Source organism: Lissotriton helveticus, chromosome 4_1 (assembly GCF_964261635.1).
Source record: "Lissotriton helveticus chromosome 4_1, aLisHel1.1, whole genome shotgun sequence".
Taxonomy (NCBI): Eukaryota; Metazoa; Chordata; class Amphibia; order Caudata; family Salamandridae; genus Lissotriton; species Lissotriton helveticus.
The window spans coordinates 1,593,917,627-1,594,205,984 of record NC_136063.1 but is presented as its reverse complement, the minus strand read 5'-3'; the positions used below and the strand labels follow the sequence as shown (position 1 = coordinate 1,594,205,984).

Genomic DNA, 288,358 nt, shown 5'->3' with positions numbered 1-288,358 from the left:
GCTGCAGTACCTCTAGTGATTACTAAGGGTCCGATTCACAAAGGTAAACTTAGACCTGAAGTCGAAGTTAACTAAGACATAAAGTCTAAGGGCCCAATTCACAAAGATAAACTTAGAATTCAGGTTTAAGATTACCTTTGTGAACTGGGCCTTTAGACTTCAGGTCTAAACTTAGAAGTTAGATCTAAACTTAGGCTTCAGGTCTAAACTTAGATTTCACTTTATTACGAAGTTTTTGGAAACATGTGTCTAGCTGTCTTTTGTCCAGACCTGAAAAGGACGAATTCTCCTATAGATACCAATGGAAATGTGTGGAAAAAAAGGAAACACATTTTTTATTGTTTAAAAAATATATTTGTCAATCTAAAAAAGTCTAAAAATATTTTTGGATTATTAACACATTTTATTAAAACATTTTTTTTAAATAATAATATATTTTTGTATAATAGTTCATATAATTCTATGTGTCTTGGTATGTATTAAAAAATGATTACCTTAAAAAGGGAATTTTACAAAAAAAACATTTGAAATCAAAAATAGAAATCCTGAACCCCGAATCTCCATATATAACCCAGTACACAAATAAAAACCTTTACCCTTTAATTAAAACACAAAAATAACACACTGCCCGACCATAGTTTCTATCACTTTTGCATCCTGCTCCTAAAAGTTATCCATCACATATTAAAAAAAATGTTTTGTTTCCAGGTTAACTCCCAACCCACCTTTTGTAAATGACAAAATCCGGTATTTATAAAAATCCTGTATCCATACAAAATCCCTAAAACCCCGGACGGCCCCATTTCCAATCAACCCCTGAATCCCCAAAAAACGTTATTAGCCACTAAGTCAAACCATCCCTAAACCATAAAAACCATTACAAACCCTATACCCATCCCATCCCTGACCCCAAAAGCCAATTACTGCTCCTATTCACAACCTGTCCTTGAGTCTTAAAACTCCCTTACTGCCTCTGAACCCAACCCATGTCTGAGCGCTAAAAATCCCTTACTACAGTGGAAAACCAACCTATTCCTAAGCACTGAAACCCCATTACTTCCTCTATACAACCTATCCTTGAGCGCTAAAACCCCTTACTTCCTCTACACCCAACCCATGTCCTTACTTATCGTATGCTTACCAATACTTACAATCACAATATAATGACTCATATTTCAAAGTAACACGATGGTATGCCTCTTGATGCAAACATTACTATGATATAAACACATTGTGGTGAATGTCCCACATTTTAATCACTGCAATGTAATGGGAGTACCGCTCAAGAAAGACATTACTTCAACCTTAATATGGGAAAGCTGTTTGGCCTGCTATATTCAATTTGGAACTTGTCATAGACTTTCCTAGCTGGTCACTATCTGTAATGGTGAATGAGACACACAGAGCCCGATTCACAAAGGTAACTAAGACCTAAAGTCTAAGTTTAGACGTGAAGTCTATGGGCCCCAATTCACAAAGGTAATTTTAGACTTTAGGTCTAAGGTTACCTTTGGGAATTGGGCCACTAAATGCACACTACAGTTGTGATCAAATGTCTGCATGGGTGCGCCACAACACCCCAATGAAAGACATTAACCCCTCCCATGCTCGTGACGGAACCGTTCCGTCACGAGCCTCGGGTGGGCTGTGCTGGTGATGGAACGGTTCCGTCACGGCCAGCGGCGCGAATTCCGCGCCTGCGCTGACGTTCTAATGGGCGGGCGGGTCCGTGACAGAACCGTTCCGTCACAAGCACAGCTCACCCGAGGGCCGTGACGGAGCGGTTCCGTCACAAGCACGGGAACGCTGCGCGGCCCCGCCTCCCCCTTAGCGCTGCGGCGGAATAGCCGCCGCAGCGAAGGGGTTAATTAAGTTGGTACAGGTATGATTTGTTTTTCATAGAACTTACTTGATGGACCTTACTAACAAGTAAAATTCTGTTAGGGAGGGATCTGGAATGCTTCAAATTTATAGAAAGTACAATGATGTTAATAAATGGGGAGATCAAACAGACCCTTGGAACACAGGTAACTCTACTACAGGTGACCTTCGAGGTAAGGCTGCTGGTGTTTCCTGCTTGTTTAGAGGAGCTGTTTGTCCATGCTAGACATTGTAGGGCCTAATCATAAACTGCATTTTGTACTGCAAATTGTATTACGAATTGCTATTCACAAAATGTACATGCAGAGTTTACACCTCTGCCTCTCCTATCTTTATCTGAGTGAAAATGTGCCCCCGAAGTGTGGAATATCCACACACTTCGGGGGCAGTATACATTTTAGTAGTAAACGTGGGAGATGCAGAGGAGAGGGGCTGGAAAATGTGGAATACTTATTAATGAAGTATGAGGGGAATAGGCAAGAGTGATTTATTAATAAATCTGTCCCATTGTGCTTTGGAAATTTATGATGAAAGTGAAACTTAGTCAAAAAATCCAGCGCTTTAAAATCTATTTACATTCCAAAAGATCCCCTACATGAATATACTGTGTCAAAAAATAAACATCTTGAAGTTTGTATGATGTTTTTGGAAACTTGAAGCTTTCGCCTAAATTTGAATTACCCACAATCCACAGATTCTTAAAATTAATGTTTACATCTGTGCATCAAAACTAAACCTACTTGAAGTATGTAAGTACTGCCAATAAACCAGCTTGTCTCTCTTTTAGCACATCCTATAAGACTCACTTGCATATTATAAAGCTTGACTGACAATTCATGTATTTAATTGGTCACTGTCTTCTTTAACCCCTCCCACGCTCATGATGAGGTCAGCTCGTCATGAGCCACGGTTCTCGTGTGCTCATGACGAGCTGAGCTTGTCATGACCGTTAGAACGCTCGCACGCTGGGCAAATTCCCCTGCTGTGCGAGCGTTCTAATGAAACGAGTGTGGTCATGACGAGCTCAGCTCGTCATGAGCACACGACCATCGTGGCTCATGACGAGCAGAGCTCGTCATGAGCTCCGGTGTGCGCGCCCCCTCTCCCCCAGCACGGCAGGGGAATGACCCCAGAAGCAAAGGGGTTAAATAAAAACATTTGCATATAACTGGTAAAACTCTTTGGAGCAGATGAATGGATCTTTTTTGCGTTTGCAAACAGGAAGATTCGCAGAATCTGTCCGTTTGCGAATGCAAAAATTGCTTTTCCAATGCAGCAAACCTAATTTTGCGATTCCGTAACCTGTTACGGAATAACAAAATGGGTTTGCGATTCAGTATTAGGAAGGGGCGTGTTTAGGGCATCCCTTCCTAATGTCGACTCGCATCGGTATGTCGAATGTTTTGTGACCACAATTGCGGTCGCAAAATATTCACATTTTACCACCTACTTCAAGTAGGTGGTAGCCCATTTGCAAATGGGAAGGGGTCCACAAGGGACCCCATCCACTTTGTGAATGTTTGTAAAACCATTTTTAAGAGCAGGCAGTGATCCCACGGACTACCGACTGCTCTTAAAAAATGAAAAGAAACCTTTTCATCTTTTGTTTTGTAAAGCATCTGGCTTTCCTTTAAGGAAAACGGGCTGTTTTACAAAAAAAAATTCGCTTTATTGAAAAGCAATCACGGACATGGTGGTCAGCTGATCTCAGCAGACCACCATTCCTGTATTTTTGAGATTCCTGGGGGGTTGCAAATTGTGACCTACCTCATTAATATTCATGAGGTAGGTCATTTGCGATCCCCCCCTAGGAATCGCAAAAGGTGTAGTATACACCTTCATACATTGCATTTTGCAATTTCCTAATTGCGAATCCTTGTGATCCGCAATTAGGGAATAACAAAATGCTAACTACATACATCTTGCCCTCTGTGTCTTCTTATCCCTCAGTCCCTCTGTACAAAACGAATCACATGAGAATGGTTCATCCTGTGGTAGTCAACAGGACTGGGTTTATTGGGCCACTAGGTTCATCAGGGCTAAGTGCCCAAGTACGTTATTCCCTAATGAACTTGATAAAACACAGTTCCTCTAGCTGGTGTCAACACCCTCACAATGAGGAGAGACACCAAACTTAGAGTAACTCATTTAATGGGGAGACAGAGTCGTTTGTGGTGCAGACATAAAGCCCATTTGGGGGAAAATTCTTAGGGAATTGCCTTCACGGGTAAGCCCATCCAGACCTTCTAAACCCAATCTGCGGTCATTGGGCATACCCTTTTATAAAGATTCATACTGGTGCTGGTCCTACAGGCACATATGTATACTCGGTGGATAGACTATTGGAATCAGTCAGGTAATCACTCCATGCGCCGGGGTACTCTCTCCTGGTCCCTTCTGCTTCCCTATATCAATCATTCCTTCTCTAAGGGAACACACTGTTGAATCCATACTCATCACATGGGAGACTGCCAAAGGGAGAATAAGACATATGAAATACATTTACAATGAAACAAATCAAGAGGGACACTGTAACTGGTTTGTAAGAAAGTACTGATCCACTCTGCAATCTTCATCACAGGGTGCATATGTGACAGTTGTCAGGAAGCACAGTGATGCGATTCTCAATCACCCACTGTGGGTCCCAACCCAACACTCAGCAAACAGAAGCTCAGAGAAAGAACAATGACCACATGAGCTATTGTTGCAGCAGAACTTTGTTATGGGCCCAACCATTTATTTACAATACTCAAGTTTAGTCATACTAATCAGATTTTGAATTTACTCTCATAGACAATGGTCCTCCAAAAGACCTTGTTAGTCACAGTGAGGGGTAAGAAGTATGGTGTCGAATTGGTGACCACCCAATGAGGATCAATAAATTGATAACCAACTTCCAAGTTAGTGATCAATTAAAAATACACCACCCTCAGGATCATACTATAAATGTAAAGTATGGCGATGGGGAGACCAATCTTTCTGAAAAAGTTCAGTCTAACAAGAATCATACAAACCAGTAGTTCTGCAATAGCTACGCTGAACAGAAGTAGTAGAACCTGATGCTCTGAAGACAATCTATGATTATCTCTATAATGCTTTAGAAATCACATCTTTGTAAGCATAATTTCTACGGAAAGAACATTTGAGACACCATTAATAAAAGACAGACAACTTTTTAAGTAATTGGTTATTGTATTAAAGATCCAAAAATTAATGCAATTAAGTAACATTTTAAGCAGTTGTGTCACGAGTCTCACAGAGTTTAATATAAAACTACACATGTATTTAGAATAAATCTATTGCTGAATCTATAAGAGAGGATGGCTTAGGTTAGGGTCTCCTAATACTAACAAAGGCAAGAGGATAGTTCAAAAGAGTTCCTTAAGCATGGGCAAGGGGGCCTCGTTAAAGGTTGCAAAGGGGAAAGGCCATGGGCATGGCAAAGAGGAATGGAGCTATGATAAATAAAGTTCTGGTCTGGCTTCTCTCACCAGACAGCTCCAAATCGTCCAACAGGTAAGTTCATCAGCAAAATAGCATCTGTAGAAGGGGAAGGAAATGGGCTCTGCAGTAGAATCCACAAGTAATCGAGCATCAAGAGCCAAAGTCTGACTGGAGCTAGAGCCTCAAAGCCTGTCTCCTCCCAGGGAAGAAACTCTTTGTAGTTCCAATGTTCCAATTGTGACATTTGTGGTCACTCCACCGTGGTCTGATCACCACGTAATCAAGATTGAGAGAGAGATGATGCCTGAGGGATCCCATTCATGATCAATCATGAAAGGGGAAAACCAAGTTAGGGCAGTTCCTCAAAGACCCACATCAACCAGATGGTCAACCAGGTTCAAATGGTCGACCATATCAAGGAGAGGTTGAGTAGAATGAGACCCACAGTTCATCATGGTAAATGTTAACGTCCACCAAGACAGATACTAAATCTGTCTAACAGCCCATTTCAGGCTAAACCCCAGATTTTGCTATGTTTAAAAGTTTTTTGGGCTCATGGTGGTTGGATAACCTCTTGTCCAAGTACATTTACCCCATTTTTATGATGAAGGAGAGCAGTGAAATATGCCTATAGCTAGGTCCTGAAGGGGGGTTTAGATTGTGTTTTTTCAGTAAGGGCTTCACAACACTGTTTCCAGTCCTTAGGGACTCTACTGAAAGAAGAAGACAAGTTCTTATTCTCTTTAGACTCAGCCGCTGCCGGTAGTAGGTGTAACTGCAGGGCGGTGACGTGGGGAGGGGGAAGGCAGGGTGGGGGATAGTAATGTATGGATTACGGACTTTAACAGGTAAGTAAACATATAAATAAATAAAACGAATTTCGTTGTGTGCACTGCATCACCAAATGCGATGCAGTGCGTGCAACAAAATTCGTTTTATTTATTTATATGTTTACTTACCTGTTAAAGTCCATAATCCATACATTACTACGTTCGGTAAATTTACCGATTCTGTAAATTTACCGATCGGTATTTTTACCGATTCGGTAAATATGAGATGTAGGTGGGACTCTTCAGAGTCCCACAAGGCCTACAAAATCGGTATTTTACCATCAAATTCTATTTGATGGTAAAATACCGATTCCGGTGTGCATGCACATGTGTGCATGCACACCTGTGCCATATGACAGGCAGACCTGCCCTTAGGGCAGGTATGCCTGCCACATGGCACCCGAACCTGTTTTGGGGGTGCTAGAGGGTGTCAAAGTGACACCCCCTGCACCCTTGTCAAAATCGGTATTTACCGAATCGGTAAATACCGACTGGTAATGCCCCATTCATTCCTATGGGCTTCAAAGCCCATAGGAATGAATGGGGCATTACCGGTCGGTATTTACCGAATCGGTAAATACCGACTTTTAAAGATTCGGTAAATCCACATCTCGATTTACCTACATCTCGGTACTTCTATTTTACCGATTCATAAATACCGAATCGGTAAAATTCGGTATTTATGAGTCGGTAAAATAGAATTACCTACATCTGGCCCTAGATCCTTTACAACGAGAAGGGTGTGATGGAGGAGGCTCGACTCTTTAGGGAAGTGAAAAGACAAGATAATGCGTGAGTAAGATGAGAAAGAAGGGAATTGCCCAAGGAGGCGACGATATGTAAAAAAGATGATAAACAGAGATTGAATGTGGCAGAGAATGAGACGACTGCATAGGCAGGTTAGAGTAAGAGACAATTCAATAACCAGAAAAGAGCGAAGGAAGACCATATGCGCTGGAGGAGTAGAGGGGAAAGTTAGATGTGTAGTGAGCAGTAATAAATTGTCACAGGGGATAGTCAAATGAAAACATGGGCAACAGCTAGGTGAAAAAGAAAGCGTTCAGGGGCTGAATTACAGTGCATCCTTCTGAGCCTCTGTGCCCTCTTAACTAATCGTGGACTGAGTTCCCTAGTAAATCCTTCCCAATAAGAACGAGTTTCGTAGAGTCTCACCTGTGCCTTCCACATCCAGCTTAATGGACCTCGGCTTGATTCTCACTCACAGCTATGCATCAACTTGCTAATGCATGCATTCAGTATGAATTTTGGAACAAACTTTCTAAAACTTCGGAGTGCTACCTTCATACCGCCTCCCTTGTCATATCTCTGCCCTCTGTCACCCTTGACTTTCACATACATAAAGGAGTTGCTCTCTGGTCTACGTTTTGCTTTTTGAGGCAAATATGTGTTTATGGCAAACATCCTAATCAATATTAGTATGAATATGTGGCCTGGGCAGGGACCTATTTGCATAGGAACATCCTATCGAAATGAGGTCCCACTCACTCACAGGTGCTGCTGCATGTTGGCAGAGAAGGTCTGTCAGTAGGAGGCCATGTCTGTCACTACTGCAGGTTTGCCAACAGAGAACCACACTCTGCTCGCTGGTGGCCTTGCCCAACACCAGCCAAACTATATTTGCTGGTTATGTATAACGTGTCCCAGTAGGGAATGGAGGGGTAGAGAAGTAACCTGAACATCCAGACGAGTAGGGAAAGGTGGCGTTTGCATATTAGTAGATTAGCAAGAGAGAGCGAGAGCAAAAGCAGTAGAAAGGACTCCAGGGTTGAGAAGCAGGTGGCAGGTGTGAAATGGATACGGTGATGACTCCATACATCAACATTCATCTTTGTAATGAGAAGGAATATAGACAAACCAATACCTCAGTGATATGGATGCCTATGTTCAAAGACTGTGTGTCTTAATGCACACATGAAAGCATTTATACCCATTTTCGTTAGAACTATCTGGAAAGAAGTAAGTTGGAATTGGTAAAACCTTAACAATAAATACATTTTGGAGAGATTTCAGGTAGATCGGCTCCCACTTCAAAGTATGTAGGGAAGAAGGAACATCATGTCTGCAGTTATGGCTTGCATTTTATTAAAGCTTTTCAAAGTATATTTTTCTATTCTGTCCACATTATGAATCTTTGAGAAAGAGTCATTTAGAACGAGTTATTTTGGAGAGCGGCCTTAGAAAATCTATTTTGGTTGTGTTATTTCTATTAGGTGGAGTCCAAAGTAAAACAAATCAAGCAGTTACATCATATTATAAGCATGCATCAGTTTCAAGAGAACATAACCTTGCAGGGCTAAATCATAAAGATCGGCTTAGATAAAAGTATTGCTGTGTCCGTCACTTTTATGAATATTTTATGTGTGTTGTGCTGTACAGTATTTGACATACGTCAGTATTTCGTCCACACAGTATAAAATGATTGAAACTTAAGTAAAACAAATATTAAATTAAAATGAATATGGAGCTGTTTGGAATCCTCTGCTGCATATCGGGTGGTTAAGACCCACTCATTTTAAGATATTGGTTGTATTCAGGTGAGATGTGTCAGGGCAGTGAGGTACATTCACAGTGGATATTTCTGTGCATTGAAATGTTTTGTTTGATTTCTTAAAACAAACACATAAAGGGACTATTCACAAACTACATTTTGTAGTACCCTTTGTAGTAATACAGTAGTATACTAAACATTCTACAAAATACTGTTCACAAAGCTACGTATGAAGTTTCTGCCTTGCCTCTCTCTTTCTGTGTGGACATGTTTACCCTGACTGGGGGCCTCCACACATTTAGGAACATATTTTAGTAGCAGTGGCAGCTGGTAATTTTGGTTGGGGGGGTGGGCCACACATGCACACATATACACTCACTCATACCCATTCATGCACAAGCCCATGCACACACCCATTAACAGCACTCACTCACAACAAATGTGTACATACGTGCATGCACGCACGAATCATTCAACAACATAAAACTTATCTGCCCTGCAACTCTTGGAGGGGAAAACCTTAGAGGTCCCAGGGAGTTGGGACTACTGCCTCCTCTAATTGGCTAACCTTATGTAAGCCAATGAGGGGAAGCAGCAGAGCCCCCATCTGTCCCTCACTTGTCACAAAGTGGGATGGGTCAGTGAGACTAGCTGACCCCACCCACTCTGTGATGAGGTGTCACTGATTGACACTTAGCCACTTCAGGGTTTAAAACTGAAGCGCCAGGTCCGAGGCAATCAATGATGCTCTCCCTTGTCACAAGGGGGAGGTCCTTGAGGCACTTTTGCTAGGCCAAGGAGGGCACACCCACAGGGCTGTGAATTCCTCAGCCTGGCAAATGTAAGATTAGGCAGCCAGGAGCCTGCACACTTAGTGCAGCTCCTGGGTGGTTGACCTAAACAAAAAGAGCGCCTGTGAGACTGACCTATGCACAGTCCAACAGATAATTTGTTCTCCAGAAAAGGGTGAGGGGGCAGAGCCCTGCGCCCACATGGATGGGCAGCAGCTGTTTAGTAGTAAATATGGGAGGGAGAGGTTGAGTGGCTGGAAAATGGGGAATACTTACTACTAAAGGTGAGGGGTTTAAGAAGGAGAACACAGAGGGTGATCGAAGGCTAGGGAAGCGTTTTGGGAGGGATGTGTGCCCACCTACAAAAGAGTAAGCTCAATGCTATTCACAAACTGCCCTTCTAAAGTTACCACAGCCAAAAAGGGATCCACAATTGTAGTAAATTACTGTAGCTCATAGCTTGAATTAGTTCAGCATCGCTCATGGCCAACCATTTGTATTACAAGTCCCTCTCATTAAAATAAGTTGAGGTAGAGTCTTAAAATAAATCCCCATAGGAAATATTATTACAAAATTGTAATTATTTATGATAGTTAAAAATATAAATAAATAGTTTAATTTAAAACAATATGTAAAAATAATACATATTTATTATTCAGTTATAAAGTATTTTTGCAATAAAATATAATTAAATTACTTTGAATTATTTCTATACAGCACATTTAAAAACAAATGCAATTTTTTCAATTGTTCTTTTATTTTCGTGTTGTATGCAGCATTGTATGCAATACAGCATTACCTGATAAATTATCTTACTAAAAGAGAAAAAACAAGGATGCATTTTGTCTACTGTAAGCAACCCTTATGTTGGGCACCCACAACATTTATGAAAGATGAATAATATGTAATGCAGTTGAAATGAAGAGGAGATAAGATACTTAACTCAGGCTTCGGTTGCCTCCAGTTGAGCTTAAACGAGAGCAATAAAAACTAGATGACACAAAATCCCACAATATAACTTAGGCAATTTTTAAAATTCAACTTTAACTTTAGGCTGTCATCTGGTATCTTCCTGAGCTATATCCAATGATTGCTTCATTCTGTCCAACTAACCCTTCCTCTCCCCCCAATCCCACTGGCTCTGTGGTGTCTCCTACATCTATTGTATATGTTCCTGTCTTAATCTGAAACTAGTTCCCAACTTTTGACACAAGAGGGCAAGAAGCTCCTTAAGCATCCTGATTTCAACACAATATGTCTGGTGGTGGTTGACATTATTATTCCTTTAGTGTATCTGACGTGGCTTCCAGCACCATTGCAAATGTGTCCCACTGCCTATTTACCTCAACCGTCCTGAGGGTATCAACTGAAGCAACTTCAACCTTGGCCCACTTCAGCATGTCCCTCAAACATTAGATCTGCTTCGGGGGCTTTGGGGGACTTCTATGCAATTGCAATGTGCTGCTTCACTAAGATGAGCTCTAGGTCTACAAATCTCATGAGGTAGTTGGATCCTTTCAGTCTGGGCATTAAGCCCAGTAAGCAGAGTTTTGGGTCAGTGGTATCCTTTTTCCTGTCAGTAATTAATGCAAGTAGCCTGATCACTTCCACATTATTACAGGGCAGTGACACACCATGTGAATAAATCTGCCTCTAAGTGTGGGCATCAGCGTCACATGACGTCTACACCCTCATATATGCATTTGGGGGTGAAATTGGTCTGATGTAATTAGTTAAATTGGGTATAATTTAGACATACATTTTGTGAGACTTTGGGAACTTATTAGACTGCATGGGTCCATGTTGCGGACCACCTCATCTTCTTACTGCCGGTGATGTAAACCAGTGTAATATGTATCTTCCTGAATACACTTTCACGTTCGGCTCTGGGCCCAGCCACTTAGCCGCCCACTGTAATTGGGCTACAGCATAATATAATTCATAGTCTGATATCAGCTCAGAAACGATCTTATCAAGGTCTACAAAAACCCTCCTGAGCAGCTTGACGAGAAGGGCTAAAAAGAAAGAAATTAATCAGGGCATGACCAGAATTTTAGAGATTGCTATCCTTCTTATGAGTAATAATTACCAACGCATAATTCAAAAACATGTTGTTTTTACTTTAGGTGGGAAATTATTTTTTATTTAAACTTAAAAAAACAATTAATTTCAGTTTATATATTTAAATTAATTACATTTTAATTCAAAATCAGGGTAATACTACTGTAGCATTCTTTTCTACAGGCCCATAGGAATGAATGGGGAGTTATTCCTTATTTGCGATTAGCAATTTGCTAATCGCAAATAAGGATGCGATTTCAAGGGTGCCAGGGGTGTCCAAAGGACACCCTGTAACACCCCTGAAATACAACAATACACAGGTGTTGCGCACACACATGTCCAAAGGACATGTGTGTGTGTAACATGCAACAGAGAATAATGCACTAAAGTGCTTTTTTCTATTTTTTTCGCTATTTACCAAGAAGTCTGACTTCGTGGTAAATAGCGGCCAAATATTGCGTATTCGCTATTTAAAATTGGTTAATGAATTGCATTTAAGGAATCTCAAATAGAGATTCCTTAAATGCAATTCCTCGCTAAAATGCGAAATCTGTAATAGCGATTTTTGCATTTGGGATGATAAATCCCAAATGCAAAAATTGCGCTCACAAAGGGCCAGATTCTGAGAATCTGGCCCTTTGCTAGCCGATTTTCCTTTCATGAATCTAGCTGATAGTTTTTTATAATGAATGAAAAATTATTAAAAGTGATGTATAGAATAATTAAAAGTCATTCATTTTTTTTATTAAAATGAATTGTAAGATTAAATTATAATTGCTTATGTTTTAAACTATTTAAATAACTTAATTTAAGCTAATATTATTTACCAAAGTGCCTGACTGATTTATTTTCTATGGGAGGGTGTTGCAGTACCAGTGGTTGGCCATGTGTGGTGCTGGAGGTACTACTGTCTTTTTTCAGTAGTAAACACACATAAGTATGGCTCCAGTCCAACACCCTTTTTTAGTCCAGTGGAGACGTGTAAGTCTACACTTTTTAGTAACTTTACACTCATATTTTGAGACTAGCTCAAAGTAGCAAAGTCACGCAAAAGTGTAAGAGTAAATTACTTGTGTAAATAACTCACAAGTGTAAGTTGCCTCTGTGAATAAATCCCAAAGTGTATAGCATACAGCAAAAATTGTATCTATATAATTTATACAGTAGAAAGAGATTGATGGGTTATATGTTGTACAACTCTGCAACTTTGAAAGCATACCACCACTTCATATACTTTTAGATTTCCAGGTGAAATACTATAGTTTAAGCTAAAATACGTTAAATTGGAATTGAAATAAAATTTATAACTAAGAAAAAAGCAGCTGCGTATACCTTTGAGGGTTCATGGTGTCATTGTCGCATCTTACTTTCAAAACAGAGAGGGAGAGAGTGTGCGTGCGTTTTTGTCCCTGTGTATGTAAAAATTCCTGTTGAATTCCGAAAGATATCTCACCCTACCTGTCTGAAAGCACCTGTACCCAACTATTTATCTGAAAGTACATTTATTAGGGGGGGGTGTAACACCCCAAACCTCCCCCTGAAGCTGCGCCCATGAGTATTGCCACCGTTTTGAAAGCCCAGGCTGCTCCCAGTGCCTCTGCCACTTTCTACATCTCCCTGAGGTTTTTTACAACAGACACAGGGATGCTTCAAGGGAAACGTCAAACACTGTGACATAGAATCAACGTTCACTAAATTATCTGTGGGGTCGAGGTCATCTGAGCAGTTCTATGGGGAGGTGAGATGGCGAGTGTGCCCTGCAAGATGCCTTTACTCACATCCATTATGATCCATTGTAAAGATTCAGGAATGAATGTACCCTTAGTCAAGAAAAATATATAAGAAACTTATGTATTCATTTTATACAGTTCACTTTTTAATATGTAAACCATATGTAGGCTTTAAGAGTTTTATTGTCATGTTTTGTATTTCCTGGTGTCCTGAAAAGGCCTCCTGACTATTCGAACATTATAAAAACATAAATATGATATAATTCCTATTGGAAAAGTGAAAAGAACATTTAAGCTCCTTCACTAATGTAAATCACATGCATATTTTCCAGATATTGAGAAGCTGACCTTAAGAATGGATCAAAATGAAATTTTACACAAGAAGTATACGTTGCTCGGTGCATTTAAATACGTACAGTTTTCCATCACATAAAATAAATGTTGTGCCTTGAGTGTTATAATGCACGGGTGCCAAAGACAGGAGAAATGTCCTTGAATTGCAGACTTAGTTATCTCTGGCACGCCACCTCAGTTCCCTTCAAAAAGGCTGATCACCGTTCCACATCTTTTGATGTCTCTTTCCAAAAAGGTGCCTGGCAATACATGGAATTTGTGCACATTCAGTGCGTAAACAGTGCAAAAGGTCCTAGCCCAACTCTTGGTCACTCATGATAAATTGTTGGTGGGAACCAAGGGGCTAATTACGATTGCGGAGGGACTTTTGTCCATCCGCCATCGTACCGGTAATGGGAATCGCCTGCCTATAAGGCGATGGTCCTACATATCAAAATACAATGTGGCTGCCACCACGGCGGCCGCAAAAGGCATTTGTTGCATTGCAGCATGTGCTGCTGGTTCCAGAACCTGCCACAATGGAAAATAGGCAGGATTTGCCTGTCCCTGCACTATATGGCAGGCACTGCGCGGTGACTGCCACATGGTGCAGGGAAATGTAGGTGCCCCCCCTACCACAGTGCCCGGGTGAAAGGGGGGCCCGCTACAGGCCCCCAAAGTCCATCCTTGCCAGCCTTTCTACGGCGGGTAAACTGCCATGGAAAGACTGGCAGGGATCCAGCCTCATAACCACACAGGCGGTGCCAGCTAGGCACCACCGGCATGCATTGTGTGCTGAGGGCCTCCACTGCCCCGGCAGGCTCAAGTAGCCCTTTAGATTTGTGGAGGTCGGAGTTCCCAACCGCTACAAAACCACCCGCCATTAAAACATGGTGGGTGGGGAAAGGAATCAAGATCGCAAGTGCCACAAGTCCTTATAACCTAGCACCTATGATCTGTAGAGATACGCACTGTACATGGTGCCAGCAGATAGTGATCCCAGGTTAAATAAAGTTTGAAAAGATGTTCTTTCAGATCCAGCTAGAATGTTAGTAGCAACAGTTAGGTTTGTAGGTCGACTGTTGCGAGTTCCAGAAAAGTGTGGCAGCGCCAGAAAATGATTGATTATGAGCATGTTGCATATGGAATCTAAGGTTTTCCAGGGTTAAAGGGTTCTAAGTTTTTGGCCCCTCTATTACCACCAGGTAAGTTGAGGAAGTTAAAGAGATAATATGCTATATTTAGGTGAAAAGTTTTATTTGTTAAACAGCTGCCTGAGAACAGGCATTCTAGACCCCTGGCACTAAGAACCTTTTTCATTTACCAACTCAAGACATAAATCCAGTTGGACTGCAACCACTTCACAAGCCACTGACCACTATTTGAGTGAGATGCATTTTTATTGGAACTCTAACTCTCTTTCATTATAGAAAGGCACACTGAAGAACTGTATGTTGTGTGACTAGCGCCTCCAAGAACCACCTTGTGGCACTGTGGGCTGGAAGGAATTAGTGTCAATCCCAATCCTCAGGCCCAATATCATTGTTGTCCATGATGTGACCAGTGCCTTCAAGCACTATCTCAAGCACTTATAGGATTGGGGATGTAGGCTGGGGAGGCTGGGGAAATTATGTAGCTGTACAGCTAGAGCGGTCAACCTCGAAGATGGGGAACTGGGTTTGAGTCTTAGCAACGACGCTCAACATCCTGTGCTAATGGGCAAATCACTTATTCTCCATCTGCCTAACAAAAATGAATGTGTCCTTGTGTAACGAAACTGGTGCGCTGTAAAGCGCTCTGATACCTGATATCTTCGGGTCTAGTTCACGCTATATAGAGCTCCAAAAAAGCAAAGCTTTTGTTCTGAGATCACACAAGAGGAGGAGGCCCACTGCCTCACTTCTGCTGCTTCCCCAATACTCTGTCTATCTCAATCATCCACTTGTACCCATGGCTGTGATGGTGGGTTCGCCTCCACTCTCCTCGTACATGAGTGAAGCCCAGTCCCTTGTCAACACTACCCCTTGGAAGTGCCCTAATGAAAATAGGTGGAGTTGCAGCAAGTTGCAACCGATCAGGCGGCCATCTTGGCTCCTCCTCTCAAATCCATCTGTGTTTCAATCTGTGGAAAATTAAAACATGACTGTCCTAACTAGTTTGAGATACAATGATGAGTGAGAATAAACAAAAGCAACTTTGCATAAACTCTATCTGATTTATTCTGGATATTCTCAGACGAAACGTCCTCTACTGCATACATTAGACTGTTATGGTAATCTCTCGATGTATCGCTATCAAACATCATTACCTTTCCTCTAAATTTTCTGCTGGTGATACACATTTTGAGCAGCGGTGCATTCTGGATCAATTAGATCACTCTGAGAGATTTGGCAGTGGTGTGGCATTTGGGTGGGAGATGAATAACTAAGAACACATACTCACATTGTACTGTAAGAACGTTTTACTTATTATTCCCCTAGTCTCCTCTCAACACCAGAGGAGGACTCCTTGCTGAAAAGCAGAAAATATGGCTTTGGGCAGACAACAAATAACACCGGGGAGAGTAGGAGTCCATGATCGATCCCTGTATGAAAGCAAACATACCAGTATATTTGTCTTACCCCCTATACAGACTCACAGATTGTGGCATAGGTGACAAATCAACTCAATAAAATGGCCAGGAATGCTAAATCTAGCTGGAGTTTCCCACAGAAATGCCCTCTTCCTATGCCTGATGAACTTTCATGACCAGGTTTAGTTACTATAAGAGATGATCTTTGTGTTGTAGGGTCTTAGGACTATATGTACGAAGGCATTTTACATTTCTGAACCGTGGGAATCGCTATTTCAGGTCGTTGGGAAATGCAAAATGCCATTTTGGTATGTACAAAAAGCATTTGCGGTAGTGCAAAATGCGATTTCTACCATGTAAAAAAATCACATTTTAGAAATCGCTAAATAGGAAACCGCAAATAGGTATTTCCAAATAGCGAATCGCTAACTGCATGTAGAAAAGTTTTCCTGTTTGCGACTAGTTGTAAAATGACCATTTATAAAATGTAACTACCATTGATTCAGATCAGGTAGTAACCAGATGCAACCTATATAAAGGCGCCCAAAAAGCATCACACTCTTTCACAATGGCGGCTTTGTACATTCTGGCAAGGAGGATAAGGATTTTTGTTGTGAGGCAGAGAAGGAAGAGGAGTCAGGAAAGGGTATTTAGGGTGAGGGTCACCCTGTTTGAACACAAAGAGGAGCAGATTAGTGAGAGCTACAGACTGAGTAGTAAGGTAATACTTGATTTAATTGCTGAGTTACAACTTCAGCTACAGGCCCTAAAACACAGAAGCAATGCAGTCCCACCACATGTTCAGATATTGTGTAGCCTACACCTCTTAACTTCTGAGAGTTACCAGGGAGTCACAGCATTGGCACGTAGGGGGTATCACAAATTGCCTTTCTAAGTTCTTTAATAAGTTCCTGGACATCATGATGAGCGAAGTCAACCAATAAATATATATATCAGTCCCTAACACACTCCATAACTGCAACAATTCAAATTGATGTTCTGCAGGGTAACACAGTTCCCCAATGTTAGTGGCTATGTTGATGGCACACATATTGCCATATGTCCCCCCTCAGCAACTGAATACATATACAGGAACAAGACAAGCTCACACTCACTCAATGTGCAGGTAGTGTGTGATGCCTCCTCTCTCATAACACCTTATGGCCAGATTCCCAGGCAGCACCCATGACTATATTTTACACCACAGTAGAATACCCAACCGACTGGCACAGGGTGAATTTGGTGATGGTTTCCTACAAGGTCAGAGAATTGCCGACTTAATTAATACAGTGACCAGGACGGTGTGTGTAATGGAACATCATCGTTTTCTTTTGCGTGCTCTTAAGGTGACAGTGCATATGTCTTATGTCCATGGCTACTCACACCGTACTTGACTCCAGGGACTCGAAGTGAGCGGCAGTACAACAGGGCACACAGAACAACTCGTTCAATAATAAAGAGGACCTTTGAGACCCTGAGGTCCTGATTTCGTTACCTCTGCAAGACCGGCATGGCACTACTGTATAGACTAGATACATGCTGCAAAATAATTGCCACATAAAGCATACTGCACAATATTACAACGAAGAAGGGTCTGCTCAACATCCCAAGAGAGCTTGATTCTGACTCTCATGATGAGTTACCAACACTACAGGTGCAGAAGGAGGGCACACATGCAGCAGAGGGACATGCACGATGCACAGAGATCACCAGCAGTTATTTCTACTTTAAGACAAATTAGAGCATCCAAAAATTAGACATCACACATGATGGTAATGCTTGGTGCATGAATGAGAGACCAACTTAAATCAGGTAGCAACAACATTGCTTCACTCAAGGATCAATTGTATCCTTGTGAATGTAACTTTGATACAAAACAAACACCAAAGTAAGTTCTGCCAAACAAAACAAAGGCAACTCATTCCTCTACATGTACAGTGGTTCACTTATCTCGGCTTCTGGGGTTGGGTGCTTTGTAAGCAACACGGGGCTGTCCCAGAAGTGCGGAAACACATGGTACTGCATGCCTCCTGAACAGATGTGCCACTGATGCTAGATCCCTCGTCGCTCTCAGGTAGGGGCAGGATGTTAGGGATACAGAGGTAGAGTGTCTGGAAATTCTCAATGGCTGTGGTCACTTGCACTAACCCACATCCAACGTCCTAACAGCAGTGCCCCATGTCAGTCTCAATTTTCACAGTCCACCTTGCTAGCACTGTTGTAGCTACTACCATGTGGTTGATGGACCGGGTGAACAAATCGACCCTTGCCAGGTACTACCTGTGCCTCTCTCTCTGCACACTCACTCACCATTTCTGCTAGCCACTTGTACTGCCCATTCTCCAAATTTTGCAGTGACGTAGACATTCATTGCAGCTACCTAAAGACACTCTGTATTTGTTTTGTGTGGCGGTGAGGTACAAAGATGATGGACCTCTCCAACCCATCATACACAGGAGGACGCTCTGACACGTCGTCTGACAAGTTCTCAGTAAGGACAGCTGATCTTTGACCTCTGCTCTGTCTGTGTGTCCTGTCCCCGATGTTGTGAAGTCCCTGCTGTGTGATTGACCCTCATCATTGTCACAAACTCTGGCAACGGTGATATGATTGATTGCCCTCCTGCCAGTTGGAGTTGAGGTGATGGGCTGAGGGGATGGTGGTGTTGTTTCTTCAGTGACCGCATCAGTGTGAGTAGGCCCTTCAGGTGCAATGATTATTGACACATCTAGGCTGTGATCTGGGTAAATACATGTAAATAGTTAGTGTAAACAAAATGGTTAAAATGTGTCCATATTATTATTTTGACTCTGCTTCATGTGTTTGTAACATGTTATATTGTACAGATATGTCTGGTGTAGGCATCAGCACACAGTTTTTACCAAGATGTGTACTACAACTTCCATGTTGCATTGCCAGGATGGGTTAAGCATCTCAATGGAATTATTCATGCTCTGATGTATGGTATATACATTTGCTAACATTATGTTTTGTTAGGTAAGTAAAGGGGAGATGACTTACCCTGGATGTTGTCTGCTGAATTAGAGGTGTCGATGTCAGCTACTCCCAACTCACTCACTGGTTCAAGGGTCCCCCTTATGAGTGTCTTCATGGGAGTAAGAGGGGAATGTTTTGAAGGTCCTTCACCTGTTCCATGTCCCTCAGCCATCCTGCTGGCCACCTTCTCCTTTGTACGAGACCTCAGGTCATACCACCTTTTGCGTATCTCTGGAATGGTCATCCGGGTGACTCCTAGGGAGTAAACCTTCTCCAGGGTGCTGGTCCACATCCATGTCTGTTGGCACTCTGGCACGGTGAAGGGGGCCTCTTCAAACAGTTGGTCCATATGGGCCACACTTTCCTCTGATAGGAGCTCCAGTTCTTTTTCAGTAAATTTGACCTTCCTCTTCTTGCTCCCTGACTCCTTGTTCCCATCTCCTGTAGCCAGGATCTCCTCCAGGAATGGTGTAATTCAGTGGCAGTGGTGATGCAGGAGGACTCCTTGCATCCAGCCTAGGCCTCTGGGTTGTTGCCACACCCTATATTTGTAAAGTTCCACGTCTGACACGATCATTCTGCATTCCTAATTTGCAATTTCCTATTATGAAAACACAATTTTGCAATCTTACTTACCTTGTCACTAAATTGCTTCACTTGCTTTACAGCTCTGTCTGGTAGCTGTTGCCCCCTGACCCTTTCAGGTCCAAGTTTGAGGTCCTCCTTCACCCGCAGGCACCTGCCTGTGCTTCATCCTTGGTGGTCCAGTGGGGAGCATCTCTGCTGCTGTTCTCTGCCCTCTGTTTTTCAGCTTTCTGTGTTTTTTGTTCCTCTGCTCTTTTTTCACCATCCTTTTATCTAATACTGCTTGCTCTAATTTCTCCTCTTTTTGTGCCTTTTTTCTCTTTTCGTGCCCTGGCCGCTGTTCGTCTCTCACGGCCCGCCGCTACAGCAGCGTTTTCCCATTTCCCGCCTCCCAGCTGTCCAGCCCTCCTCAAACACTACTAAATGGCGGCTGCTGTGGGTTGAAGGAGCAATCTTACTGACATTGTCAGTAAATTGCTTCCCTCGCTGCACAGCTCCCCCTGGTAGTTGTTACCCCCTGACCCTTTCAGGTCCTAGTTCGAGGCCCTCCTCTACCCGCAGGCCCCCGCTAGCGCCTTATACCTGGTGGTCCAGTGAGGAGCATCTCTGCTCTGCTACTGCTCTCTGCCCTCTTTATTTCTCCTTTCTGCCTTTTTTCCTCCTCTGCTCTTTTTTCACCTTCCTTTTATCTATTACTGTTTTTTTCACTTTTTCTAATTTCTCCTCTTTTTTGCACCTTTTTCTCATATCCATACCTTTACGCGTACTCCACGCCCCCCCCCAGCATGGTTTTACCACCTCCCAGCTGTCCCTACTTAATGACGGATGCTGCACAGTGAAGGAGAGATCTTACTGACCTTGTCAGTTAATTGCTTCACTCACCGCACAGCTCTGCCTGGTAGCTGTTGCCCCTTAAACCTTTCAGGTCCAAGTTTGAGGTCCTCCACCACCCGAATGCACCAGCCTGCGCCTCATACCTGGTGGCCCCGTGGGGAGCATCTCTGCTCTGATGCTGTTCTCTGCCCTCTGTTTTTCTGCTTTTTGCCTTTTTGCTCCTCTGCTCTTTTTCACGTTCTTTTTATCTATTACTGCTTTTTTCACTTTCTCTAATTTCTCCTGTTTTTTCCACCAATTTTCCCTTCTATGCCCTTGCCTCTGCTCGTCCCCCACAGCCCATCCCCCTCCAGCGGTTTTCCTGCTTGCCGCCTCCCAGCTGTCCAGCCTTTCCCAAACACTACTTAATGGTGGCTGCAGTGTGGCTGCACGGCTGGCGCATAGAAGTCATATCAAAGGCAAGTCCGTCTACGCTTGTATGCGCCTGAACCACACCCAGCACCATGGCCCCTTGTCCATGGACCATCCACAGCTATGACTCCAGCAACCCCCACGCACTCAACCCCAGACGGTCCACAGCCTGCCACCTCGCATAATCGAAGAACACCCAAGACCCGTTCACCTGCCGCAACTGTGCCTTCTCCTCCCTCCGCACAACAGACCCACCGACTGCATGACCGGACCCGACCACCTTAGATACATGCTACTCAACACCAGCTCCCTCAAAAGCCATGGCATGGAGATTTGGGACCTGCTTGACTCCATCTTTTCTGACATCGCCTTCATTACGAAAACCTGGATGAACCCCACCTCAGCCACAGAGACCACAACCTCCATCCCCAAAGGCCACAAAATCATCCACAAGTACCGCGTCAGATGACCGGGAGGAGGAATCACCATCGTACACAAAAGCACCCTCTGCCTCACAACCAACTCCGACGACCGCTCACATGACGTGGAGCACCTCCACTTCCAGATTCAGACCAACGTCAATGCCACCCTCCGCGGCACCCTTGTCTACAGACTTCCCAGACTCCGCCGCCCCTTCAGGGAAGCCATCACTCACCGCACTCTCGCCTCAACGGACTACATAACCCTTGGCAACATCAATTTCCACTTGGACAACGTCGAAAACCACCTCACCCCTGCTGGGGAACCTCACCACCATCGGACTCAAACAATTGGTCACATCTCCAACCCACTCAGCAAGGCACACACTCAACCCTATCTTCTCCGCAAGCAGCAACTTCTCCATAAGCCACACCTTTGAGCCACACTGGACCGACCACTACTGCGTCGACTTCTCCTTCACCAAACCCACCATACTCAACGACGCCCACCGCAATTCTTGCAGAGGCTGGAACAAGGTCACCTAAGACCAGCTCACCACCTCCCTTAGCAAAACCCTTCCACCGGCATCCACGGACACCAACACCTCAGCACGCAACCTCCACTGTTGGATCTCTAACTGCGCCAACACACTGGCTCTCCTCAGGAAACCCTCAGACAAGCAGCCCCCAAGAAAGCCAGCTGGTTCTCTCCTGCCCTTCAAGAGTCCAGGCACACCTACAGATGGCTCGGAAAAAGCTGGAGTAGCAGCAAGATCATGGCATTCCACACAGCCTTCACCGCACACCACCACCTCATCAGAGTAACAGCCATACGGGAATGCATCAACGCCAATGAACTCAACAGCAAAGAATTCTTCACAGTGGTCAAAGTATTGGCCAAACCCAGCACAGTGACAGCAGACATTCCCCCTCTCAAGGCCTCTGCGACAACCTCGCTACCTTCTTGCATCGCAAGATCAAGGAGATCTCTGGCAGCTTCACAACCCAAGACCTATTCACCCAACCCACAACCATTGCACCCAGTGGCTCCAGACCCCAGCAAACCTAGCCCAACTGGACCACCCTCACCTCTGATGACACCCACAGGATCATGAAGAGCAGCTACTCAGGAGCCCTCTCGGATCCCTCACCTCACCACATCTTCAACAGACCTTGCACCTCCATCGCACCCGTACTCTGCCACAGCATCAACTGCTCCATTGAGTCTGCCACCTTCCCTGAAGACTGAAAGCACGCAGAGATCAACCTCCTGCTGAAGAAACCCTCTGCCAACCCAACGGACCTGAAGAACTACAGACCCATCTCTCTGCTCCACTTTCCAGCCAAAGTCATTGGGAAAGCCATCAACACACAACTCTCCAAGTTCATCAAAATGAACCACGTCCTGAAACTCTCCCAATCGGGAGTTGTAAGCAACCACAGCACCGAGATCTCTCTCCTTGCTGCTACAATCGACAACCGCATCCTCCTCAACAGAGGCAAAACTGCTGCCCTCATCCTCCTGGACCTCTCAGCTGCCTTCAATGCTGTCTCCCACCACAACCTCTGTGTACAACTCCACAACACTGGCATCCATGACAAAGAATGGATAAGCTCCTTTCTCACCCTCCAAACACAGAGAGTCAGACTCCCACCGATCAGCTCTGAACCCACCGAGATCTGTTGCAGAGTGCCTCAGGAATCCTCGTTGAGCCGCACTCTCTTCAACATCTACATAGCCATCTTGTAGCCATCATCAGAAGCCACAGACTCAACATGGTCTCCTACGCAGATGACACTCAGCTGATTCTCTCCCTCACAGATGAACCCACAGCCACCAAGAGCAACTTCCAGAATGGAATGAAGGCAGTTGCCACCTGGATGAAGGATAGCTGCCTAAAGCTTAACTCAGACAAGACCAAAGTCCTCATCCTGGTCTCCACCCCCTCTGCCTGGGATGACTCCAGATGGCCCACAGTGCTCGGAACCTGCCCCCCCACACCAACAGAACACACACAAAACCTCAGCATAACCCTGGACTCCTTTCTCTTAATGAACGCCAAATCAACACTTTTTCGTCTTCCTGCTTCCACATACTCTGGCTGCTTCATAAGATCTTCAAGTGGATCCCCACTAAGTCCAGGAAAATGGTCACCCATGTGCTCATCAGAAGCAGACTCGACAACAGCAATGCACTCCATGCCGGCACCACCCAGAAACTCCTAAACAAACTGCAGAACAGCAAGAAAGCATCTGCCAGACTCATCCTGAGCATCCCATGCTGCAGCCACGTCACCAGTCACCTGAGAGACCTTTACTGGCTACCTATCAACAAAAGGATTTCAATCAAACTCCTCACATATGTCTACAAAGACCTCCACAGCACCGGACCTGCATACCTCAACCACTGCATCTCCTTCTACACACCCACCAGACATCTCAGCTCCGCCAAGCTGGCCCTGGCAAAGCTTTCTCACAAATCCACAAGGCCTCTGATGGAGTAAGAGCCTTCTCCTACTTCACTGCAAAGACCTGCAACTCCTTGCCTCTGCACCTTATGCAATCACCATTGCTGCCACAATTCAGGATGGAGCTCAAGACCTGGCTCTTTAAATGAACCGCAGATCGACCCCCCCCCCACTAAGTGCCTTGAGACCCTACAGGTAAGTAGTTGCGCTTTATAAGGAACCTCACCAATTGATTGATTTAATTTTGCGAGTTCCTATTTGCAAATGCGAATCTATAGGAACCACTATTTTGCATACATACTGTTTTGAAATTCCCAAATAGCGATTTCTGTGGATTCGGTATTTGGAAATCGTTAATCCAGAATTTCATACACGTGGCCCTTAATGATTAAACCCGATCTTAACGAAAATCATCATAGCCCAGTAAGTCATATTAAACTCTTGAAACCATGAAAATTGAGGGCCATATTATCAAGAAAGGTCGATACATTATCACCACTTTTATCGGCAGGAAACTGCCGCTAAAGCGGCAATAATGGGCTTGATAATATGCCCTTGTGAATTCCCATAGAAGCCCAGGTTCTGGTGTTAACCTGGGTTTCTATGGGAATTCACAAGGGCATATTATCAAGTCCATTATCGCCGCTTTAGCGGCAGTTTCCTGCCGATAAAAGCGGCGATAATGTATAGCCCTTTCTTGATAATATGGCCCTGAATTTTCAATTCATAAGTTTGAGGCAGGCGGGGTTTACAGATTAGGAACATAGCTGCATTCCTCAAGAGCTCACCGGAGTTTCCATGCCTCAAATCCTATGTAGCATAACTAAGACACTTCTATTTATGAAGATATCCGAGACTGTCCTGCTCCTCTGTCAACCTGATGGGCTGCGCCAGTCAGTGAAGGACGCTTCTCAATAGCAGCCGGCCACTAGCAGCTGATATGAGCACAGGGGTGAAGTGCTGTGCTGGGTTCACATTGAAAGCAAACCAACTGCCAATACTGATACACATTTCTAGATCTTAGTTACATGGCGCAAGATCAATAATTTAATGCAACAATACCCTACTCAATAGCTTTTATTTCAATAGCACCTGTTCTTTTATATTTATCATTTATAAAAAGACACAATAGTACTTCATATATAAAAATTTTCTTCCCAAAATTACCACGACAAAAATGCAGAAAAAAGAAAGAATAGTTTCCAACACAGTCACAAACTCATTTCACTCCCAGTCTAACTCAATCATTCATACCACAATCCTCATTCACCCACAACAAGCAACCTACACACAATAGTATGTCCGTCCCTTGGGTCCCTGGATTTAATCTAAAACTGGTGGACCAAGGTGGTGAAACCAAACAAAGCAATAGTTGATATCCGGAATTGGTTGTGCACACTGTCTCCTCTCGAAATATTCACAATTCAGACAAAAATTATTTACTGTGCACAACGCGACCATCCTAATTCAAACAAACAATTAATTGGTGAAAAACGGGGGTCTACGTGTTTCAAACCCACCTGTTTCCTGGGTTCTCATCAGGAACAAAGACACTGTAGGAAAAAGGAACAAGCATTTGCAATGCAATAGGTCTCGTATTTGCGCGATTTTGAGAGCTACTGGCATTCTAAATGACAATGCCTTTAATTTATGTGTTTTGACAACCTGCAAGCGGTGCATAAAACACGCCCTTTCTACTTGTAGTCCTTGTTGACTTAATAGCACCAAGAGATTTTGTTTTGGTAGTGTTTGTTAACGCTAAACGAATGTTCATTTAAAAATAATTGCATTAATAATGATTATAATTATTAATATGAAGGAGGCTCTTCCTGTACTGAGACTAATGGAAGCTTGTCTGCTACGGTTTGTGCTGTATCCTGGTGTGTGAGAGAAACAAGCAGTGCTGGAATATTCGACGTGAGGGAAGCTTGCACAGCTGCTGCCTGTGTTGTAACTGTTCTCTATGCAGGGGATGGTGTTGGGGTGGGGGGAGTGTGTGTGTGTGTGTGTGCGCGCACCCTGCTGCTGCCTGTGCTGCACCGGTTATGCAAGGGATGCTTGCACTGATGCTGCCTGTGCTATATCTGTGCATGTGTGTGTGTGTGAGTGTGAGAGAGAAGAAACAAGTAGAACTTCTGTCTGAGCTTTACATGTTTTATGTGTGAGGGAAGCTTGCACTGCTGCTGCCTGTGCTGTACCTGTTCCATGTGTGAGGGAAGCTTGCACTGCTGCCGCCTGTGCTGTACCTGCTCTGTGTGTGAGGGAAGCTTGCACTGCTCCTCCCTGTGCTGTACCTGCTCTGTGTGTGAGGGAAGCTTGCACTGCTCCTCCCTGTGCTGTACCTGCTCTGTGTGTGAGGGAAGCTTGCACTGCTCCTCCCTGTGCTGTACCTGCTCTGTGTGTGAGGGAAGCTTGCACTGCTCCTCCCTGTGCTGTACCTGTTCCGTGTGTGAGGGAAGTTTGCACTGCTGCTGCCTGTGCTGTACCTGTTCTGTGTGTGAGGGAAGCTTGCACTGCTGCTGCCTGTGCTGTACCTGCTGCGTGTGTGAGGGAAGCTTGCACTGCTCCTGCCTGTGCTGTACCTGTTCCGTGTGTGAGGGAAGCTTGCACTGCTGCTGGTGCTGTACCTGCTCCGTGTGTGAGAGAAGCTTGCACTGCTGCTGCCTGTGCTGTGCCTGCTCTGTGTGTGAGGGAAGCTTGCACTGCTGATGCCTGTGCTGTACCTGCTCTGTGTGTGAGGGAAGCTTGCACTGCTGCTGCCTGTGCTGTACGTGTTCTATGTGTGATGGAAGCTTGCACTGCTGCTGCCTGAGATGTACCTGCTCCGTGTGTGAGGGAAGCTTGCACTGCTGATGCCTGTGCTGTACCTGCTCTGTGTGTGAGGGAAGCTTGCACTGCTGCTGCCTGTGCTGTACCTGCTCTGTGTGTGAGGGAAGCTTGCACTGCTGCTGCCTGTGCTGTACCTGTTCTATGTGTGAGGGAAGCTTGCACTGCTGCTGCCTGTGTTGTACCTGTTCTATGTGTGTTGGAAGCTTGCACTGCTGCTGCCTGTGTTGTACCTGCTCTGTGTGTGAGGGAAGCTTGCACTGCTGCTACCTGTGCTGTACCTGTTCAGTGTGTGAGGGAAGCTTGCACTGCTGCCGCCTGTGCTGTACATGCTCTGTGTGAGGGAAGCTTGCACTGCTGCCACCTGTGCTGTACCTGCTCTGTGTGTGAGGGAAGCTTGCACTGCTGCTGCCTGTGCTGTCCCTGCTCTGTGTGTGAGGGAAGCTTGCACTGCTGCTGCCTGTGCTGTCCCTGCTCTGTGTATGAGGGAAGCTTGCACTGCTGCCGCCTGTGCTGTACCTGTTCCGTGTGTTAGGGAAGCTTGCACTGCTCCTGCCTGTGCTGTACTTGCTCTGTGTGTGAGGGAAGCTTGTACTGCTGCCGCCTGTGCTGTACCTGCTCTGTGTGTGAGGGAAGCTTGCACTGCTGCTGCCTGTGCTGTACCTGCTCTGTGTGTGAGGGAAGCTTGCACTGCTGCTGCCTGTGCTGTACCTGTTCTATGTGTGAGGGAAGCTTGCACTGCTGCTGCCTGTGTTGTACCTGTTCTATGTGTGTTGGAAGCTTGCACTGCTGCTGCCTGTGTTGTACCTGCTCTGTGTGTGAGGGAAGCTTGCACTGCTGCTACCTGTGCTGTACCTGTTCAGTGTGTGAGGGAAGCTTGCACTGCTGCCGCCTGTGCTGTACATGCTCTGTGTGAGGGAAGCTTGCACTGCTGCCACCTGTGCTGTACCTGCTCTGTGTGTGAGGGAAGCTTGCACTGCTGCTGCCTGTGCTGTCCCTGCTCTGTGTGTGAGGGAAGCTTGCACTGCTGCTGCCTGTGCTGTCCCTGCTCTGTGTGTGAGGGAAGCTTGCCCTGCTGCCGCCTGTGCTGTACCTGTTCCGTGTGTGAGGGAAGCTTGCACTGCTGCCGCCTGTGCTGTACTTGCTCTGTGTGTGAGGGAAGCTTGCACTGATGCCGCCTGTGCTGTACCTGCTCTGTGTGTGGCATTGCCAATAGGTCTCGCTTGTGGGACCTTATAAGTATTTAGTTTTGCAGCACTATATGATGAGTTGCGTTGCGTGTGTGAGTGGCGTTGCGTGTGTGAGTGGCGTTGCGTGTGTGAGTGGCGTTGCGTGTGTGAGTGGCGTTGCGTGTGTGAGTGACGTTGCGTGTGTGAGTGGCGTTGCGTCGATGAGTGGGGTTGCGTGGATGAGTGACGTTGCGTGGGTGAGTGGGGTTGCGTGGATGAGTGACGTTGCGTGGGTGAGTGGCGTTGCGTGTGTGAGTGGCGTTGCGTGTGTGAGTGTTGTTGCGTGTGTGAGTGGCGTTGCGTGTGTGAGTGGCGTTGAGTGTGTGAGTGGCATTGCGTGTGTGAGTGGCGTTGCGTGTGTGAGTGGCGTTGCGTGTGTGAGTGGCGTTGCGTGTGTGAGTGGCGTTGCGCATGTGAGTGGTGTTGCGCGTGTGAGTGGCGTTGCGTGTGTGTGAGTGGCGTTGCGTGTGTGAGTGGCGTTGCGTGTGTGAGTGGCGTTGCGCGTGTGAGTGGTGTTGCGTGTGTGAGTGGCGTTGCGTGGATGAGTGGCGTTGCGTGGATGAGTGGCGTTGCGTGGATGAGTGGCGTTGCGTGGATGAGTGGCGTGTGTGAGTGGCGTTGCGTGTGTGAGTGGCGTTGCGTGTGTGAGTGGTGTTGCGCGTGTGAGTGGCGTTGCGTGTGTGAGTGTTGTTGCGTGTGTGAGTGGCGTTGCATGTGTGAGTGGCATTGCGTGTGTGAGTGGCGTTGCGCATGTGAGTGGCGTTGCGCATGTGAGTGGCGTTGCGTGTGTGTGAGTGGCGTTGCGTGTGTGAGTGGCATTGCGCGTGTGAGTGGCGTTGCGCGTGTGAGTGGCGTTGCGCGTGTGAGTGGCGTTGCGCGTGTGAGTGGCGTTGCGCGTGTGAGTGGCGTTGCGTGTGTGAGTGGCATGTGTGAGTGGCGTTGCGTGTGTGAGTGGCGTTGCGTGTGTGAGTGGCATTGCGCCTGAGTGGCGTTGCATGTGTGAGTGGCGTTGCGTGTGTGAGTGGCGTTGCGCGTGTGAGTGGCGTTGCGTGTGTGAGTGGCGTTGCGCGTGTGAGTGGCATTGCGCGTGTGAGTGGCGTTGCGCGTGTGAGTGGCGTTGCATGGATGAGTGGCGTTGCGTGTGTGAGTGGCGTTGCGCGTGTGAGTGGCGTTGCGTGTGTGAGTGGCGTTGCGTGGATGAGTGGCGTTGCGTGGATGAGTGACGTTGCGTGGGTGAGTGGGGTTGCGTGGATGAGTGATGTTGCGCGTGTGAGTGGCATTGCGCGTGTGAGTGGCGTTGCGCGTGTGAGTGGCGTTGCATGGATGAGTGGCGTTGCGTGTGTGAGTGGCGTTGCGCGTGTGAGTGGCGTTGCGTGTGTGAGTGGCGTTGCGTGGATGAGTGGCGTTGCGTGGATGAGTGGCGTTGCGTGGATGAGTGGCGTGTGTGAGTGGCGTTGCGTGTGTGAGTGGCGTTGCGTGTGTGAGTGGCGTTGCGCATGTGAGTGGCATTGCGCGTGTGAGTGGCGTTGCGCGTGTGAGTGGCGTTGCACGTGTGAGTGGCGTTGCGCGTGTGAGTGGCGTTGCGTGTGTGAGTGGCGTTGCGTGGATGAGTGGCATGTGTGAGTGGCGTTGCGTGTGTGAGTGGCGTTGCGTGTGTGAGTGGCGTTGCGCGTGAGTGGCGTTGCATGTGTGAGTGGCGTTGCGTGTGTGAGTGGCGTTGCGTGTGTGAGTGCCGTTGCGTGTGTGAGTGGCGTTGCGTGTGTGAGTGACGTTGCGTGTGTGAGTGGCGTTGCATCGATGAGTGGGTTTGCGTGGATGAGTGACGTTGCGTGGGTGAGTGGGGTTGCGTGGATGAGTGATGTTGCGTGGGTGAGTGGCGTTGCGTGTGTGAGTGGCGTTGCGTGTGTGAGTGTTGTTGCGTGTGTGAGTGGCGTTGCGTGTGTGAGTGGCGTTGCGTGTGTGAGTGGCGTTGCGTGTGTGAGTGGTGTTGCGCGTGTGAGTGGCGTTGCGCGTGTGAGTGGCGTTGCGCGTGTGAGTGGCGTTGCGCGTGTGAGTGGCGTTGCGTGTGTGAGTGGCATGTGTGAGTGGCGTTGCGTGTGTGAGTGGCGTTGCGTGTGTGAGTGGCATTGCGCCTGAGTGGCGTTGCATGTGTGAGTGGCGTTGCGTGTGTGAGTGGCGTTGCGCGTGTGAGTGGCGTTGCGTGTGTGAGTGGCGTTGCGCGTGTGAGTGGCATTGCGCGTGTGAGTGGCGTTGCGCGTGTGAGTGGCGTTGCATGGATGAGTGGCGTTGCGTGTGTGAGTGGCGTTGCGCGTGTGAGTGGCGTTGCGTGTGTGAGTGGCGTTGCATGGATGAGTGGCGTTGCGTGGATGAGTGGCGTTGCGTGGATGAGTGGCGTGTGTGAGTGGCGTTGCGTGTGTGAGTGGCGTTGCGTGTGTGAGTGGCGTTGCGCATGTGAGTGGCATTGCGCGTGTGAGTGGCGTTGCGCGTGTGAGTGGCGTTGCACGTGTGAGTGGCGTTGCGCGTGTGAGTGGCGTTGCGTGTGTGAGTGGCGTTGCGTGGATGAGTGGCATGTGTGAGTGGCGTTGCGTGTGTGAGTGGCGTTGCGTGTGTGAGTGGCGTTGCGCGTGAGTGGCGTTGCATGTGTGAGTGGCGTTGCGTGTGTGAGTGGCGTTGCGTGTGTGAGTGGCGTTGCGTGTGTGAGTGGCGTTGCGTGTGTGAGTGACGTTGCGTGTGTGAGTGGCGTTGCATCGATGAGTGGGTTTGCGTGGATGAGTGACGTTGCGTGGGTGAGTGGGGTTGCGTGGATGAGTGATGTTGCGTGGGTGAGTGGCGTTGCGTGTGTGAGTGGCGTTGCGTGTGTGAGTGTTGTTGCGTGTGTGAGTGGCGTTGCGTGTGTGAGTGGCGTTGCGTGTGTGAGTGGCGTTGCGTGTGTGAGTGGTGTTGCGTGTGTGAGTGGCGTTGCGTGTGTGAGTGGCGTTGCGTGTGTGAGTGGCGTTGCGCGTGTGAGTGGCGTTGCGCGTGTGAGTGGCGTTGCGTGTGTGTGAGTGGCGTTGCGTGTGTGAGTGGCGTTGCGTGTGTGAGTGGCGTTGCGCGTGTGAGTGGTGTTGCGTGTGTGAGTGGCGTTGCGTGTGTGAGTGGCGTTGCGTGTGTGAGTGGCGTTGCGTGTGTGAGTGGCGTTGCGTGTGTGAGTGGCGTTGCGTGTGTGAGTGTCGTTGCGCGTGAGTGGCGTTGCATGTGTGAGTGGCGTTGCGTGTGTGAGTGGCGTTGCGCGTGTGAGTGGCGTTGCATGTGTGAGTGGCGTTGCGCGTGTGAGTGGCGTTGCGCGTGTGAGTGGCATTGCGCGTGTGAGTGGCGTTGCGCGTGTGAGTGGCGTTGCGTGGATGAGTGGCGTTGCGTGGATGAGTGGCGTGTATGAGTGGCGTTGCGTGTGTGAGTGGCGTTGCACGTGTGAGTGGCGTTGCGCGTGTGAGTGGCGTTGCGTGTGTGAGTGGCATTGTGTGTGTGAGTGGCGTTGCGTGTGTGAGTGGCGTTGCGTGTGTGTGGCATTGCGTGTGTGAGTGGCGTTGCGTGTGTGAGTGGCGTTGCGTGTGTGAGTGGCGTTGCGTGTGTGAGTGGCGTTGCATGGGTGAGTGGCGTTGCGTGTGTGAGTGGCGTTGCGTGTGTGAGTGGCGTTGCGTGTGTGAGTGGCGTTGCGCGTGTGAGTGGCATTGCGTGTGTGAGTGGCGTTGCACGTGTGAGTGGCGTTGCGCGTGTGAGTGGCGTTGCGCGTGTGAGTGGCGTTGCGTGTGTGAGTGGCATTGCGCGTGTGAGTGGCGTTGCGTGTGGCGTTGCGTGGATGAGTGGCGTTGCGTGGATGAGTGGCATGTGTGAGTGGCGTTGCGTGTGTGAGTGGCGTTGCGTGTGTGAGTGGCGTTGCGCGTGAGTGGCATTGCATGTGTGAGTGGCGTTGCATGTGTGAGTGGCGTTGCGCGTGTGAGTGGCGTTGCGCGTGTGAGTGGCGTTGCGCGTGTGAGTGGCGTTGCACGTGTGAGTGGCGTTGCGCCAGTGAGCGGCGTTGCGCCGGTGAGTGGCGTTGCGTCGGTGAGTGGCGTTGCGTCGGTGAGTGGCGTTGCGTGTGTGAGTGGCATTGCGTGTGTGAGTGGCGTTGCGTGTGTGAGTGGCGTTGCGTGTGTGAGTGGCGTTGCGTGTGTTAGTGGCGTTGCACGTGTGAGTGGCGTTGCGCGTGTGAGTGGCGTTGCACGTGTGAGTGGCGTTGCGCCGGTGAGCGGCGTTGCGCCGGTGAGTGGCGTTGCGTCAGTGAGTGGCGTTGCGTCGGTGAGTGGCGTTGCGTGTGTGAGTGGCATTGCGTGTGTGAGTGGCGTTGCGTGTGTGAGTGGCGTTGCGTGTGTGAGTGGCGTTGCGCGTGTGAGTGGCGTTGCGTGTGTGAGTGGCATGTGTGAGTGGCGTTGCGTGTGTGAGTGGCGTTGCGTGTGTGAGTGGCGTTGCGCGTGAGTGGCGTTGCATGTGTGAGTGGCGTTGCGTGTGTGAGTGGCGTTGCGCGTGTGAGTGGCGTTGCGTGTGTGAGTGGCGTTGCGCGTGTGAGTGGCATTGCGCGTGTGAGTGGCGTTGCGCATGTGAGTGGCGTTGCATGGATGAGTGGCGTTGCGTGTGTGAGTGGCGTTGCGCGTGTGAGTGGCGTTGCGTGTGTGAGTGGCGTTGCGTGGATGAGTGGCGTTGCGTGGATGAGTGGCGTTGCGTGGATGAGTGGCGTGTGTGAGTGGCGTTGCGTGTGTGAGTGGCGTTGCGTGTGTGAGTGGTGTTGCGTGTGTGAGTGGCATTGCGCGTGTGAGTGGCGTTGCGCGTGTGAGTGGCGTTGCGCGTGTGAGTGGCGTTGCACGTGTGAGTGGCGTTGCGCGTGTGAGTGGCGTTGCGTGGATGAGTGGCATGTGTGAGTGGCGTTGCGTGTGTGAGTGGCGTTGCGTGTGTGAGTGGCGTTGCGCGTGAGTGGCGTTGCATGTGTGAGTGGCATTGCGTGTGTGAGTGGCGTTGCGCGTGTGAGTGGCGTTGCGTGTGTGAGTGGCGTTGCGCGTGTGAGTGGCGTTGCGCGTGTGAGTGGTGTTGCGCGTGTGAGTGGCGTTGCGTGGATGAGTGGCGTTGCGTGGATGAGTGGCGTGTGTGAGTGGCGTTGCGTGTGTGAGTGGCGTTGCACATGTGAGTGGCGTTGCGTGGATGAGTGGCATGTGTGAGTGGCGTTGCGTGTGTGAGTGGCGTTGCGTGTGTGAGTGGCGTTGCGCGTGAGTGGCGTTGCATGTGTGAGTGGCGTTGCGTGTGTGAGTGGCGTTGCGTGTGTGAGTGGCGTTGCGTGTGTGAGTGGCGTTGCGTGTGTGAGTGACGTTGCGTGTGTGAGTGGCATTGCATCGATGAGTGGGGTTGCGTGGATGAGTGACGTTGCGTGGGTGAGTGGGGTTGCGTGGATGAGTGACGTTGCGTGGGTGAGTGGGGTTGCGTGGATGAGTGACGTTGCGTGGGTGAGTGGCGTTGCGTGTGTGAGTGGCGTTGCGTGTGTGAGTGTTGTTGCGTGTGTGAGTGGCGTTGCGTGTGTGAGTGGCGTTGTGTGTGTGAGTGGCGTTGCGTGTGTGAGTGGCGTTGCGTGTGTGAGTGGCGTTGCATGTGTGAGTGGCGTTGCGCGTGTGAGTGGCGTTGCGCGTGTGAGTGGCGTTGCGTGTGTGTGAGTGGCGTTGCGTGTGTGAGTGGTGTTGCGTGTGTGAGTGGCGTTGCGCGTGTGAGTGGTGTTGCGTGTGTGAGTGGCGTTGCGTGTGTGAGTGGCGTTGCGTGTGTGAGTGGCGTTGCGTGTGTGAGTGGCGTTGCGTGTGTGAGTGGCGTTGCGTGTGTGAGTGTCGTTGCGCGTGAGTGGCGTTGCATGTGTGAGTGGCGTTGCGTGTGTGAGTGGCGTTGCGCGTGTGAGTGGCGTTGCGTGTGTGAGTGGCGTTGCGCGTGTGAGTGGCGTTGCGTGGATGAGTGGCGTTGGGTGGATGAGTGGCGTGTGTGAGTGGCGTTGCGTGTGTGAGTGGCGTTGCACGTGTGAGTGGCGTTGCGCGTGTGAGTGGCGTTGCGTGTGTGAGTGGCATTGCGTGTGTGAGTGGCGTTGCGTGTGTGAGTGGCGTTGCGTGTGTGTGGCATTGCGTGTGTGAGTGGCGTTGCGTGTGTGAGTGGCGTTGCGTGTGTGAGTGGCGTTGCGTGTGTGAGTGGCGTTGCATGGGTGAGTGGCGTTGCGTGTGTGAGTGGCGTTGCGTGTGTGAGTGGCGTTGCGTGTGTGAGTGGCGTTGCGCGTGTGAGTGGCATTGCGTGTGTGAGTGGCGTTGCGCGTGTGAGTGGCGTTGCGCGTGTGAGTGGCGTTGCGCGTGTGAGTGGCGTTGCGTGTGTGAGTGGCGTTGCGCGTGTGAGTGGTGTTGCGCGTGGCGTTGCGTGGATGAGTGGCGTTGCGTGGATGAGTGGCATGTGTGAGTGGCGTTGCATGTGTGAGTGGCGTTGCGTGTGTGAGTGGCGTTGCGCGTGAGTGGCATTGCATGTGTGAGTGGCGTTGCATGTGTGAGTGGCGTTGCGCGTGTGAGTGGCGTTGCGCGTGTGAGTGGCGTTGCGCGTGTGAGTGGCGTTGCACGTGTGAGTGGCGTTGCGCCAGTGAGCGGCGTTGCGCCGGTGAGTGGCGTTGCGTCGGTGAGTGGCGTTGCGTCGGTGAGTGGCGTTGCGTGTGTGAGTGGCATTGCGTGTGTGAGTGGCGTTGCGTGTGTGAGTGGCGTTGCGTGTGTGAGTGGCGTTGCGTGTGTTAGTGGCGTTGCACGTGTGAGTGGCGTTGCGCGTGTGAGTGGCGTTGCACGTGTGAGTGGCGTTGCGCCGGTGAGCGGCGTTGCGCCGGTGAGTGGCGTTGCGTCAGTGAGTGGCGTTGCGTCGGTGAGTGGCGTTGCGTGTGTGAGTGGCATTGCGTGTGTGAGTGGCGTTGCGTGTGTGAGTGGCGTTGCGTGTGTGAGTGGCGTTGCGCGTGTGAGTGGCGTTGCGTGTGTGAGTGGCATGTGTGAGTGGCGTTGCGTGTGTGAGTGGCGTTGCGTCTGTGAGTGGCGTTGCGCGTGAGTGGCGTTGCATGTGTGAGTGGCGTTGCGTGTGTGAGTGGCGTTGCGCGTGTGAGTGGCGTTGCGTGTGTGAGTGGCGTTGCGCGTGTGAGTGGCATTGCGCGTGTGAGTGGCGTTGCGCATGTGAGTGGCGTTGCATGGATGAGTGGCGTTGCGTGTGTGAGTGGCGTTGCGCGTGTGAGTGGCGTTGCGTGTCTGAGTGGCGTTGCGTGGATGAGTGGCGTTGCGTGGATGAGTGGCGTTGCGTGGATGAGTGGCGTGTGTGAGTGGCGTTGCGTGTGTGAGTGGCGTTGCGTGTGTGAGTGGTGTTGCGCGTGTGAGTGGCATTGCGCGTGTGAGTGGCGTTGCGCGTGTGAGTGGCGTTGCGCGTGTGAGTGGCGTTGCGCGTGTGAGTGGCGTTGCGCGTGTGAGTGGCGTTGCGTGGATGAGTGGCATGTGTGAGTGGCGTTGCGTGTGTGAGTGGCGTTGCGTGTGTGAGTGGCGTTGCGTGTGAGTGGCGTTGCATGTGTGAGTGGCATTGCGTGTGTGAGTGGCGTTGCGCGTGTGAGTGGCGTTGCGTGTGTGAGTGGCGTTGCGCGTGTGAGTGGCGTTGCGCGTGTGAGTGGTGTTGCGCGTGTGAGTGGCGTTGCGTGGATGAGTGGCGTTGCGTGGATGAGTGGCGTGTGTGAGTGGCGTTGCGTGTGTGAGTGGCGTTGCACATGTGAGTGGCGTTGCGTGTGTGAGTGGCGTTGCGTGTGTGAGTGGCGTTGCATGAGTGGCGTTGCGTGTGTGAGTGGCGTTGCGTGTGTGAGTGGCGTTGCGTGTGTGAGTGGCGTTGCGCGTGTGAGTGGCATTGCGCGTGTGAGTGGCGTTGCGCGTGTGAGTGGCGTTGCGCGTGTGAGTGGCGTTGCACGTGTGAGTGGCGTTGCGCGTGTGAGTGGCGTTGCGTGTGTGAGTGGCGTTGCGCATGTGAGTGGCGTTGCACGTGGCATTGCGTGGATGAGTGGTGTTGCGTGGATGAGTGGCATGTGTGAGTGGCGTTGCGTGTGTGAGTGGTGTTGCGTGTGTGAGTGGCGTTGCGCGTGAGTGGCGTTGCATGTGTGAGTGGCGTTGCGTGTGTGAGTGGCGTTGCGCGTGTGAGTGGCGTTGCGTGTGTGAGTGGCGTTGCGCGTGTGAGTGGCGTTGCGCGTGTGAGTGGCGTTGCGTGGATGAGTGGCGTTGCGTGGATGAGTGGCGTGTGTGAGTGGCGTTGCGTGTGTGAGTGGCGTTGCACGTGTGATTGGCGTTGCGCGTGTGAGTGGCGTTGGGTGTGTGAGTGGCATTGCGTGTGTGAGTGGCGTTGCATGTGTGAGTGGCGTTGCGTGTGTGTGGCATTGCGTGTGTGAGTGGCGTTGCATGTGTGAGTGGCGTTGCGTGTGTGAGTGGCGTTGCGTGTGTGAGTGGCGTTGCATGGGTGAGTGGCGTTGCGTGGGTGAGTGGCGTTGCGTGTGTGAGTGGCGTTGCACGTGTGAGTGGCGTTGCGTGTGTGAGTGGCGTTGCGCGAGTGAGTGGTGTTGCGCGTGTGAGTGGCGTTGCGCCGGTGAGCGGCGTTGCGCCGGTGAGTGGCGTTGCGTCGGTGAGTGGCGTTGCGTCGGTGAGTGGCGTTGCGTGTGTGAGTGGCATTGCGTGTGTGAGTGGCGTTGCGTGTGTGAGTGGCGTTGCGTGTGTGAGTGGCGTTGCGTGTGTTAGTGGCGTTGCGTGTGTGAGTGGCGTTGCGTGTGTGAGTGGCGTTGCGTGTGTGAGTGACGTTGCGTGGATGAGTGGCGTGTGTGAGTGGCGTTGCGTGTGTGAGTGGCGTTGCGTGTGTGAGTGGCGTTGCGCGTGTGAGTGGCATAGCGCGTGTGAGTGGCGTTGCGCGTGTGAGTGGCGTTGCGCGTGTGAGTGGCGTTGCACGTGTGAGTGGTGTTGCGCGTGTGAGTGGCGTTGCGTGTGTGAGCGGCGTTGCGCATGTGAGTGGCGTTGCGCGTGGCATTGCGTGGATGAGTGGTGTTGCGTGGATGAGTGGCATGTGTGAGTGGCGTTGCGTGTGTGAGTGGCGTTGCGTGTGTGAGTGGCGTTGCGCGTGAGTGGCGTTGCATGTGTGAGTGGCGTTGCGTGTGTGAGTGGCGTTGCGCGTGTGAGTGGCGTTGCGTGTGTGAGTGGCGTTGCGCGTGTGAGTGGCGTTGCGCGTGTGAGTGGCGTTGCGTGGATGAGTGGCGTTGCGTGGATGAGTGGCGTGTGTGAGTGGCGTTGCGTGTGTGAGTGGCGTTGCACGTGTGATTGGCGTTGCGCGTGTGAGTGGCGTTGGGTGTGTGAGTGGCATTGCGTGTGTGAGTGGCGTTGCATGTGTGAGTGACGTTGCGTGTGTGTGGCATTGCGTGTGTGAGTGGCGTTGCGTGTGTGAGTGGCGTTGCATGTGTGAGTGGCGTTGCGTGTGTGAGTGGCGTTGCATGGGTGAGTGGCGTTGCGTGGGTGAGTGGCGTTGCGTGTGTGAGTGGCGTTGCACGTGTGAGTGGCGTTGCGTGTGTGAGTGGCGTTGCGCGAGTGAGTGGTGTTGCGCGTGTGAGTGGCGTTGCGCCGGTGAGCGGCGTTGCGCCGGTGAGTGGCGTTGCGTCGGTGAGTGGCGTTGCGTGTGTGAGTGGCATTGCGTGTGTGAGTGGCGTTGCGTGTGTGAGTGGCGTTGCGTGTGTGAGTGGCGTTGCGTGTGTTAGTGGCGTTGCGTGTGTGAGTGGCGTTGCGTGTGTGAGTGGCGTTGCGTGTGTGAGTGACGTTGCGTGGATGAGTGGCGTGTGTGAGTGGCGTTGCGTGTGTGAGTGGCGTTGCGTGTGTGAGTGGCGTTGCGTGTGTGAGTGGCGTTGCGTGGATGAGTGACGTTGCGTGGGTGAGTGGCGTTGCGTGTGTGAGTGGCGTTGCGTGTGTGAGTGTTGTTGCGTGTGTGAGTGGCGTTGCGTGTGTGAGTGGCATTGCGTGTGTGAGTGGCGTTGCGTGTGTGAGTGGCGTTGCGTGTGTGAGTGGCGTTGCGTGTGTGAGTGGCGTTGCGTGTGTGAGTGGCGTTGCGCGTGTGAGTGGTGTTGCGCATGTGAGTGGCGTTGCGCGTGTGAGTGGCATTGCGCGTGTGAGTGGCGTTGCGCGTGTGAGTGGCGTTGCGTGTGTGAGTGGCATTGCGTGTGTGACGGGCGTTGCGTGTGTGAGTGGCGTTGCGTGTGTGAGTGGCATTGCGTGTGTGAGTGGCGTTGCGTGTGTGAGTGGCGTTGCGTGTGTGAGTGGCGTTGCGTGTGTGAGTGGGGTTGCGTGGATGAGTGGCGTTGCGTGGATGAGTGGCGTTGCGTGGATGAGTGGCGTGTGTGAGTGGCGTTGCGTGTGTGAGTGGTGTTGCGTGTGTGAGTGGCGTTGTGTGTGTGAGTGGCGTTGCGTGTGTGAGTGGTGTTGCGTGTGTGAGTGGCGTTGCGTGTGTGAGTGGCGTTGCGTGTGTGAGTGGTGTTGCGTGTGTGAGTGGCAAGCGTGTGTGACAATGGAAAAAACATGAGATAACCGGCCCCACAGCAGACATGTGTTAGCTCTTGTTAGAGAATAGAAGTCTGGGCAAGGGAAAGTAGCCGTGTTTATTGGAAGTGCAGCAAAGTGGATTCCTGTCGGATGAGGTAACCCCGCTGCCATGTTCACAAGTCATGTTCTGCGGAGCCTTTGTTTGGTTTCAGTTAGATGGAAGGAAAAGAAGAGTGATGCGTGAATAGGCCGTGACTGGCTCTCTAAACCTAGCCGTCGTGAGCGAGATGTATTAGTCATTCTGATGGGGGGGAGATGTGGGAGGAGTGCTGCTACGGCAACTGCTACGGGCTGGGGAGGGGGAGGAGAAATGAAAGGAAAGGCTGTGTTTGCGGGGAGAGAGAGGGGAGGTGCTGGTGTGGGAGGGGGGAGGTGCTGGTGTGGGAGGACTGCTGCTACGGCAAGGCTGTGTTTGCGGGGAGAGAGTGGGGAGGTGCTGGTGTGGGAGGGGGGAGTTGCTGGTGTGGGAGGAGTGCTGCTAGGGGAGGAGAAGCCCTGGTGAATGCTCGTGCATGTTCACGTGAACTGCAAGAAAACGCCGGGCTGAAAGCCCTTAGTTTGAAGAGGATTTTGCCGACATGAATTCGATCCTATCCATTCCTGCGGAATGGGACAGGCTCGACCTAAAAAAGAAAAGGATTTGTACTTTTAAAACAACTTTTCATTAATGTGCTCTACCATCGAAATTTGTTGTCTCCAGCCAAGCTCTAACCAATTTAACTCTTGCCAATAGTCGAAATTTCTACAAGGGTATATGCTGTGAAGACACTGCAGAGGAAAGGAACAGAAGAAAATAGACAAGCAGGCCTGTCAAAATTTCTGTCTAACACATGTTTACCAGATCAACACACACCTAAACGGCAGACACTTACTTTATCAGTTCAATGCCTTGGTGTGGACAACCGCTAATGCCGGTGCATGTCTTTCGTTGTAAAGTGATTTCCTAAGAAGCCCAAATCTGCAACAAAGATAGCACGATTGGCTGTAGTTTAGATGTTTATGCAGGAACTCCTTCCCTTCCGTTTATTACCGATCACTTCCAACATACCTTAAAAGCCATCAGGCGCTGTGTAGATTACAGGCTGACTTTATACAGCGGCTAGATTAATTTACAGTCTTTTGCCACTGAAAAAGAACACAAACGCTGGTTAGTCGGCTCCCGGTATCGCTGATCTCGATGACACTTCCTGCGTCCACACTTCTTCGATCCTTATCGTGGCAACTGCTTCCGCATTCGTCTCTATGGCTCTCTGTTACTGGGCCAGCGGCAGAGCGTGTGTTACGCTAATCTCCGATACCCCTTTACACGCACGGCGTTCGCTCGGCATTCTGGGGGATTCACCACAGGTTTGTGGAAGATGTAGTTCATATGCCTGCGACATTGTCAGTGCCAAACTCAAAAATGTATACCAGGCATTTCTAATCATATTAAAAGGAATTGTGGGAGACGTAGTCTACTTGTGATTGCATGTGCGATTTCTCTATGTTGACAGCTGAAAAAACGGACAGGGTCAAGCATGTCAAGAATATTATCAATGTGGAGCTGAGGTCACCACAGACAGCAGATTTGGGCTTCTTAGGAAATTACTTTACATTCATTGGGGCAAGGTGGCGGCCGTGTAGTTGGTCGCTTGCGGTGCTAGTTTGCTGTGGCAGAAGGATCGGGATGATTGTACCCAAGACCCGGTTTTAGCACGGCACTAACCCCTCTGCCTCCCCCCTCACAGCTTCTATGAGACCCCCCCCCCACGGACTCAGATGCAATTCCCGCGCGGCAGGGTATATTTTAAAAAGACTGAGCTTTACCTTGTCAAGCGATTGGTAGCAGAGTGTCTGTGGCGGGTTCTCGGGCAGCTGATTGGAGACGGCGTCCGGATGGCTCCGAAGGCTGTGGCTGCCCGAAGGCAATGGCGGCAGCGGCAACACGAAAAAAAAGTCTAGAGGCCGCCACGGAGGCGGCAAATCTGGATGTTTCTCCCGCTCAGTCACTGCTGACCCACTCCCTGGATCCGCCGAGCAAGAAAGGAAGAGGCGGGGAAAACTGCAGGAATCGTCTGGCGGGCCCCTCAGTGGTGGAACTGCTCTGCCGTACAAAGGAAAAACAAGTCGAGGTGGGAGCGGCTCGATCTCAGTCGATTTCAGCTCCAGCTCCAGGTACTGGGTGTGAACTGTTGGCTGGTGGAAATGAGGCGAGCGTGTCTGCTGGTGACGGGGAGCTGTCAAGGCGGAATGAAAGTGACATGATAGATCAGGCTCAGCTGATTTTGCCAAAGGAGCCCGAGGGGGAAAAAACTATGGAAAAAGTAACGGATATTAATCCTGTTTCACCATCTATAAATACACAAATTACAGTGGAAACTCCTCCATCAGTAAACACTGCTAATGGAGAGTTGTTTACTACCCAATCCAGTAACGCCAGTAAAAACGCTAACATTATGACTGTCCCCAACACTGAAATAAGGATCACCTTGGAAAAGAGTGGGCTTATAGAAATAGGGCAGGAAAGACCCGCTCAATGTAGTAAAAACCCAAATAGTAATATCAGAGGAACTATCGATAATATTGGTGGAATGGGCACATTGGCGGTAACCCTGCCTGTAACCGAACTAAACAAGGCTGACACGGATAAAGACAAGGACCCCAGCGATTGTTTTTATTTGGTATCTGAAGGCGCTGAATGGTCAGATGACTTGATGAGTTCATCTCAGGCGGGTAGTAGCTTAGAATCCGACCTGGAAGACAGTGATCTTAATTTGCCATCCACCACTAAAAAAAATAAAAAGCTGACTTCTCAGGGAGGTACGCTCAACAGAGAAAAGAAGGATCTGAGATGGGATTACTCGTCTAGCCTCCCACTTTTTGGAGCACTGCCTGGTGATTTACCATTGTTAGAATCAGAGAGTACTCCCTCTTTAGATACAATCCATCGAGCCATATTGGGCCACAGGGAAAAATCGCGACAAGACAGTAAAAAAACCCAAGCTGGAATGAGGAAAATGCAGGGAGTCATGAGGAAACTATCTAAAGCCTGCGCAACTATGGGCGACAGGGTGACAAATCTGGAGAAAAGAATCGTCGCGACGGAACTGGATACAACAAATGCGCTGGCCCAAATTGAATCGCAGGGGGCACAAATAAAGGATATACAATGGAAACTCGAGGAGTTTGAAAATCGTCAGCGCAGAAATAATCTCAGGGTGCTGGGGATTCAGGAGGGATTGGAGGGGTCCGACACTAGAAAATATATAATTGAGCTTTTCAGAGAAGCCTTCCCAGAGCTGAAAGACTGGGACTGGTCTAAAGAGATACAAAGGGCCCATCGTATGCCGTTTAAATTGAGAACACCAGCAAAAGAAGGAGATAAGCCAGGGCTATACTGGTATTTCTTGGGAACTTTGTCTTGCGCCGAGCAATCTCAGAGAAAGCGAGACCTGAGTCTCAAAGAGTCATCCGGGGGGTGTCATTCTTTGTACGCCCCGATTTTTGCCACTCCACAGTGGAAAGGCGCTGGCGGCTCAGACAACTTATTAAACCCCTTCAAGAAAAGGGGGTTCAAGTATATCTTATCAACCCAGCTCAGCTGAAGATCATCAATCAAGGGAAGACAATCTGTCTCTCATCAGAGATCAAAGCAAAGGAATATTTGGACTCCCTTAGTAAATAAAATCCAGATGAAGTTGTGGGACCTTGAATAATAAAATAAAAAAAAAAACATTTACTGTACTCGGAGATTGGAGACAGAAGCAATGGCTACTCTGGAGGGTGGGCCGGGAGTTGTGGGGGGAGAGGGCTGATGGAGGGGGGGTTGATGCTGCTCTCATTTTTTTTTCTTTGATCTAGTTTGTTTTGTTTTGATTTTCACTGTATGCGGTCCAATAGTAGGATTTGGCAGGGTGGATTCTATTTCTGGTTTACAATGTTGCCCAGCTCTAGCACACCGCATCACATGCACAGACTTAGGTCCGAGCGCCCCAATGGGGTGGTTGGAGGAGGGAGGGTGGGGTAGGCTAGGTGGTTGGGTGGGATGTTTTTTGGGTTAAGGGAGAAAAGGGGACAAAAAAATATTCACTATGCCTGGTATGAAGTTTTGGTTGGAAAATTTTTGAGGTGTCTGAAAGGTAGGAAAAAGATGTCGGAGCTTAAACTACAAAGACATAATGGGGAGACTTAGTATTTGTTCTTTTAATGTCAGGGGCCTAAACAATTGGGGTAAAAGGCAGAGGATGGGTCAATTCATTAGATCCAATCAAATCGATGTAGTCTGTCTTCAAGAGACCCATCTACCGTGGGCCAAGTAGCATCTACTGAGTATAAGAGGATATGAGCTGTTGGTTAGCTCCTCCCAAACCTCTAATATTAGAGGAGTTGCTATACTGGCTAAATCGGGTATGGGGGGGATCAGACGACACTTGGCAGATATTCATTGTCACTGGGTAGTGGTCGAAATGGAGCTGGGCTTTACACTACGTTCCATATATGGACCTAATCAGGATGATACTGAAGTTTTTGATGGTCTCAAGCTCGAATTGTTGAATTGGCCAACCCCTTTTGCAGTCTGTGGGGATTTTAATATCTCTGCGGATTTTACGGAATTAGGGGCAAATACCCCATATCACGGACGGAAGCCCAGGGTATTTCGTGCTGTAACCTCATTAATTAAAACTCATGCGCTTCTGGATGTCTGGGGTGAAAAGGAGCCCAATAACCCTAGATATACATATTTTTCCTGTCCTGCTAAAAAGTTTTCTAAACTTGATTATTTTTTTTTATCTGTTATGGAGGCAAATAGCGTAGAAATTAAGAAGGTACCAAAAGTAATTTCTGACCACAACCCACTGATCTTTCAATACCATGTTGATACCCTGTCTAGACCAGCATTAAGATGGACCTTTGAAAGAAGGTTACTAGCTGACAGTAAATTTATTGACCATCTAAAGAATTGGGCCCAGAATTTCTTTGATACCAATCGTTATAGTACATCCCGTAACATGGTATGGGGCTCATTTAAAGCGACTCAAGAGGGGAGGTAATTAGCTTTGCTACCAGGATTAGGAAGGAAACCAAAGGTCCATAATGAGAATCTCCTAACTCAATTAGCAGATGCAGAAGAACTACTGGGGGCGGGAGGTCACTGAGACCCAACAGAAAGTTATGATTGTTAAAGCCGAGCTAAATCAGTTGATAGCCCAAAGAGCAGCCGATCAATACCAAACAGATAGGGGTACAGTCTATGAAACTGGGGAGCGGGCCGGCAAACTAATGGCCCTCAGGATTAAACAGAAGAATAGCCAAAATGTCATCAAAAATATTCGTGAGGGAACCCAGAACTATTCCGAGCCAGAAGAGATTCGAGAAGCCTTTAAGAACTACTATCAGGCACTGTATAAAGAGGAGGCCAGGTCAGATTTCTCTAATACAATCTGGAACGATCTAGGGCCGAAACTGGCTGAACAGGATAGACTTGGGCTGGAGGAAGAGATATCAAGGGAGGAAGTAATGGAAGCTATAAGGGACCTAGCAATAGGAAAAGCCGTAGGACCAGACGGGATTCCGTTGGAATTATATAAGTGTCTACAAGACATTATAGTACCCTTATTGGTGGATTTATTTAATGGGATAATTTATACTATGGATACCCCAAATTCATGGAAGGAAACAAACATTGTGATCTTTCATAAAAAGGGTTAACCTAAGGATGAACCTGGAGCCTATCGACCAATATCCCTCATAAACTCTGATACAAAGATTTATGCCAAGGTCCTGGCTAATAGATTGGGGGGGATCATTGCCGGTCTGGTGTCCCCTTGGCAGCATGGGTTCATCCCGGGTCGGGGAACAACTGACCACATTAGACGGGTAATTACTTCATTCGATGTACATGCTGCTGAGGGGGGTCAGATGACAATGATCCTCCTAGATGCCGAGAAGCCATTTGATCGTGTCACATGGCGGTTTTTATGGGGGATATTGGTGCGGAGGGGTTTTGATCCTAAAATGATTATGGCCATCAAAGCTATGTATCGTGAACCTAGGGCCCAGATCCAGCTGATGGGGGGTAGCTCGGAAGAGATTTTAATATCTCGTGGGACTCGACAGGGGTGCCCCTGCTCCCCAATACTTTTGACCCTTTATATAGACCCCATGATTCGAAGAATTTTAGGCTGTGAGGCAATTAATCCAGTAGTATGTAGGGGCCTTGTGACAACAATTCTAGCATATGCCGATGATTTGACTATAATAACTCCAAATCCAGATGTGGCAATGATAGCTCTTATGGACATGGCTAGGGACTTTGACAATTACTCTGGTTACCGCCTGAATGAAAATAAGACTCAAATAGTTTGCACTAGCAATATGATAAGACAGGATGGGAGGTGGGTCGACTCAGCAATTTATCTTGGGATCAGGATAACCATGGCAATCAATTCAATTATAGAAGAGAATTTAGCTCCATTGGTTGCCTCCATCACACAGGAGTTAAAAAGAATAGATACTATCCATCTATCTGTAATTGGGTGAGAAATTGTATTGAAGATGACTATGTTGCCAAAAATTCTATACCTTTTTCGCTCGATCCCGCTGGATAAAAAACATAGAAACAGTATTCTCGATTTTTTATGGTCCTACGGCAAAATTAGAAGGTCTCTAAGATATCTATCACTTCCTCAAGATAGGGGTGGCCTGGTAGCCCCTAATATCAGATTCTACCAGTGGGCATGCCTAATGAGCCAGACGGCTATATTATTTGATTCCTCTCCTAATCCCAGCCAGTCTCTAGATCCCCCATCTATTTTTTAATTACTTGTGGGTAGCGATGCTCAGGGGCTGCTGTTGTGTCAAACAGAAAGAGGATACTACAATAGAACCAGATATAAAATTATGGACGGAATTTGGAAAATATGGAAAGCTGTCCAGAAGACATTAGTAATTCCTAAAAGAAATTATTATACGCCATTATGGAATTCTAGTGTCTTTCCTCAATTCATTAGTGATATGATGGGGTTTATATGGGAACAACGAGGAATTAGAACAGTGGGGGACATTTTTGATAGTAGTACGTAGAAATTACTGACTTTCATTGATATTCAAGCTAAATTCGGTATTCCATCTAATCACGGGTTTAAGTACCTCCAGATTTACCAAACAATGCATGGGTTGAGACCACGTATACATCCGGGTGGGAAAATTTAAATAATTGAGTATCTGCTAGAAGGTGTAGCTCGAATTAAAATAATCTATAAAGCCCTAATCGATTCGATGCAAGATGATATGGACAAAGTGGAATCATCTTGGATGGCGAAACTAGGGGACCCGGACTTCGATCTAGATAAAACTCTACAACTAGCGAATAAAGTATTTTGCTTTACAAATTTAAGGGCACAACAATATAAAGTCCTTTGTAATCTGTATTTCACCCCGGCCAAGCTTTTTCAATGAGGCAAAAGGGAGGACGATAAATGTCCAAGATGCCAGGAGGGACCTGCTGATCTGATCCATATGTCTTTTCAATGTGAAAAGATGAGGGGAATATGTGTAGAGATTGAGAAAGTTTGGGGGCTGCTAGGTATCCATATTAACCTATCCCCTACCTTTATGATATTGAGCTTTGGTAATAATCTTGACCTGGATTGTGATAAGGAGGCCTTTGTGTTTATATGTCTAGCAGTCCTTCGGATCCTGGTGGCAGATGGATGGAAGGATAATACTGCACCTACTTTTCAGATGTGGTTAGTTAGGCTGCTGGGCATTCATAACATCGAAGCCACTCTCTATAAAAGAAGGGGAAGGAAGATGAGGGAGTGGGGCCTTCGTGTCTTGGCTCCCCTCGCTGTGTGGAGAGAAACCTCTTGACAGGTTATTTCTGTGTATGTATATATATGAATGTATCTTCCAGATCTTATCTTATTTTATCATCACATTAAGTAATTATGAATTAATAATACATCATGTATTTCCTATGATCTCTTGATATCTAATTAATCTTATTTTTGATACTTTGTAGTTGAAATGTTTTCCTATGAACTAATGTATTTAATGTATTGTACCAGGTATAAGAACCAATAAAAAATAATAATAAAAAAAAAGTGGAAATCACTTTACAATGAAATACATTCACCGGCATTAACAGTTGTCCACATCAAGGCATTGAACTGATAAATTAAGTGTCTGCCGTTTAGGTGTGTGTTGATCTAAAAAATACGAGTTAGACTGAAATTTTGACAGGACTGTTTGTCTATTTTCTTCTGTTCCTTTCCTCTGCAGTGTCTTCACAGCATATACCCTTGTAGAAATTTCGACTATTGGCGAGAGTTAAATTGGTAAGAGCTTGGCTGGAGACAACGAATTTCAATGGTAGCGCACGTTAATGAAAAGTTGTTTTCAAACTACAAATCCTTTTTCTTTCTTCTTTTTTCCTACAGTGTCTTTGGTCCTGATGAGAACCCCGGAAACACGTGGGTTCAAAACACGTAGACCCCCGTTTTTCACCAAACAATTGTTTGTTTAAATTATGATGGTCGCGTTGTGCACTTGTAAATAATTTTTGTCGAATTGTGAATATTTCAAGAGGAGACAGTGTGCACAACCAATTAGGTTATCAACTATTGCTTTGTTTGGTTTCACCACCATGGTCCACCAGTTTTAGAATAAATCCAGGGACCCAAGGGGCGGACATACTATTGTGTGTAGGTTGTTAAATGTGGGTGAATGAGGATTGTGGTATGACTGACTGAGTTTGACTGGGAGTGAAATGAGTTTGTGACTGTGTTGGAAACTATTCTTTCTTTTTTCTGAATTCATGTCGTGGTTATATTGAGAAGATTTTTTCTGTATTTGAAGTACTATTGTGTCTCTTTATAAATGATAAATATAAAAGAACAGGTGCTATTGAAATAAAAGCTATTGAGTAGCGTATTGTTGCATTGATTTATTGATCTTGCGCCAGGTAACTAAGATCTAGAAATGTTTATCAGTAGTGGCAGTTGGTTTGTTTTCATGGTTTAAGGGCTCAGCCTTACTGATTTAGAGCCACACCTGGGATGGTTATATAGGTGCTGGGTTCACAGACCTTGGCTGTTTTTGTAGTTTTCAGTAAGCAAGCTTTATCCAATGTATCTGGAATCTGTGTATTAGCACGTGATGGTCCGGAATGGGTACTCACAGTATTGGGCTGAGGAGCTGTAATGCAGTGGTCCAATGCTGGCCATGGACCTGGAGAACAAACAGAATGCCCATTTTCTTGCTGGTTGAGGGAAGTGTCCATCAGTGGCATAAGGCAAGTTGAGCGGGCACCCATGCAAGGTGCACGTTGAGGCCCCTGCTTCAGATTTAATCCAGAGCTCTCATGCCTGAGTACTATGCTGAAGGGCCCCCCTGCAGCTCAGGGGCCCACCGCACCGCGGGGCTGTGGGGCCTGTGTTACACCCTTGGTGCCCTTGGACAGGAAGCCAACTTTTGACCTAGAAGATGCGTGACAGGCACCCTGTATCATGTGAGTCTCACAACAGCTATACCACCCCTGGAAATTAGACATAGAGAGTTGACTGCCCTTCAAGGGTGATAGCCATTTTGAAGTCTTGCTGCAAAAATGTTGCATTTAAACTCTCCATCTAGGAACTGAGGATAGGTCACGGGCACCTACTTATTGTAGGTGTCTCTAAATCTGAGCTTGAGAAATGGTTGGATTACTACACCTCCTTGCGTAGCCCATCTTGTTACTCTTCTTGTTTATCCAGCCTCTTTAACTTAGGTCACTCGTCATCCAAATGCATTTCTAATGCTACATCTAAGATCTTTAATGGGACCTCCTCGGGTAAAGGGTAGACGTTGGGCGATGCTGCTACTGGAATTCTTCGGGAACAAACTCATTAGTGAGCTCAACATGAGTGTGCTGCCTAGAGCAAATGAATGGACTACACTGATCTTGTTATTATTACTATTATTATCATTATTATGCGTATTTTGTAGAGCGCATGGCTACCTACCAAAGGTTTCTCTGCGCTGAGCTGATATGGTAAGGGGGTCACTCCAACGTGAGGCCCTTATTTTCTTGCTTAGTAAATCCTGTAGCATATCTGCCCACCTTGGCCGCGCATAGAAACTTGGCTTGCATTTATGGAAGCAAATTTCACAACTGATAATTATGTGTATTTAATTACTTCCTATATTCAGACCGAACAATATTTTTGTAGCTTTCTACCTTTGTTAATATCTATCCTTTCCATCATCTAAAATTATTGCTTTGGCTTACTGCGGGGTGCTCAGTTCATTACAGTGGAAGTTTTGGCAGTCAGAGTATTTTTGTTTTAAATACTTTTGGTTTATAACATACTCATTCCTTTCACATAATAAGGCTGCGCTTGTTTATTTTATTTAATAATTATTTGAATAGTGTTTGTCATTAACTTTTCCTTCTCATCTCTGTTAGAAAGAGAAGGTCGGGATTGGGCTGCTACTCAGTTGTGCAAGAGTAACTTTTAGATGCCAGCGTTCCCTTTTAGTGCTGACTATGAAAGCCTGTTCTTGGCGGGTGTTCAGGTATTCTCCCATGTAGGTCTTTACTCATCTTTCCAATGACATTTTACAGATAAAAATAGTCATAATCATAAATTGGGAGTTGGTTATGGTACAAAATAAACAGTGTTCTGTGAATCAGCGGAAATAAAATCTGGATGCAGCTAAGCAGTTTTGTTTTGTAATACTTTCAACAGCTCAAGGTCCACAAGTTCACAAAAGTATGCAAGGAGCAAGGACGTTCTGGTGGATTCTCTGTAATAAGATAATAGAAAGAACAAAAGGCTAAAGAACAGCAGAAGCAGAGGAGAGTGAGACAAAGAGAAGGCATATAGTAAGAATGCCACAGCAGCGGGCAAGCAAGCGGGCAAGTGTCCTCATGTAACGCCACTGGCGCTAAGTAAAGCGCTCTGATACCTTCGGGTCAAGTTCGAGCTATATAAAACTCCGTAAAATAAAAAAATTAATAAAGCATAAAACAGGAAGGCGTCAGTGTCACATCCCTTTATTGCTTGAGGTTCTATTGATGAACTAAGTGGCATACGGCCTCAATCTTTTTTTTCTGGAAGCCAGTGTAGCCTCCCCTGGGACCCAGAGATGGGCCACAACAAAATGCTCTTGGGAGAAGACACATGGAACACAAACAATCTCCGCCGTTTGAAGAGAAACTGCACTCAATGAGAAAATGGTGGTTGATTTAGAAAGAATAAAGATGATGACATTTTGTGTCAGAAGAGCTCTTCTCGGCTGGTAATTACTGCACCCAGTGAGATGTCATTTAACTGACAATTAACTTAGCATCATTCTGTCCTTATACTCCCAGTTACACCTTTGCTACATATAAGATAGGCTGAAAAATAGGTGGATTACCGAGAACCTTTTGAATTTGCTAATCACGAGAATGTGTTCTCTGAAGAGAGTAAGGGTGTTATCTTAATAAACAGATTGTAAGAAGATGGCATATCCACCGTTTTGAATACCACCCACCCTAGAAACAATGGTAGGTCGATGGGGGAAGCGGTTTGTGGGAGGATTCCCAAGCCCAGTAAGCAGTATCAGAATTGTTTGAGAAAGGCTGTAAAAACGGGTCAAACACTGTGTTAGACCTAGCATCGTTTAGCGTGTTTCCCGTCTTTTTTGCTTTCTGACCTCCAGTTTTGATATTATCCTGGACTTCATTTTTGCCGGTTTAGTTTCTCTGCGCACTTTTTCACTGCCATGTAGAGCCAAAGTGCAAGTGCTTCTACTGTAAATTGTATTATGATTGGTTTTTACATGATTGGCATATTTGATTTACTAGTAAGTCCCTAGTACAGTGCACTGTGTGTGCCCAGGGCCTGTAAATCAAATGCTGCTAGTGGGCCTGCAGAACTGGTTGTGCCACCCACACATGTAGCCTTTCAAAGGTGTCTCAGACCTGCCATTGCACTGTTTGCACACAGTTTTTACTGCCATGTCGACATGGTAAGTGCACCCACTTCCCAGGCCCTAACCTTCCCTTTTCTTACATGTAAGTCACCCCTAGGGTAATGCCCAAGGCAGCCCCATGGGCAGGGCACATCTATGTGAAAGGCAGGACATTAAGTAGTGTTTGTTATATGTCCTGATAGTGAAATACTGTGCATTTCGTTTTTCACTATTGAAAGGCTATCGTTCCACTAGGTGATCATTGGAGCTGACTTGTAACATTTTACAAGTGTAACTTTCAAGGGTGAAAAGATAGAGAGAAAAGGAGTTTAGGTTCCCTGAGCTCATAAATTAATAAAACATCTTTTAGTAAAGGTGGTTTTTAAAGTGAATATGACATTTTTAGAATGTGGACATTTTCAGTGCCTCTGCCTGTTTGTATATTCACTGTCTGGTTTTGGAGTGACAGGAGCTGGGGATGGGCACAATAGACAGTCACAAGGGGGCCTTAGGTGTGTCCTGCCTTTTCTGGGTTACTCAGAGCCAAGCCGAACAGACCGTTCTGCATTTAGAATGAAGGGAGGAGTTTTCACTAGTACCTGAATAGGCCGTGTCTGCTCTGCACAATGCTGTCTCCACCTCCTGTAGTGAAGCTGGACCAGGGAGGACAGAACTGGTTTCTACAGAGCAAGAGGGACTTGCTATCTAAAGCTAGTAAGCAAAAAGTAGTATCAATATTAGGGCCCTGGCCCCAGAACTTTAAAACTCTTTTGTACTAAGGAACCTGCCAAGAAGAAGAGCTGGAGAAGCGGTCGGGTGGATATGCCACTTTTCTGTGTGCTTTGCTGTGTTGGCCTCAGTGGCTGCTTCTGTCTTCGGCAGTGAAAGGACTGGACTTTCTGCAATTTATTTTCTTGAGTATCTCCAAGGGCTTGAGGCAGAGCTTGCCCCCGTTCAAGATGTCTCAGGAATAGCAAAGACTTCAAGATCATCTGCTACCAGGGCTGGGAACTGTATGTTGTTTGTTGCAACAGAAGAAAAAGCATCCTCACGCTGTCAACACAGAGCAAAAACCATTTTCTAGTTTCCTAACTGAAAAATGGACACAGCTCGATATTTATTTTATTCACCTTGATAAGTAAATTATGGGGGCAACATAAACCCCTCCTGAATCACTCCAGATGAATCCATGTTTTATGCCTTACACATCATGATCTTCATTTTCAAAAAGATACCCATTAAAATGCAGATTTGCAAAAGGATTTTGCATTTTACTTCTACAAATCCATGAGCAAGTCACATCAAAGCCAAGGTTTGGACACTGTAGATTCCAGAAAAATCTATAACATTCAGGCTCTGCATCATAAGTATCATGTAGGCACCGCCAAATGCTCTGCATACCTATCAGTACTAATTTAGGATACCAATATCATGAGCATCCTTTCTGACATCGGTGGGAGTGCTTGACCCGAGGAGGGAAACGTTTCACCATATACAGATTATGCAGTAGATTATCTATTGACAAAGTAAAGAAGAGAGGTGCCAGCACACAATAATGCATTAATCCATTCCTGACTGTGTATGTAAAGCAGTGACCACAAGACCATAGTTGATCCCTGAAACAGTCAACTTATTCCATATCCAATACCAGTCATGTAATCAAAGCAGACTATAAATCACAAAAGTTGAATGAAGTTTACTCAGTATTTTGTAATGGACTATCAGAATATATATTATTATAAAAGAGTTGGTACTTTAATCCACATAGGGGAAGAATTATTTTTGATTTCAATTGAGTATGCTATCCCTATGAGCCCATGCTTCCAGGCAATATGGCTGTGTCTTGCTAAAAGATTCCCAACACTGAAATTGATAGGCTGCATGGTCCTTTTTCAGGATCTTATGGCATTGTAACAATTTTGATTCATACTGTAGTGTCCTGGATACAAAGGATGGTCCAGGTGCGCCCCTTGACATTATTGGTTAGGTTATTCTTTAAAGCCTACATGAATCATCTCCAAAAGGTTTGCTTTCATCTGGTATTCGCCCAGATTATTTGGAGAACAGTTTTGGTATCTTAATCTTGTCAGAATGAAGACCACATTGCAGACCCTATATCTATTTCAGGCCCTGGATGCCATGTGTTATGCATTACTTTGTCTCCAAAATACATAGTGACAGTACTACTTACTTCCTCCCCCAAGCTGAACCCACATTGAGTCACTAGTATTACTTTGATTTGCTTTCTGCTTTTGGGTAGACATGTGCATTCTTCAGGACAGCAGAGCCACAGCTACAGCTGCTTAGTTGACAAGTGTAGTTAAATGTAGACCATTTCCTTTCCAATTCACAGAGAGCACAAATGCTACATGTGTTAGGCAGAGACACATGGCCTCCAATATAGCAGGTACCAGCCTACCCAAACCAGCTCAGTAACACTCTCGCTATCCAGTATTTCAGTATGTTAGAAATGGGATCCTCAAGGGGGCAAAGGAGTGCACCTTGTCCAAGTAGGGACCCTTCCTTCTAGTCAAGGTAAGGGGATTACACTATATGGGTCAGTTTATTATCTGTCAAGTGCTGATGCAGCTCTACAAAACACAGACTAGACAAGTGCTCCCACGGAATGAAATTGAACAGCCCCTGAAAATCAGTCACATTACTGCCCTTCATCCAACCATACAGTGAACTGCAAAAAAGAATCTACACATTCTTACCAGGTGTGGGCATCAGTATTCGAACTGGTTTTGTATAAATTTTTTTACATTATTTTTATTGAAAGTAAAAATAAAACAAATAAACACAATAATGGTGCAGTTACAAGACAAAATACAATACAGAAGGACTACAGAAAACATAAATGAAACCATAGAATACATTGGGTCGAAGGAAAAGCACTATAATGTCATCAGCCCCTGCGAAAGTCAGCCTATGGTGTCACATCAACAACAACATCACTCGGTTCTACAAATGAGGTGCAAATAAAGCCTCTAATTTTGTTCCAAGGGTCCCACACCTTGGTCCATTTACCTGGGCAACCTCTAAGTTCGTACACTGCCCTTTCCGCCTGCATGCACCAGTCCATGTCTGATGCCCATTCTGCCCTTCCAGGTTCTAGCGATATTGTGCTTGGCAACCATACAGCCCAGTGTGATCCAGAGATGCTCATACCTGTTTAGATCAGTAGCCTCCCAAACATTCAAAAGGCAGAGACTATAGAACTATTGGTTTATGGCATAAGTGGGACATGGCGGAGACAACTCTTCCCCGATATATCTGGAGGTCAGGGTAGCCCCACCACTGATGCATGAAGGTACCCAGCTATTCATAACACCGAGGACAGTCCAGCGCGGACAAAAGGCCCATCTTAAGGGGTGCTGAACTGGTGTAGTATGTCCTGTGAAGCACTTTAAGTTGGATCAACTTAAAATGTGATCGAATTCCCACCTCCCGTGGTGAGGCCAAGGCTTCCCTCCACTCCTCATCGGCGAGCTCCCCCACCTCATCATTCCATTTTGCCCGTATCTTACCCATAGAGTCTGTCATATTATTGAGAATCTTTCGGTATTTCAGAGAGATCGCACAGTCTGGAAGGTAATCATCCAGTAATCGATCTTCTAATGGTGAGAAAACTGGCAAGTCCGAGCCACTAGGTAACCTTCTGCAGTGCACTGCACACTTGAAGATACCGGAAAGTTTACCCTCCTGTAGGTGGTATTTTCGTTGCAGCTCACCAAACGGAACAACTCTCCCCTTCTGCCATAGGTCCCTCACCGTCGAGAGACCTACCAAGTCCCACTTATCTAACCCTGGGAACCTCGAGACCAGACCCAGTTGAAAAAATTCAAACAGCGGGGTAGCCTTAGTAATCCTAACTTTCCAGCCCAGCGCAGCCGTTCCCTATAAAGCTACCGTAGTCAAGGTCGGGGTGTACTTAGGTGCATATATTTTATCCCATACAGAGCCCTAAGAAAATTAGCTGAGGACATATCCTACCTGTCCATTGTGTACACTGGGTCCGTAATGGGTCGATGCATCCAGCGGTTAAGAACCACCAGCTGCACGGCCCAGTAATAGTGTTGAATGGCCGGCAATGCTATGCCCCCATCATACCTGCCCTTAGTAAGCTTGGCAAGGCCAATTCCGGGTGCCCCGTTGTTCCATAACAATGAGCAAACCTCAGAGTCAATAGAACGAAAGTAATGGTAAGAGATCAAGAAAGGTGTATTCTGCAATACGTTAAGGAAGCAGGGAAGTGCCATCTTTTTATAGAGAGCCGCTCTACCAAGGAGTGTGAGAGGTAAAGCTTTCCAATGCTGCACGTCTGCGCAAAACTGCTGGCGCGGAGGGATAAAATTCTGACAATGGAACACCCCTTCATCCTTGGTAATGTAATTCCCCAAATACCAAAACCCCTCTGTGACTATTTGTGCCTGGCAGCCCGCCGGAAGAGTCGGCATCGCACCATTCAAAACATAGACCAGGGATTTGTCCCAGCTGATCGTGTAACCACAGTATTGTTGGAAGAGGGCAAAAATGTATAGTACACTATGAATTGAAGACCGGGGTTGGGTCAGTTTGCTAAGAACCTAGAGGTGTTGATAGACCCCACCCTTTCCTTCGATCGTCAGGTCAGTAGGACTGTCTCCACCTGCTCTGGTATTATTAGGGTTCTTAGAAAAATTGCCGATTATCTCTCCCCTGACGCCCGGAAACAGGCCACCGTGGCATTAGTTTTCTCAAGACTGGACTACTGCAATGCCCTTCATGTGGGCATTAACAAAAGCCTTATACACCGTCTCCAGATGGTCCAGAACGCGGCTGCAAAGATGGTCCTAAATCTACCTTGACTGGCCTCAGCTACAGCAGCCCGGAGAAGCCTACACTGGCTTCCCATTGAGCCCAGGATCTCTTTTAAGATTCTCTGTCTTGGCCATGGGGCTCTCCACGGTACAGGTGCTGAGGGTCTTAGGACACTTATCCATCTCTACTCTCCTAGTCGATCCCTCCGTTCCTCTAATAAAAATCTTCTTGAGGTCCCTAGGTTTGTAAGAGCCAAGTGGGGAGGTAGAGCATTCTGTACTGTGGTACCCAGGTTATGGAACTCCCTCTCCCTTGAACTTCGAGGGCAACCTTCTCCCGCTTTATTCCGTAAAGAATTAAAAACCTGGCTTTTCTCTGAGGTATATCTGTAAATGCTCTCATTGGTGTTCATACATTACATGACAGCTTAGGCGCCTTGATGCCCTTGGGCTAAGTTGCGCGATAAAAGACTCTTTTTATTATTATTTTTTATTATTAAATACAGAAGGACATCGTCGGCATAGAGGGAAATTCTTTAGGACCAATCTGGAGTCCAGTTCAGACCACGAATCAGAGGGTCCTCTCTGATCCATAAGGCCAGAGCGAAGAGAAGAGGTGTCAGGGGCAACCCTGTTGTGTGCCTTTACCCAACTCAAAGGTGGCAGAATGGCCACCATTAACCGTGACCCGAACCAAAGGGCGGGCGTACAGCAAGGGCACCCAGGATATAAATCAGGTGCCGAACCCGTACCTCTCCAGCCCAGCAAACATCAAGGGCCATTCATTCATATCAAAAGTCATCTTAGCGTCCAGGAACACTATCACCGAGTCCTCCTGCACAGTAGAGGTGCGGCCCAACACCCCAAACAAGCGACGTAGATCAAGCGTGGTATTCCTGGCCGCCATGAAGCCGGATTGATCTGGATGAATCAAGCTGTGAAGACAGGGTGAGAGGCGAAGGCACAAGAGTTTGGCCAAGATCTTAACCTCGGGGTCCAGGAGAGAGATGGGTCTGTTTGAGGAGCATCTGTCTGGGGGTGTACCCGGTTTATGAATGACTACGATGTTGTCCAACTGTTGTGTCATTGGCAAAATATCAAGGGATACCCCCTCGTCATAAATACGCACCAAAAAGGATTTCTTACTGGTTTTAAGCTGATCCCTGTACTTTGCAGAAGTGAGACCGTACATGGTGAGAAGGGCCTCCTTCATGTCAGTGTAGGTGAAATTGTACCCCTTACTCAAAACCAATAATGTGTCCCTCACCTCCTTGGAGAAGTGAGGCCACAATCCTGCTCTCCAATTCTTCTCAGGGACCCCATTCATGTGGATAGCGCCTTATAGCCCTGAAACTCACCTCTGTATGTCGTCTCCCTTCTTGTATCTTTTCAAACATTCTTTGGAATGTGTACTATTTATCTGAGTGCACATGGGAATTTCTGTCACAATCTGTTCTGGACCTACTTCCCTGATCCAGCTCTTTACTCTAAGTTCATGGTCTAACCGCATCCAGTTCTCTTCCATTGCCACCTTGTGCCTCTCCAGCTCCATTGCATCTCTCCAAGCTTCCCGTCTGTCCTCCAGCTCCTCTGGGGACAAGCCACTGCTTCCTGGCCTGGAGGGCCCCTCCTCTTCCAAAAGCACATCCAGCCTAGAAATAGGCTCCTCAGCCTCCACACTAAGATCTCCAGACTGCCCACTGGCATTTCTGGCTGCTACCCAGGCTCTCCGCTCTTTTTGTAGCTCTTCTTTTTTGGTGAGGCTTCTAACCTGGACTCCGAAGTTTTTGCAAATTGCCTTCAGTTCCTTTACAATGTAGCATTCCAACCTCTCCTCCTCAAAAACCACTTCTATGGATGCAACTGATGATGGTATTGGTCCAGGTATGATGCAGTAGAAAGTTAAAGCTCAGCAAATGGCAAGATCAAAAATAGACCAAAAGAAAACAGTATGTGGTATGTAGTGGTTTGCGATATGGTAGTAGTGTATACCAATCACTGTACGTCAAGTGCAAACGCAAGTCCTATCCTCACCACTGACAACCAATGTTAGAAATGGGGGTCTCTAGTTGGCAGAGGTATGCACCTTGCCAAGTAGGGACCCTTCCTTCTAGTCATGGTAAGGGGATTACACTTATAAATTAATCCCTGCTCACCCCCTTGGTAGCGTGGCACGAGCAGTCAGGCTTATCTAAGAGGAAATGCGTAAAGCATTTGCACATAACACACAGTAATACAGTGAAAACTCTACAAAGGAGCACCACACCAGTTTTAGAAAAATAGCCAATATTTATCTATGTAAAATAGGACCAAAACGATAAAAATTCAACAAACAATAATCAAAATATGAATATTGCGATAATAGACTTAAAATACAATTCCTAGAAGTCGATAGCTTCTCTGGGGCTATTACGGAGTCGGGAACAAACAAATCCAATAGCTATGGTGTCAGGAATGGTCACAAACAGTACCTTCCAAATGCAGGGCATTGTGGACCTTGTGATGAGTTCAGAAGATGCGCCATCAACAGGTGTCCGCTTCGGAGGTCAGTGCAGGAGTCGTTGGGCCCTTGAAGTCACATGCATTGCAAATTGAACTTTGTAACAGTGAAGTCAGGAGTGCCGGCATTACCAGGCATCGGGGCTATGGTGTGAAGTGGAGCAGTCGGGGTGTGGTGCCCTTAGGTCGTGGTGCAGGCAGCAGCTGGGTGATGGCATCCAGTGCCGTTGGTGAGACCAGGGCTGTGGTGTAAAGTGAGCCGGTGCTCCTCACGGTGCTGGCAGATCACATGCAAGCAGTGGTGGCATAGTTGCTGAAGAGCTGTTATTGATAGATGATCTAAAGTTGGTGGCGCTGGCATTGGTAGGCCAAGGCTGCGGTGTTGGACGGGCGGTGCATCAAGTGACTAACGACCGGTGCCCCTTGGCCACGATGCAGACAGTGGCATCAATGTCAGTGTGGATTGACGTAGTCAGCAGGGAAATAATGTGAAATGAGGCAGCGTGACGTGCAGTGCCCTCAGGTCATGGTGCAAGCAGTGGCGTCTTGGTTGAAATCGTTGGTGAGACAAGGGCTGTGGTGTGAAGCAGGGCGGTGCTCTTTGCAGTGCCAACAGGTCACGCAGCCGGCAGTGTTTGTAGTTGGTTAGTGTACATGTTTAACATCCATGAACTCTTAAAAACACTAACACTCACTTGATGATGTAATTTGAGATGTCACCAGTGATGTCACTAACCATGTCATGAGTGATGTAATATGTGAGGTCATAAGTAGTGCATTGCAGAGGGGTAAATTATAATTACAGCTCAGGTAACTAAAACTGCTGAATTTCTCTGGTTTTATGTGAGTGAAGTCTGAGCCTAACTATAACAACACTGTACCCTTTGTTTTTTGTAAGTGATTTTCTGGGGGGTTTGAAATTATATTTCCTAACTATAACGTCCTTGTAACTATTGGTTTGTTAATTCAATTTCTATAGGTTTTTTTAACTGCTGGTTGCATTTGCAGAATGGTGGAGAAAGGTGGCAGGCCTCCGACCAGCTCTCAGGAATCCTGCTGTGTCGGATTTACTTGATGTAACACGAGGGCTTCTGGGCCTCCCAGAATGCTCAGCATCCAAGAAGAGTTAATCCCCCAACTAGCAATGCACCAGGAAGCATGTGTGAAGAGTGATGGAGAAAGGAGGAATGGCCTCTACAGACCTCTAAGCAATTCTGCTGTGTGGGACTTACTGGAGGTAACAGGAGGGCTAGTTGACCCCCAAGGACACTCTAGAGTCAAGGGTACTTCATCCCCCAACTAGCAGTATGCCAGGAGGTGCATTTGCAGAGTGATGTAGAAGGGGGCGTGGCTCCAAAGTCCTCTCAGCAATCCTGCTGTGTGTGATTTACTGGAGTTAATGGGAGGTTTTTTTTTTCTCCCCCAAGTATGCTCTGGAGCCAAAGGAACTTCATCCTCCAACCATCACTGTGCCAAGAGGGGAGAAAGGGGGTTTGTATGCAACTTCCCCTCTTTAAAATTACAAAGTTGCATACAAACCCATTGGAGGGCAAAAAACATTACAACCACAAGTACCGCAATGCCTTGCATGATATTGGGGCTTAATTGAACAATAAAAGGAAGCCATGCATGAGCGCACAGGAGGCTTGATTAACGGTCAGAGCATGAAAGCAGCACTGTGGCGAGAAAAGATTGGAACTTCGCATGCCTTTGAAAAAGGAGATTGGTATCTTTCAAACTCGTCAAGCAGCCTAAAGGGAGAACTCGGACTAAAATGCTTGCTTCATCTGAAATTAACGTTGTTGTTCAACTTACTTGTTTTTGAGTGAGGACTTGTTTGCAGGGCAAAGTTGGTTAATATACATAATTATGTATATATATTTTTTTTTTAGAGAGTGCTATGCGGCCCCATTCCTTAGCCGATTTCGGCCTCAGGGACTCCATCCCCTGGGGCCCAGCCTCTCTTCTGGGTGCCCTGGTCCCATCAAGATCACCCAGTTACTTATGTTGGGGACCGCGGGGGAGCCTCAAGGCCCCAGCAGTGCCTGCTCACCCCCCGCCTTCTGCGGGAGCCGGCATTGCTTTGAAGCTACTGAACATGCAGCTCCCTCTCTGTCAAATCAATCATTCTCAGCTTCTAACAAGTGAGAGCATTTGTTATGCTTTCTCTTCTTAGGTGCGGAACACAATTTGCTGTGGCTTACCATATTTAGGATGTAATTTCCAAAGGAAGAGCTTTTTTTCATAACTTTGGCACCGTTTGATGAATCTTCACGAAATTTCCACAACTAGTTTGCCACTCACTTCAACTGCTGTCTTGAAAGTTTCAGTGTGATTCATCAAGCAGGGGCCGAGAAAAAGGGGGGGTTCCAAAATGCGTTTCCCCATGCAATTTTCAGTAGGGATTTTAGACACCACTGCAGCCTGAACCGCTAAACAGAATTACACAAAACTTGGCATAAAGATAGATCTTGGTCCAGAAAGAGTGCTTTTGTAATTAGGTGAAAATTCTTTCAGTAGTTATTATAAAAAAATAGATATCTAAATACGCAAATTCTCAGCGGATCCATCAGATCTCATGCTGAGATCTGATTGGCTGCCAAGACTTCAACCAAAAATTGTTGAGAGCCATCAAAGGCAAATAAAAACTTAAGGCGGCAGGGTAGGAAAAATTGGGAAAAAACATGGTAGCTGAATTTGCAAGTTAAGTGTATGCACTGCAATACCTTGTTATAAAAGAAGGCATCCATTCTTCATACAGCAATTAACCTTTAAATATGTCAGTAGTGATATAGCGCTGAGTTTATTGACTTATTTGCCATCGGTTTGAATGTATGGGCCCGATTAACAGAACTAACTTAAGACAAAATCCTCAACTTACTACTTTTGGTATTCACAGAAGGCATTTAGTAGAAGTAAAGTTAGGATTTTGTCTTAAGTTTGACTTAAGACAGACTTAAGTCAGAATTAAGACAGACTTAAGACAGACTTAAGACCAATTTGAGATAGACTTAAGACAGACTTAAGACAGACTTAAGTTAGGATTTTGTCTTAAGTTTGTCTTAAGTCTGTCTTAAGTCTGTCTTAAGTCTGTCTTAAGTCTGTCTTAAGTTTGTCTTAAGTCAAACTTAAGGCAAAATCCTAACTTTACTACAACTTAATGCCTTCTGTGAATACCAAAAGTAGTAAGTTTAGGATTTTGTCTTAAGTTAGTTCTGTGAATTGGCCCCTTAGTTTTTAATTGTCCATTCCTCTTAGTCATCCTTTAAAAAAACCTTGCTACTCTTTCTACAAACCTAATTTAGTTCCCTAGACGTTTATTGTGCCGCTTCAATACCTTTTTTTATTTAAATTTGCCTTTCTCTGCTCAGTACTTGCACTCCGCCTATATGGGCAGCAAGGTGAGAAGTAAACCTGTGTCAGAGCTCGCTTTGCAGTTATCTTGGGATGATGCGCTTCTTGAGGTTAATTCAGCTCTGCTGTCCCCTCGGGTGCACCTCCCAAGCAGGTGCTGTGTTTGATCCTCGCTTATATCGTTGTGCAGTTCAGATCTATTTGCAATAGGATGTTTTACCATTTATGTGTAATTAGAGATACCCAAGGGTGCAAGCTCGCATTGTTGTGCAGGTGCTCCCTTCCTCTAGTGTGCACATTTAGTTGGCAGTGTGCTCAGGTCTGCACTTAGCCAAAGAGGCTTCTCAAGACAAAAAGTTACTTTACAAATTGCCATTGGTGCAGAAGTGTTAGCTCGGTAGACAATGGTGCCTGCGAGCACGTGTCACTACAACACCGGGCAAGGCCGAGGTCTAGGATAGCGCTCGCTGCCATTATGGCGGTCGCACCAGGCCCCAGGGTGATGGGAGGGGGTTGGGGGCTCGCTGCCAGGGGCGTAGGAGACACTAAAATTCTGGGGGGGACAGGGACAACCTTGTAGAATTTCCAGTGACCCTATACAAATCATCGCCCATTAAACAAATACAATCGCATACTTTCGAAGTGAAATATTGAGAAAAGCATGCATGTTGTCACATGTATGCTTTATTGTTATTTACATTCATATAGTAATCAGACCAAATGTTAAAAAAATGTATATGAATCTTGCATCTTTATGCACTAAGCAAACAAAGGTCGCTGACTTAGGTTGGGGGCGTCATGTTTGCAAGTGCCTTATTTATTTATTTATTTATGCAGAGTTTTATAAAGCGCGAACTAGACCCGAACCGAATCAGGTATCAGAGCGCTTTACATAGTACCAGTTACGTTACATGAGGACACACATTCATTTTAGGCACGGGGAGATTAAGTGATTTGCCCAAAATCACAGGAGGTTTTGGCGTCGTTACCGAGACTCGAACCCAGATCCCCAGGTCCGAGGTTGAGCACCCTAGCCATTAGGCCAACTCCTCTCCACTTATGGTTTGAAAAGTACCTGCTTCTGTATTCCAGGACTCCAGCAATTTTAAGGCAACAATACAAATTTGAAGATAACTTTGGTGATTAATGTTCTTTATTGAGAGAGATCGGAGGTTTGTCTAGTGGTAGTTTTGACGCTTGGTAAGGTAGCCACAGTGGGGTAACATGCCTGCCGCAAAGAATGTGTACCACGCAGATCACAAAATGCATATCATGTAAATAGGTCAGTGAGTTACTGCTTTTGTCTGAGAGATTCTTTTGGTATTTGCAGTTTATAAGTTAAAATCCTAACATTGAACAGTGAGCTATTAAACATCATCAAAGAGCTGCATGAAAACTTCATGGTATAGATTAGAACGTTATGATTTTTCCCCAGTCTTTCATTATCCTAATGTTGGAAAATGGGTTCATTAGGATATAAATCAATTCTGATTATTAAAGAGAACCCCCCAACCATGGCGTTATGTTTTAAATTCTGAGTTTGTGCTTCTTTAGTGTTGCAAAGCCATCATGTGCCCTGGGCACTCCCCAGTGTTTTGCTGACTGGTACTGGTGGTGCCTTACTCTGACTGACGCTGGCCTCTGCCTGAAGAGGCACAGGGCCAGTGCTATTCTGAAAGAGACACTTAAAGATACTGTGAAAACACCCTACATACACTAGGGTGCACTATGGGTCAGGGTACCCCTATGATTGGCATGACCTCTCCTATAAGGCCCTAGTACATAATAGGGCAGGGGGATTAGAACTACCTTTTAGTCCCTAGAATATAATAGGGCATGGCAGTTTAGAGGCCAGCAGCCCTTTTTGCATTTGCATGTGTGCACTGCTGAAGCCTGAGGTCAGTTTAAAAGTAGCCCTGTGTTGTAGGACTGCTTTTAAAATGCAAATTGTGCCAAACTCGACTTTTGGGTTTGGGGAACTTATAAATTGATCAACTACAATGCTGGGGCAAAATTAAGTTAAGGGGAAAAATGTTTTCCACTTAACTATGGCTGTAACATATTTGCCACATAATACATCATCTGCTGCATAATCTAACGATATGGCCCAAAACAATTTTGTAGCTCAAACTGATCAAAAATTACTGAAAGAAATGTGATTTATGTTGCTGTGAAGTGTAGGGCCCTTTACAAAGGTTGCCTGGTCACCTTTCCCACTGCTACATTTGTATGTTACACATGTACTAATGAGGCAAAAGCTTTGCAGAGGCTGTTAGTATGTATAAGTATGTCAAAATAATAAAGTATCATAAAATGCACTGCATTACGCTGCAGCCTTTTTATTGTTGCATCATTTAGTCAACACTGCAACATAATTTTGGCCTCCATTGCTGCATAACTCCGGTGGTCCGAAAGCAGGCTGCAAGTGTTTGTGCATGAAGCAGAGACCATGAAGTTGCAAACTTAGGGGCTGATTACGATGGCAGGTGGACTTCAGTCCGTCCGCTATCGAATCGGAGAATTGGACTGCTGGCCTCCAAGGTGGCGGCACTACGATAGGCATTACAATGCGACCTCCACTATGACGTGCGCAGTGCCTATCTTTTACATTGCAGCAGGTGTTGCTGGCTGCATCATATGCCGCAATGTAAAAATAGACATTTTACATGGCAGGCACAATGCGGTGCCTGCCACATGGTGCAGTGATATGAAGGGGGGCTTCTTAGATGCCCCCCAGGTCCCATGTCTGGGGGCTGGGGGGAAAGGGGCCTGCTACAGGCCTCCAATGTCCCTTTCCTCCAATTTTTACATGGCGGGTGAACCGCCATGGATAGGCTGGGGGGTAAGGGGTATCATAATCCCTACTGTAGTGCCTGGTAGGCACCACCAGCATTGTAGGAACCACAAGCCCCTCCGCCGCACTGGCGGGCTCAAGGAGCCAGTCGAGTGCGTGGCGGTTGGTCTTTCCGACCGCCAGGGAACCACCCGCCATTGTAATATGGTTGGTGGTGATGCAATCACCGATGGCGGTGAGACCACCACTGACGGGGTGACGTGGCGGTCCCACCTCCATTATAATCACCCCCTAAGTTTGGTGTGCATGCAAATACTACATTGCCAACCCCATGTAAGTTGCACCACTACTGCTGAAAAAGGCCAATGAAGGTACCAATGGGTGCGGTGGAATTGCCTCCAGGATCTTGTGACCTCAGTGTCACTGTCGATCTAGGGTGTGCTTCTTCATATGCCTGCTCGCAAGACTGGAGGTGAACTGCAGTATGGATTGTGGTGGACAGGCCTTCAAGGTTAACTCACACTTGCCACCCTTAGGGTCCACCTGCCAGTGCTAAGACATGAGGGCTTCCAAGGTCTATCGGGCCTTCTAAAGTGTAGCATCGGAATGATCTCTGTCAGGAGTGTGGTCTGGTGGACTGGTCATGAAGGCTGAAAATGGTGCTCCAGTTCTGAATTCAGAAGCTCTGGCCAGAGTGCCACATCCTCTCCCACACTGAACACCATACTGCCCCACTGAGAGAAACGTGCACTGCCTTCAGCTACAACTCAATTGTGCTACGACTAAATTCAAACTATGCACTAGACAACAGTAAAATGCTGCCTGAAAAAAAATGAATAACACCCTAGAAAAAGCAAACACTCATAAGGATTGCAAGAATAAGCAAATCATGTGAAATGTATTCAGGAGCAACATGGTTACCTTAACAGTTTAAAACTCATTATTCAGAAGTCAGTAAGTGATTTTGCCTGAAAAATTCAGGACATGGCTACAGGATCAGGAAGGGGCCTGTTTCAATGTCCATTTGTTATATCCTTTGAAAATGTAAGCAGTTTGGTTTAAAAAAGACCACATCCCCGGACACAGAGCCGCAGTACACATTTTATAAGCTAAAATAATTAAAACAGTTGAAAATTATCATATTAAATATTTCCACTCAATCCATCAACCAGGTATTTCAGTCCCTTTAGGAATGGTTCCCCACCCTGGAAAAACAATGTTGTTCAAAGAAAGAAGAAAGAAAGAAAGGAGCACTTTCACTGGCAAACTCTGTAAAGTGGCGCTAATGTGTGTGGCTGGAAGCCTGTAAATAACAATCTGGCCTGTCTGCTGACCACTCTTTATTACTTTATTTCGGTATTTCAAAAGGAGAGGCAAGAGAGAGTATGTAAGAGCTCTTGAAATCAGAACTTAAGGAGGAGCGAGACCGAAAGAGATGGAGGAATAAAGAGACAGAGGGGAGGAGGGCAGCTGCCAGAGGCAGGACAGGAGAAGTTGACACTGTCCTTGCCTTCTCCCAGGTTATGAAGGAAAAGAGACTGAGTTTTTTTCCCTTCTCTGCCCTTCTCAGAACGCTGAGCCTTCCTGCAGCATAACAAAGGGCAGAGGGCGGGCGGCCTCTTTGACTTGCAGGCAGGTCAAGTACAGGGCCATTAGGTTGAGGAAAAGTTTAAAATGACTCACTCTCCCCACCAGGGATCTATCCAGCAGTTTGCATAATAAAGCAGCAAAGGAATTGACAGGCAATCTGTAAAATTAAAAGACATCTTTATTATAATTAATTATGAGGCTTCGTCGTCCAACCGTAGTTTTACAATTGAAAGAGGGAGCCTGCCTGAGCTTTCTCAGGCAGGCCTTTTATACAAAAAGTTTGCCCCTAGGCTCACATTCTTGCTGTGACACACATCATTGTAGGTCGCTCCCATGGTACCATAACAAAGCAGGCTATAATTATGAATTCCATTCTACTTGCCCAAACTGACCAACCCATCTTCCATCATGAACATATGTCAAACTTCACATATTTTCCTGTGCAGGCCGGAGAAGCTCACAATAGAACTGGTTTCCTCCCCATCATATAAACAGTCACCTCCCCATTGTAAAAGCCCAGAAGCAGAGAAACAGAGCCAGGTGTGGAAGATAGAAATGTAGGATAAGGGGTGCTTATGGACCATAAACAGGCATGGCTACTGTATTCGGCCTTCTTATCTTGCTCAGGCCAATGTACACAACAAGTTGCTCAGATCTTTAATATAGATTGACTAGAGGGCATGGACTGGTTTGGTGAGGCCAACATCACGTAGGCAGATTCAGCCTGTTCAGGTCAAATGGGAATCAGGAAGAACTCAAGCTAAGGGGTACGTGTCCTTTCATACTTGCTCTATCAGAATCATTGGCTCATGTATATGCCTATATAAAGGGCAACACCTAAAATGGACGCTGTTCACAACATGGGTGCCTGTGGGCTCAGAATGAATTTGCCAATAACTCCTGCATGCATCATTGTATTGTGATGAAAATACATACACATATAAAACTTGCCATTTTCGTTTCTCTGATATCAAAATCATAGCAGAATAATGATATTTTAAACACAGGTTCAGATTTCAAAGAACCTCAGACGCCCCTTTTGCCCTTACATAGGCAATAACCTATACTCACGCTAGTCTGGGTCCAGATCTATATTTTATAAAAATCCTCAAGATGTTACTGAAGCATAATCCTATTACCTAGCATCTTTCTCGGGACAGGTCTCCCTACACACGTAGTAGAACAAAGGCCATATATGGCAGGACAAAAATAGGGAGTGCCTCTATCTGTAGTATGTGGTACAAGGCCACATACCCAACAATAAGTGATGTCCAACTACTAACTGGTGTTGATGAAAACGATACAAAAGGAATTATCAGTAAACTCTGATCTCCTAACTATCCGTGTTCGGGAAACATCTGGAAAGATGCAAAGAAGTAGAAGAAAGACATAGGTGTGGGAGGTGGGTGCAGATGTGAATTGGGCAGAGAAAAAAACAAACAATCCTACCCATAAAAGACAACGCCATGTTTAAAACACACTAGAAAACACGTCATTAGGAACATATAAACAAAGCAGTGACCGCTATTACAAATGAATCATAATTTTCCACAACCCTAAGCAAACGTAAATCCTAAAATTATCTAGTACATTTTAGGTATTCTTATGCATTTCTGTAATTCATCATATGTTCAAGTGAAACAGTGGTGACTCTCATTAATGCTCTGAGGTGAAAAGGGGGTACTCTTTCACAGAAAAATGGACGTTATTCTGCTTCAACTCAAGGGAATAGTACTTTAAAATAATGCTAGCAAAGCTGCAAAAATTAGTTTCCAAACTCCAATTCTAGACAAGCTCACAGAAAATACCCAGAGTCCGTCAAAGCCTCTACTGGTAGGCTTCTATTGTCCATCAAATCCGCTTCCAGTGTCTTCTTCGCATTGGGCCTCTCCATTCAGGCTCTTCATGACTCAGTATCCGTTGGAGTGCCCTCTTGGCAGACACTCATAGCTCAATTACAAAGTCTCAATGTCTCAAGGCAGTGCACCAGTGTCTCTTCTTCGTGGCAGATACTACAGATGATGCGCCCTTCATTGATCAAGGGCACAAAGCATTTCATGCAGATCCAAGCACTACTGAAAAACAAGCCAGCAAGATCAGCAGCACTTTCAGACTCCAACACTCATTATTTAGTGTCAGAGGACGCTCAAGCTGCTCTCTCACGGGCACCAGAATGTAGTGCCTTTTTCCAAACTCATATTCTCAGGTGCACTGCCTTTCCGCTGGAGCAAAGAAAAAGAGGTGTGTGTGGGGAAAGGCCAAAAACTCAGGCCAAGGGGGGTCAGGGGACCGCGCGCTGTCAGAGGTTCAAGCACATGACAGTTTGAACAAGTTGAACAAAGTAGATGACAGTTCTGCCATCAGAAGCAGGGATCCTCCGCATCTTTGCACTGAACTTCTGAGGCAAAACAGAAAATCAGCTCCTTTTTTTTTTCTTTTTACAACGCCTTCTGATGAAACAAATGGCTTGCTTAGGAGGTACCACTGAAGGCACGCTGATGATCGCTGTCCATGCTGATGACCGCTGTCAGGAATTGCAAGGCCAAGAAGTCTGTAGTCGTCTGCCATGTTTACTGATGGGGACCAGACTTTTTCTTGATCACCGGTCTGCAGGGTAACATTCTTCCTTTTTGACTCTGGAAGATTCCCGCAGAACCTAGTGATATAGGAAGTGTAACACAATTGTTAGTTTCCTTCAAGTCAGATATAAAAACAGTTCATGGGTTGGCTTTTTTGGCAAGAGGACTGCAAGCAAGTGGCCTGTAATCTGCAAAGGAGTGGCAATACGTCATGGGAACCTAAATGGATGCCCTCACACAGTGGCATTATCTAATGGGATACATTATTTAATGGGGTAAATACATATTCTCCTTAATGATGAAGCCTAGGTGTTCCTAAACTCCTTATCTAGAACATCTCAAATAGAGAAATGACATAATGCACATTATCAAGGACATGAAGAAAAGTCCCGTTTTAAAACAATGTGCATCAGGTGCGCTATGTAATACAAAGGCTACTGATCAACTGTGCAGTCAAAAGGACAAGAACTAGAGATTCCTGGTATCTGCATGATTAGAACACATCTAATTAAAAAAAATTTGAGGCAGCAGAAACAAAACTGGGGGTATCTCCTATTGAGATGGAAAACTTGTATTGGGTCAATCAACCAGGCTATCACTATCCTGACAGTCAGACTGAAAAGACATTTGAAGTAGGCCTAAAGAAAATTCTTGAGAACCAGTCTGGTCACACAAAAGGGATAGTATGTAGCATAAGGGGGGTTCCTAATACATCACTGCAGTCTAGAAGTGTGAACATGAACAATACACCCATAATAATAAATGGGCTGACTGGTGAAAGGAAGATGGAGAAGGGAAAATGGACGTAGAACACAACTAAAATCTTCAATAACTAAACATGATGCAACATTGGTCAGGTAAGAAGCAAAAAGAAAAATCTATAGGAAGGACAAGAGTTTGCCTGGGTGGCCTAAGGCGTGTGACGCAGCACCAAGAGCACGGGGATACATGAAAGACCAATGTTACAGAAATTTAAGTCTACCGCTGACAATCTATACCCTACACGGTAATTCCAACTAATGTTCAGTTGTCTCTTCAGGGAAAGAGAAAAAAATGAATCCATAGGCTAATCAAAAAAATGCGATCAAAAAATGCGATATCGAAATTAGGCCACCTTTAGTCACGGATCTATAATTCCATCCTTAGGCCCAATCAAGGATACATAAATGCAGAGCTGCCTGTCCTTAAGGAAAAAGGGCAGTTAAGTGACTAACAACGGATGGCACACTTTGATCCAGTATATCATTTTAGTTTTCTTAAAATATCATTACAGCCAAATTTAGGCATGCACTAGAAAAACTGCTGCCTTACTCGCTCACAGTATGAGGTCCATATCTGTGAAATTTATCTTAATACAATATTCATCCAATTTATTGTGAAATAACACATATCATCATATGTGTTCCTTCACAGCACAGGGGATAAAAAAAAAAAAAATACATATCAAGCCATCTCAAGCCATAAGATATACTTGCTGTATATCAAGCACAAGGAAAAAAAAACAGCCCAGACAAACAAACAGCATATATGAATAAGCGGTCATGCATAATACCATGGCACATGTACTGTATACTATAAACCTGCAGCCCAATCTCAATTGTCAAGTCTAAAATCCTATACCCTACTTTTGACAGCAGGGCATCAGGTAATTGATACTCTGCTGTAAAAATATAATGTCGCTGTGTCAAATAACGCGTTTCAGTGGACCAAATGTATAAATGAAACATAAACACACATTTTTTTTTTTTTTTTTTTTTTTTTTTTTAAAGAAATTACGCCAAAAAAACATTTCTCTTCAACCAGCCAACTCACGTGTCTTGTGAATTAATCCATGAATTATCTATTGGAAGAAGCAGAAAAGATACACAACACACACATTTCTCATAATACAACATCAATTATAACCCTTTTTATCAAACATGACACAATGTGACATACAAAAACTTTTCATTATTTACCTGTAACTTTTTGTCCATGCACCTTGCAAAAACGCCCATTCTCACTCAGGCCTAAGGCCTTTAAGTTGCAGAATTTTGGGGAAGGGTTTCTACTTATTGCCTATCTAAAAGTCAATGTAACACTTCGTTTTTCTTTTTGTCAAATAAACTTAACTAAAAAAAATTAGTTCCTAGCATGGAGACACACATATACCAGTTCTACAGATCATTTAGCAGAATGTTTGATATTTTTTTTTTTTAAGAAATCACTTTTGCATTTGCCCTTTTTAAATCATGTTCCCTCATTTTACACAGTGCTTAATTTGTAAGACATGAAGTGCAGGTGCTACAATTTTGCATGAGGAATACCTTTCCTATTTGTTTATTATCTCAGATGTGCGCTTTTAACGCAGATGTAATGTGAATGCGGCAAATGAGAACAAACCAGCCTGCAATGAATGAAGGTTACAGATTTAAATCATATACAATCAACTACATCTCACATAAAGCGCTTGTGTGCAGCATTTTGAAAGCAACTGGGAGCTATGCAAACCACGTGTGGGCTCTAGAATCCTTCAGGGTACTGACAAATGAGGCTGCAGTTTTTCAAATTAAATAGTGTTCCTTTTATTATTATTAGCGGGATGCAATGCTGTGTCAGCCCTGCCGTATTTCTAATTCGAGATAAATGTGTTGATGACATAATTTACCGAACAACAAGCGTTTTGTGGGAACATGCTGGAGCTATTATTTATTCTTTGGCTAAAATGCAATCATCATTTGCTGTACATGTGCCCTGCATCCTCTGCTCATTCTAGTTCAAAAACAGAAACCCCATCCCAGCTAATGTCAAATTTGTAACGCTTTAAGAAGACACTTTTAAATTATGAACATGAGCAGGAATTAAATTTATCAGAGCAAGTCAGGCTATTCAAGTGACCTCAGGTCAGGACCGTGGCAGGGGCAGTGAATTAAATACAAAGAGGCAGCTGAAGTTAGCATCAGATGCATGTTTAACCATGTCATGCTGCATTCCACAGGCGAGGCCCTAATTAAAAGGTCACAAATGTCAACAAGACAGCCTTACAAGATAACATCTCGGCTGCTACTGCTGGAACACGTTATACAGGTTCTGCCAGTCCCCTGCTCGTGGTAACTGAAGCTGACAAAGCCAGTAGGTTTAACCACTTCCACATAACCTGCAATATTTCACTATATTTAAAACAATTTCTATGACACATTGACTCACTGAATCATAAGAAGGCACAACCTGCAAACATATATTATGACCTAAATGTATGCATTTTACTGAAGTGACGCTTTAAAAGGGGCCCTGTAACCATTCAAAACAGTCTATTTATCTGAAAATCGACTTTTGCATTCTGGATACTAAGAAATAAATATCATACAATTTTTTTGCATAATGGGTATTACTAGAATGTCTAATATCAAATTTAGGAGTCATACATTTGAAAATAATTATTTATACCTTATAGAAATGAGCTTGTTTGCGCCTAGGGTAAGGGAAATTGCGCACAGAAGTGTTTGGTCATTTTCGTGGTACAACATAACTTAAATCAAACATTTTAATGCTAGGGGGTCATAGTATGAGTGTTAAGCTTCACAAATATTAAAAAACGATTTTTGTAGCACTTGTTTTTAATTATTATTTTTCATAATTAATAATTTTTTTCTCCTAATGAAGCCTAATTATTGCTATTTGTGACTGTTCTACATGTAAAACGCTCACTATATCCCTAGCCTATTATTTAGATACATATTAACACACAAGCTTAGGCGCAGCTGCCTAACTGGGACTGCGTGAGATTACTGCGCCATATTTATGTAAAAAGGACTATTTGCAAAATTCCACCACCCGTGTTTAACTAAAGAGGTGTTGGCTGAATGAACATTCTTATTAGATATACTGCAGCTGAAAAGACTTGGCTGTGAACATCTAACACCGTGCGTCAAAGAACAGGCAATTTCGTTTTTTCATTTTTTTCTTTGGAGCCTTATTTACATCTATTGGACGTGACCCATACACATACATACATTGAGCTCATTCCAGACACAAAACAGAAGGGGAGTCAAACACTCAGGCCACACAAAACAGCGCTCTCTAACCATTTCTTGTACATAGCGCCGTTCTTGTACATAGCGCCGTCGCAATGTACAACAAAACCTACAAACAACATAGACATTTAAACACACATTTTAACCCATAGGTCAACACTTAGGACAGAAACAAGGAACAGCCTACAGACTGTGCTAAAAAATAACCTGCCAATATTAGTTGTAAACCATATTTACAACAAAAACGTTTTTGTTCCTATTTTTTTTCGTTTTTTTTTGTTAAATTCTTCAACAGATTTCCAGAAGGCTGCAAAAAGGGACAGCCTTACAGACCTTTAAAGAGAGCTCATAAATTGGAGTTCCAACCGGAGGTATCAGACGCGAATCCTCCAACCGGGAATCCTTTGTTGCAACCTAGTCAGTACTAATACAAAACAAAATACCGCGACCAGGCATCTGCGCTCACTAGTCGGGTTTCAGACTTCATGGGGCTATCTCCAACGATATACACGCAAATGTACGTGACCCACGGTTTTTGAATACTGCAGTGTTCAAATAATACTAAGGAACCAATACTGAGGAAGATTATCCAACTAAAGCAACCGGCGATAATCTGAACCACAGCAACCAAAGGCCTACCAAACGAACCAAATGTATCGATACCCGAACTGAACTGAACTGAACCGAATGATTATCGTAACCAGATAATCTTACAAAACCGAACTGAACCGAGAATCTTACGAAGGACTGCGTCACATTTCTGCGACCAATAAATAACTGAGGACTGCGTCACATTTCCGCGACCAATAAATAACTAAGGACTCAGAACCAAAAAGGAGTGGGAGCGACCCACTTATTCTTCAATTAAAGCAGATGGAGAAAATATCTCTTCATTAACTGCCTATACAACTTGCAATTTGCATATACACGAATATTTGTCCAAATTATAACTGTCAATTCCCCACTGCACTAACAGTCTGTTAAAAAAAACTTACAGCAAAAAAAATGAGTTCCTTAGTCAGGAGTGGCAACTTCAGGAGAGTTTTAAGTCAGAAAAATCAAAAAAACATACTGGGCCGCAGAGACAAATAATCCCCCAGAAAACCCTGTGCCCAGAGTACCTCTTTTTGGTAGAATTCTGTCTTGTCTTCCCCAGCAGTTTTTCCATCCGTTGACAAAACACTACTGAAGATAACCACTCCATTATAAGGCCCACAGTTGGATGCGCCATTTGAGGAAAAGTTTAAAATGACTCACTCTCCCCACCAGGGATCTATCCAGCAGTTTGCATAATAAAGCAGCAAAGGAATTGACAGGCAATCTGTAAAATTAAAAGACATCTTTATTATAATTAATTATGAGGCTTCGTCGTCCAACCGTAGTTTTACAATTGAAAGAGGGAGCCTGCCTGAGCTTTCTCAGGCAGGCCTTTTATACAAAAAGTTTGCCCCTAGGCTCACATTCTTGCTGTGACACACATCATTGTAGGTCGCTCCCATGGTACCATAACAAAGCAGGCTATAATTATGAATTCCATTCTACTTGCCCAAACTGACCAACCCATCTTCCATCATGAACATATGTCAAACTTCACATATTTTCCTGTGCAGGCCGGAGAAGCTCACAATAGAACTGGTTTCCTCCCCATCATATAAACAGTCACCTCCCCATTGTAAAAGCCCAGAAGCAGAGAAACAGAGCCAGGTGTGGAAGATAGAAATGTAGGATAAGGGGTGCTTATGGACCATAAACAGGCATGGCTACTGTATTCGGCCTTCTTATCTTGCTCAGGCCAATGTACACAACAAGTTGCTCAGATCTTTAATATAGATTGACTAGAGGGCATGGACTGGTTTGGTGAGGCCAACATCACGTAGGCAGATTCAGCCTGTTCAGGTCAAATGGGAATCAGGAAGAACTCAAGCTAAGGGGTACGTGTCCTTTCATACTTGCTCTATCAGAATCATTGGCTCATGTATATGCCTATGTAAAGGGCAACACCTAAAATGGACGCTGTTCACAACATGGGTGCCTGTGGGCTCAGAATGAATTTGCCAATAACTCCTGCATGCATCATTGTATTGTGATGAAAATACATACACATATAAAACTTGCCATTTTCGTTTCTCTGATATCAAAATCATAGCAGAATAATGATATTTTAAACACAGGTTCAGATTTCAAAGAACCTCAAGGTAGCGCTTTTGCGCGCTAATGGCCCTGCGAATGACAGAAGGCAGAGGGGAAATTCTTTTGTCCCCTCGCCCCCCCACCTTTGTCCCCCGTGTCCCCTCACTCCAAAATCTGGGGGGGATATGTCCCCCGCGTCCCCCACACTTCCTACGCCCATGCTCGCTGCGCTAGTGATGACACGGCGACCCCACACCCTTTCTTTACCTATAGGGAGTTCGCCTCAAGTAAGAACCGGAAGCACTTTAGTGCTTCCAGTTCAACATCACCATAGCAACGTCGAGGCAGACCGGTCTAGACCGGCCTGCCCTGGGTTCCCCATTTAAAAGGGGTTTGTGGGGAGCAGAACAGTCTCTTGATCTTTTGCTCCCCACAGGAAAGAAGACCGGGCCTGGCGTGGTCCGTAACCTTGTTTCTTCTTTCTTTCCCCTTGCAGGTTTGTCAGTGCACAAGGGGGAGCAGTTTTGTGAACGTGGACTCCAGTCAGTTTCACAACAGCGCAAGGGGGAGCAGTGGAGCAGCATCATAACCACAAGAAAATAACGGGGCGGCTGTCCAGAGATCCGTGTGTGCACCTCAGGACATCGTCAGGTGTGTGGCGCTGCAGTGGAGTTTCGTAGGAGGTCTGTCGCCTTCATCGGGCTGCAGGTCAGGACGAGAGCGGGCCGGCACAGCCGGGAAGCGGTGCAGGCTGGCTGCTTAGCTATTTTGTGTCACGTGTCTGCAGTAGGCAGAGACGCTTGTAGCATTGTTGGGGGGCGGCGGGAGCAGTTTCATGGGCATAGGGAGCGGGCGCGAGTGACTTTTTGTAACGCTGCCCAGTTATAACGCTGCCCAGTTATAACGCTGCCCTGAATTTTGTTAGCGAGTGTGCAAGGCTGCCCCCTGGCCGCGATTTGCATCGCTCCGCGGGTGTACATTGTGTGTGTATAGCATAATTCTGTGACACTGCCCTTGCATAAAGCTGCCTAATTTTGTAGCGCTGCCCTGGTATAAAGCTGCCCTGATTGTTAGCGAGTGTTTCAAGGCTGCCCCCTGGCCGCGCATTGCAGGTATCATGCGTCCCCATCTCATTCGTGTTGCTAGCGCCTGAGGCTGGAATTTCCAGGGGCCGGTAGCTTTTTTGGAAGCATACCCTGCATTCTAGTCTGTATTTGCAAGTGGTATTGGGGCAATTGGTTGGGCACTAGGCGCTGGGGTTTATTTGGGATCACTCCTAGTGTGATACAGGTGTAAGGGGCACGCGCTGGTGACGCCTGGTTGGGACACAGGTTTAAGGGGCACGTGCTGTGAAACAGCATTCTTGTATGTACCGACACAGCACGGACATGTGTGTACAGTGAAGGGCCAGTTGTTTGGTACACCGTAGTAGGCGGCTCTGGCTGACCAGCATTTCACTGCTTCTGGGAGCCACAGAGGGTTTGAGTGGGCGACTCACCTGAGCCTACTGGGTTAGCCAGTGGGTCGTGGCTCTGGTTGTCAGTGCACAGGCTGGCTGGGGCTGCTGCTTCTTCCAGGTAAGAGTTGACAGGGTCATCTTGGGCTGTGAACAGGGCGTGAATAGAGGTTACGTATGGGCAGGCCCAGTCAAAACTGTTTCACCCGCAATGGCCCCTAAGGTGCGGCAGAATGAGAATCGGTCACGCACGAACGTTATGCTGGAGGCTTTAATGCAGCAAGTCCAGGTAATAGGGTAGGCCCTCAATAGGTTACAGGAGAAGGTGGAGGGTCCCGAGGTAGTAGAAGGGAGGGTATACAACCTTTACAACGCAACTTTTACCACAACCTACCATTACCACGCATTTTTTACAACGCAGGATCCATTACAACGCATACCATTACCACGCATGTATTTACAACGCAGGTACTTTTACAACGCATACCATTACAACGTAAGTATTGGTAAGTATATTATTTTATTAAAAATATTATTTGGGTTTTTTGGTAAAGGGGTATTTTTAGGGTTCAGGGTCAGTTTTGGGTTTTTGGGTAAAGGGGTATTTTTAGGGTTTAGGGTCAGTTTTCAGTTTTTGGGTAAAGGGGTATTTTTAGGGTTTAGGGTCAGTTTTCAGTTTTTGGGTAAAGGGGTATTTTTAGGGTTTAGGGTCAGTTTTTGGGTAAAGGGGTATTTTTAGGGTTTAGGGTCAGTTTTCAGTTTTTGGGTAAAGGGGTATTTTTAGGGTTCGGGTCAGTTTTCAGTTTTTGGGTAAAGGGGTATTTTTAGGGTTCAGGGTCAGTTTTCAGTTTTTGGGTAAAGGGGTATTTTTAGGGTTTAGGGTCAGTTTTCAGTTTTTGGGTAAAGGGGTATTTTTAGGGTTCAGGGTCAGTTTTCAGTTTTTGGGTAAAGGGGTATTTTTAGGGTTCAGGGTCAGTTTTAGGTTGTTGGGTAAAGGGGTATTTTTAGGGTTCAGTGTCAGTTTTCAGTTTTTGGGTAAAGGGGTATTTTTAGGGTTCAGGGTCAGTTTTTAGTTTTTGGGTAAAGGTATTTTTAGGGTTCAGGGTCAGTTTTGGGTTTTTGGGTAAAGGGGTATTTTTAGGGTTCAGGGTCAGTTTTGGGTTTTTGGATAAAGGGGTATTTTTAGGGTTCAGGGTCAGTTTTGGGTTTTTGGATAAAGGGGTATTTTTAGGGTTCAGGGTCAGTTTTGGGTTTTTGGGTTAAAGGGGTATTTTTTGGGTTCAGGGTCAGTTTTGGGTTTTTGGGTAAAAGGGTACAGGGTAAAAATTTAATATAATTAAATTTAAATTACATTAAATTAAATTAAATATTAAAAAATATTATATACTTACCAATACTTACGTTGTAATTGTATGCGTTGTAAAGGTATATGCGTTGTAAATACATGCGTGGTAATGGTATGCGTTGTAATGGATCCTGCGTTGTAAAAAATGCGTGGTAATGGTAGGCGTGGTAAAAGTATGCGTTGTAACGTCATACATCCAGAAGGGAGGCCCAGGCAGCCTATTATTCCGCCTAGACTCTACTCCCCCCGTTGCTGAAATGGAACAGGCTCAAGCCCAACGGGAGAAGGGCGGGGGGCCCGGGGCCGGCACCGAAGGAGGCTATGCCGGTACGGCTTGCACCCGCCCCAAGTATTCCAGTGACAGCGGGTCCAACAGAGGGCCAGGCTCCTGTCCCAGTGGTCCCTCTGGGAGGAGGTCTAGTTGGGGCCACACCAGAGCAGCCGGACATTGCGTCCAACTTGGCGCAGCAGTACTCCCATGGTTAGAGAAGGTGGGGAACTGGTCTCACTCAGCAGGGGCGTCCTGCAGCGGGGGCGATGCAATCGAAAGGGCCAGACAAATAAAGGCTGAATTAGGTAAAGAGAAGCCAGATGGGGTTGCCGGCAGTACCAGCGGGGGGTGCAACACCCATTTCCGCGGTACCTGTCACTGGTGGCGAAGGCGTGTTGGTGACAGTAAGCGAACCAAAGGGCACAGAAATGCACAAGACGGCTGATGCAGCAGCACCAGCAGGTATGAGTAAGACATTGCCTCCACTAGGCCCGGGGGAGATGCGCTCCGTGAGGGAACATTTGGGGCGGAATTTATTTCAGGTGACCAAAGAAAAGATCTGGAAGTGGGCGTATGTGAGCATTTTTTCCCTTTTGAAAGATGAGGCAGAAAGGGAAGAGGCAAGGAAGAACAAAGAATGGACATATCACAAAGAATGGTCAAACATAATTTTGAAATACAGGGTAGAAGAGAACTTGGCCAATTGGATACAGGGTTTCACTATATACATGGCATTCATGTCGGAGCGTTTCCCCGAAGTTGGGTCTGAAATGGCATGTTATCAGAATAGGATCACCGTCGCACATGCAACAAAGGGGGGCGATGGGTGGAAAGAATATGATAAGGGTTTTATTAGGATGGAACCAGATTGATATGTTTATCCATTTGAAACATTTAGTGCAAGTTCATCAGACAACTTGCGGGGGCCGACACAAGAAAGCGGGTGTTTTCAGCCCTTTAAAGCAGGCCCCGCTGGTAACGTGGGGGGGGGGGGTTTACAGGAAAATCAGGGGGCATGATTAAAAAAGGTGTCTGTTTTGACTACAACAAGAGAACCTGCAGTAGAGCGCCAGGGACATGTAGGTTCGAACATTCCTGTGGTTTATGTGGTAACGCGTCGCACCCTGAGTCCAGGAGTTTAAAAAAATCCAGCAACAAAGGGGTCAAAAAGCAGGGTTTAGGGTTCAGGGTCAGTTTTCAGTTTTTGGGTAAAGGGGTATTTTTAGGGTTCAGGGTCAGTTTTAGGTTTTTGGGTAAAGGGGTATTTTTAGGGTTCAGTGTCAGTTTTCAGTTTTTGGGTAAAGGGGTATTTTTAGGGTTCAGGGTCAGTTTTTAGTTTTTGGGTAAAGGTATTTTTAGGGTTCAGGGTCAGTTTTGGGTTTTTGGGTAAAGGGGTATTTTTAGGGTTCACGGTCAGTTTTGGGTTTTTGGATAAAGGGGTATTTTTAGGGTTCAGGGTCAGTTTTGGGTTTTTGGGTAAAAGGGGTATTTTTTGGGTTCAGGGTCAGTTTTGGGTTTTTGGGTAAAAGGGTACAGGGTAAAAATTAAATATAATTAAATTTAAATTACATTAAATTAAATTGATTAAATTAAATTAATTAAATTTAATTAAATTAAATTACATTATATTAATTTTAATTAAATTAAATATTAAAAAATATTATATACTTACCAATACTTACGTTGTAATTGTATGCGTTGTAAAGGTATATGCGTTGTAAATACATGCGTGGTAATGGTATGCGTTGTAATGGATCCTGCGTTGTAAAAAATGCGTGGTAATGGTAGGCGTGGTAAAAGTATGCGTTGTAACGTCATACATCCAGAAGGGAGGCCCAGGCAGCCTATTATTCCGCCTAGACTCTACTCCCCCCGTTGCTGAAATGGAACAGGCTCAAGCCCAACGGGAGAAGGGCGGGGGGCCCGGGGCCGGCACCGAGGGAGGCTATGCCGGTACGGCTTGCACCCGCCCCAAGTATTCCAGTGACAGCGGGTCCAACATAGGGCCAGGCTCCTGTCCCAGTGGTCCCTCTGGGAGGAGGTCTAGTGGGGGCCACACCAGAGCAGCCGGACATTGCGTCCAACTTGGCGCAGCAGTACTCCCATGGTTAGAGAAGGTGGGGAACTGGTCTCACTCAGCAGGGGCGTCCTGCAGCGGGGGCGATGCAATCGAAAGGGCCAGACAAATAAAGGCTGAATTAGGTAAAGAGAAGCCAGATGGGGTTGCCGGCAGTACCGGCGGGGGGTGCAACACCCATTTCCGCGGTACCTGTCACCGGTGGCGAAGGCGTGTTGGTGACAGTAAGCGAACCAAAGGGCACAGAAATGCACAAGACGGCTGATGCAGCAGCACCAGCAGGTATGAGTAAGACATTGCCTCCACTAGGCCCGGGGGAGATGCGCTCCGTGAGGGAACATTTGGGGCGGAATTTATTTCAGGTGACCAAAGAAAAGATCTGGAAGTGGGCGTATGTGAGCATTTTTTCGCTTTTGAAAGATGAGGCAGAAAGGGAAGAGGCAAGGAAGAACAAAGAATGGACATATCACAAAGAATGGTCAAACATAATTTTGAAATACAGGGTAGAAGAGAACTTGGCCAATTGGATACAGGGTTTCACTATATACATGGCATTCATGTCGGAGCGTTTCCCCGAAGTTGGGTCTGAAATGGCATGTTATCAGAATAGGATCACCGTCGCACATGCAACAAAGGGGGGCGATGGGTGGAAAGAATATGATAAGGGTTTTATTAGGATGGAACCAGATTGATATGTTTATCCATTTGAAACATTTAGTGCAAGTTCATCAGACAACTTGCGGGGGCCGACACAAGAAAGCGGGTGTTTTCAGCCCTTTAAAGCAGGCCCCGCTGGTAACGCGGGGGGGGGGGTTTACAGGAAAATCAGGGGGCATGATTAAAGAAGGTGTCTGTTTTGACTACAACAAGAGAACCTGCAGTAGAGCGCCAGGGACATGTAGGTTCGAACATTCCTGTGGTTTCTGTGGTAACGCGTCCCACCCTGAGTCCAGGAGTTTAAAAAAATCCAGCAACAAAGGGGTCAAAAAGCAGGAATGAGGTGGCACACGTAGAAAAGGCTAGATCCCGGTTAACGTCAGTGCCATGATCCCCTGGTTAGACTTGTACAACTGCCCTGAAGCTGCTAGGACAATCGGGGAAGGTTATGTAGAAGGTTTCAGGATATGGGCGCTGGGCTACAATGGGATGGCTCACTGCAGGAACCAGCTCTCGGTTAGGTCCAATGAAGGCATAGCAGCAGCAAAAATTCTGAAAGAAGTAAATCTAGGTAGAGTGGCAGGCCCTTTTAAGGACGTCCCAAAGGATGATTTTGTATGCTCACATCTGGGGGTGGTTCCGAAGAAGGTGCGAGGCAAATCCAGACTAATCCACAATCTTTCAGCGCCAAGGGGTAATTCTGTGAATGATGCAATTTCAGACGCATTGTGTAGTGTCAAATATGCATCGTTTGACCAGGCAGTAGACATGCTCAGGTCTTTAGGTCAAGGGACTTTATTGGCAAAATCTTACATTGAGTCTGCTTTCAGGTTACTCCCTGTACACCCTTTAGATTTCCACCTGCTGGGTTTCCAATTGCAAGGAAGGTACTATGTAGACAAATGGATGACAATGGGTTGCTCAGTATCCTGCGCCTATTTTGAGAAGTTTTGCTCTGTTCTAGAGTGGGCTTTCAGGAGGGACTCGGGCCACCAGTGGGTGCTCCATTACCTAGATGATTTTCTTTTCTTGGGCACACAAGGCTCAGGGGAAAGCAGGGCAGCATTATCAAAGTGCTGTGCCCTCATGCAAGAGTTCTGTGTTCCAGTGGCACCCGGTAAGACAGTGGGTCCAAGCATAATGATTTAATTCCTGGGGATTGAGCTGGATTCCGTTAATGGGGTGTCTAGGTTACCAGCTGAGAAGGTTTAGGATTTCAGGGTTGCGTTACAGCATTGCCTAAGCAAAGAAAAGGTTACATTGCATCAGTTACAGCAGGTGGTTGGACAGATGAATTTTGCACTACTCATAATCCCCATGGCACGCCAATTTTCCCGCACCATTGCGCAGGTCATGTCAGGCCTCAGAGAGAAGCATCATCACACCAGGCTATCGGCGAGGTCAGACAGGACATGCTCATTTGGAAGGCATTCCTGCGCGATTTCAATGGTAGAGGAGTGTGGCCTACCTCACCCAGGTCGAGACTGGAACTGGGCCTGATGACCGATGCAGCAGGTAGCGCAGGTTTCGGGGCCATTCTGGGATGCGAGTGTGTGGCACAGTGGTGGCCGGGTTGGTGGAGAGAATCTGCGCTCACAGATAACATAAGCTTCCGAGAGCTCTTCCCAATGCTCGTGGCACTGTCCGTTTGGTCTGAGCGGCTGGTCAGACAACATGGCAGTGGTGGAATGCATTAACAGCCAAACTGCTAAGTCCGGTATGTTACGGCGTTTGTTGAAAGAAATTGTTTTACAATGATTGAAATTGAATGTCCTGTTTAATGCCAAACACGTGCCAGGTATATTGAATCATGCAGCTGATACATTGTCTTGTTTTAAAATGCAGGCGTTCAGGTCACACATCCCAGATGCTGCGGTACACCCAACACATTTCCCAGAACGACTTTGGCAGCTTGGTGCCCCAAACTATCGGACCTCATGGCAGCTAGCCTAGCGCCCAGAACCAGGAGTTCTTACGAAGGGGCGTTTGGGTCTTTTTGTCATTTCTTGGGGGAAAAGTGGGAGCACAAGTCGCACAACCCTGAGTCAGTGGTGGCGTTTATGAGGGGGCAGGGGCGCACGGTAGCAGGGCCTATGCAGCATATCACAGCAATATCATTTTTTGCCAAAGTAAGAGGCAGGGGGGATCCCACAAAGAACTTTGTTGTGCGCCAGGCTTTGAAGGGCTGGCAACGCTTGCAGGGGGGACAGCCAGATGTCAGGAGACCCATAGGACTTGAAACATTAGCTAGTCTAATGGGGACCCTGCTGCGGGTTTGTGTATCCGCAGACGAGGTTGCGTTGTTTCAAGCAGCTTTCTGCCTCGCATTTTATGGTGCATTTAGGGTAGGAGAACTAGTTCCAAAGAACAAAAGGGATTAGCAGGGTGGCCTACAGGTAGGACATGCCAACTTAGGCAGGGACTCTGTGCTGATCTCCATACATAAGTCCAAGACTGATCAGGTAGGCAGGGGGGAGAGCATAGTATTACGCAGGGAATCATGCATGCTGCCCTGTTGCCCGACTAGAGGCCTTTATGGCACAACTGGCTCGAGTCACAGGAGGGCCTCTTTTGATACATACAGATTGGGCACCCCTCACTATATTTCAGTTCAAGAGAGTCATGGTTCTGGCTATGCAAGACGCCGGGCTGGATGCGGCTAACTTTGGGACCCCCTCTTTCAGGATAGGGGCAGCCACTGAGGCAGTACCCAGAGGGCTGAGGGACGAGCAAGTCAAGAGGATCAGTAGGTGGTCCTCTAACTGTTATAAGAGATCTGTGTGGCTGCACATGCGTTGCTGGTTGTTTGCATGCTAACTGTGATTTCCTTCACCCTGTGACTCAGGGAGGAAATTATATAGTTCACTATTACAGAGTACTATGTGCAGTGTGGTACATTTTTAGCATACCGGTGTGTCTATGCATTTACCTATGTTCGATTCTCCACGTTACTTGCAGTTTCTTCATCCTGTGACTCAGGGGAGAAGCCTGCATTGGTCCCCAACCAAGATAAGAGAACGCCCCCGTGCCAACCAGAGGAACGACAGACAACAAGCTACAAAAAAACAGCAAAGGTGATGGCTCAATACCACTCTGGGACCCAGGAATAATAATAATAAATGAGTTTCTAAACCGCCTGGTTATACTACCTAGTATATCCCCGCGCTGCAGCTAGTCACCCATCATGGTTTGGTATCATAAGATGCACCAGACAACACAAAGGCAGTATATGTGGAAGAGCCAGGTTTTTAATTTGTTCAGGAAGTCTTCTCCGATGGTTCAGACCTGAGTGACTGAGGAAGGTCATTCCAGTGTTTAGCCGCCAACCATCTAAAAGATCTTCCCCCCCCATTCTTGCACTTTTAATTACTGGTAGTTTTACCCTTCCTGTCCCCACATATCTCAAAACCCTGGTAGGGATGTAAGGGGTCAATATATTGTGTAGGTAGCTAGAACCCTTTCCCTGCAGGATGCAGTGGCTAATGCATAGTGTTGTGAACACAATTATTTCCCTTACCTGTGCCAGTGTAGGGTTGCAAGGGCGTTCTTGGATGGAGCTCTTCTGGGTAACCTCAAAACAAGGTGAGCCACTGCATTTTGAATGCATTGCAATCTTTGAACACACTTCCCATTTGCCCCCAGACATAGCGCGTTCCTGTAGTCCAGGCGCGATGTTACCAGTGCATGGACCAGAGTATTTCTGGCGGCTGTGGGGAGCACATCTAGCGTCTTCCGGAGGCCCTTCATTATTCCAAAACATTTTCCGGCAACAATCCTGGTGTGATGGTCAAAGGAGAGTTTTGGGTTCAGCCACATCCCCAAGTTCTTAACCTGGTCCTTGGGGCGGGGGTGGAACCCAGGGACTGAGGCCACCACATTAAGGACCATATGGACAGAGTCCTTCCAACTATCTGAACCTCCATCTTTGCCCTGATCTCGCACTACCTGATTACAGGAAGTGGAGCTTTGCTCTTTTTGACTCTATTCTTCACATAAAACTTTAAAAATGTATATCTCTGTTTCGGATTTATTTTTTTGGGGTGATATTTATATTAAATTGTACTCTATTTTTCTAAATTGGTCTGGGGTTTTCCTGCGTTGTGTTTTCACCTTATTACTGTTTGTGCGCTGTATTAATACTTTACACAGTGCCTCTAAGTTAAGCCTGACTGCTTCTATGCCAAGCTACCAAAGGGTTTAGCACAGGTTGCTTTAGTGACTTTTGTGGCCCAACCAGTCAAGGATTGTAGTTATTTCTTGACAAAAGTTTCTACCTCACTCAACCAAAATCCTCAATTTTTACAAGGTCATTAACACTCCACTAACTATTTAGAGTCCAACTGCCTCCTTGACTATTCCAAATCTGATTTGAGATGAGCACATAGTACAGACACTGCCCTGGTACCAGTTATGGATAACCATAGAATGCTTCTTGATCAAGGATGCTCTACTGCCTGTAGGGATGGGGTTGTTGGTTGACCCGGGTTTTTGCCCTGGGCAAGCAACAGCCACAATCCCTTGCAGGGCAAACAACCAAAAGTCACCAAATTAACCTGTGCTTAACCTTGGGTAGCTTGGCACAAAAAATAAGTCAGGCTTAACTTAGAGGCAATGTGTAAAGTATTTATGCAGCACACAAACTGCAATGAAGTAAAAACACAAGACATGAAAAATTCCAACTAATTTAGAAAAATAAAGCAAATTTAATACATTATTTGACACCAAAACAACAAAAATCGAATCAGTCAACTGGAGTTATAAATTTTTAAAGTTTTCAGCAAAAACAAGCACCTAAAAGATCAAAGTAAAACGGTGGACATCAAGACGCGTGAGACCGAGTAAAGTAAAAAAATATGGCCAACCGAGATGGAGCGCGGTTCAAATACAAGAAGTGGATTGAGCCCAGTCAGCTCTTACCAAAATAAATTCAGAGAAAACGTGTCTGAGAAGGTAAAGTTCAGCAGGGCAAGGCTGCAGGAGGTGTCATAGGAGGGAGTGTTGTCCCAGGAAGGTCTGGGCCAAAGTATCGGTGAAGATTTCTATGTCCAGACCGATTCATCAAAATGGAATTCAAAAATCTCCAGTGGGACGAGGCAGAAGGCTGTAGCTGAATGCACTACCACAAGGCCGGATATCCTTTGGCGATGAACAGCTGAAAAGTATTTACAGCTGAGGAGAAGAACGTAACAGGAGAAACAGTGAAGTCAATCTGACTGGCAAAACACCTAAGGAGGTTAAGCAAGCAGGTTGGTCCTGGTCTCTTTCCGGTACTCAGAGCAGTTTGTTGGCCAACATTTTTCAAAGTCCTCAGTGGTAGACTTTGGCTATCTGGGAACCGTTAGTACCACAACCAAGGTTTCAGGACTGGTGAGACATCTCTTAGGGCTTAAGGACTCCTTCAGGCTGGGTCCAGGTGCTGGTTCAAGATGAACCTTTTATATCCCTGTGGCTCTGAATTAGAGGCCAACAAACTAGCCTTTGGAGTCACTCTGGTGTTCCTGGGTGCAGGTGAAGATGTATGGCTCAACAGTAGGCCTGGCCTCTAAGGGTTCAAGACAGGCTCTTCTCGTTCTATGAGATGTTGCTAGAGACACTACCTTGGTTGCTCTTTAGATACCTTTCTCATGTAAGCCCTGCAGAATGCAAACATTTAGCAACACTTATGATTATTACCTCTCTGGTATCAGATCTCAAGATTCTTAGGGCAGTCTCATACTAGCTGAAGCCTAGCAATTTACACACTGGTTTAATCCACTTTTTATATGCGTTGCAAAAGAAAAAGAAGTGATGTATAGTTTCAGGTAGGAGCCTGCATGCTGGATTTAAATTGCTCAGGCCAGAATTATTTGCCTAAGTAATAGTAAAACTATTGATAGGGAGGGACCCGTACCTAAGTTTTATATATAGCTGTTTAGGTAGAAGGCATTGGAACTTGTCAAAAGAAACATCATATGCTGCAACATTATTATGATCAAGGAATCTATCTATTAAACTGTCTATCTTGCTGCTCTTGAGCTCCTCCCTCCATAGGTGTTGCCTAAGCTTGTCCTTAATCAATTGCTTGGCTATTTTTACTGTTTCATCCAGAGAATACCAAAGGGAATGAAGATCTATTCATTATAGCATGTTCTTAATATACACCAGCCAGGGGATTCTTAAATGACCCTGGATACTTATTAATTCTCTGAGAGGTAGTCTATAAGGTTCTAACTCTTTGGTAGACCAAAGCCTATGCAAGAATGACAAAGGCCTCAATTGCATGGTAAAATAAATCGGGTACAATCCTATATCTAGAAACAGTAGAAGCCGAGCGGACCTTTGTGGGAGATTAACTAATGACCTAAGAAAATTATTTTCCACCATAGTTAACTCCTTACCACTTGAGCGGCCCCAAAGTTCTTCGGCATATAGGGCTGAACTTTTTGCTTTGGTATTTTAGATTTTAGAAGCTGGAGAGAGATTTCTAGAGTTCATTCTCTTTACTACCTTAAGGACCGCCCCTGATTCCTGTTGCAATTTTAATGTGCTCTTACTTGTTTGTGCCCTCCAACTAAATTCTGGATCAGGTTCATTCTCAAGTAAACAAAGTCTTGGACTTGCTCATGAGGTGTATTTTGAACTAAAATGCTATTCCTCACAGTATTATATGGATTTAACACCTTAAATTGTCTTTTACCTATTAACTCAAGCCCTCTGTCAGCACAAAACACTAAAAAGTGATTTACTATAGCCTGTAGACCTGCAGGGGGTTTTGGCTATAAGGAGAGTGTTGTCCCCAAATAATAATGTGGGAGTTTAAATTGCACCTATTTTCGGGGGATCATTACCAGGAAACTTAAGAAACTGAACTAAACCATTAATGTATAAAGAAAAAAAAGTTTGGGTCAAAATACAGCCCTGTCAAACTCCTGTCCTAATTTTAAAGAAGTCAGTCAGCTCTCCATTGTTCCCATACCTAACACGTCCATAATTATCTACATGGAGTCTAATAAGTACTGCCACAATGTGTTCCTGGACCCCATGCTATTCAACTCCTCTCAGAGTTTGGGGCGAGGGACCAGGTCAAATGCTGATTTAAAATACACAGGGACACATTTAAATGAACTTTCCCTAGCACTACTGTTTTTCAGTAAATAATATTGAAATTTTACAGTATAAAGATGGGGAGTCAGGCAAGTACTTCTCCAAATAATTATTTATTGTAGAGCATCCGTAAGTATGAACTGACAGTGATGCAGGCTCACATCAAATGCCGTTCCCTGTTCAAGCGTACACATTCCAATTACACACACACAATGAATACTCATTCTACATTCTGAGGGCCAGATGTACGACCCTTCAATTTGTAACTCGCAAATTGCATCACATTTGCGACTAACAAATTGTGACTCGCAAATCGGGATGTACACACTGTTTGCGATCCTAATGGGGTCGCAAATTGCATGCCTCATTAGTATTAATGAGCCAGGCACTATTTGGGACTCCATTAGGAATGGCTAGCCCTCATAGGGATGGTGACTTTTTTAAATATCGGCCCCCCAGGGCCCTCATAATCTTTCGAATACTGATGTACGCACCAGACGGGAAAAAAAGAAATTGTGTATCCACAAGCACTCGAATAAATAAATAGAATTAAAACACCATTCATCCGATCGCCAGGAAACTTTGCGAAGTTGTTGAGTACACTCCCGCAAAGGTTTCTGGCATAAAAATGTTTTAAATATCGGCCCCCCAGGGCCCTCATAATCTTTCGAATACTGATGTACGCACAAGACGGAGAAACAAAAAATCGCCATGAAACAAACTTTGGGAAGTTGTTGAGTACACTCCCGCGAAGGTTTCTGGCATAATTTTTTTTTAAATATCGGCCCCCCAGAGCCCTCATAATCTTTCGAATACTGATGTACGCACCAGACGGAAAAACAAAAAATCGTGTATCCACAAGCACTCGAAAAAATAAATAGAATTAAAACGACACTTTGAAATGTTTTCCATATTAAAATTAATAAGTTTCAATAAAAATGACACAATGTAAATTGAATGTTATCATAACGAGTTTCCTTGAATTTCCTTTCTTCGGAGATCGCAGCAACGAACGACAGGTAAGCTAGTCAATTTATCCAGCCCGATTACGATCACAAATGAACATTTGCCGGCTATGTTATATACTAAGGTTGCAGGCTGGAATATAGCGGGGCTTGAGTCTAGACTGTGTTTACCTGATTGGGTGGAATTTATAGATAAAGGCAATGTCTGGTCTTTTCAGGAAACCTGGGCGGATGCACCTGTATTTTGTGCGGGTTTCCTAAATTTTTATAAACCAGCATTAAAAGGCCATAGAGGGCGCCCAGTAGGTGGTCTGACAACATGGGTCCGCCAATCTGAAGGCGTAACGGTTGAGGAAATTACAATAGATAGCCCAGATGTATTAATTATTAGGATCCGGTCGACCAAGGGTCTTAATATTTTGCTTGTTAATATCTATGCTAGGGCCCTCCAGGGTGGGAAAGTCTCCCCAACTGTAACACTTTTGGATGACTTCCTTTCTAAAGTATCTGATGTGCGGGATAAGATTGTGGTGGGGGATTTCAACACTTGTTTTGAGCCACTGGGTAATGAGGACAGCATACTTACTGAGGCAGAAGATATTTCGTGGGGAATTCCCCAGTTAGAACTGTTACCCATAAAAAAGTGGTCACAATCTGCCATGTACATTAAAGGAATGTGCCTAAACCTAGGGTTAAGGGCAGCAAATGGCAGGGTGAAATCTGACAGGATGGGCAGGCATACCTTCAACAACGGCAGACACAGTAGCCGTATTGATTACATCTTGATTGACGTGAAGCTGTGGTCCGCCGTTGTTGATATGGAAGTTATGGCCAGACCTGAAAGCGATCACGACCCGCTAGTGTTGGCCCTACTGGATCACAGTTTCCAGGGGGCCCGTGTGATGACTCTAATGCTGTTCAAGCTCAGTTACGTCGATTTGAGAAGGGTTAGGTGGCCTAAGGTTGCTGTTGACGAAGTAGCCAGAACAGAGATAAGACCCCTAGTTTCTCATACACTGGAAGTACTAAAGAATTGTGGGTCACAGGACTTGATTAACGCCAAAATTCCCAGTGTACATAGCGAACTGTTTCAGGGGCTTAAAAACTTATTCACTAAGAACATGTCTAATCGGGGCAGGAAAAACACACCGAGAATTGCTACCTGGTATGATGAGAAGTGTAGGCAGTCCCAAGGAGAACTGTTCTTAGCAATTAAATCAAAAGCTCACGGCCTAATTCGAATCTGTAGAGCTGCTTACAAAGAAGCACAAACAAATGCAAAAATAAAATGGGATGAAGAACGCTGGAAGGCCCTGATAGAGGCGTGTGGTGGTAGAAATATGCAACAGTTCTGGCACCTCCTTAAATGGGGTAAATGCCTAGATGACCAACCAAGCTCCCCCTTTGTGGACCAACAGCAATGGGTAAGCTTTTTTGAAAAACAGTTTAGAATGAATAATGATGCTGTGGTAGTTTTACCCCCCAAATTCTGATGAACCGCTCATTTTTACCCACTCTGAGTTTAAGTATATTATGAAATCTATTCCGAGTGGGAAAACTCCAGGCCCTGACTGTATTCCTGCTGACCTTTTTTGCAGGAGCAGGACCTCTGGGTGCCTTATATTACTATCTTGGCTAATGCCCTAGCATCTGGTGCGCAGGTCCCCGATTCTTGGTACGGGGCAGAAATTTTACCGATTTACAAGAAGGGCGACCATTCTGTCCCGTCAAATTATCGGCCGATCAGCCTAATAGATGCGGTGCAAAATATAACTGTCCGCCTAGTTTTGGGACGCATCCAGCTATGGATTACCGAATTTGATATTCTGACACCACTGCAGGCGGGATTCCGTAGCCACGTGGGCACCCTTGACCAAGCATTCCGGTTTGTGTTGCTTTACTGGAAGTCAGTTTTTATTGGGGGGGGCAAACTATATGCGGCCTTTGTGGATCTTAGGTCCGCTTTCGACCTTGTCCCGAGGGCAAAGCTGTGGGAATGTTTACTGAAATTGGGTATGCCAGCTGAACTGGTGAGGCTTTTGGTGAATCTCCATGCCCAAACATTCGCACAAGTACGCTGGGGCAAACCTGGAGAGGTGACTGATAGATTTGCAGTGGCAAAAGGTGTAAGACAAGGGTGTGTATTGGCCCCCACCCTTTTTTCTTTATTTATTAATGGGGTCACAAATTACTTCTCTAACTACCCTACAGACGCCCCAACCCTGGCAGGGATGAAAATACCATTCCTCATGTTCGCGGACGATACGCTGTTAATATCGAAAACGAGACAGGGTCTACAGTGGGCCCTGTCTAGGTTTGAATTGTTTTGTCGCGAGCATGAGTTAGAGGTAAATATATCCAAAACCAAGTTTATGGTTTTACGTGGCAAGAACCCTGTCACAGCCAGGGTAACAATGGGTGGAACCACCCTTGAACAGACCTCGCTATTTACATACCTCGGCGTAACCTTTAGTGAGAACCTTAGTTGGATCCCGCAGATTGATCTTCTAGCCCTAAAACATGTTCAAATTGGTGGAGCCCTACTTAAAGAACACAAAAGCTCCTATACAAGGCCTATGTCTCCACTTCTGAAGATCTATGGCTCAAAAATGTTACCTTCAGTGCTGTATGGTGCTGAGCTATGGGGCTTTAGTAATTTAGACCCCTTAAAAGTGGCCCAAAACAAATTTCTCAGGGCGGCAGTGGGACTACCGCAATCCACACCACGTATACCCCTTCTTTATGATTTAGGGTGTCAACCAGTGGAGGATATAGCAAGATATAGACCCATAGCGTTCTGGCGGCGCCTGTGGATTACGCCAGAACTCTCGCTTTATGCGAAAGCGTGTCTGGAATTTAAGGATCTTCAGGGCTCCCACAAGATAGGCTGGTTGAGAGACCTAAGAACTACCCTATATGACATGGGTTGGGGGAATTGTGGTCTAACCCGGACACAGCTACTTTTCCCACGAAAAAAGTGTTGAGAAGCTTGTATTGGGAGTGGATTGTTTGTAAAAGGCATTCCATAATGACAGATGGTTCTCTTACGTCATCCTTTGTGTTAGTGAAGGATGCCAGCCAGCTGGAAAACTATTGGGATGTTATCACTAGGCCTATGGACCGTAAGTTATTCCATCAACTTAGAGTAGGGTCACTTCCGCTTAGGGGCCTAACCAGGTCTTGGGGCCAAGGTGGGTTTGACCACTGCCCACTGTGTTTAGGGTTGGGCGAAACAGTTGATCATTTTCTTTTTGTCTGCCCTTTGACCCACGCGCCAAGACAAAAGTGGTTACGCCCAGTATGTAGAACACTGGGCACACGTTCAGCGAAAACAGCCAGTAGAATTTTAAAAACAGATACATCGTCACTGGTTGTAATTGGGGTTGCGAAATTCCTGGGCTGGGCATGGATCCCACGGGCAAGGCTGATCAAGTCTCTTTCAACTGCTGCGTAAACTGCTAGTTGGAACAGTAGTTTGTTGTGCCAATGAATGATATGGTCTTTTTTTTTAACTGTTTTTATAACTGGATTTTTATTATGTTAATGAAGTCTTGACGCCTGTGATTTAATACTACTCTTAGCTTGTTATTAAATGTATATTAATTTATTGTCTTAACACACTGCTCACATTCTTTTATCTGTACCTTTTATCTGTAATTTTGATATACTATTGGTTATGTAGCATGTTGTGTAGCATGTCTTTTATGATGAGATATCGAATAAAGACTTCTTTGACTTGACTTGACTTCATGTACGCACAAGACAGTAAAACAAAAAATCGTGTATCCACAAGCACTCGAATAAATAAATAGAATTAAAACACTATTCATCCGATCGCCAGGAAACTTTGGGAAGTTGTTGAGTACACTCCCGTGAAGGTTTCTGGCATAAAATTCTTTTAAATATCGGCCCCCCAGGGCCCTCATAATCTTTCGAATACTGATGTACGCACCAGACGGAAAAACAAAAAATCGTGTATCCACAAGCACTCGAAAAAATAAATAGAATTAAAACGACACTTTGAAATGTTTTCCATATTAAAATGAATACGTTTCAATAAAAATGACACAATGTAAATTGAATGTTATCATAACGAGTTTCCTTGAATTTCCTTTCTTCGGAGATCGCAGCAACAAACGACTTGTAAGCTAGTTTTGAAATAAAACCAACACCCACATCAAAAGAATCATGAATATGTTGAAGCAACAACACTTAGCCTGGGTGGAGTTTGCGTAGCAGAGCTATGTGGAACTCCCCGGAACTCCACATAGCTGCAAAAAAACTTTGCTGGGGGGGCGTGGCCGGGCAAGATGGCCGAGCAGACGTGACCTGCTTCAGCCCCCGGTCCGCGCGGCGCTCAGCGGGCTTTCCTGGCGTACTTCGGAATGTGACACAACGCTACGGAAGGTCCCGGACGGCGGAACCGCTGAGGCACGTAGCGGTGGCTTTTGGGCGTTCCTCGAGGCACCGGATGCTCTGTTTCTCGCCTCTACTGATCGGCGCGAGCTCTGGGCGCAAGATGGCGGCTGGCGCGTGACCTAGCGCGGCTACCGGGAGCAGCGACTGCCGACCGCAGCGGCGTAGGAGGAGGGCTTTGAATCTGAGGTGCCACCGGAGGCCTGGGGGCTAATCCTGACGCCCGGTCCACGACTAGCTGGCCTCATATTCCCCAGGGATGGCTGTCCTGCTGCCTGACTTCAAGATGGCGGCGGTTGGGACGCCTTGAATCGGAGCCGACCTCGTGGGACTCTACAGCATTCCTGCAGTCCAGAACATGGCTCACATGGACGCGATTGGCAAAGGTATGCAGCTCCTGTTGACCCTCGGGCGGCGGCAGCACTGATGGACGGCGGGGACAGGGATCGCAATTCTCGCTGACAGCGCCTGGAAAGTGCGGAGACTAGAGAGGCCACTGCCGGCATGACTTGGGATTTGCGCGCCTAGCGGGCTGGCCTCCTGGGACACTGGCGAGGTGATGTAGAGATACCAGCTGATTTCAGGGGTAGCGAGACTGCCGGAGAACGCTATACCACTACTAGAGGACTATTTGCTACAGTCCTACATCCCTGGCACCGCGCTGCAGATTAAAAGAGTTTTCCCTGGCAGGCTTGGAAAAGGCGGGAAGGTGTAGTCCAATTCCTTATGCCTTCGAAGAAAGGCATACACAAAGGGACTGGCAGAGTATCAGATTTTTTCGCTTCTGTTGACGCCAGACCGGCTCTTCGGGGCTCCACTGAGAAGACAGCCATGGCCCTTTCCAAGGCGGACCTCCAGTCCATGCTTAAGGACTCTATGTCGGAACTGCGTAAAGAACTGAGCCAAGACATAAAATCTTCCATTGACTAACTGCGTTCGGATATCTCGGAACGTATGGCCGCGCTTCAACGTGATGTGGACTCCGTGGGTACGAGAGTGCTTGATTTAGAATCACACCACCAAACACATAAGCACGCGGTGGTTGAATGCCAGGACGACATTCGATATTTGAAGGAACAACTCCAGCAAACGCAACTGAAGACCGAGGACTTGGAAAACCGCGTTCGGCGGTAAAACATCCGCGTCAAAGACCTAGAGGAGGGCGCGGAAGGGCCCGACCTGGAGGCGTTCATGGAGGGCCACTTTGCGGAGATTTTACATCCCACGGTGCTCAAAATAAAGCTTGACAGGGTACACCGAGTGGGCCCCCCGCCGAGGGGCGAACGACGGAAACCTCGGGATATCCTGGCGAAGTTCCACTCGTACAAAGTGAAAGAAAAGGTCTTGCAAGCGGCAAGGGCCAAGGACTTCATCTCCTTCCAGAACTTCACATGCTCCGTTTTTCAAGACATCGCACCATCTACTCTGGCGAGAAGACAAACTCTACGCCCTGTCACATCCAAGTTTCAGGAAGACGGAATTAAATATAGGTGGACCTACCCCTTTGGCCTTAGCTTTGAACTACACAACAAGCGACATCACCTCACCACCCTAGGAGAAGGTCTGCATCTACTGGGTTTGCCAGCGGAGGAGGGAGACCCCTCATCGGGCACATCAGAGATCCCTCCGGGAGGAACGGCCTCCACCTCACTCTGGTCGCAGAACAAGAACAAGAAAAAACGCTGAAGAAGAGGATGGGTGAGCATCTCTTCTAACTTGTGGAGAGGCCGCAAAGGCTCTGGCCAGTTCCCTCTCGCTACGGTGGGCGATCCTACACTGACCTTGCCACCCGAGGACACCATCGTTGGAGTGGGTGTCTAACGCTACGATGTCTGGGACGCACTGTGAGTGACTTTCAGTTCCATTGACTCTTTTTCTGATACCGCTGAAGTGTTGCGCGTACTGGGTCCCAGGACCCATAGTCCCCACCAGTCTATGCATGGGGTGAATTAACCCACGCGGCGACCAAACGAGTACTTTAATTTTTTGTTTTGCTTGTTTACACTGTTGATTGTATTGGGGGTTGGTGAGGGGGAGGGGGGAGGGGGGATGGTGGTGGTTGCCTAGCTTTACCTTTGCGGGACGATAATTTCGATCGGAGTGGTGGGGAGAGGACAGGGGTGGTGAGAAGCAGAGGAGAATTGTGCTGCGACACGGGGGAGGATGCTAACATGGAAATGGGGTTGACACCTGGCCGACTCCCATGGGGAGGCTTGTGGGAAAGCATTGAGGTGTATGTGAGTGGACAACTGAGTAGACTTTTCAATATGGCAGTCCCAGGTTCTATACTGCAATGCCGATCACACTAGGTACCTGGAACGTTAAAGGGCACAACTCTCCTCAGAAGCGGCAGAAGGTCTGGAAGTACATCCTAGACCATCAATTAGACATCATAGCACTCCAAGAAACCCACCTAATGAAATCTGAGGACTTCCGTCTGAAAAATAAACAGTACCCGCTTATTTATAAATCTTCGGCCTCTACCAAACATAGGGGGGTGGCACTCTTATTTCGATCTTCCACTCAGTTCCAACCTCTGGGTATAATAAATGATAAAGACGGACGATGGCTGATGGTCAAAGGGCGGTTGAAAGGGAAGTTATGCACCTTCGTGGCGCTTTACGCCCCCAAGAGCGGGCAGAAGGACTTCCTACAAACACTCCTGGGTAAGGTGACGGACTTCACTGAGGGCCCTTTATTTCTTTTGGGAGACTTTAACCTGGTTTGGCACCCTTCACGTGACAGCACACATTCTCATCGCTCTGGCTTGGGCTCTTTCCCTACTGACACTCAGAGGCTGATTCAAGACATGGGCCTTTTGGATACGTGGCGCGCCCTTTACCCGCACACCAGGGACTACTCCTTCTTTTCCCACGTCCACCATTCTTACTCCCGGCTGGACTACATCTTCGCCAGCCAGTCCTTGCAGGGCAGTCTCGAGGAAGCTAAGATGTTCCCCATCTCTGTATCAGATCACGGCTTGTTCTCAGTATGCCTTTCCTGGCTCGGCAATGCCCCATCACTGGCCCGGTGGTATTTCCCGGCATCCCTGGCTCGGGATAAGGACTCATGTACCCACTTGCGGGAGACTATCAGGGACTTTTACGATCATAATAATCCGGAAGACACCTCTGAATATATTACATGGGACACCTTTAAGGCTGTGATGCGGGTAAGTGTATAGCGCTTAGTTCAGCCCTGAATAGGCAGCGGGCAAAGGATAGGGAACTTTTGGAAGAGGAATTAGCAACTGTTGAACGAGCCCACAAACTTACACCCACCAGAAAGACACTTTGCAACCTCACGGCAGTCAGGGGCAAGCTGCGGGCTATCTATAATAATCGAGCTGAATTCACTCTCCTTAAACTGGGTAACCTATCCTACACCCAGGGCAATAAAATAGGGAAACACCTTGCGAGGCAGCTGAGAGATAAAAGGGAACGTGAGTACATAGGTGGTATTCAAGATCCCTCTGGGTGCTTATTCATAGGGACGAGGACAAAGCGGATCTTTTTTGGGACTTTTACAGGACCCTGTACGCGGCGGATGCCCTAGACGCTAGCAAACAACAAGAGTTCCTTAGGGATCTACCCATTCCACAGGTCTCCCCGGCCTGGAATGAAGAACTAACAGCCCGATCACATTAGAAGAGGTGCTCTTAGCCATCAAGGCTCTGAAACCCCACAAAGCGCCGGGCACTGATGGTTACACCGCAATCTTTTATAAAACATTTGCAGCTGACCTCGGTCACCACTTAGTGCGGCTATTTAATCGGATGGCCGCTGACGGAGACACGACTGGCTCCATGGCTGAAGCAGTGATCTCAGTAATTCCCAAGGCGGGGAAAGATCCCACGCATTGCACCTCCTATAGGCCTATCGCCCTACTAAACATCGACGCAAAGCTGTACTCTTCTATTCTAGCGAAAAGACTGAACGGCCTCATGCCGCTGCTTATCCATCCAGATCAATCAGGCTTCATTGCGGGACGCCAAACACACGACAACACCCGACGCATTATACACTTAATTGAGAAGGCCAACAAATTTAAAATCCCTGCTATCCTGGTCGGGCTCGACGCCGAAAAAGCCTTCGATCGCGTCGACTGGAAGTTCCTTCTTGCTACACTCATGGCGTTTGGCTTTTCCCCTAAATTCATAAACATGCTCCAAGCTAATTATAGGCACCCACGGTCTAGAGTCTCGGTCAATGGCGCCCAGTCTGCTCCCTTTTATCATTCCCGAGGTACTAGGTAGGGATGTCCTTTATCCCCTCTGCTGTTTGCCCTCAGTATAGAACCCTTGGCCATAGCCATCAGAGAGGATCCAGGAATTGAGGGTCTGCCCTTCACAGGAGAATCCCATAAGATATCCCTCTTTGCGCACGACGTCCTTTTGTCCTTGTCCAACCCGACAGCATCTCTCCCGCACATACAGACGGAGCTGGATCACTTTGAAAAAGCGGCTGGCTTCAAGGTCAACCTAGATAAATCCTACATACTCAATATCACTCTTTCCCCAGCAGAGGCCTGTCACCTTAAAGCGCTGACACCCCTGGCATGGGCGCCCTCTTCTATTCAATACCTGGGAGTGCAGCTTACCTCGACGGTGGAGAGGCTGTAGGCGGCTAATTTTCCTCCTATTCTAGCTCACATCCAAGCAGAGCTAACGAGATGGAAGCCGCTCTTTCTCTCCTGGCTGGGTCGTATCCATGCCATAAAGATGACCCTCCTTCCCAAATTGCTGTATTTATTTCAGTCGCTTCCCATAGAGCTAGACAAGGATTTTTTTAGACGTGTGAAAGCAATGATCTTACGCTTTATATGGCAGGGGGGACGTGCACGATTCTCCTTCCATATGCTTTGTCGTCCTCAGAGAGGGGGGAGCGGGTCTCCCTGACATGCAACTCTATTACAAAGCGGCCCAACTCAGAATCCTTGTCGAATGGTCACAGAAAGAATCCGAGAAACACTGGCTCCATATGGACCGTAGTGTCACGGGGAGAACGATCTGGGACCTGATCTGGCGCGCGAGACGAGACAGACCCAAAAACGCCTACCTCAGTACCCCTACTTGTACCACTCTAAAATCTGGGACTCAGTGGCGACATTGGAGGACTGGTCTTCCTTTCCCTCGCCCTTCACACCTATACACTTTAATTCGGCCTTTCCCCTAGCACTCCAAGAAGGACCCTTCGACGCCTGGAGGGAGGGGGGCTGCCTTGCTTTGACCCATTTGTTCCACAATTATGATGCCCTTACATTTGAAAATTGTAACCGAGACTATGGGGTAGGGGACTCTGAACGCTTCCACTATACCCAGATGTTACATTGGGCTCTCGATCCCCAGGTGTGAGATGGGGCTACCCGTCCCCTCACTAAGTTTGAGTCCTTCCTTGTTAAATCCTCGACCGTGAAAGGTGCCATTTCCTTCCTATACAAACTCCTGCTATCCTCAACACTGTCTCCCCGTCCGAGATACATGACAATGTGGGAAGGGATGGCCCGGCGGGACATCACTGATGAAGAGTGGGTACATTTATGGTCCGACATTTTTAAATTTAATCAATCCACAGACCTGCGGGAGGCACACTTGAAAACGATGATGGACTGGTATTTATATCCATCTAAACTGGCTCGAATCTTCCCAGGAACATCGGATAGGTGCTGGCGAGGGTGCGGTTTCCTGGGAGACTTCCAGCACATTTGGTGGGACTGTCCATCCATCAGACCTTTTTGGGAGGAAATCCTAGCTCAGGTGAAAGACTTATTGGGGTACACTATACCGACATCCGTGGCTGAGACTCTTTTGGGTGTCCGGGATCCTATGCAAGAACACCAAACTAGGGCGGACAAGAGAATCATGTGGCTTTGCATAGGGGCAGCTAAGATCCCTATAGCGGCGGCGTGGAAGACGAGAGAGGCGCCGGCGATGTCCCTGTGGCATCCCCGTCTCTGGAGACTGCTCAGTATGGAGCGTATGTCAGACATATTCCGGGAGGACTTCAAGAACTTTGAGTTCCGGTGGGGGCCGTTGGTCTCCTTTCTCTATCGGGGATTGCCCTCAGCAGTATGTCCCCCCACAGTACGGGCCCTACATCTTTTCCAACTCTAGGTAGACTCAACCTTGGCGACACTAGGTTGGGCAACAGCCACCACCGGGGGGGGGAGGGGTTTGGGGAGGGAGGGGAGGGAGGGAGTTCTGTTTAACTGTTTTGCCTCATGGTTTGCTTCCAATGCTACCTTTCCTTTGAGCCCCAGGGGGTAATCCCTACTTACTTGCGAACAATAGACTATGCCCAAAGATGGACCCGCATGGAGCACTGACTCTTCCTGAAGGACGTCGGAGCCAAGTGAGCTCCCATTGACAATTACGCTGAGAAGGGTTCGTTGGAGTACCCACCACTTTCAGAATCTGTAACCTGTAAATAGAGCTGTGCATTGGGACCGGGGTACGTAGACCTAGGTATTTGGGCTCCTCCTTTGTCTGTATGACTGCTTGGCTTTGACCAGATCTCCCCTGCGAGGGAACATGGGCGGATTGTGCCATGAGTTGTTTCCCAAAAAAACGAATAAAACCTTCTTTGACAAAAACTCTGCTGCGCTACAGGGATTTCCGCGAGTTGGCGGATTTGATTGTTCCGCCTGTTCGCATAATGCTTCCTGCCATACGGCAATGAAGATTGCATGTTTGGGGGGAAATATCACATGAACTGCAGCAAGCGGATGTGCACGGGTTCGGCCATCTTGTTTTTCTTCTCTGTTATGGTTCTGGGGCCTGTTTTGAATCCTCCCTAAATCTTTCCAAACCTATGTTCTGATCTTTTATATTAATTATCTATCGCTCTTTCGTAAGTGTATATTTTGCATTTTTTTCTACTTTTTGTGTGTTTTTTTTAGTTTTGCTCTTTATTTTATTTTTCTCTGGACTAATTACTTCCTTCCTAATTGTTTTTCTTCCTTCCTTCTTCCACCTATTTTTTATACATTCCACCCCACAGCCCTCCTCAGCACCAAGGCATAGAACGAAAGCCGGGCCAAGGTGGGAAAGAGGAGACGCTTGCCTTTTTTGTGCACCCTCTCCACCCTGGCAGCAGGCGGCAGGACTGGGTCTCAGTACAGACTCCGGGTGCTCCAGCGGCAGTGGGCAAGGGTGCCCTGGGCAGTGTATCGCTGCTCTGGGGTACGCCGCACCCACAAAAAACTGACAGACTGGTGGTCCAATATCCTGATCAGAGACCAGGACCTGCTGGACCTGCTATGGGTTGAGGTCGCGGGGTTTGGTGAGTAACTAATTAGTAATATTATTATTATTACTTGTGTGTGCTATGTTATTGCTAATATATTTTTCCCAAATAGCAAGCATGCTGATCACATGCAGGTAAGTTACGTTTACAAACCTTTTATTATGTGATCATTTTTCTAGACAGGTACTCGTGCTCTGCGCTACCTTATGTATTTTTGTTTGCAACTTTGCCCTCTCTTGGGCAGATTATGGAAGAGTTTAAGTTAGGTAATGCAGACTATAGAGATTCCTTTGTCATGTCACTAGGATAGTGGTAGTTAGTTAGCTACTTAGTAGTGTTAGTAATTGAGCAGCCTGCATCCTCTCACTTCAGTCCTTAATAGAACCTCTTTTGTAGTTTGAATAGTGATTAGCAAGTTACAACCAACCTATTTGGTGTATGCGAAATGCATGCATCCATCTATGCATGTAAAGACTAACGGCAGACTTAGTGAATTGGCCCTTCAAAGGCGGTTGAGATGACTGCAAATGAGATCGGAAATTAAAAGCAAATATAATTTTTTGCAATTCATTCCAAAGTCTTTGGAATACGCGGTCTAGGTAGGTTTAGGATTCAGGAATCAGATTGTTTGTAACTGTGGTATAATAAAGTTAGTATGGTGCGCAACCACAGTATTAGTCTACTACTAATCGTTCTGATTTAGGAAAGGTCAATGTTTTTGCAATTGTAGTTTCCTGTCAACTAATCTTTTTAGAGCGATTATTTAAATATTTATTTAACACTAATTATTTTTTGCCTCTTGAATTATGTCTTACACGATCATCAGCATCCAGGGGCAAGAGTCAGACGAGGTCATCTGAGGCGGGTGCGAGAGCCGGAGGTGCCTCCCAAGAGCAAGAAGGCTCCTCATCTGATGGCTCTGCTGGCCCCAATAAGTTCTCCTGTTGTTAATATTAATATATATATTTCCCTAACTTTTACCGCTCCTTATTTTGAACAATTATTTTAATTTCCTAATTTGATTTTTTCCCAAATCCTCTACGATCCATCTACTGTTTCTAAATTCTTGTTATCCCTGCATTATCCTATTAACTATCTTAGCTGCCGAGCATGGCGGCCGTGCCTTAACAGAGCTCCCGTCTGGGACTCGCATAATTCTGTCATTATTTGTGGAATCTGGGGTAATCCTGCACCAATCCTCCCCCTGCTTAGCGGTGAGAGCACAGAGGTCACTTGACAGTGGAAATAGCTGTGCGAAGCCCCCTGATTACTGGTCGGAGCTGAGGGAATTTGCTATTGCACTGTGTGGCCTTGCCGGGACGGAGGGCGAGGCCTCCCAAAGAGAAGCATCAAGGGGCCACTCCCCGACTATGCTGGGCTCCTACCTCGAGCGGCGGTTGAAAAGACCACTGCTGACCTGGGTCCTGTCCGGTGAGATGCACGACCTTGCCCCACTGCATAGGAGGTATTCCCAGTCCTGGGGATCTACAAGCGCTTTACCCTTACCATGGACTGAGCACTTCGTACTTTCTACCTGCATGCGTGGCTGCTCCCACTGCCAGCCGGGCTTATGGTTTCAGCCTGCGCCATCCACTCACCTACCCACCCTGCTTGGGTCCTGCGACTTCATCGCAGCGACCATCCCATATTTAAAGACACGCCCCGATAACGCACTGGGCATACTGCGTCACTGAGGCCTGAAATCGTGGTGAGATTCCCGCCTCCCTCCGGGGGCCGAGATCTGCGAGCTGGTGACGGCAGGATGCCCTTGCCCGGGATGTTGACTGGTGCAGGTTCTCTGCACCTCCCCCTCAACCCCATTTACTTCCCACTGGAGATGTGCCGAACCTGGGGCTCGGGGGGGCCATGACTGTCCCCTGTAACAGAGGTGAGGTGGAGTATGTGAGGTCTGCCAAATGGGGGCCCGATATATTCCTGATTTCTGCCTCGCCTCATCCCCCACTGTGTGGAATACAACAAATGGCGCCTTGTCCCCTCGCAACACTTCTGTGGTGGGCATGATGTACTGTAGGGGTGTTGCTTCACCTCCTAATCGTGCTGGACTCTTGTTGCAAGTCTGTCTGGCCCTGGGCCCCATCCACCTTGATTACTGGTTTGTTCCTATTGCCTGAGCTCTAGGGTGTGTATTTGGGATGGCGGATGGTTTCGAGCACTATTGAGTCTAACAGAGCTGTAAGTACTGTATGATGTACACCCCTAAAGACTTTGCATGGAAGGCTGCTGATGGTTGGAGGTGGCAACGCTCGTTGAAATACTGCGTCCCCTTCTGACGTCATGCACCCTGTGCCGGCATCCCAACAGCTGTTTTCTATTCATATAGCCACATCATAAATATTACAATGGGGTGCACGATGGGAAACCATCCAAGATGCCCTTGTCGGAACGGCCAATTCAGGGGGAATCAGACTCGGCCTCTCAAACGACGGCCTTGACACCCCCTCCTGATAAGCTGGTTCAAATCCTTCAGGAGATTAGAGATTAGTGTCAGTCTATCGAACTTCAGATTGGCTCTCTCACCACTGGCTTTACCCTCTTACCATAGTAAAATCTCCGTCACGGCCAAGGACCACGCACAAATGCTACTAGAAATTGTACCACAGCATAAGGAACATTCTATCCAACTGTCGCAGATGCAAAAACAATTGACTACCCTCCTCGACAGGGTTGGATGCAGAAGGCAGGGCCAGGCACAATAATATTCGCATTATTGGCATGTCAGAATGCTCGGAAAATAATAATGCAACCCAATTTGTGGAGACATGGTTGAGAGAGCATATAGCCCCGGAATGTCTTTTTACCTTCTTCTGTGTGCACACTGGATCCAGACAGGTAGACTAACAGCAGGATTGCCGCCCAAGCCACTCATAGCCCGTATCCTCAATTTTAGAGACCAGGATTGTTTACTTCAAAAGGCTCATGAAAATGCTCCCACACTCTGCAAAAACACTCAGATCTCTCTTTATCTGGATGACACTGCAAGTGCAGTGTCAAAGAGCATCCTATCAACCCCTAAAATGGAAACTCCAGGACCTCCATCTGAAATATGCCCTGTTATTTCCAGCATGTCTAAAAATAATCTACAATAAAAAATCACACTTTTTTGAATTCCCTGAGGCAGCAAATGACAGGCTGGAGTCCACCGTTCCCTCGCAATCCCATAATAACCTGGAGGAACGTATAAAACGAGTTCAAACAAATCTGAAAGGGCCTGGGTCCGGTCGCAATAGAACAACAAGAACTTTATCCACCAAATAACCAACACCGAAACAAACTATACTGGAGCAGGGGTCGGCACTGGTGGAAGTTGCCTCTATGCGTGACCATACACAGCTCACGTCTCCGGAACACTCGGATGCCAATGTGGAACATTCTGACTCAGAGAGCAATGATATCTTGTTCCCCTGGATCACCCCGCAGATTCTAAAAGACTTCTTTGGTTAATACTACCACTCACTATCCACGGAATAATTACGAATGTGGATTTAACCTACCATAGTGAAGGGAAGTAAGACATTACTCTTGCATTCACATTCTGTGTCTTATATGTTTTTTCCTTCCCAAATTTCTGCTTATTTTCCAACATATTATAGGGTCCCGCCACAATTGTAGCTCTATTTGCAAAATGTATCATCGTCATGCTCGGCGTAGCACCCACACCCGCTGCAGTTGCTGCATTGTGTAACCATTTGGAATCAGGTAGTTATAGAATGTGTTTGGACCAGCATAGTTCAATTGTTGGCCCTAGTATTGAGTGTTGTGATTTATGGGAGGTTTACTGGCTCCTGACTTGTCCTATTTTATCCAATGCAATGTACTCCCTGTGTTTCCCTAGGGCATAACCTACGATGTGTCTAATATGCAATGTCTGTGTTGGATAAATACAAAGTTCTGACATTGAATGTACGGGGTATGGGGTCTGTCCATAAAAGTCATAGAATGTATGCCCAACTGAACAGGCAAAACATTCAAATAGCTTGTATCCAAGAAACACATTTAGCTAATTCAGAAGTAACCAAAATGCGCAAAAAATGGAAAGGCCAAATTTTCAACACATCCTATTCTGCCTTTGCAGGAGGGTCTTTGATATGGATGAGACATGGGGTACCTTTTGTTCTTGTGGAACAGCGGAAGACACGGAGGGGTGATATGTACAGCTACAGGGCAGATTAGATGGTATCCCGATAGTCACTGGTAGCGTATATTCCCCTAATTATGAACAAAATACTTACTTCACCAATTTGAATACAGTTTTATCAGACTGGGTGATCTATCAGTGGGTTATTGGTGGAGACTTTAATTCCATCTTAGATGTCCACTTAGATCGTTCTCACCCCAGGTCAGTGGAGCGGTATCCACCAAAAACACAGACTTCTTGCATGCATGGACCATGGGATGGACCCTCCAAGATGTGTGGCGCCTTCCGCATCCCACTAGCCGGAAATACTCATTCTACTCCCCTCTGCATCAGCTGCACACCAGGATTGACAGAATTTTGAGCTGTCTGTCCTTGATATCTCAGATTTCTGAATCCACATATCTCAGGAAAACATTGTCCGTCTACAACCTGCTTGAAATACATAATGAATGGGGGAGGATACCCACCCTAGTCCCAACCAGGCGGCTTTGGACACAAACTCTTGTATACGCAGTCTTCTACGGCACTATAGGCACAACCATCACTAATTACTTTACAGAAAATAAAAACACTGCATCTTCCAGTCTGGTTGAGTGGGATTCCTTTAAATCAGTAATTAGGAGCACACGGCAATAGGGGCTAATGTGGGAGCTCAACAGAAAACACACAAGAACCTTGCCAAAGTAGAAGACTCCCTTAATAACTTAGAAACAGCAGCCATTGCAGACCTGACTAAACAAACACAGTTACAGGAGGCTAGGATCAAACATGCGGAGCTACTCGAACAACTTTGCTGTATAGATTAGAGTACAGACACTCAGCATTGTCATAAAGAAGCAGATAAATCAGGGACTCTTTTGGCACATCTCCTATGTGATGCTCCCCATCCCCCCCTCCCCCCAATCCCGATATCAGAAAAATCTTTCCCACATGGTACTGCTGCTATTACTCAAGCAGAGATTAATCTTGCATTCTATGCCTACTATAAAAAAATGATATAGTGCTCCACCTGCTCCATCACATGAACATATGACTACCTTTTTGAATGACCTCACATACCCTAAATTGACAGTAGACGCTCAAGCAGAATTAGAGGCTCCTATCACTAAAAATGACATCAAAGAGGCCATCAAGGACCTCCCCAAAAATAAGTCTTCGGGATTGGATGGCCTGCCGGCCGAATTTTACTCACCGTACGCTGAGAAACTAGCTCCGTGCCTAGAAAATCTATATAAAAAGGCCTTAGAAAAGCATACTCTCCTATTATCAACCACGGAAGCACTGGTTGTCTCACTCCCCAAACCGAATGGAGATCCCAGGGACATGTCAGGCTATCACCCTCTTTCATTGTTAGCTACTGAGTATCAAATACTTAGTATAATACTAGCCAAATGTCTCCTTCCCTACCTTCCAAAATTGATTAATTTCGACCAATGTGGCTTCATACCTGGCCGTAATACATCCCTTAATATTAGACGCCTCCATTATATCATGGAAACGTCCGTGGAATTCTTATGTAAAACTGGTATTATCTCCCTCGATATGCAACAAGCATTTGATACACTCAACTGGACATATATGCTGGCCTCTATGGAAAAATTCGGCATTCCGAGAGGTTATTTACGTTGGGTTGAAGTTTTATATACTGCCCCCACATCCCGGGCCAAGACTGGCTCTCATATTTCCCCTGTCTGTTCCATAACAGGGGTCACTAGGCAGGGCTGTCTCCTATCGCCATAGTTATTTGTCCTGGTGCTAGAGCCCCAACTCATTAAACTCCGCAATGAAGCTACCGACCTGGGGATTCCTAATAGGAATTCAACACATGTGGTGTCCGCATATGCAGACGATATTACACTTTATATAAAAGACCTTACTACAGATTTGGAACCTATTCCATCTATATTTCAACACTGCGAACCGGTATCTGGCCTTGCAATTAGCGCAAATAAGTTGCATGCCGTCTATATGCGGTATACAGACAACCCAGATCCAGTTACATTCGGCGCCCTCACCCTATGGGCTGCCCCACACACTTTTAAACATTTGGGTATACAAATATATAGGACATCCCAGGACCTACTAGATGGCAACTAGTTGAAAATAATAGGATCACTTCGGGCACAGGTTTCTTTTTGGACTTTGTTGCCATTGTCTGTGATGGGCAGAATCACCATCTCTAAAATGCTCATGCTCCCTCGACTCTTATATTTCTTTACCAAATTACCGTTCATTATCCCAGCCAGAATCTTTAGTAATCTTGTCACACTTTTATCAGACCTTATCTGGGGTAGGGGACGCAGAAGAGGGAGTCTATCTAAACTGCAATTGTATCCTGAAGAAGGAGGTCTTGGCGCACCCGACTTTCGGGAATATTGTATGGCCAGTCAATTACAAATCCTTAAGTACTCACACATACTGGTAGGATTTGGCATGAGGGTGAGAAAAGCTTCACAGCATAACATTCAATTAACAAGAGATTTCACAAAAAGGAAATGCACTGTTAATATTTAAAAGGTGAAAAACCTAAACCAATGACTCACAGCTCATGAGCTGTAAAGCCACAGCAAGGCACCAACCTCTTTACAGGCCATTCACACACCTTTCATACGTGACACACAAGACCATTCAGACCGCCAGCTGCGGGCCCAGCACATTACGACATTCACATCAACAGACAGCACCATTCAAGGGCCCATCACTTTAATACGCCCACATGACTGACTCAGCAATCACACCGGCTGTTCGCTGACATAGTGTGTGCAGCAGGGTTTGACTAGCAGAGTGTATAATGACCAGCAGCAAGTCACTGCTCACACACTGCCAGCCAAATGCCAGCCTACGCACAATACCAGCCAAACACCAGCCCACCCACACCGCCAGCCCACGCACACCCCCAGGCAAGTGCAAGCCCACAGACACTGCTAGCCAAGTTCCAGCCCACACACACCACCAGCCAAGCCCCAACACAAGCACACTGCCAGCTCATGCACACTGCCAGCCAAACCCCAGTCCACGCACACCACCAGCCAAGCACCAGTCCACGCACACCATCATCAAATAAAATGTTAACAAGAAGAAAAACACTACAAAACTATGACTGCAAAAACAATAGCAGTAACTAAAGACATCATTCTAATGCCAACTGTGAAACTGAACAACAACTATATAAAACCACACAGACCAGGCAATACACTATTAGACTCATGGTTGCTCTTTTGAGTGTGATACAATCTGAAACATGTGGGCACACATAGCCCAAAATTAGAAGGACAATCAGGACAGTGCATTTGACTCTCCTTCCGCATACCTCTCTGCAAACATACTCTACATCTCTTACATGGATTGTTTTTTTTGGGCGTGGGAGGAATTAAATCAGGAAAGTGGCGATCTTTCAATCTAGCCACATCCTCCATCCCGCCAACTCTAGGAACACTTGTCTGTTACACTACAACAAGGCTGCCTATCACAGACTCCTGAAACTGAACAAAAGTAATCTTTGACGCAGCAGAGCACTCCATGAACACAACAAAATCATTAAAAGTTGCTAAATTGAAGAGATGGATGGCCAACTTCTTATGCCAAATGTAAGCCTTATGAACAGCAGTGTAAGGTTCCAACTTCTGATCAACTCTATCGACACTACCCATGTGCTTATTGTAGTCTACAATGCACACAGGTTTGTGCACTTCTGCAACCTGACCCCAAACAGTCACAGGTGAAGTACTTTCATCATGGATGGTAATCAGCATGTACGCATCCCACCTGTCCACAAATTTCACAGCTAGCAGTTCCTCACTACGCAAGGCACTGCGCTGTCCCCCCTGAAGCTTTTTGCAAACAAGCTCTTTTGGGTAACCATTGCGGCTAGAGCGGATTGTGCAACAAGCAAAGGTGTCCAGTTTGAACAATTCCTTAAACAATTGCACAGCAGTGTAGAAGTTAACAAGGTGACCTCTATTAAATAGTCCTCTAGAAAGTTCTCACACAATTTTCTCTGAAACCCCAAAAGTGGACTGACAACCAGGGGGGTCAATAATGGAATCCCTCACAGTGCACACCCGGAAATGATAGACATATCCTGTCCTACTCTCAGGCAACATATACATATTAATTCCATAACGTGCCCTCTTGCTAGGAATGTACTGCCTCAAAACCAAACCGACAAAATACTTATCAACAGCTATTTCTTTTCCTAGAGTATAGATCTCTGAAAAACGTGGCACGCCAAAGCATTATCAACAAAATGCAGCATGGAAGCAAAAGTAAATACCAATCACTACTCCTAATTGCAGGAAATATGGCCGTTGTCATCAAGGGTCTGGTAGACAAATTTTATGCCATGGACGGCTTCCTTATCAAGCCCATCAAAAAAGTAAAACCCAAAAGCTTCTTCATCTCATCCAGATTTGTGGGAGTCCAGTGGGTAGCTTTAGAGCGGGCCTAAGTCTGGCACTGTTGTCCTTCAATAACTGTTCAGCATACAAATTAGTCTGCTCAACAATCTCAGCCAAAAAGACATCATCCATAAAAAACTAACAAAAACTGTATAAGCAAAACATCTTCACAATGCACTCTACACCCTGCATCATCACTAAAGGCAGACAACACCGGCTGCACCATGTTTGGATCAACCTAGAGTCCAGCACTTCCAGTAGGAAGCCTTGCAGCGTCAGGCTGCAATCCCAATGTATCTTGCTGGACCCTTGACACATCAGTGTCCTCCTCTAAAACATGCACTTCATCCACACTGAGAGTAGCTTTATCTGCACTGAGAGTAGCATCATCATCAGATGATTCATCGTGGACAGAAAACTCACTGCCAGAATCTTGCACTCCCTCCTCTCCCTCAGACACACTGTCAGTCCCATAATGCTGCTCAGAGGAAGATTCAAAAAGCATACCAACCACCTGCTGAGCAGTAATTCTACGTCTAACCATCATCCTTACTAATAAAGGTAACTTGTCAAACAAGTCAACAACAACAAACACTTTGTAAAATAAGTAATAAACAAAATGTGGCTTTATCACAAAGACCTATATACTCCTATATACTACAAATCTATACCACTCACTTGCCAGAAGCAGCTAGACTCACCAACATCTACTCTGCACAGATAGAGTAAGTACCAACAATATCCCACTAAAAAAGTAAAAGAAAAGAAAATTACACATTAGACAACACAAAACACATTGCAAAGAATGTAATGCTCAAAACACTAACTAAATATGCTGCTATTATGACACCACTTACTAACATTTAATTCATGAATGACAATAATACTCATTTGAAGTAAACACAATAAAAAAAATTCCTTACCAAAAAAATGCAACAACGCAAAACTGCAGATCAACCACTGCCGCAACAACAAACAAGAATCTAAAGCTTTGCACTAGAATAAAAAGGAGATATAAAACATTACAATCACATATGCAAATAGTGCACTAGTTCATGCACTATCCACTAGCCAAGCAAATGAGGTAGGTGGGCCTAAAAGCATAAGGCTGATCTGCCCCCAAGGGCAGCTGAAACAGCCAAAAGATTTACCCTCATAAAGGGGAAGCGATCCTTTGCCCAAGAGGTCACTCCCCAATACCAACATTTAAAAAACTCTGGTGTCTAGTGGCTTCTGCCCCCCTTGGGGACAGATGGGCTTGAAAACATATGGCCGATCTGCCCCCAAACGGGGCAGAAACAGCCACAATAATCACCTCATAAAGGGGAGCAACCCTTGCCCAAGGGGACGCTCCCAACAACACTAAAACAATCTCTGGTGGCCTAGTGGGCATACAATAAAATTAATTGTTTATTTGGGTCGATCTGTCCTTCCAGGGGGGCAGAAATGGCCCAAATAAATGCTCCCCAAAGGGGAGCGGCCTTTGCCGAAGGGGCCACTTTTCAACAGCTCTAAAACAGCCCCTGGTGTCAGATGGGCCTAGAATCACAAAGCCGATCTGCTCCCAAGGGGGGCAGAAACGGCCAAAATTAATTATCAGGGCCACTCCCCACAAACATATTTAAAAAAATAATAATCATCTCTGGTGGACTAGTGGGCATAAAATAAAATTAATATTTTACTGGGCCAATCTGCCCTCCCAGGGGTGAAGAAACTGCCCAAATAAATGCGCCCCAAAGGAGATTGGCCCTTGACTAAGGAGCCACTCCCTAAAAACATATTTAAAAAAAATCTCAGGTGGCCTAGTGGGCACACAGCCACCGGGGGCAGACCCAGCTAAACAAATTGCTCCCCCTAGGGGAGCGACCTTTGCCCAAGGGGCTGCTCCGCGACACAAAATGGCATTTAAAAAAAAAAATACGGCCATTCCTGCTGCACGATCACACCCCAGGCGCAATCCTGCAGCAGGAATGCTTAAAGAGACATCGGAGGAAAGGAAAACCCTTCCCTTTCCTCCGATGCCTTTTTAAACACCGCCCCCACCCTCCCAGAGGAGACACTCACCTCCTCTCCTCCGGCCGCACTAGAAGCAAATGGTTTCCAGCACGTCCGGTATCCTCTAATGATGACAGCGCGCCTTGACTGCTGATGCTATTAGATAATGAGGAGGGGGGCAGGGAAGAGCTTCCCCTGCCTACCCTGGTGGGGGCACCTTGAAGAGAGGCACATGGGAGGAATGGCAGCGCTTTCCCCGTGGGTGGGTGCAAGGACGTCAGGGAGCCATCTGACGCACACACGCCCACCGTACGCATGCAAGGGGTTAACGTAATCAAAATTAGAAATAAAAAAGTTTGGAAAAGAGGCTCAATCCATATGCCACCGACTGTAGCACAGACCAGGAGCTCCAAAGTTAGTAAAAAGATAAAAAAAGTTGAATAGCATCCAAGTCCACAATACAATATAATCCACTTCAAAAAGCATCTCAAAGAGCATTGTTAATGACCTGTGTGCGTTGAGCTGTCTGCATTAATCTGCGTACCTGCCTTTGTTTCAGCTTCCCCTCCTTTATGGTTTCTTCTTTTATAAGTTCTTTGGTAAAGTTCTAGTGGAGTAGCATCACACCACCATCAACAAACCATCACATTGCTATGGTCACATCATCACACCTAAAATGACTGAAATATCGAGCTGGTTTCCCATGCTTGTCATGAGAAACTAAACTTTGCAAGTCCACACAGGCCTAATGTTGGTGAAAAGAAATACAAAGTTGCAAATTCTATTCCGACAGGAGCATTTTGTTGTGAACGTTCAAAAAAGAAATGAAATATGTCAAGGGCAGAACAAACAAGTTATATTACTGTTTGCAACAAACGGTCCATTGTATTTAATCAAGGGAAAGGTCAATACCAGTGAATATGCTTCTTGAAAAGAAGGCCTTCAAGTTAGCATTGCACAGTTAAATGAAATAAGCTTTTAACTCGACTTCCTTTATAGTGAAATTAAAATAAATTTGCATAGAAATGTATAAACTTCACAAGGGGAGCGACCTTTGCCCAAGGGGCCGCTCCCCGACACAAAATGGCATTTAAAAAAAACCAAAAAACGGGGCATTTCTGCTGCACGATCACGCCCCAGGCAAGAATGCTTAAAGAGACATCAGAGGAAAGGAAAACCCTTTCCTTTCCTCCAACGCCTTTTTAAACACGGCCCCCACCCTCCCAGAGATGAGAAACTCACCTCCTCTCCTCCTGATGCACTAGAAGCAAATGGCTTCCAGCACGTCCCGTATCGTCTAATGACAACAGCGCACCTTGACCGCTGACGCTATTAGATGACTTGGAGGGGGGGCAGGGGAAGCGCTTCCACTGCCTTCCCGGGTGGGGGCACTTTGAAGAGCGGTACACGTGAGGACCGGCAGCGCTTCCCCCGTGGGTGGGTGCTAGGACATCGGAGAGCCATCTGACGCACACACGCTCACCATACACATGCAAGGGGTTAACATAATCAAAATAAGAAATAAGAAAGTTTGGCAAAGAGGCTCAGTCCATATGCCACCGACTGTAGCACAGACCAGGAGCTCCAAAGTTAGTAAAAAGATAAAAACGTCGAATAGCATCCAAGTCCACAATGCAATATAATTCACTTCAAAAAGCATCTAAAAGAGCAATGTCTATGACCTGTGTGCGTTGAGCTGTCTGCATTCATTTGCGTATCTGCCTTTGTTTCAGTTTCCCCTCCTTTATGGTTTCTTCTTTTATAAGTTCTTAGGTAAAGTTCTAGTGGAGTAGCATCACACCACCATCAACAAACCATCTCATTGCTATGGTCACATCATCTCACCAAAAATGACTGAAAGATCGAGCTGGTTTCCCATGCTTGTCATGAGACACTATACTTTGCAAGTCCACACAGGCCTAATGTTGCTAAAAAGAAATACAAAGTTGCAAATTCTATTCCCAAAGGAGCATTTTGTTGTGAACATTCAAAAAAGAAATGAAATATGTCAAGGGACAGTAGTGTACAGAACAAACAAGTTACATTACTGTTTGCAACAAACGGTCCATTGTATTTAATCAAGGGAAAGGTCAATACCAGAGAATATGCTTCTTGAAAAGAAGGCCTTCAAGTTAGCATTGCACAGTTAAATGAAATAAGCGTTTAACTCTACTTCATTTATAATGAAATTAAAATCAATTTGCATAGAAATGTATAAACTTCACAAAATGTTATTATACGGAAATGACTCATGTTAGCTCTATCCTACTACCACATATTTTTGCGTACTCGTATAACTACACGTTTTGAAAAAAACATATTTCTGATATTTTCATAATCTATAATATTTCTAATGTCATTCTGTAAAATATCAAGTTTATACTTCATTGTTTACACACGTTTGCACTGATTTTTCCAACTGGTGCATGTTAGCAATAGGCACCAAAACACTCGTCCACTTCATTTAACATAAATGCCATTAAAAGGCAGAAGAATCATTAGTGCAACTTCGATTTGTATGCATTAATATTACTCTACGTATGTATTCTTCATCTCACCTTTTAAAGCACACTTTTACTGTGCTTCTACTACACTTGTCTCTGTTTCATGTATCACTATCTATCATGTGTATGTCAAATTTCAACTTTTCGTGTTCTCTACATATAAATGTGTCGAATATTATGATTTTCAAAATCCCGCTGGATCAGGTTGAACAGAAGGGAGTTCTTGAGCTAGCGGTGGAACGACATCACCCGAAGACGGGATATTATACTTTAGGCTAATTTCCGTTGCAGATGTACAGGGAAAGCGAACATCTAGGGCCTGATTCTGATGCGGTTGGGAAGGCCTCCAAAAGGCATTTGCTCCATCTAAATCGGATCGGAAACATGTCTTTTCGACCTGCTCGGAAAGGTTTCCAACCGGCCGAGTATAATGTGAGATAGGCGTTAGGAATATCACAATCCCAACCCAACTGCATTTGGAATGACAAAGCCATACAGAGCGGAATTGTAGGTCTCCACGGGCTGCATTTCCGAATTACCGAGTACAATGCTGGATTTGGACAGCCTTTCTGAATCGTGCCATCCGACTCGAATCGGCAGTCTGAATCACACTTTGTGGTCCGTAGTGGGCCCCCCTGCACCCAGAGCATTACCAATCAGCCTGTAGGGGTACCCATGGGTCTCCCCTTACCAGCCATTCAAAGTGTGGCAGGCACCAGAGGGTGCCCACCACAGGGTGCCTGATTTTCCCCAGCCAGCCCTTTCTTCATTGGGAGCCTATGCATTCGGTCGGAACAAAGTCTCCCATTGAGGTCAATGGGAGTCCAACTAAATCGTATCTGGAAGCATCTGGATGTATCGTTCTCGGTCGGTTGGACTCTCCCGATTCGGTCAAAACCATTCGCAAACCCATTCGGTCAGAAAGCTTTGCAAACCGCATCAGAATTGGGCTTAGTGTTTAAAGAGAGAAGTTTCCATATAATCAGATACGTCACCAGTCGTATTACAGCATTTGACAATATCCTAGTGTATGATGGATGCACATTTTCGAACAGATCAAAGCTTATGGATTACTTTAGTTTTTAGCGATTCTTGATCCTCATAAGTCTTGGTACATTACGCATCACTGTAAACCTATCCTGAGTGACAGTGAGACTTAGTAGCGTTGTTGGGAGTTAATAGGAAGTATGTGAGGAGCTTTATAGGCCAGGGACAATTGAACCTTGGGAACCATGGGCTGGGATATACAATTCTCCTGAGTGCTTTCAGAGTGTTGGGTTTTTGCTATCTCATAAGGCAATTTGCTGAATTGATCTTATGCAAGAGGGGTCTGATAAGTGGCATTAAGGGGCCACAGCAGCCACCCAGCCTAGTTTGGCAAGCTGGTGGAACTGGTAGATACAAGTTTCTTCCTTCCTCCCCATCCTGGGAGGAAACAATAACTGGCAATCTGAAATAATTGATTGTAACTGACTAGCAGAAGATGCCATTTGGGACTAGTTCGTAACCAGCTGTTTTAATACTAAAATGATTACAGTAGTTTGTCCAGATAGGATTTTGAGCTGGTACCTTAGCTCCTCAAATTCTGTTTTCAAAGCATCACAAACTTGATTATGTTAGGCCTCATTAGAGACTTAAAGGCTTGCTTTATCAGAACGGATCAGCAAGTCTCAGGAGAGATTTGTTTTGCATGGGGTCTGGGGAAGTATTTTAGGATCCTGAACCTCCAGAGTGGAAAACCAATTAGAACAAGGCACTGTCAGTACAGAAGGGGGCCGCTTCTACAATCAAATCACCATTACCAGTGTGTATACGGGGGGAAATAATTACTGAGCATCCTTTAGTTGGAATCACTGTCTTGGGTGGGTGCAAAATGTGCAGATTGTGCAAGTTACTGCACATAGGTAATGAAAGGGGAGATTAAGGCTTGGCAAGGGTTTTTACTGCCAAGTTGACATAGCAGTTTAAACTGCATTCAGGCTGCAATGGCAGACATAGGACATGTTTTGAAGTGCACAAAGGTGCTGCAGGCCCACTGGTAGCATTTAATTTTTAAGCCCTGTGTATATGGTATATCACTCTAAAAAGGAATTATTGGAATTTGAATCAGATCGAAATCCAAGGAGCAGCCCTCAAGTTGATTGCTTCCTACTTCACAGGAAGGACGCAGAAGAACATCATCCCTTCCTCCTTTTCAATCCCTTGGAACATAATCTGCGGTTTAGCACAAGGCTCATTCCTCAGTCCAACCCTCTTCAGCATATACATGATACCCCTGGCCAACATCCTTAGAAGCCATGGTCTCAACATCATCTCCTACGTCTACGACTCCCAACTCGTCCTCTCCCTTAAAAATTACCCAACAACCATCAAAGACAGGTTTCAATAATGCATGAAGGATGTGGCCATCTGGATGAACAACTGTCTCAAACTCACCCAGACAAGACAGAAGTTCTCATGCTCGGGAAAGGCGAGGACACCGTATGCAATAATGAATGGTGGCCACCTGAGCTGGGTCCTACCCCCACACCAACCAAACACACCTGCAAAATTGGCTTCATCTTCAACAGCCAGCTATCCATGAAAAAGCAGGTAAGCCATCTCCTCCACCTGCTTCCTCACCCTATGAATGCTCATGTAGTTCTTGAGATGACTCCTGCCCAACACCAGGTGACCTGTCACACAAGCTCTCATCACTAGCATACTTGCCTACGGCAACTCCCTCTATGTAGGAATCGCCACACAACTCTTGGGGAAACACCAGGACCATCCAGAACACAGTAGCCAGACTCATCCTCGACCTCCACAGACAGGCACACATCACCCCTCATCTCAGGAAACTCCATTGGAAACCAGTTGCAAAGAGGTGCAACTGTTCCTACGACCAACGGTATACCTCAGTGATCCTCTGTAATACAATCGTATTCAGCGTCTACATCGCTTTCCTTTGCTTTACTCATCCGCTCATTCAGTCTTGATATACTAAACTATGCCAAAGATACACAGATTATGCTTTCCATCTCGAGCAACCGTGACCTAGCTCAGTTCTACTTGTGTGCATGCTTGAGTGTTGTTGCTTTACAGATACATAACAACTGTTTGAAACTAAATAGAGACAAAATAGAAGTCCTTTCTATTTAGTCACCAATTTGTTAACTGGCCTTCAAGATGATGGTTGGCTGACCTTGGGCCTCCCCCTATCCCAGTAGATTCTACAAAGAATGTAGGTATCATCTTTAAATATCCACAATCCTTCAGAAGGCAGATCACTCAGGTGTCAAAAAAATCTGTCCCAACTTATTAAGAATGTTCAGGAAACTAGCATCCCTGCAGTCTTTATCCGCTTGTTAAGCAGTAATATATTCTCTCATTACATTTTATGTAGACTACTGTAAATCTTTCTACCTTGGTCTGTCTGACTCTATTCTTAACTGTCTCCAGATCATCCAGAACTCAGCAGTTGGACTTATTCATTTCTTCCCTCTGTTCTCACTTCATTTATATTCTCTGACTGCCCACTGGATAACATACTAAGAGCAAAGAGCTATGCCTAGTGCACAGATACTTCCTGAATCAAGTCCTGCTATATCTCAGTAAGAAATTCAAGCACCATTCCCACATGCGGTGGTCAATCTCACTCTGCAAAATTGTTACAGTACCACCCATCAAAGAAGCTTAGCTAGGCACACATCCTTCCCATACCTAGCTGCTAAATGGTTGAAATAACTCCAGATTGGCCTTGAGTCTATCACCACCCACACTATATTTGGGAAAAAAACATATCTTTCTGTGAGTGTAAGAATTGTGATTATTATTTGGGGTGGGCGACTACCATCTCAAGGAATAATCATAACATTTGTCAGGGTGAACCCTGAAAAGTTACTAAATGAATCTTAGCTCAACCCAGTGGGAAAAAAGTCACAAAGCAGAGAGGCTTAACTTAAGGCAAAGTGTAAAGTATTTGTTCAGTACCAAAATAGTAATAAAGGCAAAATGCTAAACAATAAAAATCCCAAAATGAATTAGAAAAATAGAGTAATATTTATTAATCAATCCAATAAGAGGACTGGGAAATACGTTTTTTTTTAAGTTTTAAGGAGAAATAGAGTAAAGAAGTACAAAATGCACCCATGGTGCGGGAAGCATTCGGCCACATGCATCAATGTTCCCGTTTGCGAATTCTTAATTGCGAAAATTAAGGAATCGCAATTAAGAATTCGCAAACGGCTATGCATTAAAAAATTGCATTTTTTTTTGCGATTCCTTAATTTTCCTTAATTGCGATTCACAATTTGTGAATCGCAATTAAGGAATCCCTTTCCATTGATTCCTATGGGCCTAGAGGCCCATAGGAATGAATGTGAAGGCATTCTCATTTTGCGATTCGCAATTAAGGAATCGCAAAATGAGAATGCAATTTCAAGGGTACAGGGGGGGGTCCAAAGGACCCCCCCTGCACCCCTGAAATGTACCTTAAAGTACTTTTTTCACACACACATGCCCCGAGGGCATGTGTGTGTTTAAAATGAAACTTTAAAAAATGCACTTTTGTTCATTTTTGAAAGTTTTCGAAAATTACCATGAAGGTTAACATCATGGTAATTTACCACTTCCTATTTGCGATTTTGCAATTTAAAAAAAATCATGCATTGCATTTAAGAAATCGCAAACTTGCGATTTCTTAAATGCAAACGCAATTTAAGAAATCGCAAATAAATTGCGATTTCTTAATTGCGAAAAAAGCCAAAACCTTAATGCATCCCAAAAAAGGGATTTGCATTCGCAAACGGACGATTTTTGCGATTCTCACCGTTTGCGAATGCAAAAACCCTTGATGCATGTGCCCCATTGTCTTTTTTATTTTCAGCTTCTGGATTTTCTTTTTGAAAAGAAAAAAAGAAATCATTTTGCTGTACCACTTTGTCATGCTTGAGAGATTTGTGCCTCAAACTGCAAAGAGCATTGACAGGAATCACTGTGACTGCAGTTCCTGGCAATGCTTTAATACATTACCACTAGCTTAGTGGTCATTTTCATAATTATGGGCGCAGAGGACCAGACAAGGTGATGAAGCAAATTACTATGTCACCCTGACTGCCAAACGTCTGTCTGCCAAATTATAAATTGGCCCCTTAGTCTTTCAAGTCTCAATCCACCACTGGGGTACTTTTCAAAAGCCCCCTCGACCTCAGGGGAGGCACATGGAGACTCATAGGGTGTCAGGCAGAAGCAAACAGCAATGTCCAATCGAGGTCCAATTGCCACTGGTCAGTTGCAGGAAAGTCCTATTTAAGCTTCTTACCTCCCTTTAACCACACAGGAGGCCAGCCAACTAAACTTTGGAGTCCATTTCTTTGTACTGAGTACAAAAGGGAACAAGTCCAGTCCTTCTGAGTACTCAAAGGTCACAGACAGCAGGGCTAGTACTCTGGCATTCTTTCTCAGATGAAGCAGTATTCTGAAGTGGGAATCTGGAGATCCCACATTTATACCTAGCACTAGGTAGTGGGTAGGAATTACTCCTGGGCATGCCCTAACAAATAGGGTATAGGTTCCTGTGGCCAACAATGCCCATTGTGAGCATTTTCAAGATACAGTAACTCGGGCTTTGAGGGCTGGGAGTTTGTATGTGGAATTCCTAGTATCCTTCAACATCTAACACCAATGTTCGGTTTCAAGCAGCTAGTGTACTCTCAATAAACCCAAAGACACAAGTCTGGCAGAATAAAAGTAGGGGTTTCCAGCAATCAGATAGTGGATATACAATATTTGTCTTGTCATCCTGTCTCCCATCCTTTAAAGTGCGGCCTCAATGTTATATGAAACCCCAGAAGCCATATTGACTTGACCCTCAAGCAGTATTTGACAATGTTATGTCAAAAATGATGCTGACAGGTTCCACCCGCACATTTTATGAGGAGTGATCTCTGTCCATTAAGGTCAGTCTCTTGTGAAGCTCCTGGGAGGTATTTCTCACCTTTTTCACAACTATTCAAATGATAACACCTAAATGGGAGAAGTTGAAAATTCATGCAAAATCTGACATCACCACTGAATTGCATTTTTAATAAGTATTAAAATAGTTGTTTAATTATTTTTCTAGTCAGTCCTATTTCTAAGATACAGTATTAAGTTTTTAATCAACAAACCAGTACTCTGATTTTTACATAGAACAGCTAGGACTGCAACAGTAAAAAATAGATTATGTGGGGTCAATGTAAGGACATGTTATCATTAAATTGGTACATATCCTACTTTTTAATACTATGTTCTTTGCCTTGTGGACTACTATTCCCACATCATGATGACTTAATAATACTTAAATGGGAGGTTTTGACATTTCAGATGTTTTATTTTGACAGGTCCAATTGCAGTTTTAAATACTGCAATAGTTTGGCTTTGCATGATAGACCTGAAGCCATGTTTGGACTTCCACTGGAGTGCATGGTACAAAAGGAAATACAGCCCATTAGTAAAAATGTACTTCAGGCCCTGGGTACAGCTTGTACCATATTATATGGACAAATAAGCATCAACATGAGGTCACCTATTGGGAGGTGGCAAGGAGGATACAAAATGTCTTATTTATAGGTGAGCAAATGGGAGTAATCAACCAAAATGAAGTGGATGTCCCTTTTGTCGCATTAAGAGAGCACTGATGTCAATGGGATTCTAACTATGGCAGATGGGACACCTGCCACTTTTTAGTGGACGCTTCAGTCCGTCTAACTCTAAATGAGGCCAGGAGTGTCTAACAAGTGGAGTTGAAACAAATGTTTATTCCAACAATTTAAATGATTTTAAAGGAGGATGTTAGTAATATTGCTAATCTTACCGCAGCTTACACTGTAACTGATACCAAAAAATGTATAATGGACCAAGGAGCGCTTACAAAAGAGGAAACAAAAAAGATTTACCTAATAGTAATACAGCTGTCATGAGATATGTCAAGATGAAATGTAGCAAGGACTGAAAAACAAAGGAAAAGTGTTACAAAACAAGGCAATGTAAAGTCAAATTTGAATTAGAATCCACTCAACAGTTTTCTAAATTAGAGACTGCGGAAGCTGTATTGTACACACATGTACACACATACTCCACTATTTATACCATAAAAAAACATCATGACATATCGAGAAACATCTTACCAAACAATATCACATACAAATGATATGCTATGGATGGTATGAATTAGCCATTGATAGAAATGGTGACGTATGCAATGGTTCATGGCTAAAGTGATCATAACAATTAACCAGAGAAAACCAAGTTTCGTTCAAGACTTGGTAGGTAATAAGGTTGTAGATGGTAATCTAGAACCTGCACCACTTTCTAAATGAATGAATGAGACAGCAGATACTCAGCATAAAGATGCAATATTGTTTGGTTCAGCAGGATTATCAACAACTGTATATGTAATAACATCAGATCTAAGCACAGACCATACTATAGTGAAGATCTCCAGATAATATACTTTTGTAGATGTGATGAGACTAGAAAATTACTAATTTACCTAATGAATGTGAGGAAAAGTAGTTGGTTAGAGTAAATATGATGTAAGAATCCAAGTCGCATAATAGTGGACACATTAAGGGTAATGGGAGTAATAAAATGCAGACAGTGGTTCAGAGGAACTGGCCATTTTTGTGAATCAGATTTTCCTCTGCAACCCAAGGTTGTGTGATTTGAAGATATTTTTAGCCCTGGTGAAGCTACAACAGCTTCAACAGGAATAGAATAATAGAGGTCTTCCTCTGATAATACACCCCTTAAGTCACGCTTTATTAAGTTAATATTAATAGCTAGAGACACAAGTAAAATCTTAAATTAAACAATGACTACTTTTACTCTGAAAAAACCCACAGAAATCATTAGTTCGGTGAATGATGTTCATAAATATGATCTTCATTTTTTCCCTTTAAAACGGGGTTTCATTAAAATCAAAGAAGGGCTTAGGATAGAAGCTGCCTTTGAATCTGAAATGAGGATCAGGAGCAAATGGAACTACTACTGAGCAAATATTTACTCAAGGATTCTATAAAGAAAAAATAAACAGTAGAGGAGATGGCAACAACAATATTCAAAATGTATAAATACAAGAAAGTACCTGAAACTCTAGATTGTCACTGGTTATGAGTTAAAGGTGCAATAGCACCTGAGAGGGAAGTGGAATATCAGTAGTGATCCAAGGGGTAATTATTGTCACAGATTAAGTATTACAAGTGTGATGTTGTCAAAGCCAATCCCTCCTTCTCCCCATAAATGATGTCTCATCCCCTCGCAGTGCCTTAATTTGTAAAATAATGAATGAAGGTGGGGGGGTGGCTTGTCCATGGACCAAGATGGTCACAGTGTAGCAGAGCTCTGGTCCGAGCCCGAAGCTTCAGGCGGAATCCTGGTCACGGGGACACTAATCCTGCCTGAGGAGTTGGGGAGAGACAAGGGGGCGGTCCCCTGCTCTTCTCCCCCTAATCCGGTCTCGCTGCGAGACATGATGCCGGAGTCCCCCAGAGTGCCAGCTGGCGTGACATCGATGTGCCTCATTGGCCCTACCTCCCTAGAGCTGAGCTGTGGCCCGGCTGGCTGGTGGTGCATCGAGTGAAGCAGGCAGGACTACAGGCCGTGGCAGGTCCCGTAGCCTGCAGCCCAGCCCCCAAAGGAGACCTGGGCAGTGGCACATGGGGCTTGGAGTTCGACCCCAGGGGTTGGGGTTGTTGCAGCAGACACAAGGGAGAATTGCCCGTTGAGAGAGGGAGAAGCCTCCAGCCACCATGCCGACTGAAGAAAACCACATGAGAGAGGTGGTGACTGTGGAGACTCCCCCCTTCCCAGCAGAATCAGCTGCATGGGGTCCAGGAGAACTCTGGGCCTTGATCCTAGGGTCACGCTGGAGTAGCCATAGGAGAGTGAAGAATCCCAATGCGGTTGAGGAATGAGAGTCGATCTGGGACTCGGCCTGATGTGGCTGGTGGGGAGTTTGGACGCGGGGGCATATATAAGGTCCATACTAGTGGACATTTGACAGTGGAGTTGCAGAGAGCAGAGACCCGGTTGCACCCGTGGTGTGCCTTACAGCTGATGGCCCTGTCGTGAGGGCTTGGCGGTCCCTTGGCCTTGTCCTAAGGAAACAATCAGAGAATAGTCTGTCAGCGGTCGGGGAGAGGATGGTGAAACTCAAAGGCGCGGGCCCAAGTCAATAAGATGGACAATTACGCTATCCTGAGGCATGCTAAGATGATGGAGCAGGGGTGGGTCAGGTGACCTCATGGGCAGCTCTAATGGTGGCGATTAGAGAAGTCAAGGGCTCTCTAGAGCCGAAAATAGACTCGGTTTTGATCAAGGTCATGCTGATCAGAGTGGACCTCTCCAAATTGAGTGAGAAAGTCTCTTCTGCAGTGATGCAAATTGCCAAGCTCTAATCCACGTCAAAACATCTGGAGTCCCAAGTGCTCACTCTAACACAGCAGGCCAAACACATGGCCGCAAGGCTGGAGGACCAAGAAGGGAGGGCAAGAAGGACCAAAATGGTGGTTGGTGTTCTGGAAGGGGCCGAAGGCCCCAGCACCAAGCTATTTCTAGAAAATTTCCTTGTTAACAATCTGCAGCCCTTAAGAATATCAAAGTTTTTCTCCATCGAGAGGGCCCACAGAGCTCCGGTGCTGCCACCCAAACCGGGGAGCCTCCTCGTATGATTATTGGAATAATTTGTAATCATTGTGACAGGAATGTAATCCTGCAAGCAGCCAGAGCGAAAGGGGACATTCATTATGAGAACACCTTGATCAGAATTTTTCCAGATTTCACTCTGCAGGTGCAGCGACAAAGGAGAAGCTTTGAGCTGGTAAAAAACAGAACTAAGAGCCAGAGACCTGAATAACACGATGCTCTTTCCAGCGTGGCTTCGGATCATGGCAAACAGGAAAACGTGGCACTTTGCATCCCCAGAGGAAGGCTGTGAGTGGTTGGAGGGCTGGCACACAGTCGGCTGGTACAAAGACAAAGATCCATGTCACAAACAAGGTATGAGCAAAGGTGGTAAGGAGGCAGGTGCCGGGCGATGCCAACACTCTAGAGCCAAAAGCCCACCCACAGAGGAGGTGGCTCAAGAAAAATAAGCAGGTGAACCCAACGCAGTGGTAAGACTGAGTGAATCTGGGGGTAATCCCCGAAGCGGGACTCAGCTAAGGGCAGAATAACTAAGACACTGAGAAAGACTTTAATGGGCACCCCTGCTGGGGCATACAGAGACTGCTATTTGTTAGTGGGCTTGGACAGGAGGGAGTGGAATTGTGTTTATTTCGTTGTCTATCTTAGAGGCACTAGTACCCCCCCCAGTTGATGTTCTGAAATGTTAGACGATGGGTGATAGGTGCTCTGCAAGCTGGGTAGTTGGGGAATTTGCATCCAGGTTTGCAGGGTGGCAGGAGGAGGGTGGAAGGGGGGTTATTTTGTTACATGGTGTAAGCAGACAATTTAGTGATCAGCTATTTAGTGAAAAATGGGACCAGGTTGGAATGGGAGGGTGTGGGGGTGGTTTACGCCCTCACACAGCCAAAGGTATCCGTCAGGGGGGAATTTCGGAACAACAATGCCAACGCCTAATACTCTAATTCAATCAATGACAATATGGTCCTGGAACGTAAATAGATTAAATGGCAGGTTGAAACGCGTGATCACCCCACAATTCATTAAGCGACATGCCTCAGACATTTTCCTACTCCAGGAAACACATTTAAAAGGAAACCAATGTAAGGCATTGGATAGATCTGCCTACACTCTAATGGCACATGCAGGATATACCACGGGCTCCAGGTGTAGGGGTGAAGTGCGGTAAAGCATTTGTTTTTATTCCAGGGAAAACATGGACAGACCCCCGGGCAGATATGTGGTGTTAAATGGGAAGGCTAGACTATCAATTTATGCCCGGTGTATGCCCTGCCGAAACTTCAACTCACCATGCTGGATGCACTGGGATCACTCCTGTTAGTGCTCGTGAAAGGGATATTGGTCTTGGAGGGGGGTGACATGAATGACATATTTTCAGTGGAGTTGGAAGTCCTGGGAGGTGCATCCTCTGGGAGGAGGGCCGGGGCACTGGGAGACTTCCTTATGACCATGGGGTTTGGTGACATCTGGCAACATCATCACCCAGGGCTTCGACAGTACACTCACCAGTCCGCAGCGCAAGCCAGCCTCGCATGACTAGACTGTTTGATTACGCACACATATGCCATTGGCAGGTTCAAGGAGGTCAAAAACATAGCCCAGGGGATATCTGATTCCTCTCCAGTGGTGGCCACATTGGAGGGTCCCATACAGGATAACGTTGTGCCTCACGGATTGACCCATGGCATCCTCCAGGACCCGCACTTTAAGGATAATGTCAGGAAATGCGCCGACCGCTTCTTTGCTGAGAACCTGAACCAGTTGACTCGGGGTGACACTATGGGAAGCTTTCAAAACAGTCATCAGAGGCCATGCACAGGCGCAAGTGGGCTTACAAAAAAGAACATACATTGAAAAGTATGCTGCTGGAAAAAGGGATCCTTGACCTGGAGGCCTGGGTGGTGGGACATGAGGGAACACCAAGAGAGTTGGCACATCGCCTTTCCCTTAGACAAAGAGAACTGAGAGAGCATCTGAAGGGGGAGACCAGAGCTCTTGCTAGAGCCACGAGATTTAGGGTCTATGAGATAGGATACAAGGCCAGCAAGTTGTTGGCCTGGCTTGACAGGCCTTAAACATCGGGGAAGTGGGTTCCAGAGAAGTTACGAGACGGGGGGAAGATATGTGACCGGACGAGATGTTGCAGAGGTGTTTGCATCATTATAAGAAGGCATATATGCTACCAGCTTGGGATACACTGAGGCAGGCTGCTTAGACTTCCTTCGGGATATCAGGGTGCCGCACCTGTCGGCGGGTAAAAAAGATAGGTCAGAGGGTGAACTGACGGTGGAAGAGATAACAATGGTCACCCATGCCCTACTATAAGGGAGGGCCTCTGGGCCAAATGGTTTCACAGTAGAGTTTTTTAAATGTATGCATGACACAATGTTACCGCACCTCCTCTCAATGTCCCAAGAGGCGGAGCAGGCGGGGATACTGCTCCGTGACCAGCGGGCTGCAATTATGGTAGTGCTACCCAAGGTGGGTAAGTCCCCAAACCACTGTTGTTCATATCATCCAGATCCTAGGTCCCATTGGCGATAGAAGGGTTCAAATACCTGGGGATACATATAACAAGAAATCCCCAAACCTAATATGATCAGAACTTATTGCCTCAATTAGACAGATTTAGGCGCGATGCCCAGAGGTGGAGAGCAGTGCCATTGACTTTGATGGGCTGCGCTGCACAATTTAAAATGATGACATTCCCACAACTGTTATATGTCTTACAGAATGCCTCCTATCAAATCCCGCCACAATTCTTTCATTTAATGGACGCGGGATTGCGCTCCCTGTTGTGGAATAGAGGGGCTACACATATAGCACTACATAAGCTACAAAGGGGTGTCTATGATGGTGGGCTGGCGATCCCGATGTAAAACTGTACTATTGAGCATCCCAATTGGTCACTGTAAATGGCTGGGCCTTTTGGGACCGAACAGAGCCAACGTATTGAGTAGACAGGTTACAAAGGGGGACCATGGTGTACTGCTCTCTGCTTTATGACAAGAGGGGAATTTTGGGTCTACCTGGACATACGCAAACAGCGCCCAAAATATGGTGGGAAGCTGCGAAGCACCTGGGCTGGTGGAATAGGCTGAAGGCGATAACCACCCTGTGGGCCGGCTAACCAACTTGCGAAAGTTAGCCTACTAAGGGTTTCAACAAATGGGAACTACGCAGGTTTTTAAAAAATTGGGGGATTTCTGGAGAGGCTGGACCTTTATGACTTTTCAGGTCCTTCAACAAGAATATCAAATGGGCTCGGGAGAGTGATTGCACTATTTGCAGCTGGGTCAAGCGTTGCAGAGACATATCAGTGAAGGTGAGGACCTGGTAGTGGCGATGTCTTTAGAGGACAGGCTGTTGGCAGACACCTTGGAAGAGAAATCTATCTTGTTAATATACAAAAATAAATGAATAATGCCCCAGAGACCATGGGACCACTGGGAATAGCGTGGGAAGGTGATATAGCTACATTGGAAGATATAGATTGGGTGGAGGCTCTTCAGGGCCCAGAGAAGTTGCAATAAGCTCCCATTTCCATTTGATTCAACTGAAGGTCCTGCACTGAGTATACTGCTCCCCTGGGTTGCTGTGCCGTCTGGGCAGGACACATTCATCCCTATGCCATAGGGGGTGTTTACAAGAGGGCACATTCTATCACCTCCTCTGGGAGCATCAGGAAACACAGAAGTACTGGGGGAAAATCAGGGATATTATGTCACAGGTGACCGGGCTGATGATCGCTCTGACACTGCAATGGTTCCTATTGGTGATTGTCATGGAGGAGGACTGGCCCAGATATACCAAAATATGGCTGTCACTGGTGGGGGTGGTGAAAAAGCGCAACCTGGCCAGGTGCTGGGTGGTCTAAGGGCACTACCAAGAGAGAGAGACTGGCAGGCGGATATAGATTGGTGTTGGCAAGCGGAGTGTACAATATGCCAAAATAGAGGATGTCCCAAAAATGGGAAAAAATCTGGGAACAGTGGCAGGTATTCCGAGGGCTGTGAGGAGGTTCCGTATGAGTGACATGGGCAGTTCACCCTTATGGTAATATTCTCTCTGATGATTTAAAATAAAATGGAAACAGACTGGTCAAAAGGTTACTTGTTTCATTTGTATCACTTATGTACTGCTTGTTGTGCTCTTTTAATACAAAGATTTATAAAAATAAATAAAGAAAATGAGTGCAGGTGCCTGAAGCTCTGCTCAGAAGCCCATGGCTGGTGCTAACACATGTCAGAGTGGCGAATACTAAGGCTTAGTAGTCTTGAATCCATCTCAGGCCTCTTTCATCCACTGTCAGACACTCATTGTTCCTTTATCTCACTCTTGCAGGTTCCTGCTTTCTCCCTTTGCGATGGTTTTCTGTCTTTCTCTTTTTCCTTCTTTCCCCTTTTTTGTTTTTCCTGTCTGGCTCAGATGAGAAAAATAAATGTCAGCCCAAAAAGGAGTCTTGGTTGGTTCCACCAGCAACCACCAGATCAAATTAGGTCATTGATTGTAACGAAGGTCCAAGCTATGGAGAAAAGGGGTGGGGGGATGAAAAGAGAGAGAGAGACCCTCATGCTGATCAGTAGTAGTAATATCCATACTGGATTCCTAGGAACAGCATCTCGAGTAAACATATCAAGGTTTGATCTGAATGTAGTTCAAGCATATGCTATGCTGTAACTAGCCCCTGGTGTACCAAGAAACGAGCACAGGAGCTGAAGTTGGGGACCATAGTAGCACCAGGAAGGGAGAAGAATGGATAGGAAATATAAACTCGACAGAAGGATCAGAGAGAATAGAGGATAAGAAGGCTCAAGAGAAGAGGGAACAAAGGAACTGAGGGAATCAAACAAGGGTAAATCAACAAAAGTAAAGGAACGAGTCAAGCCAGTTGCAAAATACTGCGAGTAGGGAGAAGTTGTAAAAAATGCTGTTGCCAAACAAGTGAGCAGAGTGTGAGTCAAGCCTAAATACACTAACTGTTACTATTGACATGTAAGTCTGTTGCCATCTGCCTTCTTGTCGTGGCTGGGGCTGCAGCTCTGACTCTTGGAAATATTATTTTTACATGCAAAATTGTGTAATTTCCATTGTTCTGTATGCCATCTCTTACATGCTTGCCTCTTCCTGTGCCTCACTGTATGTCATAACCTAACAACTTTCTGAATATATTTACTTAGAATGCAGGGGTTTAGAAGATACCTGGAATGGATAAAAAAAGATAAGGAGAAATCGGTATGCAACCTTCACAACGCAACTTTTACCACGCAGTGCTGTTACAACGCATGTATTACAACGAAAACCATTACAACGCATTACACTGGGGGGCGCTCTAGGATAAGGAATAGTTTTAATTTACTATCCAACACCTTCCCTAGTGTCCACGGGGACTAGAGTTGGAATAGTAAATTAAACTATTCACTATCCAGCACCGCCAAGTGTAATGCGATGTAATGGTTTTCGTTGTAATACTTGCGTTGTAACAGCATGCGTGGTAATAGCATGCGTTGTAACGTCATACATCCATTATTGATTGCAGTGTGATCTCAAGTATATTTAGTGATCAAATCCTATAACATTTGCTCCTTAGTTACAGCATTCTGTCTAGCTATGCAAGTGATTTCATTCTACAAAAATATTAAAGATGGTAATATTAGACTGCATTGTGAGATGATTAATCCTTTATTAGTGTAGCATCAAGTAAATGTGGTGTCATTGTATGGAATCTTCTTATGTTTGGAAGAATCAGTTGTGGCTAATAATATCATGAAGGCTTTTCTTTTAAATCAATCATAAGCTCTACATCCAACATGTCGTTCTTGCAACAATTCTGGTAAATAGTTTTATAGCTCATGTAGTTTGAGTAACCAGAATATATTCACCTTGCCGTGAAGTGCTCTCCTTTGATTAGGAGGAAGTTGCCATCGATAGAGATGCTTATGAAAAAAGGCTACTAAAATGGTAGGACGCTTTTTAGAAAGTGGTTACTTGTTCTTTACTTCAGAATGGTCTGCTTCAATGTATTTTAGAGGCACATGTTATGGATGATTTGTGGGTTGCACATTTTTGCAACAGTTACGGATCTGTAGAAATTGAAGGACCATCCTTTATGCTATATATTTCAGACACCAAACTAATCTCTCTGAAGAGAATGATGCTGTTAAGGATAGTTCATTTGGTAACCCCCAAGGCCTGATGGGACACCCTAGGATTTCTCAAGCATACAATCAAATAGTGGGCCTCCTTGATAACTAACATTTTGACTGCTCCTAATAACTCCACCATTACTGTCTCTTGGCTTCATCAATTACTATCCCAGTCTTTCAAAAAGAAGACAGAGCAGAACCTGGATGTTATCTTCCAATCTCCTTAACAGATTCTGTTGCTAGGGTGGTAGAAACTGTTAATAGCTAAAACTCAAACGTGTTAGGATATTGGTATGCTATAACTATTTTGCAATGTCTGAAATTAAAATATATGTTGACTCAATAAAAAGAGTTTTAAAAACAAAACCTCAAATGTGGGGACCATGTATTGAGATTTGGTTGTACTCGGTACAGCTTTGGAGCTGGCTTAGGGACAGTGGAACAGTGTCTCAGTTTACAGCTGTTATCTAACTAATTTGCAATTGTCCTTTGTGGGTCCTTAGATCTAGCCTACTAGGCTCTTAGTTCAGCTTTCAATTGAGTCAACAGGTCTAAACTCTAGACTGTTTTTAAATCTATGTGGGAGGACTGTCTGGCTATGTGTTTTTTAGCCACCCTCAAAGTCATCTTACTGCTAGAGTTAGATACGGCACAGTGTTCCAAAACTTTTTAGTTGGCTGGAGTGGTTGGTGAGAGCGATGTCTCTTACCCCTCTCTTGTTTACTCTATCCACAAATCAGTTGGAGGCTTGTTTGAAGGAGAGGGGTTGGGACATGTCTAAACTGGGCAGAATGACGCTGTTCTAATGTTCCAAGCAGCTAATGGACTTAAGAAGCTGATAGATAGTTAAGTTATATACATGTAAAATCTATAAATAGCTACTAACCTCTTAAAAACTTTAACTATGGATATACGAGATCTAAGCCTTTTTTTTAATCAATGGTCAAAGTTTGGTCTTTCCTTTATTTAGGTTTACAATCCGAGAATAACAATAAATGGACCCGTTGTTACAGCCTAGAAAACATATACTCCATCAGTTATTGAAGGCAGTGTTTAATTATGCCACATGAAGAGGAATTAAGCCTCTGAAACACATGATGACAATTCATAAAAATTATTTTCATTTTTGTTGTCACTTATGATGCAGTAGGTGTTGGGGTTCCTTGGATACTGCACGTAAAAGCAAACTTCTTTTGCAGGCCTCTGTTGCATTTATCCTTTATCCTAAATTACTCTACACATTCTATGTTATAAAGAATTGGGCCTAAGTTAATTGAAGGGTAAAAAAAATTGTTTGTCTAATACAGCGGCATGTTAGAACGGTGTTAATGTTCATTGAAATTGGACCCCATGAATGAATGTATTTTTGTAGCTATTTTTAACCACAGTTTTGTACTAAATAAAATTGACTTTTCATAATTTCTTAGTGGTACATTGAGTTTAATGATATAATTGTAGGTTGATGGTTTACCACGTTCATCACTAAGTAGCCTATGAACTCTTAGTGAACGATAGAACGGTGGGATCATCTAAGAATATTTGAAGCTGGAGGTTGACCTTAAAATCTAAAGGTTAGATTATGTAAAAAAAATGTGCCATGACAGGCCGATCACAGTTGGATGCTGTCCCCTAAAATATATTGAAATCTGAAAATATATGGCCCAACAACAATTTTCTTCAAAGAAGCCATTCATCTAGTGGGTCCTCTGAGCTTGAGAAACCAGCAGTTTTCATCATTCTTAAAACTATTCCGGTAAAGCACCATACTAGAGTTAGGCTCCAGTGTGCATGAGCAGAATCTAATAACAAGATCTAAGCTGCCGGTTGTCTTTCCTGACACTGTTGGTTTATGCCCATGCATTAAAAGTTCTACTCAAACCATGATCCACGTTATTGCATTTTTGTGAGTTCTATAGAACGGCCCAAATTTAGCATATTTTACCCTTGCAAATATGAGAGAATTTTACAAGATGTAGACCATCATTTTTACAGTTTCAAATGCTATCACACCTATGACCTGTTAGGTAACCAGTTGTTTTTAGGTCTCTAGAAGATCTATTGTTTCCAATGCATTAAATAAACCTAGAGTGGGCTTTAAGTGACATTTTCCTCATGATAGGATTTCTCTGTTTTCCTGAAATTCTCTCCGAAAAAAGTCTATCCAAGTCAGCTCCTATCCTGAAAGTTTGGGGGTGATTCATTTGTCAAGTGGGGGCTGAGAAAAAATGGGGGTCCCAAAACTCGTTTTCTCCATATTAATTTCCAAGTTAAATTTTGCGATGAGCTACAGCTTGAACTGCTGAACGGAATTACCCCAAATTTGGCAGAAAGGTAGAGCTTGGTTCAGAAAGCGACCTTTTTTAAATGGTGTAAATCCGTTCAGTTGTTTTTGAGAAATTCAAAAAATAAGAGTGAAAAATAAATTTCCCATAGGAAAATTTGTGCAAGGCTACAGCCGAAACGACTAAAAGGAATTACTCCAAATTTGGCAGGCAGGTAGTGCTTGGGTCAGAAAGCTACCTTTATGAAAATGGTGTAAATCCATACAGTAGTTGCTGAGAAATAAGAAAAATAAACGTTTCAATATCTGGGCGGAGCCTTAAGTCGCGTGCGCGAGCTTCACTGTGATTGGCTGTTAGCACTCCAAACCAGGAAGTGTTGACAGCCATTTTGTGGCTCGGTAGAAGCGAGTCACCCAAAAATGGAGAATCAAAGGTATAAAACAAGAGAAGGGGGCAGGGCAGAAAAACCCTGACCCACTAGGTCTTCTCAGGGGGTCCCAGAATGACAGCCAGGGCCCAAAAAGTTATTTTTTAAAAATCAGCAAACATTTGCGCTGGGGTCACGGGTTCTCGCGTTTTATTTTAATGAAGCCCTTGGGTTGGCTAAGTTCCGGGGGTATTTCTTAAAAAATAATAGCGGGGGCTCGTAGGGGTTGCGGGGGTCCGCTGGGGTCCACGCAGCCCCGGGTCTTCACTCATGTTGGGAGCGGGGGTTGCGCTGCCCCCTTCCTGGAGACTTCTATGTGCTTGTAACTTTGGCATCGTTTGACGAATCTTTATGAAATTGCCCAAAAAGTTTCTCTTTTTTTGATTAGCTCCTATATTGAAAGTTTGGGGTGAATGGTGTAGGAGGGGCTGAGAAAAAAGAGGATCCTGAAACGTGTTTTCCCCATGCAATTTCCATACGAAACTTTTCAGAAGACTACAGGTGAAACTGCTGAACAGAATTACGCCAAATTTGGCAGGGAGAAAGTTGATGGTCCAGAAAGCATGCTTTTGTTTAAATGGTGTAAATCCGTTCAGTAGTTTTAGGGAAATATCAAATTTTACAGATATCGATATTTGAGAATGCTGCCATGTGATTGGCTGAGGGGTTACAAGCACCAGCTTGCGGTTTATTGGCTTAAACCAGGAAATGTTGGCAGCCATTTTGTGATTTACTCTACCAGCTCGCATCTCTCTGTGTTGAAGCCATCGGGTCCGCAGTTTCACCTGTGCGAGGCAACACTGGCATCTGTGTCTGTGTGAGATATACCTTTCACGCTGCCTCTCCTCATATCACCAGGTAGCGGGTATGCCGTTAGAAGCCCGCCCCATCAGCTCGGAGCTCCGTGAGTCAGTCTGTCGGTATGCGCATTTTGCTTCGAGCGGACCGGGAGACGTCTAATCGTGATACAAGAAGAGCGGCGAAAGCCACATCACCAGATTAAGAAGCCATATAGAGGCCACCAATACCAAATAAGAAGTATAAAGATACAGACGCCTCCCAGAAAACCCCTATGCGGGTTGGAATTACCCCCGCATAATAAAAACTACAGAATCGAACTGGAATTAGCCTTGAGAAAGTCGTGGGATGATTTCCCATTACTACGAAACACGTGTTGGCCGTGAGAAATCTCCAGAATAAACTACACAAGAATAAAATTGGACAAGAAAGAAAAGAGAAAAAAAAATTATTATTGTATTTTTGACAACTTGTGGAAACACCTACTCACTTGAGTTTAACACATCATTACGTGTGCTAGGGAGTGGTTTACTTATAAATCGTAAAGGTGCACCTCGTGTCTTTTTGCACAGGAACGCCTACTCTGCATCTCATTATCAGCACTTTATTGCAACTAAAGTTGAGATAAATCTATCACACTATTCAGAATCTGGTGCAAACTGCAGACATCACCAGTATTCCTGTGATAACTGCCCCAAAATTTAACATCATGGTGGATAACACCAAATAACAGTAATAAGAACGAGGAAGAGTCACACAGCAATTAAGTAACAACCAAAAACGTTATTGATTTTTTATTTTTTTAAACGTTATTTTTCCGTTTACGTACATATAGAGGATAAACTAAATTTAACAAACTCAACACAAAACAACACGGCGGAAGACTCCTATAGGGACCATGAATGTCGACGACACAGCCTGGAAAATAAAGCACAAAATAAGGATGTGTGTAATGTGCATATCAAAGGAGTGAGACTCAGAGAAAGAAAGAAGGAAAAAAAGCCATAGAGAAAAAGAGAGGGAAGGAAAGGAAGGGAATGAGAAAGGGAGAAGGGAGAGAGAGTAAGAGAGATAGTAGGAAAGGAAGGGAGAAAGTGAGAGAGAGAGTGAAGAGAGGGAAGTGAGAGAAAGAGAGAGAGAGACACTGCCGCTCCTGCGCATCCATGACTAAATATTTACCTGCAGTCACAGGAGTGTCTACTAATGGGCACTCCACGTGCCTGTGAAAGCTCCAGGGCCCGGTCCCGCCACCATGGCTTGGTGCACATTATGACACATCAGCTTTTGGTGCCGCTAACCCTATGTAACACAAGTCAGAGCCAAGTGGTGGTAGGCCGCTGACGGCCAGACAACTTAGGGTGCGACTAACCCTGTGCAACTTAAGTCTGAGCCACGTGGTGGTAGGCCCCTGAGGGCCACATCAGCTTTGGGTGGCACTAACATGTGCAACTCAACTCTGCGCCACGTGCTAGTACGGCCCTGAGGGCAACATCATCTTCGGGTGGCACTAACCCTGTGCAACTCAAGTCCGCGCCACGTAGTGGTAGACCCCTGACGGCCACATCAGCTAACCTTGTGCATTTCAAGTCCGCACCACGTGGTAGTAGGCCCATGACAGCCATACAGCTCAGGGTGCGTCTAACCCTCTGCGCAACTTTTAATGGGCTCTTTATGTTCAGACCCGTGGAGAGTCTGCCATCCAGTCACCACCGGCAATAAAGGATGTGACATTGTCGATCCATTATATTTGCGTGGTCACATGGCATGTGATGCATGTGCCAGATGGGTGTGGTGTGTGTGCAAACCTGCCCTCAAGGAGTGGCTGTGACATATTGACAACTAGACCACTGACCTGCACACTAACAGTGAGTATGCCTGCGACAGGTACCTATGTGGGGACCAACATCGGAACGTTATCGGAGTGGTGTGGCGTGGCGTGGCATACGACGGAACAGGCCAGGGATAGCCACAATGACGTAGACCGCTTGTAGTACTAGGTATGTGAGTCGAGCGGATGGGCAGCAGTTGTCCCTCTGTGAGCCTGGCTGTGAACTGTTCATAAGTCACACTACATAAGCATTGAAAAGCCATTTTGTGATTCAGTCCATCAGCTGGCATCTGTCCGAGGCATTTATGAAAACATACCAGGGTACTTTCTGTGAGAGATACCCCATTCATGCTGTGTCTCCCCACATCAGCAGGTAACGCCCCCTCATCCCACATTACCAACATACCCCCAACAACCTTTTTGGGCCCGGAAGTGTCCCTGTGCGGTTGGACAAACAAGTTATGTTATGTTATGTTAAGGCCGTACTTTTAGAGCGCACGGCTACCCAAAGGGGTGTCCCGGCGCTTTGGCAAAGAGACCTGAAACCTAAAAACACAAAGGCAGCAGCGCCGCAGTCACAGTGATTACACGGAGAAGAGCATGGTCTTCAGCTCTTTCCTAAAAGCCAAAAGACTCTTGGCTTTGCGGAGGGAGAGAGGGAGCTCGTTCCAGAAGCGAGCTGCCACAGATTGAAAGGACCGTCCTCCCATCCGGACTCGTTTGGCAGTAGGCACCTCCACTTTGGCCAAATCGGCTGACCGCAACATCCTCCGCGGCACATAGAAAGCAATCCGCTTTCTAATATAGTTAGGACCGACAGAGTGCAGGGCTTTGAAGGCCAGCGTGAGGATTTTAAACCTGATTCTCTTGGAAATAGGCAACCAATGCAACCTATTCAGAAGCAGTTGAGCGCTGGCTCTCCTAGGCAGGCCGAAAATAGCTCTGGCCGCCGAATTTTGGACAATTTGCAGTCTGGCCAAGAGGTACCCAGGCAGACCCGCAAAAAGCGCATTAGCGTAGTCTAACCTAGATCCCACTAGCGCCTGAACTACTGTCTTCCGATATTGTAGAAAAAGCAAAGGAAGAAACTTCCTCAGCATCTTGAGGATGCCGAAGCATTTCCAAGAAATCCCCATAATATGGGGGCGGAAGGAGAGGGCATCATCAAACACCACTCCAAGATTTTTCACTTGGGAAGATGATTCCTCAGGGGGGAACATATCCTGGGGCCACCAGGACTTCCAGCCCGGATCGGGAGCGCAGCCAAAGAAAAGCAACTCAGACTTATCCGAGTTGCATTTCAGGCTGTGGCGTTGAAACCACGCAAAGACTGCACTCAGACAGTCTTTAATCCTATCGCCGTCAAAAGCCTCTCCTTTGCTGCATGTGAACAGAAGCTGGGTGTCATCAGCATATAAGATGACCCGGGCCCCATAGGCCTCCGCTACCACCGCCAGAGGGGCCATATAGATGTTAAATATGGTGGGGCTCAGAATGGACCCTTGGGGAACCCCAACCTCTAGCGATGGCATTTCGGCGGAGAACGGAGGAGCCCAGATCACCTGACGGCAGCCAGATAAAAAGGATTGAAACCAATCCAACACCGTCCCCCGCAGACCGATCTCCCTGAGTCTTAAAAGGAGACCAGCATGAGGGACGGTGTCGAAAGCCGCCGACAAGTCCAACATGACCAACATAGCCTTTCCCCCTCGATCGAGCGTCTCCCTGATGGCGTCGGTCACCTCCACGAGGGCCGTCTCCGTGCTATAATTCGCACGGAAACCGGATTGAGAGTCATGGAGAATGTTGTTGTTCTCAATAAAGGTGGTAAGTGTGTGCTGGACATGCTTCTCAACCACCTTCGCCAGAGCAGGGAGGAGGGAGATCGGTCTATAGTTGGCCAGCAGCAAAGGATCTAACTGAGGCTTTTTGATCAGCGGCAGTATGAGAGTGTGTTTCCAATCCCGAGGCACCACTCCGGAGCTCAAGGACAAGTTGAGCAGGGGGTTCAGCAAGCTGTTTACTGCCGGTGCCACCCTGCCCAAACACCTTGCTGGACATGCATCCAGGGGTGAACCGGATTGAAGCCGGGACAGTAGCTCCAGGGATGTTGCATAGGACAGTTGCGGGAAGACCGATAGTATGGGCTCAGGCTCTGCCTCTAAAGATGGTACCGGCACATTGCTGACGAAATCGTCAACTACCCCAGAGGTGTCCACAGGAAGAAAGGAATCCTGAATAGTTTTAATCTTAGTGACGAAAAAGTCAGCAAGCTGCCTAATCCACCCTTCAGTATGAGAGTGTGAGAGGGCACCTACAGCAGGATCCACAAACTCCTTAACAATTCTAAAGAGTTCCCTGCTCGTATTATCCGCACGATCTATCCTGTGCTCAAGGTATTCCTTTTTGGCTTCGGCAATATCTTTATGGTAGTGTTTTATGGCATCACGATACTTTATTTTCTCCACTGGATCGTATTTATGACGCCAGCGTCTTTCCGCCTTTTTACAGTCTTGGCGCGTTATACGTAGTGTGGGAGTAAACCATGGGGCAGAATCGTGACAGGGAGCAGTTCTCGTTGGCTTCACTGGAGCTAGCTCCTCAAATCTTGTTTGCAGCCATTTCTGGACCAAAATCAGATCCGAATCTAAGTTCCCTGTAAGTTTACATGGGTGTTGACAAAGAGCAGCCGATACCATATCTGCTGTCACTAAATGAAATGCTCTAGATTGACGAGTCACCTCCTTCTGTGTTCTTTGCCTGGGCCTAGTTTCATATGAAATAACAAACTTTATTAAAAAATGGTCAGACCAAAGGACTGGAAGCGGCGAGGACACTTCAATCGACGCCGTAGAAAAAATTAAATCTAACGTGTGCCCTTTAACGTGAGTAGGGCTGTCAATAAAAGGGGCAAGCCCCAGCTGTGCAGTAATATCCCGCAGCTTTGACGCATTGGCGTCTGATATAGAGTCCATATGCAAACTTAAATCGCCCAGCAACATGCAACGTGCTGAACGCATGCAAGGTACGGAGAGAGCCGCCTGCAAGTCCTCAATAAAAGCACCAATAGGACCAGGTGGTCTATATACAAGAATCCCTGTGCACGTCTGAGAAGCAGAAAGGCTAAGTGTAAAGCCTAAAGCTTCACAACCTGCGATGTTCTCCACGGGGAAAGAGGAACAACCCAAGGCCTTGTCCACTATCAAGGCCACTCCTCCTCCTCTACCCCCGATTCTGTCTTTCCTTAAGATGGTATAATTAGACGGCAAGGCGCAGGCAATATCCGGTTCAGAACCTGCCCCCAACCATGTCTCCGTTAAGAATAGACATGATATATCGGATTTAGCAAGCAAATTCCAGATGTCCGTCGCATGACAAGCCAGGGACCTAGTATTCAATAGAGCACAGTGATAGTTCTGGGTGGAAGATGGCAGAGCAGGGTTTGGCGAAGCCGTAGGGCGCCAACCACAAGCAGGACAGCCTTTCCCCAGAAGGCGACCTCCGGGAAATAGACATTTACAGCCCAAAGGGTGAGTGCGCATGGATAACAAAACATCCGCGCTATAAGATAACACCCCAGGGGATCGTGAGCGGCACATACCTTAGGACCAAGGTGTGCCCCTGCTAGGAAAGAGACGTAGCCCAGAGTCCTGCCTCGCACGCCTCCGAGACGCTGACGAGCGCAGACGGGCAGGACTCTGGCATGACTCAGGCGCAGGGAAGGCGCAACCGCTGCGCGTCACCGCTGCGCTCTATAGGCGAGCTTTAAATAGCGTCGTCTCGGCGTCCCAGGTAACCTGGATGCTCCAAGATGGCGCTCGCACTTCTAGCCCTAGCCAAGATATCTTAGTCATGTATAGATTTACATATAAAACATTTTATTTAAAGAAAACAACAACAAATAAAACTGAAGGGAGTCTGGTGCTGTGGTTGCTGCCACGAATTTGGGGTCACTGCCAGTCAGGACTCAGGACACAGTTCCACATGTGGGATCAGCTTATGTTGTACAGGGTTAGTGGCACCACGTGCCGCCGGCCTTGCATATGGAAAGATGCCTCACATCATTAAAGGGAGTCTGGTGTTGTGATCGCTGCCACGGACTTGGGGTCACTGCCATTCAGGACTCACTTCACAGTTGCACATGTGGGATCTACTTGGCCGATGATGCGTCGTCCGGGAAGACCATACTGGTAACAATGTCTGTTGCCTACTGGACTGCATCATCTGCAATCGCGACTCAATCTGAATTGTAAGCCCTACTCACCACAGTGGAGGCAGGAGGCAGCGGTGAGGAAGGCCCCACAGGCATGTGGTGTTGATTTGAGCAATGTCTGTTGCTTACTGGACTGTGTCCTTTGCAATCACGATTCAATCTGTATTTTGAGCCCTACTCAGCGTAGTGTAGGCTGGAGGCAGCGGTCAGGAAGAGCACACTGGCACGTCGTGTTGACTTAAGCAATGTCTGTTGCCTACTGCACTGTGTCATCTTGAATATCGACTCGATCTGAATTGTGAGCCCTACTCACCGCAGTGTAGGCCGAAGGCAGCGGTGAGGAAGGGCCCACAGCCATGTGTTGTTGACTTGAAAAATATCTGTTGCATACAGGACTGCATCATCTGCAATTGCGACTCGATGTGAATTGTGAACCTTGCTGTCCGCAGTGTATATCGAAGGCAGTTGTTTTTACAGACATATGTCCGCGGTGCTGTGCCGCTGGGGGCCTGTGTGGCAGAAGCCAGCGATTGGTTGAGGAGGCTGGCGGTCACGACAGCAGCCTCGAGGCAGGTTCTAGGGAGCCACCCTGGCAGACGCTTTGGCTTTCCCACAAGTGAACCACGGCCAGAGATCCCGCCTATTTATTCACACTCCTACGCTGAAGTAGCGTACGTCGGACCAGCCCACTCCGGTTACGCTTAAGCTTACAGGTGGGACGACACAGCTACATGACTGAGATCTTGCCTAATGTTTGACGTAACATGGTTGGTCCACTCTGCACAGCACTACAAGCACCAGTAGTATTTGTGCACATGGAGAGGTGTGTGTTGTGCATACTGGGATGTGTCCAGCACATCACCGCTACACTTTGCATTGTTTCCTTCACATATAGTTTGGTCACACCTGTCCCAATATTCAGCTATTGTGTGGCTGAGGGGCCATGTTGTTTTCGGAAAGGTTGCTGTCTGGTTCTGCGCTGCCTCGTTGGTAGAGGGAGGGGGATTCCTGGGGGTGGTGGTGGGTGTTGTGGCATTCTTGGGTGTTGGAGCTGCTTGATCAGTAGGTCTATGACATGTGTTGGTCTTCAGATGTAGCTCTGGGCTGGGCTCCCTTTCATACTGTATGTAGTTGTTTAATATTTTAAAAACAAGAAGACATTATATAGTTTAAACAATAAATAACAAAAATATAAAAACTATTTTTAGAATATTAAAGTTACTGAGAAAAACATAGGTTTTTTTTATTTTATAATTAGAAATTAGTATTTAAATAACCTTAGAAATTCACAAAAAATAGGTCTCAGGAACATTAGAGTTAGAAATTAGTATTTAAAAAAAAAGATTCAAATTTACTGAAAAAACGATTGCCACATTTCCCAAAATTGAGCTATTATATGGGTGAGGGACCATGCCATTTTTGGAAGGTTCGCTGTCCTGTTCTGCACTGTCTTGGTGGTAGTAGGGAGAGGGGTGGTACAGGGGGAGGTCCTGAGGGTTGTGGCAGTGGGTGTTGTGTCTTTCTTGGGTGTCGGAAAAAACTATAGGTTAAATGAACATTATAATTAGAAGTTAACATTAAAAAAAACATCGAAATTCACTGAAAAAAACATAGGCTTCAGGCACGGTATAGATAGAAATTAGCATTTAAAAAAACTTTGAAATTCACTGAAAAAACCATAGGTTTCAGGAACGTTATAGTTGGAAATTAGCATTTAAAAAAACCTATGAAATGCACTGAAAAAACCTTAGGTTTGAGGCAAGTTATAGTTAGAAATTAGCATTTAAAAAACCTTAGAAATTCACTGAAAAAAACCATAGGTTTCAGACATGTTATAGTTAGTTGGACATTTCACTCATACAAAACCATAGAATTTCCCGTTACAGTTAGTTAGCTAACTATAATTCGCGCCCCCGCAATGCACTGCTGATGACGTCACATATTACATCATTCATGACATGGTCAGTGACATCATTGATGACATCACTGATGACATCTCAAATTACATCATCCACGTCAAAATCTGATGCACCTACTCACAGTCTAATATAATCTTTGATACACCCACAATAAAATACGGACTACCATTTTCGAAACCATCGACACACTAATACCAGTTACTACATGTCACCTCGGGCCCCGGCCCTCCCTTCGCCACTGTGCAAACGCGCCCTGTGGCGCTTTTTAAGTTGGGGGATTAAGTCCTCTTGAATCATGAGGGTCCCTGGCGTCCAACTAGCCCACCATGTACCTCCAGTAAGGGCTACAGAGCTGCATTACAGAGAGGTGTAAAAAGGGGCGTAGCCTGGACCACCTCTCTGCAACGCAAGCCTCTGGCACTTTTTGGAGGAAGCTGATGGGCTATTTGGCCCCCAGGGGCCCTTAGGATTGAAGGGGAATTAATTCCCCAACTTAAAATGTGCCACAGGGCGTGTTTGCACACATGTCACCTCAGGCCCCGCCCCCTCCCTTCACCACTGTGCAAACACGCCCCGTGATGCGTTTTAAGTTGGGGGATTAAGTCCCCTTGAATGCTGAGGGTCCCTGGGGTCCAACTAGCCCACCAGGTACCTCCAGTAAGCGTCACAGAGCTGCATTGGTGTAAAAAGGAGTGTGACCTCTGAACACCTCTCTGCAACGCAGCTCCTTGGCGCATACTGGAGGTACTTCCCCATCTTACAACCCGCCAGGGGGCACGTTTGCAGAGTGCTGCTAGGAGGGAGCGGGGCCTCTGGCACAATCCCGAGATTTTTTTAATTAGCTTTTTATTTACTTTTTTTGGGTCCCCAGAGATGGGCCCTGGGGACCCCATCTCCCAGGGCCTGACCCCTATTTTATAAAAAAATATATATAACCGGTAAGGGGGCCGTGTTGGCCCCTCTTCTGTGGCCAATTCCGGGCCCCGGGGACCCCATCCCCTGGGGCATGGGCACATTTTATTTTTTTATGGAGGGGGGCTGCATGGCCCCCTCCTCAGGCCATTTATGGCCCCTGGGACCCCATCCCCCGGGGCCGGCCTTTGCATGATTATTATAATTTTTTACAAATTTTAATTATTATTAGGGAGGGGGCACGTGGCCCCCCTCCCTAGCCACTTCTGGCATCGGGGACCCCATCACCCGGGGCCCGGTCACCTCGTTGGGGACCGCGGGGTGCCCCAATTCCTCCACGGTCTCTGCCAGCTCCCTGCATCCTGCGGGAGCTGGCATTGCTTTTCCTTAGGGGAGCTGCTGACATGTGTAGAAAAGCAATCTGGTTTGGATCTTGGAAGAGAGAGCAGGTTTCCTGCTCTCTCTTCCAAAACTCAAACCAAGTTTGCTATGGCAGAGCAGGAGCCGCGAGGCTCCTGCCCTGTCCCTGTCCCTGTCCCTGTCCTGCCCTGCAACCCCGGAACACTGGAGGAGCCGGACTGAGGGATGGTGGCCCCCAGGGCCATCACTGGCTCCAGGAGGGGGCCATTACATGTAGAGCCTCAGGGAGGAGGTGGTCCCCCGGGCCGTGGGTCCACCCCGGACCCCCAAATCAACACATTAACACATTAATGCCCCGGGGAGGTGGCGGTCCCTGGGGCATGTGGGGGGGCTTGTGCCCCCCACACAGGTGTTATTTTTTTTTAAAAGCCCCGGCGAGTGGCGGCCCTCATGCAATGCAACTGGTGCTATGTAAAGAACTGTGATACCCGATTTGGGTCAAGTTCGTGCTATATAAAACTCTGTAAAAAAATAAAATATATATTTATATCTAAAGTTCCACAAGTGCCCAAAAAGCGGAGAGGTTCTGCCGCTGGTGTGTCAATCAGTGCTGCGGACCTGCTTTGCATAGATTTTGAACAGAGAAGAATTACGCAGAAGCAGTTGTGATTACATTTTAAATTCTGATGTCATTGCAGGTAGCCCACTTGGGTTTATATGAAGAAACCACCAGTACCAGCATACTTCACGGTGGAACGATTGACTGTGAATTGAACTTACAAATACTCACCTGAGTTTGATTGTATAGCAATAAATGAAGGACTATGAAACTGGTGGCTTTTTACTTGCGATTTCATCAAGATGCAGAAAAGCCTATGAGGAAGGGGTAACCCGAAACACGTCAGGCTCTGCTGGCGCTGACTGCGTTTGTATCTTCCCCTAACTGGAGCATGCGAACAGGGAGTGCACTCCGCTTTTTGGGCACTTGTGGAACTTTATGTAATTCGGCCACCCGGCCGAGGAGAGTACCGCCACACAACGGAGTGGTTCTGCCGCTGGTGTGTCAATCAGTGCTGCGGACCTGCTTTGCATAGATTTTGAACGGAGAAGAATTACGCAGAAGCAGTTGTGATTACATTTTAAATTCTGATGTCATTGCAGGTAGCCCACTTGGGTTTATATGAAGAAACCACCAGTACCAGCATACTTCACGGTGGAACGATTGGCTGTGAATTGAACTTACAAATACTCACCTGAGTTTGATTGTATAGCAATAAATGAAGGACTATGAAACTGGTGGCTTTTTACTTGCGATTTCATCAAGATGCAGAAAAGCCTATGAGGAAGGGGTAACCCGAAACGCGTCAGGCTCTGCTGGCGCTGACTGCGTTTGTATCTTCCCCTAACTGGAGCATTCGAACAGGGAGTGCACTCCGCATTTTGGGCACTTGTCGAACTTTATATATTTATATCTGTACATATTTATTATCTACTGGCGGTCACCAGCAGATAGTTATAGTTAGGACCTAGTTTCCATAGGAAAAGCGTTTTTTCTTTTCCCAATAGCTTTGGGGCCGGTTGATGAATCTTCGCAAAATTTTAAAAACTCGTGGGGCGCTCCAGTCAACTTCTATCCTGAAGAAAAGGGGGGTCCCAAAACGTGTTTTCTCTATGTTATTTTCCATAGGAAACTTTGGACACGGCTGCAGCCCGAACTGCTGAACGGAATTACACCAAATTTGGAAAAAAGTAGCCCTTGTTTCAGAAAGAACTCTTTTTCTTAAATAGTGTAAATCCATGCAGTAGTTCCTGAGAAATTTTAAAAAAAGAGGTCGGAAAATCAATTTCCCATGGGAAACAGCTTTAGACACGGATACAGCTCGAACTGCTGAATGGAATTACACCAAATTTGGCAAAAAGGTAGCCTTTGTTTCAGAAAGAACTCTTTTCCTTAAATGGTGTAAATCTGTTCAGTAGTTGCTGAGAAAATAAAAAAATAAAAGTTTTGATATATAGAGGCGAGGTGGATCCGCGGACCCTCCCGAGCTTTATTCTAATTGGCTGTCAACACTCCAAACCAGGAAGTGTTGGCAGCCATCTTGTGACTTGGTAGAACCGAGTCACAAGAAAACAGAAAAACAAATGTGTAAAACACCCTGACCCCCTAGGCCTGCTTTGGGGATCCCACAAGGACCCCCAGGACCAAAAAACACATTTTATTTTTATTTTTTAAATCTGCAAAAGTCTCGGAGGATCCACGGATCCTGCCACGAAAATAAGTGCTTAGTTATTATTTAGCACACCCGGGGGCATGGTATAAGTTGATTGCAGGGACCCATGGGGGCCCGCAGCCCCGGGGACCGCCACCCCGGGGCTTCCCTTCCATATTTGCAGGGGGCTCACAGCCCCCCACAGCCCCGGGGACCGCCACCCCCAAGGGCTTGTTTTTAAAATTGGTGGGAGGCCTTCAAGCCCCCCAAGCCCCGGGGATCGCCACCCCTGGGGCTTTTCTTAAATATTTGCAGGGGGCACATGGTCCCCCCACAGTCCCAGGGACTGCCACCCCCTGGGCTTGTTTTTTTGTTAAAGAACCTGTGTGAGGGGACTCAAGCCCTCTCACATGCCCTGGGGACCACCTCCTCCCTGGGGCCCTAACTATGTAAATTTGGAGGTCCGCTACGGCCCTCTGAGCCCCGGGGACCACCACCTCCAGGATCCCTTGATGGCCCTGGGGACCGCCAGCCAGGGCCAGCTCCTGCAGTGTCCCACACTGCTGTTTGCAATGACAGGGCGGGAGCCATGCGGCTCCCACCCTGTCAATGCAAACTGCGTTTCAATGAAGCAAAGCAGATTGCTTTTCCACACGGGGAGCTGCATGTCATCATCTCCCCAAGTGGAAAAGCAATGGCAGCTCCTGCAGGACGCAGGGAGCGGGCGGGACCGTGGGGGCATTGGGGCTCCCCCCACAGTCCCCAACAGATAGGGCTTGACCCGGGGGATGGGGTCCCCGGGGCTAGAAGTGGCCCTCCCCAAAATTAAAAAATTAAATAAAAAAATACAAAATAAATAAAGGCTGGCACGGGGATGGGGTCCCCGGCCAATAGAGGCCTCAGGAGGGGGGGCACGCAGCCACCATCCATAAAAAACACACAAAAAATGTGGCCATGCCCTGGGAGATGGGGTCCCCGGGCCGTAATTGGCCACGGGAGGGGGGTCCACGCGGCCCCATTCCTGTTCATTTTTTTATTTTTTAAAAGGGGTCAGGCTCTGGGGGATGGGGTTCCCAGGGCCCAAAAAAAAGGGAAAAGAAGGGGGCCACACAGTCCCCCTTCTAAAAAAAAACAAAAAAAGGCTGCCATCGTGCCACATGCCCCGCCCCCTCCCAGCAACACTCTGTAAACCAGCCCTGTGGCGTGTTTTAAATTGGGGAATGAATTTCCCTTCAATACTGGGAGTTCCAGGGGGTCAACTAGCCCACCAGGTACCTCAAGTAAGCACCACAGGGCTGCGTTGCAGAGAGGTGGTCCAGGCCACGCCCCTTTTTACACCTCTCTGCAACGCAGCTCTGTGGCGCTTACTGGAGGTACCTGGTGGGCTAGTTTGATCCCAGGCACTCTCAGGATTCAAGGGGACTTAATTACCCAACTTAAATCACGCCCGGGGTGCGTTTGCACAGTGGTGAAGGGCGGGGTCAGGGCCTGAGGTGACATATGTGCAAACACGACCTTTGGCGCGTTTTAAGTTAGGGAATTAATTCCCCTGCAATCCTGAGGGTCCCTGGGGGCCAACTAGCCCACCAGGTGCCTTCAGTAAGCGCCACAGGCCTGCGTTGCAGATAGGTGGTCCAGGTCACGCCCCTTTTTACACCTCTCTGCAATGCAGCTCCGTGGCACTTACTGGAGGTACCTAATGGGCTAGTTGGAACTCAGGGACCCTCAGGATTCAAGAGGACTTAATTGCAGAGTGGTGGAGTAATGGGGCATGGCCTTTGTCTACCTCTCACCAATCCCTCTGTGTGGGGCTTACTGGAGGTAAAAGGTAGGCTAGTTGGCCTCTAAAGCACCCCCAGCAGTGAAGGGGACTTCATTCCCCATCCAAGAGTGTGCCAGGGAGCGTGTTTGTAGAGTGGTGGGCAAAGTGGGTGTGGCCTGGTACGAGTACTTACCAATGCTGCTGTGTGGGACTGACTGGAGGTAATAGTTTGGGGAGGTGGCCCCCAGGGATTTCCTTGGGGGCCATCTACCCCTCTTGTTACCTCAAGTAAGTCCCACAAAGTGGGATTGCTAAGACGTCTTCAGAGGCCATGGCCCCTTTCTCTACCACTCTGCAAACGTGCCTCGTGGCAGACTACGGGATGGGAGATGAAGTCAAATTTAGTCCTGAGGGACTTTGGGGGCCAAGAATCCCTGTTGGTACCTCCTGTAAGTCCAGTGCAGCGGAATTCCTGAGCGTTGGTTGGATGCCCAGCACCCTTTCTCCATCACTCTGCAAACGGTTTGTGTGCATGCGTGTGCCCCACCTTGCAAATGATGCTCGGGATGAAGTCCCCGGGGCCAAAATAAGCCTAGGGATGAGGCTGTGGTTAGCGGGTTGGCTAATGACAGCCTTTTCACAAGTTAAAGGCAGCCATCTTGTTTTCATCTCGAGTTTCCCTGTGTTCTGCATTATTCCATTCAATATAGGTAAGTATTAAGTTTGGTATTTTTCTCATACCTATTACCCCTTTAGTACATTGGTAATAGGTAGAGAAAACATTTATAGTTTACATATTTCTTTTCTTTTCATCAGGAATACTGTGGGAGTACAGCAGTACCAAGCAAAAACAAATTGTAGGTACTCTATAAGACTAGGGGCCATATGTAGGTAGCTAAATACCGGTTGGTAACGGCCGAAAATCGGTAATTATCCCGTTACCGACCGGTCTTTAGCCTTTTCTAATGTAGGAGGCAGGTTTTAAGGATTCGGTAATTTACTGATTCCTTATTTTAAGGAATCGGTAAAATACCGATTCCTTATTTTAAGGAATCGGTAAATTACCGAATCCTTAAAAGCTATGTAGGTGGCACTCAAGTGAGTGCATTTTTGCTATCAGTATTCGTTATTTACCACCAACTACAAGTTGGTGTTAAATAACGAATACCTTAAATAAAGCCATTTTTTGCTTTTTCTTAGTGCAATGTGGCAGACACGCCACATGTGCACGCATGCACGAATCAGGGGTACAACCGGGTGTCAATGTGACACCCTGCCACCCTTAAATATGCTACCCCTATTACCGACTCGGTATTTACCGAATCGGTAATAGTGAATGGCTTCCCATTCATTCCTATGGGCCTCCAGGCCCATAGGAATGAATGGGAAGGTGATTCATTATTACCGAATCGGTATTACCGATTCGATAATAATGAATTTTACCGATTTTGTATTTTTTACCAAATTTTTAGCTACATATGAAATACCGAATCGGTAAAATTCGGTGTTTAGGAATCGGTATTTCATATTTACCTACATCGGCCCCTTGTATTTTAATAATCTAATGTGCTAGAGTGCTTCTTCAATTTTTTACATATTTAAATATACACATTGTATGGAGTAGCTCATTAATTAGTAATAATTACCACAGTACTTTAAAAAAAGAAACACAGTTCACCATGCAATAGTCTAAAAATATAGGAAAATGTACATACAAAAAGGTAACGTTAAAGAACTTGTTTTGGGTACAACAGTACTCCTGCACTACCTTTTAAAAGAAATATGTTGAAACATACATTTTTTGCTCTATCTTTTACAACTTTCCTAAAGTGGCAATAGTGAGGGAAAAAATACCAAACCTAATACTTACCTACATCGGAAGGTGCAACGCACAACACAGGGAAAGTGTACTTAAAACCAACATGTGTGCCTTTAACTTTTGTAAAGCCCATGATCAGCTAATGTAGAACCGCAGGACTTTGCAAACTTTTTCAAAATTATATTAATTAACAGAACTCCTTTTACCTACCTTTACACGCTTATATAAACTGCCTCATCCCTTCCTACTTATAAAACAGTAGAACACAATAGTTAAACTTAAAACTCGGAAAGCAGACTAAGGGCCAGATTTAGATATAGGAAGTCTTCCCTCTGCTCCCCTGTTGCCGTTGGCCCTGAAAGACCGCCAAGCCAACGGCCGGCAGCCTGCCCTCTTTAGATGTATACGTCAACAGTGCTGGCGAAGGTCCCGCCGTCACTGCCTTAGTGGCGGGATACCGCGGAGCCAATTTGGATGTTCACAATGCGTTCGTGGTGTCCTGGCAATGGAGTCATGTCGTGGGAAGACAGGTGAGTGACATTCATTATTTTTTACAAAAAACATATATATGTTGTGTTTGTGTATATATGTGTACGTAGGATAAGTGTATTGAGCATTATGTGTACATTCTGCCTTGCACCACACCAAAATACACACACCATGCACTGCACCATTGACATCTACCTTGGGGTCCGAGGTGCTGGTCTGTTGCAATCAAGTTGTATCAAGACAGGGGGGACCTCAACGAAGGTGAAGAGAAAGAAAACCACATCCTGAACCCCTTTTTATCACATTCCACCGACTCGAAGTGGGAGGGGTTCCTGCTGGAATTCCCTTCAAACAGGCCAGATCCATATACTGACGGCAGGAATCCTTGCTGAAGTCCCGCTGCCGACGCTTCCAGCCCATCCCGCCATCTGGGTGGGAAGCAAAGTTCTGGCGAGGTCGGCGGGACTTCAGCGGTCTTCTTGCCCATTGAAATCCAACATCTAATTTGGATGAGAGGACCGCTAGGTAGGTGGTTGGGAAGCCCACTCCATTGTGGTCCGGCCACGATCTAAATCAGGCCTTAAGTGTGGTCTAAATGTATAGCTGCCTTTTAATTTTATAAGGGCTTTCATTACCTAATCATGTACTGTTTTATCATGGTGATGTACAAGGGAATACTGCGGCACAATATATAACTTTGTTTTTGTGCCTTATGGGCCTGACTCATAACGGTAAACATACATTTTGGGGTAAATTTGTTTGTTTGCTATTTGCAAAGGTATATTATGAGTACTATGTTTATGACTGAGGAGTCTCCGCACATAAAAATATATGATTGTCCTATCTTTTTATGTGCAGGGACTCCACAGTGGTAAAGACACAACTCTTAAAATACCCTTGTAAATAGCACACAATTGTAAACTTACATTAAAGTATAAGTTTATGTTTGTGAATCAGGCTCAATAACTAAAAAAATTGTATAACCACTCTATGTCACAGCACTGTATACCACAACACTCTACAACACGACACTATATGCCACTCTATGCCACTTCACTTTATGCCCCGCCACTGTAAGAGGCTGTATAACATGCAACTCTTTGACATGACATCACACTCTACAACATGCCACTCCACTCTACTTTATGACACGTCACTCTCCTCTACACCACTACACTCTATGGTATCCTACTCAATGCCACTCCACTCTACGCCACTCCACTTTTCGCCAGTCCACCCTATGCCACTCCACTCTATGCTGTTCAACTCTACAGCACTCCACTTTGCACCACTCGACTCAATGCCAGTCCACTGCACTCACTCCACTGTATGCTATTACTCTCTTTGCCACTTCACTCTATATGACTCCACCCTACGCAAAGACACTCTATGCCATGACACTGTACATTACAATACTCTACAATACAATACTGTGCCACACAACACTGCACGACACTCCACTCTACTCCACTTTATGCCCCTTCACTCTACCACACTCTACTTCACTCTATGACACTCCGTTGTAAAATACTCTACTTCAGTCTATGTCACTGTATAACACTCTACTCCACTCTATGCCACTCTACAACTCTCTACTCAATTCCTTCTACACCTCTCTACTCTACTGCATGATACATTACTCCACTCTACTCCACTACTTTATGCCACTCCGCTCTATGCCACTGCACTGTACCACACTCTACTCTACTCTACCCCACTCTATAACACTCTAATCCACTCTACTCCACTCTATGATACTTTCTGACACTCTATAACACGCCACACCACTCCTCCTAAGACACACCACTCCACTCTATGACACTTTTCTCCATTCTATACCCCTACACTCCACTCTACAACAATCTACTTCTCTCTATGCTACTGTACAACACTCTACGCCTCTCTGTGCTACTCTATTACACTCTACTCAACTCCCTCTATGCCACTCCACCCCGCTTTACTCTACTCTATTGAACACCACTCTAATCTACTGCACTGTACAGCACTTCACTCTACGTACTCTATGACACTCGACTATATACCACTTCACTTTCACTCTAAAACACTTAAAGCCACTCCACGCTACAACATTTTACATAAATACACAAAACACCACTCCATACCATTGTATAACACTCCTCTCCATTTTATGACACTTTACTTGATTCCATGCTGTGCCACTCCACTTTTCTCCACTCCAGGCCACTCTACTCTACAACAGTTTACTCCACTCTACGCCACTCCACTCAATGACAATCTATGCAATTCCTTGATACAACACTCTACTACACTCCATGCCACTTTACAGCACTCTAATTAACTCTATGCCCCTCCACTCTACACCACTTCTAGTACACTATACGACACTCGATGACACGCCACTCCACTCCTTTCTATGACAAGCCACTCCACTGTATGACATAGAACTCCACTCTATGACACTTTACTCCCCCCTACTTCACTCTTTCACTCCACTCTACAACACTCTACAACACTCTACTCCACTCTATGAAACTCTACACCACTATAAACGACAACAATCCACTTGATGACACTTCACTTGATGACAATACACTCAATGACACTCCACTGTACAATACTCCACTATACAACTCTTCAATCTATGACACTCAACTCCACTCTGACACTCCACTGTAGTCTGTGACACACCACTGTTAGTTGGGTAAATAGGATAGCAATGTACACCATGATGTATGCACGCTTTGCAGCAACAGTATCAATAAATGCAATATCGATGCAGGTTGTAAATTATGCACGCTCAATGATGTTGATACCAGTAAATGCAATACTGATGTACACTGTAACCTATGAATGCACAGTGATGTCCATACCAGTAAATACAATGTCGATGTACACGCATATTGACGTCAATCTCAGCGAATGCAATGTTGATGTACAATGTGACAACTGTATGAATAATAATGAGAATATCAGTAAATATGATATCAATGACTGCCATGTTACCAGCGCATGCACTCATGAACTCGTATCCTTGCTGTCTAATTCATTCGAGATGACCTCCCCATCAACTCCAAGTATGAGATATGTGGTCAGACAGGCCCTGAGACTCTAACCCAAGCCGACCAATTGACAGGTCACAGGTGGGGTTACACTTAGCCGAAAGACAAAGGCACAACCAGGGAAAACCTTGATCAGTCACACAGAGGTAGTCATACCACAAACAGGACCAAGGAGATTGGCCCTAATAAAACACATTTGGCCAAAGAAGCACGTCCCAAAATACCAAAATGTTAGATGTCACATGTAGTTAGGAACACTCAGCCAATCAGGACACAACATGTACACACTACGGGGTAATCATGTGCTCACCACACCAAACATATTGATCTGTACTAAAATAGGTGTGCTGTTCTGCATAGAGTTCTAACTATAAAAACCTGACTCAAGGATCATGAGGGGTATCTTTGAGGGACTCTGGAGGGGGGGGGGTCAATTCTGTTTTTTTTCTTTACAAAAATGTTATAAAATGAGATGTGGCTCTAGTAATTTCCTAGGGGGCCCACATTTAGGACCTAGTATGTCACATGTGCACTTGCGACTCCACTGTGAGTTTCCATTTAGATTGAATATTACATGAGGTTTGAGCACTCTTTGGTGGCACAGAGCAAAACACAGATTCTAATACAAAGACTGAAGTTGTAGAGTATCCCTGATGGATTGTCATAGACCCTCAATGGGCTGATGGGGCAAGAAATATGCCGACCGCCAGATAAGAAGCTATGGTTCAATATTTGACCTTTCTTAAGGTTCAGTTTAGTTTTTAACCTTGGCACGAATCACTGCTGGGAATAAAGTTATATACCTAACTCTCCTTCCCAATCTACTACCCCCGCTCTCCACTCTTCCCTACCAAGGGCATTATCCAAAGCTGTGGTAAATACCAGGCCATAGAAAATATATCCACCAAAGAGCCCCTTTTTGAGGGTCCTGCTGAGGATTGCAGAGCCAACTCATCGAGGAGCAAAAGCCAGATGATGACGCATGCCACCATGGTAGGTGAAAGCCTAAGCACCTTTTAATGGATGCCCTGATGATCTTGAATCGATTTTATTGTTATACCGTTCGGTGGAACAGCACACCAATTTGAGCACTGTATTGATTTTGGGGAGAAAGAGTGCTGGGCCGCATCACAAAACACCTCTCCTTCCCCCAAAACTGTCTTGCTTGCAAATCTTTAATTGTTAATATCCATGTAGGATCATAGACTAGAATCCAGTTTGGAGCATGTGCAGTGCTGTTCAGGCCCGTTTGGCCCTGGACCTGCTCGTAAGCCCCAATGACCCTGGTGATGTTGGCCAGGGCTTCGGTTCCTTGGTGCTGTTCCCTCCGTGTCTCCCTGGGCCTCGCTCCTGCCCTACTGTCACGCGCCTGTTGGCTCACCACTGTCTGCCCATGTGTACTTGCCCTGGCCTCCGCGGTTGTTGGGGTGGTGTACACATCCTCTGAGGCAGGGTGGATGTTGCAGACCTCACTGGTGGCAGTGGTGGTGGCCACAGGGGTCGTTCCAGCAGGGCTCAGTGTAGTAGTGGGTGTTGTTGTTGTGCAGGAGTGGCAGTGGTGTCCAGGGACCGGTTTTGTGCTGGCATGCCAGATGGACCGGCTTCCTGCTCAAAGTTGGAGTCCAGGGAGTCTGCCCCAGAGAATCCATGTTCCGGGCAGGAGACTGGCTCCACGGGGTGGTGTTCTCTTCTTCCGCGGTCAGTTCTTGGTCACCTGTGGGACAGAGGGGAGATGGTCATTGACGTGCACACCTCAAGCTTGCTGTTCACTGTCTCTAATTCACAGGTAATGCAGAGCACAGTTGACTATTTCACACATTGTATGTCTGCACAGTATGTATCATTATGACATGATGTGGGGCTACATAGAAATTTCTGGCCATGGGGTGACATGTCAATGGATACCATGCCCCACATGCATATTTAATTATTACAATGAAAGGTTGCCATCTGACAACTGGCGGATTCACAACTTTGTGGACAGTATCTTTGCTGTTTGCTCTGCCTGGCAGCAGTTACATCTGGGCATGTATTAGCCATTGTCGTCTCATGCATTCCTTTGTCCTGTCCTGTGCTTTGATTTCATAGTTCAACAGACCATGCTTGCTTACTTTTCCTATGGCCCTTCAAGGTCAGCCCCCATGTAAGTTACAGTGAACATTCATTGCTGTGCATGTTGGTGGCCCGATTTGCTTCAACATTGTATTTGGTGAGTCACACTGCTGTTTCTGTAGCAGTTGCATACGCTTAGCTGTGTGCACACTGTATCTTGAGATAATATCTGTGCCAATTTATGTGTGAAGTGAGGCCTTGTGTTGTCATCTATCTCCATGCTTTTCTGTATGTATGCGGGGGTGCATGCACTGACTGTTCGCCTGTCCTGTATCCACATTGTTGGGGACTTTCGGAAGCATGCTTCTGTGTGGGGTGGAGTGCTCCATCCTGCTCAGGGGTGTGACAGAGGTGCCTGGTGAGAGTTGTAGTGCAGGCCTCCCACCCCCTCACAGTACTCCCTGGGAAGATGGCTACCTACCTGTTAGGTGAAGGTGACCCATACAATGGCTGACACATGCTGGAGGGGGGGTGAGTGCTCCATCTTGCTCAACTGTGGGACATGTGGCCTGATGGGAGTGGTGGTGCAGGCCTCCCACCCCCTCACAGCCCTCCCATGGGAAGATGGCTACATACCTGTTAGTTTGTTTGTAGTGATACAATGGCTGCGACATGCTGGGGGTGGGGGGTGAGTGCTCCATCTTGCTCAGCTGTGGGACAGGGGGCCTGGTGGGAGTTGTAGTGCAGGCCTCCCACTCAGACAGAACGACCTTGGTGTGTGGCTACCCACCTGTTAGGTTTCAGTGTACAATGCAATGGCTGCGACATGCTGGGGGGGGGGGGGGGGGTGAATGCTCCATCTTGCTCAGCTGTGGGACAGGGGCTCTGGTGGGAGTTGTAGTGCAGGCCTCCCTCCCCCAAACAGCCCTCACAGGGAAGATGGCTACCTACCTGTGAGTTTGGTTATTGTACTACATTGTCTGGCACTTGCTTCTAGGTGGGTGGTGAGTGCTCCATCTTGCTCAGCTGGGGAACAAAGGAGCATGCTGGGAGTAGTATTGCAGGTATCCCACCCCCAAACAGCACAACCTGTGAAGATGGCTACCTACCTGTGAGTTTGGTTGTTGTACTAACATGGCTGGCACATGCTTTTGGGTGGGTGGGGAGTGCTCCATCTTGCTCAGCTGGGGAACAAGGGAGCATGCTTGGAGTAGTATTGCAGGCCTCCCACCCCCAAACCTCCCTCCCTGCGAAGATGGCTACTTACCTGTGAGTTTGGATGTTGTACTACAATGGCTGCCACATGCTTCTGGTTGGGTGGGGAGTGCTCCATCTTGCTCAGCTGGGGATCAAGGGAGCATGCTGGTAGTAGTTTTGCAGGCCTCCCACCCCAACCCCCCTTCCTGTGAAGATGGCTACCTACCTGTGAGTTTGTTTGTAGTGATACAATGGCTTCCAACTGCTTCTGGGTGGGGGAGTGTTACTTCCTGCTCAGGGGTGGGACAGGGGGCATGGTGGGAGTTGTAGTGCAGGCCTCACACCCCAAACAGCCCTCTAAGGGGAAATGGCTACCTAACTGCCAGTGTGTCTGTGGTGATACCATGGCTTCCAACTGCTCCTGGGGGGAGGGCTCCATCCTGCTCAGGGGTGGGACAGGGGGCATGGTGGGAGTTGTAGTGCTGTTTGCCGGAACACACACAACCCTGTAAATTTTGGCTGCCTATGGGGTGATTCAGATGTAGTGTATGTTACATCTGTGGGACATTTTTTAGATTTAGTGGTGCATATGGATATACTTGTGCCTCTGAGATGTAGCTTTGTAGTTGTGCAAGACAGTACATATCGGTGTAATGGTCTACATTTGTTTATACTTAACAGCCTCCACTCCCCCGGCTATTCCTGTGAGACTCTCTGGATGCAGAATGGCAAGCACCTTCTCCTCCCAATCCGTGAATGTTTTGAGTAGAAATTGAGGGCCACCGCCAGTCCCCGAGGCCAGCTCAAGGTTCTTGGCCCTCTTCCTCTTCACAACTGTCTTCAGATCATGCCACCACTTCATGATCTCATTTTGGTTTTGTGCGGTGGTCCCCACTGCACTGACCTTCTCAACTATCCTCGTGATCTGGTAGCTGTTGGTGTCTGTTGGACCAGACTGTCAAAAAAATGTGGTTCAACTCTAATTATCTCATCTACCAAGACCCTTAACTCAATCTCAGTGAATTTTGGCATTTTTTGTGGTGCCATGGTGTGTGGTGTGCCAAGGGGTTAGAGGTGCAGTTGTGGAAGTAGTGTTTGCGGTGGTGATGTGTATGGTGTTTTGATGTGCAAAGGTGTTAGAGGTGCAGGTGTGGTAGTGGTGGTGGTGGTGGTGATGTGTGTGTGTGGTGTAATCTTTAGCCTCTCATTTTATATGTGGTTAATGCCCTTCTCTTCTGGAGTATTGCAAAGGATTGTGGTCAGGGATGGGGCTGGTTTTAAACTCAGCTATGTGATTATGTCAAAATGGGGTATTTCTGTCAGGTGTGTTGTGTGGGTTTTCCTGGGAGGTGTAGTTTTTGATTTTGCCATGGAGGTGTTTCTTTGGGTTGTGTTAGTGTTTTGGGGGGCAGGACTAGTTTTCTAGGTGCACTTGGTGGCCTTGCTGTGTGTTTTTATGTCGGCTGCCATTTTTTAAACGGAGCTTCCGGAACGGTGGCTATGCTCCAGCCCTTACGCCGTATATCCCATTCATCAATGTTTGTGACAGCGGTGGACGGAAACAGTGGAATGTACCGCGGCCACATCGGGGATATCCTAATTTTCCGGGCGGTGTCTCCACTGTCCTGCGGTAGGTTAGTGTGTTTCCGCCACGAATACGACCATTGCAGAAGTGTTTGTGACGTCTTGGCTCGCGTTGGGCGTTTTTTCGGTGGGTCTTACCGCCGCGGTCGTTTTTTTGGGCGGTTGATCCTAATCAGTCCGCCGGTATTGCCGCAGTGCCGGCGGGCAGTTGTTTTCCGCTACCATGGCAGTCGGGGTTGTTTTCCGACCACCATCCTAATGATCCCCTTAATTTTTATAGAAGGAAAATGGATATAAAAAAAGCAAACACCTCATAATAAGAGGAAACAAAAGGTTTCTCCGCCTCCAATAAAATCTAAAGTGGTAGAATCGAATGAGCCTTCTTTGACATTCATTTTTGACAAAATTCAAGCACTTTGTGCTAACACAGATACAATTGCGTCAGAGATAAAAAATTTGTGCAAAGACATGGCTAGTATGTCAATGAAAATTTTGCATAATTCAATTAAAATACAAGACAATAAAGTTAAAATTGAAGTATTTACTCCACTTGTGGCGAAAATATCTCCTATGTCTGCCCTCCTTCTGGCTATGGAAAATCATAACAGGCAATATAATTTACGCATTTTTAATTTTCCCGGAAGATGTTGAAGGTTCCAATTGCAGATTATACTTGGAAAACCTGATTCCTGGCCTTCCTAAACATTAAATTTCCGGAGAAATTTGAAATAACGCAAAGGATTCCATCTAATCGTAATCCTCACCACACAAAACCATGGGAAATGATTTTTAAAGTGTTATGTCATCAACATTTGGTCTTGATAAGGAAAGCAGCAAGAGAAATGTCCTCCTTAATGGTCAATGGTGATAACATTTTTATTCACGAAGACTTTGCTAAAGATACTGTTAGTTACGACTCCCAAGGAATTCACTGACTCACCATCAGTTAAGAAGTCATGGATTTAAATGTGGTCTTTTTGACCCTATAACAATGCGCATTTGGAAAGATAATTTTTCAAATTCCTTCCAATGACCTGAAGATTTATGATTATTTCTGGATTAGCATTCACAGCATTCAATGGATACACATGATTCTGCTACTTGAATATTACTGTTACTTGTCTTTCTGACAAATTTACTGTTTATTTTCACACGGGGCTCCAACGGTTTCGGTCATGCTTGTAAAGCATGTGTGCATTTCACACCTTTTATTAATGTTTAATTGTTGTCAACTTTTTCATGTCTGTTTGTTTTTTCTTTTCCCTACTCTTTCCTTTTACTCTGTTCTGGAGCTACTCTTTTTTATATTCTTCCTTAACTTTTTCTGCTCTTCTTAGTTTTTTCCTTCTCTGTTTTTCACTATGGCTAATGTTCATAATGTTAAAATAATTTCTTTAAATGTCAAAGGGTTACGTCATCCTGTTAAATGTACAAACATTTTGGAATACTTAGGAAGTTGTAAAGCAGATATTTGTTTTATACAGGAAACACATATTGATGACAAAGTTTTGGATTATATGAAAAAAAGTGGGTTGATAACAAAACAATGGTGTTGCTATTCTTTTTGCAAAAAGACTACATTGTAAAATTTTTAGTACATTTTCAGATACAGAAGGTAGATATGGTATAGCTAAAATTAAACCTCATGATTCAGTCATGTTTTTATTTAATGTATATGGTCCAACTGCTGATGATCCTATATTTTGGTCTAATCTAACTACTGAAGTACTCAAGATAGGTAACGTTCCTTTAATAGTTGGAGGAGATTTCAACATTATATATCTGATCCTTTATTAGATAGATTTTCTCTCATTAAATTTCAACCTCGTAAAGCATTTTTTGCTTTTAAATCTTTTCTTAGAACTAAAAAATTGGTAGATATTTGGCGATTACAATTTCCTATAGAAAATGTTTTGCATTTTTTTCTAATCCACATAACTCTTACTCAAGACTTGATTACTTATTCATTTCTAGGCAATGAATTAATTCTGTGGTCACTCCTACTATTGGTAATATTGAAATTTCAGCTTATGCCTTAATTTCCTTTGTTTTGAAATGTTATTAAAATTTTAAAACACAATCCAGGTGGTGAATGAATTCTAGTATTGTTCTTATTGAACAAAATAAACCAAAAATCTTAAATGCTCTTTATGATTACGTTCTTCTCAACCCAGAAGGCTTCCGTGGTGAATAGATGGATGCTTTTAAAGCTGATGTTATCGAACATTTGCTTGTTTCCATCAGAAAATATAATTACTGGAATTAATATTAAAGAGGTTAATATTAAAACATTAGCATATGCAGATGATGTACTTTTATTTATTAGCCGTCCTTTATCCTCATTCCCTCCCTTATTTGAGATTATTTCATCCTATTCTAAGGTTTCCGGTTACAAATTAAATACTAATAAAACAGAATTCTTTCCTTTAAATATTTACTGTACTCCTGATATGTTACCCATGAAAGAAATAATTTGGCAAAGAGATACATGTAAATACCTTGGCATTTTGTTTTCTTCATCTATGAAAACAACAATATCACTGGATGTGACTCTATCTTAAGTTTTGTTAAGGATAACATATCCAAATGGTCTTCACCTTATCTTTCATGGTGGGGAAGAATGGACTCTATAAAAATGACTATAGCACCAACATTTTTATATACCCTAGCCGTGATTCCTACTCAATTTCCTATAAAGTTGTAGATAAACTCCTTTCTATATTTCTTTGGATCAATAAATCACCTCGTATTGGTTATAAGAAACTAAACTTGCCTAAATGTATCAGGAGATTTGGTTTACCAGACTTTTTTTACTATCACAAAGCTTTTATATGAAAACAAGGTTCTCTTTGGTTTAATCACTCTCATTTGAATAATCCTCCTACATGGCATATTATAGCAAAAACTTTAATAGAACGGTTTCCAATACCTACTTTGTTAACCATGTCCTATAAATCTCAATTTTTTCGTAAATCTGTTATTTAAAAATATACTAAACTAATTTTAAATGATTTAGATGTAATCTTACAATCACCCATGTCCATTATTGAAGATATGTCATTATGGTATAATCCATGCATAAAACTTAGTAGAAATGTTAGATTTTGGCATTCATATATTAAAGTTGGTATTTTTTACCTCAAAGATGTATACCATAATAATGCTTTTATATCTTTTGAGGTTTTACAACCAACATTTCTTTTTACCTCCTGATTTTCTCAAAAATGAAATAATATGTAATTCTATTTTAGATTAATTTCCTCATAATATTCTTTCTAATGTTAAATCAGATCTATCAATTTATATTCAAACTGTGTCCACTTTGTCTCATGGTGTTTCGATATTATATAAAAAGATGAACATCTCTCAAGGTACTAACATTAATGTGATCTCAACATACTGGCATAACAAACTTTCAACCTCTTTATCTCTTGACTAGCAGCCCGTCCCGACGTTGTCCGGGATATAAAAAGTATGTGGGTAATGTTTGTAATGGCAAAGTTTAATTTATTTTAAGGTTTCTGTGGGCCTGTTTGAGCGCCTGTGCATTGTCCGTATTTTTTGCTCCCTTAGTGTGTTGATAAGTTTTTTGTTTTTAACGATTTCCTGGTGTGTGTGAGCGTTTTAGATGGCTGGTTTCAGTTGCTGCGTGTTGCCTATATTTTTATCCCCTTGGTTGTGTGTTGTTTTTTTGATTTTAAGGTATTTGCTGGCGTTTGCGTGCGTTTTTTTGAGCGGTGGTTTGAGTGCCTGTGCGTTGTTGTTCTATTTATCTTTTTATTTGTTTGTTCCGGTGAGTGTGTGAATGTGCGTTTGTGAGGGCTTTTTTCGTTGCCTGTGCCTTCTCGTTGTATTAGCGAGGGCTTCTTTGAGTGCGTGCGCATTGGGCGTATCTTTATTTCCTTCGTTGTGTGTGCGTGCTGATTGTGATTGTTTTTCCGGCGTGAATGTGCGTGGGTGATGTTTTTCCATTTTTGCCTGGATCGTTTAGAGTGAATCGCAAAGTGCCCAAAACAGAGTGAAAGTTTGACGTTCTGGCGGAGGGCTTCTTTGAGTGCGTGTGCGTTGCCCGTATCTTTCGTTCGTTCGTTGTGTGTTTGTGCTGATTGTGAATGTTTTTCTGGCGTGAATGTGTGTGCGTGATGATGTTGAATATTAGCCTTGGTCGGTGTAGCCCTGCGACGGAGGCGTTTAGAGTAAAGTTCCAAGTGCCCAAAACAGAGTGAAAGTTTAACGTTATGGCGGTTCGTCAATGTTTCCGGAAGGCGCGTATTTTTTTCCTTACTTCCTTGTATTCGGTGACGCGTCCAATCATGAGATAGGTATGTCGGTGCGTGGTTGGTGTTGTTAGCCTTGCCCCTTTTTATGCTAATTAATTATACGGGGCGTTTAACAGGTCTACTCGTTGACGAGTCCAATCATGAGAAAGCTATGTTGGATGCGTGATTCGGGTTGGTAGCCGCGCCCCTTTTTATGCTAATGAATAGTACGCGGTGATTAACAGGTCCATATGATTAACATTGCCCATGATTTGGGGCTTGCATATTGATGTTACTACTTGGATATTTACTTGTGCCTATGTCGAAAGTTGTGCTTGAAGCGGCGGCGCTTCATTTGTAGTATGCGCCCATGTACCCGCCCCCACGATACGCCCACATTGATTGATTGTAGTATGTGGCCAACGGCATGCCGCAAACATTTACTATAGTATAATGCCCCACAACCACGCCCACAACACGCCCACGCCCACTGGAGTTAAGGTGGCGAAGTTGTAGCTTGATGAGACGCCACAGCATAACGCCCCACAACCGCGCCCACGACACACCCACTGTAGTGAAGGTAGTGAACTTGGAGCTTGATGAGACACCACACGCCACGGCCCCTCGCTCCACAATCACACCCACGACACGCCCACTGGAGTTTAACACGCCTACAAGGGACTGCTTTATCCCCCTATGTTCTTTGACCTTTCTAATGTATATGGTGGCCAGCTGTATAGCCTATGTCCATCTGCTGAACCTACCCTTTACAATGGTGTATTGGGTGTTGTGATTGGTGTTTACCCGCCTCAAAGGTTTCCAGTTCTCTCTTTATAATAGTAGTATAGATACATGGAAAATATTTGGCTTAATAATATTTCTGGATGATTACCTGTTTTGCTCTATCAAACAAACTCCTATATTTTATATAATTGTTTATGGTCTCCATTGCGTTTGTTTCAAGCTAAACTTCTCTCAACTTCAAATTGTTGGCACTGTAATTTACATACTTGTTCGTTAAAACATATGCGTTATGATTGTCCTTCTGTTTTAAAGTTTTGGACTGAAGTTTGGGATATTATAAAAGAGATACTTAATATGCATGATAATTTTTTATTCAAATTGTTAATTTGCAAATCTGTTCTTTCTCAAAAATTAAGTGACTTTGAAGATAAACATTTTAATTTTCTGTTATCAGCAGCTGTAAATGTAAGGATTGGCAGACGTTGGGCCTGCATGAACTACAACTCCCAGACTGTCCAGGGAGTGAAGGCGGAGCAGAGTCTATAAAAGGAAACAAATTGCACGTCATGGCATGCGTAATTCCGGATTCCTTCCTGGCAGCACGAAGACACTCAGAGGCGTCCTAATCTGCGGACCGCGGTTCACTTTTTCCCATTGGTTTCTTTTCCGAACCGGATCCCTGAACTAAGGCTTTCATCGCTTCACAGCAGAGATGGGAAGCGGAGAACACTGATCAGCTTCCCCCTTCTGCTGTTGCCTACCTTCATTCATTCGAGAGCACCTGTTTCCGGAAACCTGACTGAGTACGGAGTGTTCGGTACACTTCCCGCAGCATAGCTCTCAGGTAGGAGTCGCACTATTGTTTTCTGAACTAGTGGTTAACGCGCTCGGACCTAGAGACGCTAACCCCGACCGCCTGGCCATAATTCACCATTACCGGGAAACTGGTTTCATCGGAGTCTAGTGTTTCGTGTTAACACCTTGGGAACCATATACTGGATTGTCTGTTCCTTTTTCTTTTCGTGACACTTGAAATATTAAGTACCTGGGAGATTCCCGGTTTTTCTTTCACGTTTTCTTAACCCACAGAATAGTGGGGTCTTTCAAAGTGGAAGTATATAATTTATAACTTTGGATGTTTCATGGGGCAGCTCCCGGACTCTGGATAGATTCACATAGTACTCCAGCGTGACCTTAATCCCTGCTACATAGGAAACTCGTATAGTCAGGGCTGAGGACCTACGGAACATTTTGTTTTTAAGAGAAGGAGCTCTGCGATTGTAAAGCACTTCAATTATTGGTCAATGTCTGCGGCCTATAAAATCCTTAGTACAGGTGTGTAGGAGCCTCAGTGGAACTGGTTTGCTGGTGTTGAAGGTGCTTCTGGTGGTCTTATGGTGACGTGTCTTTTTTGTCTTTCCTTGTTTCCGGTATGAGTTAAGACCGTGTTTTGTTTGAAGGAAGACAGAGCCTGTTTGTGGGATATATCGCCCAAGGTAATTGGTGTTACTAGCGAGACATTACGAGAGTAGTGTTGAATGCCCTTCGTGTATTTCATGTTGTGTTATTTGTATTTCAGGTTCAACTCCCTGCTGTCCCTATCCTTTCCTTCCCTCACTTGATAGGTCTAATACTCCATGCAGTTATTGTAGGAGTTGGGGAGATCAAGGGGTGGACCCCTTATTGCATCGCTCGAATCCTGAGGAGTACCAGTCTTCGGACAGGATTGTTACAGTAAAACCTATCAAAACATGTTGGAAAAGTGTTTCATTATTATGTGTTCATGTTTGGTGGTCATTGGTTATTTTTACTAGAAGAGGAGCTAATTTATCTTTGAATGGTATGAATCATATTTAGAATTCTTATCATCTATTTTGGAAGCCTGTTGATAATTATTCATCTTCTTAAATACGTATCTTTCTCTAGTTATTTATTGTTATTATAATAATCTAGATTTTATTTCATAGTAGCTCTATTTTAATCTTTATTAATAATATATTTCTATGGTGGCGTTGCCTAGATTTCTCTACGCGCTACAGAACTACCCGGACAAAGTGCCCAATGCGTACTTTGTGGCGGTGGAGGGGGCGCAACGTGAACTCCTGTGGGCGGGTACGCCCAGGATCGGACTACACAAACTCACACTAGGGTGGTACGATGGTGGGATCGCCCTTCCCGACATCCGAAAATACTATTGGGCAGCACACCTTGCAGCCATAAACCAAGGGACATACTGCAGTGGGGATGACCCCGGATACGGGATGGACAGGTGGCAGCTCCCTGGGGGGAACTACGAGGCTGCGCTCTACTCAAGGCCGGGGAGGTACCGACTTACCGGGCCGACCCAGCACTCAGTTCAAATTTGGCACACTGCTCACAAAAAGCTGGGATGGTCTAATGTCCTCACCATGTCCACGCCTCTGTGGGCCTCTGAAAAGCTAGGCACTCTGGGACGCACCAAAGGGTTCCGCGGCTGGGACCTGATAGGGATTTCGCACATTAGAGACCTCTGGGGTCCAAAGGGTGTCCACACGTTTGCGCATCTACGAGACACATACGACATGGCGCGCACTGAGTACTTCCGATACATACAGGTCCGACATTCACTACAAGCGAATATCCCACCAGACACCACCTTGCCCCTAGCCTCTCCACTGGAGGATAGACTACTTGATGGGCACCTCCCAGAACACGCCATCTCCCTAACATATCGTAAATTAATTAACAACCCCCCTGACTCCTTACTTCCTCTTAGGGACAAATGGGTCACTGACGGGCTGGAGATAGATGAGGAGGAATGGTCTCACGCACTAGCCTCACCCAGGGAGGTAGCGATTTCGGCCCGACTAAGGCTAGTCCAACTAAAAATCCTCCATAGAATCTACATTTCTTGCACTAGGCTGGCGGCGATGGGGAGGGGTGGAGATGGTCTCTGTAGAAGGGGTTGTGGTGGGAATGGCACCTTTTTCCACATACTATGGGAGTGTCCAAAGGTGCAAAGATACTGGAGTAAAGTGGTCCACTGTATGCAGGAGGTTATGGAGGTAGCACTTCGCCCTGAGGCCAAACGATGCCTCCTAAACATTTGGGAACCCACGGACCTGTCTTCCAAAGGGAGGGTCTGGGTAACACTTGGACAGATGGTGGCAAAGAGAAACATAGCAAGACTCTGGGGAGCCCCTCATTCCCCGACACTGAGAGAGTGGCAGAGCGACATGGACTGGTGCATGCTGCAAGAAAAGACAGTCTACGAGACAAGAGGCTGCCCCCGCAAATGGAATGATATATGGTCCTGCTGGAATGAATTTAGAGGTAATATATGTGAACCCCCCCTGGCTACACAGGCTGGGCAGGAGGACATAGACTAAGATCCCTGACAAATGGGAATTTCAGATGAATGTGTTTATTGCCGCTGCGCTCGTGGCGCTGGTACTGTGCTGAGGAAGATGAAACTCACTGACCAGGTTTTCTCGTTTCTAGGTTACGAGTGGGTGGGGGGGGGGGGGGGGGGAAGAGTTCAGAAGTTGGGTTTGTTACGATGCTCCCTTTGTTCCACTGCACAACATCCTTCAATGCGCTACAACTTCAATGGTACAGGCTGATTAGTGCTCCTCTCACACCTCCGTCCTATCGCCACCGGGCCTCAGGGATGCCGGTTTAAGGCTGTGTCTGAATAATTGGTTACTCTCTGCTGATTACAGGGTAGCCGCCGGCCTCCGGGTTGTAGGCGTGCGAAACAGTGTATTGAAGTCAACATTAATAAAAGCAGTTGAACTATAAAAAAAAAAAAAAATTATAATATATTTCTACATGTGTCTTCTCCTTCCCTTTTGCTTTTTAGGTATATTATATTATATTGTATTTTACCTGTTAAAATGTACTCTCTGCCGTGAATACTCTTTGATTTTCATTGGGTATTTATATAGTAGTTTTTTTTATTGTTATTTGTTTATTATAAAATGTAATGAACTATTTTGAACACAAGTCTATGTGCAGTCCTGCCAAGTACCATGCATTAGACTAACGCATTTCAGAGTGGTATTCGGCAATCATAGTGCCTCCTCAGCTGTCAAGCTGGAGCACTGTTAAAGCACTATTACTGAAAGCCTGGAGTGGTGCTGCTCTCGATAGGCTTGGGGACTGGCTTAGCTGCTCACAGGCAGCTGTAGCTGCTCTGTAACAATGTAACTTTACAAGTTCATTACTTGAGATACTGCGACTGACTCAGGAGTCCATGCGCCCAATTGCTTATACCAAGAAAGTCAGTGATGGTGAGAGCAGGACAAGTTTTGTATAGGCAGGACTTCCTGACGCTAGTGGTGCGAGCCGAGAGAGCAGCAGTTCAATAAAGTTTTTTGGGCTGAAAGCAAGGCAGTTCGGCAATCGTTTAAAAAAAAAAATTATCATCCCTTGACCGGCCCCAACCCGCCGCCCACCGACAGCCAGCTTAGCGTGACGCACGGATTGCAACAGCCACCAGACAGGGTGGTTCTTCACCCAGTAGCCCACCTGAGCACAGTCCAGTCTGTGCAGCTAAGCCGCCCTGAAAAAATGCCCATCATTGCTGCTTGAGTTTTGAGTCGTATTCCTGGGCCACGAGGCACCATGCCATACCAAATTGCCATGCTCGCTTACCTCACAAAGAGCAAGTGCCCGGTGGAGTGAGGTATTCTCTGACTTTCTAAAAACATTTTCTTTTTAATGACCGGTGCTGAGTAGCATTCTTAGCCAGGCCAGGGTGCTGTGGTCTCATGCTCAGTCTCTTTGCGTCATGGGAGAGAAACAATGTCATAAAATAAAATAAACTGACAAGAGTGTCAGACCCAACCTCTCATGGATCTGATGCCTTTTTCAATGTGCTTGTGGCAGCACTCAGAATATTTATCTTCATGCCGTCTGCCCATGCCGCCAACTGAAATAGCCTGGTGCTGCAACGAACTCTGTGTGCAAGTGGAGGAACTATGCAGTGAGTGTGTGACACAGGATGTTTTTGGGCTTTAGTGGGGTCAGAGCACTATCTCACACAGCGTGCTCTCCCCTCACTCCTGGGCCCCAACCCCCCTCACCCGAGACACTTCAAACTTGCCGACAAATTTATTAATTAAGTTGTTGACACTGTGGTGTGTCAACAACTTTCGAATTAGCTTGGCATTACCTCAGAGACCTGGCGAGTGACCGGCGTTCGCTCAGCTCGAACGCCGGCCACTCGCCAGGTCAGGACTGATGTACAGCAGTAATAGTGACAGACAGTGTGAGTGTGGACCAGCACACATTCAATACTAGAGGGGGTGCAGGTATGCCCATGAAGAGCAACTACACGGTATAAAAAACAGATAAAAATTGGTGCAGTGTGAAAAAGTAACCCTTGCCCTAATTAAATTGCTGTAAGGTATCCCTGGCAATGAAACATGTTGGTTTTTAAGTGAGCAGAGCCACAGCACGGAATAAAGTTATATAGCCAGTGGGTGCTTAGCTCGTTTTTAGATTAGGGATAGCGGTACCCCAGTCCAGACCCCTCTACTCCTTATAGGGTTGACATCGCCACATGCCCAGATAAGTTATCTGGTGCACATGTATTACATGATACCACAACTAGCACTTTGCTCTCTTTCCTTTTTTCTTATCTCATCACATTTTTTGGTTTGGGTTGGCAGTTGCTGATGAGGAGAACCTGAGGATGCATACGAGAACCAGTCTGCATTCTCCCATGGTGTTACTCCTGTGAGGCATTGCCTACCTCTCTCACTATTTTTCTCGCTATTTTTCTTTCTATGTTGGGCTACACACAATAGATGGTGGTACAGACCACAGGAGACAGAGTCCACAGACACATCTAATTTTATAGAATATTAGGTGATTCAGGTTCCCCTAGACACGGACGGTACAAATATGACCGGTGATTTGTCATACAAAGTAGAGTAACTTTAGATGCATGGAGGGATCACTGAGCGGTTGACTCACCTATAGAATAGGTATTTTGCTATATATGATTCCGTGAGTGGGGGGCAACCTGTTATTTTACCCCCTTCAGCTCCATTATGTATTTGATAGCTTTAGTGCAGTGGCAGAGATCACAAGTTACTGTGCACCAACTGTGCCTGAAAAATATGAATGTTTCCATGTGAATTGCAATGGGTGCTCATGTAAAGCGCTCCGTTACTTCCCTAAGTTTACGCTATATAAGAACTACAAAAAAAATCTAAATAGGCAACGAAGTGAAAACAAGAGTTACTCAATCAGACTAATTGTATTCCTATTATTTGTATATATAATGTAATAAATGCGTAATGTTTTAGAAATAGTCATGTGCGTGTTAAATGTATTGGAGTCACTACAGTTGTTTTAAATTATTTTATGCATTTTATTAGTGTGTACACTTTTATGGTTCAATCATGGAATGAGTAAAGTTATTTTAAATTGACATTCCAGTAGCAGAAAGTGTTTATTCATAAAACCACAGTTAGTTCCCCTTATTAGTAAAGGGAGTGTTGATATGGCAAAACCCAAGTAATCTCATGTACATGGATGTTATTTATGGTTCAGTTTCAGGAATGTCAATGTTCCACCAATATCTCAGAGGGTTTGCAGTATAGTGATATTCAAGTGCAAGTGTTAGATGATTCTATACATAACATAACGTGTATTTGTAAAGCGCACGTTCACCCTTAGACATCTTGGTGCTCAATAACAGATGTTTATTGCTACCCAACTCGATGGTACTCATTTTATCAACCTCATTTGGATGAAAGGTTGAGTGGACCCGCTGGTATTTGACCTGTGACCATGAGATCGAACACAAGCCCCTGCAGTGGATGCATTAGGCCACTGAGCCACCAGACCCGGCTGGTAGGTAAAAGATATTAGGAAAACCAATCTTGTTTTTAGATATCCTCTAAGACCCGCAGGAATACACATCAAGTAGAGTGCTAAGATAGAGTAGTAATAACCAATGTTTCTCTTTTCTCTTTTAAGTCATTCCCCTTTCTACTATTAACCCACAAATTCCTCTGCTACATGGGTCACTGATATGGAGAAGCATGGAACACTTCAACAATCCTCTTGAGTCCGGAATTCAAGTTAGTGGAATCTGACAACAAATCCCAGCAGTACAACAGTAAAATTATTTAAATAGTTTGTTAAGATGCTGAGTAGATTGTTTTAAATGCTTTGAGAGAGACTTGGGATCTTATTTGGAGTCTTGTGCATGGGATACTCTATGACTCCTGCAACCTACTGTTAGCCAATTGTTCAGCTACTTTCACCATGGTAATTCAATACCCCTGTTAACTAACTAATTAAAAGAAGTGCATCTGGTCTTTCCATTTAATATAGGGTCATAACTTGGCCACCTATTTTTTTTTTACTCTGCACACCAACTTATGTCCATTAAATGTATAGTTTTTGTGCACAAATAAGGGTACTATTCAATTTCAATTTCTTCTGTCCTGAAGATGGTCTCATGGTTTGGTCCACTATGAGACTGAAACGTCGACATTGGCTTCCCATCACCTAACAAATTAGATACACAATATCACATGTACTCTACACATACAGTTTTTTGTGATGTGGTTGAGTGGTTGTTCTCAATAATGAAAGATTTATTCTCAGAAACACTCATGGAAATACCTTAATGCGTTTTTGTGTAACTAATATCTATGTGACCCTACAAGGAAAGTGTATTCAACTATTTGATAATATTTGTTACTTTTCTATGGGAAAACAACTGTTAGTGATTTTGATTTATATATGTTATCGCTATCATAGACTGTATACTTACATTAATATATAAAAATATGTTTAATAGAATCCCATCACTAGTACGCCTCTTACTATTTACTATTTTCTATTATTGTGTTTTGTCTTTCATTGACTCCCTTGATTGACCTCATCTATTTGACCATCCAACGGATGTTTGAAAGGTTTTCTGAAACAATTCCTTATGGAGATTCTAGGTTGTTTGCATTACGTATCCATTTCCTGAGGGAAGACTGGGTTTCCCTATTGTGTGTTACAGTGTTAAAGTAGTAGAGGCACAGTCACAACCGTAAAACACTTTTCTGTGCCAGCCATGGCATGCCATGTAATATGTCTTTGTGACCATTCACATGGTTGCCCGAACTGCAGGATCTATATCTGCTCCAATTTTGTGAGCATGGCTCACTAAAATATGTTATGTTATGTTATGTTAAGGTTTTATTTATATAGCGCACGGCTACTCAACAAGAGTGTCCCGGCGCTTTCAGAGAGCGACTCAGCAGTTAAAAAACATAACAGTCAACAAACAAAGAAGAGCGAGTAAAATAAAAGAAATCAGCCTAAAGATTAAAAAGCCAGGTCTTCAGGTTTTTCCTGAACAGGAGCAAACTAGGAATGCTGCGTAAAGCGAGGGGCAAAGAGTTCCACAGCTTGGGGGCCTTAAAGCTGAAAGAACGACCCCCGATGCGAGCCTTCCTCACACGGGGCACCACGGCCATGAACAAAGATATATGAAGAAAATATGACGTAGCTCATTGTTCACTGCACGTTATTGTGTAGTGGCCAGCAGGATCGCGGCTGAACTCTGAGTTGGGTCTCTGAAAAAGCAAGTGGCACCATTAAGAAGTTATCCTCCTTCACTAAGAGTGGGACAGAGCTTTGCTTTCTGAAAGCTCGTTTAGTAGGATTGCTTCGCAAATATAACTTTGGATCCAGATTTTAGTTTTACATCATGATGATCTGAAAAGCATGCAAATATAGAAGTAACATCCCATCTTGCAAAATATCAGGGGCCATATAAACATCTTCAGTGTCTGTGAACGGGCCCAGAAGAGGACCAAGTGCTGGTTTTGCTGAAACCGCACTGCCTACACTACATACATTACTTAATGGTTAGTGCATGAGGTGTACACAGGACAAATAAGAAACATGAACTGCAACTACTGCAATGTATTTTCTGGAGTGTACTTCATGTTGCACAATTTCAGCAAAAACATGATCCATTCCTGAGACTGCACACTTATGTGTAATAAATTTATGATCCATTGCAGCATCACCAAGTTCAACATCCATTCCTATTGACTAAGTCAAAAGAAACTTGAAATTTATGGTGCGGAAACAAGGCATGACACTTGGCAACAGCAAACATACAAACCATTGTGGTTGCATTTAATGGAAACATATTGAGCTGTGCTCATTCTTTCCAAGAAAGATGGAAACTGGAGCCTGAAAATGCACTAAACAGTTTAAGCTGCATGTAACTAAAAAATCAACGGTCGGTCCAACAATGTAAATTAACATCCAATCATAATGTGAACTGCACAGATTAGTGCTCCAAGGCATGTTACAGGTTATTAGGTTTCTTTAGCACATCAGCTTCATAGAACAGCACAATCTGCTGTCACCAACAGATGTATAGTTAACATGTTTACAGTTTCACTGTTAACCTTTTATTTGTTGCAATTAAATCTTAATGAGGTGAAAACATATCTCCATCCATGCACATCCTTGAAATGGGTCAGGATTCGACTGCTGGAAAAGAAGTTTCAGTGCTGGGAAATGAGACAGGTATCAAGGTATAAGAAAACAAAATTGTTACTTGAAAGAGGACATTTAAGGAAAGGATGAAAATAAGGGAGTTGAGAATAGCCTGGAGGTTTGGCGGAAAATACAATGTGACTGAATGGGAGATGGAAGGAGAAAAAAAATTAATTCTTCATAAGCACTGGAAAACATCTGTCATAGGACATTTTATGGAACAAAAAGGACAACATTCTGAAACATTTGAATTTCCCATTTTTCTAAAACACTGAAAAATACTGCCAACCCCCAGTTTAAATCTACAAGACATGGAAACTGAAAATAGGAAAGCCTAATTAAAAGCCTATGTCACTTGTAATACAGTAGACAGGATATTCGTAACTTTTTGAGAGAATATCCTGTCTACCCAACTCTATATAACACCCATAGGCCCACATGCATCATTGTGACATTTTGCACTTCCTAATTTGCGAAAAATAAGGAATCGCAAATTAAGAAGTGCAAAATGCTATGCATCATTATTTTCGGTATTCATTTGGGATTCGGTAAAAATCGCAATTTTTACCGAATCCCAAATGAATACCGAATTCTTAAGTTAATTTTCGCAATTCCCATTGATTCCTATGGGCCAAAAGGCCCATAGGAGTCAATGGGAATTGCGAGTGGCACTTTGAAAATTTCATGGGTGCAGGGGGGGGGTCCAAAGGACCCCCTCATGCACCCCTGAAATGTATTTTTCGCATCATGTTTCACACACACATGTCCTAAGGACATGTGTGTGTGAAACATGAATGTTGAAAAAAAAACATTTTAAGCATTTTAAACACTTTTTCCAAATTTACCGAGTGGTTCAACCACTCGGTAAATTTGGCACCCTAATTGCGAATTTACAGTTTTAAAATTAATGATGCATTGCTTTTAAGAAATCGCACATCTGCGACTTCTTAAAAGCACCCGCAATTTTAGAACTCGCAAACATGTTACGAATTCTAAAATTGCTTCATGCATCCCAAAAAGCACTTTTGCATTCGCAAACGGCCGATTTTAAGGAATCGCACCGTTTGCGACTACAAAAATGCTTGATGCATGTGGGCCCTAGTTTTAAAGCTTTTAAGCTCTTTCGCCCACATGCATCAAGGTAAATTGCATTCGCAAACGGTGCGAATCGCATTTTTCGGCCATTTGCGAATGCAATTTCCTGATTTGGGATGCACCAACCCTTTTCAGAAATTCGCAATTTAAGAAATTGCACAATTGCGATTTCTTAAATTGCGAATGCATTTAAGGAATCTCAATTTGAGATTCCTTAAATGCAATTCATCATACTTTTATAAATTGCGAATTTTGAAATTAGAAATGCAAATTACCATGAAGTAGACCTTCATGGTAATTTGCGAAAATCTAGAAAAATGCTTTTAAATGCATTTTTCTTTGTTACATGTTACACACACACGTGCCCTTGGGGCATGTGTGTGTGTAAGATGTATCCAAAAGCAAATTTCAGGGGTGCAACAGGGTGTCTTTTGGACACCCCTGCACCCTTGAAATTGCATTCTCAATTTGCGAATTCACAATGATGAATTGCAAATTGAGAATGCCCTCCCATTCATTCCTATGGGCCTCTAGGCCCATAGGAATGAATGTGTAGAAATTCCTTAATTGCGATTCTCAAATAGAGAATCGCAATTAAGGAAAATTACCGAATCGCAAAAAAAAAGCGAATTATTCATGCATTGCCGTTTGCGAATCCTTAATTGTGATTCCTTAATTTTCGCAATTAAGGATTCGCAAACGGCAACATTGATGCATGTGGCCGTTTGTTTTTGTACAGTGCTTTTTGGTAAAAGATTTAACGATTTAAGAATTAGTCAACTAAAAAAACACCCTGATCATTAAATAGATGGACTTTTTCAATCAGGGTTCTCCTTTTGGTTCACAGGTGTTCTCACATCTCACATGACACATGTGAGGGAAGCCACATAGTTGCTATAAACAATGAAATACTTCTTTTACCCTTGAGTGGTGTTTACACTGTTTTTGGCTAATTAATCCAGGTAAATACCAAATACTTTTGAAACATTATTAATAATGAACAAATAATACTCATTTTTGCAAAAATACTTAGCAGCCTATCCTAACTTTAAGATCTGGAACCATTCAATGGTTCAGAGTCAATTTAATTTATGTAGTTTGACATAAACTTGGATCGGGCACTACATTTTAAATATAGTTAACATTATAACAACAGAAGCCAGCCTGAAGTACAAGAATGAAAATATGGTAAGATTTGCTTTTACCATGGTCTTGCCAATATACACGCATACACACACATACACACAGATTTAATACTAATTATAATAGAAATTCCCATTTTGGCACACACCTTACACCACATAAGGCATATTCAGTTGCTTATTGGTAGGTATGCTGCTGGCCGCAATGAGACTGGGCAGGATAAGCTGAATCAATGTGTTATACAAACAACATACTAGTGTCAACCAAGATCTACGGCTCATAGTGGCTGCAAATGTAAAGCAAACCATTTAAAGTAAAGTGCTGCAAAAATGTCTATGCAGATAACTGCAGTTTTTCAGGCTGATGAGTCTGGGATAACATACATGCCACTGACACCAGCTTGTGACTCTCATCATGCACAAATGTCTTTTGCCTGGAAAATGTCACTGATCATCCTCTTTTGGGATTTTTGTCTTTCTGGTCATGTCCGCTCCTATTTGTTTTTTTGGGGTTTCCGGAAGATGGGGTGTTATTCTTTGCATTCACTTTTGGCATGCCACTGCGACCACTACGCCCGGAGTTTGGATTTCTCACGTGGGCAGTTCTCCATTGTTCTTGCAATCTCTGTTCCCACCTCTGTGAATGTAAACAGAAGAAAAGTCAGTGAGATATCAAATAGTACTCTATAATAAGAAATTCGGGGACATCTAGGTCATAATGAATTTAATCAACGTATTATACACAATCTATAAAAATTGAACCCTCAATATAGCCTTATACCCTGCCGTAGAGGGCTATACCGGCTATTAAAGGCCCTCTCCAGCGTTAAAGGCCCCGAGCCGAAGGCGAGGGCCTTTAACAAGGGAGAGGGACTTTAATAGCGGTATAGCCCATCTACGAAGGGCTATAAGGCTATTAGAACATTCTGTCACTAGAGGACAGAATGTTCTAACAAAAAAAACAAAGCCTTTTGGTACCGTGAGGGGATTGGAATCCCCTTAGGTTCACTGAAGCCTTTGTTCACAGCCAGAGCTGTGAACAAAGAAACATTGGAATGTTGGTGCGCCAGGCTTATACCAGCCATTATAAGCCCAGAGCACTCCATTGTTTTCAATGGAGCTCCCAACATTCCAATGTTCGAATATATGTTAAAGCTTACTCGCTGAGGGTAAAAGACTTTATCAATGAATGAACAGCCAGCATGCCTATAGAAAATCCAAGCTTTAAATCAACACATTTCAGGGTCGTGGCTTGAGACCTTGTGATGGTGCATGCCCGAGATGAAACATGCAGCCTAGTGAGGCTCCACTGTGATAGAGAAGACCTTTGGAATTAAATGGCCTTAGGATAATTTGTGACACAAAATAGAAAAGGTATTAAGGCAAGTTGAGGCAGCAGTTTTCTTTAAGAAAAAGAATTTTTTCCTGCCTGCTGGCTGACATGTAGGAAAAGACAGGATGTGTTTGTCTAATAAGCACATGCACTTTAGTTTAGTCAGCTTTTCAAGCACTACTGTGGAGATTTATGACTTAACAATTAAAAGAAACATGTGGTGGCAGGTTTACTGGAGGGTGAACAAGTTTATCTATTCTACAGAAATGTGAAATACTTCTGTGGAGTAGCTACAGTGTTTTTTTCATGAGTGTGTCTTGTCTGTCATGTTTTGGAAGAAGTGCTGAGGTGATTTGTGAACTTTTCATCCTCTCCCTTTATCTCTGTTGCTATGAAAGGTTTTCTTTAACACATATTTAATTTTGCTGTATAGCAGGAAAATGATAAGAATGACTCTGCATTTCAAGTGAATGCAGCTGCTAAGTAAGCAAAGCATTTCAGAAACTTTCTGACGTTATTGTAAAGCTCTTTTCCTGATACCTGGGGAGGTTTTTATTACCGGAAACACAACTGAAACAATCCTGAAAGGTACTTGAAAATGTTTGTGTGCAGCTCTACTCTAAGCCCTACTTTATTCAACATCTACCTTACTCCTCTTGATCTACTTGTGGAGGCCTTGGGAGCAAAAGTAATCTCTTATGCTGATGACACCCAGCTATTACAGGCACTGGTGTCATCTAGGCTGGACTATGGCAGTGCCTTGTATCTGGGCCTTCCTGATTACCTCATCAACTAACTGTGTGTGGTCCAAAATGCGGCAGCAAATACTCTCCTGGGCTTGCCTCTGAGAGCTCACGTGTCCCCACACTTGAGAGCATTGTATTTGCTCCCCATAAAAAAAAGAGCCTTATTCAAAACTCTTGTTTTAGTCCATGGAGCCCTTAACCAGACTGGCGCAGAATACCTTAGGGCACACATTAGTTTTTATGTTCCCTCTAGATGCTTTGGTTCAGCCAAAGGCCTAAGATTAGGCGTGCTAGTGCTGGCGGTAGATCCTTTTCCTTTATAGGCCTGTTGGGATGGAATAAACTGCCCTCTGAGCTTTGGAGCATTACAGACATTTCAAAGCTCAGGAAGAGGCTTAAGACTTGGCTGCTTAACCAAGACTAAACAGATTAACCCTTCTCTGTGTGCATTGGTAGAGGTGCAGAGTGCCAATACACTCCTCGGAGTATCAAGCACTTCATAAATGCCCTTTCATTCATTCATACATTTTGGATAAGGCCATTTGATGCATGAAAAAAAACGTGCTGCTTGTTTATTTTTCTCCTCAAGATTCATTCTAACCTAAAGACCCAGCACTTTTTATTTGCTTATTTACAACTGAGCTACTGCAATAGTGTGGTTTTACCTCAGTGACTGGATTGTCATGCACTCTCTTTAAGGTTCTCTTTTAGTTGTTCTGCTGGGGTGTGGGGTTATTGGCTCCTTCACCTACCTGGCAAAAGTTTGAGGAATATTTGTGTCTACTTTTCTGAAGTTTTATTTCTGGGTTGCAAAGGCACTTACGCTCATATATGTTGCTGGATAACACCTCTTCATAAGATTGATCTTGTCTCTTCAATTGCCACTGGTTATTAAGTCCAGGCTGAGAGCCCTTACATGGAATCTTTTTGGTATCACTATCAACCTGTTATTACTTGAGGGGTTTGGCACATGCTGTTCTTTCCTGTGATTTTATGGGGATATCAGGAAAGGAGAGGTCTGGCACTAACCTTACTTATTTTGCCTTGAAGTCTCCGTCCCTTTTTGAAACTAACAAGCATCAGAAGGATCTTGATAACCTATCTCTTGGGGCAAGCATAGCAGAGGGAGGTGAACTTTCACAAAGGTGGTCTGCTGCTCCTCATGTTTCCTACTAGCTGGGGATTGTAAACAATTATTGGAATCCTTTCTAGATAGGCATTTTTCAGCCAGATGTGTTCCTAACAGTGCTCATAAGGCATTTAAAAATAAAATGTAATAGACCTTCCTATCTGACGACTGGTGATTGTTTAACCCATATCTTCAAGTGTTCTCTTCTTACTCAACCATTCATAATTTTCAAACCAGAATTTACTACTTATTTTTAAGTAAAAGTATGGTTCACCATTCAGTTAATTCAGAAATTGGCTCAATTCTGATTTCTGCCCCGGTTTGGATATGCCTGGAAATATTGCAGCGCAATAATACAAATTCTCAATGGAGATTTAATATTTCACTGCATTCATTTAAGACTCTGATTAGCACTTACACAAACTGTGTCAAAAAATATTTTGATAATGCTATTAATACAAGGGACACTCCTTTCCACTTTGTCAAGGATGAATTTGAAGCAAGCAGCACCAGAGGTTTTATAATTAGTTATGTTTCCTTCATAATAGTGAAACACAATCAGCATGCATTCTTGATAACATTAAGGGGAACATACATTCTATACTTCAAAATATAATAAAGCTGCTCTGCATGCATTGATGAAGGGTAAAATACAGTTTAACAAATACACTAATGTAAAAGTTTATTGGTTTATTCATAAAATTAATGCTAGTTATTATGGTGGGAGGAATAGAGCTGGCTCTTTATTGGCAAGATAATGCTCAGAGATTCTGCTACTGCTGCTTTTTTTGCAAACTACTACCAAAATGTATACTGCCCTGAGACTAGTCTTTCTGTGGTACTCATCAATTCCTACTTCTCTAGGCTTAAGAAAAGGAATGGATTTGTACCATCTAGAAAACTTGTTAAAAAGTGAGGAGTTAAGCACGGGGTCCAGATGGATTGACAGCAGAATTCTTTATGGAATTTTCAAATATTATTTTCCTATGATATTTAAGCTGATTAATCGCTTCTCTTCTTTGTATGGTACTGTGGGTTCTTGTACGGAGTGTTTGATTTGAATTATTAACACAACTTACTCTTAATGCAAAGGAAGCTTCTGACAGAGTTAACTTGCAGTTTCCTATGGAAGTATTGAAGTGCCATGGTTTTGAACCCACATTTTTAGAGCTTATTTTATTATGGTATTCTTTTCCCAAGTCATCAGTAATGGTAAATGGTGTCCCATCCCCCTATGTTCACCTTAGATGGGGTACTTGACACAGATGTCCTCTATCTCCTTTACTATTTATTCTTGCATTAGAACCATTTCACTTGCAAATAAAACAGTCTGAGAGCTTTTCTGGCTTTAAAGTTAAATATCAACACATTACATCTATTGCTTGGATGATTAAACAAGAAAATGTCCACTTTCTAAAAGTGGCATTTTCAAGCACACAATTTAAAAAACACCTTTACTCAAAGATGTGTTACAGAGCCTAAACAGCATTTCTCCATCTTGTCCAAATTTAAAGGTACACTTGTAAGATGTTACAAGGCAGCTCCAATGTTAACCTATGGGACAGACAGCCTTTCAACAGTGAAAAATGAAATACACATTATTCACTATCAGGACATGTAAAACACACCATTACATGTCCTACCTGTCACATACACTGCACCCTACCCAGGAGGGTGCCTTGGACCTACCCGAGGGGTGCCTTACATATAAGAAAAGGGAAGGTTAGGGCCTGACAAGTGGGTGCGTTTGCCAGGTCGACAAAGAAGTAAAAACTGTGTGCATACACTGCAGTGGCAGGTCTGAGACAGGCTACTTGTGTGAGTGGCATACAAGTGCTGCAAATCAACAAGTAGCATTTGATTTACAGACCCTGGGCACACATAGTGCACTGTACTAAAGACTTAGGGCCTGATTCTGATGCGGGTTGGAAAGGTTCCCGACCGCATTGGTTTGGAAATGGTTTCCGACCCACTCGGATCGGGAGAGTCGGACCTACGGCGTACAATGCATCCGGATAATTCCTGATACAATTTGGTTGGACTCCCATTGACTTCAATGGGAGCATATGTTCCTAACCGCATCATAATTGGGCCCTGGGTCAGGAAGACATGTTCCCGATCCGATTTGGAAGGAGCAAATTCCATTAGGAGGCCTTCCTTACCGCCTCAGAATCAGGCCCTAGGTGGGAATGCTTTCCTAACCGCATCAGAATCAGGCCCTTCTAAGTATATCAAACATCCCAATCATGGAAAACCAATCATAACACAATTTACAGTAGGTGCACTTGCACTTTAGCCCTGAATAGCAGTGAAAAAGTGTGCATTGACACTAAACCTGCAAAAATGAAACCAGCATACCATCAAAAACAGGAGGTCAGGGGCAAAAATAAAGCGGAAACATGCTGAAAGATGCCAGGCTTAACAATGGCCGAGTTGGGAATGGGTGTTTTGAGCCATCTGGGACCTTCCCACATGGGTCCTTCACCCAGATATGCATCTATCGCATCCTCTGGCCAGGCATGGCCAGAGGCTACATAATAAAGGGGCATAGACTGTAAATGGTCTTACACTGCCCGTACACTACTACAGTGTATGTGAGTGCATTATTGGGCTCCGGGAGCACAGCAGCTCAACAAGCAGAGCCCTGACTGACCTCGAGGTTGCTCTGTGGAATGGTGCCCAGTGCCCAAGGTGGCCTCTTATATTGCAGGCAGATTGCAAAGAACCCTAGATAAGGAGGTAAGGAGCTGCCTCCAGGCCCAATGCCCATGGCCCTCTTTTGAGGGTAGAGTGGCCCTCACTCCCAAGATAGATACCAAGATGGCCACTTTTCTCATGAAATTTGTCTGTGACCCCAAAAAGGGCAAAGATCATTCTTGGCACTCATGCCAGGACAAACGTCTGGCCATAGCAGGAACCCCTACCCAAGAAATTTGATATGGCTGAAGATGCTTAGGCATCAGGATCCCTAGTCTCCTCAGAGTGCCTGTCTAGCTGGGCTCAAAGAGCCATAATTTTGCTTGGGAACGGTAACTGTGCAATCTCAACAGAGCAGTGTAGATGGCTCCTGATCAAAATAGACCTGAAATTGGGCAAGCTATCTACTTCGGAAGCGGATACTATAGACCAGGGAAATCTCTTTGGGGACCCATTTATTCAGAAGCTGGACAAGCTTGTGAATACATACAACTCCTTGGACAAGGCCCAAACGTCCATTAAAATAATGTTTACACCCTGTGTAGAATTCCCGCCGTGGACAATGGCAGGACTCCTCAAAATTTGGCAACTTAGGCCCAACAAGGACCTATTCCTATCGCCGGGTGCAAAAGGCAGTTCCAGAGGTAACGCTGCCTACAACAATTCCTAAGGTGAGTGTACAGAACTCCAAGAGGTTAAAGCTTGGAGACCGGTTGGATTATTATTTGCAAAATAGAGAGGCTCTTTCCTCAGTTGCGTGAGTTCTCCAGACCATAAAAAGGTTTCAGATAGAATTGTACATTGTTCCCTCTCAACCACAAAGATCAAAACCCCAAATTTTTTCTCAGGAACAATCAAAGTTAGTGGAGCAGGAAATTGTGTAGCTTTTGGAGAAGGGCGCAATTGTCCCAACTGCCTTACATCCTACGGGTTTTCTCAGCAACCTTTTCCTTGTAGAAAAGAGGATCGGAGGCCAGCACCCAGTTATCACTCTAAAAGAATATAATGAGTGGCTCATTTACAGTCACTTCAAGTTGAAGGGTATACATCTCCATTTTGACGGTAGCCGATTGGATGGACCGCCTGGACTTGAATGACGCCTACATCTTTCCACATCACAGACATTTTTTTACAGATCCAACGGAAGTCACACTTATTTGAGTTTCCCTGCTTTCCTTTCAGTCTATCTTCTGCTCTAGAAGGGTTTCACCAAGATGTTGAAACCCATGATCAAACACTTGAGAGCTCAGGGTGTGTCTGATTGCCTACCTAGACAATATCCTGATCATGAATCCATGCTCAGTATGTCTGGCTGAGCACTTGCAGATAATATTTACTTGCTGGAATGTCTTGAGTTTGTGGTCAATGAGAAGACGTCTTCCTCCTCCCCATCTGAATCTCTGCAGTTCCTGAGGCTCATAGTAGACTCTATCAAAGCTACCCTGAGTCTCCCATCTCACAAACTGACCAACATTAAACACAAGCTTTGGAAAACCCTGTCGAGAGCATTGATATCACTGCGTCAGTTAACACGAATCATGGGGCTTCTCTCATCCTCCATACAGGCCATCTTCCCAGGCCCCCTTGGCTATCAGGCATTACAATGCCTAAAGATTTACCATCTTCCACTGGGTCTTTCCTATTCCCAATCTCATCCTCTCTCAGTGGAGGCAAAAGATGGGGCAGCAGTGGTGGTTTCCCATATGGAAGCCTGGAATGGCCGAGCAATCTTTGGCTCCCAACCTGACCTTGCGAAAGTATTGGATGCTAGCGGATCGGGTTAGGGAGCACAATGCAGAGAATACTCAACAGGTGGAAAATGGTCTTCCACAGAACAGGCACCCTACATAAACTGTCTGTAACTAATGGCAGGTTCTTTTTCAGTAAAATGCAAGACCAAAGTCAAGGCTCAGTGTTGTGACCTTCTCAATAGGGACACTGTCGTGGTGGTTTCCACCTGGGGGGAACAAGGTCGAAAACCCTTTCAGATCTGGATCAAACATTTTGGAATTATTGTCTGGCCAACCAGATCGTGGTATCAGCAGAACATCTTCCAGGGAGGTCCAATCAAGTGGCAGATTGTCATTCCCGGAACTCGAAGGAAGTCAGTCTGTGGAAACTACATCCACAACTGTTTCAGCAGATCTAGGACAGGTTGGATCCTTGGTCCATAGATGTGTTTGCTTCTTGGCTGGACTTCCAACTGGATAGATATTGCAGTTTGCGACTGGACCCCAACTTGCAGTCAACCGATGTGTTTCTCCAGGATTGGAGCACAGAGATGGGGTATGCTTTTGACCATTTGTGATGATAATTAGATAATCGAGGAAAAACCAAAGGTGGTGATGGACGGAGCGTTGACAATACAAACACTCACCCCCAGTCAACTGATCTGGGTTTAATCCATCACCGTTCTTTAGCTCACTCCACAACCCAAGTTCAGACATGGCCATATGCAAATCAGTCTGACCCTGTGCCTCATGGGAACAGTCCAGCCCGAACTGCCAAGCCATGTCTTCCCTGGACCGGAATCAAACTTCCCAGGACCGGTTTCTGGCATTACAGCCGTCTTCAGCCGGGCTTGCTTGACTCCAGTGGCAAAGTGAGCAAGGGACTCACGTCTGAGCATACCCTGCCAACTTAGGGCGAACAAAAAGGCCTGGAGGATTACTAGTAATGCTGAAAAGTCCCAGTCATTTCACAAGAGGCTGCATCTTTACTCGCCAAAGCCTAGGCAGATAGCACAAATAAAAGATATTGTTCCGCCTTGTCTAATTGGATCCCTTGGGCCGGACGTTGTCAACGTCTTGAATTTCTTGGTGGCTCTGGCCTACAGGTCAATCAAGATGTTTCAATCCGCTATTTCAATGGGCCATCTGTCAATTGACAGACATCTAGTTGGGGAACACCCTTTGGTCTGCAAACTCCTGTGGAGTGTTAGGGTATCTGCTCTGCCTGAACCCAGATATTCCATGTTGTGGGACGTAAACAAGATTTTAGGCCTTTTCAAGTCATGGCCCTCAAATAAATACTTGTCATGGAAACAAATGTTGTCAAACTTAGATACCTTATGGTGCCTGATCTCCTGCCGAAAGGTATAGGATGACCAGGCTCTGGATCTAACAGAAGGGGTAATTTTTCATACTGCACGAAGAACAAAAAGTAATTTGAAGATTGTGTTATACCCAGCATTTCCAAACGTTGCAAAACTATGTACTGTTAAGGCAATAAAGGTATACAAGTCTATGACAGAGGGCGTTCGCCTTCAAGGAGAGAGACAGTTGTTGATTGCTCTCACTAAACTACATAAAGCAATTTCTTCCCCTACTATGGTCAGATGGACCATGCAAGAGGCATGTATCAATATTTCCCGGTTCGGGGATTATTCGGTGGGATTGGCCATGGCATCTAAAGCCTTTTTTTGGGAGCTAGATTATAGGACATTCTCAGTGCAGAAGATTGAAAATCAGATTCTACTTTTAAAAGGGGTTACTTTATACCAGTCTCAAATCTGGCAACTTTAGAGGTGGAAAAGTTTAAACTAGCCTAATCCTCACCTCCCGGTCTTGACATAGAATGAAAAATTCCCTAGCTATCGTAACAGAAAGTTTCAATTCTATTAAGGACACATGGTGAGTATCAGCGCACCCATTTATCCTTACAAGGCTAGCATACCCACTCAACGAGATATGAGAGTACAATATGCTTTGGGTCATTTAAATGCATGTAAATTATGCACATTATAATTTATTATGGTTTGTACATCTTGTTAGACATTTTTAAGTTGATATTTCCATATTGCTGGTTAATATTTGAATCCTTGTCACCTGAAAACAGACACCTTACACTATGGTTTTATTTCTCATGAACAGATCCCAATAAACAGGAGTGACCTTCGGAGCAAATGGCTGTGTTCGGAGGAAGAAAGAGGAGGATAGAGAGTCTCCAGTGAATGTTCTATGGATGTGCAGCATCCTGATTGGATGGCCTATTTTTTTTCTTTCCCAAGACTGTTAGGGAAATGTGGTTTACTGTTAAATCTTCATGAAGTTAATGGCTGCTGGTGAATACAAGTGGAGAAAGTAAAGCCTATTCCTTGCCTCTGTGTCCTTAAAAGAATTGAAACTTTCTGTTATGAAAGCTAGGATATTTGTCTTTTGCTTTGTCATATCACAGCATACAGAATGTATACCACTTCATCCATTGGCTCTCTTGCACCGCTAGTGACAGCATTATGCCTGATCACATGTGGAAGGCTGCCTAAAGAAAGTGCACTTTGGTGTCTGGCTGCTGATACCTTCCATTATTTTTTATATTTTTGCCATTTATGCAAGGTACGAAGGGAGCTGCAATGTGTACTCTTAATTCCTACCGTAACATGAACTATTAGATGCTAACTGATATAAAGCCTGGATGACACATAACATGCTGTATCAGATTTGGTTAACAAAAAGTGAATAATTGAGAGACATGTACGATCTCTCTGATTGTATATCATTAAATAGTTGGGAGGAAAAGGTGAAATTGGCACTCTGTAGCTGTGGTATAATTTAATGCTGCGAGAGATACATTTCAGTTTTTGTTCACTGCTGAACCAGAGTGGTTAAAATATTCATAATAGTTTTCAAAATGTAACACTAATTGCATTTTGATTAAGCTCCCCAGCAGTTGGGAAGGCTGTTCCTAAAATGGTCACCTCAAAATCTCGATAGATTGTGTTGTCTTTTTGTGAAATTTTCAATTGTGAGGTCAGCCCATTCTTGTCTACACAAAATAAGCAATATTGAAGGGAGCATTTTAGAGTCATGTTGACCCTTGAATGCTGAGAAATATATACAATAAATGCATTTTATGTGATTCAGTGAACATAAGTTTTGCTTTGTGCTTAGAATCTATACGTGAGATAAAAGACTGAGACCCTCATTATGATGTCGGGCGGACATTGCAGAATCGGGTCCATATGACTGCATTATCAGGATGTGACCACACATGGTGTGGTCGCACAGTCCCATTTCTCTATGGGAGCTTGTGCTGCGGCCGTAAACTGGCCGCAGCACAAACTCCCATAGAGAAATGGGTGTTTTTGTGAATCCCTGCACCGCGTGGCTGACACCTGACCGTGCCTATCACGCGGTGCAGGGATTAACAGGGGTGCACCATAGGTGCCCTCCAGGCTTACAATCGAAGGCCACTGTGGCAAGGGGGCCCTTCTAGAGGCCCCCAGAGTCACTTCCCGTCAGGCTTTTCATGTTAGAAAGCCCGACATGATAAGCATGTTGGAAATCAACATCATAATCCCCACGGCGTAAATGCTGTACATAAGGGATAATGAGCAGCCTCCGACTGGCCGACAGGCTCCTTGAGCCTGTCAGAAGCCAGTCGGTCCAACCGGCCGGTTTCAAATCTAGCAGCCTTCATCGTAATAAGGCTGTCAGATTTAAAACCAACGATGTAAGTTGGAAAGGCTCAGACCATCGTAATCATTCCCTGAGTGTGATGATTCATTGTACTTTTAAGATGTAAAATAGTCCTTTGAATGTCTCATGGACTGAATTTTTAGCACTCACTTGTAGACTGAATGAGACACCATATAGCCAATAGCATGACAGTAAGACAGAAACACTGTACACCCAGAGGACCACTTCCTATTTTCACTGACGTTTTTCAAAGTGAAAACTTTTTTTTAAAGGTGCCCTGGTTCACATGGATTTTTAGTGAGACAAGTTGTTCTCCAAACCTCTGGAATTAAGTATTTTGTGACGTGACCTACTAGTACATAGTTCAGTTTGCAAATGAGACGGCATTTGCGAAAAGTTGGAGTGCAACTTGTGACCACTTTTGTAAATGTAGTCTTTGTACATTAGATCCTAAATAAATCACATATTGTGGTGAGAAAGCTAAACTATTCCAGAAACAGAGCGCTTGCATCCCCCTCTCACTCAGCCAATAATAAAGTCTGCAATTCCACATAGCACACTCTGATGTCTTCTAGTTATTATATTTCCAAAACACTTAATATGTATGAATACTTCGAGGCATTCACGAATCCAGGCCTAAAAATGAGAAAGAGATGCTTGTAATGGATATAAACTCCAGCAGATTCTTTATCTTACCCCGTTCCAAACTGAATCAAGAACATTCTGCATAGCCATTTTCAATCACCGGGAATATGTGTTAGTGCTCATAGTGGACAACTGTTTCTTTTAGCCCTACCAAAAATGGTGTGTCAACCGCCATATGAGGCACCATGCACACTCGTGATGCCAGTTGCTAATATCTGCACCTCCATAAAACGCATCATGAATGTTATATGTTGTTACATTTATGTCCTAGAAATGTTAGAATTTCTCAGACTTACTTTAAACCTTCTGTATAGCTGTTCTTTCCATTTTTCAACCAAACAACTTTCAAGAAGCATCAACCTGAAATTGAAAATAATAGTCACAAATGTTTTTCTAAGGGGCATGCAGAGTACGAATGTTACGGATTATTAATGGAGAAAACATTTTATTTTGTTGCATAAGAGGCTACACTTGTATTTGTGTGTAATCACAGGTGGTGGCAATCGTTGAATGAACTTTCATTAAAAGAAAAATTAATATTCCAATATGGCCACCACTGAAGGAATCACAATTTAATTATTAAAACATGGAACTGTGCAATTCAGAAAAAAACAACAATGGTTAATATCAGGTCTTGGAAAGAAGGGTCTGTACTCATATAAGTTAAACCCTCTGTTGTGCTCACACACAGAAGAACCACAAGACAGAACAACATTGAAAGTGAGATTGTATTCCTCCTCTGCCTCCGGCTGATCTGCACACTGATTTGAAAAATAGCAATCGTGGACCAGTTCAAAATTGTCCCTGCTGCACCACAAAGCAGACATTAATTCCTGATTCGCACAGCAATTTGAATCACACCATATACCACTCTTCTTCACAAGCGCCCACATCAACAGAATGAGCTAAAACCCTGTTTCGGACCAACATAAAAACTGTATAGTGCTGTTGGGAAAGGACCACTGATGAAGGACTTAAACGCTGCATGACTTGCTAATCAAGAAAGAGGGAGGAAGATTTCTACAAAGCTGTCCATCAGAAAAGGTGTATGTATTTTAAGAAGACACATGTTTTGTTCCTATATGGGTATTGCTTTGATTTCAAAATCGATTTGCAAGGTAGAGAAGAGTGAGTGAAGGAGACTATACTGATCTAACAGAGCTTTTGCGCTGAAAGATTAACGGAGTCTGTGTTCAACCACCATATAAAGCAGATTTGCCTTTTACCAAGCAGATTATGCACCGACATTCTTTACATTTTATAAAAAACTCTTCGATGTACTTTTCGAGAAACCAACTTAGCATAAGGACATTCGTTAAAAGTGGTGCCTCAAATTATCTCCTAAAAAGGAAATGTAATATCTATGGAAAATGGTGTTGTGAAAAAAAAGTGTACCAGTTACTGAAGCATACAACCTAGTGTGCAGCATTAAGTTAAAATAAGTGCAGATATATGCTAGAATTATTCACTATTTGGTCACCAAGCAAGACAGGGAATAACAACTCTTTATTCCAAAAAGTCATCAAATAGCACTCCTACAATACCATGGCAATCCAATAATTATGTAAAGAATACAAAAATAGAGCCATGTTTTGACATCCATATATGGAACTCTTCCGCTACTTCAATCATTCCTAAATGAAGCACAGGAATCTAAGATATCTCAGAACCCCATACTGCTGCCACATTAGAAAGAAGTGGCATAATTGAGAATCATAAAACTGAAAGTTGTAGTCATTTTTGTCCTTTTCTGACAAACCATTACTTAAGGTTGGTATGATATTGACTCCTGCTATACAATGAACTACAGCTGGAGAACTTGTAAATTCTTCAGTAAATCAAGCTACTGTCAGTCCAAAATGCAACAGTGCCTACTATAATGCAGGCAATTCATACAATATTGGTATCAGTATTGAATCTGAGGAGTAACATGATTGGTAACTGTCTAGTAAATCTCCCTGGGTTTGTGTTATCTTTTAAGCTGATAACTGTGGCGTTCCTTTTCTAACCTTTCCCTTTAGTTTCTTCATCTTTTCTTTCTTCTCTTCTTACTGCTGTGGAATTTGAGCTCACTCAAATTCATAAAGAGTCTTTGAATCAGCAAATGTATTATTATGTCTTTGTCGTAAATGTGAATAGATCTTTTATGGTTTATTGGTTTGTGGTTCGTAAAAAAGAAAAAGATGGACAATGTTCATGAAAATAATAACATGAACTAGAGAGTCTTTTTGAAAATAATAAAACGAAAATAAAAATATTTATACATTTTCTCAATCACTATGAGTGTCACGTGTGATTGTTTCTGAATGAGATGGTGAATAGTTATCAGTACTGGCAATGGTTTTGTTGTATTGATAAAATAAAAGGAGGCATCCTAAATAGCCCTGTATACCACAATTAAAAATGACTATCCCAAAACCTTACCACAGAAACAAGATTAAAATCCTCAAGAATAAGTCTTGGGTTCTCCTATAAATGTCCAGATGGCTAGAGCACTGTTATTGGAGTCCAGAGACCAGTTAAGGGTACTCTGACCTATGGGTGGGGACCAACAGAAAATAGGTGGCCAGTTCCAAGTACACAAGCAGCTGACAAAAGTCCAGATGCCTCCATCTATCTCTGTTACTATCAGTTGCAACAAAAATTTTGCAGTGGTTGAGCACCATTGGGGACTGTAGACAACCACAACTATCCACAGTGACACTAGTACCATTGTCTGTTTGTCAGCATGTTTACTCCGTGTAAACTTTGGAAACGGAAGGGTTAAACCATGGTTCACACAGTGTCAAAATCAGCACAATCTCTTCTAGTGGGGAGAGAGCCCATACTGGGAATGTGTAGACTGACTGTCTCTTGGGTCCCTCCCCTCCCTGTTGTAGAGAAAAGGTTGGTATTAGCATCCTATGGGCCCACGATGGATTTGGGATCATGAAAGCTTCACCTTCCCCATACTGGAACATAAAGAGCAGCACCTCCAACCACTTGTTCTTACATTTCCTGGGCAGCTGTGCTGAGCTACCTCATGTTACTTGGCCAGTTTCAGCCTACCAAGATGCCCTCATTCAGGTCCAGCTATAAGGTTGAGCTTTCTTCACGGGGAACAAATCATTTTTCCTGAAGGTGCAGTCCAGCTCCTCTTGCAGGCAAGTATGTTTTTTTTCTTAGGTCTAGCTGCAAGGGAACTGTCTACCCATGGCCAAGGACGTAGATCCACTAGGAAACCATACCTTGAAGGTATTTAAAACTCAAATGCCTCACCAGAGAAAGAAGGGCAAAACGGAGAAGGGAAAAAGAAGACAGGAGTGCTTCCTTGGAAGAGGCTAAGTCGGGAATACAGTTAAATATTAACCTCCCTGTATGCAGATTACACAAGCATTCAAATTTAGTAAGGTATAGACCAAAAGGTGAAATGCACAAGAGTTTCTAAATAGGGCCCGGTTCAGAGAATAGGGGAGAACAGCTAACCATGATTCAGGGGGTAATGTGTCTAATGAGACCACAAGAACAGACGTCGACCAGGCTACAAGAGCTCAGAAGGAGCTCCCCGCAACACCTCCTCTACCCAGGGACAAGAACACCCTCCTAGAAACCAGGGAAAACTACACCTGTCATTTTATTTACCTACAGTCGAGGACTGCCCAACCAGCAGATTATTTGGCAAGAGGCACCATGATGAAGCGGAGAGTACCTGTTTACTGATGGCGCCCATTAATGCAGGATTCTTTCTCTAGGATCACAGTTGGGCCTGCGCATTTGCCAATTTTTTAGCATTAAAGGACAATCAGTGGATGTGGAAACTTGATACAGTTAATTGTGGTCCGAATCGAACCATACAATGGTGCGCTATTGCTGTACGATAAAAGGCTCAAAATGGCTCTGTTATTACAACTGTTTTTGAGATCTCTTTCTGCATTAATAAAACATGTTAATTATGTGTGTATTTTGTAAAATTGGTATTGTATAAAAAAATTTACAGTGGTAGAAAATAATTGATAAGTTATGATCATAAATATTGCATTGCAGCCATTATCATCACCTTATATTAGCTTAAGAAGTTGGAATATTTAGAAGATATACTGACATCATCACTGGCGTTTTAACTATAATTATTGTCCAAATTATCTAGTGATAATTAAGTGTACTCTTTGGAATTACCCTCAAGACCTAGCTCTTCGGCTAAGCAGATCTGTGGACATTCCTCCCCCACCCAGCGCCTTGAGATCCTCAGGAATGAGTAGTGCGCTTACAAACCTCTGATTGATTGATTGATTGAATTACTTTGTTATGAACAAACATGTAGAACAATGTGTATTTGTACTATTGGCGTGAGCTTTCTCTTACATCCTTAACAAACGTCACAGTGCAGTATTTTAAAGGAATGGGTGTATATGTAGCTCACAAGCAGCCTACCGTTTTTTGGAATACTTGAAAAGGCGTTTGTTAATGTGATATATGTTTTGCATAGCACTTAAATAACCAGCATGGTTTATTAAGGAAGTTACACTCAGACATACTACTTCTATAGGAGTTTAATGGACTTGTAACAACCTGGTGTGGTAGCCGTTAGTTTAGGCTATTCCATTATGATCATTTACATTCTAGACACTGTCTATGTGGACCGCAAGTGGTGGTAATTAGGTCTTGAATCATTAGGCATTTAACAATCCTAGAACAGTGCAAACGCTATTTGCTTCCCAGAGTGCTAGTTTGGTTGATGAGAGCAGCCAGCGGCATGTGGTCATGAAACACAGTTTTCCTAGTTTGGTTTTGAATTCTTTAGTGATTGCTGCACTGTAGTTCCGAACGCAGGGGCATTGCTTCCTGGGAGTGTGACACCCCCTGATAAATACATTCTTGAATTAACAGTTGGGTCTGGGTACCCTGAGTTGGGTCTGCTTTAGCTGAGTTGTTTTTTCTTGTCATCCTGATTTGACAATGAGTTTTTAACATGTTTATTTTTTGGCTCTGAAGCGTGAATATATTTGGGTTCAGATTTACAAAGATACAGCATTGCGATTGTATCACTTGTTTGAACCAAGCCCAAAACAAAATCCTTTTTGGTATTTACAAAGCCAAGCAAACGTTGATTTGTCTGGCGTTTTAAGAAAAAGTAACACAACACAGCTCATTCCATTGCCTTGCATTACCTAGCATCAGGTAGGCGTTCCATGGGTTGAGCATATGCATACATGTGCATACATGCAAAGATTTTGACGCAAACCCATATTTACATAGGGCCAAATTTACAAAGATTTCGTGTCTGGATTGCGTCACTTTTTTGACACAGCTCAAGACAAAATCCTTCTTGGTATTTACTAAAACCACGCAAATATTGATTTGAGTGACTTTGTAAGAAAATTTTATGCAACGCATTGCGCTGCCTTGCATTACTTTGTGTCCGGTAGGCAGGGGCGGATTGGCAAGGCGGGCATTCGGGCATGGGCCGAAGGGCCGGTGCCTCAGTGCCCTCTGTGGGCCGTTTTTTTCTCCCCTGTCCCAGTCCACAGAGAGTGGACTAGGAAAGGGGAGAAAAAAAACGGCCCACAGAGTGCACGGAGACAGACAGAGAAAATGAAAGCAGCCTCGCTGTGCGGCCGGACAGCGATTGTCAGCTGTGGCCTCTCCTTCACCCCTGCCCTGCCAAGCAATCAAGCTGAGGCTGGGCTGGGGAGGGGTGATTGTTTGCAAGAATCGGCCTCCCTGGGGGCCAGGTGTTTCTCAGGCCTTTGAGCCATTTGCACCTCGGCCCCCCTGGGGCCCATGCAGCCCAGAAACGGTGTTAGTCTTAACACCTCGCCCACAGCCCTTCACATTCAGGGCATAGTGGGCGAGGAAGAATGGGTCTTGCTGTGGGGGCCAGGTGATGTTTGGAATTACTTAATTTAATTTATTTATTTATGCGATTTTATATAGCGTGGACTTTACCCGAAGGTGTCAGAGCGCTTCACACTAGGAACAGCAATAATACATGAGGAGAAAAATTACAAGTGGACAAATTACAAAAGCAAACGTTAAGTTACATGAATCAAAAGTGACAATAGTGAGTAACCAAAATACATGAGGTAGCAATCGGTACATTACAGGAGGAAAAAGTGATATGTGTGCAGGTTACAAAAGCGTACAAAGTACAAGTAGAGGTATAATACTGCAATAAATGGCAGACACTCCAGCACAAGAACAAACGTTACGTAGGCAATGGTGGCACTTGTGCAAGTATCTAAATAAAGCAAACAAAAGTGAGCGATAGCATACAGTGTGATACCAGAGAAAAGTGACGTGTGCAAGTTACAAAAGGGTACCATACACAGGTACAAGGGTAATACTACAGTAAATGGTAAACACTCAAACGGCCAGAACAGACTGGGAAGGCACTTCCCATGCACCAGCTTCACCTCAGCCTCCCCCCTGGTCACCTGGCTACCTTGTATGACCCAGAAAGCTGTGTTTTGTGCTCCCCTGCCAGGACATTTTCCCGAGGCCTGGAGGGCTGATTAATTTACTAATTGCAGGGGCCTTACCTCTGTTCATGTGCTCCTGAGCTGAAGGTCTGGGGAGGGCTAAGTAGGTTAGTAATAGCAGGGGCTTTGCTGCTTTTCAGGTGCTCCTGTGCTGGAGGGCTGGAATAATTTTATGACAGAAAGGGGCCTTGCTATTTTTTTTAGTTGCTCAGCATGTAGGCCATTGTCACCTTGGCCCTGTGTCATGTGCAAGAACAGTATCCTCCCACTTTCATTCCTTGTCTGTGCAAATGGTGTTTCATGAAAGGGCACGCCCCTTGAATGTGGGCCACGCCCCTTAAATATGGGCCACGCCTCTTGAATGTGGGCCACTTTTTTCGTCAGTGGCCGGGCCGAATTGTGATCCCAATCCGACCCTGCCGGTAGGCACTCCATGGACTTTAATGCAAACCTGTATATACAAAGAGTTGTAGACATGGGTTTGTGCCAAATTGGTGAGCCAGCCTGAGGCATTATTTCCTCTTTACATGTGTGCTGAATTCTGTAACACACATACAAACGTGAAAAAGCCTCAAAGGATAGTTCTGTGCAGGAAGGTACCACTTCCTGGTAAAAAAACACTAACCTTAAGAAGACACCCTTGCACTGTGGCGCAAGGTGCCTGCTTTGGTGCAAGGCAGCCCAAAGTGCAGCAGCACACAGAGAGAATTGCACAATTTCTTTGATGATATGGCGCAATTCTGTTCTCTTCAGGTGACGAAATGCAGCAACTTTGCTTGCTGCTCTGCATTGCTCCACAGCTTTGTAATATGCCCATTAATGGCCGCTTTACCAGAAAAGTAGCAAATCAGCACCCATAGGAACATGCATATCTACTACTTTTTTTAATTCACTAATATTGGAAGTAGTAGGCATGGAAATCTACGCCAGTCTCAGGTTTCCAGACATACTACTGGCAATTCAACACCCAAAACATGGGATGAATGCTTACAAAAAGTCTAACTGGCACTCTTTCGGGAGTAGCATCCCATACCTTTATTTTTCGCCCAATGTGCCACTGTAGAAAGAGGGCCTGATTTAGGATTTAGCAGACAGAGTAAAGGAAGGCAGGGTGGCAGAAGACTGTACTGCCTTTATTCCACCCGCCAAATTTAGAATTTAAGTTCCTGTCATGATAGGTAACATTTAACGAACTGCTCTTTCAAACATGACTGCTAACGATCAAACTTTTCCAAAGTTTTTAAGTTTTCAAAAACAAATTCCCACTGGAGTTTGTGCTCAAATAATAAAAAAAGAATGACTCCAACACCAGATTTCTCATATGACGTGGGGGTCATTTAAATATTTTTACGGTCCCTTACTGTCAGGACATACCAGTTATATCCTGGCGGTGAGGGAGAATAAAAAAAAAGCTTTCTGACTGTCCAAGCTAAATAGGTCAGATGGCTTACTGCTGATGGCACCTACTACTTCGGTCTGTTGAAGGATGTTTTACGTTGACGGAATAAATTGTACTCCCTCAGCATAAAACTTGCAGTGCACTGGACTCAAAATCGGGCGGACAACCTTGGGTTTGGCAGACAAGGTATTTGTTCCGATTGCAATAGGGTAGCTGAGCGGCTAACTGTAAATCAGTCCCCGACTTCCACCTGCTGCAAAAAATGTATTAGCCCTCATGGGAACAGTCAATCCTGAGCCTTGGTCACCTCACACATTCGCCCTATTTCCTACTGCTTTTTCAGTTAGTAAACTTGTGATTCACCCCACCTGAATTTCACTGACTAAGCTACACCACTGCCCGATTGTAATGCTTTGTGACATATATATGAGTGTATACGTTTTTTGTAGGAACACTATTATTTGCTAGCTTAAAGGACCATTGGAAATAAAAGTCATTGTTGAAGTTTCAAGAGTTGATAAACAACTTAGTTAAGGTGAGCATGGGGATTGAATTGTGTTTCAATACCCTGATTAGATCTGATCCATTTAAATAATTTAAACAGCCCGTGATGCTTGCCTTATATAGCCTCACGAGATTATACTAATTTTTAAGACTCCTTAAGTAATGTGCTTGAACGCCAGCTAGTCAGTATTGTTTAATGGGACAGTGACATTTTCTGTGTAGAGGTTTCCAGTCTTTTTGTCAGTAATCAAACAAACTGTTTAGGTTAGCAGGTGTTCCCTGTAGATTGACATAGAGCTAGCAATTGGTTTTCACCTTCAGACAGTGAGAACAGCAGGACATTAAGATGGGAAACCTTTTTTGCTTGGGAGAATTCAGTGCAAGGGACCTGTATAGTTGTGAAATGCTTTCTTTTCCAGTTACTCTACGATTATTATGGAGACCAAGTTCTTGGCCATCAGGACAGGGAACATCCTAGCTATATAGGTACAAAGCGCAAGGCCCAACTGTAAATAGCAGTTCATTCAGACTTTTGAAGCAAATACTCTGACGAAACTTGTTCAAAGTATTTAATGTGGGTAGATTCACAGACATCCCACCAGGGCCGGACTGGGAACCAAAAACCGGCCCTGGCAAAGTGCTAGGCCGGCCGCCCCCCCCTGGGGTTGTGGGTGCCGACGAGCTCTTTGCCAGGGTCGGTTTTTGGCCGGTGTTGTTACAGGGCCGATTTTGCAGCTATGCTGCAATAACGACCCTGTAACAAAAACAGCCCCCAGGGTCCCCAAACCGGCCCCCCACCCGTGCTGCGCACCGGGGGATTGCCCGGTGGCCGCTACAGCCAGTCCGGCCCTGCATCTCACAGTTGTGAAATTCAAAGCAAATCTCAGGATCTGAGGCCTTCTAGTCGTGCTGTATAGGCAAGGAACTTGCTATGTTAAAGGGGTGTTTCACAGGTGAGGGTACCTTAACATTTGATCCACTTCAAGGCACTATGCAAGCATCGTTCAACAGGGATTCTAGTTATGGGAAATAGTGTGTTTGTAGGTTTCCTACTGTCTATTTGATATAGTAGGCCATATTTTTTAAATAACTCAATTTTGAGCCTGATTGTTAGGTCACTTCTGTCTTTAAAAAAACAGTCGCTAATTAGGATCAAATTAGCCACTCAATAATAAAGCTCAAAATCGGCAATGCCCACCCCAGCGTAAAAGGAGGGCTGCGCACAGTAATAAAAGCCTTTCTGACACTTCTGCAGGGACTGGTAAGAGAAATAGGATGGACAGCATTAGGATTCCAAGAGGAAAATAGAGGCTTTTTTAGGAGAAATTTTATCATGGCTGTTTTCCAATCATCTGACACCCTACCATGATTACGCGAAAAAAAGGTTGAACAATGAAGTGATATGTGCAGCAAGAGGAGTAAATTGTTTCATAATATGAGCTATGTTTGAAAGAGCCTCAGGATTTTGAGCAGGTAATAAGCTGCAGAACTGTAGGGTATGCCAGAGACGGATGTACCACTAGAACCATGTTGAACCACAGTGACTTTCCTTATTATGTCCCTGAATTTAGTGATTTTATCAATGAAAACATTTAATAGGGTCTCACACGAAGATGTTGCGAAAGTGGGGACTCAGTCTGTTTTGACCCAGGAGCTGAAAGAGCATCTAGAAATCAGAACCGTGCCCTAGTTGTTTTAGAGGCTTGAATGATCCACAACCAATATTATTTCTATTTGGCTGATCAGATCTGCCGTTTGTTGAGAGCTAGAGCGTTGGTGTACAACTGCCTAAGGGACTCATTACGATGACATAACGATCGCCACAGCCGAGCCGGCGGTGGCGACCGTTACACCATTGTAACGTGAAATACCCCGCCATATTATGATGGCGGGGGATATCGTGGCGGAAGCAAAGTCTATCCTTCGCTTTTCCGCCAGTCGGCAATGGCCGGGCGGTGCTGGGCCAGTAACATGGTGGCGGTGCCTAGCAGGCACCGCCAGCCATATTACAATGTGGCTTGCGGACAGGCCTTTGAAAGGCTGGCGGAGATTGGCATTGTGGGTCAGTTGAGGGGCCCCATGGGATGGGGGAGTGCACTAGGGGGTACCCATGGTACCCCCCTGCAGTTCTCTGCACCAAGTGCCAGGCATCATGTGGTGCCTGCCACGTGGTGCACGGAAATGCCAGGCATGCGATTTTAACAGGGTGCAGCACCAGTCGCAATGTTAAAATGAGGAACGTGACGGCCAGGGTGGCGGTCAGATCCTAATTCGTGGTGCGGGACCGCCGCATGTCTGGCGGCCGGTCTTAACACTGTGAGGATGGCCATCCTAATAGGCCCCTTAATTCGGGAGAATTTAGCAAAGTCAATAGGCCTGGCTTCTTGCATTCTGAGTTACAAGCCAGACCAGTAGCCAGACAGCAGGATCAGCAGGAGTTCCCCAGGTGCAATGAACAGCAGGAGAGGTTCCTTTTCATCCTGCTGCCAAGGTCAGCCTGGGCAGCAACATGAACTGGAGCCGCAATGAGAAGTGCTGGGATACAGAGAGTTGGGAAGCATAAGTTAGACTCCGAGCGGCAGTCAGGAGTGGCTGCTAACCTGAGAAGCCTGTCTGACATGTTATACTTGTGCTCACTGTAATAAAGCATTTATCCTTCAACCGATGCATCCAGGCAACATTTTTGCAATTGCCCAATCTGTTCATCAACTATCTAGCCAGGCACCAAGCCAAAACCATTCAAGTAGGTGGTAAGTAAGTCGCACTTCCCCTTTGTGTTGGGCAGCAAAAATATTTTTTGAGAACAGGCGGTGGTCCCAGGGACCACTGCCTGTTCTTAAAAAAATAAACGTTAAATTTTTCTGTTTGAAACGACTAATTTGTTTTTTTTTTAAATGCATCCCATTTTACTTTAAAGAAAACAGGCTGCATTTAAAAAAAAATTGCTTTATTGAAAAAGCAGTCACAGACATGGTGGTCTGCTGACCCAAGCAGGCCACCACCCCTGTTAGTGTCGGCCATTCCTAATTCGTCACAATGTGCGACCTGCCTCATGATTATTAATGAGGCAGGTCCCTTGCGACCCATTTGGGAATCGCAAACAGTGTCTCAGACACTGTTGTACATTCTATTTTGAGAGTTGCAAATTGCAAGTTGCAAAAAATAGCAAGTTGTGATTCGCAAAATGGAATGGCCGTACATCTGGCCCTTGGTGCAATTACTCAGAAGGTTTAAACATTCAAATACGTTTATTTTTAAGAAATTTATGCCATAACAGTTAAAACACTGACATGTTCAACAGATAACGTAAAAACAATTGCCATTCATAAAAACTTAATACAACCTGAATACAGTTCATAAAATTGTACTCTCTGCACATCATCTATTTGATTTGATTAAATTTAATGTATTCTAGTCTAGTTATTATGTAAAAAATTAAACTGCAAATGGAAAACGAATGCCCTTCAACGCACTATTAAAACCAATTTCCACCGAGTAGAGCAATATTTGGATTTTACGAAACATCCCAACTATCAAACATGTGCCTAGGTACAGATACCAGGGTGTGCGTATACTTTTACCTTCTCAGGGCAAATATACCTTTTGGAAACTATAGCAATACACCCTGATGGCTCCATGTCGACAACTGTAGGATACAAGTAAAACTGAGCACAGACCTACTACACAGAATTGACATATTCTGTTAAAAGTATAACAATTTGTCTAAATCACAACAATTTTAGTGACAGCCCGGTACAAATTAACCTTGGGAAATCGACCTAAAGAAAGCCATTCTCAGAAGGTTACCTAGACTCCCTCTTCTAGGGAAGGCATTTTAGCAAATCTAGGATTCATATAAAAGGGTTTTACTTGGTTAAGGGTAATAACCTTGATTACACTGTTTCCACATCACTTTGCATCCACATTGTAGATATAGCTTCAACGTAGGAAGAACATTTAACACCCTCACCCCCACCAGTCCTGATGAATACACTGACCCACATGTAGCATGCGTATTGGCAGAAACATATTGACCTCTTGACATTAGGGACAGCAGAGTAATTGGCGGAAACATCATGACTTCTGGAGATTAGGGACAATAGACACCCTTAATAATGTCCTTACACTTTTACATGTTCTTAACGTTACCGTAGGGAACAACAATAAATTCCTCAGTTCACCTTCAGGTAATTTTGCTACATTTACATCAGGGTCCCACCTCCTAGCATTCATAGTATCCAACTGCAGGGAATAATTAAACCAAGAGCAAATGCATCTCCATAGGAGCTCCTGTAACTGAAGCACACTTGGCAACGGGTACCTTTTTTTCTTGTAATGCGTGTATTAGACGCGATGATGAAGCGTGGCTCCGTAGTGGCATAGAGTTATGCCTCGCGCTGCATAGAAATTTCCAGTGACAGCAAAACGCAGGGATCTATATAAATTCTTCCTATATAGCGGACTTCTCCATTCCGTAAGGGACGTTATATCTTTGTGTTTATGTATAACAATCTTGGAAGTACGAAGTATATTATTACACTTTTGGACTCTCCCTTCTTCTTATTGTTAATTACAATACTTTTTCTCCCAACAACCCAATAGCACAGCAGCATACCAAACCAGCCTTTTAGGCAATCTTACATATGAAATTCAAAATATGACTGCCCACTGCTACACTGATAATGCGAGCATACTGCAGACCACGATCATTGCTCACCTTTTGTTTTTGTCAGAGTGCATTACCGTACTTGACCAGAGGTAAACATCATTAAAAAATGATCTCCATGTAGTTTACAATACCATGCTCGCTGGCTGAATGCATCTCGTTGTCAAAACATAGCATGTACTAATTCACTTTACAAAAAACTATTTTTCTTGATATTGTAGTCGACGTAGCCCCGCCATTGTTTCTGCCATACTGAGCGTACTTAGCTTAAATGACCAAGCTAATCCTTTTAAGATATGTGTTAGACCTGGCATCATTGGCATGAGTCTCTCCTCCGTTTTTTTTCTGTTTGCCTCCTCTGTTTACGATGTTTTTGCTGGTATATGCTTTGGGCACTGTGCCACTGCTGATCAGTGCCACAGTGCAAGTGCTCCCTATGTGAAATTGCTGTATTGATTGACTTCCATGTTTGGCTTATTTGGTTTACTATCAGTCCCTAGTAGAGTGCACCAGGAGTGCCAGGGCTTGTAAATACAAATGCTGCTAGTGGGCTTGCAGCACATGTTGTGCCACCCACAAGAGCGGCCTAGTAAAAGTATGTCTGAAGGTCTGCCATTGCCAGACCACGTGCAGTCTGACTGTCACGAGGACTGCGCAAGTACACCTACTTGCCAGTCCCTAAACCTTCCCTTAACTTCATGTTAGTCACCCCTATGGTAGGCCCACGGGCAGGGTGCATTGTAAGCATAAGGTAGGACAAGCCTGACAAGGGTGGCATGTCCTAATAGTGAATTACAGCCATAGTCGTTTTTCACTATTGTAAGGTAACCTGCTCTCCATCAGTTAGAATGGGCTGCCAGGATTATTAATGCTATAATCCTAGCGGGCTCGGGGAGCATGGTGCAATGTCGAGTTTGGTATCCCTGAACTCAGGGTTTAATAACGCATCCGTTTGTGTGGATGGTTTTTGGACTCTGTGTTTGAAAATAGCACTTTTAGAAAGTAGCTATTTTCTTGTCTAACTGTCTACCGGTCTCTGCTGGTTCTGGTGTGCGTGTGACAGGAGCTGGGTGGCTCCAGAGAGTCTGAATGAGTCAGTGTGGGATGAGTGGGGCATTTGCATTGAGAGTAGGGGAGAGTAGCTCTTGATAGCCTGCCCTGCCTGATACAATGTTGGCTCCGCCCCCCTGCCAGGCGACTGATGACTCTGTGCTTGCCTGGGACTTTCCTGGCCCGCCTCCTGCCGGGCAGCTGATGGCCCTGCCCCTGCCAGTGACAATGCTGGCTCCGCTCCTGCTGAGCGGCTGAGGACTCTGCCCTGCCCAGTGAATAGGCCAGGTGCTCTGGCCTGGCAACACCCACAACAAACCTAGGATGGGGGGAAATTCCCCTGCATGGACAAAGGGATCAAAGCCAAAAAGGGGTATAAGAAAAGGACCCCTGAACCAAGAAATCAGATCACTTCTGACAAGGAAACCTGAACCAAGGACAAGAAGCCTGCTGATCTAAGGACTGCCTACCCCTTCTGCCAGAGTGCTGTTTGTTGGGGGAATCCTGCATTGCTTCTTTATTTTTGCCAAGGAACCAGGAGAGAGGAACTTTGTGTGTACTCTCACTCTTTGCTAAAGAAAATCTCCAAGGGCTGGAAGAGTGCCAGTCTCCTGTTGAAGTCACAGGGCTAAAGGACTTCATCTGCTTAAAGTGCTATTTGCTGGAGTTTGTGAATCCAGCACCTCTGAAAGAATCCAGCAATCTCGACGCCGACGGACGCCGCCGAATCCAGCTCGACATCGTGAGTAACGGCTCCAGTGTCCCGCTTCCTCGACGCCGGCCGCCGGGCCCGATCGACGCCAGCAGCAACGCCAGTGAGTAGTGAGTTCGGCTCCAGCTCCAAGTGACCCCGTGTCTGCACCGCCGCTGATCGCATCGACTTCGAGCCCTCTCGACGCCGTGAGCGCTGCTCACTCTTGCAACATCGACATCGACGACGCCGTATCCTGCTTCATCCCGTGAGCGCTGCTCCCGCCTGACTTCGGTCGACGCCGCTGCAGATCGCCCCGACTCCGAGGCCCGATCGACGCCGAAGACGCGACGCCGGACATCTCGACGCCGCTGATCATCGAGTGCTTCACTTTTCCAAGGTACTGTGTTGTTGGGGTCTGTGCGACTCCGGGCTCGACGTAGCGCTCCTCGCGGTCGACGCCGAACCTTTGGATTAACTTTGCCTCGACGTCGTGTGACTCCCGTGTGGGTTACATTGTTGCCAAGAACTTTGATTTAGAGAAGAAGAGTTGCTTTTGATACTAAAGACTTTTGTGCTAAGAAGAAACCGTGATTGAACTATTATTTTTCCTTCCAAGAGTATTTATTAAGATTGTGGTATATTTTTGTCGTTATTTGGTCTTGTGCTAAGCCTTATATAAAAATACTTATTTTTATAATACTACTGTGTCGTGTCCATTTGTAGTGTATTCACTTTATTACTGTATGTGGTCATAAATGCTTAACGCACTGCCTCTGAGATAAGCCTGTCTGCTTTGCCAAGCTACCAAGGGGGTGAGCAGGGGTTATCTAAGTGTGTGATCTCCTTGCCCTGACTAGAAAAGGTGTGTCCCTATTTGTCAGAAGTGTATACCTCTGCCAACTAGAGACAGCCGCTTCTAACATTGGTGGGTCAGCGGTGGGATTTTGAACTTTGCATTTATGACCCATGTGCTGTGATTAGTGTGCGCTACATAGTGAAAGCAGACCATAGCGCAGCCACAATCTGTTTTGGTTGGATATTCTATTTTTGTTCTCCGCTTTTCCTGAAGCTTGATTTTTGAAACTGCCAGTTTTGACCATGAGTGATGCCGGAGTCACTACCCCTGTTATTGTGGAGGAGTTTGATAGGAAGAAGATAAAGAGATACAACAGAAAACAACTGGAGCACTTTTGCGAACAGTTGAAAGTTCCTACATCAGGCCTCAAAGTTAAGGAAGATTATTTTAAAGCATTGCAGGCCTGGTTAGCGGCCAGAGACCCCTCTGCCCCGGTGGTGGTACCGACAGAGGAAGGGGAGGAGGAAGTGCCCGTGACTGGGCCTGTATCCCCTCCTGGCAGCAGTGTTTCCTCCAAAGGTCTTTCCCCTGAAGAAAGAGAAGAAAGGGCGAAGGAGCGAGCCTACAACATGGAAATGGAAAAACTTAAGATAAATGGGCAGTTGGAATTAGAGAATGCAAGAGGCAGGAGAGAAGCTGATTTGGAGATCAAAAGATTAGAGTTTGAAAGAGAGAAGTTAGCTTTTGAGCGTGATACCAAGTTGAGGGAGTTGGAGCTCCAAGCTAAGAAGTTAGAATTGAATCCCTCTGGTGGCAGCGTCCCATCTGTGCCTGCAGAAAGTAGGTTTTATTTTCCCAAAGATGTGATCAAAGATTTTCAGAAGAATGAGGATATTGGTCAGTGGTTTAAAGCATATGAGTTAGCATTGTTGGCCCACCGGGTCCCTGAGAAGGATTGGGGAGCGGGGTTGTGGGGTCGCTTTGTGAATGAGGGAAGAGATACCCTGTTAGACATGCCTGTTGAGGATAGGATGTCTTATGCTCATATGAAGGATGCTTTAATGTTAAGGTATGGCCTAACCCCAGAAAAGTACAGACAGGCCTTTAGAGAATGTAAGAAGTTGCCTGGTACCACGTGGGTGGAGTATGTGTCATATTTTTGCAGAGCCATGGATGGTTGGGTAAAAGGCAGCAAAGTGGAAAGTTATGATGCTCTTTATGATTTGTTTGCTTGGGAGCACTTGTCTAATAACTGTTTTCCGGAGCTGCGCCAGCACCTTATTGATAGCAAGATATCTAACCCTAGAAAACTTGCTGAAGAGGCGGACCGCTGGGTCAGTACCAGGGTCCACAAGGGTCCAGTGGGAGACTCAGCCAAAGGTGGGCAGGGTCCCCAGCAGAAGAGTGGGGGGGACAGGGGTAAACAGAAGGAGTCCCAGAAAGGGCCCCAAAGTAATCCCCAAGGGAACCAAGGGAAAGGTTCCCAGCCTCCCCCTGTGAAGAAATCAGAGGCCCCGCCAGGTAAACCTGGTCATAGGGGCCCACTGACCTGCTTCGTTTGTAAGCAGGTGGGACACCGTTTTTATGACCCTCAGTGTCCCTTGAAGAAGTCTGGTGCACTACCCAGTGCACCACCCCGTCAGTTGGCTAGTGTAGCTCTGGGAGGGGAGGAGATGGTTGCCCATGGTGGGGAGGGTCCCGCGGAGATGTCCCTGGTCTCTCTAGGAGACATGGAATTGGTCCCTCCACCCCCTCTGCCTAGTAACACTAAGAAATATAGGCAGTGGGTGACCATTAATGGCCATAGAGTGGAAGCTCTCAGAGACACCGGAGCGAGTGTGACAGCTGTCAAGTGTCACTTGGTGTCCAGAGAGCAGGTTGTTCCCCACGCATTCTACCCTGTGATAGCTGCTGACAACTCCCAGAAAGAGTGTGAGGTAGCTCAAGTTTCCTTTGAATGGGGGGGAGTTTCAGGTACTCTTCAAGTTGCTGTAAGGCCCGCCATGCCTGTTGATTGTCTCCTGGGCAATGATTTAGAAGACTCCCCTTGGGCTAAGGTGGAGAGGGAGACACATTTGAAAATGTTGGGTGTGCCAGAGTGGGTGTGTGCAACCACTCGATCCATGACAGCAAGTAAGGGTGTTGATGGGGTTCTGGAGCCTGAAAGTATGGCCCAGGACCCAGCTGTGAAGAGAAGAGGCAGGGGGCGCGGGAAACCGTCCCCCGTAGTTCCCGTGGTCCAGGAGGAGGCAGACCTCGAGGGGGATGCCCTGGAACCCACAGGTGAACAAGTTGCCGAACTGGGAGACCTGCCCGAGCTGACCCATTGGCAGCAGGATGGTGGTCCCTCCAGGGAGGAATTCTGTGCAGAACAGAAAGTGTGCCCTTCTCTTGTGGGTATGAGGCAGCAGGCCTCAGCCCAAACCTCAGGTGATCAGTCAGGGTCACATTTTGTGTACTGGGAGAACAACCTCCTGTATAGCGAGCCTAAGGCTGCTGAGCCTGGGTCAGCCCGTGTGCTGGTGGTACCCCAGCGCTTCAGAGCCTTCCTACTGGGTTTGGCTCATGACGTTCCTTTAGCTGGACATCTGGGGCAGGACAAGACCTATGACAGGCTTGTCACCCATTTCTATTGGCCTCAGATGCGAAGGGATGTAGACATCCAGTGCAAGACCTGTCAGACTTGCCAGGCAAGTGGGAAAAGCGGGCGGAAGCAGAAGGCTCCCCTCCAACCTTTTCCCGTGGTCAGTACCCCCTTTGACCGGGTGGGGATTGACATTGTTGGGCCACTGGACCCCAAGACAGCCCTGGGCAACAGGTTCATCCTGGTCTTGGTGGACCATGCCACACGGTACCCGGAAGCCATCCCTCTCAGAACAGTGACTGCCCCCGTGGTGGGACGGGCACTGATGGGTGTTTTCTCCCGAATGGGGTTCCCCAGAGAGGTGGTGTCAGACCGGGGCACCAACTTCATTTCCAACTATATGAAGTCTCTGTGGAAGGAGTGTGGGGTAACTTATAAGTTCACCACTCCTTACCACCCCCAAGGTAATGGGTTGGTTGAAAGATTCAACCGTACCCTTAAAGGCATGATTATGGGTCTTGAAGAACCAATGAGGCGTAAATGGGACGTCCTCTTGCCATGCCTGTTGTTTGCTTACCGTGAGGTGCCACAGAAGTCTCTAGGGTTCAGCCCCTTTGAGCTTTTGTATGGTCACCCGGTAAGAGGACCTTTGAGTCTGGTCAAAGAAGGCTGGGAGCAATCTCCCAGGAAACCTCCCCAGGATGTATACAGTTACATGCTGGCCTTTAGGAACCAGACTAGGCGCTTCAGGGATCTTGCTCAGGCAAATCTGGAGGCCAGCCAGGAGGAGATGAAGCGGTGGTACGACCAGAGGGCCACTCTGGTAGAGCTTCAGCCTGGATAGAAAGTTTGGGTCATGTCCCCTGTGGAACCTTGTGCGCTCAAGGACAGGTGGACTGGACCATTTGAGGTTGTGGAGAAGAAGAGCGATGTCACCTACCTGGTGGATTTAAAGTCTCCCAGGAACCCCTTGCGGGTCCTGCATGTCAACCGTTTGAAGCCCCACTTAGAAAGGTCCGAAGTGGGCATGCTCCTAGCTACAGATGCTGGAATGGAGGAGGAGAGTGAGCCTCTTCCTGACCTCCTGTATGCAAAAGAGCAAGATGGGTCAGTGGATGGTGTTGTCCTCTCTGACACACTGACCCCTGAACAGCAGCAGGATTGTCGCCATTTGTTGGGGCAATTCCCTGATCTGTTTTCCTTGATTCCTGGTGTTACTCAGTGGTGTGTCCATGATGTAGACACCGGGGACAGCACTCCTGTCAAGCACAAGGCTTACAGAGTGACTGACAAGGTCAGAGCATACATCAAGGAGGAGGTCTCCAAGATGTTTGCCCTAGGGGTGGTTGAGTCCTCTAGCAGTCCTTGGGCCAGCCCCGTGGTCTTGGTTCCAAAGGCTGCAGCGCCTGGTGCTTCACCGGAACTTCGGTTCTGTGTGGATTACCGAGGACTCAATTCAGTCACCAAGACTGACGCGCACCCCATCCCCAGAGCTGATGAGCTCATCGATCGGTTAGGGGCTGCCCAGTACCTTAGTACGTTTGACCTAACGTCTGGGTACTGGCAGATCGCCTTGACCGATGGGGCAAAAGAGAGGTCAGCATTCTCCACACCAGATGGGCACTACCAGTTCCGGGTTATGCCCTTTGGGATGAAGAATGCCCCTGCCACCTTCCAGAGGTTGGTCAACCAGGTCTTGGCTGGGCTGGAGGATTTCAGTGCCGCCTACCTGGACGACATCGCAGTGTTCAGCGCCAGCTGGGAAGAACACTTGTGCCACCTCCAGGAAGTGTTGTTGGCCCTGCGCAGAGCAGGCCTCACAATCAAAGCCAGTAAGTGCCAGATTGGGCAGGGTTCAGTGGTGTACTTGGGGCACCAAGTAGGGAGCGGCAAGGTGGCCCCCCTGCAACCCAAGATTGATACCATCCTGGCATGGGCACCGCCCAAAACCCAGACTCAGGTGAGAGCCTTCTTGGGTCTCACGGGTTACTACAGGAGGTTTGTCAAGGATTATGGTAACATTGTGCACCCCTTGACTTCGCTGACTTCCAGGAAGCAGCCACGACTTGTGAACTGGACTGACGCCTGTCAGACAGCCTTTGACACCCTGAAAACTGCAATGTGCACAGCACCCATACTCCAGGCACCCGACTTTTCTAAAGAATTTGTTGTCCAGACGGACGCTTCAGAGCATGGCGTGGGGGCTGTTCTAGCTCAGGTGAATGAAGAGGGCCGAGACTTACCTGTAGCCTTCATCAGCAGGAGGTTACTTCCCAGGGAACAGAGGTGGAGTGCGATAGAAAGAGAAGCATTTGCTGTGGTCTGGGCGCTAAAGAAGCTAAGACCCTACCTGTTTGGGACTCACTTCCGGGTGCAGACAGACCACAGGCCCCTCAGATGGTTGATGCAGATGAGGGGTGAGAATCCAAAGCTGTTGAGGTGGTCCATTTCCCTACAGGGGATGGACTTCACGGTGGAACACCGCCCTGGCACAGATCACGCCAATGCTGATGGTCTGTCCAGATTTTTCCGCCTTAGTGATGAGGACTCCCTAGGGTAAGGGTAGTTCTCCCCACATTTCAGCTGGAGGGGACACGTGTTAGACCAGGCATCATTGGCATGAGTCTCTCCTCCGTTTTTTTTCTGTTTGCCTCCTCTGTTTACGATGTTTTTGCTGGTATATGCTTTGGGCACTGTGCCACTGCTGATCAGTGCCACAGTGCAAGTGCTCCCTATGTGAAATTGCTGTATTGATTGACTTCCATGTTTGGCTTATTTGGTTTACTATCAGTCCCTAGTAGAGTGCACCAGGAGTGCCAGGGCTTGTAAATACAAATGCTGCTAGTGGGCTTGCAGCACATGTTGTGCCACCCACAAGAGCGGCCTAGTAAAAGTATGTCTGAAGGTCTGCCATTGCCAGACCACGTGCAGTCTGACTGTCACGAGGACTGCGCAAGTACACCTACTTGCCAGTCCCTAAACCTTCCCTTAACTTCATGTTAGTCACCCCTATGGTAGGCCCACGGGCAGGGTGCATTGTAAGCATAAGGTAGGACAAGCCTGACAAGGTTGGCATGTCCTAATAGTGAATTACAGCCATAGTCGTTTTTCACTATTGTAAGGTAACCTGCTCTCCATCAGTTAGAATGGGCTGCCAGGATTATTAATGCTATAATCCTAGCGGGCTCGGGGAGCATGGTGCAATGTCGAGTTTGGTATCCCTGAACTCAGGGTTTAATAACGCATCCGTTTGTGTGGATGGTTTTTGGACTCTGTGTTTGAAAATAGCACTTTTAGAAAGTAGCTATTTTCTTGTCTAACTGTCTACCGGTCTCTGCTGGTTCTGGTGTGCGTGTGACAGGAGCTGGGTGGCTCCAGAGAGTCTGAATGAGTCAGTGTGGGATGAGTTGGGCATTTGCATTGAGAGTAGGGGAGAGTAGCTCTTGATAGCCTGCCCTGCCTGATACAATGTTGGCTCCGCCCCCCTGCCAGGCGACTGATGACTCTGTGCTTGCCTGGGACTTTCCTGGCCCGCCTCCTGCCGGGCAGCTGATGGCCCTGCCCCTGCCAGTGACAATGCTGGCTCCGCTCCTGCTGAGCGGCTGAGGACTCTGCCCTGCCCAGTGAATAGGCCAGGTGCTCTGGCCTGGCAACACCCACAACAAACCTAGGATGGGGGAAATTCCCCTGCATGGACAAAGGGATCAAAGCCAAAAAGGGGTATAAGAAAAGGACCCCTGAACCAAGAAATCAGATCACTTCTGACAAGGAAACCTGAACCAAGGACAAGAAGCCTGCTGATCTAAGGACTGCCTACCCCTTCTGCCAGAGTGCTGTTTGTTGGGGGAATCCTGCATTGCTTCTTTATTTTTGCCAAGGAACCAGGAGAGAGGAACTTTGTGTGTACTCTCACTCTTTGCTAAAGAAAATCTCCAAGGGCTGGAAGAGTGCCAGTCTCCTGTTGAAGTCACAGGGCTAAAGGACTTCATCTGCTTAAAGTGCTATTTGCTGGAGTTTGTGAATCCAGCACCTCTGAAAGAATCCAGCAATCTCGACGCCGACGGACGCCGCCGAATCCAGCTCGACATCGTGAGTAACGGCTCCAGTGTCCCGCTTCCTCGACGCCGGCCGCCGGGCCCGATCGACGCCAGCAGCAACGCCAGTGAGTAGTGAGTTCGGCTCCAGCTCCAAGTGACCCCGTGTCTGCACCGCCGCTGATCGCATCGACTTCGAGCCCTCTCGACGCCGTGAGCGCTGCTCACTCTTGCAACATCGACATCGACGACGCCGTATCCTGCTTCATCCCGTGAGCGCTGCTCCCGCCTGACTTCGGTCGACGCCGCTGCAGATCGCCCCGACTCCGAGGCCCGATCGACGCCGAAGACGCGACGCCGGACATCTCGACGCCGCTGATCATCGAGTGCTTCACTTTTCCAAGGTACTGTGTTGTTGGGGTCTGTGCGACTCCGGGCTCGACGTAGCGCTCCTCGCGGTCGACGCCGAACCTTTGGATTAACTTTGCCTCGACGTCGTGTGACTCCCGTGTGGGTTACATTGTTGCCAAGAACTTTGATTTAGAGAAGAAGAGTTGCTTTTGATACTAAAGACTTTTGTGCTAAGAAGAAACCGTGCTTGAACTATTATTTTTCCTTCCAAGAGTATTTATTAAGATTGTGGTATATTTTTGTCGTTATTTGGTCTTGTGCTAAGCCTTATATAAAAATACTTATTTTTATAATACTACTGTGTCGTGTCCATTTGTAGTGTATTCACTTTATTACTGTATGTGGTCATAAATGCTTAACGCACTGCCTCTGAGATAAGCCTGTCTGCTTTGCCAAGCTACCAAGGGGGTGAGCAGGGGTTATCTAAGTGTGTGATCTCCTTGCCCTGACTAGAAAAGGTGTGTCCCTATTTGTCAGAAGTGTATACCTCTGCCAACTAGAGACAGCCGCTTCTAACAATATGTCTTTAATCGCTGACACTTACCTGGAGCGCCACTCGTAACACATAATAAGAACATCTTGATTCGGGAAAAGTTGAGGACACTGGCAGGAGGAATTGGTAAAAAGTGGAACTTGGGTGCGAGGGATTGTTGTTGAAGACTTGAGAGTCTCTTTCACATCAACCACTGTGATTATTTCGTTGCAGTTGCTTCTGCTCACACTTTTCACTTTTGCATGGATAACTGCGGAGAAAAGCATAGACAATCAGGTACTAATTTACACAAATGCGTACCTATTGTCAAGCAACAGCGATTCAGAAAGAGATCGTTGATATCATTTATGCAACATGTCTAACATAGTGAAATATCTTAACGTGCTAGTTAGTCATTTATCTGCTGCAAGCTGGAGCACCTCAGGAAGGTAAAGTGCTTGGGAATGTTTTCAGAAAACCAAGAGACAAGAGACATAATAAGATACTGAAAGTTCATAAGGCAGTATTGCATAAATTACTCCTGAAGCCACTGGCATAGCTTTCCTCTCCCCTCAAAGTATCAGGTGGTCAGGCTAGGTTGTCAAATGCTGCAGTATCTGAGAGCAACCTGTAATTACCCTTCACAATAGCTAAGCTTGGATGCCAGGAGCCCTGGTGCAAGCAAGGAAAATGCTCCTTTGACTGCTGTTGGGGATCAAAAATGCAGCCATCATCAGGGTCAGTGGGCCCCTTAGATCTCTGGGCCCCAGTGCACTGCATCTGCTGCACCAATGGTAGTTGTGCCCACTGGCTCTACTCTGAGAAAACCATTTCTCTTGGCTAAGAGTGGGCAAGTGAAAGGAGTTGGTAGGGCAGAGATCGCCATAGTGGGTATGCAGTCCACAAATTCCCATCCTAAAAAAACTAGTTGTACATGGCCCATGGCCCTGTTTAGGGGCCTCTGCATGTAGTGCCTGGCCTTTAGCCAGGTCCTGTATTGTGCCCATTTTACCCAATCTAGCTGCACGCAGCCTTTGGTTATGAGCAGTGGCCTACAGCCAGGCGTTGAATAAGGCCCACGTTCCTCCCTCATCTGCTTTGCACAGCAACTTCTCAGAGGAAAGTTGGACCTATGGCCAGGATCTACACACATCTCATGGCCCACTAAAAGCAGCTCTGTGAAAGGCCTTCAGCCATGTGCGGCACCCACTAGTTGCAAGGCTTGGCCCTTATCCCAGTGCGGGACCCAGCTTATGTCCATTCCAAAATCATTGCACAACAGGTTTTGGTGTAGGCTACCCATACCACCTGCACATGATAGGAGGCTGTACATGGATGCCTCTAAGCCAAGTCTTCTGGAAGGACCTAAGCTCAGCACCCATGCCCAGCAAATGAGCTGTGATTGGCCTAGAGCAAGAGCACTTAACCAAGCCTTTAGACCTATCCCACCCAAACAGGTTGCCTTGTACCGTAAGCTCTGAGCTTGAGTGCTTCACCTTGCACACAGAATTTATGTCTAAGAATTGGTTATATTTATTTCACAGATATTTATGGGTGAGGTCCCATAAATGAAGCAGCCAGAATTGAAGTACCAGATCAGACATATAACAAGGTTGATCTCAGATGGGTACCGAAAGGTAAAATGTCCTCCTACAGGAGTTTAAATTAAAATGTAGGTTCTGTTACAATTAATGCTGGTCCTGGCCAGGCGCAGGGTAGCCATGGCGTGGATGGGACAGAGGGCCCCTGAGGTGGATGTATGGTGTAGAGATGTGACGGAATGGACACGTGCGGAGGAAACGCATATGCAGCTCTCTAGAAAGGATGAGAAATTACAAGATGATTTGATGGCCTGGCGAGTTCTGTGTCTGGAGGGTCTGAACACAGAGGATCACTCGTCACATAGTGACTTGGAGGAGACTAGTGCAGAGTTATTTTCAACATCCGAGTGGGGCTCTAGGGGGGAGGGGGAGGAGGACGACTGAGGGGTGTATTCTGGGGTGTGTACCTGATGTGGGGCCTGGTCTGAACCTCACTTACGACGTTTGTTAATTGCGATGTGATGATGACCCGTGACTTTTTTTGATTTATCTCTTTTATGATTCAGAGACTGTCCTAATCCGAAATGTGCTGTAATGAGTCTGTCGCCCTGTGATCAATTGTTATTTTTACAAGATGCCGGGGGGGGGGGCTATTGTTGTATTCTGTGCAATTGCAATTGAACAAAAATAAAGTTTTCAAAAAAAAATGTGGTTCTGTAATCCAGTCTACTGTAAAGGAATATAAAAACAGATAAGCCAGTTCTAACTTTGAATGAGGAACATGAGATATCCATGGCAATAAACTTGATTAGCCAAAGCTCTACTGAGATGAAAGTTTAAAGTTGTACTCTCCTGAACTGAAACACCAGTGTAAGAAATTTGGTTATAAGTTGATGGGTGCAGGGGGTTGAGAGTTCCACTCAAGAACTAAGCACAATTATTTCGAGGGTGAACCACGAAAAAAGTCTCTAAATAAGACTGTTTTTAACCCTCTGGTACGTTGGCACATAAGCAGTCAGGCTTAACTTAGAGGCAATGTGTAAAGTAATAATGTAAAAACACAACACAAGAAAATTCCCAAATTAATTTAGCAAACAGAGAAAATGAAATAAATAAAATAACAACAAAGCGACAAAAATCCAATAAGTAGAACCAGAGTTATGAATTTTTACATTTCTATGTGAAAAAAGCATCAAAAAGCACAAAGAGTCCTGGATCCAGTTACTATATACGCAACCTATGGTTAATAGGTTGCTACAGATCTTCAAGCTTTTTGAGGGCTACTCGGGGTATTGGATTCATTGGGAAAAGTCCCTCTTGTACATGTTATCGGATGGGCCGCCCCCACAGTAGAGTGCCAACTCTGACCTCCAGATTAAAACAAGTTTTAAAAACCTGGATATACAGATTGAAAAAACAGACGCAGCATTCCTGGCAAGGAACCAAAAAACACAGCTTGATCGGTTAAAAAACAATGTCATGCATCGGAGGAAGCTGCCAATCTCCTTGATGGGAAGGGTGGTTCTCTTCAAGATGTGATCCCTGCCCCAGATTTTGTATATCATACAGAACACCCCCTGTCACATACCAGAAAAATTATTCAACACCGCCACGGAAAGGCAGGCAGTTCTTAACATTGGTGACCTGTAGCCGGCCCCCAGGGATTCTGGAGGTGGGGGGGTGCACGTGGGGGGTACCTATGGTACCCCCCCCCCAGTTCCATGCACAACATGGCAGGCACCGCGCGGTGCCTGCCATGTTGTGCATGGAAGTGCACAACATGCCTTCCTGGCATTGTGGCGGGCGGTGCAGTCAGCATCGCCCGCCACAATGTCAGGAATGCTGGATGTGCCCGCCACTGTGGCGGCGCATCCTAATGTTCCCCACGGGACCCCCGCCCTTATGGCGGGCGGTCTCTTTTTGCGTCGGGATGGCGGGCGGACAAAGTCTGGCCGCCATCTTAATGTGCCCCTAAAAGTGAACATGTTCTCTCAGAATGGCTGTGGGTTTGGAACAGACTGAGAGTGTGGATGCAGCGACAGAGGAGACTCCAGAATATGTATCATTAACAAGAATACTAAAGTTTCTATCAGAAACCAACTATCTGATAGAACTTAAGTGGAAATTGTAAAAAACTGGAGGTACAGATATTGGAAGAAATTTAAGAGGGGTGGATCTTACTTTAAATGAACTAGGTAAAGTTAATTATTGGGAACAAATAGCAGCAACATGGGAAATGGGACACATGGCAGGCTTCTTGCTTGGCTAGTGATCAGAGAGACACAGATAGAAATGCTTTTGGTTAAACATTAGATGTGCGGAGGGATGCATCTGATCCCCAACCAAGATAACCAACCTAAGCCTTCAGCTCCTGTCCCATTTCTGTGTTTGAAAATACCACTTTTCGAAATTAGGTATTTTCTTGCCTAACCATCCAAGCCGGCGTCTGCTAGGTTGTGTATTCCATGTCTGGTTTGTGAGTGACAGGGGCTGGGGTGGCTCCAGGAGACAGGGTGAGTCATCACAAGGCTGAATAGACCTATCTGCATGAGGAGTGGTGGGAGGAGTAGCACCTGGACCTGAATAGGGCTGTGCCTGGCTTCCACAATGCTGGCTCCGCCTCCTGAGTGTGTCTGAGGACCCTGGCCCACACTGACAAGGGAAAGAAGGAGTCCTGTAAACAAAATGTTCCAGGACTGAACAGAACTAGTTTGAACTAGGTACAGACACTCTCTGCCCTGAGAGTCAAAGGATTTTGGTGTATAAAAGGGGAGACCCAGACCCCAGAATTTTAGATCACTTCTGTGAATCAAGATGACCCTTTGCCAATGAGAACCAATGAAGCTGACGGAGGAGACTGCCCCTGTGCTGTGCTGTTGGGGGTGGCCTGCAGTGGTTACTTTATTTGCCAAGGAAAGGAGAAAAGGAACTTTGTGTGTACTTTTGCAATCTTGAAGAAGAATCTCCAAGGGCTTGAACTGAGCTTGCCTTCTGCCTGATGTCTCAACAATACAAGACTTCACCACCAGCTTTCCTGAATTCCCTTGCTGTGGAATTCTGCCTGCAGAGAGGGGCCTACTGTTGTTTGGGCCCTCTGAAGAGACTGCGAGTTGCTGGGAGCTGGAAGCGCGGTGCAACAAGGAGAAGCGCGTCGCCACCGCAGCAGCTGCTATCACATCGCCGAAGAAGCATGCCGCTGCTGCAGATGTTCGCCGTTGCATCATCGACGAAGCGTATCGCATCACCGGAAAGCGTGTCACCGCCATAGAGGTTGCCTTTGCTTCACCAGAGAAGCGCGTCGCCGGGCGTGTCGCGGCTCAGAAGTTACCGATTTCACTGCACAGCCGTCGGTCGTGCACGCATCACATCCAACGTTGTCGCATCACAGCAAGACGCCATTTTCTCGCACTGCACCGGATCATCACATCGAGGCGCCATCTTGTCGCATCGCACCGGATCATTGTAAGAAACCAACGCATCACCTCCCCTGCGCTGCAGTAAGGAACAGACACATCACCTCCTCCGAAGCAAGGAACCGACGCATCACCTTCCCTGCGACCCTCTTGTTTGTATTGCGTGATGCATCCAAGCTACTTTGAGAGTAAAGTGTTGCATTTACCATCTACATTGGACTGAGCTATTTCTACCATTTTAAAGTCTATTTTTGATTACAGTATTGTGGATTTTTGTCGTTTGGTCTTGTGTTAAGTCTAGTAGAGATTACTTATTTTTCTAAACTGGTGTGATATCCATTTGTAGTGCTTTCACTGTATTATTGTATGTGTTCACAAATGCTTTACACACTGCCTCTGAGATAAGCCTGTCTGCTCGTGCCATGCTACCAAGGGGGTGAGCAGGGGTTATTTTAGAAGGTTAACCCCTTACCCTGACTAGAAGCAAGAGTCCCTATTTGGTCAAAGGCACCTACCTCTGCCAACTAGAGACCCCTAGTTCTAACAAATGTCACACACACTCTAGACATTTGCATGCCTTTTTTTCATAACACAAAACTGACATTATTATATCTTTATTATATATGTAGACACAATGCTCTCGTTAAATACATACAAAGTAGTTGTAAAATCCTCTGTGTTCATCAATATCATGCCTTCTTTCACTTTGAAGGTCGTGTGTTGTCTGCCAATCCACCACTGGACATCACTCCCTCTTCTGCTCTAACCAATACCGTAACATATGGATTGGCCACAAGCAATAAACTTATGGCAGAGACGGGTTAGTCTTCAGCACATCGATTTTATTTTATATAACCGTATTTCTCTCTGGATTAGTGTCAGGATATGTAACATATATTACTCCATGACATAATATAAATCTCATATTAAGCATGCACAAAATGTTAATAGGTAAACTTGTATGGCTAATCTTTCTGTCCTTATACCACTAATCATGGTGCAGCTTCTTGGTAGGTATATGAATATGTCTCTTATCAGCCACTCAATACACCCATGCGTCGATGTACACTTTTGTTGAGTGATATGATTTTTTGTTTAGAGTACCTAAGAATCCCTCTTGTCATGTCCGGTATGGATGCAAAAAATGTTATCCCACTAGCTGTTAACCTAGAGATCTTTATGGATTTTAGGGATAATGTTTTCCCTGCCGTCAAGTCAAGTCATAAATTTGTATAGCGTGCTATTCACCCAGAGGGTCTCAAGGCGCTTAAGGGAAGAGGGGTTCGCTACTGGTCGAACAGCCAGGTCTTGAGTTGTTTTCTGAAGGAGAGGTGGTTCTGTGTAAGACGGAGGTGGGTGGGGAGGGAGTTCCAGGTCTTGGCCGCCAAGTAGGAGAAGGATCTTCCTCCCATGGTGGCTCTTCGGATGCGTGGAATCGTGGCGAGGGCTTGGTTGGACAATCGTAGTTGGCGGGTAGGGGTGTAAAAGGTCAGGCGAGTGTTGAGGTATCTGGGTCCTAGGTCGTGAAGGGCCTTGTGTGCGTGGGTGAGGAGTCGGTACGTGATTCTCTTGTTGACGGGGAGCCAGTGCAGGTCTCTCAGGTGACCAGATATGTGGTTGTGGCGAGGTATGTCTAGGAGGAGTCTGGCGGAAGCGTTGTGAATGCGTTGAAGTCTATTCTGTAATTTGGCTGTGGTTCCGGCGTAGAGGGTGTTTCCGTAGTCCAGACAGCTTGTGACAAGTGCTTGGGTCGCCGTCTTCCTTGTTTCGGTGGGGATCCAACGGAAGATCTTTCGGAGCATGCGTAGGATGTTGAAACATGATGATGAGACGGCGTTGACTTGTCTGGGCATCGAGAGGGAGGAGTCTAGGATGAATCCCAAGTTGCGAGCATGGTCCGTTGGTTTGGGTGCGCTGCCTAGGGCCGAGGGCCACCAAGAGTCGTCCCAGGCAGAGGGGGATGATCCTAGGATAGGCACTTCCGTCTTGTCTGAGTTCAGTTTTAGGTGGCTGTTCTTCATCCACTCGGCTACGTCTTTCATCCCTTCGTGTAGGTTGGTTTTGGCGGTGGTTGGGTCGTTGGTGAGGGAGAGGATCAGCTGGGTGTCGTCTGCATAGGAGATGATGTTGAGATTGTGTTGGCGTGCGATGGATGCGAGGGGACTCATGTAGACGTTGAAGAGGGTGGGGCTGAGTGAAGATCCTTGTGGTACACCGCATATGACTTCGGTGGCGTCTGATCTGAAAGGGGGGAGGCGGACTCTCTGGGTTCTTCCAGCTAGGAATGAGATGATCCAGTCCAAGGCCTTATCTTGTATTCCGACGTTCCTGAGGCGTTGTACAAGGGTGCGGTGGCAGACTGTGTCGAACGCTGCGGAGAGGTCCAGGAGGATGAGGGCCACTGTTTCCCCGTTGTCGAGCAGTGTCCGGATGTCGTCTGTGGCTGCAATGAGGGCGGTCTCGGTACTGTGGTTGGCTCGGAACCTGGATTGTGAGGGGTCTAGGGCCTTGTTAGATTCAAGGAAGGCGGCGAGCTGACTGTTGACGGTCTTCTCTATGACTTTGGCAGGGTATGGGAGGAGCGATATGGGACGGTAGTTCTTAAGCTCGGTGGGGACCGCTGTAGGTTTCTTCAGGAGGGCACTAAGTTCGGCATGTTCAGCTTTCCGGGAAGGTGGCGGTGTTGAAGGAGCAGTTGATGATGTCCCGGAGTTGGGGGGCGATGATGGAGTCGGCCTTGTTGAAGATGTGATGGGGGCATGGGTCGGTTCGCGATCCGGAGTGGATGGAGTTCATCGTGCGGATGGTGTCTTGGGTGCTGATCGGGGTCCAGGCGCGGAGGGTGGTGGTGGGGGGCTTCTGTTCTGTGGTTGGGGGAGTGGTCAGGTCGCCGAAGCTGTTATGTATGTCAGCGATCTTGCTGTGATCTGCCGTACACTATAAGGATATTGCAAGGAGTTCCATAACCATATAGAAGAACAGAACAGAATGCTGAGTTCCTTTATAGGGTTATGGAACTCCGAAGTGACTTGAAAAATCCTTTTCATGTACGCCAGGGGGTCCTTTATCCAATATAATGCACGGTCGCACCATCACCTTTCCCACAAACCACTTAAAACCTTGGCTCGAGATCTTTCAAATGAAAAATGCAAGCTTATTTGCAAACAAGAAGAGTAAAAATAAAACCTCTAGTTCAAAATTTAACACATCAAAAACTTGTTAGATATTTGTTCCAAATAGATATAAAAACACTTCAATACTAGGGAGTTAAAAAAAAATAGTTGCAATAGCTCAAAAAGTGTAGAAACATGCAGAAAGATTCTAGATGTCCTCTGTCTAAGGAGTGCAAAATATAAAACTGACTGAAAAAACTGCAAGGGGTTGGAGACCCAGTAACCAACCTATATGCATCTATTTTTATATTTTTTTCCATAGTTTTCTATGACAGCTGTAGTGATGTTATCAGTGATGCCAGTGGTGATCTCATCTGAGATGTCATCAATGATGTCACTTGTGATGTCAATAAAGATGTCATGAGTGATGTCATACACAGTGCAAGGAGGTGACACAAAGTAAAGTTTGTGCCGTGAACCATAACTGGCACATTTCTGTGGTTTGTCATATATGAGCAAGAACTATATCTGTGTTAATAACTGAATTTTTAGTGAATATATATCTGTCACTCACCCACACCCACCAGCTACCATAACATGAGAGGATTACCTGGGGATATTCTAAACATGAGCAATCTGCGGCTAAAAGTATACATCAGAATTAATGTTACTTTCACCACAGCACGGGGACACACCAGCTGGTGTAACCAGGCACTCTACAAATCTCTTTTATTATTATTATTATTATTATTATTTCTGTTTTAGGGTAAAGTCAACTGTCTTTGGGAAAGAGAGAAAGAAGAAACACATGGATTTACATTTAGCCTGGAAGAGGTGGGTAACTTGAAATATATATATAGTCCCAAGAAATTCAAAAAGTCCTAAACTAAAGTTCAAATACAAAGTAAAAGTTCAAAATCCAAAATAAACTCAAAGGCAATTGCCCAACCTATCCTTAGTTGAGGGACACATTTCCTGGTCATTGTATTCATCAGACTAGAACCACTTTCAGGTCCTCCACAGGCATGCAGGGCTGTGATAGGACAGGACAGTGTTTGAGAGTGAGGATGCGCTAGGGTCGTTTAAGGGACAGAGGCGTATGACATACTTGTGGAAATAACACCGGTAGGAAGGGTTGGGAAACAGAATACAAGGAAATGGCTGTACTCCAGGAAGGTGCAGAGCTGTTGGTGCTTGTCAACGTGTCTCTCAGTGAGCCTTGATTTCTTGTGACCAGCAATCAGCTGGCTAATGGCCTACTGGAAAGCAGCCATGGCCACAAACTCAGGGGCCTGGATTGAGGAATAACTTGAGGGCCCAGGTATGCCACACAAACATCTAACCCTCGGCCTCTGATCTTCTGAACAGGCACTTGCCTCCACCTACTGGTGGGAGTATAGATGGATGCCCCATAGTTGTGGCATGGGTGAGGGGGATCTTGACTGGTGGAGGGTGTAGCCTTAGGCCCTAATGATGGAGAGGCTTGTCCATGGGACACTGCAGATGTATGTTCTTGCTGGTAAGAAGGGGCCCCATTGTCCTCCTGGCATGTGATGTCTAGATCAACCACCCTGTCTGTCCAGAGTCTCTTAGACTAAGAACAAGTCACTCCCCAGAAAATGCCTAGCTGCTGGGGTCCTCCTCCTTCACTCTGGTCCTTAAGTACCCCACTTTACCCTTAGCTGTCCACTGAAAAGGAAGGGTAAGACAATAAAAAAACTCATGAGTGCATGTGTCCACTACATAATGTAACTAAAAACATATTTCAACAGTAGCACGTTAAAAAATGCAAAGAATTATAATGCTAAATAGACTGCTATCACTTGCCAAGATTATGAACAAGGGGTAAACACAGTAACCAAAGGTGCATAATAATAAGAAACAGTACAATATCAATTATCTATCATAAAGAAAAAGTAATGTCAATGTAGCATTTATGATGCATATGTAGCAAGGCATTTTGATCCCAACATTCTCTTATGATAGTAAAAAGAAACATATGCATGATTTGAAGAACAGGAAAATATAATTGAATAGTACATCATGTATGGGCATTATCTGGACATAGGACAGCTGATACTTGTAATTATACAATGCATGTACATTTCAATGGGCATTTTATGTGTGTAGCTATGAAAAAATTGGAGTTGTGAATTGTAGACTAAGATATGTGTATGAAGCATTAAGATGTACCTAGGTTACATGTGTTGTGTGCATGTAACACATTACACTAAAAAAAGGCATATCACAACGTTGAGGTAAATTTTTAATTAAATAAATTATAATTTATTTCAAAAAAAGTTTCTGTGTGCTACCATAATATTCTATGAATTTTTATTGTTTAGTAAAATAAAAATACATAAGAGTTACAAATATTGACATTAAAAACAACCATTAAACTATATATTTTAGTCAACAATATATAATAGGGAAAGCATGGACAGAAACAAGTTAAACATCAGACATGAAACTACAAAACCTTGAGATGACAAGTTAAGTTTTATATTATAGCGCTTGCCAATATACTGCTGCTGGTTGTGGGTCTTCCTAATGAGCATGTAAGGTCTGTCATCCTTCTCTCAGGAGCCTTCTTTGTAGCGCAAAGAGCTCGGGGTACCACATTTGGGGCTGGGAGGATACCCTCAGCACAACCTCTCATTTCAAGCTTGCCTAGTATCTCTGGTCCAATCAGCATTTGTGGCACTCCCTGACTCTTTGGGTGTGCACAACCACTCCTCTGCAGTGCATGACGATGTCCTGGCAGATGTCGGGCTTTAGTGCTTTACATAGCTGGGTTTCATGTCCCCTATAAAGCTGAGAATACATCTGAAGATCTCATCTCAGTTGATCTCCAATTCCTCTTGGGAATGTACATGGCTCCTTGGATGACTCAGATTGATTTAATTCCTATTCCTCCATTTCATATCATGTTTACCACGGTTGGCAGTGAACTTGATTGCAACTGGAGTTCTCCTTGTAAACCATGGGTACTCACAAACTTTCTCTCGGTGGCCACATTTACAGTGTGGTTTGTGGTGGAGGGCCGCACAGGTGGAGGCGGGGTCAGTGGGGAAGGGGGGAGGGGCTAGAGAAAAAAAACCTGTGACCATGAAGTTGAACACAGGGCCCTGCAGCGGATGCCTTCATCCACTGAACCAACAGACCCGGCATACACACACATCTCTCTTTCACTCTCTCTCTCTCTCTCTCTCTCTCTCTCTCTATTTCTCTCTCTCTCTATCTCTCCCTCCCTCCCTCCCTCTATCTCTTCCCCTCTCTCTGTCTCCCTCCCTCTATCTCTCTCTCTCTGAAGTCTGAAACAGGCAGGCTTCTGATCATGTAGCTCTACTGATCTCTGGTGAATAACACAACTAACTGGTTCTCGGCTGTCAGAGGAGCTTGGGAGCCAGACTTGGGACCCCTATTTGATGATCGTTAGAGGGAGGCACTGGTGACACAAGAGAGACAGCAATTGCTATCCAATTTATACAAATCCAATTTAAATATCTGCACCCACACACCTACCCTGTCACACACTCTCCTGCATGTCTGACATGAATGTTCAGAAGGGATGTGTAATAATTTTCTCCCCTACTGAGAGGATTTAGACAAATCCAATCAAAGGTAACTGGTTGGCTACTTGACATAGCCCTCAAAACAGCCTTACTTAATACATTTTCTGACCTAACTGCAAATAGTTGCACCCAAGCTTTCCTTCTTATAGGCATTACCCAGTACTCTGAAGCAGAGTGATGCAACCCCTGCTGGACTTGAGTGCTGTGCTACAAGAATGGATTGCTGCATGGTTCTTGAACCAAGATTTATACTGTCCACAAAAATACCACACAATATGTTATAGATGAAGATTAAACAGTGTTCTGGATATAGCCCTGGGAATTACTTCAGTGGAGAAAAATAGCCCTCCAATGAAAAGCTTCTCCGTTCCCCCTCTTTGCAGCTATGAACACATTTAAAGGGCGACAGTTTGCATCTGTTATGTTATGTTATGTTAAAATGTATTTATATAGCGCACGGCTACTCCGACAGAGTGTCCCGGCGCTTTCCACAAACAACTCAGTGTGTAATAACATAACACGAAACAATACAGAAAAGAAAGACCCACCCAAAGAGCAACTAAACATTAAAAAGCCATGTCTTCAAGCTCTTCCTAAATTGAAGCAGATTAGGAGTACTTCGCAGCGCCAGTGGTAGGGAGTTCCACAACTGAGGTGCTGTAGACATGATTTATTTGTGGACTTCATGTGTTCTCAATCCTGTTTTGGGGCATGCTTTTAGTCAAGAAGAAAAGCGGCTCAGCTTGACTTCTTTCAATTTATTTCAATCATCTATAAAGAAGATCTGTATGAAGCATGGTTGAAGTGGCTTCATGATGATGTTCTATTGGAACATTGCAAATGTCTGCTGTTGCATATGCTGGTGTATCATTAACGTAACTGAAAATATCAATAACATAGTTTCATTTTTTTAAATGATAACAACGGCTTGAAAATCTCACTCCTAACCCCTTGCGAGAGAATTGGGATAATATCAAGCTGGAATAAACTGTTGCATGACTTTAAAGGTGACCTTTAGTTTATGCCTTGCACTTGTAAATCCAGCCACTAGCCTTTTTAGGATTTCTGACTACATTAACATTCTAGTTCGGGCCTTGCATGAACCCGAAATAAACTGCAACTAAGCATCAATTCTGAACAATTTGCAACATGACCTGGAAAAAGTAATCGCCCCTTCCCTTTCTCTTCATTCTTTTATTGTCCCATAATTTATACATCCCACAAGGTATTTAATACTAGATGAAGCCAGTCCTTTGTCTGCATACCTCCCCTTCTTGTTCGTGTCACTGGCAGTCACTTTCTTCTGCTCACCCTTTTCCACATCTCCGCAATCATAAACATAACTCATTTTCTACAAGAAGGCAAGCTGGAATATGGCAGTGTATACATTTTCCGGTCGAATCTTTGTTACATTTCTCCACTATGGTGTACTTATTTGATGATTTCTCTAAAACTCTTTATTTGTCTGCTTCACTCAGTGTGCATTCCATAGGATAGGCAAAAGAGTTTGGAATGTTGACACAAACAATTGACAACATTTTCTGTCTCACCCGCTTATGAAATTACCCCGAAATTATAAGGTACCAAAAGAAAACGGAGGGAAAACCTCGGATTGGCTGCGAAGAGGGCCCGGGGGTACTACGTGCGGTTCACCAACTGATTTTCTGCACTTTTTATTTCATTTCACACTTTGTGCAGGAAACTGCCAAAACTAATAGCACTGATTCAATTGCTTTAAATGACAACACTTTGCATCTTGATTTTCAAAAGATATGATCTTTCACTAAATGTATATACTAGATTATTGAATGAATACATTGACACAATGGATGCTAGAGATTGCTACGTATGTATGCAATTACCTGCATCATTTGCTGAAGGTGTTACATGTCATAGTTTACCGTTAACAGATGGAATTTCTAGCAGTGTATTAACCAGTTTATTTTATGGTATTGATCATTTATAATATTATCATTCGAATAATAGTCTGATATTTTCAGGACTTTCTCTGCTAAAACATTCAAATCCACATCCTGGAGCTTCATTAGTTGCGACTATGGGCTATCTATTTAGACCAACTCAATCTTTGGACATGGCCTATGCACATACACAGAACATAACATGTAAATTAGGGAGAGCTGAAAAGAAATACATAGATTTAGTAGAAAGAAGACAAGATAATATGACAAATAAAACTACTGCACCTGCAAAACTAACTCCTTGGAATTTACCAGAAGAACAAAAAGTAATAGAAGGAATGGCTACATTAGCTTTAGACTGGCAACTGGCTTTGTATATATAGCATAAATGTCAAATATTAACATAAAATGTGTAGGTATTAGCTAGTGTGAACATACATTTGATGCTTATGAAAACTGGGGAAGATACCTAGAAGGAGTCGATCCTATCTTTCTTAGACTGTATTATATTTGTGGGAAGAATGCTTTTTATAAACTACAGAGAGGATGGTATGGTATGGATTCAAAGAGCGAAATGGAGGAAGGAATAAAGGTGCAAGTGCAAGTGAGATAGTGGGTGATATTTTTTGAGCCTTAATACCTTCTGTAGGAGTAGCACTAAACTCACATAAAATTAGGAAACGTTCTATTATATTTGAAACATTAGCCACCAGTACAACTGGAGGATTTTCTGTTGTAGATACTGAATTGATCTGTCTATGATCGATGGTAATGCAAAATCGACTTTCCCTAAACATTCTTCTTGCGTAGGAGGGCACAGTCTAATGGTTGTTAAAGGTTCAATAATTCTGCACCTACATATCAGATAAGAGCAGAGATTTAGAAACCTAGATAAAAAAAATTACTAATTTAAACAAAGATCTGGAAGAATTAAAATCTGATGGTACCTGGAAAATGATAGGGAAGGGATTGTCAACATGTAGCAACTGGATGTGTAATCTAGTCATGGACTAGTGATTTTTATCTTGAGACCATTAGTGACAATCTTTTTGTGCATAATGCTGATGTTGTTTTCTAATAAATTCTATAGATATAAAAGGAATCAGTAGGGAGTGAAATGCTCAAGATTTAATGTTGAATTAGAAGACCAACAATGCAAATATTTTGACGAAATGAAAGCTCCACACCTAGCATTAGATGCCAGCCCTGGTGCTCCCGGACAGCTGACACCTTTGGCAGGGGTCACAGGTGAGTGAGACCCACATGGGGCTGAAAAGATCGATCATCGGAGGCTACCAGGCGCCCCGGCAGCAACAACATGGCGGCCCAAGAGTGGTGCCTGCAACGCTCGTAGTCGTGCCTGCGATGGGAGGAGGGCATACAGCATCCTCCGCGGAAGAGATTTCCCCTGTGCCCCGACGAGCGAGGAGGAAGTGGGATGCGCCCTCTGCCCTTTGATTGCAGGGGCGAGTCTCCTGGGTGTATTGTCAGTGGCTGCCCGTGGCTAACACAAGTGCACCTGCGGGGACCTGGTGACTGCCAGAGCACCCCCTGAGTCACTGGGAGGTGTGTGCAGTGGATGCCTAACGCAGCAACCCTGTAGAACAGCAACCCTGCCTGCTGACTCTGGAAATATTGGGGGGCCTGAGGACATGTAGTCGACTTGTGTTCCCCTGCTGTTGGGCTTTGGAGGATCACCCGGGACACTAAGGGCTACCACCAAGGACCGCTGGCTGATTCTTTGTTTACTGTGAGGATTGCTGGGACTCGAGGTACTCCCTCTGTGGGATCCATTGTACTATGCCCCGCCAGTGAGGAGGGTTGCTGTCCTGCCTTGTGCCTACTGCTGTTGTGCTTGGAGGCATTTATTTGTTGCGGCCCGACCCCCCCTGCCTTGTTGGGTGACTGGCGGAGTCCTTGCGGGACTTGTTGTGGGGGCACTGGTGTGCTGTTTGTCTGGGTATCACTTCTGCTGCCTACACAGTCCTCAGTGAATATGGTATTCTGTAGGTTTGATGGACACCCTCTGCTGTAACCCTAAGGGTGACAAATGCAAAAACAACAGTTGATAAACAGAATGCAGAACAATATCATACATTCACCCAGTACAGAGATGTGGGCCTAAATCCATCGTTTTTTTGCTCACCATGCCATTCCAGTTTGTACCTAGACATATGCATATCAGTCTTGACCCTGAGCCCCATGGGAACAGTCCAGCCCGAACTGCCAAGCCAGGTCTCCCTGGACTGGAAACAAGCATCCTAGGACTGGTTTCGGGCTTTCAACCCTCATCAGCCAGGATAGCTTGATTCCAGTGGCATGGAGAGCACGGGACTCACGTCTGAGCATACCCGTCCCACTCGGGGTGACAAATGCAAAAACAACAGTTGATGGACAGAATGCAGAACAATATCATACATTCACCCAGTACAGAGATCTGGGCCTAAATCCATCGTTTTTTTGCTCACCATGCCATTCCAGTTTGAACCTAGCCATATGCAAATCTGTCTTGACCCTGTGCCCCATGTGAACAGTCCAGCCCGAACTGCCAAGCCAGGTCCTCCCTGGACTGGAAACAAGCATCCTAGGACCGGTTTAGGGCTTTCAACCCTCATCAGCCAGGATAGCTTGATTCTAGTGGCATGGAGAGCATGGGACTCACGTCTGAGCATACCCGTCCCACTCGGGGTGACAAATGGAAAAACAACAGTTGATTGACAGAATGCAGAACAATATCATACATTCACCCAGTACCGAGATCTGGGCCTAAATCTATCGTTTTTTTTGCTCACCATGCCATTCCAGTTTGAACCTAGCCATATGCAAATCAGTCTTGACCCTGTGCCCCATGGGAACAGTCCAGCCCGAACTGCCAAGCCAGGTCCTCCCTGGACTAGAAACAAGCATCCGTTCATCAACTCCATTGGTATCGCTTTGTTCGCCCTAAGTTGGCAAGGAATGCCCAGACATGGGTCCCTTGCTCACTCTACCACTGGATTCAAGATAGCCTGGCTGATGAGGATTATGAATCTGAAACCGGTCCCAGGATGCTTGTTTCCGGTCCAGGGAAGACATGGCTTGGCAGTTCGGGCTGGATTGTTCCCATGAGGTACAGGGTCAGACTGATTTGCATATGGCCATGTCTAAACTGGGGTGGTGGAGTGAGCTAAAGAATGGTGATGGATTAAACCCAGATCAGTTGACTTTGTGTGAGTGTTTGATTTGCTCAAATGCTCCGTTCATCAACCCCTTTGGTATAGCTTTGTTCGCCCTAAGTTGGCAGGGTATGCCCAGACGTGGTTCCCTTGCTCACTCTACCACTGGATTCAAGATAGCCTGGCTGATGAGGATTATGAATCCGAAACCGGTCCCAGGATGCTTGTTTCCGATCCAGGGTAGACAAGGCTTTGGCAGTTTGGGCTGGACTGTTCCCATGAGGCACAGGGTCGGACTGATTTGCATATGGCCATGTCTGAACTGGGGTGGTGGAGTGAGCTAAAGAATGGTGATGGATTAAACCCAGATCAGTTGACTGGGTGTGAGTGTTTGATTTACTCAAACGCTCCGTTCATCAACCCCTTTGGTATCGCTTTGGTAACCCTAAGGGTGACACCGGACCACGCTGACCCAACTTCATCTCCCTCTTTCCTCCTAGCTGCAGCTGGCTGCACTACGCCTTGTGGGTAACCCTGGATGGAGTATGTGGAGTGGTGCTCCGCGGAGTTGCACAGAGTTTTAAAAAAAACTCTGTGGAACTCCGCTCCGCTCTGCCCCAGCCCCACACATTTTTTTTTAAAAGACCCACTTACCTTCCCTTCTGTCGTCTACGGGCAGCCCTCCTAGTTCATGCAAGACGTAATACTTAGGTGTACGTGAGGAGAAGGACGACGGCAAGAAGCAGACACCGCGGCGAGGAGGAGGGCTGCCCACAGATGACAGAAGTGAAGGCAAGGGGTTATTTTAAAAATAAAATTGCAGGGGGCCCTCAGGCTAAGGGGCGTACTCCGCTCCGCCACAGAGTCAGAGTTTTACCGCAACTTCGCATTCCCAGCGGAGCGCAGAGTTGGTAAAACTCGACAAACTCCGCTGGCAGAGCGGAGTACTCGCTCTGGGCTTACTTCTGGGCATGCCACTGATAACACTGGTTGTTGGACTTGGAGGCGTCTTGCTTTTCCTTGCTTGCCTCCACCATTGTTCACACCCAAAGACAAGGATGATGCTTCAGTGGGTGCCTCCCAGGAGGGGATAAAGCAGGGCACAGTAGGTGGGGATGCCTCCCACTTAGACAGCTAATTTGATAAACTAATGGCTGCAATGGACACCACTGGAGAGTGACTGCAGGGTAAGATTGACTCTATAACGATTGAACTGGGCCTCTTTCGTGAAGACTCTAAGAAGATGTCGGAGTGGGTGTCTGCCAAGGAGGCTAAACCCTTTGACCTGAGATGCTGCATATGGACCATCCTGTCGAGGGGGACAAACTGACCTACCAGAAAGCAGGAGCCCAAGGAGCAGATGAGGGTGGTGGGGACTGTGGACTCCTTGACATCTGGTGGATGCTTGTCACGTCCTGAAATACTATCCGCAGGGGGTCCACCTCGAGCTTCGTGGGCTCGAAAGTTCCTTGGCTTGAGAATACCTTCTCAGGGGTCACTCCTGGCGTGGCTGATGACATATTTTACCCTCGCTTGGATGGCGGCTGCGTACTGTGAGGCCTGAGCCTCGTTGGGGGTGCTGTGCTGTGGTGGCTGTAATATTTTTATCCTCACATGTGCTATTGTGTTTCACTGTTTGGCTGGTGGAGCAGGGTGAGTAAAGGGGGTTGGCGATAAATGTGACTTTTTTATTGACTCAGAGCTTGCTTGAGTCTAGGCTGGCCTCCTTCCCCAAATGAACCTTCTGTTTCGGACCTGTTTGGCCTCCTTGTATGGGCTGTAGTTTGTAGGCGTATCACCTAATACTGTTTTGACAGGAAGTACCCATATCACAGTATGGAGTGGCATTGTGTGAGTTTGTTGTTCTTTCTTGACTGTTTCCTTTGTGTCTTTCATTTTGCATGTGTGCGGTGGGTGTAACTGCCCTGTGTAGCTGGCCACTGACCTTAGAGTGTGGACCTGGTGTTGTGTGCCGTGGTGCATTGAACTCCATGTATGCACACTTCAGTGGCTAACTGGATCCAATTGATTACCTGGAATGTCCAGATCCTGCCCATGCCCTCCACGCACTACAACGGTCTGGCTTACTTAAAACAGAGGGGGGGGGGCAGATTGAGTTTCTACAGGATCCACGTCTGTCCGATTCTAAGGGCAGGATCTTCCACAAGAGGCAAAAAGGTCAATTACATGGTACTGCTTACACTGCATTTATGAGGGGTCCTTTATTTGGATCAGACACAGGGTGACCTTCCAAGTATATATGGTGGTCATTGACCCTGAAGGGCGATATGTCTTGGTGTTGGGTCGGTTAGATGGCAGGGATGTCACTCTACTTAACGTTTATGCCCCAAATAAGGGAAAATCCTCCTCTTTGACTAGCTTAACGCCCCTAAGGCATCAGCACTGCCCCGTTGCACTCAAAGCCTGTGCATAAAGTGGTGGGAGTGTTTCATGTATGGGTTCAGCAGTGAGGTCTTATCGATTGCTGGAGGGCTTGGTACTCTGGAGTCCGTGTTTACTCTTTTTGGTCTGGCATCCATGATTTGGAGGTTCGCTTGGATGGGGTGCTCCGTTTTGATGCAGTGTATGAACGGGCGATGGCTGCAGTGTATCTGCTGAGAACCTATTCCAATCACTGCCCCTTAGTATGCACTTTCAGGTGGTCACCAATCAGATCTTGCGTCCCAACTTGGTGGCTAGAACCGACCCTGCTTGACAAACAGGCTTTCTAGGCCTCGCTTGGGGAGATGATTACTAACATTTGACTGGCAAGCCTGGGGCGAGCGTCGTCAGTGTGGGGTGAATGGGAGGCCCTGAAGGTGGTTGTTGGACTTGGACCTTTCTCCCAAAAATGTTCGCTTTTCGACCCCCCCTATTTTAGGATGTCTCCCCCATGGTAGAGAAATGTATAGGCCATGTGTGGTGTGAGATGCCATGTTAAATGTAATGCAATGGTGTGCGCACCTGTAATTCCCCCATTGCAAGAATGCACCCTGTTGAGATGTCGCTTTTAAAATTGATGCCATGGCTGTGTGTGGTGCCACCTAACTGTGGTGGGCTAGCAGTCTAGTTGTTCGGTTCCCAGCCATCCCAGCTTTTGGAGGGAAGCCTGGCACCCAGGGTGCTCTACTCTTCCCCCTGAGCCAGTTAGAACCAGTTTCCCCAGAGGCTTCTAGAAGCTTCTGGCACTGTCTGGTAGGAGGGGGTGAGGGGCGTATAAGTAGGGGGGCTGTGCCACCATGTGCTCAGTCAGAGTGTGGACTTGAGTGTGAGGGGACCTGCTGCCTGTGTACTGGCCCCTGAGCCCATCTGCACCCCTCCACTGTCCACAGGGCCAGTGAGAGCCCGCTGCTGGAGTTCAGGTTGCTGAACCAGGAGGAGTGCCATGTTACAGGGGATGATGGTTCCGAGGAGCTGCTGTCCTGTACTGATGAGTACCCACTGACCGCTGACCTGGCCTAGCACTGCCTGCCTAGCACCTCGTGAGCGCTACACCTGGGCCCTGACTGCTCCCCTGCACCTGGGTAAATTCTCAGCTGCCCCATCTGTCAGTGGGCAACTACGCCGTTGGGCACTATTAAGTGTCTGAGGTCCACGAGGGGGCATTGCTGGAACTTCCGAGTCCCAGAGGGGGGACTCCAACCTTGCCAGTACTTTGGTGTGACTGCGCAGTGCGCCAGAAACTCATCTGCAGCGTAGGAGGCCAGGACTGTAGGGGTTGATGCAAGGTGACTGTGATGATGTTCATGCCAAGGGTTTATGTCCCCCTACCAATATGATTTAGGCTGACGCAGTAGGCCCCCATGTTAAATGTGTTTATGCTAATGGAGTTATTTTCCCTGTTGGGACTCATGCCTAATGCATTGGGGCCTAATGAGATGCCTATGTTCCCAGATGGGCAGTGCTGAAGTTTCTATGCCCAGTTTTATGCACACTGTGTTCCCGCCCCCAGAGTTCTGCCTAATGCATCTATGCCGATAAGGAGGGTGGTGGGCCTAAGGATCTGCAGACCATGCTCACCCGTTTATGTCTAATGCTTGATGCTTATATGCCTACTTATAACGTTTCCTATTTTTATGCCTAGTATGATGGTAAACCTAAGGTTGCATTTTATGCCAACGGTGATATATTTATGCATTCTGCAATATCACGCCTAACCTTATGTCTTTGTTGCAGGATTGAGACTAATGGATTTACCTTTTTCATTTATCCTTTATCCCTTCGCAATGGTCCTGGCAGCGGCCCGATTGGCCCTGCCATGTAAATAATCCCCTTGTACATGTTGCCCAGTTGGCACATATAGCGATTATTGTGATTACTATTGTACGTTTGACACAAGACAAAAGTTATTCTTTTCACCTAATCTGGTGTGGTCGCTTTTTGTGGTGTGCCCTGTGTGTCGTCTGTGTGTACTGCGTGGATACTTTGCACATGTCCTCTGGAGTTTGGCCCGCCCGCTCTGCACCACGCTACCCCATTTCTAACAGTGGTTAAATGGACCTATTGTATCTCCAGTAAGCTAGGGGTGCACAACCACCTACATGCGGATATCAGGGAGAAAGAGGCAGTTTTGAATGGTCTGTCCCCAGAACTGGGAGAGACATCAGAGGGCAGGGAAAGGCTATTTGCAGAAAAAGAGAAATTGTTTGGTGGAGCGCTTGCGGTAATACGACTATATTAAATGGGCCCTCGCGGAGAGAGATAAGTTGTGGATTATGTTAGCTTGGCCCCTCTAGGAGGAGTCCAGTGGGCACACCAACCACCAGATTTGTGACGTGGTCAGTCAGGACATGTTCACACAGGAGGAAATCAATGCTGCAGTCACACAGTACTACTCTGCGCTATATTCCATGGGCACTGAGGTTAATAAGGCAGATATTTTGCGATATGTTGCCGATTCCTCTCCTTGGTCTTAGACCCAGCTGCGGCAGATCATCTGGGTGCTGATATTACCATCCAGGAGGTACAGGCACAATTAAGGAGATGGCTCAGGATAAGGTCCCGGGTGAGATGGACTGCAAATAGAGTTTTATGCCATCTATTCTGCTGCCCTTGCCCCTAAACAAGTGGAAGTTTTCAATGGAGCTAAGAAGCAGGGACTGCTCCTGCACTCCCTGCAAGAGGTTACAAAGACTACCCAAGAAGGACAAGATGCTAACTGACTCCTACCTCCCCTTCTCTATGGTTGATGCTGATTACAAAATCCAGACTAAGATCTTAGATAATAGGATCTTGCTTTATGTTGGTAATCTGATACAAATGGATCAGACAGGCTGGAGCTTTTTGTCCCAGTGCCATTGCACATGCTGCACTATTGAAAACATGACTCTAGCGCCTGCTAGAAAACTGCTCTTGTGAATGCCTGTTTAGTTGTAAAATATAGCAATATTAGGTGTTTAGTGGGGTGCCTAGAGCTTTAGGTCCCGGTGTCACTGAACCTGCTGCACCCGGACCTAAAGCTCTAGGCACCCCACTAAACACCTATTATAGCTATATTTTACAACTAAACAGGCAGTCACAAGTGCAGTTATCTTTCAGGCACTAGTGTCATGCTTTGAATGGTGCAACAGGCTCAGTGGCACTGGGCTATAAAGTTGTGAGAAGTTGGCCTGATGTATGATGTCTCCAGTTCTGGGGGAACCTTATATCAGTCCAAACAATCCCTTATGGTGGTGGTTGTAAGTCAACCTTATAGACAAGCTATCCTAGGGATAGCATGGACTAAGCAGCCTTAAAGGCTTAACTTCAAAGGGCGAGTAAAGCGAGCTGTTTTACCATATACAATCCTGTAATATCAAATGAAAGGACACCACACAAGTTATATATTATCAAAATATATGTATTTATTCTTAGAATAATCCCCACTACTCTTTATGAGCAATGAAGCACAAACGTTTAAATAAAAGCACAGTTAAACATAGACAAGTTGCACGTTTTGGATGAGGCCGGTGGCCACTCAAACCATATATCAATAAAGTGGTATAACAATCACTAATCGATCTGGGGTAAGGCCTAGGGCTTTGGGAAATCGCTTGGACTACGATGCACTAACAGCAGTTAGGGCGGGAGTAGCCCGCGGAATTCGGGTGCAGTGCAGAAAGCACAAGCATGCACCAATGCAAAGTCAATGGTGCGTAAAAGTTATCGAGTTACAGTTTTAAGAGTCTTCCGTCTGGCCTAGAAGGACAAAACTTTAGACTTAGACACTAGAGGTGTAAGACACTACAGGAGCACCGGCGTTCAAGAGTTACCTCACCCACAGGAAGCGGGTGCACAGGTGCAAAGGTGTGTCAGGTTTCGTCACGCAGATCTAGGGTGCCTGGAGATGAAGATGCTGCAGGCGTCCAGAAGAGAAGTGTCCGGTGTGATCCAAGGGTGGATCGAAGTTGTAGAGTACCTGAAAGCAGAGGGGACAGAGTCTGGGTCACTAGCCAGTGACCAGGAAGGAACCAGGCAATGTCAGGCGCAATCAGGTCGATGTTGTGAAGCTCCAATGCATAGCTTCGAGGGGGCCTCAGATGCTGCACGGTCAGCGCTTCGTTGTTTCTCCAAGATGGACGCTCCCACGCTTCAGGTCGCCTCCACGGGTCTCAGCTCTGCAGGGACTGTGGATCGGGCTGTTAGAAGGCAGGCACGCTGGGTCTTGTCGATCTCTGTCGCTCGAGTTCCAGCAGGAACTGCAACAAAGCAAACGTCGAGGTGCTGGATGGTGCCTGTTTGCACAGGGTGGTCACTCCTTGACCACAAGGGAGATTCTTCAGTCTTCCACGAGGAGTGGGATGTTGAAGGGTCCAGAGTTTCGTTTCATAAGTTTCAGTCAGGATAATCTGATGTGCAGTGGCACTGCTCCCACCTATATTCCAAATCTGGGGGCTGGATTACCTGCTAGGTCCCTCCTATGGGTGGGACCTGGGAAGGGGGTGGTTACACCCCTTTCCCTTTGTCCAGTTTCGCGCCAGGACTGGGGCTGGATGGCCCCAGAACTGGTTTGACTGGAATCTGCCCAGGGACACCTTGTGCGCCCCAGGCAGTGTCTAGTTTCATTCAACCCTCCCTGCTACAATCCACTATCTCCTGTCTGGGGTGGTGTGACACCTCCTTGTGACAGGAAACCCTTTGTCCAGGCGTCCTCTGCCGAGTTTCGGTCAGCAGCAGGAGGCCAGACATGTGTCTGTGGCAGCAGCATCCATTTTGTGATGCAGGGGCTCTGGTTAGGATTAACCGCATTTTAGTAAAGTAACATGCCTTCTCCCTCTAGCAGGGGGGAACGCTATCCTCACACCAGGGCTGGTGAGGGGATAGTATTCCAATGTGTATGACACCAAACACGACATGTTTTGATAAAGCCAAACCAAGGTTACAATAACCACTAGGATTATAATGTACTTAAGAGTATATGGTATGGCAGTATCACTGGAACAGCATTAAGGAATTGGTCCCAACACTGCAGTCAGGCTCAGCTCATGCTAGAGCACCATCTCACATCAAACCAAGCACTCTGCCTCCAGGACTGTAAAGGCCTGCCATAGGAGTGACTGATAGGTATAGATGTGTCCAGATATAGGTTTAGATATAGGTATACTACATCTAAGCAAGGGGTGAGTACACCACCTTGCCCCAGCTGTGGGAACAGCCAGTTGTGTCGATTTAAGTACCAGCCAGGGGTGGCAAAAGATATGCTGCAGCCCCTGGTAGGCCTTGGATGCACCTATGCCCTTGGCACCTATAGTGCATTGGATAGGGCCTGACAAGGTGTCCAGTACCAAATTGGTTATGTACCTATAGTACATGTCTGTGAATTTAGAGAGAGAACAGCAGGCTGGGGGTCTGATTAGCAGGCCCACAGCCACATTAAGTCGAAAACCAGTGAAGCAAAAAGCAAAAATTGGGGTGACCATAGGATAGCAGACCCTACTCTCCTACACAACCCCCCCCTCCTAACGCAGGGACATTAAACTCAACCTTGACCAGATAAGTCTTCATGTTCTAAGTGGAAGTACCTGGAGAGACCATCTGCATTACCATGGTCAGTCCCTGGGCGGTGCTCCACTGTAAAGTCCATCCCCTGTAGGGAAATGGACCACCTGAGTAGTTTGGGGTTTTCACCCTTCATCTGATTAAGCCACAAGAGGGGCTTATGGTCTGTCTGAATTAGGAAGTGAGTACCAAACAAGTATGGCCTCAGCTTCTTCAGGGCCCAAACCACAGCAAAGGCCTCCCTCTCAATGGCTGACCAACGTTTCTCCCTGGGGGTCAGCCTTCTGCTAATGAAAGCATTGGGCTGGTCTTGACCATCTACATTAAGTTGTGAAAGCACAGCTCCCACCCCCAACTCAGAAGCATCTGTCTGAACAATTAACTGTTTGGAGTAGTCAGGACACTTAAGGATTGGTGCAGAGCACATGGCCTTCTTCAGGTCATCAAATGCCTTTTGACAGCTAACTGTCCACTGAACCTTTTTGGGCATCTTCTTGGATGTCAGATCATTCAATGGTGTCACAATGGACCCATAGTTCTTTACAAATTTCCTGTAATACCCAGTCAGGCCCAAGAAGGCTCTGACTTGTGTCTGGGTAGTTGGAGGAGCCCAGTCCTGTATGGCCTGGATCTTGCTCTCCAAAGGTTGAACTTGACCCCCACCTACTAGGTGGCCCAAGTACACAACCTTGCTCTGCCCTATCTGGCACTTGGTAGCCTTGATAGTCAGGCCTGCCCTTTGCAGGGCCTCCAGAACCTTCTTCAGGTGGATCAGGTGATCCTCCCAGGTAGAGCTAAAGACAGCAATATCATCTAGATATGCTGCACAGAAGTCATCCAACCCAGAAAGGACTTGATTCACCAACCTTTGGAAGGTGGCAGGTGCATTCTTCAAACCAAAGGGCATCACCACAAACTGATAATGTCCACTGGGGGTAGAGAATGCTGTTTTGGCTTTAGACTCCTCAGCTAACCTGATTTGCCAATAGCCAGCTGTCAAATCAAATGTGCTCAGATATGTGGCAGAAGCCAGCTTATCAATGAGCTCATCTGCCCTTGGAATGGGATGAGCATCTGTCCCAGTGACAGCATTGAGACCTCTATAGTCCACACAAAATCTCATTTCTCTCTTTCCATCTTTGGTATGAGGTTTTGGCACAAGGACTACTGGGCTGGCCCAGGGGCTCTCTGATGGCTCAATCACTCCAAGGTCTAACATTTTCTGCACCTCAGCCTTTATACAATCCCTGACATGGTCAGGTTGCCTGTAGATTTTATTCTTCACAGGCAGACTGTCACCAATATCCACCACATGGGTGCACCAGTTAGTTTGACTGGGTGTAAGTGAAAACATGTGTCTATGGGCTTGCAAAACCTGTCTGCAGTCCATCTGTTGCTGGTCAGTGAGGCTGCCTGCCAAGGCTACTCCATCAACTGAGCCATCTTCAGGGTTTTGGGAAAGCAGGTCTGGGAGAGGGTCACTCTCTTCCTCCTGTTCCCCATCTGTAGCCATGAGTAAACCCATGCTTTCCCTGTCAACAAATGCTTTCAACCTGTTTACATGGAGCACCCTGTGGGGGCTCCTAGGGGTTCTAAGATCCATCAAGTAGGTGACCTCTCCCTTCTTTTCCAGTATGGTGTAGGGTCCTGACCATATGTCCTGGAGAGCTGCTGGGCTCACTGGCTCCAACACCCACACCTTCTGCCCTGGCTGGTACTCAGCCAGAACAGCCTTTTGGTCATGCCAAGCTTTGTGTAATTCTTGGCTTGCCTCCAGGTTTTTTGGATGATTTCTCCATGTACTCAGCCATCCTGGAGCGGAGACCAAGTACATAGTCCACAACATCAAGTTTAGGCTTTTTGAGAGGTAACTCCCATCCTTCCTTCACAAGACACAATGGACCCCTCACAGGGTGGCCAAACAAAAGTTCAAAAGGGCTGTAGCCTACCCCCTTCTGTGGGACCTCTCTGTAACCAAAGAGTAAGCAGGGTAAAAGGATATCCCATCTACGCCTGAGCTTTTCAGGTAATCCTTTTATCATTCCCTTTAGGGTCTTGTTGAATCTCTCCACAAGCCCATTGCACTGAGGATGATAGGGCGTGGTGAACTTATAGTTCACACCACACTCCTTCGACATTGCTTTTAAGTATCCAGACATGAAGTTAGTACCTCTATCTGAAAGTACCTCCTTTGGAAAGCCCACTCTGGAGAAAACTCCAAGTAAGGCCCTTGCCACAACAGGAGCTGTTGTGGTCCTCAGGGGAATTGCCTCTGGGTACCTGGTGGCATGATCCACTACCACCAGTATACATCTGTGCCCAGATGCTGTTTGGGGATCCATTGGTCCAACAATGTCAATCCCAACTCTCTCAAAGGGCAACCCCACCACAGGTAGAGGTATAAGGGGGGCCTTTGTGGTGCCACCTGATTTGCCACTGGCTTGGCAGGTGACACAGGAGCGACAAAACTCCTTGGTATCTTCTGGCATGTGAGGCCAGTGAAAGTGAGGGACAAGCCTGTCCCAAGTCTTGTTCTGGCCTAAGTGTCCTGCTAAGGGAACATCATGGGCCAAGGTTAGAAGGAAGCCCCTAAATTGCAGAGGTATAACCAACCTCCTGGTTGTACCAGGCTTGGGGTCTCTAGCCTCTGAATAAAGGAGCCCATCATCCCAATACACTCTATGGGTACCTTGAGCATTCCCAGCAGCCTCAGCAGCAGCTTGCTGTCTGAGGCGTTCAAGTGAAGGGCAAGTCAACTGAGCCTGCCCCAGGTCTGCCCTTGAGGGTCCCCCTGTCCCCAGAAACTCAACCTGATCAGGGTCAAGCTCTCCAGAGACAGTCTCCTCTTGGATCACAGAATCACCCTTCTGTGAGGTCTGATCCTCAACCTGGGGCAAGTGGGAAGGCACTGCCTTGGCCTCTTGCTCCTTCTCTTGGGTTGTGGTTGGTCTATTGTTTCAAGATCCACCACAGGTTCAGGTAGGCACTTCTTGGCCTGGGACCTGGTTACAGCAAGGACATGGGCTGAAATCCCTAGCATTTCTGCATGAGTCCTGTACTCCACTTCTGACCATAAGGATTCCTCAAGATCATTGCCCAACAAACAATCAACTGGGAGGTCTGCACTAACCACAACTTTCTTTAGGCCAGTTACCCCTCCCCAGGAGAAGTTAACAACAGCCACACTATGTGTAGTAGTGGCATTGCTTGTGTTGGTCACTAGGTAATTCTCACCTAGTATCATCTGTTCAGGGTCCACAAAGCTAGGTGTCACCATAGTGATACTGGCACAAGTGTCCCTGTAGGCCTGAGCCAGCTTCTCATTAATTAAAGGCGTCTGCCTGTACTTGCCTAAGTTATTAGGACTTATAGTAGAGGACATAGCTATGTCCCCCTCACAGATCAGAACTGCCTGAGTAGGGATTCTGACTAAGCCAGACTCCATCTCAGTACCCAGGGTTAACCCTACTATAGCCTTGGGTTGTGCACTACCACTGCTAACTGTACTAGGGGGTGCAGGTGTCTTAGGGACTGCAGTGGTAGGGGCTGGATTTCTTTTGGTGCATTCACTTCCCCAATGAGAAGTGGACTTGCAAAAGTTGCACCATGGTTTCTTTGGGCCATCATTCTTCTTTTTCTTGTTACCATTCTGGGAACCACCCTCCTTATTACTATTTTGGGGGCCTGTAGAAGACTTCTGGTCTTTTACTTTCTTATCTCCACCCTTCTGGTCTGCTTTCTTCTGATCACCTCCTTGGTTCTGGTTTTTCTGCTTAATCCTTGTTCTGACCCATTTGTCTGCCTTCTTTCCCAATTCTTGGGGAGAGGTCAGATCAGAGTCTACAAGGTGTTGATGCAACAGCTGGTTTGTACAGTTATTAAGGATCTGTTCTCTCATTATAAGATTATACAATCCTGTATAGTCTGAAACTTTACTTCCCTGCAACCAACCCTTCAGAGTCTTAGTGGCACAATCAACAAAATCAGTCCAGTCTTGAGTCTGTGCGTTTTGGGTGTCTCTGAACAACAACCTGTATTGCTCAGTGGTTAGGCCAAACCCTTCAATAAGAGCACTCTTCAAGACAGAGTAGTTTTTTAGCATCCTCAGGTCTAACTGTGAGGAGCTTATCTCTCCCTTTCTCAGAAAAGGAGAGATACAATATTGCTGCCCACTGATCTTGGGGGACCTGCTGTACCATGCAAGCCCTCTCAAGAGCAGTTATCCATTTGTGGATATCATCCCCATCTCTGTAGGGGGGCGCAATCTTACTCAGGTTTCTATGATCGTAGGACCTGTCTTTATCTCTTGGGATAATGCTGCCACCAGTGTGGATCTCCCCACTTAACTTCTGCTCTCTTGCAAAAGCTAGTCTAGCTTGGGCCAGGGCTAATTCCTCTCTTTTTATTTGGAGATTCACTGCCCTCATCCTGGCCTTATGCTCTCTTCTTTGAGGGGAAGTCATTCCTCTCTGTGATTCCGTTGAGGCACTAGAAATGTGAGAATCCCTGGAAGGGCTTCTCTCTCTCCTATTGCCTGGGAGAATCCTGTTATGTACTCTGGGGAGGTGCTGGCCCTCTCCATTTCCATGTAGGTCCAAGTTGGCTTGGCTAAGCCTCACCACTGGTACCTGGATAACCCCTTGATCATGATCTGACTCTTCACCATTTGATTCAGGGTCTACCTCCTCATTTTCTGCTTCTGGGGAGGTGTTCTCATTATCTAGGGGGTTCACTCCTTCTCCTGATCCTGAGGGAGGTACTCTAGCTTTCTCAAGGTCATCCCTTTCTAGGATGGCTATCATGATAGGAATGGTAGGGTTGTGACCCTTTCTCAGCTTCCTTGCAGTGCACAAGGCACTCAAGTCTCTGTGGCTGAATTTGTCATAGTTGGAGGTTGCCTGTGGAGGGTCAAACATCCCAGGTAGAGAGCCTGTAGCTTCACCTGTGCCAGACATGACTCTAGTGTGGTGTAAGTAATGCACCTACCTACACTAAGTGTTTTCCTACTGTACCTTGCTAGTGAGTTGTAGTCAGGGTGTGCTATGCCCTTCTACCTACAACTACTAAGTTCAGTAGAACTTAAATATGCTAAGCTTTTATTTATATGTACATATGGTACTAATGTGATCTTTGAATTTGATATTAGATTGTAAAGGTAAAACAACAGCAAAGCTCGAATCCGTACTGCTGCTCACCAATGTGAGAAGTTGGCCTGATGTATGATGTCTCCAGTTCTGGGGGCACCTTATATCAGTCCAAACAATCCCTTATGGTGGTGGTTGTAAGTCAACCTTATAGACAAGCTATCCTAGGGGTAGCATGGACTAAGCAGCCTTAAAGGCTTAACTTCAAAGGGTGAGTAAAGCGAGCTGTTTTACCATATACAATCCTGTAATATCAAATGAAAGGACACCACACAAGTTATATATTATCAAAATATATGTATTTATTCTTAGAATAATCCCCACTACTCTTTATGAGCAATGAAGCACAAGCGTTTAAATAAAAGCACAGTTAAACATAGACAAGTTGCACGTTTTGGATGAGGCCGGTGGCCACTCAAACCATATATCAATAAAGTTGTATAACAATCACTAATCGATCTGGGGTAAGGCCTAGGGCCTTGGGAATCGCTTGGACTACGATGCACTAACAGCAGTTAGGGCGGGAGTAGCCCGCGGAATTCGGGTGCAGTGCAGAAAGGACAAGCATGCACCAATGCAAAGTCAATGGTGCGTAAAAGTTATCGAGTTACAGTTTTAAGAGTCTTCCGACTGGCCTAGAAGGACAAAATTTTAGACTTAGACACTAGAGGTGTAAAACACTACAGGAGCACCGGCGTTCAAGAGTTACCTCACCCACAGGAAGCGGGTGCACAGGTGCAAAGGTGTGTCGGGTTTCGTCACGCAGATCTAGGGTGCCTGGAGATGAAGATGCTGCAGGCGTCCAGAAGAGAAGTTTCCGGTGCGATCCAAGGGTGGATCAAAGTTGTAGAGTACCTGAAAGCAGAGGGGACAGAGTCTGGGTCACTAGCCAGTGACCAGGATGGAACCAGGAAGGAACCAGGCAATGTCGGGCACAATTAGGTCGATGTCGTGTAGCTTCTCTCCGCTGCCACGTGGTCTCTGGGGCACCGAGGATGTCCTGGAGTGAATCACGAGCTGTCCCACGAAGGCTCTCGCTGTCGGCGGTGTCAGCTTCAAGATGGGAGTCAGAGGCCTTGGCAAATGCAACCCACGCAGGAATCGAAGATGGCTTAACACTCGGACCAGCAAGGTCTGAGCGGGTGCTCCTTTTCAGGGGAGCGAGGGACAGTCTGGAGCAACCAGACTAGCTGTGTAAATTCAAGGTTTCTTCGGTACTGGGGCAACTAGCCAACAGGCAAGCGACCGGACCAATGCGTCGAGCAGAAAGATGGAAAAGGACCCCACGCAGCACTCGTTGAGTGTGGAGGGGTGAGCTTCGGTGCACAAGCTGCTCGGGGCTGGAGCTTCTCAGACTCCAATGCACAGCTTCGAGGGGGCCTCGGATGCTGCACGGTCAGCGCTTCGTTGTTTCTCCAAGATGGCCGCTCCCACGCTTCAGGTCGCCTCCACGGGTCTCAGCTCTGCACGGACTGTGGATCGGGCTGTTAGAAAGCAGGCACGCTGGGTCTTGTCGAAATCTGTCGCTCGAGTTCCGGCGGGAACTGCAACAAAGCAAACGTCGAGGTGCTGGATGGTGCCTGTTTGCACAGGGTGGTCACTCCTTGACCACAAGGGAGATTCTTCAGTCTTCCACGAGGAGTGGGATGTCGAAGGGTCCAGAGTTTCATTTCATAAGTTTGTCAGGATAATCTGATGTGCAGTGGCACTGCTCCCACCTATATTCCAAATCTGGGGGCTGGATTACCTGCTAGGTCCCTGCTATGGGTGGGACCTGGGAAGGGGGTGGTTACACCCCTTTCCCTTTGTCCAGTTTCGCGCCAGGACTGGGGCTCGATGGCCCCAGAACCGGTTTGACTGGAATCTGCCCAGGGACACCTTGTGCGCCCCAGGCAGTGTCTAGTCTCATTCAACCCTCCCTGCTACAATCCACTATCTCCTGTCTGGGGTGGTGTGACACCTCCCTGTGACAGGAAACCCTTTGTCCAGGCGTCCTCTGCCGAGTTTCGGTCAGCAGCAGGAGGCCAGACATGTGCCTGTGGCAGCAGCATCCATTTTGTGATGCTGGGGCTCTGGTTAGGATTAACCGCATTTTAGTAAAGTAACATGCCTTCTCCCTCTAGCAGGGGGGAACGCTATCCCCATCACCAGGGCTGGTGAGGGGATAGTATTCCAATGTGTATGACACCAAACACGACATGTTTTGATAAAGCCAAACCAAAGTTACAATAACCGCTAGGATTATAATGTACTTAAGAGTATATGGTATGGCAGTATCACTGGAACAGCATTAAGGAATTGGTCCCAACACTGCAGTCAGGCTCAGCTCATGCTGGAGCACCATCTCACATCAAACCAAGCACTCTGCCTCCAGGACTGTAAAGGCCTGCCATAGGAGTGACTGATAGGTATAGATGTGTCCAGATATAGGTTTAGATATAGGTATACATATGTGAAAAACAAGGACCCCCTGAATAGAGATAACAATTCCTAGGACAGGGAAATAAACAAATGTGCAAAACTTCCTAGGCAATCACAATAAGGGAACTAATGCAAGGAGGGACGAACAACTAGGTAAATGCACATACATTCATGTATTATTTATTTATCAAACAGGAATTTATACACATAATTAAAAATTACAATTTATATATCACAATTGCATACAGAATAAAAAGAAATTTAAAATGATGATGAAATCACCAACATTAAGGGAAAAACAACAATTAATATTTTAAAGAAAAATGTGGCAAATTTATATTTATCGACGCGCGTTTCGGCGTTCAGGACAACGCCTTCTTCAGGAGCCACACAAATTTTAAAAACAGGGACAAGGTATGTCTGTCTTTGAGCCTTCACTTGATATGGCTACAATCTATAACGTACACTGCAGGATTTTGAAGAGGACTGTGGCAGTCCTTACATCAGTGATATAAGCACCTTTTAAAACATTTCAAGAATCCTGCGTTAAAAACGTCTAGCTGATAGGGCACGGCGCAGTGTGACAAGCGGACAAGTCGTGTCAAAAATATAAAACAATGATTTCGTCAATAAAATAGACGGCAAGGTCTATAGGAACTTCAATGAGCCCAGAAAGCCGAGACCGTGTTTCATACCAGGTTGTCTACTTTAGTATGGAACGGAGACGTATTTTTTCTCTGTGTTTACTCGTTTCTCCAGACAGGATAATGTCGAGCATACGAGTCAACAGAGGATAAGTTGAATAGACTCTGCTACCGTTTGGCGTCCGGTGCGGTTATCAGAATTTGTGTGGCTCCTGAAGAAGGCGTTGTCCTGAACGCCGAAACGCGCGTCGATAAATATAAATTTGCCACATTTTTCTTTAAAATATTAATTGTTGTTTTTCCCTTAATGTTGGTGATTTCATCATCATTTTAAATTTCTTTTTATTCTGTATGCAATTATGATATATAAATTGTAATTTTTAATTATGTGTATAAAATCCTGTTTGATAAATAAATAATACATGAATGTATGTGCATTTACCTAGTTGTTCGTCCCTCCTTGCATTAGTTCCCTTATTGTGATTGCCTAGGAAGTTTTGCACATTTATTTAGATATAGGTATACTACATCTAAGCAAGGGGTGAGTACACCACCTTGCCCCAGCTGTGGGAACAGCCAGTTGTGTCGATTTAAGTACCAGCCAGGGGTGGCAAAAGATATGCTGCAGCCCCTGGTAGGCCTTGGATGCACCTATGCCCTTGGCACCTATAGTGCACTGGATAGGGGCTGACAAGGTGTCCAGTACCAAATTGGTTATGTACCTATAGTACATGTCTGTGAATTTAGAGAGAGAACAGCAGGCTGGGGGTCTGATTAGCAGGCCCAAGGCCACATTACGTCGAAAACCAGTGAAGCAAAAAGCAAAAATTGGGGTGACCATAGGATAGCAGACCCTACTCTCTTACACAACCCCCCTCCTAACGCAGGGACATTAAACTTAACCTTGACTAGATAAGTCTTCATGTTCTAAGTGGAAGTACCTAGAGAGACCATCTGCATTACCATGGTCAGTCCCTGGGCGGTGCTCCACTGTAAAGTCCATCCCCTGTAGGGAAATGGATCACCTGAATAGTTTGGGGTTTTCACCCTTCATCTGATTAAGCCACAAGAGGGGCTTATGGTCTGTCTGAATTAGGAAGTGAGTACCAAACAAGTATGGCCTCAGCTTCTTCAGGGCCCAAACCACAGCAAAGGCCTCCCTCTCAATGGCTGACCAACGTTTCTCCCTGGGGGTCAGCCTTCTGCTAATGAAAGCATTGGGCTGGTCTTGACCATCTACATTAAGTTGTGAAAGCACAGCTCCCACCCCCAACTCAGAAGCATCTGTCTGAACAATTAACTGTTTGGAGTAGTCAGGACTCTTAAGGATTGGTGCAGAGCACATGGCCTTCTTCAGGTCATCAAATGCCTTTTGACAGCTAGCTGTCCACTGAACCTTTTTGGGCATCTTCCCACAGCCACATTAAGTCGAAAACCAGTGAAGCAAAAAGCAAAAATGGGGGTGACCATAGGATAGCAGACCCTACTCTCCTACAAAAGTTGTCAGAACTCTAAACACCTAATATTGCTATATTTTACTACTAAATAGCAGTCACAATTACAGTCGCCTTGCAGTTGAAATGGGCTTGATTTAAATGGTGCAGCAGGTGCAGTGGAACAAGGGCCAAAATTGGTAATAACTCGACTAAAAAACAAATATTGCTATATTTTACTACTAAACAGGCAGTCACAAATGCAGTTACCTTGCAGATTTCAGGGTCATGATTTGAATGGGGCAGCAAGTGCAGTGGCACCGGGCCCAAAAGTTGTAAGAAATCCTCTAAACACCTAACATTGCTATATTTTACTACTATACAGGTAGTCACAATTGCAGTTACCTTGCAGTTAAAAGTGGCTTGATTTAAATGGTGCAGCAGGTGCAGTGGCGCCGGGGCAAAAAGTTGTCACAACTCCACTAAACACAACATATTGCTATATTTGACAACTACACAGGCAGTCACAAGTGCAGTTATCTTGCAGGCAACAGGGACAATATTTGAATAGTGCAGCAGGTGCAGTGGCAGCGGGCCCAAAAGCTCCAGGCACCCCACTAAACAACGATTATTGCTATATTTTACATCTAAACAGTCAGTCACAAGTGCAGTAATCGTTCAAGCACTAGGGTCATGAGTTGAATGATGCAGCAGTAGCACTGGGCCAAGAAGTTGTCAGAACTCCTCCAAACACCTAATATTGCTATAATTTACTACAGAACAGCAGCAGTTATCGTGCAACTGAAAGGGGCTTGATTTAAATGAGCAGCAGGTGAAGTGGCACCAGAACCAAAAGTTGTCATAACTCCACTAAACACCAAAGATTGCTATTTTTTACTAAACAGGCAGTCACAAGTTCAGTTATCTTGCAGGCAGCAGGGTCATTATTTGAATGGTGCAGCAGATGCAATGGCACTGAGTCCAAAAGTAGTCAGAACTCCACTAAACACCAAATATTATTATATTTTACTACTAAACAGGCAGTCGTAAGTACAGTTATCATATAAGCGCTAGGGTCATAATTTCAATAGTGCAGCAGGTGCAGTGGCGCCAGGTTCAAAAGCTCCAGGCATCCCACTAAACACATAACATTGCTATATTTTATTCCTAAACAGGCAACCACAAGTGTAATTACTTTTCAGACAACAGGGTCATGATTTGAATGGTGCAGAAGGCGCATTGGCTCTGGGGCCAAAAGCTCTAGTGACACCATTAAACCCAGATTATTGCTAGATTGTACTACTAAACAAGACAACCACAAGTTAATTTATCTGTCAGGCAATAGGGTCATGATGTGAATGGTGCAGCAGGCCTACTAGCGATAGGACCAAAAGCTCTGGACACTCCACTAAACACCAAATATTGCTATATTTAACTACTAAATAAGCAATCATAGCTGCAGTTACCTTGCAGGCACTCGGGTCATGATGTTAATGGTGCAGCAGGTGCAGTGACACCAGGGCCCAAAGCTCTAGAAACCCCTCTACACACCAAATATTGCAATATTTTACCACTAAATAGGCAGTCACAAGTGCAGTTAGCTTACAGACAATAGGGTCATATTTTGAATGGTGCAGCAGGTGCAGTGGCATAACTCTTCTAAACACCAGATATTGCTATATTTTACTACTAAACAAGCAGTCACAAAGGCAGTTATCGTGCAGGCACTGGGGGCATTATTTGAATGGTGCAGCAGGTGCAGTGTCACCGGGCCCAATTGTTGTCAGAACTCCTCTAAACACATAATATTGATATTACATCAGTTAATTCTATTATATCCCTCTTTCATTTCCTTTTTTAAAATGTTGCTATTACTTACCCCTACTATACCACTAGTAACAGCACAATATATTGCCCTTTTGTTGATAAACAAGTCATTAAACTATAACCCCTCCGACGCTCATGACGAGCTCAGCTCGTCATGAGCCACGGTTCTCGTGTGCTCATGACGAGCTGAGCTCGTCATGACCGTTAGAACGCTCAGGTGCGGGGCTAATTCCCCTGCTATGCTGGGCATTCTAAGGAAAGGGCGTGGTCATGACAAGCTCAGCTCGTCATGAGCACACGAGAAACGTGGCTCATGACGAGCTGAGCTTGTCATGAGCACCGGGGCGCTGTGTGCGCCCACCTACCCCCCATCACAGGGGGGGAATCGGCCCTGCAGCCAAGGGGTTAACAGACTTTCTGTAACTTATATTGTACAACTACTCAGCTAGCTACAACGTACGACAAAAAACTGCTTATTATTAATCACATAGGCGAACCCTAATGCATTTGCCAATGCTTGGTCTATAAAACTGTGATTTATGTTATTTCCCTTTTCATTGAATTGGTTTGTCCACCATACTACCTTGTTTGTTTAAATTAATTATCTGGCTCATTCCCTATCCGCATGCAGCCTCTATGGGTTCTTAGGGACAGAAAGCAGCCTGGCTACTTGCCAATCCTACTTGCCTGACGACACTCGCAGATTCAAGCAATCGTAATTACTAGGCACCCTGGGCTGCCTAGGTAGGATTGGATTTTTAGCGCCCAAGAAAGCTCTGGCTATTGTATTTGCCCAATTACAGTTCCTCTTGTTTGCCAATTCACCAGCTGCTTTTGAGGTCTAGTTGCCTTCAGAAGAGCTAAAGTGGATTGAGTAGATATTTTCATGATGCAAGGTAGTATTATTTTGTTTTTCTACAAGGTGGTGATGACACATTTTTTGCCAATTAGGTTAATGCTGTCCTTGGCAGTCTATTACATAAGGGAAACATTCATGAATAAACAGCCCGTGAGGGGAACACGTGCCCAACTGAGAATTCAAACAACAACGAGGCAATCTGCAAAATGCTATAGTCCACTGTCTCCTGTTCAGGGGTGGCTCCTCCACTAGGGCAGAGGAGCGTCGCCCCACTACTTTCTCACAGTGCGAGAAGCAGAAACATAGAATAGTGATATTACTGTTTTATGTTTCTGCTTCTCGCACTGCGAGAAGGCAGACGTGTTTGGTTGGGGGCGGGCGGGTGGGCGGTCCTTCTCTATATCCCGGGAGGAGTGGTTTGCCCACTGCTGAGGGCGCTGATTGTTTGGTCAGCCCTCTGGGGCGGGAAACATCCTTTACAACGCAACTTTTACCACACAGTGCTATTACAACGCAGGTTTTACTACGAAAACCATTACAACGCATTGCGCTGGGGGGCGCTCTAGGATAGGGAATAGATTTAATGTACTATTCAACACCTTCCCTAGTGTCCACGGGGACTGGAGTTGGAATAGTAAAATAAACTATTCACTATCCAGCACCCCTAAGCGCTATGCGTTGTAAAGGTTTGCGTTGTAATACTTGCGTAGTAAAAGCACGCGTTGTAAAAGTATGCGTTGTTATGTCATACATCCCTCTGGGGCTGACCAAACCAGTCATGTGCACTCTGCCTTTTCTCCATGGAGGCTGCATGCTTCCTGTTTCTGCTGGAGAGCAGGTCTGGAGCACAGACGGCGCAGGACCAGGAAGTTAAGTATATTTTATTTTGAAATTAAACCTCCCCCCCACACGAACCCACGCACGACCCCCCGCATGACTTTTTCCCCCACCCTTGAGTCATGCCAGCCATACTGTTCCTGTTCCATCAACAAAGCAGTGTTAGTATAATTTCTACTGAGGATTCTGTAGCACATTCCAAGGTGTGCCTAGTCTGCTGGCAGAAATAGATCAGAAATACAATTATTTACTGTGTCTTCATTTAAAGGGGCATGGTCCAACTCATGCTGAAAATGTACCAAACACCCTATTGCACTAAATTTGAAAGGCACTGTGCAACCGCTTACTGATGGTGGATTACATTAATGAGCGCTAGGCCTTGGGGTAAGTAAAGATGCTTCTATAGAATGTGTGAGAATTATTAACACTAATTCAGGGTTGGATTGGGATCAAAAATAGGCACGAAAAAAAAAGTGGCCACATTTGCGGATTGCCTTTCTGCAAAACACTGCTTCGGTGAAGTTTCATGAAAAGAAGTGTGGGGGTGGAGGGGGTCTCTGACAGAGGCATGTTTTCTTAACTTCACTTAGATACAAAAAAATGCACAGATTAGGTCACACTGGTAAACACACCTGAATACAAGTGAGGATCAGGCTCCCTGCCCCCGCTCAATCTACATACATTAATGGGCCGGCCCAGCGAGAGAAAGGGAGTGACATCTCTGCCAGTTTGTAAAAGGGAGGTAATGGAGGCCCATCTGCCTCCAGAAAGGTCACTTAGGCACCCACTGGGTCGCTGGCTGCATCCGAACAACAAACAACGCAGACACTGCCCAAATCAACCCCCGCAGGCTGCCCAAAGAAGCAGCCCACAGCTGAACTTAGATACTGGCCCCTCGGCTATTGCCTGAGTGCCCGCCTTACCAATCTGACCCTGCACTAATACCTTTTACACTAATAAACACATTGGTATCACTCAGTTGTGGCGGTGCAATGGCTGTCCGACCTCCGAAGTTGGTAATTGGGCAGTTGGACTACCACTGTGGTGGTGGCTCGACCGCCACTGCTGCATTGCTGTGAGTCTGGTGGTCCTCGGACCGCCAGACTCGGACTTAGGCCCTAAATGTTAGGTTGCTGAATATTAATGCCATCTAGTCTTAATGCAACTTTAAGCTTCTTGGCATGGAATATTGAAATGGTAAATAACTGAGCAGCTTTTAGCCCAGAAAAGGTTAAACATTTTGGTGTCATTATTCTAAAAAATGCAGGTTTATCTTCAGAAAATGTGCAGAGATTAAACAGCTATTAGATTCCAATCAAAACGTTCTATTTCGTTAACAGGGCGGGTCAATTATATTAAAATGGTCTTTCTACTGAAGATAATGCACCTAGTTTCACATCTTCCTTTCTATATTTCTAAATTCCTTTTTTAATAGGTTAGACTTTCATCTTGACATTTTTATTTGGGAGAATAAAATGCCTACATTCGTTTTCTCTTTATTTACAGAAGCAGCAGGATCTAGCAAAAACTGATTTTGATAAACGTAAGTGGGCTTCATGACTACATTCTATACGGTTTCTACTAGCTGCCCAGAGAAGTAAAACATTTCAGTATGTAAAATATGTTAAATCATTTCAGTATGCAAAGGATGTAATATATCTTTCATTACCATTATGTTTTCTGATGTATCACAACTCTCATACATATATAAAAAAAATAAATCGAACTTAAAAATATACATGACACAATTCAGGTGTCGGGGGACATTAAGCAAACAAGTAAGTCCCAAAATATTCAGTTATATGGAATAATTTAGACGTTCCATCTTTAAAGATTCCCCCGATTTCACCATTATTTTAACCTGTTCCTCACATTGATGATATTATTGATAAATGGATCAGTGGTCCAGGCACTGACTTTTATCAAAGTTGGACTTTTCTAATGCTCTTTATTTGAGCCTACCGGAACATCTAATACGTTTGCTCCAAGTAGTACAGAACTCCGCAGTCATTCTTCTGTTCAAAATTATGAAACGGTCTTCTGTGTCTCTGTACTGAAGTGAGCAAAAGAATCACAGTTAAAGAACTAACTATTGCACACTGAGGGTCCGCGGCCCACCGCCAGACCCCTGCCATGCTTCCTTATTGTGCGGCTCCTTAACTACAAAGATAGGGACACCACCCTCCCCCTGGCCTGGAAACGTGGTGAGCTACAGTACCAGGGATCTGCTATCTCTATCTATCCAGATTTTACCCCCACGGTGCAGGAGGCTAGACGCAAGTTTGGTGACATGAAGAACACTCTCCGAAAGCTGAACATACGGTATGCAATGCTACATTCAGCCCGTCTGAAAATTGAATACAATGGGAAGCTCAAGATCTTAGAATCCCCCGCAGACATTGCTAACTTCTGCAAGAAACTACCAAATGACACTGCTACTCAACCGCGAGGCTCTCCAGCACCGGACTGATGGCTGACCATACCTACTCTGCCACATAAAGTCGAGGATATTTTAACGTTGGTCAGTATTGAATAATCAAAGAAGCACAGGTGATACGCGCTCGGGGAGCATGGACGCTGGAAAAAGACTTTACCCGCATAGACACTTGCCCCTCCTTTATTATTACCACTTGTAATTGATTATACAAAAGAATCTTTTTTTATTCTGCATTCCTACTTTTGCTTCAAACTGGCCACTGCCTGCTGGGTCACTTCAGCGGCCCATTGGAGTACACCATAACTACAAGTTTGAGGGATTTGTGTTGTTAGTTTCTATGGTTGGGATTAGCTGGAAGTTCTGGTATCTAATGTGGGAGGAGAAAGGGTATGTTTTGGAATGAATGATGTTTAAATGTTTTTTCCTATCCCCATCTCATGGTCATGCGACGCCACAAATAACTCTACCAACACCTACGTCCCATATTATAATCAAGCATATACTATGTCCCCAATCTTGTTTCCCTCTGACAAGTGACTTAGCTAAATCAATGGGCATATCCTGCATTACCTGGAATATTCGTGGTATAAATAATCTACATAAGGGCAAACAAGTTTTGGCATACCTGAGCAAAAACAGTGTCAAAATTGCTTTCCTGTAGGAAACACACCTATCCCCTGGCTCTAGCCCCGCATTTGCAAAGTCCTGGGGCACGCACCGCTACTTTTCCTCATACAGCTCATACTCCAGAGGCAAGCACATACTCATACATAAAAACATTCCTTTTCACTTATACACAGGCCACTCTGACAGAGACGGCTGAAATGTTGTACTTCAAGGTCTACTTGCCGATAAGCAGGTCATATTGATAGATGTGTATGGGCCAACTGTGGACAACCTAATCTTTTTTCAAGACATATATAATCACATGTGTCATGCTGATGTCGACCAGATAATAATGTGAGGCAACTTCAACTCGATCCAATGTCCACAACTAGATTCCTCCTGCGTATGCCCCAGTGACAAGCCGAAGGCCAAGACGCTACTGCGACACACCCTGGACACATATGTGCTACGCGATTCCTGGTATTCCCATCACCCCTCTGACACTGGCTTTACCTTCTACTCATCACCACACACAGTTTGAACAAGGATGGTCTACTGCCTCTTACCGGCCAATATCCTACATTGGACTTTTAAGGTTACAGTGTTACCTCACACCCTCTCCGATCACGGCCCTGTCCTACTGCACCTCCATATTCCGTATGCCTGCGAAGTAAAAAAACGCAGGCGATTCCCTTGAGATACTCTCCATGATCAGGTATTTAAGGGAGAAATGCTGGAGGCAGTAGTAGAATACTTCACAATCAACACTGGCACTGTTACACAAGCCACACTCTGGGAGGCATTTAAGGCCCACATTTGTGGAGTAAGCATATCCAAACAATTCAGCATACTGCATGACATATGCCAACAAATTAAAAGCACTGAGTTGGAGTTTTGGGGTCTGGACACAATGGCAGAGATGGATGGGGATCTGAGACTCCACCGTCTACTACATAACAGAAGTTCGAACAGATACAGACACGCGCATGCTCAGTACCGAAGGAGTAAAGACTACATTCCTTGACTACTAAAAGTGCTTATACACATCCTGTTTCTCGCCCCTCTCCCCCCTTCCCCCCCAGAACTCTTCATATTTAGAGGAGATAACAATGGTCTGGCTGGAGGGTAGCAATGGTCTGGCTGGAGGACAGCCAGCGGCAGTTCCTCGGCTAACCCATCACACTCAATGAAATTAAGGAAGCCATAGATGCGCTAGATGGCTCTTAGGCAACTGGGTTTGATGGCCTCACAGCCGCTTTCTATGAGGCCTTTAAAGAGCACCTAGCCCTACAGCTTCTAACATTGTATAATGAAGACTTGTCTACTGGTCTGCTGCCACCCACTTTGCGAGAAGCAGTGCTTACACTGTTATTAAAACCTGGTAAAGACCCCACTCTCTACACTTCTTACAGGCACCTCTCACTCCTTAATCTCGATAACAAAATATTCGCCAAGGCCCTGGCACCTAGGCTGGCCCTTTTAATGGAACAACTAATCTTGCCAATGCAATCTGGTTTTGTACCATACAGATCGACTTCCCTCAATCTCCATATACTGTTCGCGGTTTTTCACAGGATATCGCCGACCATACCAGCAGCAGTAGCCCTCCCAGATGCAGAAAATGCTTTCGACTCTCTGGAATGGTCGTTCTTGACTGAAGTGTTGAAGACGCTTGGGATCCCCCCTTCCTTCCTGTTCATGATTATGTTGCTGTACTCTGAGCCACTGGCTCGCATACGAATCAATGGCTCATTAACTGAACCATTCCACATGATCAGAGGAACAAGGCAGGGATGTCCCCTATCCACCCTACTTTTCATTATTGCAATGGACTCTTGGTATTTTGAATGCAGGCTAAACATCTTCATCGAGGACTGCAACTCGAGCGGGGGCCTTTGCTAGTCTCATTATACACTGATAACATCCTTCTTTTCATAAGTCACCCTGCCGATAATCTCTCTCCCCGGGTGGAGGAGATAGTGAGATTCAATAAACTCTCAGCCCTGCAGATTAACTGGGCCAAGTCTGAACTTTTCCCACTCACAGGTGCTACTCAACCAGTAGTGACTGGGCATCCTCTTAAATGGATGGAGGGACATACCAGATACCTTGGCATTCAATTACACAGGGACAAACGCCATATACTGCAAATAATTTATGGGCTGCGAAGGTGAACCTAGAGGTTCAAGGGTAGAGATGGATTAAGCTGCCACTCACACTGGCTGGCCGGGTAGCGATCTTTAAAATGATTGCGGTCCCCCAATTTCTATATTGCTTCCTAAATATCCCAATACCGCTCCCGATTTCCTTTTTCCGAACCCTACACAGTCATCTCCGACTAATCTGGGCAGGCTGCCAACCCCCTGTGCACTTGGACGCTCTGACATTACCATATGAACGTGGCGGCCTGGGAGTGCCTGACCTCCAGATATACTATCTTGTAGCCCAGTGCCAGTATTCGCATCGCTGGTATCACCCTCGGCACACCCTTAACAGACAAAATGAGGTCCTATTGCTGAACTCAAATCAGAAAATCTCAATTAACCATGGACACAAACTATTACATTTCAAGTTTCTACATAAAACCTACCTCACCCCATTGGGCATCCCCAAGTATGATTCCAGTAGAGAACCATGTTGCCTCAAATGCCAGGCCCCTGAGGCGGACTTTGCCCACCATACATGCATATGCCCATCATTTCCACATATTGGATCTCTATCTACCCGCACATCGCTAAAATACTAAATATTACAATACAACCGAAACGAGCGATGGCACTCATGGGGCACACTGCCGACCTTCCCTGATCAGCACACGGACTCGCCTCAACGGCCCTATTGTTGGTGAAATGTGAGATAGCAATACATTGGGGCAAGACAATATCCCCCTCCCCTGCTAACTGGCTGAAATACATGTCACACTGTGACAGGGTTAGCATGGACTATGCTACTCTTCAACCCGAGGCATCACGCCCAGTCGATTTCTGGCAACCTCTGCATGAATATCTACATACTCTTGAACAGGATGCCACTGACAGCCGAACCTCATCTCCCTCTACACCTCACTGACTCCTTCAGATAGGCTGCATGACACAGGCCACGTTCAGCTTTTGTAAAGTGCCCAATATATTCAGGATGTCCATCCTCCCCCCTTTCACTATTTGTCTGATTTACCCATTGTTATATTGATATATGTTGAGAAACGGACTCAAAGTGACGTTGTACTGTGGAATATAATCATGAGATGATGAAATAATCATGAGATGTTGATGTATGTTATATTCTGTGTAGCAAAAAAATCAATAAAAAAAGTCACACAAATATTGTCCACCAAGGGCCTTGCGCTGGGGAGATGCACATATGTTAGTGGTTTCACACTTCAAAAGAAAGAAACTAGAGGCTCCACCTTCTCTGTCCGAGTCACCATGATCTAGAATCAGCTCCCATTACAACTCAGAACTATCCCTAATGAGACTTCATTCCAGAAGTGTTAAAAACCTACTTGTTTAGCTTATAACAGGGTGCTCCTGACCTGCATTTGCCTTAGTCAGGATACTTTTGAGTAGCCATGCGTGTTACAAATTCAAAAATGTAATCAGTTGATCAACAATTTAAAAGAACATCACCAATTACCCTTCCCTTTACACTTACCATAAACCATAATTTCACAATTTTATCAAAGACTTCCAAGTAGTAACAGCTGGAGAGACATATTTTCTTCTAAACTAAGAAATGTATAAGTGTTAATTGACGACAATCCTTGGAACACGCACTTGACCATGTCCCACACAGTAAGCAGTCATAAAGTACTCAAACAACCCTCTCATAAGTAAGTGAGAGAAAAAAATGATGGGCCAGGGGAATGTGATTGGAAGTAAAATACTTCATAATTAGATCCAACCAGCCAAAAAAAAATCACACAAATCTGATGGTCACGTGGATTTCGAGGCCATCGAAACATAAACTATGATATCCATTACGAGGGGCAAGCTAGACAATAATAAAATCATCATATATCCTGATTACAATCCTGTTGCAAAATGGAAATTCTCAATAGGAATAATATCATTAAGCTTGCACTGGCTCAGATAAACTGACATGAAGTGACATTGAAACCAATGCATTCAAGCCGCCAGCATTGGGAGAGGTTAATGTGCACACTGAAGTTACTTTTGTAAACAATAGGATAGCTATTAACTCTCAGGATGTGCCCTGAGAGGCACCTGTACGAGCGTGCTCATGGTACAGTGGAGGAATAAATCTAATTGATTCCAAGATGGATTCAATTTCATATTTGAGGAGAAAGGATACTATATGTCAACAGGGGACAAGGTGGTTAGGATCTTGCCCATGGTCTGATTTACTGAATTTTCTTTTCTGGTTAAGAAGTCCTTAAAGGACGGTCATAAATCAGGTAATGTCTCGATCTAAGTTGGGTTTGAACTAGTGGTTGATACCTGAATAATTGACTCACGATTTGGGGTTACATCTTTGACAAAAATGGAAGTGATCTCAAAAATCAATAAGGTGAGACCCCCTCTCCAGATAGTTGGCGGAATTAATATAAATTCGAACACCTATATAAGAAAAGATAGTATAGCAACTCTGATGTCAAAAATGCGATCAATAAAAATTAAGTAAGTATACGCAATTTGGCTAATAGCCCAGGATTTCAATGCAAACCTCTTTCAAAAGGCTCACGATGTCATGAATAGGATACTTTCTACTGGAAAATACTGCCTCAGTTAACCTAGTTCCAAGAAAAGGATTATCATGGGAAAGCCATTGCCAATGCAAAAAAGATATGGGACTACATTTATTAAATGGCAGACTGCCAAACGACCCTCATGTGGCCTACACCCATTCATCACCACAGAGATTATCAACACTGGATGTAGAAGGCAAATGATTTGCTCAAATTGTAAATGAGGAGCTGTCAAAATGGGCCATGGAAAAGCAGTTAATCCCGTATTTTCAAACTGTGTTTCAGAAAGGCTGCAACATTGAGGGAAATCTGTTATGTATAACCACATTGGTAGACCAAAAAATGGTGACCAAGGGGAAATCGTTATACACTGCATTTACTCACAGCATTCGATACTGTTGTCAGAGGCAATCTCTGGGCCAAACTGGCTAAGTGGGGAAGACCACCGCCCCTATTAAATGCCTTTATAAACTTATACTCTGATACCCGGGTAAAGATCAAGATAACAGCAAGATGAGCCATGTTGGACAAGCTTCCTACAAATAAAGGATTAAAATAAGGCCGCATTCTAGCGGCTCATCAATTTTATCTACATCTAGCTGACTTGAAAACTATGCTTGTATTCAACAAGAGCCTTTCCACCACCGCTAATTGATACTAAAATCTACATTTCACAGTATTAGGATGATACTGTCTCATTAGATCAGATGGCCATTGGGTTGCAGAAATCTTTGGAGGCTTTAGTCCACTACTGTGAAATAAACAACATCCAAATTAATCTCTCTAAAACTCAAATCATTATTTTTGGTTGAAAATTAAATAAAAAAGGGCTCATTGTTCATAAACAAAGTAAAACTGGAGTAGTTTTTGTCCTGCAAATATCTAAGAGTTTGGATAGATGAAACAGGTCGATCCACAGCGCATGTGAAAGCCCAAAACTGCTCAGCCCAAATTCTTACTTTTGCTTTTCAAATATTATTAAAGAATCTGACCTGTATAGACATAACTTCTCTGACAAAGGTAGTTGATTGTAAATTGATGACAGTTGACTTTCTGGGGGATCGCCTTTAAAGATAGTCTAGACTCCTGGCTGAAAAAAGCCCAATGCAACTTTTATCATCAATTCTTCCACTTACTAGATTGCACAAGCCTGTTGTAAATTCAGCTAGAATTGAATCTCACTAGGCAACAATTAATGTTGAATGCAAGATTTTTATTATACTGTGTCAAATTAAAGTGGGCCACCAATGGTACACTGAAACATCATCTGCAGATGGTATTTACACAGGAGAAATCATCATGGAACCAATACTTTAACACCTTGATTGACAATTTAAAAGTGCATGATATTTGGGGGAACATCTCCCTCCTCAGCAAGTATTAAGAATTTTGGTGAAGCAAGCTAAAATCATATCCACAAATTTAGAATGAAGGACCTTGGCAAAAAGTTGCATGGCGAAATGGTAGTCAATTTGTCTTCACCTGAATTTACCAATTTATCTAATACAAACATTGACAAAGAAATAGAAATGGCAACTTATCAGGCTAAGATTCAGTCTGATACCCCTGAAAGCATATTGGTATGAGAGATTGAGCAGCAATACGGATAGTATTGTCCGTACAGACTATGCGGCTCATCCCTGAATTAATATGCCATATAGTGTGTATTTGCAAGAAGCTACAAGCACTAAGCACATTTTTGCTGTGCCCAACTTATTGAACCCTGCACATCAGAACCTGCGATGAAGCTGTTGTGTCTTGTCTGATGGGGAAATCAACCCAACTGTTGGCACAGTTGTTAAAGATCATAAAGGCAGCTGTCAATGAACTGAATGGAGAAGAAATATAGCCTCAGTAGATTCTGAGAAAACCAAAGTCCTTGCAAATGCAGAATTCCACAATATACGTTTTCATATCATTATCAAGTGACCCGGGGTGTTAATTCTATGTTCTTGCAATTTATTTATCAGTTATGCAATTTGTAGTGAAAATGAAATGTTTGTAATGATGATAAATAATTCTACAATAAAACAGTTATCTATCTAGTGTTTGGTTAAAGATAATGTCTAATGTCACTGCTACGTAAACAATATACATTTTTATTCCACAATGAATATTTATTTCTTTTACATGCTAATGATGCTTGAAGTTGTCTAACTTTACTTGTAGTTACTTACCTCTATGAATAGCGAAAAGTAGTAAAGTTAGACTTTTGGTCTAAGTTTATCTTTGTAAATACCGAAAAGAAGTAAACTTGCTCAAAAGTGTAAGTCAACCTTTATGAATTGGTCCCTAAGATCTCACTCACACTATTCACCTGCAACTCAGATAAAATTGTGCCTAGTGGGTGAGGCTGTACTCGGGAAGAAGATGTTGTGTCCGGACATTTGGGACTATGCTTAGCATTTGACGCTGTGACTAAGAAAGGAAGATTGTATATTTGAATCTGAACGTTTGTCTTGGAATTTGAGTCTGTAATGAGGTGCTCTGAAGTTCTACTTGGTGTCGGGGGACTGTTCTAAGGTATGTGACTGAAGCACGACTAGCTACTCAGCGCTGAGATGCCCAAGGGTAGTCATGCGCTTTACAAATCTCATAAACATAAACATTATCACAGCTTCATGCCTCACATATTAGAGTATATCCAGAGTTAATATATGGGTGGTACCTATCATAGACATTCATCCGATGTTATTGCTGTTACACTATTGTACCTTATTGTAGGCTTCTTCACTGCAGTAATGTCACGTCCTGTGATGTGATCAGAATCAAATTTCATGGGGTATCACGACCTGTGATATCATTAGAAGGGAAATGCAATGGACATGAAATATAATTTCTTGTGATGTCATCGCTAGTGGTAAGGGGCATATGGTGTCAATTCAGCTTCACCCTTCGTGTCGGTTTAGTGGCGTCCATGACAGTTTCACATTTCTTTTTCTATTCTTTTATTTTATGTAGTTCTTGTGGAAACGACGAACTGCTATCATTTGTACAGCAGGTGCAATAGCACCGGTACCCACGGCTCTAAAGGAACCTTTGAGCCCTGATTATTGCTGCATTTTACCACCCAAACAGCAGTGAAATGGACCATTTTCCTTGCTTGCATCAGGACCCAAGGCATCCTTGCTAGGCTACTGCAAGCAGACAACACCACACCTTAAGGCGTACATACAAGAGAAACAAAGGGAGTACTGACATTGCCAAGTGGCACGATTATACTGTCTGGCCATCAATGTTCTTGGATGCTCATGGCCGATGCAACACTGTCCTTCCTGTTTTTGGAAGAGAGAAAGCCCAAAGACTTTCTCATAGTGCAATGGGGAAGGGGCACATTGGCGGTCGTTTAGCTATCACTCGAGATTAAGAAAGCTGTACTAAAGGAGCTTACGGTATCAACACTCAGGCGCAGTGCGTCCATTGGGGCGTGGGGGCGTAGCCCCCCCCCCCCGCCGCAGCTCCGACGTTTCTGAACTTAAGTAAACTGAATAGTTTACTTAAGTTCAAACACCGACGCCGAGGGAGAACTGACAATGCATGCCAGTCAGCATGACGTCAGACCGCCCACCCCCTTCGGAGACTGAAGGGGGTGGGCGGTCTGGCGTCATGTTGACTGACATGCATTGTCAGAGATGGGGGCAGCAGGCAGCAGCACAACACAAGTGCGCATGAGTGGGGACGGAGGGCGAATTTTCTCACTTGTGTTTTTACTTGTTAGCACATGCCCATTAGGAGCCCCTCGGTCTCCTAATGGGCGTGCTGCGGGCGAGGAGTAACTGTGCCCTGGCACTGCAGATTGGCTTAGGGGTTGCCACTCAGTGCTGCTGTTCCTTTTCCGGTTCCTGTTTGAAGATGAGGCGCCAACGCGGACCAGGAGCAGAGGCGGTGAGGTACGTTTTCTCAATGTTATTCTCCCTTGGCTCACCCCCCACCACGACCCCCGCCACCCCCCCTCGCGAGTACTGCGAGCCGTGACTGTTTGAATGGTTTTAATTAACTGTGAATAAATTAGCACTGGGCAGTGAGCGAATGCTACACTCACGGAGCATTGCACGCACACTACACTGCACGCACACTACAATCATTGATAATTCCTGTGCACCCCTTGCACTGGGTCTTGAGGGCACACTTTAGTTACTGGGCAGCGCGTGTACTCTACTCATAAAGCAGTAGGCGTCGACTGCTGTCACCGGACTGCACGTATTCATTTATTACTGCACTACCACTGGCAGTGATTGCACATTCAGATTACTGGCCAGCCCTTTAACCGAGGGACAATGCGCTTCACTCGCTGTGCATTATGTGTGCACTGGTAGCTGCAGCGCGTGGACTCTATAGTCGCTCACTCGTACTGGTGTTCTGGCGCCGGTCCCCGGTGAGGCAGACTTCTGTATTTATGGCAGAATTCAATGCTCAAGCCTTAATGTGGCAGAGATGTCTGGGTTGGGAGCGTGTTCAGGCAGCGCTAGGAAGGATCCTAACAGAAATAGTGACACAAACCCCAAATACCTCCCGGAGGTGAGCCTCCAGTAGCGGCCCGTGGAGGAAGTTCCGTGGGGCGGTGAGGTGGGACGGGGGAGGGGCAGGGTGGGGGGGTAGTAAACACCGGAATATGGATGAACGGAGGTAAGTAAACAATTAAATAAATGACACGAATTTCTTTGTGCGCGCTGCATCAATGAAATTCGTTTTATTTATTTAATTGTTTACTTGCCTCCGTTCATCCATATTCTGGTGTTTACTACCCCCCACCCTGCCCCTCCCATGTCCCGCCTCACCGCCCCATGGAACTCCCTCCACGGGCCACTACTGTGAGCCTCTACCCAGGTTTGTTCCACTTGGGTACAAACCTGCCAGACAGCAAATCCCTTATTACTAGAAAGCGGATAATAAATCCCTGGGGCAGCGATTTCAGCCAAGACCCATAAAAAGCATCACTGACAATAGAGCATGCGGCGGGTCTGATATGAGAATAAAGCTCGCAAACGAACGAAATTAAATTTGGGCAGAGTGCGAGCAGGCGCATTGACCCACGGTTCTATTCTGGCTGCTGCATCTAAACCCACTTTCCTTTGCAGTGTAGGCTGTTGCAGTGACGAACAGCCTACAATAACAACACCAGTGTCTGTGGGGGGGCTGCTTGCATTCTTGGGTCTGTGCTGAGCACCCCCAGCTGCTCAGAGGCCCCAGTTGACATGGTGTTATGCACTGGCGTCTGTCACCAGGCAATGTCGGGCCTAGACAGGCTGAAAGACATGAAACCTATTGAGTGCAGTGCATTGAAGGGTGAGTGATGTCTGTGTGAGTGCAGGGTGAGCAGTGTGCCTGTGTGAGTCCAGGGTGAGTGATGTCTGTGTGAGTATAGGGTGAGCAGTGTGCCTGTGTGAGTCCTGGGTGATTGATGTCTGTGTGAGCGCAGGGTGAGCAGTGTGCCTGTGTGAGTCCATGGTGAGTGATGTCTGTGACAGTGCAGGGTTGGTGATGTCTGTGTAAGCGCAGGGTGAGCAGTGTGCCTGTGTGAGACCAGAGTGAGTGATGTGGATGGGTGAATGCTGGCTTAGTGATGTGTCAGGGAAGGGTGAGTAATGGGTCTATGAGTGCAGGGTGACTATGCCTATGCGAATGCAGGGAGAGAGATGTATCTGTGCAAGTGCAAAGAGACTTGTCTGGCTACTCCCAGAGATGTATTGGCCAAGATATCTCTTTCTCAAATGTGCTTGAGAATGCACCATTTGCCCACTCTTTTTTCAAAATGTTCTCGTGGGAGAACCCCCGAATCCCCCATAGGTGGTTGGGCCTCGCTCGCTGCGCGCGCTCGCCACAGTGCAGTATTTACGCCCCACCACTTTCAAATGTCACCGGCCGTCCCTGTCAACACTATCAACTATAAATCACAATACATGACTACACACGACCGGACACATTTTCTTGCCGAGTAATACTGATGATATGATAAGCATGGATAGAAAAGGAAAATACGTGCGCCTGTATGACATCTTCTAGGTGATGTGTAGAAAAGGACAACTTCGCAGTTGACATAATGTCAGTTTGCCTATCATTTGCATACAAATCTGAAATTAAAAACGTCACATTTCTCCCACAGTCTTTCTATGATGATAGAGCACTTCGGCAACAATGATTGTGGAAACGGCATGACCGTAATTAGCTAATACACAGGAAATTGGGTTATCCTGAGGATAAACTGCACAGGGAAATATGTCACTAGCCTTTGAAATTGGCTCTGTAGTCAGAAATTAGTCTTTACAAATGAAACAAGAATATCTGGGGTAACAAAATGAATTGTTATGTTATAAAATACATATCTGTATGAAATAAAACATAGTTAATTCGTTTATGTAATCCCTAAATGTAATTATAGCTCTCTGTTATTTGTAGCTTCATTATCATTAATCTAGAAATAAATGTTTATTTAATTATGGTACGAGATGTAACAAAACAAAAACTCGTACTTCCTTTATCATTATGAAATAACTAATGTCCTAAATTACACAGACAAAAAGACTGATAGACCGGTAAGGCTCCATTTGTACTTTACAGAAGTGTCTTCTTAGCTGAAATAATCCCATATTTGCTTATTATCCAAGCCAACAAAATCCGCCCTTTGCTCATTGTCAGCCAGCTACATCACTCAGTCAGTTAATGCGCGCCACTAATATCTACTGTCCTCTGTAGGTCAAAAGTTTGAATCAAAGCAAGGTCGACCTTCCTCAGTCCACAAACTGACTACCATTAAACTGTGTTAAAGTAATTTTAGAAATGGGGTCTCTAGTTGGCAGTGGTTTGCACCCTGTCAAAGTAGGGACTCTCACTCTAGCCAGGGTAAGGGAGTTGCACAGCTAAGATAACCCTTGCTCACCCCATTGGTAGCCTGACACGAGCAGTCAGGCTTATTTCAGAGGCAATGTGTAAAGCATTTATACCCACACACAGTAACACAGTAAAAATACTACAAAAGGAGTCCACACCAGTTTAGAAATATAGCCAATATTTATCTAAATATAATCAGGGATGGGTGGAGTTTGTGTAGTTGCACTACACGGAGTTGCATAAAAGCTCTGTGGAATTCCGAGGAGGTCCATTCCGCCCCTAATTAGAGCGCTGCTCCCTGCTGTCGGATTGGATTCCTTTGAGTGGATCTGTGTTCTTTTTCCTCTTCTCACCTATATATTCGAGGTGTTTTCAATTCATCACGCAAGACAGTAATACTCACTGATTCGACCTTGGAAGCGTGAACAGCATTGTGGGTCCCACATGGATTTGAACTTGTGATCTGTAGCTCTTACAGACGTCTAAGCAGCTGTTGTTCACCCTACCAACCCACAAGTCTGTTCATAAGCAGCTTTCACAAAAACAGACAAGCACAACCATACCCAACCCACGGCCAGGCTTGCATATTCAAAAAAGTTTTAGTTCTGCGTCTCCATGCAATGTCTGTATCTGGCTCACATATATCTGTACATTCTTTTTATTTCCCACGAAGCATGCAGGGTTGCTTAAGCACTGCAAACATATGAAATAAAAAAATAGGGTGCCTGTGTGCATTGCTCTGTTTGCACAAAGTAGACCTGTTGCCTTTACAAATGCATTTTTTCACTTTGGAATTGGACACAGGCTGAATAGAAACAAACTGCAACACTACTCAAATTTAATTTTCCTTATCATTCTGGGCTCTTCTAAGCCTCCCGCCCAATGTTCTGTAAAACCATCTTTGCTCTACCCGCTGTAGTCACAGTGGCAGTGCGAGCACAGCCGCAACAGCGGTCCAACCACCCTATTATGAGTTTGGCAGTCAGACCTCCAAAGGACTGCTGCTACCCCGGCAATTCATAATCCCTGGCGGTCTTGCTGCAATATGCTGGTGGTGCTGCTGCGGCACCACAAAGGAGATTATGAGTTTCCTCACTCTCACAGTTTACAGGTCCCCTTATTGCCTTAGGGCCAGGGGATGCATGCATGGGGGCACATGTTGTACCTCCTGTATGCATGCACCCCCAGTTTCTGCACGACATGGACTTAACAGTGCCGCCGGCATGGCACTGTTGCTGGAACCCAGCCAGCCCAGCTGTGAAATCGCAATGTGGCAGTCAGGATGCCGCCGGCTTGACAGCATTCTCCCGACAGCCGCAACGGCGGTTCAGCGGTCAGACTGACAAACTCATAATCGGGTCCTTCTTTTCTGTGGGAAAACCTTGAAGGATCTACATGAATGACTCTTTATTGAATTTAGAATTGTATCTAGTTTTCAGAAATGTATAGCCTTCTGGGATCCACCAAGGGTGTCACACCTGTTTCCACCAAGAAGGAGGTTGAAAGCACAAAAAAATATGGGCTATCTTTCACTAAAATGCCAAAACTGTTTTTACAAATGTGGCTTTCTGAATCAAGTCTGCCTGTTCCTGAAAGCTGGGAAGATGGTGATTTTAGCACCCCAAACCTTTAGTTGATGCCATTTGCAGGACACTTTCTTCTGCAGCATTTTCCCCCATATCTCCCACCCAAACCCCCAAATTGTAGTTATATTTTGGCTAATTTCTCAGTCCCCTCCACAGAAATCCGCAAACCCTGGGTACCTTTAGAATGCCCAGGATGTTTGGAAAAAAGGACGCAAATTTGGCGTGGATTGCTTATGTGGACAAGAAGTTATGAAGGCCTAAGAGCAAACTATCACAAATAGCCTAAAAAGGCTTAGCACTTGGGGGGAAAGGCCTGGCAGTGATGGAGTTAATGCCATCACACATACAACACCCTTAGGTGAACCAAGCTTGGGATCTGTGCAACACTAAGCCTATACCATACACTTCATGGGTAGCCGAGCATTAGATTACCATTCAACCACGGATAGGTGGGTAACCCTTCCTGCACACGTTGTTCAATCTGTATACTGCTGTTCAGAGAAAAAACTTTTTTTCCCAGATACTCAACTTCTGTTAAATAACTAATGTGCTACTTCAAACACCCTTCACCTGTGTTAAGCCCAACACAGCCACCAAACCTACAGTGAGAAATAAAGTGGATATGAGTAGAAAAGTATGTACTGTAAATAGTGTTTATTCTATGGAGAGTTTACTCAATACGACACTATTTGCATACAGCAAAACTCTCACGAGAAACACACAACAGAATATTAAAAAGTATCTATGGAGAACAGTGTTTACTCTATGCAAAACGTGTCCAAAGAGACACTATTCAGCACAAAAACACAAGGTCTGAAGGTGCTAAAGCTTATACTACCTGCAGCCTTCATGCTTTGGTGAAAACTTTACAGTTCGCCCATAGCTTGAAGAAAACAAGCACTTGTACATAGGTTAGTACCTGGTGCACACAGCTTTTTATGTTATGTACAAATTGTCATGCTGAGATGATTCTGCCTAAAAACTCAAGGCTGCTTACAATACTTAGTATCTAGTACGCAAAATCTTTATCCTTTTGGAAACTTTTTCTACAGGCCCAAAAAAACGTGTGTGGAACACACTGGAACAAGTCATCAACTGTCACCTGCACTAAGAGTTACTCTTGAATACAAAAATGTATATAGTGTTCAATACCTCTACACACCCATGATGCATTAACCCCTTCCACGCTCATGACGAGCTGGGCTCGTCATGGTGTAGCCTCCTCGCACGCTCATGACGAGCCCAGCTCGTCATGAATAATGGAAAATGGGCGATCCCAGCACCGGGGGGGAAAACGCATAGCAGCCAAGTGGTTAAGAGCACATGTGTTTTGTAGACACTTTCACCCATGAGCTGGATACAGTCTGTACAAAATAAGGTAGAGAAGTAATATGGTACTTGCCTGCCACTACACAAACTATAAAACAAAATAACAAACTCATTGGATGTTATCATCACTGTCATTTGAGATGCATCAGTGATTTCATAAATATCATAGAACATGTCATGAGTAATGTATTATGAGAGGTCATAAGCAGTTCATGTTGGGGTGCAAGTTATAGTTAGCTCTGCTAACTATAACAGGTGATATTCTGTGTTTTTTAGTTCAAATGTTAATGTTGTCACTGACGTATTCATCTAGCTATAATGTCACTTTATCCTTTGCTTTTTCAGTGGAAAAAACATATATATATATATATATATATATATATATATATATATATATATATATTTATATATATTTATATATCCAACAACCAGGAACCACACTTTTGAAGGAGACCACAGAAAATGAAGAATATGCTCTTTATTTTGCAATATGGCAGCTTGCTGGCAAAAGTCTTGTTCAGGATGGCTAGTTCATCACATAATAGCCGGACGCGTTTCAGGATGCAAAATCCCTTCCTCAGCGGCGTGATTATCAGCACAAATGCAGGCGTTGGAACGCCACACTTAATATCCTCATCCCAACCTGGTAGGCGTGGCCTTCACTGTGGCCTTGTGGGATGCGTAGTGCGCGTTTGATATTGCCTCAGTGGGTGCGCTGACATTCAATGCAATTTAATCCATAGTCTTTGATATTGCCGTCCTGGTAGACGCCTGCCCCGCTTTATAGTTGCCATACAGAGCTCAAAGCAAGCGCTTCCCTGTAAAGCGCCGGCATCGATGTTTTCTCCCCAATTCCGACATCAGCGTGATGCTCGAAGCGGGACCGCCTGCGGCGGCGGGTCTCCTTCACGACTTGGGCAAGCCGTTACAAATCCAACAACCAGGAACCACACTTTTGAAGGAGACCACAGAAAATGAAGAATATGCTCTTTATTTTGCAATATGGCAGCTTGCTGGCAAAAGTCTTGTTCAGGATGGCTAGTTCATCACATAATAGCCGGACGCGTTTCAGGATGCAAAATCCCTTCCTCAGCGGCGTGATTATCAGCACAAATGCAGGCGTTGGAACGCCACACTTAATATCCTCATCCCAACCTGGTAGGCGTGGCCTTCACTGTGGCCTTGTGGGATGCGTAGTGCGCGTTTGATATTGCCTCAGTGGGTGCGCTGACATTCAATGCAATTTAATCCATAGTCTTTGATATTGCCGTCCTGGTAGACGCCTGCCCCGCTTTATAGTTGCCATACAGAGCTCAAAGCAAGCGCTTCCCTGTAAAGCGCCGGCATCGATGTTTTCTCCCCAATTCCGACATCAGCGTGATGCTCGAAGCGGGACCGCCTGCGGCGGCGGGTCTCCTTCACGACTTGGGCAAGCCGTTACAAATCCAACAACCAGGAACCACACTTTTGAAGGAGACCACAGAAAATGAAGAATATGCTCTTTATTTTGCAATATGGCAGCTTGCTGGCAAAAGTCTTGTTCAGGATGGCTAGTTCATCACATAATAGCCGGACGCGTTTCAGGATGCAAAATCCCTTCCTCAGCGGCGTGATTATCAGCACAAATGCAGGCGTTGGAACGCCACACTTAATATCCTCATCCCAACCTGGTAGGCGTGGCCTTCACTGTGGCCTTGTGGGATGCGTAGTGCGCGTTTGATATTGCCTCAGTGGGTGCGCTGACATTCAATGCAATTTAATCCATAGTCTTTGATATTGCCGTCCTGGTAGACGCCTGCCCCGCTTTATAGTTGCCATACAGAGCTCAAAGCAAGCGCTTCCCTGTAAAGCGCCGGCATCGATGTTTTCTCCCCAATTCCGACATCAGCGTGATGCTCGAAGCGGGACCGCCTGCGGCGGCGGGTCTCCTTCACGACTTGGGCAAGCCGTTACAAATCCAACAACCAGGAACTACACTTTTGAAGGAGACCACAGAAAATGAAGAATATGCTCTTTATTTTGCAATATGGCAGCTTGCTGGCAAAAGTCTTGTTCAGGATGGCTAGTTCATCACATAATAGCCGGACGCGTTTCAGGATGCAAAATCCCTTCCTCAGCGGCGTGATTATCAGCACAAATGCAGGCGTTGGAACGCCACACTTAATATCCTCATCCCAACCTGGTAGGCGTGGCCTTCACTGTGGCCTTGTGGGATGCGTAGTGCGCGTTTGATATTGCCTCAGTGGGTGCGCTGACATTCAATGCAATTTAATCCATAGTCTTTGATATTGCCGTCCTGGTAGACGCCTGCCCCGCTTTATAGTTGCCATACAGAGCTCAAAGCAAGCGCTTCCCTGTAAAGCGGCTATTATGTGATGAACTAGCCATCCTGAACAAGACTTTTGCCAGCAAGCTGCCATATTGCAAAATAAAGAGCATATTCTTCATTTTCTGTGGTCTCCTTCAAAAGTGTGGTTCCTGGTTGTTGGATATATTTATATATATATATATATTTATATATATATTTATATATATTTATATATTCACGAACGTAATCTCCAACCACTTTCCACAAGGCGAAGAAGGAGAGACAGACCTCTAAATGCAGGCAAGATGTTCTTTATTGACCCAGTATCAGCATATAGGGAGGACGCGTTTCGGGCTCGAGAGCCCTTGTTCACATGAAGACTGTGAAAATGCCTATTAGTTTTAAATGTTAAGGACATCCCACCCTGATCACATGTTCATGTCACATGATGGTTGAACTAAACAACAGACTGCTCAGTCTAATCTAATGTGCAAAATACACGATAAATCAAAGTAGCTTAGAACAACAACACTTATAATTTTAAAATTGGTCCTTCTATAAATATCTCTATTTAAATACATGAAATGACGTAAGCTCTGGGAACAATAAAAATATTAAAAATATATATATATATAATAAATGCGGTTGCCACGATGTTTCCAGAGGCCATGCACAGCAAATGGCTGGGCACATGCAGGAGGTTGAATGAGAGCCGACCAGAGGCCAGGCCCTGCGGTCAACCCCTGCTGCACATTGCCAAAGGCCATACTTAACTGTTGTTTGGGCACCCGGGGAGGTTGTGCAACCGCTGGAAGTTGGAAGTTGGGCAGAAGGGCCTGGCCAGGCGCAAGGCCCTGCGCTTGCATCTGGAGATTATGCACAATGGGAGTCTGGTAGCTTGCAGTGTTTAGAAGCAGAGTCTGGTTGGAGGGCACCACCCATGGCCAATTCTCCACTGGGCATGACCAATGGCAGTGAGCAGTGGGGTGGGAGGGGTTGGTTTCAGGTTGCCCCATGGACTTGAGCATATGCTCAATTCATATTTTAAAAGAACACAAAAATCCACTGAAAAAACCTAAGGTTTAAATAATCTTATAGTTAGGTTATGAAATGAGAGAAAAACTAATGTTTTGAAACCGAACAACCACTAAAAATACACATGTTATAGTTTAGCGAACTAACCAAACTTGCGCCCCGTCACGCAGTGCTTTTGACCTTACCTACTACAAAACTCATGACATGCTAAATGTCATCCTTGATGACATCACTGATGACATTTCAAATTACATCATTGGTGATAATATCCAGTCACTGTGAAAATGTCCGATAAGGTTTGTGATTGTGAACTTGAGGCAACTCAACGAGCTACAACTTGTGCCCAATTTTCTATCAAGAATCAAGTGATAATAGATTTAAACTTTGAACACATGCTGGACACATAACATATCTGTGATGTCACCCACACTTGGTGAATGTTGCCTTCTTTTTACTGGTTTTCACCCACCTCACAAACAAAATGCCACCACAGAGTTTAATTGAGGCATTCCATTTTTAGGTCTCGCCTAGCGTTGCAGCGCATACGCTGCTCGCTTTGCAAGGCATGCAGTATTAGGTTATTTTTAGAAGTGGTGTGGAAGCCCCGCCACATTTTTCATTGGCTGACGTCATCGTCCATGGTAAATGCTGGCTTCTGATTGATGATGAGGCTTCTTAGTCCCTCCTTGTTACCGCCCTGTCCCCTTTTGTGACCAGCCATCATTACTGGATTGTTTACTTGCGGCGTTACACTGAGTCAGTAAGCACTATATTTTTTTCACAATGGCGACAGCTTTTTTTTTGTTTGTTGCAGTTAACCAGAAATGCTACGCTCGGGGTGTCTGTGTTGAAAAGTTGTTGCCAATAAGATATCACGGCATGAGGATCGTCTTGTTTTCATTGCGGGGGGAATGTGGCGACTTTGTTTTCTCTGAGAGGAGGCAGGCGAGGTTTGTCGCACATGGAAGAGATACTGGTCTCATTTTTCGTATATTGATCATACATTGATGGCATGGTGATTTTATTGAGGAAAACGAGAGGATATGTAAATGCAGCAGAATCCTTTACCTCACGCACAGGCCCGCCCTTAGCCCCCCCAGCTCTCCCTTCTAGCAACAGGTGAGCAGGTACAAGGCTCCCCCCCCCCAGAGGTGTAGGAAAGGCGGAAGGAAGGCAGCAGCAGATCAAAGCCCCCCTCAAGCAGTCACATCCTCTTTTGTCATGCATAATAACCTCTTGGAAATGGCCTAGCACCCCTGAGAGCGAACTGCTGGAGTCCTCCCACTCCCCACACACCTTTCATCTCCTTCAAAAGGATCCCGTGCTCCCCCTCCCAATTCCGGGAGCATGCGTGATCTGAGGTTGCACGATGCACAGGCAGAGAGGCCAGGCACCAATTTTTAATAGTTTTATAGTGGGCGGAGGAGTGAGGTCCAGGATTGGAGAACAACAGGAAGCGGTTCAAAGATACTACCTTCCTGCTCAGTCACGCAGGACAATTGGGGGGAAGGTTGCACCAAACGACTAGGCCTCATGAAAGCTGTCTGAGCAATCTGCCTTTAATGCACTTCACAGCACCTGGGATCCTTCCACCTCGCGAATGACCCACTTATTTACCTCACTAATGTACTCACTCCTCACCATACACGGACTTAATCTCACCCATTGTGTTCTTAAACCCCCCATATCCATAACGTGGCCTACAGACCACAGACCACCTTCAAGGCGCATGGGCGAGCACCCTCCCTCCTCACACACTTAAACTCCAGCAGAGCCTACTTTGACAATAGAATACAGAGACCGAAAAGAAAATGGGGAAAAAAGTTCACTCAATTACCCCTCATCGACCCACAAATCATTTATATTTCTGACCAACATTATAACCTGCAAGTTGCAGTACACAATCAAATTATAGCAGGAATGATATTGCGTAGCGGAAGAAAAGTTAATTGTGTTTGTGTGTGTTTTATAGACGGGGGCTAAGGTGGGCCACTGAGGGTAAGTTGGGGAATCACCCTGTTGTGGTTGAGCACCATCCCTGGGGAGAGGAGGGGCGATTGCGTCCTTTGAAGGCACTAGAAGGGGCCTGAAAGAGCAAGTGGGCAGGTCAAGGTGAGGCCCCATGGCAAAACCTCATAAGATTTGGGGTTCAAAGGTGGTGGGGACCTGATCACCAATACGTGGTCAACACATCCACTGCATCCCTTCCTCACATAAAAGCTGCAATTGTGTGGCACTAGTCGAATTAAGATCTTTTCACTATAAAGATACTACCCACCCACGCCATAATAGTTAGACCTAAAAAGGGCATAGTTTAATGGGTAAGGGAAAGAAGCCATGGAGTACTTGGGGAGGAGTATATGCTGTGCTCTCTCCCATGACCTTTACTTTACAGCCTACTGGCACCATATTGGCACAGGCAGACACCAGTGGAATATAAGGGGAAATCTGGAACTAGTGTTAGCACTTTTCTTCATACACATCTGGAGCCCATAAAGCGCTATCTGATGAACCGAAGTTCACAACTAAGGCTAGTCATCAAGTAAATACAATTAAATAACGCATATACAGCACCAATAACACCTTCACATGTTTATAGTGGCCCTCTCACAGAAGTGTTAAATTATATACTTTTCCCAGGAAGCTGTATAAACTTAGCCTTGAATTGTAATGTGAAGAACGATAATTAAAATATTTTTGTTGCATTACTAACAAGCATTTGCAATGCAATAGGTCTCGCATTTACACAAGTTTAAGCTATTGGCATTGTAAATAACAATGCCTTTAATTTATGTTTCAAAAACAAAAACAAAAATAAAAGGCATTATTATTTGCAATGTCAATAGCTCAAAGACGCGTAAATGCAAGACCTATTGCAGTGCAAATGCTTGTTAAACCTTGACTACTCTCCAAAAAGGAGTTTGTACACTATGGGCCAGATGTAGGTAAATATATTTTACCGACTCATAAATACCGAATTTTACCGATTCTGTATTTATGAATCGGTAAAATATAAGGAGGGAGATGTAGGTAAATCCAGATGTGGATTTACCGAATCTGTAAAAGTCGGTATTTACCGATTCGGTAAATACCGACCGGTAATGCTTTGAAGCCCATAGGAATGAATGGGCATTACCGATTCGGTATTTACCGAGTCGGTAAATACCGAATTTCACAAGGGTGCAGGGGGTGTCACTTTGACACCCTCTAGCACCCCCAGAACAGGTTCGGGTGCCATGTGGCAGGCATACCTGCCCTAAGGGCAGGTCTGCCTGTCATATGGCACAGGTGTGCATGCACACATGTGCATGCACACCGGAATCGGTATTTTACCATCAAATTGAATTTGATGGTAAAATACCGATTCTGTAAGGCTTGTGGGACTCAGAAGAGTCCCACCTACATCTCAAAATTACCGAATCGGTAAAAATACCGAATCGGTAATTTACAGAATCGGTAAATTTACCGATCGGTAAATTTACCGATTCTGCCCCCTACATCTCAAAATCCAATTACCGGTCGGTAACGGCCGAATTCGGCTGTTACCGACCGGTAATTGGCCACCTACATCTGGCCCTTGATCTTAACAGGATCACATCTTAAATGCTTAATATGATCTGCAATTGTAAGTCAAGAGATTGACTGACAGGTATGCATTTGCCTCTAATAAAACACCTTCGCTTATGCGCTATGGACAATCACCTGTAGATAAGCACAATGACATACAACCTTAGAGCCATGTTTACAAATCCAGTATATGAGTTAATCCACCTCTTGGAGGGCCACCCCTACATTCTACATTATTCAACAATCAGCAGTGCATCCAAATGTTCAGTAAAGTTCTGGAAATAAAAATCTATGCCTTATTAACTTCCTTGTTACATAATATTTGGCTGTAGCACAGTATTACACATATTTAACATCGGCATGTGCCCCAAACGCCACAGGTGGTAAGTCTTTTGCCAACAGATGCTTTAGCTTCTCTGACAGATATTCGAACATGCTTTGGCTTTAAGCCTCACCTACTTTAAAACATGCCTCTGTAACTCACTTCAGGTGCGCTCAGCCGTTACTTTGCTTAACATTGAGTACTACTAGCACCCAAACCTTTGCTGGATTGTACATGTGCACCATTTAACTTTTACCATGCACAACCGCACTTGCCTTCACAGCTTAAGCTATTTCCATTCTATGCACACACACATATACACATTAACTTCATAGTGTATATGTCTATAGGCTTTTCACTAACAACTTTCTTTTTTAAAATGATTTATGAGTTTAAGGAATAATGTGAATATCAGTATTAATAATGATATCATCTGAGATGTAATCAAAAAGCAGTGCATTATATGGGAGCAAGTTTAAACTAGTTCACTAAACTATAAGTGGCGTATTTCAGCCTTTTTGGTTTTTAACCGTTAGGTTTTATTTCATAATGAACTATAATGTTACTTTAACATTTACATTTTCTTTTTTCAATGAATATACATTCATGTGAGCCTTCCATTGGAAGTTGTTTTCAAAAGTTCCATTTGAAATTTTAAATTGAATGTACAGCGACAAGAGTTACCTCATATATGTTTTAATGAGAGCTCTGCTAGAAAAATGAGTGTATTTAAGCTTGACATGATATATTCATTTTCCCTTGATGGGCAATCATTAAGTACACACATTTGAACATAACCAAGAATTCGCATTACATCCTAATTGTATTTTCAGCTTGTGAGGTCAATCAAGTGATACTACTGCCATCCTCTTTTCCAGAAGAAGAATTTGGGATATCTTGTTGGGAGTAGGCAGAAGGATAGGCGCAAATCATTATGGTGTTTACATACTGTATATATATATATATATATAAGAGTTCAAGCCTCAGGGAGATTTACTTCACGTAAAAGCATTGATCATCTACAACTCACTCATTCAGTACAGAGAATGGTCACGTCTAAAATGGCAGCTAGGACAATATCAGAGGGTACCTAGGTTATATTTAAAATTGAAACAAAGAAGGAATTGTAAGCAATAAAAATATGGATTAGAATGCTTCAGCAATACATGCACTATGTGTCACATGAACATATGGTATCCAGCATCTGGCATAGATTACCACTGTCACAGTTTCCTTAGTCATTGCAGCAGATAAGCCTTGCTTTGCACATATTTGATATTCACTGGCCCGTTCATTTTCACTCCCGTTTTAATTTTTTATCGAAATCACTAGGATAAAAGGTTGCAATATCTCTACGGGCATTTAAATCTGACACCATGAGGTTACCCAGACTTTGGAATCCCGTATGCAAATTACACAATAAATTACCTATGCTACTAACATCCAACTAAGTAGTAATTACTAATCGATCTCAGAACAGTGAGAGGTTCATTGGCTCTCACGGTTTATGAACTTGAGACATGTTATGTACTCTGATGTGTGCAGCCCATGAATTCGTGGACTGTATTCTCTCTCTCCCCACAACAGAGTAGGTATAAAATTCCTGTCCCTACAATTCTTGAGGGAGAGTCCCAAAATCTTGCCTTCAAAAACGGTAAAAAAGCAATCATTAAACTGCCGCAACATGAGATTTTCTGAAAAGGTGATCACTTACCATAATTGTAGTTTCTTGCCAGGTAGGTTGTTAGCGAAGGTTTTGTCTTTTTACATCTGCACCGATCTACACAGGGAGTGAAAAAGAAAAGAGACAATCAGACTTTCTCTTGAGGTCAGCATGTGTAGGTGTGAGCACACGCATGGACGCTACCATGAGCAAGCATATGGTTTGCGGTTTACCGGGATTTGCGCTCTTGCAGTCACTGTCATGGGGTCCCTCCTGGACCATCAGTTCGTCGGTGAAATTCGAAACCTTCGCATCTAAAACACAAACCAGCAACTCGTCAATATTTAAAGGGGACTACAGCAAATTGACATCTAAAGGGAAAGTGCATGAAAATCAATCAAAACCGGTCCTGATACAATTGTATTGAACTCGTTTCATTGGAATAAGCTAAGTGCATTACAATAATGATATGTCCCACAGTGTAGTGCTACGATATTTTCACGAATTGAAAATGCCGTGGTATCATCTCATTAAAGTGGCGCCCATCAGAGACTGGAGCCGGACGCTGGCGTGGCTGAATTCAGCGGTTTCGGCAATAAATCTTGCATTGACCCCGAGGGTTGTGACTTTATCTCTTTGTGCCCTTGTGTAACAAGCTAAAGTGCGTTAAGAAATAGGGTGCAAGCAAAGCAGATGACAAAATATAAACAACTGCCTTGTTACCGTAAACTTTCATGTGGTTGTAAGTCAGCATGTCACACTTTGATTCCGAAGTGCTGCTTACCTGCTGTGGCACACAATTTTTTTAAGTATATAGTTTGACGCTTCACTTTGGAACTAATGCTTGGCTGGAAAATACAACATGTGTTGCTTTTACTGCCGAAGAACAGGTGGCAGAAATATGCATGTTGGAGATTCTCAAACATCTATTGCTTAATTTATCATCGGAAAAAGTAACTTTTTTGGCCGCCTCTTTATATGAACCTCCTTCCCTTGAATGTAATCGTGTGAGATTTCCGAAACAACAAAATAAGAAATCAGCACCACCTTGGGTTCTTTAGACATTTTGATCTGTTTGTATTTAGACTTTAAGGAACTCGTTTTGTGTTGAAATAGTGCAACTCCTTGAAGTACACTCCTTAGACATATCAATGACTTATGCAGAGACCAGTCTTAATCTACTGATTATTACACTTGTACAGAGCGCTATCACATGCCCCTTATAATACATAATACCTGCTGATGAACACTCTTTGCATTCACTTACCTTCCGGGAGGTCGGTCACTATGGCTTCCGGTGATATGCATACACCCCGGTCATACACCGGTAGATCATCACAAGCCAAGCTCTCAGGCCACACGTGGTTGTATCTTTTCATGAGGGGCTCACAGCCATCCCTTGCCCTCTGGCACAAGGATTTACAGGGCTTGATGGGGTCGTGCAGGAACTCCAGGGTGCAGATGGGTGAATACATTGCACAGAGGAAGAAACCGAGCACTGGGCTGCAGTTGATGTTCACCAGCTCTTCGTACTGCTCAATAGCCAGGATGGCATTCTCCTGCGTGCTGTGATGCAGGTGGTTGGGCATCCGGGTGATGTTCCAGGGCATGTTCCTGCACATCGGGATCCGAATGGCTTCGCAAGCAGCAGCATGCACTCCCAGATCAAACCTGATCCACAGGACCACTGTGGCGAATGCTGTCAGCATCTTTGAAACGCTCAGCCGGCTCAAACCTTCCAGATCTGCTCTGTTCCAAAAACAAAAACAACAAAACTGCAGGTGGGAACCCTGTTGCTTATTCTACAAGTGTGGATTGTTGCTGTTTGATGCTGCGAACTGTCACTCAGTCTGAAAGACGACAAGCAGACTAAGAGGACGCCTCGCCCTTGTGCTCATCACATGGAACTTTTTTTGTTGCTCAGTCTTTTAGGAGTGATCTGATTGCAGACAGCCATGGAAACTGCAGGGAGACTTTTATACCAGAGCCAAAAGTGACGTGGGGTCAATCCATTTCTTCGGGGGATGCATCATTCACCTTTTTTTTCCCTTCTCAGCCAGGGTGACATCATCTCTATTGGTTTTAATCCCATGTCGACATCACTAAATTTCTCATCAGCTCCCATCCCGAAGTTCAGACGTTCTTTTTGATGTCTGCAATAAAAAAGAGAAATGGCTCTCCCACTCAATTTCGATTTTGCAGCTCGTGCGAATGAAAAAAAAAAGAAACTGAAAAATGTTAGTGATGCACAAACTGCAAAGGCAGTCTTTCTTGTGCTGTAGTCCGACTTTTTTTTCCTCTCTCACGTATGCTGGATTTCCAAAAGTGTCAGAACATAAACTTTTCCAGTCTTTTATCCTGTTTTTCTTTCCCTCGCCGGAAGGGGGCTAAGACTTCCTTCTAATTTGTCCAAGATGTATTTATGCAGTTTCTCTTTTTTGAGGCATACGAGCAAATCTAGCATCGAAAACGTTCCTCGGGCAACTGATAGATTGTGTGTTATTTTAGCAGCAACCAGGGTTACTCTCCAGGGTGCAATTAAAGATCGCACAAGACAGGCTTTAAAGAAAGTTTGCAGAGGACCTGCTGTATTACTGCCTGATTTTTTGCTGAAAGAGTACATGGGGCAATTCTACTGTACCTCATCCCTATATAAATCAATTACTGTGGGAAACAAAAGCAGCACACAGACAAGAGAATAAGATTGCCGTGCTTGTCCTTTATCCAGTGTCTGCACTGGAGTTTCAATTAACTCTGTTAGATGTCTTGACTGTGGATTGACGGGGGCAGCCCATGTTTCCCCTTCAGCACTTCAATCAATTAAGATTGGTTTTACTGATAGGATTTTAATCATTCATTCCCCGCGTCGATTTTTTGGCCTGGCGTGAAGTCACGGAAGGGTCAATGACATTATTTTCTTAGTAAGTCTTTTTAAATCAGCACAATCTTCCCCTTTGTGTGGGTGCATTTCCGGTCGCTCGCAGACAGCTCATGACACCAGGAGACGTAAGCTGAAGCCCATCTTCAAGGTAAACGCCATTGATCTTAATTGGAAATTCGAGGGCTGCCCTAGTCACTGACGCAAGGAGAAGTGCACCTGCATTCTTGTTCCCTTGAAGAGAAATACGTTTAGTGGCTGGAGCCTTCAGTTTAAATATGACGTAGAGAAAATATATAAAGACGATTTATTTTATCAGATTATTAACAATATGGGGGACGTGGCCAAGCTGGGGCCCGAGGTAGCTGTGTTTTTTTGAGATTCGGCCAGGGCACATGAAATATCCTTCCCCATCCTGTGGAGTCCGGCCTAGGGTCCCCCACTAGAGTGCGGATTCCCCCCAGGCATGCTGGAAGGAGCCTGCTGTCCAGATCCCGCCCGCTGACGGTGCTATTGCTGGTAGGCGGACCGGGGCTACGGCCAGGTCTCCGGCCGCGAATCCGATGCACAGCTTGGCTGCATTTGAAAAGGGGGGGCCCTCGGCCCCCCCGCACGCATGGCGGCGCGGCGACCGTCGCCCCCCCTTTCACCTGTGTTGCCATTCGGCGGTGGGGGCGTGCCCTGGGGGGCGCGGCCCACCGCCGATTGGCCGGCGGCCTCCCTGACCCGGATCCTAGGTAGTGGGTCCGGGTCAGGGGGGGCGGGCTATAGGAGGGGCCGCCTGGCCCCTCGGGAATAAAGAGGTGGGGAGCGCCCAGGAGACCCCCTTGTCCCTGGACGCTCCCTCGCTGAAACGGTGTGCCCCGCGCTCGGGGCTTCTTTGTTTTTTAATTTTCCCTTTTTTCTTGCAGGGTTGGTGTCGGCGCTGTGAGCAAACGAGCCGCGTGGAGCCAGCGTTATCGGGCAGGAGGAGCCGCGTCGGAGCAACGTCGGGACAGCGAGAGGAGAACTCGGGGCTCGGCGGAGCAACGTCGGGACAGCGAGAGGAGAACTCGTGGCGCCGGTGTAGGGCAGGCAAGAGCGGCTGAGGAGAGTGGTGCGGGCCGCCCCAGGCTCATCGAGGTATTGTGCGAGGGCGGGTGTACCAGCGACGGCGCATCGGCCGGCCAGTGTGTTTAGTGAGCGGCCGGTTGCCGGGGAAAGCCGACTCATCTGTAAGACCGGTAGACTGAACATTCAGCTACCTACAAAATACCTCCAGTTAATCTTGTGTTGCCTGATGCTATTTTATTGAAAAAGTGAAGCAGCGTGTTGCCTTGATTCGCGCCTTCGGGTAGTGCGAGCTGTGTGTGGGGCAGGGATTAACTGGGCAGCGATCGGTTCAGGAGCAAGGTTTCCCGCCAATTTAGAGCAGAGCGGGTGGACTGGTCGAGCGCTAACTGAGGGGTTTGATTCACGCGAGTAAAAGCGAAGCAGGCTCAAACGGGGCAATACTTGGAGGGGAGACCCTGATACATTTCTTACAAATTGAGACAGTTAACTGTTTTGCTGGGGGGGGAATACCAGAGGTTTGGTTGTAATTTTAAAAAGGCAATGCATTGTATTATGTGGGATTAATGGTGCTCTCCCAGGTATCAAAGACAATTTTATTTCAGGAGTTACCCTGTTGCAGTGCCGCATGTTTCTTGTGAATTGCAATATAATACAATTTGTGAAATTCAACTGTTTAATGGGGTGGAGTACAGGAAGTGGGGTTTAATTGTAAGGCAATACACTGTATTGTGGGTAATTAACGGTGTTCTTCCCAGGTATTATTAACAAGTTGTTTCAAGAATTAATGTGAAATCATTAGCTGTGCTACGGTGGAGCACAGGAAGTAGGGTTTGAATTCAAAGGCTTTGCCACAAGGTATTAATGCTATTTTCCATTTCAGGCTTTTAGCGACATTATTGGTCCAATCCATTCTTCAGAGAGGACGTAAGGAGTGCAAACGCGCAGCCTGGTTGGGGGACGTGATCACAGACGGTGTCTCCGCCGAGTGCACGGGACTGGTCGGTAAGAGGGGTACGGGGGGCTAGCATTCATTGCTCCAGGTGGCCGCCGGGTGGGTCTACATTAGGTTTACTCACCCCCTTACATAAGCGGACAAGCCGCTAGTGTTGCGGTCGCCGTTGCATGGTGCTGAAAGCCCCCTGGTGACCCTCCATCAATAAGGTACACAGAGTTGGCCTGTTGTGATATTAGGAGAGTAGGCTGCGGCTTTTGGGGGGGGTATCATGCCAGGTCCGCGGGGTGGAAAAAGGGGGTCCAGCATGGAGGCTATGATGCGGGCCATGATGCGTGAGATGAGTGAAATAAAGCAGCAGCTAGGGAAAGTAAATGAGCTGGAAGCACGGATGAACGAGAGGCATGAGGATGCCCCGGGCCCATCGGGTAGGCCTATCCGCAAGAGGGTGGCACCAGTGCCAAGGGGGGATTTTGTCACCCCACCCGGGAAGTCTAGGTCCAAGAGACCCAGGGATGCTGCCCCCACCCCAGGGCCAGTAGAACCGGTACCTGCCGCGCCGCCGGCGGTCGTCCCACCCCCGCATTTGCCTATGCCTGCACCCCTTGCCCCCGTGGTGCCGGTGCCGGCAGGTCAACCAGTAGACGCTGGGCCTGCTCCCCCACCGGTGCCCACAATCCCGGGTACAGGGTTGCCACACCCGGCTCCCGCCCTGCCAGCTGCGCCATTACCACAGGGCATAACCCCAGTGGTACCGGTTGTCCCGGGGGGTAATCTAGATTCAATGCCCCCTGAATTGTTATCCCAGATAACGGCCTTGATGCCATGGCTCCAAAAAGGGGGAGCTTTCCCGAATTCTGCAGACCATGCAGCAGAGGCGGCGAGGTTCGTCGAAAAAATCAGATCGGCAGCGGTCGCCGACAGTGTTGCATTGCCAATATCTTCTCCCCTTGCAGGTCCAAGTGTTCCCCAGCCGGACGGAGTTAAAGGGCAGCCGCCCCCGGTGCCCGCACTTGGTAAGGAAGTGGCATTGCCGCTCTTGGGGGACGGTGTTTTACCTTCCAGGGGCGAGAATTTGGCTCAGCATGTGTCATTAGCTGTGAAAGAGATGATTTGGGCTGACAAATACGTTTATATTTATTCTTTGTTGTTAGATAATAGGGAAATGGAGCAGGTAAAAACACTTAAAGAGTGGATGCTCCCAAGCGAATGGAGGGTGCAGTGTGCTAGATTTAGGGTTGAAGAAACTCTCAACAACTGGATGAAAGCATGGGCTGTATTCACTGCTATTAAAGCTGAGCGTCCTCCAGATTTGCAGGCAGCATTGGCATGCTACTCGAGCAGGATTGTGGGGTGGAGTGAACAGTATTCTGGGGAGGCATGGAAAGGGTATGATGTCAATTTCAGGAAGGCATTGGAATTCAATAGAGCATTGGCATGGGACACGGTAGATTCCATGGCTTGGCACAAACAGTTCTCGGATACTGCACCTCCCCCCCAGTTCGGTTCGGTCAAGGTGTTCTCTAGACCTCAACAACCCTTTCGGCCCCCCCAAACGAGTGAGGTACCTGGGAAGTTTAGGGCCAGCGGGTCAGAGAAAAAAGGGGTGTGCTGGGATTTTAATAGGCGCACCTGCACAAGGGCCGCGTGTAAGTTTAGACATGCATGTTCCGCCTGTGGGCACCCCTCTCATCCAGAAACTGCCTGTAGGTCCAAGCAGGGAAACACAGGTCAGAGGGGTAGGGGAAAGCCACTATAAGACAAACAGGTTAGGCCCCCCCACTCCAGTGGATGTGGTGGCAATGATTCCATGGTTGAATAGATATCCGGACCACACATCGGCCACCCTACTCCAAGAAGGTTTCTCTAAAGGCTTTAGGATCCCGGCCGCGGGATACACAGGCAGCGCGCACTGTAGAAACCAACTGTCAGTCAAGCACAATCCGGCTGTGGTGGCCGCCAAAATTGACAAGGAGCTATCGTTAGGCAGGATAGCGGGCCCTTTTATTGAAGTGCCAGTACCCAATTTAGTGTGTTCCCCATTAGGAGTTGTCCCCAAAAAAGAGAAAGGGCAATTCAGATTGATCCATAACCTGTCAGCACCTAAGGGGACGTCACTGAATGATGCCATTGACGAGGGTATCTGTAGTGTTAAGTACGCCTCTTTTGATCAGGCTGTTAACTTATTACAGGCCACGGGACCCGGGGCGCTGATGGCGAAATCAGACATAGAATCAGCCTTTCGCCTCCTCCCGGTCCACCCAGCCGATCAGCATCTCTTAGGCTTCACCTTTGGGGATATGTTCTACATGGACAAATGCATGCCCATAGGCTGTTCGATATCTTGCGCTTACTTCGAGATGTTTAGCTCTTTTCTTGAATGGGCCATGAGACAAGTAACGGGCCATCAGCGGGTCATGCATTATTTAGATGATTTCCTCTTCCTGGGTACAGCGGGATCTCAGGAGTGTGCACTGGCATTGCAGGAATTTTGCGTGCTCATGCGGGCTTTTGGAGTCCCGCTTGCGCCCGGGAAGACGGTTGGCCCGACCACCTGCTTAGAATTCCTCGGCATTGAGATTGACTCAATGGAAGGATGTTTTAGATTACCTAGGGACAAGGTGGACAAATTCAAGACAGCGCTACAGTTATGCCTCCGGAAGGAGAAGGTCACTTTGCAGCAATTACAGGAGGTGGTAGGGCAATTGAACTTTGCACTGAGGATCATCCCCATGGCTCGCCCATTCTCTCGCTCTATTGCGCAGGCAATGAAGGGGCTGAGGGAGAAGCACCACCGCACTCGGCTGTCGGTTGAAATTCGCCAGGATATGCTTATATGGATGGCATTCCTGGAGGATTTTAACGGCAGGGTAGTCTGGCCCGGCCCGCTGACAACATCAGCAGAGTTGGGCCTGTGGACGGATGCTGCCGGGAGTGTGGGCTTCGGCGCCATTCTAGGGAACAGGTGGGTCGCTCAACAGTGGCCGGGAGTATGGAGGACATGGGGGCTGACCAGCAACATTGGCTTCCTGGAACTCTTCCCAATATGGGTGGCACTGATGGTCTGGTCCGAACACCTATGTAATCAATCAGTGGTGTTTTGGTCTGACAACATGACGGTGGTGGAATGTATCAACCAGCAGGGGGCACGGTGTCCTTTCATACTTCGTCTGATCAAAGAAATTGTGTTGCAGTGCCTTAAATTGAATGTCAATTTTAAGGCCAAACATGTCCCAGGTGTTCTGAACAATGCAGCTGACTCCCTCTCTCGCTTCAAAATGCAGGTTTTCAGGGAGCATCTTCCTACAGCAGACCCCTCGCCAGCGCACTTCCCAGCAGTACTTTGGCAGATTGGTGCCCCAGATTACAGGACCTCGTGGTCGCTAGCCTAGCCCCCAGGACCAAGACGGCTTACGAAGGGGCGTTTTTGTCTTATCGTTCTTTTTTGGGACAACAATGGGAAGTACTTTGGGCACAGGAGGATGGCTTTGCAGCCTATTTAGAATGGATGCATAAGGAAGGGCGCTCGGTGGCAGCGGCAAACAGACATAGGGCAGCGGTGTCATTCTTCGCTCAAGCTAGGGGCTTCCGGGATCCCACTAATACCTTTATGATACGTAAGGCCTTGAGGGGATGGCGCCGTATTCAGGGCCATCATAAGGATAAGAGAAAGCCCATAGGATTAGCCCGGCTGACAGCTTTACTGGCCACGCTGGACACTGTTTGTAGCTCGGAGTGGGAGGTGTTTCTTTTTAGGGCAGCATTCTCTTTGGCATTCTATGGGGCGCTGAGAATTAGCGAACTTGTGGCAGGTTCTAAGTCAGACCTACTGGGCGGCTTGCAAAGGGCTAGTGTGACGATAAGGGAGGACACCATGTGGGTGACTATTCAGAAGTCAAAGACCGACCAGGAGTCTAGGGGCCACACCATAGTTCTCCAACGGGCCCCCGCCAACCCCTGCTGCCCAGTGAGGCACGTGGAATTATTGCACGGACTGCTGGTGGGCTCAGCGGGCAGGGCATTGCTCTGTCACGCCGACGGGAGCCCCTTGACCAGATATCAATTCAGGAAGGTATTGGAGATGGGGGTTAGGAAAGCAGGTCTTGACCCTAAAGAGTTTGGCTCTCATTCCTTTAGGATTGGGGCAGCAACTGAGGCGGTGGCGGGGGGCCTCCCAGTGGAGAGAGTGAAGACAATTGGGAGATGGTCCTCAGAATGCTACAAACGTTATGTACGGATTGACATGCTATGATTACATGTCGCTCACGCTTGGTTTGTTTCCGCTCTCTTACAGTTTCTCAGACCTGTTACGCAGGGGAGGAATTTGTCGTCGGGCACCGGCAACATACATCAGCACGGAGCGGCAGCCAGGAAACGATGAAGAACAGTGTTTGGATTGTGGGTCACTCATATGTAAAACGAGCAGAATGTGTTTTTATGTCAGGTGACAGGAGGAAAAGGGCGGCACAACTAGGGTTGGACATCACGTTCTTTGGCAGAGGGGGGTTGTGTCTGCACGAGTTTAGGGGATTCTTCCAGGGGCTTTTAGCATGCCGGCAATCTCCACCGTCAGTGGTGATACTTCACCTTGGGGAGAATGATTTGGCAACACTGGGTAGGCGCATTCTGATTGAGGAGATTATCTCAACGGCGGGTTGGATGGCCAGGACCTGCCCCGGTTGCACACTAGTATGGTCACAACTCATACCTCGACTACAGTGGCGGGGGGGACATTCGGTCAGGGCGTTGAATCACTCGGTAAAGAGGATCAACACACGGTTGGATAGGTTGTTTCGAGCCCCCTTGTTGCAGTCAATACCTCATGGGTGCATCTGGGGCGACAAGTATTACTTAAAGGACGGAGTTCATTTAACAGAGGAGGGTAATGTCTTGTGGTCTGACAATATCTGGGCCTGGCTAGAGGGTTTTGAAAGTAGGAGGGTTTCCTTAGGTAGGGGCTAGAGGGGGGAGGCCAGATCGTCGGTTAACAATGCTGGCCTGTGGCGGTAAGGTCATTATCGGTGAGCACATATTTGAGGTCTGAGGGGGCGGGCATCATCCTATGGAGGTTCCCGCCCAGGGGGAGGGGCCTGCGGGCCACTCCCAGAACTCCAGGGGCAAGGTAATAGGCAAAGGAGCGCGGGTAGGAGTAGTTCACGCTTTCCTTAGGCTGGTAGCCACCCCGCGCGCGTGGACTCATGACGCCACCGGCGCAGAGTAAGGGCCCTCCTTTAGTGGGTAAATGGAGTTCAGGGCGTAGACCGGGCAATTCCCGGGGTAACACTGCGCATGCGCACATCTATAGGGGAGGCGCAGCTTGTAGGACCTGACACCGGTAGTGACCCTGCCATATGGCCAGAAATGTACAAAAATCAAGATAAGGATGTTTAGTCTAAGTTAGGAAACAACATGTATTAGAGTTTTGTTAAGGTCAGGCTCTCAAACTTGTTGATAAGAATTGTGTATCTAAATGTCCTGCTGATTTTTGTATAAATTGTTGATTATGCAATTAAAAACCTTTTTAATTTCATACTTTAATAAATACGGCCGGGCGACTAGCGCCCGCCTTCCAAAAAGTAAAGACGTCTCGTGTCCACGTTCCTGGGTATTGGGTGCCGGATTGGGGGGGAGGCGGCAGCTATTCGCTGACCATGGTTGGAGGCGGTTCAGTAAGGAGCTTCGGCTGCCACACTGGGCAGTCCGAGGGTGGGGTCAACAGGGCCCGAGGCAGCAGCATAGTTGCCAAAATTTGAAAAAGAATTCCAGGGACACTTTGCAGGGCAGCTATCAATAACTTACTTGAAAATTGACCAGAAACACTGCCCCAAAGCTCTGCCCGCTCGGCCTAACCGACATAATTAGCATAATTGAACTCTGTCTACTTATCATAGTGTAGAATATAGGGTCTACTCAATAAAGAAAGAATTGCAGGGAATTTCAAACTTAAGACCGAAGTACTTAAATTGGAAAAATTTGAGGATTAAGCTAAATTAATAAGCAATGTGTGCAATATTAAAGTTCAATACATACATACAGTCAAGACCCATAACAACACCTTCCCAACTGGACAAAACTATCAATCTCAAACAGCACTGTGACAGACATTACTTACTCAGTCTCTCAGGACCAGAGATGGCACCCAGTAAAACAATCTTTTTGGGTGCCCCATGACCTCGTTCTCCACGACTTCCCTCGCAACCACTGGCCATCAGTACCCCTCATCTCTCAATAGTCCTTCTGTCACAAATATTTAATTTGTTTTATAGAGCTGCTCATAACAGAACAGGGTATCAGATCACTTAACATAACAGACATATTACACAGAGACAATGAATCATGCATGTGTAAATCAGTCTAGGGATTGTTAAATAAAACAAGGGGGATTGCAAGGTGTAGAGGTCACACGTGACAGATACTAGGAGGGAGTTTTTTTTATGGGTGTTTGGTATAATGAAGAAGTAGAAAACAGGTTTGAAAAGTACCACACTGGTTTAGGATAGCTTTACTAATAAAAATGCATTTGTCTCCAGACAAACTCCTGTTAGCAACATTAGGTTCTGTGATATGCATGATATACTTTCTTTGCAGCCAGCACATTAACCCTCTGTGCTTCTGGTGAGTCAAAACTTGCACTAGACAAAACTCCGATCTCTCTCCAGCAAGAACATTAAACAGCACGTACTCTTTGACTTAACAACGGAGTCACTGACAGGGCTGGGAAAATGCCTCCCCCTGCTTAGCCTAGAAGCTGTAGCTCAGCTGCAGTCTGTGGAGTGACTACTGCATTGCATCTAATCTGCAGCAAAGCTGTAGACTGAAAATCAGGGTGAGAGGGCTTGGCATGTGGAATGCTGTCTTGCCATGCAGTGCCTTTAGAAACTCGACACAGCCAAGTCACTGGCGTACCCCTAAGAGCATGGCAAACCCGGCGGTAAGTTACGAGGAGGTCCCAGATGACACTCCTTGTCATTTCATTTAGTTCCTGCAACAATAATTCCTGGTGGCTCGGGTTGGCTGCGGCCTGCAGCAGGAATTTGAAATTAAAAATATGATCCTACCTGCACCGACTGGACCCTTTTAGTCACGTCACTTCACAAATGGCAAATGCTGAACTTTATTCATGGTAACACGCAGCAGGACTCTAACCCCTCCCACTTCTGAAGGATTTGTCGCATATGCACACCTTCCCACCACCTTGTATGGATGTTATACCATAGCAAGCCCCCTACCTCCTTCAGAAAAGTTCCACATGTGACTAGTCTTTTCTTTTCCATTACAAAAAGAATAGGCTGACTTTCACCAAGGCTGCTTTGCATATATAGCAAGATCAGTCGATCATCCAGGGAACTGGCCTGTCTTTTAACAACAAGGGACTTGAATAACACTCAGCGCTGACCATAAAATGGCTGCCACTGTTCTCACATGATCAAGCCTCGTGTCTGAAACCCCCCAGGCTCAGAGCCACAATGATCAACAACCTCGACCTACCCCTGTTCCTCACCCTTTGCCTGCGGAGTCCGAAATGCATGGCCGATCTCCGGTGGAGCTGCTCCGACAGCTATAGGGGAGACTGGCTCTGGCACATCGCTTTGGCTGTCACCTACCCAGCCGGTTTTTGGACATTTGACTCGTCTTCTCCTCCGCTGCCCTCTCCTTCCTTTGGACTCCCAACTCTCCCCGATCTGTTTTGTCCCCTCCTCTTTTCCTGTTGAGACCTAGCTGTTTGGCTGATGCCCGGTGGAGCTACCCGATAGCTAAAGAGGAGATGGGCTGTGGACTTCATCCCCGGCCGTCAATTACCCAGCCGGACTTTGGGCAGACTCTCCTTCATCTCTCCATCCTATCTACTCCTACCCCCTTACCCCTCCCCCATATCCTTCTAATGCTCCATTTATAGCATCTTCTTCTCTCTTGTAATGTTTTTCTAGTAACTGATGTAAAGTCTAAATTATGTAATTTTGTAATTCCTGTGGAACCTTATGTAAAGCACTCTGATACCTCCGGGTCTAGCCAGCGCTATATAAAACTCTCAAAATAAAAAAAATAAATAAATAAAACTTTCAATTCACTGAGAGTTATGCCCAGAACCAACCTCATACCATATTTCTGCAAAGTTATATACCATACACAATATAGCCAGTCTACCCTGCGGTCCCCAACCTACTGCAGCTATTTTACTTCAGAGACGATCTTATGCAGCAATACTTTAGCAGAACCTCTTTCCCCACTTTATAAAATTACTGTAACAGACCAGGATCCTTTCTAACACAACCCTCAGCCCCACAGTGAAGGGTTCTACCGCACACAGCGCCATCTCCTTGCAACAGAGGTGGATCCTCTCCTCATCAACCTTCATCCTTCCCTGAGCTGTTCGATCACATATGCCGTCATTAAGATCCTACCAAGGGCTGCTTACTGAAGAATTGCACAAAATAAATTCAGCAAAGCAGTAGAGTTCTAGCATGGATTGACCTCCGATTGCTGACCTATAACAGTGGCACCTTCCAACCAGAGTGCAGTATGGTTCCCTGCTACCTAGCACTCACCACGACCAGACAGCTGGAAAAGCTGGGACATGAAAAGAGCTGCTCCGCAAAAGGACTACAGCTAAGAAAACACCGCCATCTTTGTTGACAGCAATACTTCCGTGTCCTGCCGCTCACATGAAATTAATCGGGGGAGCAAGACGAGGGAGGACTTAGGCTGAATTGTGCACAAGAGCAGTTTTTAGGTCTTGCCTAGCCTTGCAGCGAGAGCTATAGTCGTTGGCTTTCTGTCTGGCTTTTTTGGAAGTGGGGTGGAAGCTCCACCCATGCTTTTTATTGGCGTGCGTCATAAACGCTCGCTTTTTATTGGAGGTGAGGCTTGTTTGTTTCCTCCCTGTCTCCCTCTTGCCTCACCCACTCGAACTGGAGATTTTGCACTGCGTTACATGCGCTGGTTAGCAATGCATTTTCAACATTCTTATTTGATAAGGTACTGACTCGGGGCGCGTTAACCATTCATTGGGAATTCTCGTCACGGATTCCGAGGGCAGGAGTGGACTGGCGCAGGTAGGCACGCACAAACTGGCCTCAGCGGCTTAACTTTCGGGCATGTTGTGTAGGACCCCGCAAAGCTGTGCATTGTTGTTTTTAAATGCTTTCCCCCCATCAACAGAGCAACGCTGTCTTCATTCACGAGGCAGCAAGTGTCACTGTCTGAGTACGGAGTAGTAGTCCACATAGACGCTTTTGTTTCTGCTGGAGGAGCGCATTCCTTGCGCTTCCATGGTGTCCTGTAAACCAATGTCAGCGTGACGTATTTGAAGTAAGGATTTCTGTGCGTGGATATTGAGCGTTTTCAAAATTCTTAGTTGATAAGGTGCTGACTCAGGGGGGTTAACCATTCATTGGGAAATCTGATCACGGTTTCCGGCGGCGCGAGTGAGACAGCGCCAGGTGTGTTTGTGAATCGAGGGATGGGACTGGCGCAGGTAGGCACACGCAAACTGGCCTCAGCGGCTTAACCTCTGCGTTTCATTTTCAACATGGCTTTAACATTTACATATCGCTTTCACTTTCACAAACCACAGACCGTTATATTTGTTTTGTTACTGTGTGGCTTCTAAATAGTGTCTATGCTGTTATTCCTTATCCTACCTATATACATCACTCTCTAAACATGTAGTAAGATTACACATACTGTACAGGGAAACAAACAAAAGCGACATCTGTTCAATAGTTACCGGTTACTTCTGCAATGGTATACAAGCAGTAATATCGCAAGATGTGTGTGCATAATTAATGCTACATATGTACATACGCCTGGGGAGCGACCTATGACCCTGCTCGCAGGCAGGTCGCTTCCCACGTTGCTGCACGGCTCTGCCTTCATTGTTTTTGCCTAATCTTGTATTTTTCCCCTGTGCCTAACTTGCTTTCTTGCCCAGACTTGTTTTTATTCCCCTGTGCCTGTACTTGCTTTCTTGCCCAGACTTGTTTTTATTCCCTTGTGCCTGTACTTGCTTTCTTGCCCAGACTTGTTTTTATTCCCCTGTGCCTGTTCTTGCTTTCCTGCCCAGACTTGTTTTCATTCCCCTGTGCCTAACTTGCTTTCTTGCCCAGACTTGTTTTTTCTTCCTGTGCCCAGTTCTCCCGCGGCCCCCGCCCACTTTTCCCGTCGCTGGGTCCCTGCAGCCCAGCCCACCTGCAATCCCATTCGCCGCCCTGCTCCCGCCTCCCAGCTGCTCCTCCCTCCCACATCCCCTCATATGGAAGACGCTACATGGCCGCGCAGGACCCCTGAACACCACGAACGCCACGACGCCCGGCACCGCTACGATGCCAGAACCCGCCACGCACTCAACACCGGACGATCACACACCTGCTTCCTGGCCACCCCGAAGCTCACCCACGGAGCTTTTCACCTGCCGGAACTGCAGCTTCACAAGCATCCGCCCCACCATGCTGCCGACCAGGAAAGAACCCAACCACCTCAGATGCATTCTTCTCAACACCCGCTCTGCCCGAAAACATGCCGTTGAACTCTGAGACTACTCGACTCAACCTCCCCAGATTTCGCCTTCCTGACGGAGACCTGGCTGAACCCCGCCTCGGAACCCGACATAGCCATAGCCGTCTCGGAAGGCTACAAGATCACCCGCAAGGATCGCACCAACAGAGCGGGAGGAGGAATCGCCATCGTCCACAGGAACACTCTCGTAGTCTTGACCAACACCGACGACACCCTCAGTACCGCCAAACACCTGCACTTCCAGATCCACACCGACCACAACACCACCCTCAGAGGAACCCTCATCTACAGACCGCCCGGATCCCGACCACAGTTCAGCGACTCCATCGCCGACTTCGTCAGCACACACGCCCTCGCCTCCACGGACTACATCCTCCTCGGGGACCTGAACTTCCACCTCGAGGACAATGATGACACCAACTCCACCACCCTGATGGACAACCTAGCCAACCTCGGACTCAGAAAACTCGTCACAACACCCACCCACTCCACCGGTCACACGCTTGACCCCATCGTCTCCGCAAGCCCCCACGTCTCCTTCAACCATACCACCGAAACCCACCACGCACCACTGTACCCAACAGATGCCTCACCGCTGCTGGAGCAAAGTCACCGAAGACCAGCGCCCACCTGCCGACCATACCGACCCCGACACCACCGCCCGCAACCTCAGACACTGGATCAACGACTGCGCCAACACCCTCGCCCCGATCAAGAAATCCTCCAACAATCATACCAACAAGAAAACCAGCTGGTTCACTGAAGACCTCCGGGCCTCCAAGCAAACCTGCCGAAAGCTGGAGAAGATCTGGCTCCGTGAACGAACACCGGACAGCCACGCTGCCCACAAGGATGCCACCCGCAGACACCATCACCTCATCAGATCCGCCAAAAGAGCCTCCTTCAAAGACCGCCTAGACAACAACGCGCATAACAGCAAAGAGCTCTTCAACATCGTGAAGGAACTCTCCAACCCCAGCTCCAACACCAACGATGTCCCACCCTCGCAAGACCTGTGCGACTCGCTGGCCACCTTCTTCCACCGCAAGATCACAGACATCCACAACAGTTTCAACGCCACGACTGCCCCGACAACCACTTAGACCTCCGCCCCCACGACCACCATCAGCACCAACCTCCTGCTCTACTGGACCAACATCAACGACGATGACACCATCAAGATCATGAACACCATCCACTCCGGATCTCCGTCAGATCCATGCCCACACCACATCTTCAACAAAGCCAGCACATCCATCGCACCCCATCTCCGGAAAGTCATCAACACCTCCTTCGAGACATCAACCTTCCCGGAGAGCTGGAAGCACGCCGAGATCAACGCCTTACTCAAGAAACCCAAGGCGGACCCCAGGACCTCAAGAACTTCCGGCCCATCTCCCTGCTCCCGTTC

General features: G+C 45.7%; 1 protein-coding gene across 1 annotated transcript; it reads right to left on the bottom strand.

Annotated features, from left to right (window-relative positions):
* Positions 1-171,135: 171,135 nt before the first annotated feature.
* Positions 171,136-273,840, bottom strand: SFRP4 (secreted frizzled related protein 4). Its single transcript, XM_078688213.1, has 6 exons — positions 272,817-273,840; positions 271,783-271,863; positions 271,601-271,666; positions 207,378-207,576; positions 184,534-184,597; positions 171,136-172,907 (listed from the first exon to the last, which is right to left on the bottom strand). Exons 1-6 carry the CDS (start codon positions 273,256-273,258, stop codon positions 172,722-172,724), a joined length of 1,038 nt encoding a protein of 345 aa, XP_078544339.1. The 5' UTR covers positions 273,259-273,840; the 3' UTR covers positions 171,136-172,721.
* Between the last annotated feature and the right edge of the window lie 14,518 nt (positions 273,841-288,358).

Coding starts and splice junctions, on each gene's coding strand:
- SFRP4 (XM_078688213.1), bottom strand. CDS start 273,258: ATGCTGACAGCATTCGCCACAGTGGTCCTGTGGATCAGGTTTGATCTG. Junction 271,667..271,782: donor CTGCAAGAGCGCAAATCCCG/GTAAACCGCAAA, acceptor CTCCCTGTGTAG/ATCGGTGCAGATGTAAAAAG. Junction 172,908..184,533: donor AGCTATACAGAAGGTTTAAA/GTAAGTCTGAGA, acceptor TTACATTCACAG/AGGTGGGAACAGAGATTGCA.